The sequence below is a fragment of the Manduca sexta genome, chromosome 20, assembly GCF_014839805.1.
Source record: "Manduca sexta isolate Smith_Timp_Sample1 chromosome 20, JHU_Msex_v1.0, whole genome shotgun sequence".
Lineage (NCBI taxonomy): Eukaryota > Metazoa > Arthropoda > Insecta > Lepidoptera > Sphingidae > Manduca > Manduca sexta.
Genome location: NC_051134.1, coordinates 10,744,210 through 10,967,724, shown reverse-complemented (window position 1 = coordinate 10,967,724; position 223,515 = coordinate 10,744,210). Strand labels below are relative to the sequence as shown.

General features: G+C 35.7%; 11 protein-coding genes across 31 annotated transcripts; 1 reads left to right on the top strand and 10 right to left on the bottom strand.

Moving 5' to 3' along the window:
- Positions 1-617: 617 nt before the first annotated feature.
- Positions 618-17,199, bottom strand: LOC115440663 (geranylgeranyl pyrophosphate synthase). 2 transcript variants are annotated; one of them, XM_030165065.2, is made up of 8 exons: positions 17,155-17,199; positions 15,177-15,331; positions 8,060-8,204; positions 7,682-7,802; positions 7,166-7,305; positions 6,791-6,893; positions 6,225-6,352; positions 618-5,754 (listed from the first exon to the last, which is right to left on the bottom strand). In XM_030165065.2, the coding sequence occupies exons 1-8, from the start codon at positions 17,197-17,199 to the stop codon at positions 5,647-5,649; spliced, it is 945 nt and encodes a 314-aa protein (XP_030020925.1). In that variant the 3' UTR covers positions 618-5,646. The 2 variants fall into 2 exon arrangements, with proteins under 2 accessions (XP_030020925.1, XP_037296547.1); XM_037440650.1 differs by lacking the exon at positions 17,155-17,199 and adding an exon at positions 15,510-15,528 and having other exon boundaries at positions 5,600-5,754.
- A 640-nt stretch (positions 17,200-17,839) lies between these two features.
- On the top strand, positions 17,840-21,230 carry LOC115440681. Its single transcript, XM_030165089.2, has 3 exons — positions 17,840-18,228; positions 18,571-18,772; positions 19,980-21,230. Exons 1-3 carry the CDS (start codon positions 17,982-17,984, stop codon positions 20,725-20,727), a joined length of 1,197 nt encoding a protein of 398 aa, XP_030020949.1. The 5' UTR covers positions 17,840-17,981; the 3' UTR covers positions 20,728-21,230.
- Positions 21,231-26,549: 5,319 nt separating this feature from the next.
- LOC115440680 (calcium-activated potassium channel slowpoke) lies at positions 26,550-93,235 on the bottom strand. 16 transcript variants are annotated; one of them, XM_037440834.1, is made up of 26 exons: positions 92,822-93,235; positions 52,237-52,298; positions 51,848-51,944; positions 51,581-51,692; positions 51,227-51,378; positions 50,245-50,412; positions 49,184-49,275; positions 45,317-45,427; positions 44,321-44,426; positions 43,227-43,379; positions 42,892-43,047; positions 42,634-42,746; positions 41,196-41,351; positions 40,732-40,808; positions 40,333-40,368; positions 37,666-37,728; positions 36,753-36,788; positions 35,959-36,091; positions 34,222-34,287; positions 31,600-31,771; positions 30,763-30,987; positions 30,245-30,533; positions 29,786-29,922; positions 29,112-29,248; positions 28,596-28,821; positions 26,550-28,372 (listed from the first exon to the last, which is right to left on the bottom strand). In XM_037440834.1, exons 1-26 carry the CDS (start codon positions 93,131-93,133, stop codon positions 28,274-28,276), a joined length of 3,486 nt encoding a protein of 1,161 aa, XP_037296731.1. In that variant the 5' UTR covers positions 93,134-93,235; the 3' UTR covers positions 26,550-28,273. The 16 variants fall into 16 exon arrangements, with proteins under 16 accessions (XP_037296731.1, XP_037296727.1, XP_037296729.1 ...); XM_037440830.1 differs by lacking the exon at positions 40,333-40,368 and adding an exon at positions 39,410-39,481; XM_037440832.1 differs by lacking the exon at positions 40,333-40,368 and adding an exon at positions 38,827-38,877.
- A 3,550-nt stretch (positions 93,236-96,785) lies between these two features.
- Positions 96,786-99,466, bottom strand: LOC115440690 (protein CutA homolog). Its single transcript, XM_030165105.2, has 3 exons — positions 99,269-99,466; positions 98,671-98,828; positions 96,786-98,007 (listed from the first exon to the last, which is right to left on the bottom strand). Exons 1-3 carry the CDS (start codon positions 99,372-99,374, stop codon positions 97,834-97,836), a joined length of 438 nt encoding a protein of 145 aa, XP_030020965.1. The 5' UTR covers positions 99,375-99,466; the 3' UTR covers positions 96,786-97,833.
- A 2,039-nt stretch (positions 99,467-101,505) lies between these two features.
- LOC115440684 (protein spaetzle) lies at positions 101,506-119,809 on the bottom strand. 4 transcript variants are annotated; one of them, XM_037440714.1, is made up of 7 exons: positions 119,591-119,809; positions 107,771-108,065; positions 107,162-107,230; positions 104,976-105,130; positions 104,575-104,694; positions 104,072-104,172; positions 101,506-103,123 (listed from the first exon to the last, which is right to left on the bottom strand). In XM_037440714.1, the coding sequence occupies exons 1-7, from the start codon at positions 119,627-119,629 to the stop codon at positions 102,946-102,948; spliced, it is 957 nt and encodes a 318-aa protein (XP_037296611.1). In that variant the 5' UTR covers positions 119,630-119,809; the 3' UTR covers positions 101,506-102,945. The 4 variants fall into 4 exon arrangements, with proteins under 4 accessions (XP_037296611.1, XP_030020953.1, XP_037296612.1 ...); XM_030165093.2 differs by having other exon boundaries at positions 107,201-107,230; XM_037440715.1 differs by having other exon boundaries at positions 119,674-119,809.
- Positions 119,810-129,625: 9,816 nt separating this feature from the next.
- On the bottom strand, positions 129,626-141,222 carry LOC115440687. Of its 2 annotated transcripts, XM_030165099.1 has the most exons (7): positions 141,116-141,222; positions 133,317-133,365; positions 132,459-132,625; positions 132,072-132,164; positions 131,766-131,858; positions 131,007-131,110; positions 129,626-130,356 (listed from the first exon to the last, which is right to left on the bottom strand). In XM_030165099.1, the coding sequence occupies exons 1-7, from the start codon at positions 141,137-141,139 to the stop codon at positions 130,173-130,175; spliced, it is 714 nt and encodes a 237-aa protein (XP_030020959.1). In that variant the 5' UTR covers positions 141,140-141,222; the 3' UTR covers positions 129,626-130,172. The 2 variants fall into 2 exon arrangements, with proteins under 2 accessions (XP_030020959.1, XP_030020960.1); XM_030165100.1 differs by lacking the exon at positions 132,072-132,164.
- Positions 141,223-163,044: 21,822 nt separating this feature from the next.
- LOC115440694 lies at positions 163,045-169,044 on the bottom strand. Its single transcript, XM_030165108.2, has 6 exons — positions 168,345-169,044; positions 167,954-168,005; positions 166,123-166,214; positions 165,652-165,738; positions 165,262-165,362; positions 163,045-164,437 (listed from the first exon to the last, which is right to left on the bottom strand). The coding sequence occupies exons 1-6, from the start codon at positions 168,369-168,371 to the stop codon at positions 164,260-164,262; spliced, it is 537 nt and encodes a 178-aa protein (XP_030020968.1). The 5' UTR covers positions 168,372-169,044; the 3' UTR covers positions 163,045-164,259.
- Positions 169,045-181,468: 12,424 nt separating this feature from the next.
- Positions 181,469-187,942, bottom strand: LOC115440697. Its single transcript, XM_030165114.2, has 6 exons — positions 187,795-187,942; positions 187,382-187,433; positions 185,054-185,148; positions 183,792-183,884; positions 182,410-182,507; positions 181,469-181,980 (listed from the first exon to the last, which is right to left on the bottom strand). The coding sequence occupies exons 1-6, from the start codon at positions 187,837-187,839 to the stop codon at positions 181,791-181,793; spliced, it is 573 nt and encodes a 190-aa protein (XP_030020974.1). The 5' UTR covers positions 187,840-187,942; the 3' UTR covers positions 181,469-181,790.
- A 16,347-nt stretch (positions 187,943-204,289) lies between these two features.
- LOC115440686 lies at positions 204,290-207,268 on the bottom strand. The gene is made up of 6 exons (XM_030165097.2): positions 207,004-207,268; positions 206,460-206,508; positions 206,214-206,308; positions 205,781-205,876; positions 205,439-205,536; positions 204,290-205,148 (listed from the first exon to the last, which is right to left on the bottom strand). Exons 1-6 carry the CDS (start codon positions 207,037-207,039, stop codon positions 204,962-204,964), a joined length of 561 nt encoding a protein of 186 aa, XP_030020957.1. The 5' UTR covers positions 207,040-207,268; the 3' UTR covers positions 204,290-204,961.
- A 1,408-nt stretch (positions 207,269-208,676) lies between these two features.
- Positions 208,677-211,528, bottom strand: LOC115440703. The gene is made up of 6 exons (XM_030165122.2): positions 211,412-211,528; positions 211,164-211,212; positions 210,772-210,866; positions 210,483-210,575; positions 210,086-210,186; positions 208,677-209,409 (listed from the first exon to the last, which is right to left on the bottom strand). The coding sequence occupies exons 1-6, from the start codon at positions 211,448-211,450 to the stop codon at positions 209,220-209,222; spliced, it is 567 nt and encodes a 188-aa protein (XP_030020982.1). The 5' UTR covers positions 211,451-211,528; the 3' UTR covers positions 208,677-209,219.
- A 3,191-nt stretch (positions 211,529-214,719) lies between these two features.
- On the bottom strand, positions 214,720-217,658 carry LOC115454696. Its single transcript, XM_037440563.1, has 6 exons — positions 217,549-217,658; positions 217,301-217,349; positions 216,909-217,003; positions 216,620-216,712; positions 216,214-216,314; positions 214,720-215,536 (listed from the first exon to the last, which is right to left on the bottom strand). The coding sequence occupies exons 1-6, from the start codon at positions 217,585-217,587 to the stop codon at positions 215,347-215,349; spliced, it is 567 nt and encodes a 188-aa protein (XP_037296460.1). The 5' UTR covers positions 217,588-217,658; the 3' UTR covers positions 214,720-215,346.
- Between the last annotated feature and the right edge of the window lie 5,857 nt (positions 217,659-223,515).

Below are 223,515 nucleotides of genomic sequence, written 5' to 3'. Positions count from 1 at the left end.
GTAGTATAGATTTTATATTTTACTAACATGTGACTGATGCATTGGAAAAACAACATAATTAAACAATATCGACTTACGAGTCGCATTTTTCCAGAACATTCTAGGGAGGCGGGACTTAATCTGTTTTTATTATTTTTGATCCTAGCGTCAGGCTAAACCAAGACCGTTTTTGGGCCTGCAATGCGCGTTGACAGTGCGTATATTTCTAATAAGTATTATGGATGTCATTGATACATATGTACTACGTACTTGATTTGGCGTTCCGAACATTCACTGTGTTCAACTGAATTAAACTGTAATCCATTCAAATTGATTTTATTATGGTGTCAATATTGATGCTTGTGGTTGTGTAGGTACGGAGTGTGCTCATAATATAAAAACGCGAGTCTAAGTATAATGTTTATACTTAGACTCGCGTTTTATACTATAAACCTGGATTTGAATAAAAATGTTAGTCAAATAAGTAAAACTATTTGTTGTTCAAGAAAATATATAGGTTATATCAGTGACGTTTTGGTTGCCATTTTAGTTCAGATTTTGAACTAATAGTTTATATGGATGTTCGTGTCTATAGAATATACTTCAATTATGGATGTATTTTCAAATAAAACACAATGAACATGCGAGGATTTATTTTTAAATGAAACAACATTGAAAACTTCATTTTCAAATAATACTCATTGCGATGGACTTTTGTCGCTTTATCACCACTTTATCACCACGAATTAACTAATATTTGCAAGATTTATATTGAAATTCAATAACATTTTTGGTGGCCAAAAACAATCACATAAAGTCCATCACGATTCTGTTATAGATAACAATGAACGAAAGCGAAGAGAATCAAGCGTTTAGTAAGTGGATGAAAGTCGCTTAACTATCACTCTATGAGAGCTGAAAACAAAATTCCAACATCATTTTTTATACGGGCAAGGCAAAATGAACCCATCGCACCTGATGGTAAGTGGAGTGGGGTCCAATAGAATGTCGACTGACGAGAGATGATTACCCCTCGGCAGTCGACACAATTGTGCCGGCCTGTTGGTATCGGATACACAGGCTGACCCTGGAACGCGACACACTTACGTGAGCCACTATGGCGGGTTTTAACACCTTGTGTACGGTGGTCGCTATCCGAGCGGATATAAAATATATCCTTCTACCAGCAAATTATTTGTTTGAACGTATCTATTTCCTCAACGTTACCAACGTAAATAACAAGTGCTATATCAATATGATAGTTTGCTGGTCGAATTATCCGAAATTCGCATTCTATGCATAGATCCCTGTTTCCCCTGCTTTCACTTACGCAGAAAAAAATTCAAGGTCCCTCCTGGTCAAGAAACGAAAAACACACTTCAAATATGGCGCATAGCATCCACTTATTACACACTTAACACGCAATGTGGTTTATATAATTATATTTTAATTACAATATGTACTATATTTTGATAATAAAACCGATAAGCATTTCATAATCTTATTTCATATTATTGTCGACATTGGCTAGCATCATAGCATTGTGAGCCTGCTAAGTACGATTAGGCCTACATTCTAACCTACTATACATATTAAAGAGCAAAAATCACCCATTATGGAATGTGCAATGTCTAATGCCGGCGCCACACACAGACAAATATTTGAACAAAGACTTTAACACACATTTGAACACAGTTACAGATACTGACCAAATTAAAATTTTTAAGTCTTTTACTTTTAGGTTTGTATATAATCGGTTCTCTTTCTAGCAACTCGATAACTTTGAACGCTTTGACGTGTGGTCGAAAAACCGATACCGAATGGCAAATACGCAAACATTTAAACGATCTTTGCACAAATACGCAAATACTCGTGCCACACATGAGTTCAAACAAACAATGAGTTCAAATATTTTTGCTATGTGTGGCGCTGGGATAATAATGTGCAAGATATCGAACTCTAAGATAAACCATAAATTGCTGAAATTAATGCTATATTGATAATATTGCATTACATATTCGTGAACCAGATATATTTTAGTGAAGCTAGGTGTGACCATACAAACATCTTGTACTTTCTTCCCGTTCTTCTGACCTTATTTTATAACTTATTATATTACAACCAAATTGTAAGGCAATTTTATACGCAATAATTTCTACTTATTTCCAATTCCATTCCTTCAAGATATTTTTAAACGGCAAGCAGTGTACAATTGAAGGAAAAAGCATTAAATAGTGTCTTTAACAGTCACAAATAAAACGTAGTCTAGGAGCTAGGTCACACCTTCAAAATTGCATTTACAATGGCACTATTATTTTACTACGTGCTAAGTACATTCAAATTCCTTAGTCGCTATGTATTGCAAAATCAAGATATTACCAAAAGTCATTGCAAATAAAAAAATATAAATGTATAATTTTTTATAACATTATTGCCGAGATCGATTTTATTACTAAGCTTTAAAGAGTGCTTCGGGATAGAAAAAATTGAATCCGATAAAAAAAATATTTTGTCAATAATTTATTTAATCTTTTTGTCTAGTTTCAGAGAATTTTATAGAGCGTAAAATTGTGTATCGATGGGGAAATTTGGGAACGTGGATTTTATGTTACCCAAACATTATGTATTATTTTTTTCTATAACAGTATTGCCAGTTTTCTCGTAAAATATTGTACAGTTTATAGTGAAACACCCTATATATCGTCAAAATCATAGAAAATCTTCGAACGGCGATGTAATAAATTCAGCAAAAACATTAACTAATGCAACGTTAAAAAGCTGCAATAATTTTCATAATAGTTCATATTAATATCGCAAATCAAACGTTAAAGTATTCTACAATTTGTTAAAACTACAAGCACCTCTAAGCGACTAACGTGTCAAGCAATACGTTCATAATCAGATAGAAAAATCCTTAAATTACGTATGACTGGTACAATTTTTGGTCAACATTATACTTAGAAATTATTCTAAATTGTTTAAAAATTAATTGATAATAGTGGCAGTTAAATTGTTCTTTAGTAAATACACTTTTGTGGCGCATTTTTATCATATAACCATATCGTTTATTTTATTTTATATTGTCTTCATATGATTCAGAAAAAAATGTGCTTTTTCCTCGAAGACAATCATCATCATCATGATCATGAGCCGCAGGATGTCCACTGCTGAACACGGGCTCCCCGAAAGATTTCTAAATCGATCGAAGACAATATATAATATAATTTAAACAAACATATTTAGAATAATTTCCGTTTAGATTCTTGCGCCTCTAAAGAGAACAACATTTTATGATACGTCTTTAATAGTCTTTTAATTATTTGTTGTGAAGTTTTTTTTTCTAGGAATGCAACACTATTGAGCGCTTATTTGTGTTGCCATAACTTCTGTCTTTTTTTCAACTACAACCAATTTAATATAAAGATGCAATAAAGCGATATGTAGAAACTACAAGTGTATATTCCAAGCATTCAAAGAATCAAAGTTAAAATTGTAACAACGCAAAATAGCCGATGAGAGATTCTTACATTATTGAAAGTATTAGTAAAAACACACTTATATATTGATTAATATAAAAACAAACTGATCTATACATATTCTACAAATTTGCTATTTCGTAATGAATTAATTGGTCTCTACATCAACAAGGAAAAAATAGTACGAGAGCTCGTACCAAAGTATTTTCGCAATGATTTGTATGGTAACATATTACTGTTTATATTTTTCTTAAGTAGTCTATAGTATTATCATACATTGATACATTTGAACCGAAATAAACTGAAACACGACAATAGAAAAAAAAATAATCTAATTTGTCAAAACTTTAGACTTTTATTATAATATGCGTTCGTAATAGTTCGTAAAATATACATAGTCACACAAAAATGGTGACGTTTTCCACTACTGTGTTATCAATATGTTATTTAACGATATAAATGGCCGTAAAATGTACTTATTTGCGTAAAGTAAGTACAAGTTAATTAAGCATCCGATGTACAACTACGATATAATAAAAATGGTCTAATAAATAACATAATTATGCCTAAGTAATATCCCCGGAACGAGACTAGGTCGCTACAACTACCTGCTATACCGTACTTATATACGAACTCATTCGAGACCAGGGCCCTTATTCTGTATGATAGTGTAAACGCGTAACGCGGCCGTGTCATGTTATCTTCGAGAAATGTGCGTGGAACGGTATTCTGTAAGCCAAATTTCTATAGTCCTAAACATGATGCGTTGTGTTCCGTGCTTGTTACACACTGTCAAAATAAGGTGCGGCATAGAGAATAAGGCCCCAGTGTTGCCAAACACAAAAAGGACGCTCTCAGCCCCCGTAATAATGCACCGTCACATTTCTTAGCTCTTTGACTTGTGCATTAAGGCTCATTTTCAAATAGCAACGTCCTCTACATTGATTCAAGTAAGATTTTGGGACACTCTGTTAAGAGTATCAGAAGTACCGCAAAGTTGACAGGAAATAACGCGGTAAAGTCAAATATTTTTCACAATTCACGTTATTGCTGGCAAAAAAAAGTATAAATATTGCTGAAATCGAGTGAATTACATCCGTAGTGCCTAGAAAAACTAGGTATCGGTACCTTTTCCCTTTAATTGGTACCTTACCAAAAAAAATATATTACGTGTAATTAAAAAAATTACTTGTCTCGAATGAGTTCCAAGTTCCTAGAAAATTAAGAACACATAACACCCTATACACCAACGGTAACGATCATAACTGATAGAAGAATATACATTACAGTATGCGCCATTTAATTTGACCGTCCCGAAGTTAGTCACGAGCGGTGTTGCCAGCTACTATTTTCAGGGACTGGTTTAGGTTTTTGGAAAATAGATGTCGCTGATTTTTTGTCACAGTCGCAATTGACATCGAATATGCAGGAAACCAGTACTAGGCGCCCAGAGACGTAAAGAAACATCTGAAATCAACAACTTTACGGGGATCAATTAAAATAGCGTATATTGCAAACGAAAAATTCCAAATACACATAACAGCAAAAACCAACATTATTTATTACATATTGCACTGGTTTGAGTTATAAATTCAAACTCCGCCTGTATTCAAATTACCGACTACGGTGTACGCAAGCGACCGTGTTTAGTCGGTCACCGATTTACTACGGAACGTAATTTACAAGTCGTCGGACGACAATATCGGAAGCTCGCATTGTCAAAACAAAGCAGTCAGAATAGTTGCATTTGAACTGGTCGACATTTGGTCTCCACTATTCTCATATCTTAAATATTCCAGGGTACTGCCATGTCCGCAAAAGAGAGAAAATATACTACAAAAAAACATAAACTATAAATTCCACAAATTGTTTCCTGCAAACGTTAATTCAAATTCACTGGTATTTTTGGACCTATAAGTTTTATCTAAAACATCATAATACCATTTTCTATTAGGGCACGATTCTAGGTTTTGAACCAATAAGGCAAAATTAACCTTAATAATATGTATATTGGGACCAATTTAATATGTATTACAATTGAAGTGCTAATGATACCACGTTTTTAGTTCATTGCTACGACTTAGTAATTTTTCTTCCGAACTAAACCATTTTTCAAGAATCCACAGTTGTCAAATTATTTTCTGCCTGAAATTACTTCAAAATTGATCCCAATGTGTCAAATGTCTACAACTTATATGCAGTTGGTTGTAATATCTGGAATGTCATCACCTTCCCGCCTCCAGGTGAGTAAGTCGTCCAACAGCGCTTCCAGCTGAGGATTGCCGCCGAGTCTGTTCACCTGGAAATACAAACAAAAATATGTAAAAACAATACAACTATTAGGTTTGTAATTGGTAAAAGTAGACAGCGCCGTTCAGCTTTGAAGGTCATTAAGAACTTCTTCAGCTCCATCGAAGGAAAAGCAAAAAATATACTCAAAGGGCTAATAGCGACAAGGTAAAAATATTTTAAAAATATTCCATATCTTAAACCAATATAAATCGACTTAAAAGGCTTGTATTCAAACTGTGACCGTACCTTTATTACCTCTCTCTGGCAGTGGCGAAAAGGTCCATATAGCCCAATTCCTGCCGGCTTTCCATTATGTAAAATCTGGTTATAATTAGAACGATTTGCAGACTTCATTTATGCATATTAGTACCTAAATATTGTGTCCCTTTCGGAAAATGTCACCTTTCGCCACTGCTCTCTGGTCCAAATTAGTCGACTTAAAAGGCCTATAGCCAAACAGTATATTTAGGGACATACCTCACTCCTAGCCTCCAAGTCGAGAGCGTGCAGTATCCCTCTCGTGTATCGGAAGCTGCCGAGCTTCTCTAACAACGTGATGCAATATCTCTTCACTTCAACATCGCGTGTGCGCTGCCTTAATATGTCTGATGGCTGTTTAGAAAACTATAAGTCGCACGTAATATAAAGTTGGTTCGAAGGTGTGTGAAGTCTACCAATCCGCACTAGGCCAGCGTGGTGGACTAAGGCCTAATCCCTCTCAGTAGTAGAGGAGGCCCGTGCTCAGCAGTGGGACAGTATATAATACAGGGCTGATATTATTATATAATTATTATTACTATGAAGTATGACGATTTGAACGAGATGAAGTGTAAAAATCCTTTTTGAAATGGCTTATCCTGGAAAAATGCACTGTTCACACAGGAATTTTATTAAAAAAAATAATATCACGCGGGGCCAGGCACTAAATACTAATAAGCCAAAGCACATTAGAAGGATCCTCACGCACTTATTGTATACAACATAATGAATAAAACAGATACAGAAACAGATGTTAAAAGCAAATGGTATTTTGTAAAGGATACGAAGCACTTGGTTGTCACCCTCCTGGTTTCTGATGGCGTGGATGATCGGGAAGCTGAACTTGCCTTCGGTCAGATCTTCACAGTAGCTTTTGTTTTCTGTGTACTAAATAAATAAAAGCAACATTTACACAATTTTTATCCTTAGTCGACACTAACCGTACAAAATCAATAATATAGTTTATTAGTTGATACATACACAATTTGCCTGGTTGCCAGTAATATGAATACTCATAATAAGTCATATAAACTTGACCAGAAAAGTAAAAAACCTAGGCATATTGTTAAACATATAACTAATTTGTTATATCAATAGTGTTTAACTTTAAAAGCAAAAGTGCTCTAAAATCAGGTCTTTTTGTTCTGGTCAGTAATCACCTCTTGCATAGACAAGTTGCAGTAGTCGTCCCTGATCTGGAAGTACAGACCGAGGATGGCTGAGAGCTTGGTGAAGTCCGACTTGTTCTCGCTGAATAGCTGCATCAGACGTATCGCTAGCATGAACAACCCACCAGTCTCTGTAATTAATAACATATATTTGCAATCGATGTTACCTTTTATATTATAGAGGACTAACTCCAATAGTTCCTTATTAAATACCCCGCCTCTTATTATGTCATGACAAGTTAAGAATTTAACCTTTCTCATGAAAAGTAAGTAGGCACCGGTAAAAGCGGACGTACGGAGCGACATAGTCGTGAAATAACGACCAAGCTCCTTAAGAAAGATAAAAAAATATAATTAAATAGTAAAAATAAAGCCTTCAAAATGATAACTGAAAACACTAAACTACTAATAAAAAAGAAGTATAAGATAAATCAGCCAACTAAGTCAAACAAAAAATGAACATTAGCTTTCTTTAATATGCCGTTGATGGCTGTTTCCATCACTCACTTTTGATAGTCATCTGCTTGTACTCCTCCTCGGAGGGACATTGGAAGTTATCCCTCCAATACAGCTCCATGCCCTGTCCTCTGTGCAGCTCCAACAACTGCTCGGTGTACACTGTTGTACCCTGAAAATAGATTGTTGAAGGAGTAGATCTGTGTGGTCGCTCTACGAATCAAAATTCGAATTATTCTAAGTTTCAATTTAAATGATAGTTACGATTTTAAACTTGTAACAATAAATAAAGGAACAAAATACTACTCATGGCAAGAACTAGCTGCACTGGTCACGCCTATGTCTACTCCTTTGGGGACAAAAGCGTGAGTGGGCGTAAGTTGATAGCTCAGAACTAACACAAGCCTTGGAGAGTTTCATAATATTTACCAGCGGATGTCCTAACTCGAGGGTCTTCTGCAGGGCGATGATCATGGCATAGTTGGCGGCGTTGATCGTGCTGGCCACGCCGTAGATGGAATGTGCGACCGGTATCCCGCGCCTTAGGATGCTGTTGTCTTGAATGTCGTCGATCCTAATAAACATCAGCTTTAAGTAATAGAGCCTTTGGTAACATATACTAAATGACGTCGGCCGTGTCAGTCAATTATGAACCAAAGAGCAAATATAATAAGGAGGTTTGAACCAAGATCGACAACTTGACTTGATGCATGACAAAGATACGGCAAAGAATCGCACTTTTACTCCTGCCATTTTAACTTGCTTACCCGTTTGAAGGATTTTACAGCAAATTGAACAGCAATTTTAAGGCGGTGCCACCAGCAAAACAGCGTGCTAACTGTATTTTTCGAAATTTATAATTCATATAGAAAAAAAAATTTACATATTTCTAGCTAGATTTTAATTATCTTTGGTTGTTTAGAGTATTGTATAATATGGATACTGTTTCTTTTTATTTTATGATGGAAATGCTACAAAAAAATTCATTACCTGCATCTCCTTCGTAAAGTAGACATCATACCTAATATTAATTTGTATCCAACACAATTTGATAGGCAATTTAATAATTAACATTTTGGTAGTTAAAAAAAAATAAACCTAAAAATTTATATTTTTACTACTTTAGGATGAGATTCCAGAACTCCGAAAGATAAAATCTGATGATGCCATCCTATTGTAGGAAACGGCGCCAAGTGCAAATACATTATGAATGATTATTTAATTATGGTCGACACGCACTTCATACATATTATAATTTTAAATCACACCATTCATAAATACAAAATCGTTGTTGTTCTACGAAATGTACGTTGCTTGAGTATTAATATATTTGAGTCATCATTTGCCGCAAGTTTTATTACTGTGATGGCTTTTGTAGTACATTGCATTCCGCTTAATAGTAAATGCGATAATTAACCTAATAGTAAACTACTTCCATATATTTGCTGGTGGTAGGATATATTTTATATTCATCCTCATAGCGACCACCGTACACAAGGTGTTAAAACCCGCCATAGTGGCCCACGTAAGTGCGTCGCGTTCGGGATCAGCCTGTGTATATCCAGCTCCAACAGGAGGTATAATTGTGTCGACTGTCGAACGATAATCATCTCTCGTCAGTCGACATTCTATTAGATCCTACTCCACTACCATCAGGTGTAGTGGGGTCACATTATCTTGCATGTATAAAAGAATACCTCGTCAAAATATTTACAAAGTCACTCGCAATAATGTCCATCTGCTTATTAGTGATCAAACATTTGCAATTACTGTTTTCAATATGTTACATTGCTGCAGGATTCGAGTTATCGAACCCAGCGTGCACCAGTTTGATAATGAAGGCGGAGTTATCATCCATTTTCCGGTTAAATATCGATACGCCATAATGTTATATTACGTGACGACAGGATGTAAAAACATTTCGCTTTTAAGGTATATTCTTGCTTGTTTTGTCATGTAGTTCACAATTCACGATGCGGAAATACTCTCAAACTACTAATTATACCAGCAACCAGCCCTGTTTTATGTCGTCAGTGAAAATATTATTGCTGTAACCGCCTTAACGAAATTGAGTTATATATACAGTTCCACTGCACATTTCTCATTTATATCATACAAGGATATCAGTATTTTATCGTATTTATAATTAAACTCTATCCCTACCTTAAACTGAAGTATTATGATTCCAAAAATGACATATACATTTTAAATATTTAAACCCGAAACTTGAGCATAGATGTTGGCTAAACTAGTTATTTTCAAAGAGCGCGTATCCAAGAGACTGCTCCCGTGTTCTGATAATTGCAGATTGCATAATTTTGGTGGTACTATTGTAGGTTGCTTTAACATTTCAGGGTACGGCATCAAACTACTCAGGGGCGGGCACGACTTCAAAACCGATTTGTTCATTAATTCATTGAGATTTTTGATACAAATAGGATTTATAGGAAAGAGACGCTTGATATAGGTATAAATGGCGCGAGATATATTTTACAAAAAGGTGCTAAAATAATTTTATTACACCATTAGTCCATTGTTTCGCTCAAAGTTTGCCATATTATATTTTTCTATGCAAGGGAGTAACTAGTCATATTCTAGGGAGGTCCTGTGTCCTAGACAAAGTTTATTAGATTTCAAAGCTTACAGTAGAAGTAGGCTGCCCCCAAATGTTTTGAATTTGTAATATCGTCGCTTACCATGACTCAGTATATCGCGTAAGTGAAAATATTTAATTATTTAAAAAGGTCTTTCCTGCCTGAAATATTCAAGTCACAACTCGCTCAGAGATAAGTAAATAATAAACATTATAATAATGACAATAAAATTGATATGGTTATTTAGATGGTTCCTGCTGATAAAGTTAATAAAAGTGTTTGTAAAACCGTGAATAATTTAGTTATAAAATTATCTTCGATATTTATGTAATATTAAAAATAATATTACAAAATTTATTGTTCGTTTCTTTAATCCCAAATATAGAAAAATAAGTGCAATTAGTTCCACCACCATTGTCTTTTTTATTAACAAATGCTAGTGCAAAATTACTTCCTTATGACTTATGCCCTGAACACACGTTTTAAACAATTATATGCAGAATACCAACGTATTATCAGACTTGCCGTTTATTATCATAGCTTACCTGCTGAATACGAACACGTATGGCACCGGTAATGAAACTTTCATCATTAGAGGTCTAAAACAAATTGGGTCCTTTTTAATGCATTTTTTTTCTACAAATACCGTTTCATTGTTGATTTACGATTTTCAACAAATCGGTGGAATCAATCCAATCTCGAGAATCAACCAATCAAAATGAATTATTTGTAAGTATGTCAAAAAAACTGCTCCGATTGGTCCATTTTCGCAACAGATTTTAAAAAACGAATTGAAGCGTTTATTGAAAACGGCGATTAGACATATTTAAATTGAAATAGCTAATGAGTTTTATAAAACATTATTTCTTTATTATTATACAAATTGTAGTTGAAATAACATGGGTAATTCATTATACTCTCGAAGTTACTAGATTTTTTGGGTAAAAAAACTGATTAAGCATGAGAACGTACAATAGTTATGTTTATAATAATATTTTATGTAATTACTAATTAATGTAGAATTATAATGCAACAGTCTGAATAAAATATGACGTCAAATAAAGTTTGTTGGGTGTAAAATGCCGACTGTCCAAACGGCAATATTATGTACACAGTTTATTTATTTGTGCAAATACATTTTGTTGTGTCGTCGTCCGCACTTTTTTCCTAGGATAAAAGCCACACTGTGCATTTAGTCCGTGATGAAATGAGTTCTTTATAGAAATCTTGAGGGTGCGTGAAGTCTACCAATCCGCACTAGGCCAGCGTGGTGAACTAAGGCCTAATCCCTCTCAGTAGTAGAGGAGGCCCGTGCCCAACAGTGGGACAGTATATAATACAGGGCTGATAGTATTATTTTTATATAGTATGCAGTGTGGTAATACCATATGATCATGGTTATCATCAGAGCAGCTTGCACGTGTCCTCATTCAGTTTAACAAAAAAACATCAGTAAAATGGCTACGAATATGATTCCTAGATGTACAAAATTAAAACATCGCCAGTCATTATGTATGTTCCGACGTACACTAGTACCAGCACGGTAGATTTGACGCCAGATACTCGCATGACGAGTGCAAAGATCATTTGCACAGTAATTATAATTTTCCTGTCTTCGTTCGAAGGAGAATAGACGCGCAGTTGAAAATTGTGCACAAAAATTTCATAGAAAAACATTTGTATTGTATTAAAAAAAGAAATGAAATTATTTTCTGTTTTATTATTATTCCTTGTTATACCTTTGCAAGTTTATGAATACTGTATAATGTAAGAAACGTTAATTTGTGAATTTCAATAATGAATATGGTATACAGAGTCATTTTGACATTGGGGTTATAAATGATACCACATACACGTATTTATCTCTACTAATATTGTGCTAAAAATTGTCCTTGAATAGCGGATATTTACACCAAAAATAGCAATTTTAATTTTCTTACTCATAATCATTTTGTATTTTAGTGGGAATATATCTTTTATAATATCGCTGCCTGGCCCCGGATTTGAACCTGGGACCTCAAAGCAGTTGTCGTACCGGGCACGCAAACGCAGTAAATTATAACATTAAAAAAACGTGTAAAATCTGTTCATGTGAAAGACTTGCGCGTAGACGATCCTATCCTAGTTTTTATACACATATATCTTTAGACACAATATTTTTTTTGTAGGCCGTAGAAATATCTCGCCATGTGCCCAATCGCTGGCAGAAACACAACTATGTGTTTATTTATAACCACCAAACATCATAAAACTTTTTCTGAACATAATTTGTGTTGGCACTACCCATTTAAATTGATTAATAAAATTAATTTCATGATATAAACTTTACGAATTTTATTCTTTTGAATGTAAATAAAAGTTATATATTTTGTTCATAAATATTGAGAAGTTTATTAACAAATTCATAGTATTATTGTGATTGCGTATCTAACTCTATGACTGTTACGGAAAATCAAGAAACAACATAGACCACATCTTTTCATATTTTCACTGGTGATAGGTCTCTCATATGTGAGAGTCCGCCTGTGTAGGTACCACCGCAATGTCTATTTCTGCCGCCAAGCAGCAGTATGTAGTAATTGTTGTGTTCCGGTTTGAAGGATATTGTAGCTAGTGTAACTACTGGACATAAGAAGACTTAAGGCGATACCTCAAGGTCCATTTTCATACATTTTGTTTCGGCTTTAATCTGGGTAACTAAACAAGTATTGGCAAGTAAAGAATTTAAATTCACGTCTAGTTAGTGATTAGTTCTCGCAGTTGAAAGAAAAATGTAAAAATAATTAATAATCATGGATATTTCTGCCTTTAAAATTTCGTCATATTAAATTTTAAAGGCCGAAATATCCATGATTATTAATTATTTTTACGTTTTTCTTCCAACTGCGAGAACTAATCACTAACTAGACGTGAATTTAAATTCTTTACTTGCCAATACTTGTTTAGTTACCCAGATTAAAGCCGAAACAAAATGTATGAAAATGGACCTTGAGGTATCGCCTTAATATCTGATGTATCAGGATGGTGAGTGCAGTGGAATACCAAACAATACTTTGTAATTCAAGGTGTTGGATGGTGCTTCTACTGTTTATGGGCAGACTTAGAGACCTACCACCAATATTTTTCAGATACAAATGGGTAAAAAAAACTATTTTCTTAATGTACTATTTTTTTAACCTCATCCATAGAATAGAGAATCCATAGAGTGCTAGCTATAATATGATTGGCTCCTTTCATCTGTCAGTTTGATCATATTTCTTTTCTTTTGTAGTTGGATATTTATTTCACTCACATTTATATATTACTGGTAATAATTTTTATACCATTATGTCATTACCAACAGCGATTACAAGCAACATTATAAGCAGCGATAGCCTAGTTGGTTGTGGAACGGACTGCCGAGACGAATATCCGCAGGTTCAAATCCCAAGGGCACACACTTCTGATTTTTCTAAAAAATTATGTGTGTATTCTTTGTGAATTATCGTTCGCTTTATAGGTGAAGGAAAACATCGTGAGGAAACCTGCATACCTGAGAAGTTATCTATAGGAATTTCAAGGGTGTGTGTAGTTTACCAATCCGCACTAGGCCAGCGTGGTGGACTAAGGCCTAATCCCTCTCAGTAGTAGAGGAGGCCCGTGCTCAGCAGTGGGACAGTATATAATACAGGGCTGATATTTTGTCATTACAAGGCATAATACCCATTGTCATATAGGATAAATATAACCAAACAATAGGGGACCATCCTATGTTCGATTTTTTACATTATTCTATATGTAATGGTTAATAATACGAAAAAGAAACCCTTCTGCGAAAACTGTATTAAAATTTGTTAAAAAATGAGCCAGTAATTCATATTTCAAATATTACTATGTGCCGAAGTGGGCACGAAGTGGGGATTTCGCTTCATCTCTGTCTTTCGCATGCATCGTAATGCCCGATGACGTCACACGTGGATATTGCGCCTCTTTTCTGTTTCTTGTTACTTACCCCTTCTACCGAAATTGAAAGACTTATAACTTGTTGATTTTTTACCAGATTTAAATAATTCTTTCTGTGTTATAATTTATATAACGTTAATATTTGATAATAATAAAGAACAAAAATGAGTCCTATTATGAGAACTTCATAAAATTATGTATGTATATATGTAGAGAATGCATAAAACATATTTGCTTATGTTTCTATGCATATAAATTGTATTAATACATGAATTAAATATCATGTTCATAAGACCAATGGGCAAAAAACAGTTGCAATCAAATAAGAAATTATAATCAAATAAGAATGAAGAAAAAAAGATATATTAAACCTATGTATGAACAAGTTATAAACATATTAAAATGAAAAAACAATTTCATAAATATATGACTCATCTTTCTTTTAAATTGACAATTATGTGATAAATTAGAGATAGGTTATCAGTACCCATTTCACTAGTAATAGTAGATAATATTATCATCAATAATGCCAAATATATACAAATATATAGTTGAAAAAGATAATTGTTATTCTTTAACTGTAGCTTTTTTTATTATTTTTTTTATAAGGTGGTAAACAATAAACTTTTTAAATTTTATTATTGCTTTGAATGATGGAATGAGCTTGCCGTTTGCCTGAAGGTTAACAATAAGACCACCCATAAACAGTAGAAACACCATCCAATACCCTGAATTACAGAGTATTGTTTGGTATTCCACTGCGCACACCATCCTGAGATGTGAGATGCTAAGTTTTATTATCTCGAGTAATTACATTGGCTACAATATCCTTCAAACCGGAACACAACAGTGACTACACGCTGTTTGGCAGCAGAAATAGATATTGCAGAAGTACTTACCCAGGCGGACTCTCAAATATGAGAGACCTGCCAGAAAAAAGTACAACTGGGTCATTCAAAGAAGTGATCATCTCTGCCTTTAAAGAAAAAAGACAATATAATGGTACTCACAGCAAGCTAGAGTTATGCAGCATTTGCACAATCTCTCCCACCGCACGCAGCTTCTCTTCGGAAATCTTGAGCCAGTAGTTGAAGGCAGATGCAAGCTTCGTACGAATCTGCTTGCCCGGTACTTGTTGAATGTACATGAATGGAGTCAGGATTTTCTGAGTAGCAAAATTTGTTTTTATTTTTTAATTGTTTTTAATGATTATGATTTAGAAGTTGTTTTACTGTATGTAGACTAGAATATGCATTTGTAAACTGGTTTTGATAAATAATACTAATATCTCCAAGTATAAAAAAATATATAAGTATGCATAGATTAGAACAGAAAAGGTTTACCATTTATTTAATATACAAACGCTCACTACTTTCTTAAGGCTTGATTTAATGAAAAAAGAAAATCCTTGTTTTAATACTCCTACGTTAATTAGAAAACAGAAGATTTGAAACCTTAACGAAGCTTACAAAATCGAATTATGTATCTACCTAGTCTTGCCATAAATATTGTAATAAAGAAAAAAGAAAATTGTTAACTGCAAATAACATTTATTACTTTTACAGTGTGTCAGTTTAATACATAAATATAAAACAATTAAAAATATAAAAAGCTTATTCGAAGTGGTCTCCATTGGCTGCAATACAGTCCTTTAAACGATGAGGCCAGTTATCAATAGAAGCAACGCACTCTTTCCATGGGAAAATTCTTCACTGCCAATCGTATAGATTGTTTTAGGGACTCAAATTATCATGGCGTTTAGAGCAAGCTGTACTCTCTAAAACTGACCACAAATCATAATCCAGCGGATTAAGATCGGGACTAGACGACGGCCAGTCTTCAGCTCTGATGAAGTCCGAAACGTTCGATTCCAACCAAGACTGCGTGGACCGAGCTTTATGACCCGGCGCCGAGTCTTGCTGGAAGGACCATACTTGGTTATTGAACATGGTGATGTTAAGGGGCTTAACTACCTTCTCAAGAATGGTATCTTGATACACTTGTGCCGATGTTTTGATACCTTTTTTCACAAAAATATGGCTCAGTCACTCCTTCATAGCTAACACCCCACCAAACCATCACTGAAGTCGGATAATGTCCACGTTGCACTCTGTCGACTAATTGGGAAGCTTCCTTAGAGCTTTGAGCATAAATACGGTCATTTTGTTTGTTAAAATGTTGCTCAATTGTAAAAATTTTCTCATCCGTAAACAAAATTTTTCTGTGACCTTTGCGTACCGCTTCAGTAGTTGTTTCGATTTTACCACCCTATTCTTCTTTAAATTATCAGTTAAGAAATGGCCAGTGCGTCTCTTATAGGCTGCAAGTCCTAAGTCATCTTTTAAAATACGCGACATGGTTCTAGGTGCTATCTTCATTTCCCGAGATAAAATCTTTTGCTTTCGGACAGGATTTCTTCGAATTCTTTCCCTTACTGCTTTGACCACCTTTTTCGTACGAACACTACGTGGACGGCCAGATCTTTTCTGTCACAAACAGAGGAGGTCTCATTGTACCTATTAATAGCCCGGTACACAAACATTTTACTAATACCAAGTGTATGGAGAGTTTTAAAAATTGCATTTGGCTCCATACCTACTTTGTGTAATGCTATCACAGCGATTCGGTTCTCTTTATCACCCCACACCATTTTAATATCGCAAAATATTTTACAATGTATTGGCGCCAAAATGAGAAAACACAATGAACAATCGTATAAAAATGACAGATTCGAAATTCAAATGTAATATTTTTTTATAATTAAGTGTAACAGTATTTATGGCCAGACTAAGTATACTATGATGTAAATGCTTGTAATATCATTTTAACAGCATTGCGTCATTTTACTTATTGTTAACAGATTAGTGCCTTTTCTCCTTTCGAAACTGTTTATCATTCTCTAACATATCTTTACGTTAAAAATAATTTATAATGCGGGAAAGCCTGCAATATTATTTTTATAATACATAATAAATGAACAGTACTCACATCGTCTTGAAATTTATCTCCATTCTTTGCAATAATTTGAGACATGTTGTTTAATTTATTTTAATTGCTTCAATATGTTTTAAATTAAAATTTACTTGTTTAGAAAAATCAATTTTCCTCCTCGTCTTCAATTGACACTGACAAAGCACAAGTCAGGCGGCTGACAGCAAGAAGCAGTGTTGCCAACTCTTGTTTGCGAATGATATCAATTTTAAGCATAGATTACTGTTGTGTATATTTATTAGTAAGATGTAATATTATAACGAGCAGTCAGTAAATATATATATATATATATATATATATATATATATATGTGCTTAGTAAGACTAATTTAACGATGCTGTATGTGTTAACGTTAATAATAATTTATAGGTGAAAATCTAACAGAGTATACTGTTACGCACATAATATTATTACGCAGGCTGCCTACGCCACCGAGGCAGTTAGCCTCGGTGGCCGAAATTCGGCTAGGAGAGATTCATTCAATATTAATTAAGAAGTAATTATAGGAACTTGACTTTTGTTTTAATAAGTTTGCTCGCTGGGCTTTATTCTTAGAAATTGTTAGTGATTGTGTGTATACAGCATAATAGAAACATTTTTCGTTCAGAAATTGCTATTCTTGTTTGTAATGTGCGTGTTTTTACTTGTCAACACCCTGACAGTACCCACTGCCAACTGCCAAAATATGTCAATTTAAAAGTCAAAAATCTGTCAATAATGTTAAGAGTATAGCATAAATAGAGAATTAATAATAAATTATTCGATGAAGTTCTTCTAATAATGGGTATAGATAAACTGTTGTCCGTATTGTGTCAATCTTGATTATGTCCGCCAGGAATTATTTTTCGTTTCGTGATAAAAACATTGGAAAATTGTATGAATGTTTACCAAGTATAAGTCAACAGAAATTTGGGTACAGGGCCGGCCCAGAGCTGCCTCCGCTATCAGCGAACACTAGCAAATTTGTGAATAGAAATTTAAATTACTCTTACGACTTACAAACCTACGGATTGAATAGTATCGACAGAGCTGGGACACCGTTTTCAGATTTCTTTTCGGAGAGCGATACAGGTAATAAACGAATTTAATCCTCCCCGTACTACAGGAAATAGTTAGTTAAATAAGAACAGATATGCATACAAATCTCTATTGCTATGTAATGTTCTTTTATATAGCAAATTTACTATTAACTGAATAATTTATTCATATTTCAATTAACTACTTAAAATCTGGGAATTTTTAAACTTTAATATTACGTATAATATTCACAGCTTTGACCCAATACCTTTTACTGTGTGTCACTTTATCATACTATAATTTCTATTAAGTGTAGTATTGCTATCTCAGGATATGTCCCATTTATTACTTTCTATTCACAATGACTGCCTACAAATAGCCATCAAATGATTTCAGGTACTCCAGATTTTCGCAGCGAGGAGAGTGACAGCAGTGCTGGCTCTGCACTGCAAAGGAGCACTGAAGAAGCCACGAGGATATTGTCTGAAGAGTGGGCGAAGATTGAGAGGACCTTATACAATGAAGATGGAGAAAAGTCCACTAGACTTCAGATCATTGAGGAGTGTAAGCAGTGGAGGCATTTGCATCCACAGTTCAGGTAATATTAGCTAAACAAGGTCATTTTACTAATGTAAATGGAACCATCTACTCATCTCTCTGCTCACATTGTGCCAAAAATAATTAAAATCATATGACACTGAGGTCCTAGGTTCTAATAATGGGTCAGGCAAAGTGATATTTTCTGCTCATTTTAAAATCTGATGTCTGGAATTTGTGCCTAATATGGTGTAAAACTTGCCCACTATCACATCATGGGACGTAAAATGTAGGGAAAAAATTGGATGCTGTAGTTTAACTTCTGCCTACCGCTTCAAGTTTAAAGATATGATGTGCTTTTTTGTATTTAGGGCATATAGAATAATAACATAAATTCCATAACAACAAAAACTAAACTATTAATGTTTTAGAAAATATCACTTGAATACCAAAAACAATGTAATTGTGGTACTGTGAAGTATTGCGTAATTTATAAAAGGAGCTTTTTATATATTGACCTCGAATGTGAATAAATTGTATAAAGAATTTCCCACAGTATGGGTACAGCATCAAACAAGTTAATTAGTCAGCATACTGGGTCACAGTAATTGTTACCGAGTCATAAATTCCATTCAAGATTAAGTCACATGTTTATTTTATTACTATTATTACATACTTAGCTTCTTAAGCTGATAAGACAACTAGTATTCGTCAATTATTTTAACGCATCACTGGCAAATAGGACTATGACTTATGAGTAACAAATACATTGGTAAAAGCTGTTTACACTCGTTTTTGTGATCATCCATTAGTACTGGGCAAGTATAGAAATAAAGTTACCTTGTCGATTATGAAAAATACTTAATTTATTCTTGTTTCCACTTTAAATTAAACCTAGACACTACAGATAATTATGTTATAGGGAGGGTTGCCATCCGTTCAGGGGCCGTTCGATAGGGGTCTTAGAAAAGTGTCTGAGTGTAACTCGGACACTTGTTGTCAGGGGAAATCCATATTTTTTATAGATAAGTGATAAACTGAAATAAAACTTGGTTAAAAATTCATTCATAATAGCTCGCATTTAAGAAGGCACGGCAAAATAGTCGACGATCGCACGCCTGTGCCCATATTTCGCCCAAATGTTCGGGATTTTTGCCGTGTTTATCTGGCGTCCGCAATTTAGATGATGGCAGCCCTAGTTATAGGTCTATTTTCGAAGTTAGAGCTTGAACAAATCAGTTTTCAAACCATATTATTGTATTTTTTAGGGTCGTCGGCAGAGGTCTTCCGCTACCTGAAAAGCGTTTGTCGTACAGACAAGTTGAACACGACGAGGTGATCGTAATGCATTACAGCGATTACGAGCAGTTCAGTGAAAGCGAAGAGAGGTTGTCTCAGAGCAGCAGTGACGTCACACCACAGAACTCCCCCAGAGTGTCTGTAGAAGACTTGTGTGAACCGAGGTTAACAAGGGAGAAAGTCACTTTCTCAAGTAATTTTAACGAAGATCTGCCAGATTCATTCTGCTCGTTATTACATATCACACCTCTACAGATACACAGTCCAGCGCCAAGAAAACGTCAGAATCAGTCCATCATCAGGTCAGAATTAGCGTCGTCGCGGTGGATGCGGGGCTCGCGACCTGACTCCTCATTAAATTGTGGTAGAAACAGTGCGAAATCTTTCGTGTCACTTGACATTAGGAACTACGGAAACATGGCCTTAAGCGCAACTGATAGAAATAACTTGATGAATGGCAGGGTTGTCACAGCACGAAACAGAGATATGACTAAACTAGAGCCATTGCACACCCCTGAATTAAGTCCGACTGATGTATCAAAATTGACCAGTACACCATACCAGTGCAGTATAAGGAAAGTGTCATTGCCACCCCTGTTTTTGGAGGAAGAAAAGAAAAAAGTAACACCCGTCAGTCCTGCTAAGAAACATAATATGAAATCAAGAAAACGTAGGAAGTCATCATGCCAGTTTGATAAGGTAAAAAATAATCATTAGCAAAAAGAAAAAGTATTTATTTTTCACTGTTAGTATGCAACTCGGCTGCTGTAGCCAAAAAGGTAAAACTAGATTAGCGCAAAGCTCTATTGTTAATATTTTAATTTAAATAACCATTGTTTTTGAAGATTGTATACCTAGTTTAATGACACAATGTGCATTTACACTACCAATCAGTATTATCATTCCTATAAGTATAAAAATCATGGGACTGTTTAAACTGCAACTTGTTAGATACTAAATTGTTTTTAAAAGTTAGAAAAAATAGTCATAATATAGGATGCCCTCTGTGAGGACTGGTTTTAATCAAATTGAGGATAGATCACTCACTTATGAAATTTAAATTGATTCTAGTCTGAGGCTGTTTTAGATAATAAATAATTTTTGCACTATTTTTCTATTGTACAGAGTTCTTTGTTTGTAAAGAGTTTGGTGTTAAATATGAAATGTAAAATGCTATATCCACTATGGTAATATTAAATACTTATATTCTTTACGAATTATTCTTTAGTTTATTTGAAACCTAAAAATATTATTCCAAATATGTGGTAAAAAGGGTTAAAACAAAAGCAAACAATAAGGTAAGACAATAAATCAAATACAAATACAGAATTTATTTTGATATTTACATTATTTGCATTTTATTAACAATCAACATCAACAATATTAAATAATTTGTTCTCGTGGTGTGATACATTTCGAACAGTCTAATAATATTACAGAACCCATGCTGGGCCGCAATTTTGTTGGGATAGGTTCACAAAATGGCGGCCAATGCCACAGGCTGTGTAATATTACGCAAGTAGTGGATTTAATTCTGTAAATGGTTAACTAGAAGCGGTGAATTATGGTTTTATAATTTACGCTGAGAAATTTGAGCAACTGCGGAGAAAGCTGTGAGCTTCGAGTCTTGGGTTGCCACAAGGTGATAACTAATTTATGCACAAGACGTGCTTAGATTAGGCGTAAAGTTAAAAACGTGAGTAGGGGATATTTTAAAAAGAAAATACCCTACGAACTACTTGGAATCGAATGTGGGAATCTAGATTAAAAGTTCATTACTGCCAATATTTTGGTTTAATTTATTATGGCAACCCATAGCATGGTAACGTTTGAGGCGTCAATTTTTATCTAATCGATTTGTTTGGATTTATATTGGCATTGCACTTTAATTAGTTATTTTAGTCTTTATATCATACTAAATAACTCAAGAATCTACGCGTCACTATCTATAACGGAACAATAACTATTTATTTAATATATTTATCTCTCTTTCGTCTTTTCTTTTATACGTTCTCTTGTGCGTCAAAAGAACACGTCATGCAATGCCAATACAGTATTGAAGACCCACTCTTAATAGAAATGAACACGGTGCAATATTCTTTGTTATTTAATATTTTCATAAGTATTTCTGTTATCATTTCTATTAAAAGTGTCAGAGGTTATAGCATAAGACCAGTCGTTGCGACAGAGCGAATTCATGTTGCTATTTTTATATATTACTTTCATTTACACAATATAAATTTAAATTGTTACATTTATTAATCTCACAGCCATCATTATATATTGATACTACGTTAATAAGAGGACTAGTGTGTTTCAACACATTAAGATGGCGTTCAGCTTACAAAAGGGGCTAGCAAACATTCGTTATAGAGCGTTAAAGATATATGTAGGTATAATATATAATACATGAAAAATTCACCATTTTTCCGTTTCTAAAAACGTTAACAACCTCAAGCTATAGCAATAGTCAACAATGTTGTTAATTCTAAGATTTAATGCACACAGAACATGGATTTACTAGTTTGCGTATAGTTTCGCGATATTTTTAATTATTGTTTTTATTACTAATTTATGTGTACCTTGTTTAGCACGTGGATGACTGGATGGTATCTAGACAAACGGGTGGGAGAATTCTTTAGTTTTCTATCCGAATTACTAATTCTCTATGGAACTTGAATAGTATTTAATGCGATATTTACGTGATGATTGCAGTTTACGTGTTTAAGTTGTAGCTTTTAGAGCCGATTCTATGTGAGTCTTATATTACTTAGATATTGAAATTTTATATTGATTTAATTTTATTTTCTTTGACTACCCACTCTTCGGCCTAGGGTGTCACTGCTGGCATGTCTTTTCTAAAAGCGTATTTTTGTGCCTAATGACACTTCTATCAGTAACTTATCATACTGACCACATTTGCAATATTTTTTATTTTTTCTCCCGCCCGAGGACGTGACGTCATTATTTTTGTATTATGATTAAAAAACGGTGATGTTAAAATGTGCCGAAATATGTAAGAAAAGAATTATGAAAATGTGTGAAGATAATTTGATTTCCAGTTTACCGTAAACAGTTGTGTTGTTATAAATTTAACGACGAATAGGCGCGGTACGATGCGCATACGCATCCAGTGCCTTTATACCATAAAAGGGTTCACCTAGCAACAAGTTGAGTCGTGAGACACGCATACAACACATACACAATGCATAATAAACGGTAATCGTAAATTTAGACTCCAAGCAAACACGCAGAAGGACTCAGCTATATTCTCTCTCATTAAGGCGATTATACAAATTTTATAATACTATTTCTCCTTTTTAAATTGCACACTGACCCACCTCTCTAAACTTTTAATTGCGATAAATATTTTTTTTTTGTAATGCTGTATAAAAATATTAAAGGAAAAATCGTTCATTTTAATTATCAATACTTATTTTTTTAACATTCATAATTAATTAATCGCAAGTCAATAGCGTGTATTTTACATTTTTACATTGACACGTCCGCATCTATACGGCATACCTAACAGTAACTAGCATACGGTACACCGAAGCCTATTCCACAACGAACTACACACGATAGTATATTGAATATAAAGTTTTTGTTAATATAACCGTAGCATTCTATTTTAATGCAAAGGAGACGTATATTGAAAAATTCTTATGTAACATACAAAATTACATTTGACTATATACAACATTCTAGCTAATTAAGTGTTTAAAATTGTATGTAGAATGCAGCACACGGCGGTACTCTAAATATTAGGTACCTATTTTGGCGTCTAGGGCTCCATGCATGGATCTCTACTTACAGATATATCAAGCTCAAACGGCAGGCACACCCTGGCTGCACTCACTAGTGTTTAAAGGTCATTTTATTTATCATACTGACTTGTGCTTAATCGGTACAATCAATTTTGCACTCTATCATATAGGACAAAAAGGATAATTGGGCAAGATTCACCGCTAATAACATTTATTTGTTCAGAAATTTCAAAATGTTTTTCTTTTTTATAAGAATAAAAATCTGCCGGTTTTTATAACTGTTAATAAGGTAAAAAATGAATCTTGCATTCTGTCTCGGGCTTTTCAAAGTAGAGCGCTATGAACTTTCTACCGCCATTTTTTAAGTGTAATTTTATTTACATTGCTGGTAATGTTTAACCATGGCACCATATGACCATGATTCAATTGTTATGTTAGTATATATTATAGTGCACACACTTGTGCACTATAATATCTCCTGCGTACGTGGCTGATCTCCGTTGAGATTGGCCGCCGTGGCCGAAATTCGGCTAGGAGGGATTCAGTATATTCTTAATGAAAATAATTTATGGGTGAATAGGACGCAAGGGGTAAAAAAGATATTTAGATGGAAATTATACCAGGCAATTTAGCTGTAATTATCATTTCAGTTAATAAATACAAATTTATTCGTATTTTATAGTTATTTTGCTCCACGAGACATGTCGACGTAAAGGTAGTTTCTTTTCGCACCTTCGGACAATTCATACCGTAAAGTACAAATTAAAATTAAGTATACAATTATATCTGATGGATGAGCGTTGCCCAGAACCGGTCCCTGTGGCGCTCAATGGGGGAGGCCTATTTCCAGCAATGGTCGATTCCCGGCTGAAATGATGATACAATTATATAATCGCGGAAAGCCAGGGCGTGCCCGTTTTGTACTCTATTGCTATTTGAATATTCCTTTATAACTACAGCTGCCGGCCCGAGGTGGTCAGTACATCCCACTTGTCCCGTAAATCGCGCGACGCGAATGGAAAGCCGTCACCAACTTCCCACCGAACATAGCCCCTTAATTTCATTTTTTTTTTATTAATATTTTTATGGACAGACCGATTTATAATTACATAAATAAATCTATCGTGCACAACCATCTCGAAACTTTACAATTTCTTTACATTCAGCGATTAGTGTAAAATGCATTTAGGACTAGACGTCGACACGAATACTTAGGGTTAATTTGTTGAGATGCCTAACGATTTGTGGAAGATTTCACCAGCGTTAACCTTTTAGCATTAACTGTTGCTATTTAGCTGCTAAAATCTTTAGGGCGTCTTATAGCAAATGACTATTCCTACGATATTACAGGTACATTATTTCATTTATCGTTTGTTTTGCCATGAGCAGTCTTGGCGATTCTTGTGACGTGAGCAACTGGTAGACAGTTAAGGCTCTTTACAAATAATTAAGCAACTATTACTAATATATGGAGAATACATAACGGTCCATTTTTATATATTTATTCAATGTCAACAATTGTGTAACAAGCAGGCTAGTTATTATGCCCTATACTATTATTCGGGCACGAGCGGTGTTATGTACATAATAATTTATTGTTACTAAACAGAATTTGAATGACGATAAAATAATATTAGGTTTGTGCTTTGTCCATTACCGTATCACCCATAAGGGTTTCATCGCGAGTTAACTTTTTTTTGTAAGACGAAACCAAAGTCATTTGCTATGCATCTCGTGTACATTCTACTTTAAGTATATATTTTTATTTATTACGAAACTATATTTCTCATTTTATTGCGTAAGGGATTGATGTTTACAAAAATATGGCAGTATGTTTGCTTTCAATTCCTTTACTCTAGGGTTGTGTATTTCATTAACCATTTATGGATCGAATGAAACGTTACACTTTATAAATTTTGACAGCATTGTTTGGATTCTATACCAAATAATTTGCACACATACTGGTGAGTTCGATACACACATTTAATCTATTTTGTAGTTAAGGCCGGTTTGCCTAATCTATACGAATGGATGATACATGACGTGACAAAAATCATATATTTACATGATGTTTGACAAACTTTCACTTCCCTCCATAAAACGTTACACACTATCAGTTAAATTGAGGTATTTATTTATATTACATTAATTTAATTACCGTAGTGCTACAGCGCGCATGCGCCCTGCGACGCCTGGCAACACTACACGTGCTCGAGTATGCTCGTTCTTCATCAAACATCTTGTAGTAATAAATAATTGCATCTTTATCTATACTTTACTGTAGCGATGAATCTATCGGTGATGCGAATGTAACTAATATCTAGTAAATTCTAAAAAATGGCCTCTAACCAACTGCACGGGGATAATTTAGGTGGATTATTAGTGTGATCATTTATTCCAAGGTCGATAGTTCCGTGCAGCGGATCAGAGTGGCGCCTTATTTAATACAAACAACATAGTAAACTATGAGAGTCCACAATCGTCAAAGCACCCGGAGTTAACACTAAATACATCGCAGGCTTCAAAAGCCCTATTTAACAACGACGTTTCGAAAATAATATCACACATTTACAGCGAAATCACACTTGCACTGAGTGTCACTCGCAACATAAAAACTCATTTTTTCGTTTGTTTCAACCGATCACGCAATGGCATTTAATATCGTATATAAATGTATCAGTTCGTATGTGTCTCGATGTGCAGCGCCATTATTCACGTCCACTTTGACAATCCCCCGCCCGAAGTAGGAAAATATAAAATAAAAACAAAATAAAAATTAAAAAGCTAATCAAAAATTTATTAAAATAAAATTAAAATAAACATAACTAAAGGGATAAGATTGAGTGTGACTATGTACCTATATAGCGGCCGATTCACATTTGTCGTTCACTTTTGAAATAAGAATTTGAAGGTTGCCAGCAGCGATAAATGTAAATCGACCTTGTGTTTCTAGCCTAATTATACAAATCAAAATTATGAGCAATGTGTACGCGTTCTACCACCAACGTGCATTTGAATATATGGCAGATGCGGCTTACAGCTAAGCGAAGAATTCAATGTGAATTCAGTACTCAAACGACTAACGTAACTTAACGATTACGGCTAAAATTAATGTCAATCACAACATAACCTGCACTATATGATTACACCATGTGCTAACAGCTTAACAATCAATCAGTCGATGAAAATATTAAATGCTTACCACTATACTTTGTATCATAGCGTCTTAAATATGTGAAAGTGAAACAATTCTACTGAATAATAAGGAATGGATAAATCTAAAAGAAGAAAGATTAGTATAGATAGAGTAGCTTAAGATAAAAAAATCTATTACAAATCTGTTTAACTGTCATGCAATTAAAAGTTTAAAGTGTCCCTTATTGAGCATTTACCTTCTTCATGTTTAGGTCTTCGCTTACTTTTACTTTAAAGTGAAATTAGAAATATATTTGCCACATTGCCGCGTTTTATTTGGGTCGTAGATCGCGATCTTAATTTTAACAAAATGGCGGACCTGATGGCGAACAAAATGGCTGTAGTGTTTGATAGAAAGTGTGAAAGATTAAAGGAAGACAGAACTGTAGCGAAGATAATGTAAGAGCGAAGTGAAAGAAGCGAGAAATGTGTGTCGTTTAATCACGGCGTGTGCTTCTCTGTTATACTCATTATATTAACATACTTTAACTAAACTTGACCACCACCAATATTCTTATCCTAATTATAACAAGTCCTTTACAACCGTCTAAAAGTTAGTTAGTTATTTGAATTTTGTGTTTTTATCATATCGAGTGCAGTTTTAAATCTTTGCCCCCCTATCAGTGCATATTTGACTGCAAGCTCCTCCACAATAAATAACAGTGATGCCCTCTTTCAATTCGAATTTATAGCTGAATTGTGTTTTTATTTCACAATAATTTCGTTGTTTATAAAAATCATTATAACGTAAAGCACAAATTTGTCGGTCACAGGAGTGCGTTTGAGTGTGATAGAGTTAACGGTGCACTGTGAGATGTGGAAGGTCGAGTTATGTAATATGCTAAATCAAATTGTAAAATAGGGAGAGCGTGTGCGTCGACCGCTACGAGTTGTACTATGTTTACTGGAACAAAGCCCATATTGTATTTAATATATGACATTACTATTCCAAGGGAGTGTGCGCGCTCCCCAAGATTAGTCAGCAATTGACACAGGTTACAATTATTAGATAAAATATTTGTTCATTTTATGACTTCAGCCTTTATCTTTCCTTTCGTTGCTATGCTTATAGTACAACAGGCAGCGGCCAACAGGATAGGCGATCGGCAAATGTTTCCAGTCCAAAGCCGTCATAAGAATGGTGTCAGAAATATTTGCCGAGAGCCGTGTGGGGTGGCGGTCCCGGGCGGCCCCGGGCGACAGGTGTGGTGAGGGTAGGATTGTCGGAGTGATGTGGAGCGAGGCCCTACAGCCTAGATGTAGGAGTAGGGCCCGTCAGTGAGGGCGCTGCACAGCAATAGTCAGGAGGCGTCGTCCTTGCCGCCGCCGCCGCCCGTCGAGCCCGCGCGCCGGCTCGAGCGGTACTCCACGCCGGGGTCGAACTGCATGAGGACGAATACCTGCCGCCACACAGCACTTCATCACAACACTCACAGAGAAAGGTAGCGTCGCTTTGTGAAATATACATAGACAGATTCCGTACAGGGTCTGTTCAGTATAATATGTATAACTGGCAACAATAGACGATCACCAGACTTGACCAAACCATTGTCTTAAATATTAGGGACATAAATAATTGTAAGTTTTTGTTCGCGATTGTATGCTGTAAAAATAGATTAATACCTGATCAGTAGGCAAGAGCGAGAAGTCATCAGGCGGGTTGGTGATGACGTATCGCTTGCTACTCGCGTCGCAAGAGGAGGAGGTGTCGCGGAACCGGTACAGGCCGATGCACAGCATGCCGTAGGTGCTGAGCGCTGCTACGAACAGGTCGCCGTACTTGCCCGCCTCGCCGAACTGCGCCAGCGGGCCGTCGTACAAGGAGATCTGGCCCACTCTACAACGGTCTCTGTGGAGCAAAACCATGATATAAATGCGAAGTTTATGAAGATTTTGTTAGAAGTTAAGGCATATGCTGAATAGTTTTGGATGAAACACACAGAGCAAGGCCTGGGTCAATATATAGGCTACTTTATTTCAGAGAATGCACTATTAACCACGACACATTACATTTCATATATGCAATATAATATCTCATTAAGGATATCGCAAGGGAAATCTATCAAAAATGTCATTAAGTGACCGTGAGGAAAACGAATAATACTGCAATTTACATGACAACTTGTATGTACGACGTACCTGTTAGCTAAGCTCTCCGGCGTGGAGTATCCTCCCCGCAGCCCCGCGCCCTCCGCCAGGATGAGCTCCAGCTCGGGCGTCGCGCCGCCCGTGATCAGGGAACGGATCAGTGTCAACGCGTTCTGGTTGAAATATGTCTGCGAAAACAATTTTTTATTTTTTATTTTGTATTTTTTCACAGGCACGGCTTCTTCACTGCATCAGACGGTAAGTAGAGACACTCTACTCTAGATCCCATATCTAGATAGTGTTAACTGACCAGAGATGTTTATCCCCCGTCAGTCAGTTTATAGAACTATCGCAAGAACGAACCAGGCCCTCCGTGGTGATATTGTATAAAAGAAAATCAACGTGAAATGACAATTTGCTGTTGTTCGCAGAGTGGGATGGCTTTTCTAGTTTAACATGAGGCTGCTCTAAAATCTATAGCAAATAATTTTTAAATGCCTTAAACTTTCAACTACTCAATATTCGAATGGAATTCTACATTGTAGTGGAATAAGAGCCTGTAGTAGATGACATGACAAAGGCCGCAGGAACGATCTAGATGCAAACTACTTTTGAGAGGTCGGTCTGGTAAACTAGGTGAGATCATAGGGCATAGGCCCAGCAGTAAACTCCATATGGCTGATGATGATGTAGGGCAGGTAGAGAAGGTTAATGAGGTGTCTTACAGTGGACATGAGTGAGTCGAGCACGCTGACCGCGAACGCGGTGCCGCACGCGAACGGCTGCGTCAGGTACAGCTCCGTGTCGGGATCGTCGTCGTCGTCTTGGTCCAAGAACTGCACGTTGCTGTCGTTCACCAACTCTGCAATATACAAAATGAAACTGTTTACTAATTTTTGTATACAGCAAGTATACTCTTTTATATTTGAAATGAAGAGAGATCTTTAAAGATGTTAAAAATGTATATTAGAAAGAAATGACAGGGCATGTTGACTGGCCATTAAACAGCCTCGGTCGAATAGAAGACTGTGAGGTTACTGTACCGTGACCGTATAAAATACGCTTTTAAATAAAGTCTCACTAAATCTATTTGCGACTTGCTTAACAATTTTAAATATGCCTAACTAAACTAATAAAGTGATTAGTGAGTGAGATAAGGATAGGCAGCAGAAGTGTCAACAGACCTGTGATCATGGGCACATTGGCCCCGTAGACAGACCCGCGCCGCTGCAGCAGCACGGGCGCGGGCGGCTGGCCGGGCAGCGACGCGGCGCTACTTCCATTGCCGCCCGCGCTCAGCACGCCGATCGTGTCGTCGAACGTCATCGCCTTGATGTTCAGCGAAGCCAGGATCGCCTCCTTGTCGGCCAGCGTGGGGTCGTCGTTGGACGGCACCTTCGCTGACAGGATACAGCACATGTCGCACAGATTCACGTTGACTGCACGCAAGTCGGCCCGGCTTAGCGGTGAACCCTGGAAGATGGGGTGGCTAATTACATTTGTAGTCATGAAGCAGTTAATGTTCCTTAAACTAAGGAGAATGAAGAGATTAATGAAAGGAGATAAAGCATAGACTCTATATAATTGGTTTTCAAAGAAGCTTTGGATTTAATTAGAGCTTAGATTATGTTTACTGTTTATTTTGTTATCATGTAGAAAATGACACACAGAAATGTTACAAAACGAAGGCCCACATACTCACATTCAATACAGATATCTTAGGAAGATTCTGCAACATCTTCCACTCTCTTCTGATGTATTCGACGCTGCCCACGATAACTACGTGCTTGAGCTCGTGGTAGTGGAAGTTGGAGGCTCGGAGCGGCATCACCAGGTTCCGAAGGCCTATGAGCGGAGAGTCCGGGTCCGCGAACAGGCACACTACCACGTGACCGTTCAGGACCGTCATCGCCGCTTGATTTCTGTCCTGTAAGTGATGGTAGGTGAAAAGTTGTTAAGTCTAGCAGAACATTTTATTTGTAATGGTTGTTCTATTTAGGTTGATCTCAGTCGCTGATAAATTTCAGTTCATTAAGACTTTCTAATGCCGCTATAAGTACGTATTCAAACTGCGGCCCGAGCTAGAAGTGGATTACCAGACATCAAAGATTTTAATACAACTAAACAAACTTTATCCAAGATCACTTGAATTCTATACTGATCTTATAAAAATAAAATAATTCAGTTAATACCGACCACCATACACAAGGTAAAACTAGCCATAGTGGCCCACGTAAGTGTGTCGCATTCCGCGATCTATCTGTGTATATCCGGTTCCCAGAGGTCGGCATAATTGTGTCAACTGCCGAGGGGTAATCATCTCTCGTCGGTCGACATTCTATTGGACCCCACTCTACTTACCATCAGGTGCACTGGAGTCATTTTACCGTCCTCGCATAAAAAAAAGATAAGTAAGAACTAGGGTTACGGAGAGCAGCAAATTTTTATATTTGAATGTGTTTGATATAGCAGGCAAGATGGATTAATAATTATCATCTTCTCGAACATTACTAACTATGTATAGGTGAACAATACTTACTAATATACAGTCCTCTAGGTTTCTCGCGGGACTCCAATGGAACATTCCCGTAGAGTCATATTTCATTTCAGTCTTTTCAAAGTCGAAATCTTTCGACTGGTCGTCCGCCAGTCCGGCGGGGAGACTCACGCCGTTGCTGTTCTGGTTGCCCCCACTACTCCTGCTTGTCGGCCTATGATTTATACAGATTCATCAATTTTGGCTTAGCTTTTTTGCAATTTATGGTGCTTTGTGTTTAGTTCTTGTTTAAATGTTCCTTTTAATGTTCTAATTTAGTGATGATGGTATAGTGATGTGCCTGGGATAGTGTCTAAAAGCGAATTTGAAGTGAGTGAAAAAGAGTGTCCGAGAAATGTACAGTGTCGGAAGAAAAAATATTAAAGATAATTATTTATGTCTTAAATGCACACTGATTTGATCTATGACTATAGGTTCCTACATCAAAAGATATTATTAGTAATTATTATACATCTATAAAGTTTTATTAAATTAATTATCTGTACCTAACTAGATTGGTAATAGGTGCGTCATGTTTCAATAAATTGTAAATCTATATACTTTAGTACGAGAATTAATGCATTATATCTACTTATAATTTGGAAGACAAGATATGCTTTACATATGTATATAAAATAAGTAAACATGCTAGAAAAGTTTGAATAAAATTCATTTTAAGATTTGCATGTAATGTTGCTATGCAGATAAAGCATTTTAAATACATATATAAACAAGGCCATAGTTATTCAGTATATATATTTTGCCAATCTTAGTTATTTTGCCTGGGTTTTAATTTTATTCTGTATGATGAGGGGAGCTAGTCATTCGTCTGACGGCAGCGTTTAGACCAAGAGTGTCGCCAGCCGATAGCCCGGGGGTGGCAAGTTGAAATGGAGAATGAGAAAAGTATGAATTGTAGGTAAAGCCGAGAGCACGTGTTTCTCTCCCATTGCCCTATCCCGTTTTAACAATAACATAGAGCAAAGCGTAATTGAGCGTACGGAATACTAGAAATGGAATTGGTGAAATCATTCGAGTTTCGACGTACGGGAATGATCGATCAAGCAATTCAAGTCAAAGACTTAGGTCTTTGGTTGTTTTACATTTGGCAACTTTTTTAGAATCTTTAGGGAGGGGCAACCACGCTTCCCTGCCCCCGTTGGCGATGTGCTTGGTCCTGGCCGCCTTAAACAGCAACAATGCCTGAACTTTAAATACAAAGATTCTGAGACACCGTACTGCTCTCGTCACCATGAGACATCAAATCCTACAATTCTGTTACATACTATACTATGAATAGGATACAGTAATGTCGTCGTTGATTTTGGATGATTTTAATAATTAAATGGATACTAAAATGAATAATAACTAGTTAAATATTATATTTTAATGTTATTGGTACAGCCAGCCCTATTTCTCAAACGGGGTAAAGCGAGGTGATCTTTATACGGCATGTTCTCTTCAATGTATTTGATTTTTAGGTCAAAATAATGATTCAGGTCACATGCTGCCGCTTCACTCGCTTTAACCCAGGGCAGGCTCGTGTCATTATGTTTTGAGGCTGTGAAGCATTGAGAGGGTAGACCGAGTTCGTATACAGTCTTTTTTAGGAACATTAGTCTGAAAAAACAAACCAAATGAGGTCCTAAATAGGCCTCTATTCTCGCTCTACCCTAGAGTCTATTGACTTCAGACTATATGTATATAGCTAAATATACTACATATTATATAGATGTTATACCTATCGAATTCAGCCATTTCATTACGAATTTATATTTTGTATGCCTATTTGTAAGCCTATTAACGCCCTAAATGCCTAAAGCTTTATCAGTTTCATTTTATTTATATAAAAGGACACAATAAAATCCTCAATAAATGAATAAAAATAAGAGCAAATAATTATGCAAAAAATACTGCCATGACACTTACATACATTCCTTAAAATGAATTTAAAATATATAATTCATATTAAATATATTTTTTTAAAACAGTGCCGTGCATAATTGATGTGCTCGATATGCTAGATTCATTTGAAAATTAATTTATAAATCGCAATTGCGAGGCAAGCACTACACTACTCTGCTATATAAAATATTAATTTGTATGTTACGATCGATATGGTATTGAATAGTAGATTTTTTTGCTTGATTATCTTATAAGAACACGGAGAAATATTTTTAGTTATTGTAGATATTATATCTTTATTAAAATACATAAATATTATGTTTTTTTGTTCATATCTATTGATACAGCCAGTCTGAGTGGGCCGCTTTGAAGTTAGTCATAAGCGGCATCAATTTGTTTTTAGGGACGAGCGGTTGAAGACATATTATGTAGTACATCGCGCGTATTGTGCCTAACTTCAAGCCGCCTAACTTAGAGCACATATAATAAATATAATGATAACATCACATAATAGGTTATACGGAATATAAAACATTTTTTAAAAATCGAAATTACTTTCCAAAATAAAGCGACGCTGATATTTACCGAATATTCGATACTCTGTCACCAATCGTAACACACAATTCAATCATCGTGAAACTATGTAATTCATTGCATATCATAAAAAAAAAAACTACGAGGGAACTTCATCTAGCTGATATATAATTTATTTTGAATTACATGAGCTTTTTCACTTCGTAGGCAAGATGATAGGCCTGGTAATTTGTATCTTGATCTTGAGCGTTCCTGTAACACAGGGTCAAAATGTCTCCTTCCAGATTTTAATATATGTGCTATAAATTCATAATGGAAGTCAGGCGATGCATTCACGTGTAAATTATTACGTTATTAGGTTTGTATGGAAAGGCACAGCAAAACAAAGATAACTAAATATTGCACATCAATAAATAAATGCAACGAACAGACAAATATTCCTGACCCGGCACTAAGATACAACTCCAAGTATCAGGAATGTAGACAACCGGTTTCGGAACATCCAAACCCGAAACAAATATTTGCGGGTCCACAAACATTTGCACCTGCAGCCTAGTATCGCAGTAGACGCCCACGGCGCTACAGGCATTAGTGAAAATTAGAACTAATTGACTACACGTCCACCTTACAGTCAACAATCTCATGCACACAATGATATTATAACATTCATATTATTATAATTGACTACGAGTAATTACTACGGAACTCCAGTACAGTCGTAGGCAATATCTTGTTATTACACATCAAAACAATCACAAACAACTATGTATAGGAATCGAACAGGGTAGTGATGGCCACGGTAGGACCTCCATGGCATTAACTTACTTTCTGCTTATGCGCCTGCTTTAAAATAAAAATAATACTTTAAAATTATTTACTCTAAATATCTACTTTAATTTTGGTAAATTAAATTTCTATTTAACTTGTTGTTTATTGAATTCTATGGTTGCGACAGAAGCAACTAATTAAGATTTACTAAGATAGTAACGTGCATTTATAGTTCGGATTACTAATATTAAGGTGGCATCGCGTAACTTCCAATAAAAATATTGAATAGTAGCATAATTCAGGATATAACTAAGTATTCTTATATCTAATATTTTTAGTGCTTTGTGCACGGTGTGCCAATAGTGATGACATAGACCTATGGAACTACAAGAAATACACGGGGTATAGAAGATCATAAATATTAATAAATCAATCTATAAACATTATTTTACAAATATGGCGAAATAATAAAAAGGTATACATCAGGAAATCTTTGTGGGTATCAGAAATTGCGAGTAATCAATCATTCAATTTTGAAACAAATATTTGCGAGCAATACAAATATTTGTCCTGCCACGGGATTCGAACCCGCGCTCTCAATTTTCTGTCCCTTTGGACCCGTACATATAATAGACTATAAAAGTATTTGTAGGTAGTAATATAAGGTAAAATATTCAGCAGTGTTACGAAGGACCAAAATGGCGGAGAACATGGCGGAAAAATGAAGGAGACACTATTAATACTTAGACTATATTATAAATAATTTATTATCACATAAAATGCACATTTAAGGCCTGAAGCGAAACTCAAAACATCGATTGAAATATTAAAATACCACAAACATACGAGTGGAAAGAAATATAGGAGATTAAATCGAAATAAAATTTTACAAAAGTAAATTTATATGTCAGCGTACAAACACAACATTTATACAATTGTTTTGCACTACTTTTTTAAAAGTTAGAAGTACCTTTAAAAATACCACGGTTGTTTTCACGCAACCTACATAGATGACGTTAGTAACAGTTCATATATCTAGCCTACCTAAGAAAGAAGGGTTTCTTTTTATTATAATTTTTAATAACTTTATTAAATCAAATGAAATTGATTGTGATGATAATAATGATAGGTGGGTCTATTATCTGAGTAACTCACGTATCAGGCGGTGCTCTGTTGACGTTAGGCTTCACCTTGTTGACTTGGCGCGTGGTGGTGGTGTTCATGAGCTGGTTGGCCATCGGAGACAGCAGCGTCGTCGGCGCTGCGCTCCGATGGTTGCGATTTATCACTAAGCATAATATTTAGATCGTGTGACCCATATGTATGACTGATTAGTTTCAAATCACCTTTAACTTATTTATTTAGGCAAGAATTTCGTCGCTATCCTTGTTTTAAATTTTAATCTATATAGAACTCGTTTTACGAAGATATTCTTCGCAGATTAAATAATGATTAAGAGGTTTGCCTATAATAATATCAGCCTTGTATTAAATACTGAACCACTGCGGGACACGGGCCTCCTCTACTACTGATGCTATTATATGCTGGCCGAGTGCGGATTGGTAGAAATCACACACCCTCAAAATTCTTATAGAGAACTTTTAGGTATGCAGATTTCCGCACGATGTTTTCCTTCACCGTTAAAGCAAGAGATTCTTTACAAAGACTACATGCTCGGTTTTAGAAAAGTCAGGGGCGTGTTTCCTTTGGTTTTATACCTGCGGACAGTCGTCTCGGCAGTCCACTATATAATCAACTAGACTATCGCAGCTTTTGTTGTTAAAGGTTTGCCTACTGATTTCTTAATATTAAGCAAAAAAATACTAAGGATTTATTTTAATATTGATCTAAGTATGATCCAATGCGTAATATTTTCATAAGATTGAAATTATAATTATTAAGTACTTTTCTACACAACTAGATGGTCTTTCAAAAAAAACATTACTCACAACTTGTATCTTCGCCTCTCTCGCGTGCTATTTCACCTGAAAATTGTTGAAACTGTTTTATTCAATGTTTTTTGTAATAAAAAAATTAATTTATATTCTCATTCAAACTAATCATTAATTAATTTTTAAAATTTATCTTTAAAAATATAACAACATTTAACGTCAATATTTACCTTGGTTAAATTATTTATAAAATTCTACATTAAAAGCTTACATCACATTCATGATTTAGTGTCGCCAATTTTGGATAGGTACTTTTTCTTGTAGTGAAAAAATCTATTGGTCTACTGTGTTTGTCTAGGTGGTAAAACACTACTGTGTAGGAACAGGGTCCAACTTAATTTGTATATAGGTTTGGTTAATCCTATTTTAGGAGATTATCCAAAAATTGGCAACTCTTTCAAGGACAACAGTTATGGCGAGCATATCATAGACGAATAGATGCAATGCCATGAGATATTTGCAATGCTCGGCGCAAGGGTACAAACCACAAATGAAAATACATCCGCTTTAGAGTTTACCAAGAAGCACAGATCGATGATAACTTTCAACCTTACTTCGAAACATGTGATATGCAAAAGGAACAGAAAAAAAACATCCCGTTTTGGTATTAACAATCAAATTTAGGACTGTAACCGGTTGAACAATTTCGCTCGCAGAAGCGACAGGACGTGGGTGTAACTACTGATTCAGCCGGGTTTCATGCCTGACAAGCGGTAGACCAATCCCCAACGGCTTCCAGCCTTTTTATCGGTGCTCGCTATGAAGTATGCGTGATGAAGCATCTAAGTGCACGGTACCTCGCGGTAACCTGGGACGAAGCACATTGCCGTTCGTTCATGATTAAGTGTGGACCGATGATAAAAGTAAAAACAAAAAAAAAATCACTCGGCCCCGAAAGACCGAGATGTACCTCGAACATGGACCTTCTTGGGCAACTCTGGCGGCGTGAAGGTGGGGGGAGGATGGTGATCATCTGCAAAACATCAGCACAATATCGCATTCCGGTACACCACTCAGTAGATACGGTACCTACAGGCACATCGCAATATACAGCGTGTTCGCGCCAGTGGTTACTTCTGGCTCGGTCTCAGAGACCCATTCGGTTTCATATTTGATGCGTCAGCGCATTTCAAGCAAGCTCAGCGCTCAGGCAAGGCCGTTAGCATTCATTTTCAGAATGGCCTGATTATTGTAAATAATTATTCTTAAGTTCAGGTCATTCCGAATGGAGCGTCACAAATTTTCAAAGATGAAACCGAATTATTTAAAAAGTTTAATAAATTACTTTTATAATAAACTACACACTATTATAAACACACACAAAAACATTCACTGGACATGCAAACAAAGCTACACAAAAAATAATATTATAACTAATACACAAGCATTATGTGCGTTACTAATATGATTATATTGTTAATTTTAGATGAATTTAGAACCCTACATTAAATGGGGTTACTACGGGGCCTAAATGATTGCGTGATTCTCCGGATGTTACTGAGCTATCTAGTCATTAGTGAAATTATGGGATCAAAAGATAAGATGCGCTGGAATATTTAAGATATACCGTATGCACCGACGGAACAAACGCAGCAGCCAATGACTGCAAGATCCAGACGGTTCTATCGAGGCGGGATAATCTAATAAAAAATCCCTATAGAGGGTATCGATAAATAAAAACATTACATCTGTCCAATATCATAAGCGTATTAATTTACAAAATTATAACTTTATAAAACTATAACTTCACAACATCAATATCAGAGGTTCTATGTCGATGCAGAAATCAGGGCTCAAAATACTCCTATGGATAAAATTCTTGATATAATATAATAACAACAACACCAAAATAAATAATAGACATCACAATAAGTCTGTCTCAATATATCGGCTAAGAGAGAGGCAAACATCTAACTGCTGTATAATGCACATAGAATAACGTATAGACAAGACAATGAACAAGGACACGTGGTTGGTATGCGGCGGGTGGCGCTGCGCCCGCCGCGTGTCGCCCCGTCAAACATCACAATATAGACATTTACACTGATTTATACACATGTTGGTTACGTACTTGCCCTGCCAACCATCTGGACGGCTCGTACGCCCTTCCTGAATGTGGCCACTGAACCGAGAAACAACAACTTTAAACTACCTTGCGTCTAATTTATTCATCCTGTTTTATGTGGTGGACATTACGGAAGAAACGCAAATAATAGGTATTTATGCAGACAGAGATGCAAAGCTCAGGACAGTTTCTTCTGAGGACGGGAAGATATCGCCATTCCTTTAGCTGATTTTTGATTACGAGCACCCAAAACAAGTTAACAAAACTTTAATATTAGTTCAACTCAAAAACAATAAAACAGCGTTTCGAATGCCCACAATCAAAAATGTTTGTATGAAATGTCCTATGGGTATGGTGATACTGCTAACTGCCCCTGGAAACCTATCTTATTCCTAATATACATGTACAAGCGTATTCATTTGTTTAGTGACTCAGCCCAACTGCAATATAATAGCTGCGTGTATCGTTTAATCGTGTATTAGCGTTCTTTAGCCCAACTTTATTTTTCATGAGCGATGGTTAGTTGATGCAAACAAATTATACGTGTGTGAGGTACGGTAATAGGGAATAGCGTTTATCCGTTCCGTACCGTCGAGACAAGCACGGTACGTATTAAGACTTTGTTTCACCATTCCAGTCTGCATCATCATCATTCCGACATCTGTAAAAATCCAAAAACTGAAACATGTCCTACGCTTGCTGTTGGCTATCGATAATACTCCATTTGACAGGATCAACGTTGACATCGGCGGATGATTGATCCGGTCAAAAATGTGGGTGATAATGAATCGTGATTGTTTAGTTTTTATTTCCATTAGTCAACTGTCAATCGCTGCCGTTAGCACAGACAAGCCGGAACTGTCACTTAAGTCTTTGTCCTCTGAAGCTCACTCTCTTCGTTGTAATATCTATCAACACTCTGTCTTCACTCCGGTTTCTGAGACATGCTTTCGTGGATACAATATATTAATATTATCTAAGTGTGTCAGGGTAAAATGACGGTGCACTTGCTGTTTTGCAAAACTTAGTTCTACTTCCATTTGGTATGACATGCAATGTACTGTCAGTGCTGGGCTTTCAAGTGCATCATATCAATCTCTAAACACACCTTTGATACGTGCTTAATTTAGAAAAGTGATGTTTGGCTTTTGACAAGTTCATATTGGTCCTAATTCGGTGACGATTAATGCATTGTGAATTGTATGATGCACTAAATCCTGCCGATATCGATACAAATCAGAGCGATAATCTCAAAAGGCATAGAAAAATGGTGAAGTGTCGGAGTGGTTTGTCTTGTGGCGGTATTCATTCACGAGCGAGCGGACATACACAATGAATGCTAAATTATATTATATAGGGTGTGAACGAGCACGGATCAAGATAATGCTTTGCAGCCGATCCAGTCTGTGAGGTACGGACGCAACACCACTAAAGCAACTCAACAAAATTATATAGACACGAAAAATAATCGGAAAACGTCAAGTTTGTGAGGTTAGGTGTGGTGCAAGTTACCTATGTCGGCTCCGACCTTCCGCTGGTGTGCGGTCACTAAAAGTTTAGCCGAACAATATTCCATTAATGTCTCACAAGTAAGAAAGTAAACGGTGTGGCGCTGGCAGATGTAGCGAGTCTGTGTCGGAGAGTACTTGAGGCCAAGTACCTACGTGTTCATACAATGTGACAACGCTTAGAACTCGGTGTCGACGTGAACGATTACGAGTATATTACAGGACACAGCTCGTGATATATCAAATATTATATATAATATGTATATAGATCTCCAGAAAGAATGTCACAGAATTATTCGTTACGAATTGAATTAGTCGATAGGATTTGATACTAGCAGAGATAGCTATCATTTTTACAGACTAAAGTATTTTCTAGGTTAAGGAAGCAATACAATGATCTTACAGTTTTTGCATTTGCATTTCTTGATCAGAGTTTCGTCTTTGATGTCCTCGTGGCAGGCCTTGCAGTAGTACCAAGCTCTGAAAATAATAAATATCATCTTGAGTTTGCTCAATAGAAGTATTATTTTTTTTTGTGTTAAAATAAACTTGATTGATTTTTACAAATTGCATCGTGCCATGTGTTTCTCAAGCCTGAGAGCGTGTTTAAATTATTTCTAAAACAGAATACATTTATTATTAATGTAACGATGTAACTTCTAGTTAGTATCTATGATAATCATCAATCCTATTGTGGCTCCTAGTTAGGCTAATGCGAACCCAGTATTTTCCTCAAGTATTGAACATATCAATTAAAACAAGCATATACCTATAGAAAATTTACAAAGTAAGTAGTTTAATTTACTTACGTCCTGATAAATTTTTGATCATATCTTTGTCTGTATCTCAGTTAAATGTACAGCATACCTTTTGACTTCGTCAGCGGATTGTGCTATAAAGAATCCTTGTGTGTTAGCGTGTATCTTCGCGTTGCGAGGGTTGATAGAGATCTTACTGTCGGCGCCTTCCTCTCCTTTGATCTCTATCGCCAACAGCAATAGTTTCAACTTCGTGAAGCACAACCTGACGAACAGGCTTTACTGTATATCTTATTACTTAAAACTCATTATGATTTATATCTTCTGATTCTGATCTATTTTGCGCTTTAAGCTAATTTTTATTTGCTATAATGCCAATCGTGTTAATAATTCAATTCATGCAAAATTACTTTATGAAAATTCATAATGACAAAATGTTACTTTCAAGCTTTTTATTCATGAATGGTTTTAATGCATGGCGATCAAAATTTGCTTATCACTAAACTTATTTTCAAAATTGCCACACGTGACGTCACAGGAGGCACAAAGGACGAAGCGTCGCAAGCCGGGGAACATGCTGGAAGTTAGCGAGATTAGTAGAAAAGTGTGCTAAGCGATAAAACAGTGTTATAGTCACAAAAACATGCAAAGTTGCATTATGACCTGATGACAGTGAAGATTTGCATTTAACAGACTCCTAGTCTTACTGCACTGAAGTAATTTGATGGCGATATGTAAAACGTTCTCAAATATAATTTTGATCAATAAAAACGAATTCAAAATGAACAAATGGAATGTACAAAGGAACTACGACGAACTCTACCTTCGCTAGTCGCATACATACCGCTAGTCTATCATTACCCATTCAACATGCACTATCTATTCTGAAAATTAGAGAACATATTAAGTTCTATCAGATCCTACACTCTGATACTTAATTAGTGCACACTCATTAGCCAGGGTTAGCGTCTGGGCACACAGTGTCTACGGTGCGAGGGTGCAGGCGGGCCCAAGGATCGAGGGGGTCTTACTCGCTGGCCTGAGGGAAGCTCATTCCCGTGAAGGAGGTCGACAGTGTTTCGGTGTACATCTCGCATCCCGTACCCTGCAGGTAATCGTTCTGCCATGCTTGTGTGTCGGGGGACTGAAATCAACCAACGGTACACGCTGAAGCTCGTGCTATGTTAGTCATAGCCATTTTAACCTCTAAGTTTCGCCAATCCTCGTCCTCAACTATATTACAATTAGTAAAACCCTCCGTTTCGAACACTACGCTATCTATGGAGTTATTCAGTGCAGTACCTAAGGAAAATGATGAGACTGGAAAAGAAACATCAAGACTCAAATCACAGACTGGAAGCGGGCAAACAAAATAAGTACATAAACAATAAATGAGAGAAGCTTTGCGTTTCAGTAGTCGGTTAGTGACGGTTGTCCCGCAATCGCGGCGCTATGGAAGGCCAAACACTTTACAGTACAGGAAAGTTCTGTGTGTGACGTCATCATATGTCACAGTGTTGAAAGCGTCTCGTTCGCCGCCCACTTACTCTGTAGCCTGTTTGAAGGGCATCCCGATAAACGTGGTACTTAACGTCTCCGTGTACATCTCCATTCCGGTACCGCGCATGTAGTCATTAGTCCATATAGCCATGTCTTGGGACTGTGGAAATGCCGCATATCACGTTAAAACTTGAAGTACCCTCAGAGATTTGTTAATTGGAGATTGCGGCCGTTCGGGTTTTGTATCTCCGAAAGTACTTGTAATATAGACAGGAGTGAAAGAGATAGAAAATGTATGAGCTGACCGTCTTGAAACTCCTCATGGCGAATAAGTTGGCCATCATGGTCGAGAAGCCGGGCGCGAGGCAGCTCTGCGCGATGAAACCGAGCTTCAGTTCCGCCAGGCAGATGACGTCATCGCCTTGCTTCCAGTCCCATGATGGGATATTCAGCAGGTAGGCCTAGAAATAAGTACAAATGGTTATGGTACTACCAAATGTATTATATCTCAGGTAGTACTAAAGGTCTCTGACAATGAATTTCTCTGATGAAAATTCGCTCAACTTTAATATTCCACAAGACCGTCAGCAAAAGGTTTTCTTCAGTGATCAATTTTGTATATTCTTTTCTATGCTCATACCTTGTTATGATACTGCATCAGTTGTATGATAACCCTGATGTCGTCGGAATAGTTCTTGATGGAGATGACCCTCATGATGTTGGCAGCGTCCTCGGCGTCCGGGTCTTGGCAGTATTTGTTTGCTAGCACCAAGCAAGCGTCTGCTTCGTGGACCTACACATCGAATACTTTATGAAAGGATTGCACCAAATTTAAAACTAAAACTATTAATACAATTGTTTTAGTAAATGAAGCACATTTGTACAGTTACGAGTTAATTTAAGATTTCATATTGGTTTGTGTGTGATCGTTTAATTTGGCAATAATTAATAAAAAACCACTCACCTCATAGAATGGGTATCAAACATCAATAAAATTAGTCGCAACATTGAAATATTAACATCAATACACATAGGGAATGACAAACTAATCTAAACGGGGAACAATCAAGAACAGTCCATGCCATACTTAGCAGCACGTCTAACAAGTAAATGGCCACTACGATTAGTGTTCTATCTACCCAAGGGCTAACATCAAAGGATTCGCAACATTTCGTAGTGATCATTTCAGCAAAGAAGTGGATGAGAGAAAGCGCATGCGTCACACCAACATTCCCAAAAGCCATGCAACGACACTTACCGCAACACTTATCGACAATCGACAACTGTACTTGAGGCTAAGAAAAGTAATAATTTTGAAAAAAAGGAAATCCTTTCGTCGGCAGCCATTAATGCCAATACAACTCTTACGTACAGTGCAATCGATATCGAGGTAACAAACGGGCCAGCATCGCATACAACACCCATTATTGGTTCGGTACAGTCAGACAAACGGTGGCCGCGCGTGCGCACGGCGAAGGACCAGAGGGATATCGAAACACACAGCGCCCGGCCCAGTACAACGGGGGCCGGGCCACACACTCAGTAGCGACAGGCACGTACAGACAGCGCTCACGTCAACACATCAGAAGGGTAACACTGTTCCGAGAGCAACTCGAAAGAGGTTAGTGAACGAGCATACGCTCTACGTCTAGAGAAATGACAGTCTGTACAGCTTAAACGGTAAACCGACACCACGCCCAAAGAACACATCTCGGTGTGTACAGTGCTACTTACTTTTACCCTCTGTAGGTCGATTGGATTCATAATGGTGCCTTGAAAGAATTCCACAGTGGTAAAGTGTCTCTTGAACAGGCCTTCGAGCTCCAGATCGGGCGGTTTCCTGTCATCAACGCTCAGTTAACACTACTTATATATGAGACAGTCCGCCGCCTGTCGTGGCCTTACCATGCATTTCTATGTACCAAAATACGCAGTCGTGGGGCGGTACGGGGGCGCCCCGGAGCGTGCCGCCGAGACGCCGCCACACCGACGTGACAAGCAATGATTGCATCAAAATAATCACAAGATAAACGTTACCAAAGTGATAAAAACCTACTGTGACTATGAAACAGCGTCTTTACAGAGGAAAAGATCCGCCTTATATGCACATTTAAATAAATAAAAATATTGGTTCACTTGACGCGTATCAATGATAATAACGGCCGTGCTGCATCTAATGCCTGCGCTATTTGTCTTACTCTAACCTTGACTCGCTCAAGGTCGACGGCATTCATCATTGTACCCTGAAAAAACTCGACGGTGGTGTAGTGACGCTTCAGTAGACCTTCCAGCTCAAGGTCGGGCTCTTTTCTGAAAGCGTCGTTGGACAATGCATGATACACCACCTCCACGGTAATCTTTTACGCTATTTGTGGCCGATTCGCGTTCGCCTCCTCATAAATTATTTCATATGCCGAGTATGAATATTGTTGGAATTATATTTCGCCCCACGGTACCAGCCAGTCTTTGGTACCGTTATACTTTGAACATTACAGTCAAACAAGTTTCGTGCCGTGAAAAAACTGTCTTAAATTACGCTTAAATAGGTAATTGATTTTCAACTGTATAGGTACAGTTTAAGAAATTATAAATCTTTATTTGAGCTAAGTTGATACGGCACTATGCATTGTATCAAATGCGTATGTTACTTTTCTATTTCTAATTCCTGACCTTTCTTATGCTACGTCTTAATGTAATTAATAGTAAAAAGTACATGAATTGAGCACTGACCTGTGTAAAAAAACAACCTCAACATCTACATCTTCGCGGTCCTCATGTAGGAAGTCTTTTAAAAAATGGCTGACCGATTCGTATGTTATATGTCCACAAACAACAATATGCCTGAAAACCAATTGAAATATTATAACACAAATCATAAAGCAACTCGTCAAAATGTGCATCTACAAAAATAATTGCAAATTGAATGAAGAAGCTGTTTAAGCAAATTTATTGAAAAAGTGAAGCTTCTGTTTTGAAATTTGAAAGTATGTTACCAAAATTTTGCAATTTTTTTCCTTTGCTTTTCAATAATTGAAGCTTTTTAGCTTTTATAGAGTGAAATTTACATTTGCTCAAAATTGATTTGAATAAGCAAGTTTTCAAAAAGCTCAAAAATCTTATATTATAAGTCAGGAAAGATAGAAGTACAGCAATTTGAAGTTTTATTTAACGCCTGGGACCACATGGACACAATTGAAAGAAAAAAAATCAAATAGGTCGCAACAGGGTTAAACAAAACAATAAGTGAAGAAAGCGTGAAGAAACTACTTCATCACACAACGCCTTTGGTTTAAAGCCAAATAAAAGAGAGCACCTATAAACGAAATGCATATAGGTAACATGAATGTCGGTGCCAATGTGAAAGCAGTTGATGAATTTTGAAAAACAAAGACGTTGCTTTTGATATAACCTCCATAATTTACAATTTTGTTCATCAATTTGTGGATGTGGACTTTGTAACTTACGTGTGTTTCAGTTAACGTTTGAATTCAATTGTATTTAATATTTGAACCCACAAAAAAATGAACCATCTTAACTAGAAAGCTCAGTTTCGTTCAGGACTGTGTAACTATCTACCGAAATAAACCACGGTTTTACTGGGAACGGGACTGCATTGGGATGACGCTTGCTAGGTTTATTCTTTGTAAATAAACAGCGTATGTCGCAAGGATGGGTATTGAGTGATAGTGTTGTAGAGTATTTGTGAAATTGAGATCTAGCCACAAGTTTTCAAGAAAATTGGTTTTCAGTTATCTCTGCTGTTAAATTTGTCATCATTTTGTAATAATATTGTGTCTAGATTCACAATTTATATCAACGGCACTTTAATACAATTAATTAAGCTTGCGTCTTATTACATTTTGTTGTTCATAATCAAGAAGTATAACATGAACAATAAATAAGTTAGGTATACAAGTAAGTGTGTACGAGCAGTCTCAATTCTTATCGAGTTCAATTTAAAAGAGAGTTAGATGAGATAGTGGAAGTGTTTGACAGTCTAGTTGTCGGTACAATGATGGAGGTTAATGATGGTCACATTTAACACAAACGACAGCGGGAAGGTTTTCGGAAACACTAAAATCAAAAAGGTAGTTCAGAAAGAAATAAAGACAAACAAAATGCAATTCGCTCTGTCTACTCACAACCATGCATACTATTATTCATCTAAGGTGTGGCAAAGGAACTGATTTCATTGTTATTTTGAAAATTATGTAATTATTAAATTCTCTACCTTTTCGTTTCAATTAGTTTGTACAAACATTGCAAACAATTTGAAAAATCAACAAATTGAAAATTTTGTATAATAATGATTCGTGTGTCGCCGCTAGATGATGTTAATCATGTCAAATGATATAATGTCGATACACTAAGCTATTTGCGTCACAACGTCCTCAATGCACACAGCCTTGCCACGCTCTATGAATTATATAAATACCAAAATATACATTACACTAATAACCGAGGGGATCGACTCAAAAGATACATTACATATAATACAACAACAAAGTGGGTCAACATGGAAGTACAGATACGGTAGTAGTCGTGCAGGCAGGGAGTACGGTGGGAGGAGGGGTGGCCGGAGCATCGACTGCATCCACAGCCGCCGGGCGGGCCGGCCGCTGCGCCAGCGCTGTCCACGTGCACCACAACTCCAACAACTCACTACGGTACGGTACCACTCAACATTTAACTTCCGCAACTAAGCTTTACGGTAACATTCCTTACGTACCTACTAACAGAACATAATCATGATACCTAATATGACGAGCGATAACACTAGCCACTATCTGCTGGTCACTATTAACTGAACTCAAATCAATTCAAAGGTAATCACAATCAATATCGACTCATAAAAACAAAGACAACTCGCGGGACTCGAGTCCCGCCAAAGATAAGTGAGTACACAGAAGCGTGCTAAGAGAGGAAAAGGAAGAATAGATTTCACAACACGGAACACATTCAACGGAACGGAGTGAAGACAGCGGCTCACCTGCGTCCCCGCTCATTCTTGAGGGTGCCGCCGTACTTGGGTCTAGTGCCGATTAAGTCAATTATCTCTGGGATACAACTGGCAAATATCGCCTAAACGCCGACAGACAAAACAAGACGTTCACATTGAATCGAACGGATGGGGCGCGAGCCGGCCGCCGGCCGCGGTCACGTCGCGGCATCACGGTGAGGCGTGACGGCTCAGCGGCCGCGGTCGGCGGGCGGCTCGGGCGACGGAGTCCGCGCGGGCGCGGCAGGCGCGGGTGGCGCGCTCGGCGCGGGCCGGCGGCGGCGCGGCGTGCGCGCGGGCGCAGCGGCAGGGCGCGGCGGGGCGCGGCGGCGCGCGACTCGGCGCGGCGCGGCCGGTGGTGGTGGTGTGGGGGGCGGGGGGGCGGCGCGGGCACTGGCTGTGTGTGATCGTCGGGACTCGTGGCGAGGTGCCGGAGCTAGCGCTACAGCGTGGCGACAGGCATCGTGTGCAAGCGAACAAACCAAACACTACTCATCGACAGCATTACAAAACTTTACATCGGCTCTCTCCAAATCTAGTCTCGTTAGAAGGATCAAAAGCTCAACGGTGTCTCGAGTGAGATTACGAAAAAGGCATGTAGTAGTGCGTCGGTCGGTCGCGCCTGTCTCTCTAGTACGGGGAGAGGGGCGCGGCCGCCGGGACTAACTCTCCGAGCATGCGCCACGGCACCGAGAGACCGATTCTAGTGAAGGATTAATAAATTTCATTAGCAAACTCCGCATTCAATCAATCAAGATCGAAACCGTGAGAGGTGGGAAGGCAGGAAGCCGCGTGGAGCGGGGGCGTGAGAGCAGGGTACCTGCGGCGGACGTCCTTGTTGTATCGGCCGCCGTATTTGTTCCGCTGCGCCGCCAGCTCCGTGATCTCGGGGATCCAGCTGGCGAACACAGCCTACGATACACAGCAAACACCGTGAGGTGAGCGACCACCCCGCCCCGCGCGCCCGCACCCGCGCCCCCGCGCCGCAACCCGCCCCGCCCCGCCCCGGCCCCCGCGCCGCGCCGGGCCCGGCCCGCCGCGTGGCCGCGGACCTCGCGTCGCACAAGGCTGTGGCTCGAGTGTCGTCTGTCTGCGGCTGTGAGTGGTGGCTGTGGCATGTGTGTGGGCAGTGGGTGTGCGGGACGTGGGTGCCGTGCCGAGCTACGCTAGCGGCGGGAGCTGTGACCGGTGACCGGGTGCATGCAAAGCCTAAGGATACATACGCTAACTGGTCGATGAGAGGAAATTAAAAACAAATCGATTCGGTCGAAAGTTCAACTAAAACGATGGGCATTCGATATAGACGCTGGGTAGAGCGCGAGCACGGGACGGCCGAGACGGCGGGCCGCGGGCGGGCGCTCGCCCTGGCCCTACAGCGGCGGCCGTAGCGCCAGCGCGAGTCGCCAGCCGCCGCCCGCCGCTGGGCCGCCGAGTGCCCGCGAGTAGATGACACAATACATCTGACGGCACTGAGCAAGCTTTCTTATAGGTGATGATATCACAAGGCCCCGACCGGTCGGGCGACCCATGTCGGGCGCCGCGCGCGCGATATGGCTCGCCTTCGCGTTCGGTGACCGATTGATACGTCAAAATGATACCTTTTTCCGTGTTCACGCTTCAGCTCGCCACTGTACTTGGACCTACTTCCTACCAGCTCTATAATTTCGGGAATGCTACTAGCGAACATTGCCTGCAACAGACCACGGTGTCGATGGAAAGTCGCGTCCGAGCGTACGCGGACACCGTCGCGTGGTGCACGACAATGTCCACCTGGAGTCTCGGTACACGTTCTATGGTGACGCTGAGTCGTAAAGTGTGGCCGGGAGCGGAGCGAAACAAAAATAAAAGGAACGAGTGTGTGTCTACCGGTGATGTGAGCAACAGAACACAGCCAGGCACAGGTGCGGCATGCAGAGATCGCGAGGTGGGAGGGGTGGGACGCGGCGCGGCGCCGGGCTCCGGGCTCCGGACTCCGGGCTCCCAGGGTTCCCCGGGCGCCCCGGGCGCGCTGTGCCGGGCGCGGCCAACCGGCGACACGACCGACGCGACCGACGTGCGGCGCCGAGCTCCTCCGGCAGCTCGTCATGGTGATACTCACGTAACAAAGCAAAAGAAACATAAAATACACCCATGCACTCGCTCCGAGCTCGACGTGTGCTCTCGAGGGGAGCGTTCAGTTACTCATACTGTTTAGGTACTGTATACAAGAGGCACATCGAGTGAGGGCGCGGCGCGGCCGAGTGCGCGCCTCACGCCGGCCCGCAGTCACGGTTCATGCTCTAGTATGGTGCACTAGTCAGGCTTACGATCATTCACGAGCTGTGCGTTAGTTAGTACGCTTGTCTAGCAAGTCACGTGGATCTATTCCGTGTCCGTCCAACGGCGACGGCGGTCCTTCGGTACATTTCCTTTTGCTTTGTTATACATATAGATAAACGCAAGGAACAGCAAGCGGCCCGAACACAAAGTCGGCAAGTATTAATTCTTACAAAAGGAAAATAAAAATATAGTAATCATGAAAACATTTTGGATTTTCCAAACTTGCCCGTCCTTGCAAAATGTTAATATAGTATTGTAATTATATTTGTGATATTTAACTTAGTCTTATTAGATAATTAATATAAAATTATGTTAGAAAACATGTGAAAACGAAACTTACCAAGCCGACGAGAAGAAAAAAAACCAAAAAGGTTCTGCCAAGTACAGTGTGACAGAACACATCACCGTAACCTACTGTGGACATGGTGACTATTAGAAAGTATACACAAGTCCAGTACGAAAGCTTCTGCGCGTTCTCAAACTCTAATGGATCTCCGGAATTTTCCAGCTGAAACACAAAAACAGCCGTAAAACAACCATTAGGCTTCAAGGAACACGAGTACCTATAATCTATCACAACTAACTTGGTGCCTCTGCAATAGATAAAGAAGACTACAAGATGGTACTCAATTAGATTGTATCTGGTTCTTCAGTAAATATCCACGATGCCAACTTAGTCGTGATAGATCATAAAGTAATTATGTTTTACACACAAATAGTTGAAAACTAACCGCAAGGCAGTCATATAAAGTTTAAAAATTTAGCTTCAAAATACAATATCCAAAAGCAATAGCAATATGGTTATATATTGAAGCATACGCTCTAAAACTATTTACTATTCACGCTATTAAGTAATTTGTTAATCTACCTTACACGTAGATCTGTTGAGAATTTCATGAAATCGAAAGCCTATCACTAATTTTCGAAACTGTTGTAATATATCATTTGTGGTAGCAGAGTTAAGAGTTTCTAATTGATTATAATAAACGTCTACAATACATTTGGGTCTTTTACTATACAAGGGTTTGATAGTGTTATTGCATGCTAGATTTTGATAAACTTTAACCATTTTTAAATCTAAATATAAATAATATGAGCCCTTTATTATCTATGTCCCACTGCTGGGCACGGGCCTTCTCTACTACTGAGAGAGTTTAGGCTTCAGTCCACCACCTGGCCTAGTGTGGGTTGGTAGACTTCACACACCTTTGACTTAACTTTTAAAAGTAGTAATGAATTTTCCAAACTAATTATTACTTTTTAAATCTAACCCAAACCGATTTCAGTAAGATATTTGAAATAACTGAGAAGCATAAACTTACCAAATGAATAATCCCGGCTGCAGTTAACCATACTGATATAAATATAGAAACTAATTGCGCCAACCGAATTGAACTCGATGTCTTTAATATATTGAGGTACTGCAAAATATCAGGCACGGTCATTAAGCGTAGAGCTCTGAGAAATCTCAGCCCTGAAAACAAAAAAAGGCGATTAAAAAGAAAAATAATAAAATAGATAATTAACCAATAAGTACTATTTCCTGGTTATGGAATTAGCAGAAATATAAGCAGAATGCACATACTGAAAAGATATCAGCTTTAGTATTGATTCAGTGATATACAAAATACTATTTGCTGGAATATTACATTAAAAATATGTTGTAAAGTACTCACCTATCCACGTTCTATCCAGGTATATTGATACAAAGGATGGGGGTATCGTGAAATAATCTACAAATGAATACATTTCGAGCATGAACCACAGTTTGTCACTAGCTGCTATAAACTGAAACAGAAAAACGATCAGACATTAATCGGTTTAATCGTCGAGATAACACGAAAAACGATCTTGTGGTGAGCACTAAAATGCTCAATTTACTGTTGTTTTATTGTTATAGATTCATTAAAGGAAGCCATCTATAAATTAAGGGAATAACTTACTCGTATAAAAAAGTAGACCATAAAAAATATGTTAAAGGCAAGGTCGATTTGCTGAGTAATATTGTCGCTCCATTTCTGACATCGCTCCACTTCCTCACTGTAAACATACGGTCAACGTTCGTCAATACGCCCCTCAGAGTAACACAACAAAACAATTACGATAACAAATCACGTAAGCCACTTTCTAAGTACAATATTCAGCTGATAAATAAAACAAAAGCTAACATATAGACTATAACATAATATATCCAGCAAGACACTTCGGACCACATTTATACGATTTCAACTCACGTATTCCTTTATGATTTCAGCATTATTGTAAGATATAGTCAATTAATATTTTAGCTACGCAATGGTATCTCATTTAAAAATAGCGATTTGATATTTACCTGGACGCGTCAATGAAGTAGATGATCAGCGATGCTATACTCAGAATGAACACCAACACTACCTGAAATTGGAGAAAGAAATACTTCAGTAACATCTTATTAATATGGTAATTTGGATAAAACGTTAAGTTATCGATTGGTTTCTGTAAAATTAAAGCATTTAGAAATGAATTTGTAAAAGAGGTAATAATAGCAATAAAACTACATAATTGTAGCCATTTAGTAACAAAGTATAATCAAAAGTGTAAAACCTAACAATTGTATCCTAGAAAGAAGTCTTGGCATAAAAGTAGTAAACATAATACGTGTTGTCATCAGCTACTAGGCCTTTACTATAAAGTTCATCAATATTAAAAAGAAGTACACGAATTCATGAGCAAAACTGCATAGTTTTTTTAATTAAATGTTAATAAATCGATTTCAAATACGACATGGAAAACTACATCTCAATTAAGGCCATGCTCCGGGAAGTTAACAAGCTTATTCAAATAGATTTTATTAGCATACATAAAGTGTTCTGCGATCACAAACAAAGTATAGTTTTACGAGTCGAAGTATGCGCTTATGTTACCAATTAAGACAGCCCACACTGAATTATGAGCTCATCATGCATCTTGTTAATATTCAAGATCTAGGTGTGAATCACAAAATACTGATGTATATTTAGCGACTGCAACAATAGGTCTCACGGATGATAAATCAGTTTGAAGTATGGTAAATCAGGTTTGTTACTTTGGTTTAATCGATAGTGAGTGGCGACTGTATTTTTACAAGTTGACTTTTTCCTAAACAAGGGAGACTGTCTTGTTCATGATAACTTTTTTCTAAAAAGCGAATATAAGGTGATGTTTGGTTGTCGAGTATAGATGTAGATATCCACCACCTAAAATTCCTTACAAAGAATATTATGAATGCTTTATAGATAATATCTTCAGTATTCAATATCAAATTAAGTACAAGGTTATAGAAATGTGATTTATTTCCGCATGATATTACAACTGGTAAATAGAACACGTCCTAAGCTAGGTTTCCCAACTATCATGTTACCCTTTGTTATAAATGCTGCATAGATTTTTTGTCTTAAAGGTTTTAGAGCTCTAAAGGCCAATTTTGAAAGAAATGTCGAGCAATAAGACCACGATAAAAAACATCATATATACTACGGAAAGACCAAGACTTTTGAAACTGACATTTATATCTTTAAAAACGTTTCATTACTCTATATGCCAGTGTATTTTCACAAGATTTATGTTACTTGGACTATTTTCCTTTTCATACAGACATGCCAGTGTGACCCCACTACACCTGATGGTAAGTGGAGTGGGGTCCAATAGAATGTCGACCGACGAGAGATGATTACCCCTCGGCAGTCGACACAATTATACCGGCTTGTTGAAATCGGATATACAAAGGCTGATCCCGGAACGCGACACCCTCACGTGGGCCACTATGTCGGGTTTTAACACCTTGTGTACGATGATCGCTATCCGAGCGGATATAAAATATATTCAACCACGAGCAAATTGTATAAATTGCTGCTACATATTTGCACATATCGCGTTGGCACAAATTGAGGACGCTTACGTACATAATCATTTGCTTAAGCATTGTATTCATATTGCATGACAATAGAATTAGTATGCGGTGTTTGCAGATCAATAGTACCTATTATCTTTATCAGAGGCTGTTTAAGTAACATATAAAGCTGGTGGTTATGACCGCGATAGAGAGCGTGCGAGAGTAAAGATCAAGTGTGTTCAAGTAGTATTTTAGGGTAACTGTTTTTTTATAATAAAAATCCATGTTATAGATGCCTTTCTTGAACCAGGGCTGCGGAACTGGAAACATTTTTATCGTCTTTGGCACTAGCTGACACTAAATTGGTAATAGATGTAGACCGACTTTCCCTTGAACTCGCACGTACTAGTCTTTTATAACATTAAATATATATTGTGAATCGCTAGGTCAGGACGAATCCATAATATCTTAATGTCAGTAAATACAATTTTTCTAACTTATAAGATTGTAATAAATATAAAATGGTTAAAACTTCTAGTTGATACAAGGATTTATGTAGTGCAGAGGTTTATGAGAACTCGTTAGCACAATATGGAGAAGTAGGTTTAACAAACAAAGTCATTACCGTTGAGCTCGGACAAACACTATTATCCACTTATGTAACTAAATGGACTAATATTTTATAACCTATAAAAGCGCTGTTTGTTTCCAAGTATTGGAAGTGCTGTTCATGAAATATAGTGAAAACGGATTCTCTGAGTCAATTACCCGTTTTGTATATGATATTGTATTTGGATAGGGTACTTTATTGTGTTTCGAAAATGTATTGTTATGGTAATATTGCTATAAAAGCAAGGCGAATACGTAATTTGTGAATTTAAAAGATTGTATTTACTATATAATTACACTGAATCTTATTAAAGCGGGAATGTCGAAGACCCAAAGAATCCCACGCAAAAATGCACTTTACTTTATATTGACAACGCTCTACTGTTCTTGAATTTTGATCTAATAACATTATGAATAGCGATACTTACTAATAACCATGTATGTTCCTCATGATCGATTATCTAATACGAATAAAAATATATCTCCAACTAAATAAAAAGTATTAATTCTTATTTGATATTGATATGATATAAAGCTGAAAATGGTTTGATGACTAAAAAACCGATAAATTTTGCGTGAACACAAGCGTGAACGATCAACTTACATACGTTTTAAATATGTTATTTGATTCCGCATCGATTAAAACAAATCAAGATGCTTAAGGAAGATACAAGACAATTATCTCACAACAAAAGAATTTTATTGATGCGTAGGTAGACAATACCTGGTAGAGGTCGAAACTAAAAAGTATGTGTACCTACATTATTATCTTCTAGTGCATTAAGGAAGTGAATTCTGTGAACTCTATAAATATAATAATAGTAGTGTAAGTATGTGCTAATATCAATGAAGATGATGAATGAAGGTAGGTGTGATGAGTTAACAATAAATAATTTGCAACTTATAGACGTTATCCGTTTGCTTATTTGGAAAACAATAGTTTTATCACCAGGTTTGGGTCGCTTTCCAATCAAAATATGACATTATGTATGTCACGTAAGTTTTTTGTTTCCAAATCCTAAATCCATATTTAGTTTACTTCCGTTCTCAATAAGAATTACAAATACTATTCCGGACGTGATCTATATATCGTCACGTTGTCAAGTGTTGCTTTCCTACTATGACTATTCAGTTAGAATAGTGAGAAGACGTCAAGAGAATTCAATTAACAAATTTGGTTGGCATATAAGATGCTGTTATTAATAGACTTCGAACCAGGAGTATATTATTAAACCAATGTAAGAACAACCCAAAGTTCCGACTTCCAACCTTTATGTTCCATTAATCTCTCAGCGAGTTAAAGAATAAGTAGTGTTCCCAGAGACCCGGTTTACGAATCGGTGTATAAAACTGCATGATAAATCCTGTCTCACAGGAGTTGCAGGGAAGGATGTGATAGCGGGATAGCTTCGATCAGCAATACAATTTGTTCATTTCAGTTTCTGGCGAATCAATATTTGGATTAGCTTTAAGAAAGATACCTATCGAACATTCATACATAACATACATAACATCACGCATTTTATCCCCGAAGGGGTATGCAGAGGCGCAACTAGGGCACCCACTTTTCGCCAAGTATGTTCCGTCCCATGATGTGATAGGGGGCGAGCCTATCGCCATATCGGGCACAAATTCCAGACTCCGGGCTGATACCGAGCAGAAAAACCCAAATATCACTTTGCCCGACCCGGGATTCGAACCCAGGACCTCAGAGCGCTATTGTACCGGACGTGCAATACAACTACGCCACCGAGGCAGTCATCGAACATTCGTGGTCTGAAAATCAATACTTTCCACCAAGCTTCAATAAAAACATTTCAAACCAATTCGAATTCATTGCGCATAAGTTCAGCCTAGTAGTGATGTCATGCTAAGGTGAATCAGGCAATGACCTAACCGTGAATAAAGAACAGTATGAGTTTCATCACGTTCGCCTATCATAGTTTATTAGATGTTTTTAATTGAATTACGCTTAATGGTACCGATGACTGACATTTACACGATCTGTTCGTGTAAATGTGGCGCGAAATCTTTTTGAATGAATTGATATTTTAGTATCTACGAGGCAGTGTTTTTTGGAATTAGTGGGTGTTAGATTTTCATTTATTTTGAATGTTGAAAGTAACTTTGACATATTTTATTTAGTTTTTTTATTTAGTATTTTTTTTGTTTTTTTTTCTTCTTACTTTATCATGTACTGTAGTCTTTACCCTACACTGATTGAAAAGAGCAACACCAGAGTTTCTTGCCCGTTCTTCTCTGGTGAAAACTGCTTTCCGAACTGGTGGTAGAGTTAATATTGACGGAATCTAAATAATGTATAACATTTTACAGATTCAAATAAATCATTTCATTTCATAGTTACTAACTTTTGCTCGAGACTTTGTCCGCGTGAAGAAATTTTCCAGGATAAAAATCCCGCTATATATTTTCCCGGCGTAGAAATTAGCCTATAACCTTCCCAGAGTCTTAAACTATCCCCAGACCAAATTTCATCAAAATCCGTTCCGATGATTTTAAGAAAATCGATAATATAGAGATAGAAAAGGGGACTTTGTTTTATAACATGTAAGTATAGAAATGTAGGAGGTTAACTGTAATGACACCGTTCAGATCCAAAAGATAATAAAAAAAACTAAGTACTCTCAATGAGCAGTCAATTTTAATTTAGCAACATCTTAACTAAAGACTTACAAATAAGAATTAGTAACGCAAGTTTAAAAAACGTTTCATACTTTATTGTATTAAACAGCTAATTGGGTAAGTAGTAGGTAGTGCTTATTTTATTGCCATTTATTTGGGATCATAGATTCGACAGTGATTTATGTAGTTGATCGCCTTTTACATTTATGTGACGAGCATTTACTTACAAGTTGTGAAACAGATGAATAGTATTTTTCCAAATGATTATCGCTTCGTTTCATAGAAGAAAAATTTATTTAAATTATCGCATCACGCGACACGATACAAATGAATGTAAATTAACCATTTCCTTCATTATGTAGTTTATGTCGCTGAAATATATGAAAAAACAAAAAAAGATAGCGCATTTTTGCAAACACAAAGAACTATTTTATCAGAATGTGTTTTATGACTTCCTTATGTAACTTGAATATATTTAGAAATCGCTTGCAGTTTTGCTAGACATTACTATCTTACTTAAAGTTTTATAGTAAAATAAGTATTTTATTTCGTACAGATCCAATGCAAAGGATTTTTAATTAAGCGGTAAAGGTGAATTTTTAATTTAATGTATTTTTTAGTGGCTAATTATTAAGTAATTAATCGATTGTTAAGTAATACCTCTATCTATGAACAGTCAACACCCTTAATTCCAGAAGAATCCTCCATACACTCGGTTTTTAAAGAGATACGGGTTGTTTTGACCTTCTTAAATCATAATTTCATTATGTGTATGTTCAGGTAATTCCTCAGTAGACATACCCATTCCTGCTGTAGACAAACAAGTCTACAGTGGTTCTACTGCTACAGAAAATATGCATATAACTCAAAAACCTCTAGTTATATTAAATATCCTAACTACAAACATTAAACCTCGTTACATGATTAAAATCTTCATCATAATTTATAATTAAAACACCTAATTAAGCCACCAAATTTGTGTCGCCGAAATTAATTTTCCAATAAATTCATTCCATACCCGACTGCATTAAGGCATCAAAGTGCTGGAAAGTTAGAAATTGCATCAACTTGCCACTTCACCGAGTCTTGGCAAGTTGCCTTCAAAACTTCCGTAAGTAGCTCGAATCAGAGGATGCAACAGCCATTAAGTAGTGAACTTAAAATGTCTTTTTATGTTGATTTTCATAGTGTAGCTCTCGAGGGGTCAGTAAATAGATCAGAAACAGGCACGAGGCCAAGTGAAACCGGAATTCAAATAACTATTAGTGGTCTGGATTTCTATATGGTTAACAAACAAATATTTATATTTATAGTCCATAAATTTTAATGAAGGGAAGTGTATTAGAAATCAATTGTACAATGAAGATTAAACATTGTGTATGGTCTGAATCATACACAAGATGCCAACGATCTTTTAAAGATATAAGTAGTTTTTGTCAAATACTTTTTCGGATGCAGATATATTTTTATTTTATCCCACCTACACATCTACCAACTCATCTTTTGTAAGCCAGTCGAAGCAGTGGGATTTAAATTAGACAATACCGAAATACTAGATTATGTTTTTCAAAATAGGTACTTAAGTAAAATTTTACTTTTCCCCTTCTATCAATACTATTTATCAAATCTATAAAAAAAAACAAAGGTATTATTTATCTACATATATTTTAAGAATAACCTAATGGAGTAAAATGAATCTTTATCAGGGATAATCCAAATGCGAGTTTCAAACTCTTTTTCATATATTATCCCGGTACCTCATTCTAATTTCCGATTCCCATGTCCCTAATCAAGATGCCCTCCTTTCTCAATGATCCACGTTATACCATTTTCTGTTGCTTTTTTCTCTCCTTTCCTTCCCGGATCGAACCCTTTTATGGCGGCCCTTGTATGTAGTCATCCCAGTAGGTGATTTATATATTCCCCTTTTTTATCACGTTATCAATTTCAATGTAAGTGTCAATAGTAATACAAAGAGCTATTAATTACTACTCATCGTATGCTACTAAGTTGTCCTCAGTGAATAAAAAAATATGACATTTCTTAGTAAAATACAAAAAAACTTATATCAATTAATCAAATTCAAAACTGTAAAAATGTACCTTTCGAAACACGACAAATCACTATAAAGATTTTCAATCAACACCTTCAAAGCGCAGGTCAGCTCAGTTCAATTTCAAAAGGTCAAACTGTTTAGCCCCGAAGGTGATACTACGTTTACTACGCATTATGTAATAATAAATTAATCTATACACCGGAAAACATGGCACACGTTATTAGATTACAGCTTGCAGTGCACATAGCAAGGCTAATCCATTTACTCTGGTTCATATCCAATTATGCTGAAAGGTTGGTACTCCGCCCTCGTTGCGCTTCGAAGGTTGTCGCCTTGACTTGAAGACGCCAAGATTTACCCGCCCTTAGTGAACTCTGGCCCTGTTTAAGGTCTGGTAAGTAAGTATTTTTTGTTTTTAAAGAATTTGTTTTATTGATGTGTAAAACTAGACCTTGATGATATTACAATTAATGTTATTTCATACTATAAAACTGAAATTCAAACACAGTTCTTAGTAAAATTCTGTGAAATTTATTTTACTTTAAAGGTAAACAAAGCATCAATTGGTATCAAAACATCAAGCGCAAATATTTGTGGACCAATGTTTTTGCAAAAACATTTTTACAAATACAATAGCCGTTGGAAAACTACCGAATCAAAAAATACGGGTAACACGCACAACACAATACAAAGGAAACTGAAAGAATCTTTTAAAACTATTTCGTAACAAAAAAATCCACTATTTATCGTTGAGCATTAAATAAAGCCATTAAAGTAAAAGAAATTGGCTCGTGTTTATAGAGGGGTGGTTGCCAGCTACTAGCGACCCATTTGCGTCATATTACCAAAAGAATTTATTATTTGTTACCATAGACTGGTTCGTTCACCCTTATTTGGCTAGGGATGGATTAGGAAAGAGGTCGTAGTTAGCAATATACATATATTTATTATAATAAACTATCCGTAGCAGTTGGCAACACGCAAATTCAGCAATGTGCTAAATATATTTGAATTTCGAAAGTGGTCACATGTTTGTTAATATACTTAATTTGGAAAGCCATGTCGAGTATACTTAGAAAAGAAATTAAAATAGTTATAAGAAAGCCTGAAATTAAACTAATTTTCGGATTCTATCGCGGTTTTAGTATTTTATTTTCTCCCGACGTTTCGAAGACTTTGCAGCCTTCATGGTCACAGGGGGGACAAAAAGCCTGAAGTTAATTATTATATACGACAATAATATATATATAATTTGTGTCCCAGATGGTTATATGTTTTATATCTGTCTTAAATTTCTTTTAATACTACATCGTTATAAATACGAGAGGAATCCCAATAAACAATGTGAGAATTTGTCGTAAATGCGTAGTAAATAGTGACGTAATATCGTGTTTATATTACAAAGTTTATATAATTTATATCGGCAATTAGATCCGCACTGACAGATTTATGTCGCATCTTCCGAGTTCCTGAGCTGTGTTAAAACAAAATGAAATATATTGGAGAAGTTTCTGAAATGTAACACGAATTATATCTTCAGTTCTACAGTTTGTCAATAAATAGTACTTCCAGTCACTTGTTTAGATTCTTTACAATTTTTTATTATTGACGATTCGTCATAGGTCACGGGATTCCGCCTACGGGAGCTAATCAACTTTCATAGGTGGTTTAAGTGAATAGAGGAATTTATCGACACTTTTATCTATATAGCTGTCAAAGCTGTCCTTCGATTAGAACGCCCGTAATTGCAAAAAAACGTATTTGCCCCCGTAGACGGAATTGGGCCCCTGACCTTACATAATCCTTAAGTATTATAGATATTGACATATGTTCCAGATCAAATCTATCGGTATAGCTTTAGACTGAGTCAAAGCCTGTCTTTAGACTTATACACGAGAACTCAGGAATCGGGTTAAAAGGGTCTTATACATAGAAGACAATGCTCTTAATGGCTCGTGTCTTGTGGCTGTACGCAACAAATGCTTATACTCGATGTCAACCATCTTGCGTTGTCTCCCGCAGTGAGAAAAAATAGCATGAATAGTTTATTTCAATCTCGCAGCCCTTGGTAGAACTTCATAAATATGTACGTATCTTTTGAACAAACTGGTAATGTAAATACCAATAGATTTATATGAAATGGTAATAATACGAACGAATATATTCTGATAAAAGAATTCATTAAACAAAAAACGACAAATCTGAGAAAAAGCACGAATTTTCAAGATTGTTGCGAAAAACATATTAAAATTTAGGAACGGTTATAAATAGGCTACCCTTGAAATTTTAAATACCCAGTAAAATATTTGTATAGATTAACACAAATTATTTGGGTGTGCGTTAAAATTATCTTTTATTTAACAAATCAAAATATCAACCAATAAATATTTATAAACAATAGCACACGCAGTTCCAAGAACTTTATTCTTGTCATAGTTGCAAAAATGTTTATATCAAAAAATTGGGTTAAAGGGACAAAGCAAAAAATGTTGCTTCTGTCACTCGCTTGTAGAAATCGCAAAGTTTTTATGAATAGTCTCCGCGGACTGTCGGACCGTAAAACCGGTTATTGCCCGGAGAAAATGGGACGGACGAAGGCATTTCTGTCGGATCCAATTGAACTATGTTTTTTTGTTCTTACGATACCGACGTCCAGTGGCGAAGGGTGAAAATTTTCAAAAGGGAACCCGAGGAAATATTTTTACCTACATTTAACATATAATCCGCTGTTCACAATAAATTAAAATCAGTAAAATATAATACTTAATATTTTCCTTCTAACATAAACATTAAGTATAAGTCTAGTCTCTAAATTTACAAAATAATCACATAATTTGAATAACGGTAAGTACCTAAAAGAGTCCAAAAGAATTAATAACGCACAAACACTAATTATACATTCTAAATTATAAAAATATTTCGCGCCAATAGCTCAATACGAAGCCGCAAATTCTCGGGTTACCCTGAAGTACACAGACACGCACGCACACATGTATCTTTACGTCACTTCCAAAAGATTAGACAAAGACACCGCGCTGCGTGTGAAAGAGACAACAACATCGGGAGGGAAGCTATGTGCCGCCGGGTTCACTTCGAACACTATAAGGCGCGAGCACTGCGCGCGAGTTACGATTTAACGAATTTATAAGAACTACCGATAACGATAACTAGTTGATGTATTGATTTAATTGAATAAGTATAAGACGATTTGTTTGAATATTCTATTATTATTCTAGTTATATTGTTGTGTTGGTATTTTATTATTTTAACTAATTTGCAAAAGGTAACCCGGTAGGAATCGGCTTGTATGGACGCTTCGCCACTGCCGACGTCCTTATAATAAACTTTTTATGTCAAACCTTACGTTTACACATAAAACCTTCTTTTACCGCGAAATGTTTTCTTAATGATTTTATAGGATTTACTTTTGTCGCAGTCTAGTATTAGGTTTATGGTTGATGATTATTAGTTTCATGATACAGGATATATTAAAAAGTTAAGAGTTTGCTCCGATTTATCTGATTAAAAAACTGCTGACGTTGTTGGCTATTGTTAAATCAATTGCAACTCAGTATCAATGGAAACAAGATCTTTATTACCTTACCACCATATGTATTATTAAATATGTGGTTGTAGGTAGGAATTTATGAGAACACGAGAGTCGAGTGCTAACTTCTTGCACGCGCTGCTTTACACTAATAAAGTTACACATTGGAAGGGCTTCTGTACGTTCGTTTGAAATTCTCGGAATACTTTCATTTGTGACACGGGAACGATTTTCAGTCGGTAAATATGACATGTTGTCTATTTATATTAAATGAATCCAAACGTTTTCAACAACAATATCAACTTCGAGGCTTAATAATTTCGTACACTTACTCTGACACGGAAAATTGACTTTTGGCCTGATAATAATAAGAATAATCGCCAAATATATTTCCTGTTCATACATCGCGAGGGAAACCAGACAACTTGGAGAAGTTGGTGCTCACCGGCAAACTCGAAAGCAAGCGACCAAGAGGGCGTAATCGGAAGTGCTGGTCGGATCAGGTCGCCAACTCCCTAATATGGCAATGAACGTAGCGGTGCACCAAGCCGAAGATCGGCTTCGTGGAGAAGATTACTGAATGACTGGACAGGATCATGATCCTCAGTAATGAGGGGTCGATTGAAGAGAGAGATAATACCTGTTAGTTCCTAATAGGAATTACATTAGGCAACTAGGATGGTCTTTGCGTCTACTTTAACGCGAGAATTTGCTGGCCCGCCATTACTGAATATACCAGTATCATCAGAGTATATCACCAAACTTTAGAACACAAATTCCAAACAAGTCGGCATAAATGCATTGAATGGCAAGGTGCAATCATATCTCATCAAATCTTCTATCTGAACACTACTCCATTTACTGTCAGGTGCACTTACCATAAGGGTCACTATGCCGTGCACATGAATAAAATTGGAATCGTTGCAACGAGTAATTATGACTCAAATTGACGTACAAACGCAACAAAACTTATTTTCGCAATAGAAATGTTTACAGACAGCAAATTAATTATGTTTGAAGTTAATACACCCTGTTTTTTTTTGCGAAACAGCCGCGTTCGCTTTAAAAATAGTTCAGCGAATTCTGAATGGGGTTCCATTGAAATTCGCATCAATGGTGTATGAATTACTGAGATAAATGTGAAAGAAACATCAATCTTGTGCAGAATTTAGGGCATGAATAAGTGAATTTCGTACTTATTTAGTAGATCTTCCTACTGTTTCAAGGAGGAAATTCAAGTAAGTCTTTTAAAAAAGGACTTATTCCTGAGGAATTTATGACAAAATGTATTGTTAAGGTTAGCTTCGGTAAGAGTTTTCTCTGTATTACGATATCACCCAAATTGCATTCTATTGCATAGTATGGAAAAGATTTCGTTTAGAGCTACGCTCACTGCCAGGACAGCAAGATATTGAATTTAAAGCCCACAATGTTCAGGATTCTTTTTTCTTATAGGTGCAAGACAAAGTGACCCTTCTGCACCTGATGGAAAGTGGCGTTAGGTCCAGTAGAATGTCGACTGACGAGAGATGATTACCCCTCGGCAGTCGACATGATTATGCCGGATTGTTAGAACCGGATATACACAGGCTGATCCCAGAACGCGACACAGTTTCGTGTGCCACTATGGCGGGTTTTAACACCATGTGTACGGTGGTCGCTATCCGGGCGGATATAAAATATATCCCTCCACCAGCAAAAACTTCAAATTGTCAAAACGAATAATGCTATCTAAATGTAATTGTTGAGTGAATATACACAGGTTTAACACCAGCTAATTTTGAAATACAACAATGAATTAAAAAAAAACATAATTATAGCAGCTTCAATTGTACAGTTAGCCATAAAAGTATCTGAAGGAATTCAAATGTCTTGTCGGTAGGGATAGACTAAAAGGGTCTTTATATTGACTTCATTTCACATACAACATATCCACTACTTATCGTCATTAACGACATATTTGCACATCATTAATCGTGGTTTAATACCGCATTAGGTTCGCGTAAATCGTATCTGGTTTACGTGACACACTTCTGTTTTATAGATCGTTGATTTTATGGCGTCTTCCTGCTGGATGTTACTCATAGAATGTCAAGTGAACGGGATGCTTAAGGAAACTGTTACAGCCATTGACGTATATTCTATAGACACGAACGTTCATATAAACTATTTGTTCAAAATCTGAACTAAAATGGCAACCAAAACGACACTGTTATAACCTATTTATTCACTTGAACGACAAATAAATTTATTTATTAGACGAATATTTTTTTTTACATCCATTATTTACACTTAGACTCGAGTTGTTATATTATGAGCGCCACTCCGTACACAGTCACAAGCTATCAATAGACACCATACTAAAGCAGTTGTATGGATTGCAGGTCAAGTCAGTTGAACACAGTGAATGTTCGGAATGACAAATCTAGTATGTAGTACATTTATATCGATGTTCTAAATACATAAATAAAGTAAACATCAAAGTATTCAATTTTTTTTAAAATAAAACTACTTTAGAAACGTTGTGATTTGAAACTCGATGAAACGAAAATGCGTCATGATATTTGAAAATGGAACAGCGTTCAACCAGCCTGCATGCTACATTGTGCATGCTTTATATTAATTTCCTATCAATATTGCTTATAATTTAAATATCAACTTTCTTAATGTTTAAATATCGCAAATATAAGATCGACCTCGAATAAATAATTAACCATATATTTTTATTTAATATGATGATATTATACTAATTATACACATTTGCTAAGTCATCATTTCGGCTTTCAACCAAAGAAATTAAAAAAAACAATAAAAGTACCCGTATATTATTTATTTTATATTTAAAAGGAAATAAATACATTATTTACGATACTAAAATTATGTGAAAATTCGATTTCGACAACCCTGAATTGTACTTTTATGAATGGGAGTTTCAGGGAAATTGTTCATTTTACAGCGATACTACGGTATCGGCATAAAAATAAAATACAGCCTATAAAAACCATTGAAAATGTTTGTTTTACACTTTTGTTTACACTGCGTGAGTATAAATTCAATTAATTGTGAATGCACAATATAAAGAGGCATTGTCAGGGTTGTCAGGTTGAAAACCGCAAAGTCGGTAGAAAATCAAACTGTACCTAATAAAATGCACTGAGTATACAATTGGTTTGAATTTATCGGAAATGAAAAATTAATTTTGAATTAGAATATACCTTTAAAATACACGAAGATACTTAGTATAGTTATGTCACCGAGAGTACTTTTTAACTCAAACATTGGTATGACATTAGACATGTTGACAATTCATTATGATTTGGCAACCCTATTAATCGATCCTAAACAAACTAAGCTAGGCTATCAAAGTTGATTATCTTCACTCAAATTTATTATAGGGTTGAAATCTTGTCGTTACGTTTTGGCAACCCTAGTATCGCTCGGAGCGTGCGCTGGTCCCGTGGAGTGGCCACTCGGCCCAGCGAGATCAAAGCCGCGATTATTGGCTTTTTTAATTCCGTTCGTTTTATTCCAATTATCTGGCCGAACCGATGTTTGCGTTTGATCATTGCGTTTCGGGTTTTCGGTAATCTGTTCTGTTGACTTTAAGTATTTGTAAAGTATTAAAATGTTTTTTATTGATATTGATCTCTACTGGTTCAAAAAATAAATCTTATTTACTTTGTCTATGACTGTGTACTCGGTAGAATCTTTTCTGTTTATAGTTGAATGCTAGCTAAAGAATAAAAGATTATTAAATATTAAGGGATCTCGTCTGAAAATGTACTCTAAAAACTATGGGCCAGGAATGCAACTGGGAATAGAGAAAATGTTAGAATACTGAAGTTTTACTAATCTGACAATGTATCAATGGACAATACAAAATCCAACAGACATCAATTGCAACTTCGTCTCGATTTTGAGTGATGGTAACATGCCGGTCGAACTGGGGCCTTATTCTCTATCCCGCACGTTATTTTGACAGTGCGTAACAAGCACGTAACACAACGCATCATGTTTAGTACTATAGAAATTTGGTTTACAGAATACCATTCCACGCACATTTCTCGAAGATAACATGACACGGCCGCGTTACGCGTTTACACTATCATACAGAATAAGGGCCCTGGGCCAATGAAGTGAGCTCTATAATTTGTTTGAGGCACGGCAAATAACTCCCCTATACCTGATAGCAAGCTGAGTAAGGTGATAGTGTCGAATTATGCCGGCCTGTCTGACTTCCGTCTACTATTGACACGGTGTGACTGTATTTATTTTCCAACACCTCAATATATTTTTTCATCGTAAAACGAAGGACTTGACACAGATGCGCACAGGATGGAAGCATTAACGATCTGGCTTATTAAACAAAACGTAAATTTTTACGACGTGCAAACTTGTGGCCGCATTTAAATGGGACGAATGAAAAAACATGGAAATTAATCTCAGCTCTGACATGTCCTACTTATCTACTGTGTGTATGTAATTATGCATTTTTTTTGTTACTTTCAATGACGAAACAAGCTTGCTATTCGCCTGCTGGTAAGCGATATAACCGCACATAAACAGTAGAAACACCTTAAGTTACAAAGTATTGTTTGGTATTCTATTGCGCTCGCCATTCTGAGACATGAGATGTTAAGTCTTATTATGTCCAGTAGTGACACTAGCTACAATGTCCTTCAAACCGGAACACAATAGTGACTACACACTGCTGCTTGGTGGCCGAAATAGACATTGCGGTGGTACCTACCCAGGCGGACTCTCACATATGAGAAACCTGCCACCAGTAAAATTCCTATTAATAATATAAGTATGTGAAGATGTTTGTTTGTTGAAAGTAAACACTGAAACCGCTGGTACATTTTAGACAAATTCGCCACTCAAATAGTCTAATTATACGTAAATAAGTCATGATTATATCTATGTAAACTATTAAAAAAGCAAGGAAGCAAAGCATTAGCAAGGAAGCGCGAGCTATTCTTAGTATATCAAAATTGCATTTTTTCATATTCTGCCTAAAATATCTAATATGCCGCACAGATTCCAGTCTACATTCCCAAAGACTAAACCTTATCTATAAGTCAGCGATAGAATAAAAGCCGTCAGAACAGATAGTGGGTCAGACAGCGGAGTAACTTGAATAAACACTGAGCAAGATTTAGGCCGTGCGCTAGTCTGAGATCACAATCGCCCGCATCCTTAGGACTTAAGGGAATTGAACTAGAATCGTTGAGTAACATAAAAAATGGATTTTGGTGGTCGTATCTTGTGTTTTAACTATCAACACTAAATAAGATAATATATTGAGTTTTTTATCCATTAATGTTGTTAGGGGCGGAATTAGTGCACGCGTTTTCTACTAAGATTAAAAATTAGCTCTGCAGTATCAGTCGGGCTGCAAGGATCTGAATGAGGGTTCCAATTGTTGGCACAACGGGTATAATTGAGTTATAGTTCTTAGTTTCTTTTGTTTTTCTCTCCTTTTATTGTACATGTTATATTGTTATTGTCCCAATAATAAATCTTTATTTTATTCTTCTTTGAGATAATTCTTTGTCCTGTGCGAGGAGTCTGGTAAGTTAAATAAGTAACTGAAATAGTTTTAAGCTGAAATTATAGGAAAACCAAACTTAGTAGTAGGTATTCACGTTCATAATGACGATAACTTAGTTTCTTTGGTTTGGTTTAATCTCAAACGATATTTGTTTATGGATTATGACACAGATTACCGCTTCACTAGATCTCGACGTATCACTTTCTCTTCACATGCTTTCATTAATCTCCATGCATTCTAGTTTGTATAGATTTTACTAACTATCCATCATTTACGATGCCACTGATTCGACTGACGCACTCTTCCGATTTTGCTTTATTTGTTGTCGTACAGAACAATTTTTTTTAACGAATTTGTGACTGAAATTATTAAAATAAAACATTATCATTAGCTATTTTACTCTGCTTATTGTTTATATGAATGTTGTATTTATACACATTTTATTTTCTTCTATTCAATTGTTTTAGGTACTTTGACGTAGACGTGGGCAAAATGTTCAACGATTTTCGAAGTATCGTAAACTATATAGTTAATAAATCTCACGGGATATTTAACGATACAAACACGTTCATAAACTCTCGGCCGTGTACGAGCACATAATTATAATGAATGTTACAAATTATCATAATTGCCACTATTTGGCAAAAGCTAGCGAGCAAAAGATAAAAGATAGTTAAGTTATTATGTTGGCACGACCCATTTAAACATTGCAGTGTAAAACTTTGTAGTTGGCCATCAGATTGTACAAAGTTAAATGAAAATAAACGCTGAGGCGATAGAGAATAAACAAATTAAAATTCTGTAAGCATTTTGAAATATTATGTCATTTCTTTTGCTAAGGGTGTGAATATAATTTAAAAATTTTAAATATAAAGTTACGTATTGACGCTATCAATTCAAAATAGTCTTCTTGTCGCACAACAAACCAATAACGTATACCATATTTTGTAAGTTGTAAATTTTTTACGTATTCCTTAAGCAAACTAAAATTAGTTTATCATATGAAAAATAGAGTTAATATTATTTTACAATTAACTGAGAAATTGATAAATGATTACTTCCCGTAAATAACTTAATAAAGGTAGATGAAGATTGTAATGAAATAATGAAGTCGGTCAATTTGCACCCACCCCACACGGTTATCTTCTATCAATATTAAAGAAGATCCAATAACAGTGATTGTAGTGAGTTTAGCGACCTCTCCATGGATACTAAATTGCCAAAGGTCCAAAACATTGGATTATTTACGCATGCTTTTCGTCTTAATTCGGCGTAACCAGTGGAATATGAAAATAGCAAGTCAGGACCTAGGATCGACAGTCTATCGAAGAATTTATACTTAAAACGAAGATCTGATGAGTCATGCGCACGATTGTTCTAAACCTTTATCCTCGCTTAAACTCCCGCTATAAAAAATCATCCTCGAATCCGGAACAGTACGAATGGATCATCAAGTTTTCCACGCGCGCAAAAATATGAGCTTTCCTAGACAATGTAAATGTTGAAAAATGTAAAAAAACAATTCGCTAGTTGGCCGTCTCGCAGCGACACTCAGGGATACCGTTTTATTTATAACATATCATTTGTCATCCAGGCCGGGAAGCGTGGATTTTTGTGTGTCACTATTTAAATAGAAGTTACAACAGCGAACCACTTTTATTCACATTTATTTTTAGTCGTCAATGTTGTTTATACAACTGTAATGCAAACAAAATAGGTTTTTATTTCTCCTCACTAGCGCAATCGATTCATCAATGTCAATGCATTTCTATATTCGATGCGAGGTTTATGTCATAATTGTGACAGCGTTATGGATCACGCCATAGATTATACAAAATAAATGTATCCTCTACGTACTGTTATACTTGTCTAAAGTTTTTATTCCGAAAAAACCGAAATAGGAGAGAAATGCGGTAGTGCACTTCGCGATAAGATTTTTAACCGCAAAACAACCATATCTTCATTCCGATGAGTGTCTTGTCAAAACAACATTATCTAGGTTATACAGGATAAAAGTGCTACCTAAGCACTTTAATTACACGTGACCGTTTCATCGTTTCTGGGGCGTTTCCTTCGTGTGTGGTTACAACAATTCAAAAGTTCTGCGTCGCCGGCGTTGCATCTCACCGACCTTATTGTTGCCGCTCACAATGCACACTGACTATCCTTTGTTGCCGGTCCAACGCCATTTGCAATTCGGATAGCGAAAATGTTATTTGGTTTAGACATTATAGTAGGCTGTACGGGTGTGGGTTTTCTTTGGTGATTGAAAATGATAAAGATGAAAATATTAAAATAAATCGTGATAGCCTAATTAGCTTATACTCATGAAATTTACTTAATTGGTTTAAATTATCAATGTCAAATTATTGAAGAGTTTTTATCACATTTTAAATTACACCGCAAAATTAAAAAAAGATGCGCCTGTTTTTTTTGTGTATTAATATGTAATAAAACATGATAATATATCAAGATTTCGTAGTCAATAAATAAGTAATACATTCAAAATGTTATTATAGTAATTGAAATTATGCGATAACAAAGTTATATTCAGTTTTAAATCGGAAACAGACACACGTGACGATAAATATAATGTCCTGATGGCAGCTTTATTGGCATTAGTGTTAATCGATTGATATTCCTCTTGTAAGTTATTCTTAGCAAGCTGAAGTATCAAAAATGGGTAAACTGGAAGCCATCTATAGAAGATTATGTCTCGGAGAAAGGTCCATAAGAAAGAACATGCATTACTTTCCAAATTAGAAATTTGTGTAACATAGCGAACCTATCTCCATAATATATTTTTATTTTTTTTATTTAAGGCAATGTGACCTTACTGCACCTGATGGTAAGTGAAGTGGGGTTCAATAGAATGTCGAATGATGAGAGATAACTACCCGTCGACTGTCGAAACAATTATGCCGGCCTTTTGGGACCTGTCACAATAGAATCTGCTATCATGTACAATCAACAAACTATAAAGAGCTACGTTGAAAACACCAATAATCAAAGGCAAATCCCGCTTGCAATCCATCATAGGCTGATTTTATGCATGCGGGTAGATCCAGTAATGGGAGAGAAAGCACTAAATCACTTGTGTCAACTTGTCCTGGTTTTATTTAGGTTGACGCGTTTCCGAATGACCGACAGGGGCTGTGGGCGGATGGTTGACGGGTCCATTTAACATTACTACTGTTGTGACACTAGCCCGAACCAATATTGATTTATTTGTGGCCTTTTTCCTGTTTTCATTGGTTGTAATAGAGCGAGGCAGTAACTAGTATGAAATATCTACTTTAAATAGTATAGAAACACCTATTTACTAAAATTAATAAATTGTTTTAATCCTAAAGGTAATAAGATGTAAATTAATAAGGAAGTAACTACGGATTGAAAAGTGTTTTAAGACAGAGCTGGAAACACAGTTCAATCTTAGTTAGAAAAGAAGAGAAGAGAAAGGAAAAGAAAGAGCAAGAGAAAGGACTGGTGGTTTTACAAACATTACTTAAAAAACATCAGGGGTTTTTACAAAAGACAATGCATAATGATATCTTATGGTTATGCGAATGTTAGACATAAAAATAAAACTATTTTATATTATAATTTTCTCCCAACGTTTCGAAGACTGCAGCCTTCGTGATCACAACGCCGGCTAAGGTGTTCGTCATCCGAAAAATCAGTTACTATACCTACATTTTACAATTAACCGCACTAAAATCCCAAAAATACTTTTAAAGACAAAACGTTACTCATATTCTCGCTCCATGGGGAGACGATGGCTGCGCTCGTAAGAAGCTAAAAGGGGTCATCGGGGATGCTGTGACCCCGAGAAGTGCGGTCGTGTGGCTTATAAGGCCCGTCTTGCTAGACAAGCTGTAGTGGCGAAGAACGAAATTTTCCGAAAGGTAACCCGACGTAACATATAAGTACTAATATGCATAAATGCGGTCTGGAAAGCGATCTAATGGTGATTAGATTTTACATAAATTATAAAAGGGAAGCTGGTAGGAATCGAGTTAATGGACCTTCCACCACTGCAACGCTGTACTAGGTACCTTGCGATACAATACTCCAATAGAAACACAAAACAAATACACATCACGAATGTTCCATGAAGAGGTATGCAACCGATTCACTTTTCGCCAAGTGTGTTCTGTCATGTGTGGCGAGCCTATTATCGGGCACGAATTTCAGTCTCCGGGCTGATCCTGAGCAGAAAAACCCAAATATCATTTTTCCCGACCAGGGATTCGAACCGTATCCCCAGATAGCGTGAAGAATATACGTATAATATTAATTAATTATATTATGTCGATGTTTAATTATACAAATCGCTCCAGGGCGCGTCCAGTAGTCTGGTAAGTGTCCAATATTAGCGTAGTTAATGTTATTCAGTCACGAATAAAAGGGCGTTGACGTGGGTTTTAATATACAGTGAAGAGCTGACGACGTGTAAATGCAGGAAGAGATTTCTTGCTGTTGCTGAGAATATTACAGAGAGCTCGTGTTTGTATCGTCGTGTCGTATTATACGATTTTGGGTGGATTAGGGGTTAGATCAAAAGTTTAAGAACTGTAAAACAAAAGGGAATTTTACATATCTTTGCTAGCTTTTTCTCGCAACTTTGCTCGTGTGAAAGAATTTTTCCGGGATAAAAGTCGCGCTGTATATTTTTTCGGGATAAAAAGTAGGCTTCCTTCTAAGGGTCTTAAACTATCTCCGTACTAGATTTAATTCAAATTCGTTTGATAGTTCTGAGTTTTTGCGTTCAGATAGACAATTCAGACAGACAGACGCGGCAGGCATTTTTTTGTTTATAATACGAAGGATATGTCTGAGATTCGAGAAAATATTTTATATGGTTTGGCACTTGAAATTGTCTACAGTCTGTCCCAAACTGATGGAGTTGCTAAAATAAAGAAAAAACAACAATCTACAATAAATATAATTATGACAGCCAATTTTTTATTGCATAATAATACCTATTATTTTGAATTTCGCCGTATCCAAAAGCAAACACGATCACAATAACCCGTCTCAATCATTGATCATTCTAACCCTTAAATCGATCAAAGTCCACACGCGTCAAAATCCAATAAAACCGCGTTATAGGGTTGACATTCGCGCGTTTGCAATAATCGAGCAATAACGCGACGCGATGTCGCGCTATGTGACACGAGAGTTAAATATAGACCACTCGCTGCGGGTTAACGTTACGATGCTTTGCTTGCTCGCACGAGAGTAAATGATTTATTGTAAGATAAATGTTTATAAAAATGCTTTAATTGTTTGTTAGGGTTATGCTGAATCGTTTTTTTGCGTTTGCACTTTGGCAATTTTTGCCGTGGTTTTTGAGTTTGAGCAGAAGTGAAGAAGTGTACATGGATTGTTATTAATGTTTTTATTGATGATTATAATTAAACCCTGAATTTAGAATACAAAAATTATAAGAGAAGTTATTTCTTTTGACGAAGAACACGTACACTTGTGTATTAGGAAAGAGTTTGGTAACCGCAGGAATAAATGAATTATCATAATGATTGTAGAATGAGTTATACTGGACCAGCTTTTTAAAGTCATCAAACAAGTGACAGTGAACATAAGTAATTATCAGACACATAAACAAATTTTTAGCCAATCTTTTATAGCTAACATACACAACTTCCATTAGAATCATTCTAAATTTATTGTCCATGAAAATACAAATTCCACGCTATTATATTACACCATATATCTCAAGAGCAGTAAACCCTTAGATCAAAGGACGCGGTGACGTTTCGTGTTAATCACGGAATAACTTTACCGAATTTATCATCGTTTATAAATACATAGACTTGAATGTATTGGAATTGCTTATCTTAAAAGAGGCCGGCAAAGTCATCTAATGTTAACAGACCTTCGTCTTCCATAAATATCCAAATTACCAGAATTATGCCAGCCTTCATTGATGAATGTACAAAGATGACCGATCGTTTCCAGAATGCTGCTTTTTACAACAAAGCTACGGTGAGAAAAAGAAAGAAAGAGAAAATATTAATGTTAAAATAAATGTAGGCCTACATAATTACAATATTTTGGCGGGTCTTTCATTATGTGCAGTATCGTTATCCCGTTTGCCATTGGGTGTTAGCATTTTATCATCAGGTGCCCCAACTAGCATGTTAGCTGATTCTTATATAAAAATACTACTAAAAGCTACGTGTGTTCACGGTAAGATTTTTCAATCATCGCTGTCAGTCAACGCAGTAGCGCACGCCCCTTGGCTAATGAGATGACTCTTAATAAACAATGTAGTATAATATAAGTTCCAAGTTGCGAGATTTTGTGAAGATTTTACAGAGTAGTTATTTATCTTTTTCGCCAGCAGCATTTCTGGACAGATACGACCTGATGACCTTCAAAGAAGAGCGTATTCCCATCTAAAAAGCCGCCAATGCAACAAATGCAAATGCATGCAAATTATTCCTCTGGTTTTGCAGATGCTCATGGTTGGCGGTGATCACACCATCAGTATAGGTAAACTAGTTCTCCCTCAACATAAAAAAAAATCAAAAGAAGAAGTTAATATAGAAAGCTGAATCATCAAAGTACGGATTTTACAACTGCCTAGTATTCATTCAGGCGCCATACAGACCCTACCTGTGACAATTGCTGAAACTGTTGAGGTAAATCTAAAAAGTATAGTATAGATGAAGAACCTAAAAACAGTGCCAAATAAACCTATATCAAAATTGAAAAGCGAAGAATTATATAGAAAAATACGAGGCGTTTCGAACTGTTAAGAAATCAATATTTTATGCGAAGACCAAAACAATCTACATTGCATACTTGGCGAAAATTGTTGGCCTTTGGTTATTTTTAAGTATTTCCAGTGAATGGAGGGTGGTTTGCCATTTCCTAGCGTAGCTTCCATCTGGCATCTTCTCAATGACAATTAGGTTGATCAATAAGGAATATTTTGTTTGTTAATAAATTATAGTTTTTGGTATATGCTTCGCGGAGACATTAATTCCTATCATGTTTGTCATCCTTCTTGGTTTACATTTAGGCATATTTAGTACTGACAGCCAATGAAAATTGTTGGTGTATTAACTGTATTGTATTTATTTTTCAGCAACATCTTCATTGTAGTAATATTTTGGTCCATTATATTATATTTCATTAATCTATCAACTCAAAACAATTCCGTTCTTGTATCGATCTAATCTTCTTCAAATGTCTACTATTCAATACTGTGGTCTGCATCCTGTTGCGTAGGTATAGTCACAATTCAAGGATTCTTTTTCGTCAGCCCTGTTTAATATAATAACCTGACGTATAAAGTTAGTAATGATATCATTTATTTTTATGAAACTTAACATGGATTGTCAATTAACAGAATGTTTAGCCTTAATTGGTCACTAGTCTAAAGTAGGGTGTGTTAGTGTTGTTAGCTACGTAGGAGGTCGGCGACAGGCTGTAGCTAGCGATAGGGATTACATCACTAATGCCTTTATCGATATATAGCCAAGTTATACTAAGGAAGTTAGGTTGTTGCCAATTAGGATGCGATCTGTGGTTTCTTGACAGGTATATTTACATTGGCTAATTCAAAATCAAAGGTAAACAGAAAGCAATAGAGTAGCTTCCTATGTTTGATTTTATATATTATTTTATACGTAACTGAAAATAATACGGAAAATAAATTCTTTTGTGAAATCAAAATAAAAATTGGTGTGCGGTGTGAAGTAGGGCAAGTTATTAGGATAATGTAGCGATTTCAATAATATATATTAACATAGTTTCAGAAACTAAACATAAATCGTATATATACAAGTTACGCAGCAATAGCAGATAAAAATGACATTATTCCCAATAACGTATAAAAATATGTATACATGTGAGTCTGTATGTTAGTTAGAAATAAACGCTTAAATGGTTGCATAGTTGGATTAAAACATTAATATACAGGATGTTTTTATCTCGAAAAACTAAGTATACGGACTTTCGAATCGGGATAGGAATTCCACGCGAGCAGAGACACGAGCAAAACCTACAATCCGTAAAGCTGTAAGACAATGAAATGATCGTAATTTGTCACATAAAGAATTAGGATTGTAATCGGTTTTTAAACATTTTACGAGGCATTGTTTACGACCGTCCGGCGATGCCGCCTCGTAAATTAAATATTTCTAATCTTCATGCAATATTCGACCTTGAATCTTCGGTACGTCCCAGCTATTTCGCATTGTTATTATAGTTCATAGCGCTTTATAAATCACTAGCTTTTGCTCGCGGCTTCACCCGCCTGATAGTTATCCGGGATAAAAATCACGATTTATATTTTCCCGGGATAGAAAGTAGCCTATGTTATTCCCAGGGTTTTAAACTGTCTCCATACCAAATTTCATGGAAATCCGTTGGGTAGTTTTTGAGTTTATCGCGTTCAGACAGGCAGACAGATGCGACGGGGGACATTGATTTATAATATATTTTTAAAACTTTTTAAGAGAAACACTTCCTTCATATATGGTTGTGTAACTTTAACCGTTTACGCAGTGCACGCAACGGGAGTTCTCCAAAAGAAATTTCCCTTTTTCTGTAACATTTTTCATTCATGTTCCGCTCCTATTGGTCATCCCGTGATGTTATATAGCCAATAGCCTTCCCCGATAATTGGGCTACCAAACCTTAAAATATTTTTTTTATTCGAACCAGTAATTCCTAAGATTAGCGCGTTCAAACAAGCAGACTAGCTCTTCAGCTTTATGTAATAGTATAGATGGTAACCATGAAGGTTTTATGGGTTTTCCAGAGCACCGCTGGACTCAGACGTTGTCAAAACGTTGCCCAAAAATAATTGCAGAGAAATACTAAACTGCTATGAAATTTCTAAGTGCTATAGACGCAAATCAGTTTCTCAGCATCCAGTTAATAGCGTCTGCGCGGTGTTTTATTTTTGTTTGCAAACGAATTCTCGTGAAAGATACGCGGACTCTCAGTTTCAAACGCTTGTGGTTACGTGGCTTTAGATAAATAAGTGCAATGCCAATTTTTTTCGTTTGTATATCAACTGCTAATTGACTGCAAACCGGTTTTCGATAACTAAGTACAATTTTGTTTCAACTAACGTCAATAAATTCGCATTCGTATTCTTTCTTGTTATGATTAGTCTATGCCAGAATTTAGGTAAACATTCATTTAGTTTTACTATCATTAACCACATCCACGTAGACTAAAATAAAAGTAGATAAATTGACATCGTTATGCGGGTAACATCGAACTTTGAAGTGATGCGGAGTGGGGCTTGTTGTTAGTATTTACGTATAATTTGGCACTAGAATTAATACTACAGTTTGAATATGTTTAGCATAAACGACATTTGTTTTAATTTTTGTATTAGAAACAACAGAAATGAGTATGACACTGACCTTTCTTATTAAAATATTAACAGATTACATGTGAAATGAAGTTGATAACCTATATTAATAATTAATTATTTTCGCAGTTTGTATCTGCGTATTTAAAAATCTTTATCATAAAATAACTCCAACGATGTAAGACAGACAACATTTTAAAGCATAAATTTAATTGATTATGCTATGATTTCTTATTGTGATTTCATCGCATATGAAAATAATGAATGATTAAAAAATATATCATCAAACGTTTTTTCTATAAGTTTTTAATATGATGTTAATTATAATGTCACGTGGATGTTGGCACGACCGTAATGATTCAAAACAAATACAATTTTATAAATAATACACTTAACATCGGCGCGGGGACAGCTGAGGTGGCAGGTGGCCAAACGCTGCCGGTGACAAATATGACAAGAACCGCGAATTACATGCCACCCCGTGTCACACGCAGCCCATCCCAAACTGGGTGTCATTTACTATGCCCACACTATGCCAATTTACGAGTACGCATGTGACGTCACTAGAGGCCTTCTCTGTCGCTCCCACGGGCCTGAAGGTGACAATGAGTTTTTTCTCTTTCCCGGGACACGTCACGCTCAGGCGCCGTATGACATCGGCCGTCAGCGCGTTTCGTATATTAGGTTACGTGATGGCATATATGAGATATTTTTTGCAATTCCACAAATTTGCTCATTCCTGGTCACCTACATTCGAAGTTTTCTCATTACAAGTTCGGTGGAAACTGTTCCCACAGCCCGTCTTGAGACTAGTTACTAGTTTAGAAATTTCATGATGAAGTTGCACGAAGCGAACTTTATTTTACAATTCCATAGTTTTTAGAACATAATTGGCAACACTCGCCACATTTACACCATTTGGCTGAATTAATTAAGCTTGCATTTCATTTTATTTCAGATGAAAGCGACTCGTGATCTTTTCTTTCAGAATAATTTGCTTGTCGGAGGCTGTAGCGCGTTGGCAATTACAACGATCCTCTCAATGCAAAGAGAAAGTTTTTTTCCGACGGCGACATTTCAAAGGCTTTTAATGTAGTAAACTCTGGTTTCAATTGTTAAAATCACAGCGTTTTCCTTGGTTAAAATACTCTACAATTTGGCGAATTTATCTGGCAGAAGTTTTATAACGCGGTATGAATATGTGGTAATATCTTTAATAATTCATAGATTCCTTTGAAGGCCGCGTTCAAACGAAACGTTGTGGACTCCTGCGAACCGCACAAGTGCCGGCAATCGATAGGGCTCCACCCACTGACCTATTTACGGGGATTAGGACACGGGCCCCGCTCCACGAAACAGCCCCACAGCGGCGCTTCCTTGTTTCTTTCTTTTTCTCGTATGTTCATGAATTTGCTGACGTACTTTTGGTAGTATGGGACAAGAGATATAGAATTTTATGATGACGTATATAAGGTTGATTGCGCAATGAAGCAAGGGTTGCCTTGAAAACAATATGTTTTTAGCTTTATAAAAAAAAGAGTGTCTTTTATCTCGTTTACACTAAATTATTTCATGCAAGAGAGGAAGTTATTAAATAATATCTGAACCATTTAAATATTATTTATGAGTAAATACAATGGTCGTATGTTTATGTCACGTAGAAACGTGAAATATAGTATGTCGTATTGCGTCAGCGCTCTTTTTTCTACAATCATAAAACCTAAAACTGTAGGTAGTAAGTATATTTCATGTTTAACTCATAAGTATAATGTGTCCTACCCCTTTTTAATTAAGGTAAATTTTTTCACCAATATAATACTGGTTTGATATATAGAAAACTCGTATAAAAGTTATACTCTAATACTCCAAAATAAAGTACTCCGGTGAACTTAATGTAAAAGAGGAAATGGCTAAACGAGGTTTTAACTCCGGCGCTTCTAACCAGAAAATTCTCTCGGTATCGGGAAATTCAAATTACACAATAACTAACCTTTTGAAGTACAAACCGCATTAGACCAGTGGGATTGTGGGTAACTTAATTAGAGGGGGCAGTTGCTTACCCGGGGATAGAGAACTGATATTTTATGAGTAGTGTTATTTGGGAATGCTTTTTATGGTAAATCTTATTTTTTCTTATGCGAAAGTGTGTTAATATGTTCGGATATTTGTTAGAAGTAAACGCAGGAACAACTGAATTTATTTGGATGAAATTTAACATAGAAATAGACCATGTGTTGCATGAATACATAGACTACTTTTATCCCGGTAATTTGCTTCTGTGGGAAATAATGGGATTTTTAAATAGATCACGCTGGCGTCGTACAGGTGGCGTTATAAATTGCCTCCGTGTTTTAGGGATTTTTGTAGCAAGAAGCAAAGCGGGCAACACCCAACCCGCAATAATTAGGCTAATTATTTTTTAAATACCTTATTTTTATAATTAGCTCTTCTTGTTTATGGTCACAGTTATTTTGAGATACATTTTACATCTTATAAGTACAATACTATTACCCGTTTGCGTATTACAATTATTCGAATCCAAAGAAAAATAAACTCACAGAAGTAATTATTAAAGTCTGAATTCAAAGTAACCGATCTTCACGTCACTTAATGTTCTTCCTTTGAGAAGTGCGCAGTCCCAAAGCCCCCACTCAGTTCATCGCAATTTGAGAACCCTTTTTCATCCGGAGGCTATTTTATCTCGTTTCTTGATCTTGGAGGCTGTATTTTAGATCTATACGCTTGGGTTTTGAAACGAGCGGACATTTTTCTTCGGTTACTGTTTTGTTATTGCGGAAAAGGCTCTGTTTGAAGTGCTATCAATCTCGAAAAATACTGGTTGACGATAGGAAATATTCTAGTCGGTTATTTATAGATATTGTATATCACAACTGTTTTAGTATAGCAAAATATACCAGACGGTGAAATATTTCCCATATACGAGTTTTTATGAGTTTACTATTAGTAAAATTTTTAGAATCAGATAAAATCTATTAAATCAAAACAGCAGAAACCTTTCTCCTGAAAAGATATCACCCTTTAAAATACTGAGCATTTAAATGAAATCTGGCAAAGTATGGCGATGTTATGTGCTGGCAAACGGCTTCGTATTTGGATCGCTGGAGTTAACCGATTGGAAGTGGACATGTGGGTCGACGCCATAAACTACTTTATAGTTGGGGATGTTTTGCTGATGCTATAACCTCAGAATAACTATAGTTATTATTATTATTATTTGCTATTATATGTTTAAATATTGTAGTATTAAGTAGTGTGTTATTTAATAGTAACTATAGTTAACAGCGAGAATATTATATTAGGTATACGAGTACTTGTAAAGATATTGTGCAAATGATGATAAAATAAATAAAATAAAATGTATGAGCAATGAAATGAATATTAATATTCATGATCGTAGTAGTTATATAAACATATTAGCATATTAGTATAGTATACAATATACAGTGTCACACAATATGCCATTTTTGACGTGCAAATATTTATAATGCCTCTTTACTGAATTGACAAGTTTAGTTTAGTTATAAAAATAGTCAGATGATATGTTTACTTATGCCACTCGATTTATTAGAATAATAACGAAAGTTAATTTTAAATGTAAACCATCATTATGAGGCGGCATTTCCCATTAATTAGGCATATTCTGACTTTAACAACAGCAAATTTAAAATAAAATTAAGAAATTTTGTTTGTGAAATGTTTGCTGTGTTCGGAGTAAATAATTATATTCTATATAGTTAAAAAGGCACTACGAAACAACTAACACGTAAGGCTAATTACATGGCTGTTAAATATTGGTCAAATGACTTTAATTTTGTATATGCGGCGTAATAGCTTCGTTTGGCTTTGCTAAAGGAGAATATTCAAAAAGAGCGTGGTGCTAACATTTTCTTCCAAAGTTATGCTGCGGTAACTAATTAGGTATGGGTTCGTTTTGGGCAACATTTTTGCACAACATTCGATCAACATAGATCGTGAATGGGTAAATAATAACCGGTAATTTAGGATTTGCAATAATTCCAAGTGTTAAATATATTGACACTTTTGCTTAAAACAGCGCAATGTTCCAGATAGTGTACCAAAGTGGCTAAGGGTTAAATTCCCTTCTACCAGGGTGCCGGCTGGATGTGGGACGCTTCTTACGAGTCGGTCTGGAAATCTAGCAGAGAACTATGTTCGGCAAAGGATTTCCTTTAAATGATCACGGTAGTTTTTTATTAATATAATATTAGTATGAATTTGTCTCCTTTATAAAGACATTTTTTATACAACATATAATAATTATAAAAATATAATCCGAATGTATGGCAACACATACTGAACTCTATTCCGCTGAATTCCTCAAAACAATTTTTACACGGCTTTCAATTTCCAACAATGTATAAAGAATTTTATCCGGAAGGTTTTATTGTATGAAACACTGTGCGTATTAAGTATATTGTGGAATGTCGAACAATGCGTGAGGGCGTGCCAAGGTACACGAGGCTTTATACCTAGAACAAATATTTGTAACCCGTTTGAAATTTAAATAATCGATTATGCGGTCTGTGGGGAGATATTCCTCACATTCGTCGGTACAAAATTACAGAAAATATAATGAATAAAAATACCAATGTAAAAACAACAATAATTTGATTCTCTTTGATCAATTATTTTCAATATTTGTTTACATTTTTAAACCGGCCAGCGCTCTATAAAAATAGAGTGCTGTCTCAAAAAGTATAACTAACCTATTCCCTATAGGTTTTTTAATCATCGTGTTAAATCAATTAAATAATTCATAGAATAATTATAATAATCATTTAATTAAACCAATAATTATTATAAATTTGCGTTTCACACCAAATTACTATCCGTTTGTTACTTGGTTCCCTCATTGAAAATCGGCGTTGCAGTGTCAGTCAGGCTAGTACAGCAGCAAGGAGCTGAATGAGAGTTCCCATTGTTGGCAAAGCGGGTATAATTGTGTTATATTTCTTTATATATTTTGTTTTTCACTTTTGTTGTACATTTAATATTGTTATTGTCCCAATAATCAATCTTTAATTCTTACTACGGGATTTAAAATATTGGATAGGAACTTGCATTTATTGATGGCGGTTTTCTCTATATCAATTCATTTTTCAAGTATAGAAGTAATCAATAAAATTAAAACACAGAAACGAATTTAAATGATTTTTTCAAGTTTCTATTTATTGTGGTCGCTATCCAGACAATTACGAAATATAAAATAGTTTTATGGTTCAAAAGTCGTAAATTTTTACTTCCTCTCTGTACATATCCTTATGAAACATGTACCAAATTCCGGCCGAACTAACGACCTATTTCAAATAAAGGCTCCGACGTCGGAATGTGTAATAGGCCGCATTCAGAGCGCGTTGGAATCCTTTGTTTCAGCCCCAGATTTTAGGGAACATTGTTTTGATTGATGGAGATATTTTTGGTTATTGATCGATTGTTTATGTAACTTTCGTTTGTTAGTTTTTTAAATAAGTACTTATCTAATTTCATGCCATGATGCGTCGATTTTCCGGAAAATTAAATTAAAATAAGAAATAGCTTAGTAAAATGATATAATTATAAAAAAATAGATTATATAATATATTAAGGTTATAGCTTAAGGTCCATTTTCATACATTTTGTTTCACCTTTAATCTGGGTAACTAAACAAGTATTGGCAAGTAAAGAATTTAAATTCACGTCTAGTTAGTGATTAGTTCTCGCAGTTGAAAGAAAAACGTAAAAATAATTAATATGCATGGATATTTCGGCCTTTAAAATTTCGTCATATTAAATTTTAAAGGTGAAACAAAATGTATGAAAAATGGACCTTAAGCTATAACCTTAAGTATGTATTTCTGAAGTTCTTTTAAACGTTGCCTCTTTTTATTAAAATCATGTCAAATAAATATTTGTATTTCGAACAAAAATGAAACTCTTTTTTTGTGTGAAAAAAATGTATCGAAAAAAATACAAACCATTTAAATATGGCGTCGGATCATTCGAAACAAACACTAATGAATCAATTATGTATATCTTTACAACCTCCTCGGCATGATAACCTGATAAGCATAAGCTACTTGTTTATAATATATCTAGATATTCCCATATCTAGCATTGAATTTTTAAAAGTCACGTTAATTTAGATTTGTATTCTATGATAATCCAAAGTATTTTGTGCTTTTTATTGTTAACTTAAGAGTTCATATTACAATACAATTTGAGTTCTATTATTGCTATTTATTAAAATGCTAATCTTCAAATTATGCGCATGATTTCACAGCTAACAAATAATTAATAATAGATAATGAGCAAGGCCTAATCCCTCCCACTCAGTAGTAGAGAGGCCCGTGCCCAAAAGTGGGATAGTATATAATACAGGACTGATATTATTATTATTATTAATGCCTGTAAAACAAGGTACAAGACCTAACAACTGTTGTCCAGACACATGAAGTTTCGAAGTGCCTAGACGACCTATTTCGCCAACTAAATCTGATCCGAACAAGGCTATATCAAATCTTTTTTGAAACAATGTAAGTGCAAAAATAGGTAACCTACTTCTGAAATGTCAGTGTCTGGACCAAACATTAAGGTTGAAACACACCTATCGCCCGTCAGACTTGAGATAGATTATTTGAAAATGGATTTACGTTGGCTGACATAGAGTGCATATTTTATAGGGCGTTTAGACGAATCGGTATGATTCCAAATTCATTATAACTGTTATAAAATATTACTTTTGAAATTTTCTCATACTTGTAACCTATAATAAAAGTTTGTGGCTTCTTTGTAAAGTTTTTCTGTTAAACTGTGAACAGTGGTGTTGGTTACATGTTTATTTATGCAGAACTTCTGCAATTTCACTCTTTATTTATTTAATGTTGTTTGTATGTTTTCTGTTCCTCGTGAATAAAAAAAATAAAAATTATTTAATTATAAATGACATCAGTACAGTAAATTTACGTACCTATGTTATTCAGTTAAAATAATTATTGTTTTGAAAATGAACAGCGCCCTATAAACTTATTGGAACTATAATACATGCGCGGCCGCAGCAGCGTGATCATTCAGCGCGTGTGAACTTCGAATAATACATGGTGTAACCATGGTAACGGTAAATTTAAAATGTAAGAGGATTGGCATTGTTTTTAGACGTATATTATTGTCAAACAACTATCCAACATACACAAACGTTAACTTACTCGATATGAAAACTATACTATAACGCATAAATTCCTACTAGGAGTACACAGCCTCGCAAATTAAATGTTTTCTGGTGCTAGAGAGTTAATAATTAAAGGGTACTTTTACAATTCGGCAAAATGATTCGATATTGTTTTTTTTTATTCTATAAGAAACCGACGTTCAATGACTATGTTACTAATTCATATTTTATGATTAAAAAATCAAATAAATTATAATATGTCAAGGTTTACTTCGACTTAGACCTTAACGCAATTTTGAGGCTTCCGTTGTCGGAGCGATAGTCTGTGGTCCAGCCTTTAGTGTCTATATTGTATGTGGTGACCCAGATCCGACTACTAATAGATTAAACAGATGTGACGTGTCGATTCGGGGATGATTTATGCCCGAAAATAGGTGAGGCTTGATTTTGAAAGGTCACGCGGGCTCATTAGTTATTGAATCAGCGTTCTACTTCTACATTGTTGGGGTTTTGGGGTGATATAAGCACAAAATGACTTTTTTTATTATAAATTTTAGGATTGATGTAATAGATGACGTGAATATGAAGATGTTAAGAATTGGAGGTTTTTAATAGAACCATGATGTAAAGTCACACAATATTAAACTGTACTAATGTAATTTTTAGGAAAACGACAAAATAATCTGTACTGAAAACGCAGACGAAGCGCTAAAACCTCCAAAGTTTATTAGCCAGTTTCCTTTGTGATGGTTGTAGTTGGCGTCTCATCTTTTTTTCCGGAAGCCAACAGGTAAATTCAACAGCAAATATTTTTATTCAAAACCCATTTCAGGTAATGCATTGTTCCTGATAATTCTTGTAATTGTTTAGAGTTTAATTACATGTAATGGTTTTGTCCATAATGTTCAATACAAACTGTGACACAATATATTATAACTTGTAAATAACCTAGTGTGTACTCAACTTTAGTTAGCAATAATTTTCTAAACTTAAAATTATACTGACGAAACTTCGCAGTAAACCATCTATGTAACTTAAAATCTATATCTGTCTACCAAACCAACTATATTTACACCAAGTCCACGGTCAAAATATAAATAAACGCTGCCTCCAATTTGCAGACAGCGAGCCTTAAGTTCCAAAGGTTATTAGGTCAAAACAAGACGTCTGGAAGGTACGGATTTAGATGCATTTTTGCTGTCGCCTGAAATGGATTGGAACTTTATTGGACGGATTGGATCTTCAGCATATCGATTGAGTTCAGCCAGCCGTTTGAGAAAATATGAGTAAGTTTCTTTTGAATTTTATTGGTTTTGTTATCAATTGTTGCGTTACCGTTTCTAAATTGACGATGTTTTGATTATTGAATTCGAGAAAATATTGTATTTTAATACTGTGACAGTGTCGTATTGAATTTTAATTAATACGGATTTTACAAAGGGCGTTGGGGTCACCTATATGGCCCGTCGTAAAAACCAAACAAAATTTTGCGACAGACTTGGTAAAGTAGGTGAAAAATAAATAAGAAGATAAAGCAAGGTCATTTCGAAAGTCGAGTGACGATGCGACTTAAAGATTTATGTGTACAATATCTTTCATCACGTTGAGAGTTGAGACTTAATGCATCGAAATTATAGTATTAGTGTGCATCCAAAATTGAACACTAAATGGAAACCGGTGTTGCAGTTATTATCAAGCCCTAGAAAAAACTCTTTGAAGCTTACTTTTTATTGCCAACGTAAAGATGTTACTTTATTTACTTTCAAGTTTATTTGATAGTGGTTTTTATTTGCCCTCTACTTATTTTTTGCAACATTAATATTATATTTTATAAGTCTAAATGATATTTTAGATTGCCTTGAAAGGTCACTTTTGTTTAATATTGATTTCTTGACAAAACCAGCGTGTAATCAAAATAAAAAATCTTAAGCAACAGGAGGTAAACATGTTTTGTTGAGTTTTCTTATTATGTCTAGGCTGATTAGGACAGTAAATTTTTATCAAAGAATTCTATGCTGTATAAGGTTGAACATATTTGCAATATTATTTAATATAATCGTAGAATTTTTTTCGGCCGAATAATAAAGACGTATTATAAATGCATTATTTAGGTACATAAATAAAATGATTAATAAATAAAATAGTCCCTAATGTATAGCCATAACTAGATATTGGATTATATATATGCATTTACATATTAGCATATGCTTTGCATATTTTTGTCATTTTCGCCGGTTTTGCATAATGCCTAAAATTATGGATATAAAAGATATTTTCGCTAAATTAGGTGAAATAAGATTAGAAGAGAAAGGAGAAATTTTCAATATTTGAGTGGAGAGGGACACTATAATATTAAACCCTTCTTTTTTAGGTACACGGTAAAGTATAGTAATATATTATATCACTTGTTATATAGTCAGTTAGAAAAACCGTTGAAGAAATTCAAATAATCTTTATTTCTACGTAACTTATTTTATTTATAGAACATAAATAATAAGCTTTTTAGGTTATTTGAGCGAAGAAAAAAATGTTAGAATACTAAAATCACATTATAGTGGTTCGAAATTTGGAATCTAAACCTATGAATAGCTACACATAATAGCAAAATAAAATCATTACAAAATAAACATTTTGACATAAATAAAACTATCTGGGCAGTTGACTGACATTTTTATCAGTATGTTTTGTTTTTTTTTCAACCTCTAGCCCAAATTGATAATTCAATGGGGTCAAATTGATAATTGTGATGAAGTTTCTTTAATCATAAAGCCCCTGTGATGATAAAATATTAAAATAATGCAAGGGAGTATCGACCTTATGCAATGATTTCGAATCATATTATTCCATCAATAAGTTTTACTTTAATTTAAGAACTTTGTTTGTTTACTAACAGTTACTAGTTTTTAAAAGGTTTGGTATTTAGGCACTAGTGTGTTTGTTTGATATCTAACATTTTATTCAAAATAGTGATTCAAAGGCAGGTTAAGTTATCTAAGACTTAGGAAAAACTGAAGTGATGGTCGTCTGAAATGTCAGTTACAATATCTACTTACATTTAAAACATACAAAATCTTTGCCTCATATAAAAATACCGCGATAAAATCCGTAAAGTAGTTTTATTTTAATGTCCAACATCCGCGTAAACATAAGAAATCATTATCTTTACCTGATAAATAAATATAACTAGTGAGTAAAAATTAGTTTCTACAATAACGATTACAATTTACCATCTACACAAATGCTTCAATTTACAAGATCAGGATATAACCGATCATGCCAATGAATAAAACGTATGAAATGAGAGCCAGTAACATGTCATTTGAAAGGAATAACTGCAGAATAAGGAGTAAATTGTTAAATAAAGTAGGAAGGAAACACGTAGTTTCTAAATATTACTATTACAGTATCCTTTAATTCAAATATTGCCTTTAGATAATGCAAAATATTTCTTTCTTTCCATAATACATTGCCATTGGCTAGCCGTGGCGATGGGTATAACTCGATTCCTGCCGGCTTCCCTTTTGTAACTTATGTAAAATCTAATTTTAATTAGACCGATAGATAGTACCTATATGTAGTGTCGGGTCCGCCACTGTTGGCTAGAGTCGCCATCCTATAATGTAACATGGAACGCAGCAACCCTATGCAAGCAACAAAAACGCATCAATGGTTAACGAAAGGGAAGTTGTACTTGAACTACGGGGGCGGAGGGCCGCATCGATAGATGTAAACTAGGTCAGGGTGGCTCGCGTCACGTGCCGGCTACCGCGCAGGGTTGCCCTCCTTCAGCGCATAACGGCCCTGCTACTTTGTCGGGAACACGTGTTGCCATCCTTGTCATAGTTCCCATACTGCGCTTTAAAATTACCTAGCCATGATATGAAGTTATATTTTATTATTTATTACCACAGTGTAGCTTTTATCAAAATTGCTTGGGTATTAAATATGAGGTGTGATATTAAAGACAATTATAATCAATGCAATAGACAAATGTTTTTGGATTTTTTTATTTTTTTTTGTATTAGTAGGATAGTGTGAGGATCAATAAATCAATATTTGATGTTTTATTTTACAAACATAAAAAATAATAAATATAATAATGCATGCGTGTACCTATATATCCAAATAAAATACTCAATAATTGAAACAACGTGAGGTTGAGGACATAGGATGTCTGATTATGCATGATCTTTATCTAAAAAAAAATGCTATGGAATCGAATGTCGCGACACTTATGTATTTTAGTGTTTATTTATTCGTTTATTTAAAACTTTACACACCGCAAAATTGTACACCGCAAATACGAGTATAAGAAACAAGACAAATTTGTATACAGACGGTGGAAATGATTAAAACATCGGTCGTACAGGTGGTGGCGTTTATTAGTTTTTACAGACCTGTACCACGTTTGAAGTGTTACCTAAGTAAAATAGAATATTAAGAAATAGTTATATAACAATTCAAATATGTTTTGAATAGTCGACTAGACTTTACAACTTTAAAGGTTTCACTTAGGTATGTTGTATCTTTTTGTTCATAAAAAGGACCAACGTTTTTAAGGGAGATTTTTTTTTCTCATATTACAACAGATGTTATAATCCATTTTTTTTTTACATATTGTTGCTATATTTTTGATTTATGAATGGAGATTTATATTTCTAGTGAAAAAAAAAAACTACAAAAATCTACATAAATGATATATTATGGTTAGTGAATCAACAAATGGTTTCCAAATAGTTTTTAATTATCATCCTTGAATATTCAGTATATATTAATTATTTATTTATTTGCATATTTTTATAATTTATAAGCAGACTGGCGACCACTGCATAGATATTGTCTAGTCAAAATAATTTTAACTCATACAATAATTTGTATCTGAAAACGAATCAGCGCGGCAGAGTATATAGTACCTAGGCCATTGTTAAAGATGGTGCTGCACAAATAATGAGGTGTTTTTGGTAAAGCGCTTACAGCGTTTAACGTAGTGATTACATTCTCTTTGTACATCGTGCAGTCATGCACATGTCAGCGCGCTGAACGCTCCGTTTCGCTCCCCACCGATCCGACTATGGCCTTGGAGAACACCTAGACATTATGGACACGGTTTTGTTCTGATCTGGTTGCGTAGATTGCGTTTTTTATGACGACGAAAATAATGATTCATAATTACTTATACGTAGTCAGCCACGATACACGACTGATAGATTGTATGAATAATAAAATAATTAATATGGAACGTCTTACTATGAACGTAGATTCATTTAGCGCACGCACATAGTAGAATATTATCCTGTATTTGTCAACGAACCGTGTAATGAATCAATAATTTCACGAAAGTTTGTTGTATTTTTTTTCCTGGTATGGTGGTTGATTGTATATTCTGAGCTGTTGATAATGTGTGTTGGAGTCTAAATTTATAACAAAGAAGAGGTCTCGCGCCACCAATGGACTTAAATTGGATCTTTCTTAAGATGACTTATGTGTGACTGACAAGCCATCTTGGTGGGTATTACACCAAGTGGTAGTGATCACTATTTAGTCAAATATACAGTATACTCGGAAATCTATGTACATTTGTCAGAACACAAGTTTTGGGTTATGTTAAAAAACTTTAAGCATTTTTTATTCAATATGTATCTGATTATAACCAGTTTTGTGTGTAATAAATAAATAAAAATAAATTTATTATACAGACTTATATACAAAGCACTCTTCTTTACTCAAGTTATTACCAAGGTTATACTTTTTATACCCACGAGTCTTCAACGTGTAGTTTAGTGATAAGTCGTTTACCTTCGAGTTAAATTTGATCCTAGACAAATTATGTTTTTATAAAAGAGTTTATCAAGATTTTTCGATCTCTGAAATTAGTGTAGGTACAATCTAAAATATCTATACATATTATAAAACAAAGTCCCCTTTTATGTGTGTATCTTATCGATTTTCTCAAAATCGTCGGAACAGATTTTTATGAAAATTGATATAGAGATAGTTCAAACCTCTGGAAAAGTGTTAGGCTACTTTCTATCCCGGGAAAATATAAAGCGAATCCTACTACTACATAAAGCTGAAGTTTAAACGCAATAATCTCAGAAACTATTAAACCGACTTTGTTTTTTTTTCTAATAGAAAGCTACAATAATAAATGCTATAGGGTACTTTTATCTTGGGAAATCTTTTTCACGTGAACGAAGCCGCAGGCATAAGCTAGTTACAAATATAATATGAATTATGTTTATGATATCTCAAATTCTAACGATATGTATAATACAATACATAGACACAAGAAGAACTATAGTATTGTTGGTTTAGTATTGATAAAGAAGACTGATCCAGAAGAATAACGTATGCCAAGAGAATGAGCAGTCAATATAACTCTTAATATCTACAAATAGAAATTTATGAGAAATTTGAAATTCATTATACCAACCTTAAATATAAAAATCGTTCATGTAAGTAATTAAGAAATATAATATGCGTCGTTTAAGTCGTGGTTTACCAGTAAAACATATACTTTAATCAATTTATTAATTTATATAATTATGTGCAAAATATAAAGCCATATTTATAAGACATACGTTCCTAAGACAGGTTACTAAAGTGAGCTGGAAGGTACTTTAAAAAAAAAAGATCGAAAAGATTTATTTAAATAAATGATTTAATAAGATGTATAAATATCTATATTAAATAGTAATATCAATAAACATTTAAACCCCAAAGCCAATAGAAATGAGGGTAGTTTAAAATGTATCCCATCGGTTGCTTTTACGGACGTAGAAATGCGGGCGTCGTCGCTACTGGCATCTGAATTAGGCTACCGGAACTCATACAAAATGAATTTTTAATCATGTATGATCTTGGGGTATCTCTTATTCAACTCAAGCACAACGACGTCGACTACCGAGCTAACGTTTACGACTTCTATAGATTAAAGATTTATAGAATTGCTAAAGTATTAATGTTATATCATATTGGATGAATATGTATTATTGATTACTATTTTTTACTAAAAGTGACCGTTGTGAGTAAATATAACTGCTTTGTAAAACATTTTGAGGGTAAGGTATAGAATATAATAAATATCAGCCCTGTATTATACTGTCTCACTGGTAGGCACGGGTTTCCTCTACTACTGAGAGGGATAAGCCTTAGTCTACCAAGCTGGCCTAATGCGGATTGGTAGATTTCACACACCCTCAAAATTCCTATAGAGAATTTCTCAGGTATGCAGATTTCCTATGCAGGAAGGTAAGGTGAGTGATATTAATAAGACTAAACCATAAACACTAGAATGAATAATTAACAAACAATATTATCACTAAAAATCAATACTTGCTACAAGCTTTACCCTTGATACTGTTAAAATAGCTGATATCAAAGACAGCATAAACTAACCTCCGACAGATAGTCAATCAATACAATTACAACACTACAGCATCCATTATCAGTTACGTAACGGGAATGATCAGGGAGACAACGCGAGCAAAACCAGGATGAAAAGCTGTATCGATGTTACACATTAATATTCTTTAATGTGCGTGTATGACATCATGAAGAAGTTATTATGATGGTCGTTTGGGTATTGCAAAAGGGTGTGTTGTGCCAAACGAGCGCCAATGAAGGTTATCTAGGCATACTTTCCCTTCTAGGCAATAGACGTGTAGAGTAATCTTTCAACTACCTAATTTATACATTAATCATCAAATATTAAAACGTATTAGGACTATACAAGTTGAAATTTAAATTGAATAAATTAACGGCTTTCCGTGGCAAAACATTTCATTTTACCCGCATTATTTCGTTTACAACTTTCGGAATGCGAACCGAAAGTGGCACGCAAAAATAACTCCCCGTAAATAAAGGACAGATGACACAATTCAGACACGATAAAGGACAAGTTAGTGTTGCCCTTTGTCGATTCCATAACGTGTAGACAGGAGCCAAGATATGGCGCTTATTTTTGCGTGTGGTTAAACGTGACTCAAAAGTTTATAGTCATTTAGCAGATCGAAGTGGGATTTGTTTGTGATCGCATTGAAACATTGCGCGGGTAAAACGTTACGGCCAGCTGCCAAGGACTGGCAAATGGTGAGAAACAGAGCGGTACATACCAGTATTCGTCCGGTGGTAGTCTGACCGGATATAAGTTCGCCGGCCCAGTCTTTCGCTTCGGTCATGAACGTCCCCTCGAACTCTTGTTTGCCCTGTCGCGCGGCTTTCTGCTCCTTCTGCTTGGGGTCGTTGGGCGCCAGCTCCGGCTCCTTGTGGCAGCAGACGAACGCGCACGCGCGCCATAACAGCACCACGAGCAGTCCGGCGAGGAACGTGAATATCGACGACAGCAGGAAACACCACCATTTTCGGACACTGAGGCAGTCATCTTCAGGGTTCGGCGTAGTCGCCTCTTCCTCGGACGAAGCCATTCCCCGAGGGCGCGAGGCATCCAGTCAGGCGCGCCATGCACGTGCACCGATGCGCGCGCCCTCACGCCGTGCCCGCGCGCGACTGAGCGACCGCCGCCCGCCGGCCCGCCCCGGCCGCCCCGTCCGCCCGACCGCCCCGCGGTCGATGCCGCCCGATCGATCCGCGACGGCGCACTACCGCCCGCTCCTCGACTCCACGCTCCACATTCTCCTAAGATTACCTTCTCTATCCTTCTTGGCTGATGAAGCGCGCCTCAGGCCGCGGCCCGTCTGCCGACCATCGTCGCCGCCACGGCTTTTATGACTGCAGATGTTTCTCTCACGGTTTTTATCGATGCCATAACAGTGTTCGACCACACTCACCGTTGCAATGCGCCCGATGTTCGCCGTTACACTGTTTACCGGCTATGTTACGTCGAGTGAGTGAATTATCCGGGGAATGCGGAGGTTTTCGACAAAGGTCAATGTATTCAGCCCGTGTCCCGATAAGCGTAGCGCTACGCCGCCCTGTTACTGCGTCAGCGGACGCTACGAATCTCGTAGACGTCTACGGGCTGCGATTGGTCGAGCGAAATGCGAAAGCGACGATACGTTCGCGCCTCTCGCTATAATAACGTAGCTATTTGTCTTTTCTTTGTTACACACGGACTCGGTTTTATGTGAGTTGCCTCTAGTTAAAATAAATGAGCCAATTAAAACATAATGGACACTTTTATACGAAACTTTGGGCAAAGATAAATCACAAGTGACACTCATTGTTCTTATCAAGTGAAACTTTTACGAAGAACCTATCTCCAAATTCAATAAAAAGATGAAAATATTTTTTTATAGACAGATATTAATATAAATACGTCCGTATTGGTAAACGCTAAAAGCAAATAAATAATATGAAGTAGTGGCGGGATCGGTGTGTAGAGTAAATCGGGAAGGGTCGGACGGTCTCATATTCATTATTAAAATTCTAAGAACCGCTGCAGCCGAAGGCCGCCGTGAATTACTATTTATTCAGAAAAAGCTTTGCCCTTGAACACTACTTTATTTTCATTGACGTCCTTAATAGCTGTTTACTGTGTTAATAACAAAAATAACGTATTTATCGTTTTAAAATAAAACTTTATAGTTAAGTATACGTCTCTATTATCTATATATCTGAATGTTACTAAGATTTGAATACAATAGTAAAAGTACGATGACTAAAAATAACTACTAAGTACAGAATGATCGAAATCATTCGAGTTTCTAGCAAAGCATAACATTTGTCAACCATGAGAACATAGTACAGTTAGCCACAAAAATAGCTGAATAAATTAAATATTTCAAATCGGCTTTAAAATTTTGTGTCCGTACCATACAAGGTTTATAATAATTAACTAAATTAAATTTCACAGGGTAAATTTATTTTAGAAAAAATATTTCGATTGGAGTTAATGTGTAGAATTGTTTTGAAGTTTTAAATTTGTTCAGCTACAACAAATAAATAGTATAGTAGAAAGTAGCTGTATCTTCAAACAGGTAGATATACTTATGTGCAGTGATTATAACTAAGACTTACTAACCGTATGTGTCGAATACAATATTCATAAATATAAAAACGAAACAAAACTAGCAGTTTAGGGCGTAATCGCGGGCAAAGTTTGTGTCAAGTAAGACCTTTATTTGGAGAAGCCAGAAAATAGCAGTTAGCAATGCATACATACCTACTTGTAACTTGATCCCCACCCGCTTACCAGCCATCGATACCTTTTAAACTTGTGATATATGTTTTTGTAAGTATCGGCTTTCCTTTTGTAATTGATAACAATCACCATGAGCGAGTGTACAGTAATATTTTCTACGAATACCAGTATTTTTAGTAAGTATCGGCTTTACTTTTGAAAATATTCGCAATCACCTATAGCGAGTATACAGAAGGCAGAGTTATTGTCTGTTCTAAGTAAAGAATATCGAACGGCGATATTTTTGACTCCACGGTGACACTGACGCTAATGGAGGCCAATCGCTGTCACTTCTGATAAGTTAAATAAAACCTTTAGAGGTCGGGAACGATTTCTCAGACATAGTGGGTATTTCTAAGCGGTCTTGATCATTTTTTGATAAAAAAATTAAGAAGGATTTCCAATGTCATCATCTCTTGTGTTTTATCGAATCAAAACACATCATCAGCATTTGGATGTCCATTGCTGGACGTAGGCCTCCAAGCAGTTCCTATGACTCTTATGAGGTCGTGTGACATAGTTGGTATTTCTAAGCGGTTTTGATCATTTACTATTGAAGAAAATTGAAGGGTTTCCGACGTCATCAAAACCTGTTTTTATCGAAATAAAACACATCATCAGTATTTGAAAGTCCACTGCTGGACATAGGTATCCAGAAAATTTCCTAAGAGTTTTATCACGTCGTCTGTTTGCCTGTTTTTATTTATTTATTTAAGGACCTCGAACGAAGGATACACGACATAATAAAAACAATGGTGTAGCATTTTCACAATTAGCACTGTGACGTGCTAAAATAAAAATATAAACAACTAAAATACTAAACCTAAACTTACTTTAATTTTTTAAATATTTACTTTGGATATAAATCTTGCCAAGAATAATACACATTGTTAAGTTACATAATGAATTGGCAGATTTTGTTTGTTTGAGCCAAAATGCACTAATTTGTCGACGGCTCTCTGTTAAAACATGACCAAGTTGGCTTGAAATTCTTGAATAGTGCTTTACATTCGGAAGAAATGTGACGAAATGTTGGATTATTTTTTAATGAGACAAAGTAAAGGAAAACTGCCGGATGGAGCCATTGGAAGCTTGTCGGAAGTAACTTTTGCTGTATAAAGATGTAAAATCAACAGTAATTTTTTACAATTTGCGGACAGTGTTTTCGGATAGCCTTAGGGTTTTTCAGTATATTTCATTGGTCGTTACACGAATGAATGGATTAGGAGAATATTTTACAATAACGGAAATATTTTTGACACCCATGATGTCTGAGTATGCGGCCAAGGAAATCATCTTCAATCCCCACAGTTTCTAGAAGTTACTATTCTTAATTTGAAACAATAGCACATTTGACTATGTTTGATTTTGTGATTTTTTTAAGATGTAATAGCAATTAGTACAAAAAAGAAATTCTTGTGAAAACAGCATTAAAATTTGATAAGAAATGAGGCAGTAATTCATATTTCAAATATTGCTACGTGCAGGAGTGGGGATATCGCTCCATCCCTTTCTTTCGCACGCATCTTAATTCCCGCTGACGTCACATGCAAGTATTGCGTCCCTTTTTTGTTTTTTGACACTTTCCCCTACTACCTAATTTCAATGACTTATAACTTGTGGATTTTCACCAGGTTTCAATGATTGCTTGGTTTTCAGAATTTATATGACGTAAGTATTTTATAAAAGTTATAAATAATAAAAATAAGTTAAATACCCTATTGGTTACTAAAAATATTCTGGCGTTCCCCCCTCCTCCCATCCTATAATAGTTCCTTATCCTTCTCCAACGCATTCTTCCTAACTTTCCTCCAGGGCCATACAGTCGTTAAGCCGGGGCATTCCAGTATACTATTCGCAGGTTTCTCCTTGTGTTAATTGCGGGATACAATACCCAAAAAAAAGGGGTCAGGAAGCTTATTATAAAGTAAAATACGTTTTTTTTTTCAGTCATTTTTATTGTTTTCCTCAACTTATGTTACTAGGCTTATGACTAATGACAAGAAAATAAAAAATGCAGGGAAACCATTTAATGCTTACAATTTTTATCACTTTTATAATCACTCATTCTTGTTATAAAAATTATGCATTGTACCTACTTAGGTTAATAAAACAATCAATAATTTTCATTTCTACAACTCAGTCTCAAAACAACCTAATATAATATTTTTTTATTTATTTATTTATTTACTACTAATTGCTTTATAAAAGTTAGCATTTCTAAAAATTGCGCCTATTATTTTGTTTTTATTTCAATAAACATATCAACAAGATTGGTATTATACAGTAAATCTTCATGAATGGAGAAAGTAACAATCAATATGACACAAGACTAATAAAATGTTATAAACAATTAGCTTTTGCCTGAAGCTTTGTCCGCGTGAAAAAGTTTTTCCTGGATGAATATTTTCCCGAGATAAATGTAGCCTAAAGCCTCATATATGTATATGTAGCCTCAGAAGTAATGTTGTTGTACTTGTTTTGTGATTATTGTTTTTGGGTGTAAATTGTAGTATAGATTTTTGTTACACGGAAGCCGCTTTGGACAGTTCTGCCTACATCTACATTGGTAACTACTCTATGTATTGTTTTTAGTGTAAAGCCCATTGAAGCAATTTAAATTACATGATACAAAGAACTTTCACATGTATTTGAGCTGACTATTTCTGTAGTATGTTTATTATAGAAGTGTTAAGGTAGTTCAGCGTTTGATGCTCTGGAATTTAAAATTAGAGTGGTGTTGCTACATACTATTGTTTATTTGGAGCCATTTCTTAAAAATAGTATATTTAAGGACCCTGATTTTCTAATTATATCACTCTATATATGCACTTCAAGTTTATAACCATCAGTAAATTTAAAAGAATTCTGTATGAAATAATATAATTAGAATTATTCTTATACAAAGTAATAACTATGTACTTACAACAAATTTCATAACAAGTTATAATAAAAAAAAGAAATAGATAAATAAAAATTACATATTTACAAGTCTGCCTTCGGTTCTGGGACTACATCATTAATCCATTGTAAATATTGTGGGTTGCCATTCTGTATCGGTAAAGATATAACTTCGCACACTTCATACGGATGGTGGGCCTTTACATACTCCGTTAGCTTGTTCACTTGTGATGTGCGTGTCTTTATCATCAGCAAGGCCTGGAATTGTGAACATATATTAATTGGCATAAATATTATATATGTTTAGTTTTCAACAGTTGTCTTGATTTTATTAAACATAAAGATAGGTAACAATACTCTATACATAACAAAGAAATATTGAATAGTTAGGTATGTCACAGTAGCAAGGACCCATTTATATGGAAACAGAAGCTAAATTCCAAAAGGCAAGCTGGCAGAATCAGTCACTTTATCAGTTATTGTTTAATCAATTATCTCGATTCCTGCCGGCTACTCTTTCTTAGTTTATGTAAAAACTAATTATTTGCATGATGCATATTATTAGTACCTGTAAGTTATGTCAGTTTCCTTTCAGAAAATTTCACCCTTCCGCACTGGTAGGTAATATTTTTTTGTCTATTATTCAACAAACATTATATTTTATGCCAGTGTGTCTAGACAGTTAGACATTGCTCAGTTCTGACTACATAGTATTATAAAAGTTTAAGGTCTTTTTCAAAGGCAATAAGATCTTTAACAGATCCAATTAAATATTTGTAGCAATGTATCTAATTTATCCATATCCTGTAAACTGCAATAATATTTTAAGCCTGTTCAGGATGAATACCTATTTTCGGATTTTGTTACTGTTTTTTCTTTTTTTAAGTTGTATATCAAGTATATATTTCATAAGTATATTACCTCACTGTCTTCGTTAATCTCATTCTTCCACTCGTAAATGGAAGTGACTTGCGGTATGATGTTGACACAAGCGGCGAGTTTGTTCTTCACAAGTCCTGTGCCAATTGTCTTACCCACCTCTGTGTTGGGGACTGTCACATAGGCCACTGAAAACTTATCTGGAATGGAAAAATGTTCCTTAAAATATATTGTTATAAGTTCTATAATGCAAGGCTTTACACATATTTTTGAATGCCAAATGTTTGTAAACACTGTCAGCAAGTCATGTTTATAAACAGTTGTACTTTTTAAACTTTTGAGATATTTTTGAGTCATTAATAACAATATTGTTAGATGTAATCTAGGTAGTACGGATATGTTATTTTAAAATTCAATTTCAATGTTACGCCGGTCTTTGATATAAAAAATGTCAAGTTAACATTTGAATTACTTATTTTCGGTCAAAAGTTATTTGCACACTAGTATAACTACGTAGGCAAATGTATACGATTACACAATATGATTATAAAACATTATTCTAGAAAAAAAAAACAGACTATTCCGTAATTCTGTTTTCCGGATCATTCTTATTGGTAAACACGAAAACAACAATAATTACCAGGAATTACCGCTCCAGACATGTTGGCGTAGTTCACAGCGAAACTAGATCTCAAAAATGAAAGACACAATGTAAACAATGCTTGTCTATTGAAATGCGTGAGCATTTTCCGCAAACGGCAAAAGTAATTTGAGATTATTTTGATTTTTGGTTCTTCCAGAAAAAAATATTTTGACAAATGACAGTGTCACTCGAGACTTGACAGATGATAACTGTTTAGTGATGTGCGCAGTGCGATTTTGAAACATAGTAAATGTTACTATTATTCGGTTACATTGAAGACTCAGGATATATTGTAATAGTCCTTTGGAACAGTATTTCCGATGGTGAAATGGATGAGCTCCTGAGTTTCATTTTCAATTTAGTAGTAAGAGTTGTTTTATTTATAAAATATTGTTGTAGTTCCAATGAATATAAATAGGCCGTGCTGATTACTAATCTAGCTCATACAAAGTTTCTGGTTGTAATCCATACTGCTTACTGTATAAAATTTATCCCTGTATATACTATAATTTTCTTATAGGCTCACTAGGGTCTAAGCCTGTTTCGCAGTGGTCATGAAGAAATATTTGATTTTTCATTTGTAAATTGTATCAACCTACAATGATCGAATACGGTCTGAGTAATTTTAATATTTAGCAGTCGAGACGCTTGGTGTCTTCTTAACGTGAGCTAAGGGCAAGGGAGCGGTTTGCGTAAAATTATTCATCCGACCTTAGTAGCTTAGTTAGGAGATGCCGCCTCTTTGGACGTAATTGGTACTGGCCATTATGCTCTGATTGTTTGAAACGGGTTCTCTTTGGAAACGGGCTTACGAATGTTATTATTACTTAAAAAAAAATTACGCCACTAATATTTCCATATTCCTATTATCCATATTATATCTAATTCTGTCTTCACTCCTCCCTCGCTGATCCTCGCACCTCATCCTACCGCATCGCCCGTGAAAGGCAACCGGAGCATCGCCTAGCATTCCGGACCTCCTCTTCGGTGTGCGTGTCGTGACTTTGATTGCAAGATCGGTGAGTAAATTTGCGCAGTATTACCTAGTAGCCCTTGCTCTCCTCCCTTGAGGGGCATGGTAGGTAGTGGCTACTCGGCTTTGTTTTTCCTTGGTCCTCCACCTTTCTTTTATATTTTCTCGTTGGTTGGGCTATTTACACACCCAACCATTTACTATTAAGTAGCTTAATTCGCTAAAATAAAAAAATACCAGTTTTTTATTGGCATGCGTTCTTTATTGAAATGGGTGTAGTATGAAGTAAAATCCGTCTATGGGCCAATCGGCCTCGGATTCTTCGGGTTCCTTACATAATAATATAATATACCTAATAATAATAATATCAGCCCTGTATTATATACTTACCCACTGCTGAGCATGGGCTCCTCTACTACTGAGAAGGATTAGGCCTTAGTCCACCACGCTGGCCTAGTGCGGATTGGTAGACTTCACATACCTTCGAAATTCCTATAGAGAACTTCCCAGATGTGCAGTTTTCCTCACGATGTTTTCCTTCACCGTTAAAGCGAACGATAAATTCACAAAGAATACACACATGATTTTTTAGAAAAGTCAGAGGTGTGCGCCCTTGGGATTTGAACCTGCGGACATTCGTCTTGGCAGTCCGTTCCACACCCAACTAGGCTATCGCCGCTTTTAACCTTACATGTAGGTTTTTTTTTTCCAAATGAATCATATAAGTTTTTATTTCTAAGTCAAGAAGGGAGTCAAGTGTTTCTCAAAGGGGGGGGGGTCGAGGTTCCGCTATTTGATACGTAGTTCGTCCCCGCCCCCACATGTAGGTATATACCATGGCTGTGGAGAAATCGGGTGCCGACTCAGAATATTTTTTATAATCTAAGGGGTGGCTATCTAAGAAAATATATCAGGATAGCAATACAACCATAATTTTTTACTAGATTTACGTAGAAGGTAGCCCCCAAACGTCAGCTAAAATTTAAAAATGGTCCGCGGTTGTTCCGTTTGAATTTATAGTGTTTGTGATAGTGAACCCTAGGCGCTATATGAGGGCAAAAAAGTCTTCTGTCCGAGGGATCGTGGGCAGAAGTACAGGCAGCGCGCGCACGCACCCATCCCATTATCGGGTCACAACCCCTTTATATTTCCCCTTCTTTTGTGTCCAGAGCTCAACTTAGCTCTGTCTATTAAAATAAATATCGTATGTTGATCTGTTGATTTATTGTTACTATGATAAAAAAATATTAAAAGACAAATAAACAAGTAATAAAATATTTATTGTAATCAAATACATTTATTTACAGGCAAGCATGTTCTGACTGAGTTGGAACGTTAGTTTTAAATGTAGCTATAAATAAAATACATGTTTCCATTTTAATATTGAGCAACAAAGTGGATCCTTTAAATCCGATCATAAAATAATTAAATTTTGGTGTCGCTATTTGATAGCCTCTTAATTTTAAATCTACTTAAAAAAATTACGTTATTAATCCATCTTATTTTTTATATTATTTATAATATTGCGGAAGGGCTGCTTACAATAAAATTAAGTATAATATTAAATTCTTTGCACATGAATAATGCTTGTTGACCCATCAGATTGGTTAGTGAATTTTGACAGCTGATGATATTTTAATCTGCTGGTAAAAATACTTTCACTAGTGTCGAAATTTTGAGTCAAAAATTTAAACCGAAGTAGTGTGTTTGTACGGTACACACTTAATTATGAGATAAGCCTCACTTAATTCACGTTATATTTAACAGTAAAAGTGTTTTTATGCTTGATTTCACCGGTAAAGGTGTTATATATATATATATGTTATATTATAATAGTTGATGTTTGCCAATTACTAGGTGTGATGTAGCTAGGTAACCAAGAGCCCGGGTGCAAAAAGCAAGTGTGTGTAACACGATAATATGTGGCCTTGACTGACACTAAAATCTAGGCAGTCAAGGTCTTTAATTTCACACTTTTGGTAATTTAGCAATAAAAGAGGTCCAACAGATTAAGCTAACAAAGGGGGGCCCTATTATGCACTACATGTGCCCTACGTTAGCTACCCTCTTGATTGCTGGTAGGTTCCACTGTGTAGCTAAGGCCATTGAAACAAACAGCCAAGATCCAGACGAATAAAAAGTACGTGAAACATATTTAATTAATTATCTGTATCTGGTAAATATCGGTTTCCTTAACAACAGACTAGGACTTTAATTTAAACTATAAGATTAGCATACGTGATTTTGTTCGTGCGACAAGGTCGAATAGTTTAAATTAATTGCGAATTGTAATATGTACTTATTTCTGGCCTTCAAACTATGGCGGCAATAAATACAGTTTTTAATGTTAGTTCAAATGTAATGTATTACTTATGTCAGGTATTTGGCACAACTAAATAATTGTGATTATAATAAAATGGAAATTACTTGTTACCTACAATAAGTTACTGAACTTAACAAGAAGTCTCTATAAACTATGTGACAGCGTTCGATTTAAAAAAAAAACACATTCAATTATCACTGCGGTAGTACCAAATCAGGGAAGCACAGTAATATTCTAATTACAAAGATGATTAAGTAGGTACTTGACTACTTCAGTAACCGCAATAATATATGCTTATAAAACATCTATCTATAAATACTCATTGCCACATCAGTCATAAATTCGTCCGTAAAAACATTGTCCAAACGTAAACACAGTTCATATGATTGTCAATTTGGCCACGCATGAGCAACAGCTGGGCACTTTAAGGGGCATGTCGGTCATCTGACCCTTGGGATCCAACGCCAACATGGTCCGGCGAACGTATTTCTGGATGCACCTCGCCTCATATCCCTGTTGGAAGCTCGCGAACTCCGCGCATGGTAATTGCTGACGGCTGGAAAAAAAAATCTAGTTTTACTAGTTTAATGGTGGTCCCCTGATGGTGAGCGACTACCGTCGACACATACTAACAACAGCATTTAAAATTACAAATCATTGCTGGATACTGTACTGCTTAAGCCGCCCTGGTGTAAGATAATAAGTCTCTTAATGCTCAGTAATTAAAGTGCATAATATAATTTCTTCAAATCGGAACACAACCACGCATGCAAGCTCCTGCTTGATGGCAGAAATACCTAAAGATCATGTACTAAATCTCTGTGAAGTTTATAAATAAATCAGTTTTGTCACATTTTATCTTCATTCTGGCGCCGTGGGCTAACGTCCTACGGTACAGAGCCCTCTCCGTTGAAGGACAAGTAATATTACCTACTCACAATGGAATAAAAACTCGTGTACGACAGACAATGATCTCCAATTAGATACAAATTAATGACGTCAAATGACGGGAGGGATTTCCGACATTCGTCATTAACGTTGTAAAGACATGATGGTAAGAAATAATAATGATATTTTGGGGGCTCGAACTATATTTAGGAGTACGTCTCTCGCCACGCAGCAGTGTACAACAATAGTTATGTTTCAGTTTGAAGGTCATTAATGCTTTATAATTCTTTAATTACTTAAACATATGATATGACGTTCGATATGGTTTATTGTCTCAAAGATTGGAATACACAAGGCTAGAGGAGATTAATATAAAGCAACTAGCTGGTCGTAAAATCTAACCGAAATTAATGCAAGTGTTTAAGAGTTTTTGATATCCCGGAGAACGAGCACGTGTTAATGTTACTGAGTACTTTGAAACTTTTGCATGTTAATATTCTTGGTGATATCATTGAATAGATAATTATACTACGTAGTGATATTGCCGTCACGCGAGCGATTTGTACGTCTCTACCTAAGGGCTCTATTATCAATAGAATTAACACAATAAACTTACTCGCAAATTTCAACTTTATAACCCTGTACTGGGTTTTCTTTTGAATTCACAACGAAGAACCAATTTCCATCTTTGTCTGGCGCTGCCTTGGGGTAAAAAATCTGCAACAAAGAGGATAAGTTCAAACGTTGATAAATAATTGAACGTCAAATAAAGTTATTGATATAAAAGAGAGAAAATAAGCATTTGGGTCACCTGATGGTAATACCATTTACTGACCATACCGTTCAATACTAGAGGGAATATTAATATGTCCTCAACCACACTGGACAGAAAAATTTTACCTTAAGGATTCAAAAGAAGTTCCGAATGTCGAATTCTAAGTGTTCATCGATCTAAATTCGATTCGAAGTTGACATTATTAAGTATTAACTCTTCCATATAGGTATTGTAAACAGGAAGTTATAAATATAAAGTATGAAAGAGAAGAGTTAGTTATCTGGTTAATAATCTTGCTAGATGTATGTGGAAAAATGAAACAAAAAACAGTTTTGTGTATTTACCTTTTCTCTAAAGCTACATAGTTCCATGTTGTCCTCCTGCGGACCCAACCTCTGGGCGATATCTGGAGTGTCTGATACGTCCAGTTCGTCTATTTGTAATACTTTTCCTTTGTCTCCAAGCTGAAATTAAAACAGAAATGTTTTGGATTTATTCAAATTATCGTATTTTGAAACGTTTAGGATTATTAATTAAACTATTGATGTTCTGATTCGAACTTAACAATGATCGCTAAAGATAAGAATTCGATAAGATACAAAGAAGTTTAAAATAATTAAAATATTGTTCGATTCAAATGAAAGCTTACTTGAATTTTAATCATATCTACCTTAATAAGACATCATTTGAACATCAATTATATCACTTTCTAAAGACAAGTAGTTTTTAATAAATTGAAACTTACTCGAGATATAATATTAGCTACGTGTTCTTCTGGGTAATTCGGTATACTGTCGCATATGCCGATTTTCTTGCATTCCTCTGGAACTTCGGGTACGTACGATCTTTCTGAAGTCGGACCGGGGAACACTACCCTATCATTCGACGAATCAATTTGACCTGTAAATTAACAAATAATATTCTTATCTTACTAATATAAATGTAAAAGTTTGTGATGATGTTTAGAGTGTTTGGATGTTTCTTAGTAGTAGATATCTAAACGCCGAAATCGTTAAGACATTTTATTTATTTGTACATTAAGTAGGTATTATTTCCTTTAATGAACTTGCAACACCTACACTGCCAAATATCTATTTCGAATGCCAAATACATCAACTAAGTAAAAGTACTCTGTAACTGGTTTATAAAGATGGTCAACTTTTAATAATTGTATTTGCTTTCATCAATAAACACTGGACCGGTAATTATGCACATCATTGCAAATTACCAGCGCCTCTCTCTGGCCTGATTACGTCAATTGAAATTTAACACGAATGGGAAAGTACTGCTAATTGAAGCGATCCAGGTGAAATTTGAATCAACTGCAGTTGGACTGTGGTCGATGAATATTCAGAATGTTAAAATATTCGTCTTAAAATCCTGTTTACCTTTGACTTAGGTTGTTTCACTTCAATAGTCTTTAGGTTTGAAAAGTTTGTTTTTATTGATAAAGACTTTGATAGTTTCTTTATTGAAAGCATTTACTATGAGCGGTTATTTATAAGTCAAACTTAGCAACGGGAAATTTGGCAGTTTACATTGATTTTTGAGATAATGATATTACCCAAGTCGATCTTGTTTTCATTCTATAAACAAAAATAGTTACGGAGCCGCACTGTCGTTTACTAAACTCTGTTTATATAAAATCTTTTAAACTACGCAATCGAGTCTGCGCATGTATTCGTAAAAGCAGGAAGTCAAAGTGACGTCAGAGTTTAAACACAGGACATTAAGGTAGACGATGCAGTCGGCATTAATGTATAATGTTATCGGCCGACCTTGGTATTCTTTAGTACTGGTTTATGAATTATGGAATAACATTTTATTTTGGTATATAAATTATTACAACTTTAAAAACAAAACTAGGTTTTCATCAACATTAAATTAATGTAATTGAAGACTTTCACACTGGCAGTATAAATTATGTATGTAATTAAAAAAAACAAATGTTCGATGACTGCTGCTGTGAGTTCTTTTTTAAATGGCTTTATGTCCATTGTGAATGTGAACAAAATTTGTGATAGTTTTGAGATCAGTAGACTAGCATGAGTCAGTGTAAATAAGGCGGAAAATGAGTGACACAGGTTTGCTATCGATATAAATCACTTTCGTTTTCGTAATGGCGTTTTTATAAACGTTTATCGCCTTTATCCTTAACGTTGTGCAATTAATTATTGCACAAACTGGTCATTGCTCTTTGGGAAACACGTGGGATAATGTTGATAAAAACGAAATCATGGTAATACCAGGCGAATTGCTCAATAATTTTATGCGCTAATAGTTTCATACTTTGATATATAATTTATAATATTGTACTGATTATAATTGTTTGCGGCTTCGCACGCAAAAGCGTTTTTTACGAAGTAAAAGTGAAGAAATGTTATTTAGAAAAACAAGCTTACTTTAAGTATAAACCTTATAAGTATTTGTAAGATTATAAAGGTTTAGTAGCATTTGCAGAGGTTATGCCAATTCGGTACAAGCGTTGCAATATGGAAGTATGTTAGTTTTTTAAATAATGAGTTAGCTTTACTAACCAATGTTTATTAGCTTTTGTTTCATCTTGTTTCATTATAATTAAATTTTATCACCATAAATAACTTTAATTCAAAGAAGCGAATTAAAAATAGCAAAATATGTTACGCGGTAACCTTGCCAAATTATAAATAATTATATTCGCGTTTAATTGTTCTGATTGTAATGCTCATTAATAATTATGAAATTATCTCTTCTGAGATAAAGTATATATTTTCTGATAAAGGAATTTTGTTTATAGGCCCTATAGATAACAGGTTAAGCACACAAAACACAAATCCAAAACATATATTCACGCATCATGCAAAAATTTGTTCCCATGCGAGGATTGAACTTGCGGCTTTTTGATTCACAATTAATTGTTTAAGGTCTAAAATGATTTGCTGGTGACCTCACCTCTCGTGGGTCGACACTTATTGACGGCATTGTACTCACCAATAGTTTCAGGGTAGTCAATTTCGCGTGCTATTGAAAGAAAAAAAAGATTTTAGGCCATATATACATTAGATGCAACGCGTGCGTTCCTAGAATGGTTTTGAGTGCGCTCTAAATGTTTTTAGATTTTATATATTAGGAAATAGAATGAAGCAAAAGAAGAAAGAAGGAACCGTTAAGATTGCGACCAAGCATCATAAATTATTAGTTATTATAAATGTTTCAAGATCCATGCAAACCGCGATTCAATATTATCTCTGCGCGTTTTTCAGGCGCACAAATTTTCTTTGTAAAATGAGTTTTTGGTTGAATCATATTTACTGTGCCCTTTAAATGCTTCCGAAGCGATTTAACAAAGCGTATAAGTACACCGTCTGCATAGATTCTTATGCTGGCACTATACTTGGCGTATTTGAGCGAATATTTGCTTTATTTGAATGATGTAACGTCAGCTCTGTTTAGAAAAATACAAAGTCGATATTGCTTTGCCCAATAGCCGCAAATGTTTTGACCAATACGCCAATATTTTGCCAGCATCATGATGAATTTCAGTGTGAATTTGTCACTTACTTCTCCTATTAGTAATACAGGGTTTCGGAGGGTTATTCAATATCTTATATGAACCATTCTCGGCACGTTGTCTCGGTTCTTCTAGTCTCGAACTGTGTCTTCTTCTCTCTTCTGCTTGTATCCTCTGGGTCTCGCTGTAGACCGGGAGAGACCTCTCGTTTGTTCTTAAATGTTCGTATTGTGCTGACCGTCCTGCTATCCGTCTGTCAGGTTGTTCGTATACTTGACTATCGTACGACGGATATTGTGATGCGAAACTGAAGCAGTCTTTGCATTTGTATGCTGATGTTGACATCTGGAATTAACGAAACGTCGGTTAAATATATTAATGCGTTATAAAGTTGTGTAAATTACTGGTATGTTTGTGTAATCCAAGGTCGGATGTACGAAGGTTGGTTTGTCTTCCATGTAAAAATATTGGTGCGTTCATTATTGTCTCTATCATCACTACATAGTATAAAACAAAGTGGCTTTCTCTGTCCCTATGTCCCTTTGTATGCTTTAATCTTTAAAACTACGCAACGGATTTTCATGCGGTTTTTTTTTAATAGATAGAGTGATTCAAGAGGAAGGTTTATATGTATAATAACATCCATTAAATAGTGAAGAAATACTGTTATTTTGTTATGTTATACCCGTGCGAAGCCAGAGCGGGCCGCTATGTTTTTATATACAACGTTCACAGTTTTTCTGTAGTGTATTTAGTATCAGCATTGCACCCGTACGAAGCCGGGGCGGGTCGCTAGTAATGATATATGGAATTGAGGTTTAATTACTGATGTTAACATTATTTATATATTGTAACGGACTCTTCTTTGGATATGCATTTATTTCTCATTAAACTATCCATTGTAAAAAAATGTGACACATATAAGGCATTTGAAAATCATCATCATCAGCCGTAGGATGTCTGCTATTAAACATTGGGTCTCATCCAAAGACTTCCAGATCGAACTATTGGAAGCGACCCGCATCCAGTGATCTCCTGCGACTTTTATGAGGTCATCTGTCCACCTCGTAGGTCGACGTCCGACGTCTTTGTATTTGAATAATATTTTATAAAGCGATTTTTGTCATTGGACGAACGTTCTACAAATCTATTAGTCTTATCTGTTATATATGAATCAGAATTATGAGGTTGTTTTAATGGCTACCATTAATTATACTTTATCATCTGTAGCGTGATTAGCACGTAGCTAGATAAAAGGAAAAATAATAATACAATTTAATAGAATGAAAACTTTATTTGTTAGTTTCATAGTAAAAATATCAATTATTTTTATAGGACTTTAACATTATTCTTAATGTAGGTTTAATACTTAATGAGATAAACAACTAGAGACTTGAGTAAGTCCTAGTATGCATAATCCAATAGAGAAAGGTTTTAGGTATAGATGCTATATTTTAACTTGACTATTTATTATTGAACTTTTGGAAGGAAGAGACCATGGGGTGTGTAGAGGATAAAAGGTGTGGCGATGGTTACTAATGAACAAAAACAAAAACTGTATGGTAAATAATATAAAATTATTGTCATAACATTTAATGATAATTATAATTTAATTTAATGTATATTGTGTTATCAACAAATTTTAATGAGATCATTAAGTCTTATCTAATAGATTTTAGATCTAAACTATTAAAAATTTATTTGAGGAACTATCGTATTTTTAACCAAACAAAAGTATTTTATAACTTGTTTATTTTTTGTATTAGTTAGACTAAATTATGTACGTGCTGATAGCTTTATGAGAAGAAAAAAATACTGAAACGTTTAACCAATAGTTATTTAAATTATGGTTAGCGATAAAGTTTCCGTGACGAATATAAATTTTAGCGACCCGAGACGAGAAGTCACAACCCACAATCAAAATTAATCCTTATTTCTTTTAAAAAACTCTACGTCGACGACTTTTTTTCCGGTGTTAAGACATATTTTATATGCGCCCGGATAGCGACCACCGTACGCAAGGTGTTAAAACTCGCCATAATGGCCCAAGTAAGCGTGTCGCGTTCCGGGATCAGCCTGTGTATATCCAGTTCCAATAGGTCATAATTGTATCAACTGTTGAGGGGTAATCATCTCTCGTCAGTCGACATTATATTAGACCCACTCCGCTTACCATCAGGTGCAGTAAGGTCACTGTGCTGGGCGTGTAGAAAAAATATAACTTTTTATTAAAAGACTTCTTCATATTACGACCTTTTGCATTAGGTACAGGCTTTAACATTATTCGTTTTCCTTTCATTAAAATTTGCTGTAGCCATTTTTATATGCTGCGTGCGTAAATATTCTACATATTATACATCTTAATGACATTTTTATGATAAACTCTTGTAATGGGTAGGTCAATAACTCTCTTAATTATTCAGAAGTTGACGCAAACAATGTTATGGAAACTTCGAAGAAACAAACCTTTAGATTACCGTTTATTGGAAATATACGTGGATAAATTACTAGTTAATTCTTTTAAATGTGCCCTGCAGACACTGTTTCGTGGAATACAGGTACATATTCAAGTGATATAAAATTGTGTTAATAAAGCGTTGTGTCTTATTTCAAGTTAATATAATATTTTGAAGGACAGGATAACTATAATCATGTACTTGGAGAATATGCTATAGTGTACGATAAACTTTAAAGCTATCGAACGAATTTAGATTAAATTGGGTATGGGACTTGGGAAGGACATAGGCTACATTTTGATCACAGGAAAAATATGACGGGCCTATTATTCAGGAAAAACACTTTCATATGAGCAAAACCGCGAGCAAAAAAACACTAATAAAACAAAATCCCTTCAACTTATATCCAAACATTCAGTTTTAATCTCGGTTGGGTGATATTATGGCCTCTCGTTTACGGCTGCATTGTCGGCACAGTACAATAAATTCGCTTTATGCAAATAAAGAAACATATCACGTAATTTGCTATTGCCTTAGATTTATGATTAAATTATACAACAGTTTAGTTACATTATGGAGGAATGTAGATTATCATTGTGAAGTTTATGCGTTCTTGGTGATGTTGACCTGTCTGTTTACTTTGATACAGATTGGTTGAAATGGTATCGTGATAAGGTATTTAGAAAGTTCAATTTACAAAGCAAAGATGAGCCGCAGGAGAATGTTATGTTTTTGTAAGCTTAACTTTTTAAGTCAACTTATTAGGGTATCATGTGAAATATTATTATTATTTTAAATAATTATATTTTAAAACTTTTAAAGCATGAGGCATTCCAGGAAAATGCTTTTGTCCTGGCAAATGTTCGTGGAACCGGATTTTGTTTTTGATTACTGTAATAATTTGCCTTTGTGATGAAGTTTTCCTGCTCATAGAAGTATTGGGAACACAATAAAACGTAAAATTCTTTCCAATTTCCCGGGATTTAACCTATTGTTACGAGAATGGGTGGTTCAATACAGTAATTGCAACATATTTTATTTGCCATATATGTATGAGAATTGGATTGTTTTGAGATAGGTACACATTGGTTTGAGTTTAATAGGTATTGATTTACGTAACTAAATAAATTGTTAAGTATTATTCACGTTTCGTGTCAAACATTTATCGTATATGACGCTTATAGGATTCACGAGTAGAGAAACGGTTATAAATATTATTTATTTTATTGACTACTCTGAATGTGATGGTAGGTGCAGTGTAGTTCAAATAATTTGACTAATAAGAATAGTAGATAATTCTTAATTGCCGCTAGATTTAATCTTTTTTATTCACGATCGAAGAACGGAGGGTGTTATAAGCTGAAGGTGTGCATCTATGTGTGTGTATCAGTGGCGAAGAGTGAAATTTTCCGAAAGAGAATCCGATGCAACATATAGGTACTAATATGCAAGAATAGGGTCCACAAATTGTTTTAATAACAGTTAGATTTTATATAATGTCTATTTCTGCCGAGAAGCGTCAGTGCGTAGTCACTGTTATGTTCCGGTTTGAAGGACATTGTAGCCAGTGTAACTTAACATCTCATGTCCCAGGACGGCGAGCGCAGTGGAATATCAAACAATAATTGAATTTTGTAAATCGTTGAATACCAAAATTCGAGGTGTTGGATGGTGTTTCTACTGTTTATGGGCGGTCGTATCGCTTACCATCAAACAAACGGCAGCCTCGTCTCGTTATTCAAAGCAATAAAAAAACAAAACAAATTTTGAAGGGGAAGAAGGCACGAATCGAGTCACATGTACCTTTCGCCATTGCTGTGTCTCCTAAATGTATATATACGGCTCCCAAACAAATGGACCAATTTGATGTGTTTTTTAGTTTGTTTCAGCTATAATTTACGAAGATCTATTCAGGATTTTGAAGATCATCAGCACTTTTCCTACTTTCACAATATCAGATTTGAATTTGGTGTATTTCACTTCAGCAGTGTTTTCTTGAATGTAGCTATATTGACTAATTCGTGGGAGGGAGCGATGTTGGTGAGTATTGCACCATGTTGGTAGTCGGGTGTCTTGCAACTTGACACTTTCCTCTTTCCTCACCGCTCCTTCATACAAGAAGGCAACTAGGAAAATTCTAAAATTAATAAGTTGCGAGGAAAGCAACGTGAGGAAACCTGCATATTTGAGAAGTTCTCTATAGGAATTTCGAAGGTATGTGAAGTCTACCAATCCGTAGTAGGCCAGCGTGGTGGACTAATAAGGCCTAATCTCTCTCAGTAGTAGAGGAGGCCCGTGCTCAGCAGTGGGTAAGTATATAATACAGGCCTGATAATAATAATAAGTAGCGAAAGTCATCGTTTATAGATATAATATGCGCCGTTCTATTGAAGTCATGTTAGCACCGTAGAACGTGTTACAACTATTGTGAAATCACAATAGTTTTAAAATGTTCTACAATATTCAGCTGATAACAAAACCCATCCGAAACAATTAGCAACAATGTTTAATAAAAAACGACAAAAATATTACGTTATAGAAATATAAAAGCAAAAAATAAGATGTAATTAAGAAACCATTAAATGAGCCGCTTAAGACTACGTACTGCGTGAAACAAGCAAATAAGTGGGTAAGCAAGGTTATATCAGTTAGGGTTGTCACTCGTGTCCATATTCGCGCTTACGTACTTTCACCTGGCGAGAATGGATGGCAAAAATTATAGAAAACTTAATGATGGAAACTATTTGTCACGACTGATTTGTTTAGACATTTAGGGTGTCAATATGCCTGTAGCTACGTTGTTGGTTGAAATATTGACTAATTTACCTTTATCTTCTTATTTTAGTCTTAGGGAGGTCCCGATAAACGTTTAGGGAATAACTGGTGCTTAGTTGATTACAAGCGAAAAAAAATTAAAGGCTTTACTCTGTCCGGGGGGAATTGTCATTTTTCAACAGATACGAGGCAGAAGACCGAAAAGTGTTATGCTTCTACTGATCTGTTTTTGAACTGTTTAACCAAATTTACGGTTTAACCAAATTCATATTTCAACTGAGCCTGCATTAGACATGTCGGAACATCTCAAATTAACCTCTTTTTCGTTTATCTTGTGGTTGTGCATCTACAATTGTAGTAAAAATTTTATAAAATAATACATGTTAAATAATAAAAGGTGGCAACCCTAGCTTACACATGTAATTTAAATATCATTAGATAGACGCGCCTGAAATTAGTTCGACGCTTGGGAATACCCTATTTATGACGCTCTGGGTGTTAGGATTAAGCATATTTAGAGACTATTTAAAATAATAAACCTTTATTTAGCAGGTACTTGATTTGGTAGTCTGAAAAACGATCACCATCGGTCGTGTCATGTCTTAATTGCTTTGTTAGATTGCTATGCGTAAGGATAGGCTGTATTATTCCAAGAAATCGCGACTCGCAAATTTGACATTAAAAATCAAATTAGCACTAAGGCTTAGGAATCTATGTAAATGTCCTTATTGACTTGATATTGCTATTTACGGCTAAATTGAAGAAAAATAATACATAGTTTGTAATAATTCCACATTTCAAGAAAAATATAAACGCGTTTCTGCGGTATCTAAACGTGATATTATTAGGGGTGTTAGAACATAAAAATAAATATACAGGTTCATTTGCGTTAATAAATGAAAGCATTCGTCTTTACTTCTGCTAACATTGTGTCCAGCATAATCCAGGAATAACTTATTGATTTTTTGATCATGTTGTAGTTTATTTTTTGAGCATGTGTAAATATTGTGTTTGCGGGAGTATATTTTCGATTGAAAATGTAATCTTAATTCTGCAAGGAATTATTTTAGAGTCGTCTATCGTATAAGTTGCACTAGACAGTGTTAAATTAAAACTACTTTTTATTAATATTTATTGTGTTCGAAATTTACACTTTTTTATTTTACATTTATAGTTTGAGTAACATATTGTAAAGTGTTATTTCCAAGAAGATAACACTACAAAAAATCACTCGAACTGTGAATGTAAAATTGTGGTTTCATTTAACTCAATATCAAAATGACCTTGTATAATTTTTTTTCATTAAGAATGTCTTTAAGTTGAAGAATACTTGTTTGTTGATAATCGTTGGTTAATATCTATAGTTAACAAAGTATCGAGGTTTATATGTTAATTTATCTTTTTATGGTCTACGTTAATAAATGATGTCATTTAATAATTAATATGAGCGGCTTAATATCAGTTCCGAGAACTGAAATGCTTTAAGTTAATCGTTAAATTTTACAACACAAAAGGAATTTGCTTTATGTATAGCATATTGTGTACAACAAATAACAGTATATGCATTAAATGTCTAAGCGGGCGGCGATGGCGTTGTGGGTGTGGCACGGACTGCGGAGACGAATGTCCGCAACTTCAAAACACAAGAGCACACATTTCTGACGTTTCTAAAATTATGTGTGTATTTTTTGTGAATTATCGTTTGCTTTAACGATGAAGAAAAACGTCGTGAGGAAGAAAAATTCTATGTAGGAACTTCGATGGTGGGTGAAGTCTACCAATTCGCACTAGGCCAGCGTGGTGGACGCTTAATCCTTCTTAGTAGCAGAGGAGGTCCGTGCCTAGCAGTGGGACAGTATATAAAACAGGGCTGATATTATTATAATATTATTAATTATTAAATATCTAATAAAACATTTGATTAATGACAACCCTATCCATACATATTTGCGATGCATGATTTAATTACTCGCAACATAATATATGCGATAAAGAAAGTGACAGTAAACATAAAGACGCTTTTACAAACAGTATGCCAACGGTACTTGCGTAAAGGCCTAATCAAAAAGGTTTCAATATTATTACTTATAAAAATAAAATGAACTCTTTTGTGTTACGCTGCTTTTCTTCAAGAGTGTTACGTGCTTACAAAGTATGTGTTAGTAGCGTTGGTACAAATATTTGTCCAGAATAAGCAGTATAATGTTTTTGCATAATTTTTGGGTATTGGAGCGATGGCCTTGGGACATTTAAATGGTGAATGAGCAAGTGAGTTACACGATACACAAAATGTAGTGTGAAATATCTAATTCATTGCTCTCAAGAAATATAGTGTAAACATAGTAGACTGTAAACATAGGAACTTGATATCTGATCTATTTTCTGCTTTGAACTGATTAGCCAGACATTTATATTTATTGCCAAAAACAAGAACTTCATAATTATTAATGTCAGAGTTCTTAACTATAGATTTTAGATCCTAATATAAAATCAATGTCAACGCTATAACCAACGGAATAGCTGTAAATTTCGCGATCACTCGTCAACAAATGGCTGAAACAGGCAGACAAATATGAAATAACGAGGTGAATTCTAATGAGAACCTGTTTCGCAATATCCGAGAATTTAAAAGCTATATGCCTCGGTGGCGTAGTTGTACTGCATGCGTGGAAAGACAGCGCTCTGAGGTCCTGGGCTCGAATTCCAGGTCGGGCAAAGTGATATTTGGGATTTTCTGCTCAGTATCAGCCCGACGTCTGGAATTTATGCTCGATATGGCGATAGGCTCGCCTCCTATTACATCATGGGACGGACCACACTTGGCGAAAAGTGGTAGTCCTGGTTGCGCCTCTGCATACTTCTGTTATAAATGCGTGATGTTGTATGTGTGTGTAAAACCCACATAACGTTAATGATTCGTCCAGAATCGGTTGTTAACTTTTAACAAAAGGTCTGACAATGACTCCTTTTAACTCCAAATATCATCGTATTTTTAAGTGCTTGTTTCGCGATGTCTGATTAATGATAATCGACGAATGTAATAAGGCGACCAAATATAAAACTAAAGCTCCCAAATAAATGGTAAACAAAAGAGTACATACAACAATAACAGTCTAACACGCAAAATGGCTTATAACACCTGAAAATTTTGGAGCCGGTTTGACAAGTGTTATATTTTGGAAAGTACGGTTTCTATTCGGGGCTAATATTATTGTTCTAAGAATAAACATAGTCCTCGACGTTGTGAACTAGGTGTTAACACCTCTAAATAAGACTGCCTTGACTGATATAGTATTTGGTGAACCACCGGTACTAAATAATAAGTACGCTTAGAACCGTTAGGAATATCTACGTAGAATTGTCTGGTAAAACCAATTTTATGGAGAGAAAAGTATTTTAGGGATGTATACCGTGTATCCAAGGAAAGAATATGTAGTAATTTTTTTATGTGCACGTAATAGTGACCACACTGTACATGATGGTAAGTGAAGTCTGGTTTAATAGAATGTAAACTGACGAAAGACGAATACCCCTCGGCAGTCGAACCGGCTATATTCAAGTTAATCCCGGAACGCAACACCCTTACGTGGGCGTGGTGTACGGTAGTCGCTATCGGCGCGGATATAAAATATATCCTGCAACCAGCAACCCTCCTCAAACGAAAAAAACGATTACAGTAAAATGAAACTGTATAAATTTTGTTTTTCTGTCAGCTTTACTTTCGTTTGTAAGCATTAAACCTCATTATTTATTCACCTTTAACCAGTTTTCATTACGTAGCATGCCATGTTTGAAGGCGTTATTTTTAATCAAGCTATTATAAAAAGAAGGCCTCATTTACGGTCAGCTCCTTACCAAGTTCAAACTGAGGAAAGAGGTCTAGAGCCTTTGATTTTATTTATTTTCGCTACATATTATTTAGTATCTGTAAAAACTAATAGAATAATAACTGCTTCTAAATGGTCTCTCTTAAAACTGATATGGCGTTTTCCTTCTACTTCGGATGTATTGATCCATTTACTATATATGTATGATGAATCATCATTACGTAAGAGATTGACGATTACAACATTAATCAGGACAAGGTCGTTATCTTATGACGTAGGCGCCTGCATTGATTATTTATTGTGGAAGCGATTTAAATATTGAGTCCATACGGAATTAGATGTTAAATAACCAGAATAAAACAATTTCTAACGAAGCCATTAATGATTTGAAACACCAGAAATATATCAGAGACATGCCTTATGCTAGAGAAAGTTTGATCAAGAATTTGATTCCAATTGGTGTGATGTGTTATGAATATTAAGACTAGAATTCGCAAATAATTAAAATTCACTATTGAGAACAAATAGAAAAGAGCCTTAAGTCTGAAACGTTGGGAGAAAAATGAAATATAGAGATCCGAAAACTAGTCTTATTTTGATAGATCAAAGAAGTTTTTTGGACTTCTGGAGATGCGTAGATATAAATAGTTTTAGGCTAAAATAGATGATAAATAGATAATTTATCAATGAAAATTTGTTGCTAAGACGTTTGTACCTATTAAATTATTCATTAACAAGTATAGTTCCTATCTCTCAATGTTCCTATCATACTCAGACAACTAAAAAGAAAATGTAAACAAATACTTAAGTTGTTTTTAGTTATCTCTATAATGGTGTAATTGACAAATCTGAACAATTTAACATTCACTTTAATACGGAACGTACATCTTGTTTTTTTTAATTTTGTCCAATTAGGTATGTTTTATGGAATGTACTATTTAACTGCATTTAAACAACTACTTAATAAGCTAGCAAGCATAATATACAGATAGAATTACAATGACAAAAACTAAACGGATAACATTATAAATGGGCAGATTTCGATGATGCACACGAATTCATAATGAAGTTTTATTAACACCGGTTGGCAGCTCATTTTATTGCATGATTATAAGCCGGATCTTTAGGCAGATCTTTAGGCAAATATGCGAGAATTTGTTACATTTAGAAATATCTTCGCATGTAATCATTATGATATGAATTATTGGAATTCCGAAGTGTTTTGGAGTTTCAAGAAAATGGTTTAATTATTGAAATGTTTGGACGTATATAGGGAAATGGAGATTGAGCCATTCTAGCTAAAATTTAGATGCCCAGGTCACCTGGTTTCCTAAAATCTGTGACGTATGACCAAAACGTTTGTTCCGAGGGTACGCTTAGCTGCTTACGAGCGATACACTAACGGTCAGCCACGAATTGTAAACAGAATTCCCTGTATTGTTCCCAGAGTATGCACCTCATACTTCTTTGAGTTAGAAAATTATCACTCGGTTAATTTCTTTAAACATATTGATCATGCAAGCATACCTGAGAATTTTTGGAAGTTATGTGAAATGTAAGGCTTTAGTTTCTATGTTACATGTTATTTTAACAGTGCGTAACAAGCACTTGAAGCACCACGTCGTGTTTAAGACAATAGTAATTGGCATACAAGGTATCATTCCTAATTTTACGAATATAACGTAACATGTTCGTGTTATGAGTTTACTGTCATGGACTATAAGCCCTTGCTTTTATTAAGCCAGCATAGTAAATACATACATGATCAACTATTTGAAGGCTTTGTCTACGAAATTTTAATACAGATTCGATGTTTGTTGCACTTTGTTAATTATTAATAGCAATAACGATCATAAATTTAATTGTTCAGATTACCTCATTTATCGAACTTGTTTATTAATTTAATACATAAATGTGACTAGTTTCAACACAATACTCTACTGGAAATTTTTGTATTTATATGACGAATCAATCGGTAGAACGTGAACGTAATGAGGTAAATGAAATCTTACTAAAAATAATCCAATCTGCATACATTTTAATGATTAGTTTCTATGGTAAATTCTATTCAGTATCAGCCCGTAGTTTTGAATTAGTGCCCGACATAGCGATAGGCTCGCTTCCTATCACATCATGGAACGAAATACACACGTTGGAAAATAGGAGCACCAGTAGTGCCGGTGCCAACCCCTTCGAGGACCAAAGGCTTGTGTGCGTGTGTAGTTAATTTATAATTATTTTTTGTTAAACCAGTTTCAATATCGTTATAGGAATTTCGTTTATTAAGTTAGGTATGTTTTGCTGTTTGGAATTTATCAGCAACGTTATCAATTGCATCGTTAATGAAGTGGTATTTCCTCAAACCCGCTTAATCGCTTGTTAGGTTCTATCATTTGAATATTTAAAATACTTTTTTCCTTTGCCATAAAATCATTCTATATTTATTAACGAATATAGGAAATGATCTGTATACAATCGTTGGAAACTCAATTTGCTTTGTGCCGGTGTATAATTCTTAGTCGTATTTAATTGTTATTAAAATATCATAATTGCGGAAAGAAGCAAGAACTATAAATCAATTGCCTACTTTATTGTCAAGCATAGTAATTAAATTAAACAGAAAAAGAAAAAAGACAAGTTTTAACAATGTACACAAACTGAAACGGTCGCGTTCACGGCTATAAAAAAAAAATGTTAAGACCAATCTCGAACGCCTTTCTCTTCTTCCGCACGCGAGCATTTTCATACAAACATGCACTTGCAAAATTCACATTAAAGCTATTTACGTCCTTGATTAAGCAGTAACACTTACAACGAAGAGCCAAACGAGTAAATGCTGGATCCAGGCCATAACTATATGTCACAAGTCACTTATAACACCAAAAACATATTCACCTAACCGGTACAAGCGCGTTGTTAGCTTACTGGTCACTTTATAGTTGCATATCGGACGTGCGGCATTATTTACGTGGTGTAGTGATGTGCCGCGGCTATCGATGGCGACACATGCACCTGACTCGACTGGTGTGTGGCTACTGACTGACTCTCGACCAACCTGTCCGTCAGACGTTAATACGCCCAGACTAACCAGACCTCCACTTTCGCGACAAAATCCCCCGCTGTTGATAATTTATCGTTAATATCGCGGGGCGCGGTGGCTCCACCTACATTGGTTCTTGCATTGTTTATGTAAACGTTGACCATTTCCAAGTTCAAAGTTCACCGCCGTAATTGGATACTATTGTGTTAATGTATAGTATTTAATTACGAATCAGCGGCAGGTATAACTTGTGTGTTTGTAAATGAACAGCTGTGGTAACTTAATGTATGTGCATTTGTCTTTAAGAGAAACTAGTTATAAATTTTAACGTGCAATGCGAATGGCTGTTTATTTAACATACTTTTGCTTATACCACGACGAACTTATGATTTCATGGAAATTCTCTGTATACATTATTTCTTGTTTCTTGATATGCGTGTGGTAGTTCTTATTGGATCATTATAAGAAACGTAATTATGTGTTATTGAATAAATTTGATTGAATTGTTTATTAGCGCTCGCTATATGTAAACCTTAAACCTTTTTGTGTATGTACCTGCAACAGGTAGGTCTTAAAGTTAACAATATTTGTTATGTTTGCTTTTAAAATTATGATCGTCATCGTATAAATAGCTCTTGAATAAGCTAATTAGTATTAATTTGTTAATTTGTAAGGCAATGATCGGCCATACTGCAAAGTATTTTTTACGACATAGTAGGATTTTTACTGGCAGTAGGTCTGTCATATGTGAGTTCATCTAGGTAGGTATCACCGCAATCTCTATTTCTGCCGCCAAGCATCAATGTGTAGTCTTGTATTCCGGTTTGAAGGACATTTTAGCCAGTGTAACTACTGGACATTATTATGTCCAGTAGTTAGTTCTAGTTAATCTTATTAGATTTGACATCTTATGCCCCAGGATGGCGAGCTCACTGGAATATCAAACAGTACTTTGTAATTCACTGCCTCGGTGGCGTAGTTGTATTGCATGTCCGGTACAATAGCGCTCTGAGGTCCTGGGTTCGAATCCCGGGTCGGGCAAAGTGATATTTGGGTTTTTCTGCTCAGTATCAGCCCGGAGTCTGGAATTTGTGCCCGATATGGCGATAGGCTCGCCCCTATCACATCATGGGACGGAACATACTTGGCGAAAAGTGGGTGCCCTAGTTGCGCCTCTGCATACCCCTTTGGGGATAAATGCGTGATGTTATGTATGTATGTATGTACTTTGTAATTCAAAGTGTTGGATGGTATTTCTACTGTTTATGGACGGTAGTATCGCTTACCAGCAGCCGAACGACAAGCACGTCTCGTCATTCAAAGCAATAATAAAATCGTTTAGTATACAAAAGTAAATAAAGTAACCTGCAGATCACCTATATTTTAAGGGCCACGTATGCCCGAAACAGTTACAAGTAAACACTACTATAAATAGAATATATAATGTCAGTTTTTTTAATTACCTTTATCTTGCGATACTTATGCAAGGTCGTAATAATATTGTTCAAACCATAGTTTGTAAATTGTTATTTGTTGCTAGACTTAGATAAAATGGTTTTACTCAAAGTTAATCTCTCGTACCATAGATCTACCTACTAAATACTCTTAGTAATAAATAATAATAATATATCGTATACTTAGTTATCTTAATTTGTTGGCTGGACTAAAGGTTATGAACGTCGCGACGGTTATCGCTTTCAGAGACTAAAACGTACGAGGAGGCGTAGAAAGCGAGTTAGAAACTTAATTCGCTGTAGAGTATAATTTATCTATAGCATGGGCTACCAGTTTATTTGGCACGTCACCCTACAACCTATCATAGAAATGCCTTCGACCAAAGAGAAAGCCAGGAGCTACCCAAGTATCCTAACTAATATTTTGTAAATAAGTTTCTTTCTTTGTTATGACTTCACTACTCAAATCGTCGATTATGAAATTTTGCACATACGTTGCCAGGGGTAACAAAAGGTCTTATAGCATCTTTCAGCCAGAAAAAGTACTGTTCCCGAAATAACTAAATTGATATTTTAATGCCACCGTTTACATTTTTTTTTGTGTATCGGAGCCTGCAGTCTACGCCGGGGCAAACCTGCGAATGGGATTCTAGAATCCTCCGGCTTATCGACTGCAGGAGCCTGAAGGATAGTTGAGAGGGGATATCTAGGGAAAGGAAGTGTCGGGAAAAGGAAAGGATCTCTTAGGATGAGACGAGGGGAGAACGCCAGGTAATGTTCGCTGCCCTCGTAGGCTTCAAGTTGAATTAGCAACCATGAGGCTCTCTTAAGATGGGTCGATTGGAGAAGGCTAAGAAATGTTTGCGAGCCCTCGTAGGCTACAATTTGAATTGGTATATACGCGTAACTGTTTACCTAGGGCCACGACAAATTTCCCCCTATGCATGGGCGTACATTCGGTGTGGAGACCGAGCTCACAAGAATTGCTTGGAGGGACCCTTTACATGTTGTCACGCCTCTCTGGGGGATGTGGCCCTCACTTTGAAAGCAATAATATACAGTATGAAAAGGACGTGCTGTTTCGACAGGGGTAGATTTTACATAAAAAAAACATTAAGTAATAGATTGCTGGAGTGTTTCCTATGAAGAGTAAGATTTCCGGAGGCTTAACGTCGCTCTTTATTTATTTATTTATTTGTAATAAGGTACACCAACAGTACTACATATTACATCAATCAATATTATAAAAACAATAAGGTACAGCATCTGATATGTGTGCTACTAATAGGTGAACACAGCATTTACCACTAACAACATATTGAATTAAAATCTAAAAATCTTTATCATCATAAATCCTTAATCCTCCTCGTTTCCTAAGCGCAGTCGTGTTTTTCGAAAACTATTTTTGATTTTTAAGGTAGACGGGGATCATATATCACCAGGGCATGTAATTACGTTTCCAGGATCTTTTTTAAAAAAATACCCCATTAGTTTAAAAAAATAATATTTTGTCATCGTTATTTCAGTTTAGTGTATGTCCCATCACTAACAAAATTATATAATTTACCGCAATCAGTACGTACATTGTCCAGTATTTTAGAGGAAAACGCATGGCATTCCCATGTTACATATAAATTAATTGGAATTAATGTATGTTCGTCATTCTATTTTTCACTTATTATATCATAAAGGAAAATATATAATATAATACATATATGGTTATCGGCGGGTTTCTGTTGCAGGAGAATTTTACGTAATATCCCAACTGATTTTCATTTGAAGAGTGGTCTACTTATCATCCGCTCATGTACCGTCAGTCTAAAAATACCTAAAAAGAACAAAACTTCAAATTACCTATACAGGGCATAAGTCCTTTTTTATTGTTTTATTATAAGAGAAGCATATCTCTTTGCCAAAGATTTCAATCCAATCAGTGGTTTATGGAGTATTTAGCTAAGTTCCTGAGAAAGATATACACGTAGTAGGTTTATCGCAATGATCTTGTGATACTATATATAAGGCTGTGAATCGTTAAGCATCAGTTTGTAGTTATAAAAAAAAACAAGTACTTTGAATCTTCAACTTGCTTTATTGTCATAACTACTACTCCAGCATTTTTTATATATACTTGAAGAAAATCTTGATCCTCTTATGTAGCTATGTAGAAAATGTGAACTCGTCCTGCCCTTCGGTGTTGAGATTATTTTTAATTTGATGCGAGATTACGAACAAAACTTCGAATTCGTATAGCTTTGGCTCTAAGCAAATAATAGTTAGGTAAATTTAAACATGCAAACATTGTTCTTCGCGTGCGTTCGTAAGTTTCGTAAAATGTTTGAACGGTTTCTGAGAATTATATCTGTTTTTTGTTTGTCTGGCAGTTGTGACGTGATTTTAAAGATGATTTCGGTTTATAAAATAGATTAAATATTTCTGTTGCTATGCAAGATTTTTTTTGATTTCTCAATTTTTTTGCCCACTTACAATATGGGTGAAAGCGTATACGTTACAAGGATTATTTTCTAGTAAAAAATAAACTTTTACTTATTTAAATGGTCTAAAAAGAAAAAAATTACATATAACTTGAATCAATGTGTTTACTATGCAGAGATAAAAGCTTGTGGCGAGATTTACTTTTGACAAGATCAAGTTCCATATTTATTGTACTATTGACACAAGTACAACTACTGCACAAGGTGAAAATCCGTCATATTGGGTAATTTTGATAGGTCATAGGGTCATGGTTTTAGAGAGTCCCGGTGGATTGCAGTGACAAAGGGCAGAATTTTTCGAAAAGAAACGCGTCATAAAATATTGGTACTAGGTACTATTATGCATAAATTCGATTTGCAAATCGTTCAAAGATTTTATATAAATTACGAAAAGGAAGCCGGCAGGAATCAGGTATTTTTTTGTTTTATTGCCTTAGTAGGCAAACGAGCAAGGGGCCCGCCTGATTGTAAGCAGCATGCGTCGCCCATGGACTTTGCAATGCCAGAAGCTCAGCAAGCCGCTGCCTACCTAGAGATTAGCACTCTTTTTAAGGCTAGTTTAAAGAAGGACAAGTCATAGTACTCGGAAAACACTGATGCAGGGAGTTCATTCCAAAGATTGGCCTTGCACGGCAAGAAAGAGCGACGAAAACGACTATCTATAAGGTGCATTTGGCTAATTTTGGATGGTTTTTTCGATGAATCGAAAGGTCTCGAAAAAAAAACTGTTTTTAGTTTATTTTTTCATGGTATATTTGCGTTATACGATCTTATCTCTTTACCGATCTCAACCAAATGCACCAATATGGTTTATGCATGTGCCCAATTTTATCAAGATCCGTTCGGCAGCTTCTGAGTTTACTTTTTTCAAACATCCAAACTTTATCAAAATATTACGTATTATATTAGTATTCAAGTTTTATTATATTAGTAGTTAAGAAGTAAATATTCTTGGTGTGGCAAGTGACACAGTGAACTTAATTTTAAGTAGGTATAGTCCGAACCAAATTATAATGGCCAACCAGTTGGATGATAATCTGCCATAAAGAACAAAATCAGATAACTGAAGCGTAACAAAAAAACGCTATACAGGGATCCAGCTCTCGATATTAACGGTTTTAATAAATAAGCCTACTAACACGTTAATTAATTTAATTAAAACTTAAAGCCAAATGCGTAATTGACACTTAGCAACACGAATTTTCCCTATATAGATACCGATAGTGGATGACGGTAGCTCCAATTATGGCCATAAATTACAGAGGATGTGGTCACATTTATAATAATAAGTTATAATTATACGCAATTCTATTAACTGATAGGGACATGACGAAATCGCTATGTGGACGGTAGGTGATATGTTTAATTAATCTATACGGATTTTTTAAAACGGGTACGGCAAAATGGACTTTATTGCATCTGATGATAAGTGTGATGGCGTTCGAATAGAGTATCGAATCATGACTCACGATAGATGTTTAACTCTTACTAGTCGACTCAGTTATGCCGGCTTGTTTGAAATCGGATATACACAAGCTGATTTTGCGACACTTTTTAGTATTTGGTACACCTTGTGGACGGCGGTTGCTATCTGGCCGATAAAAGTATTCTACCACCAGCTATAATTTATTCAAGGAAAATGTGATTTGGTCGTTATTGAGGTAATATTTATGTAATGAGATCCAAGAATTGCAAATTTTATAGGCACTTACATAAGTTATAGTAAGTTTGTTGGCCAATTATATTAAAAAAGCGAATAAAGGCGAGTTGAACACGCGCACCGAGGTTTGTCTACAAACTTATAGGTATAATATAATATGTAAGTTAATATTTGATAAACTTTACTTTACCGTTCGATCCCTAGACAAGGTTACTGCACCAATCATAAATAATAGTAATACAGAAAATTCACTTTTTTTGTTATAGTATATATATAATATTTACAGTTTTCAGTTTCTTTTATGTACTGTAGAAGTAGCTTTTTGCCAAATTTCATGCTTCTAGAAAGTACCTTGTAGGTTTTGATTCCCTTGTGAAATTATAAAGAATACGACATAAACGGTCATATCATTTGATCAGGTTGAGTTAGAAGTTTGTTTTTTTTACAGCTGTAAGAGACCGTGGACCCGAGTAATTGATATAAATTTCAACTTTAAACCTCTACGCGTTCCTGAGCATAACTGGACATACGAACAGTTCATTTTCAGATAGGGATTCCTAAATATACAATTTTTTTATTACAATACGTCGACAAAAGAGGCAGTTGGCTACCCAATGTTGAGTCAACGTTGATCCATTCCACTCTGTACTCTATTACCAGTTAAATTGAAAGACCTGCAAACTTTAAGGGCGAAATCAGGGTAAGGAGTATTTGTGGAGTCCCTAAACAACAAGTTGTTATACTCGTTGGTTTTCTATAAGGCAGTGATCGTGAAGTCGTAATAGCAGTGACGGTTTTAGGTGGGGAGAAGAGGAGGTGACTAGGCAATTACCAGGGCTTCGCACGATGGCTTAGATAAACCATTTTTTTAGGTTACCACCCTGGTAAACAATAAAGCATCTTCCTTTATGACTAGAGTTCATATCTAATTTTAAATATTGGTTTAGTAGAAGTTTATCAAAGAGAAGAAAGAAATGCTACAAAATGTTTAGCTTTCGTATATCTACAAATGAACTTACCTGTTTCAAATTTCAGTGTTTATGACAATGTGTTGTCCTGGTGTTTTAATAGCGGAATCGTACTTAATAATATTAAATACTTTAAAAGTTTGATGACAAGACCCTGGCTTGTTATCGTCACAATTGTAATTGTAATTGAGTCTATATTTTATATCTGTCTGCTTCATTAGTTTTAGTATAAAGTAGTTGGGTCCACCTTTCTTGTTTTTTTTGTATATTATATGTGTGAGCTAACTATTCTTTCATTTGTGGTGGATTAAATTAAATTATAAATACATTAAATTAAAGGTGTACCTACTGAAAGATTCAAAAACTTAAACATCGTAAAATCTCTAAAGTCTGTTATTAAACCAGCAATAAATACAATTTATTACAAAATATTAACAATTCTTTACATGTGCGACTTGCCTCAATTTCTCTAAGCCTAAAATTTTTGCAGAAGTCAGCTTGCCGCAACTATACGGGAAACTAGCAAATAACTTGGCCAAGTATTCTAGGTAATCTACACTCTACTTAAGAATATTATTGTCTATAATGGCCTTTCTTTGCAGAAAAACAGTCGTTTGTAGGCATAGTAACGTCGATTAACGAATGCGCTCCGCCGTCGCGTCGGGCGGCTAGTGAAAGTTCTTGATACCTATCTGTCACGAAACTTGTTCCTAGTCGTTTATAGGCACTATGTCACCTGAATATGTCACGTATGATGATGGACGTATAATGTATAGTCGCACACTTTCAATGCGATGAGTCATTGATGGTACAGTCAGCCCCATATGAAAATACGTGTAGATCAAGACTAAATTTTATACAAAGTACTTGACAAGTAATGTCATACTCTCAATACCTTAATTTAAAGCTGACCATACCCATAAAGAAATCGACACTCGAATTTAAAAGAAAATTAAATATTTTCATTAATAGTAAGTAATTAAACTAAGTTTTTTAGTATAATGCTATTGTATATAGGTTATAATTAATCTGGAGGTTCTGAGTTTGAATTCCGCATCTGGCTTCAGACGGTTTTGTCAGCACTATTTACCGCAAACTGGATTTCACAAAACAAGTACCTTTTCAGAAGATTCTGAGAGAAAGGCCACGAGAATCAGAAGTTGTGGGTAAGTAGATTCCGTTATCAATATCCTTTATGAATTTGTATAATGTTTGTTCAATGATTAAAGAGTATAGAGGATGGGTAATATGGTCACGTGACATGCGGCACATTTAATGCATAAAATGGCGCCGACTCCGCCCCTTACAATAGTGATATGCTAGTACCGAAAATTTTGTATCGACATCGAAGAATTAAAGAGAGACAAACAAGCCCAAAAAGATCAAATACGAAAAGGGTTAGGTTCTACCATAATATAAATATAACAAACCATAATATAAACAAACAAACTGAAACTGATTTATAAGTAACAATTGTTAAAGAAAGCAGTACCTGTTGTGACAAACATCCACTTGTGTTTGATCTATATTTGTATGTTGCACTATTCCTTGCTAAAAATTTAAGTTACAGATTAACATATTTACTTAATACATGATAAATGGAATAAGATAGCGTAGTCAGCAATTATTTGGTTGATTTTATTTTATTTTATTATTATGCTCTTTGATCGAGAAACATAACCATGTTTCAGCAAACTAAAATCAATGAGCGTAAAGATGGTGGTTAAGATAATCAATTATAATAATTATTTGCAATAACAACAATATGATTATGTATCTATTTCCGTGCATGCAAAGGTTGCTCGAAACATAAGACCGCCAATTGTAAAATATATCTTACATTTCATCTTTATGTTGTTTCTTTTATGTTTATCTATTCTTTTATGTAACAATTCTAATTTTATTCATAGCAATATATTAAAGTAATATTACTATAAGGTGAAGTATAATAATCATTACTATTTTACTTATCGGGAATATTGTTGGAAAACAGTTATCTTTACTCGCGTTAATTAAACGTGTGGTTTATGCATATCTTCTCAAAATGTAAAGAAATATGTATTTGGTGTAGGATTCCAATCACGTCGCTCAATATTCTCAATTCATTTTGCCTTGGTTTTAAATTTTTGGTTATCTTAAAAAATATTCTAATTTCAGTTAGTTTGTCGTTCTGGATAATACAATATTGATGTGTGCTCTAACATTCTTTCCAAAAGACAAAAACCGTAACTGATAAACGGGCGTCTGTTAAAATATCGATATCAATAATTTCTAAACAAATCCACCCACCCATCCCTAAGCTCGTGTGTAAACAAACATAATGATTTTAATGTGTATAAATCACGCCTAAAAGGGTCCAAAGCTTAACAAACCAGATCCACATATCATTTTAATTGATAAAAACAAATCCAAAAAGTAAATATACCAAGATATTTGCTAATTTTCGGTAAAACAGTTACTAACCTATGAAAAGATATTTCGGGGTCTTTCTTGCGTGAATTCGATTTGCATCCTTTCACACAACACTGAGTCATTTTCGAAACTTAACAAATACACTAATAAACACACTGAACAATTGAGAATATGATTATATTACTTTAAATTCAATATTTATGAAGATTTGTTTACATCGTCTGACACTACATGTACTTGCTGACTCGCCTGCAACAAATGGCGTTTCTGCCGCAAGGCGGTCCCAGTGTGTTGAAGTAAACGAAATAGTCCCATATGCGAAGAAAGCAATTATTTTTGTCTTTTTGTTGCGTTCCAAGTAAGCTTTGAGTAAAAGAGATAGACATATATATTGACAATTCTGCGTCGATTTGCCTAACATAAATATAACTTATTCATATAGCTAATTTTTGAGGCCTGTCCTCTTTATATTTAGTCATTGTGTTTGTTACACTTATTTACTAGTGGCGATAGATCCGTCATTGTAATTCTAAATGTGTTACTTACTACGTGTTGTAAATATTACGCAGGATTTATAAAAAAAATACTCGTCATAGCTTTATCATATACATACAACCTATATACAACTTTTCCAATCCCCGATTTTTTTTGGTATTTAAAACTATTGGTTGACAGTGACTGTTTTCATTTACTGTACTGTTAACAATGATTGAAGTATTTCCATTTCATTGGTCTTTTTTTTGCCATGTCCAATAAAAAAGTACTTGAATCTTTATGACATTTTATTTATTAATAATAAAACAAAATAAAACTGCGTCAACTAATTCTTAAAAATAATATTTATTTTGCCTTTTACAATAAGCATAAGTTAAGGGAAAAAAAATATTTACAAAGTCTTATTAAGTACCTAATTGATTTCGTGTACCAGTTATACAATTAATAGCAATATAATTTAATACAATGCATAATGCTTGAATAATCAAGAACATATTATTATAATAAAATTCTCAAAATAATAATACCAATATTGATAGTATCCACTATTTCGTGATGTTTAAAATAAACTTATTTTTGATTTTTTTCCCGCTTCATCAAATATAGGTATACAAAACAATATACATTCATTAAAATACTTTGTACAAATAAACACTAAAGAAAAATCTTTTAACATTTGAATGACATTCTATAAACAAAGCGTTTCCAAAAAGCCGCCACTCTCGCGCGGGCCTAATTTACAGTCAATATGACATTAGCCAGTTGTCACATTGACATGAAACGATCCGTCAGTTTGACGTCAAACTAATGGCGCGTTCATTTGAATGAAGAACAAAAGCGCTCTGACGTTCCTCCGGTTAATAAAGTCCGCGTTTACTTGTTATCGTTCATTTTATAATGACAAGAACAGCATATAGGAAGTTCCACCTTGATTGGCTCTGTACCGTTGTTGCCGTCCGATACAAGGACTTGCCATACGCTGTATTTCTGTTTGCAGAACGTAGTAATTGTTGGCACGAGGGATGACACAGCTGTGAAGCAAGAGCTCTCCACCTCCCTGAAACATTATTAGACAAATTAATAAAATAATAAAAAATAAAATTATTGCTGTGTCCACGTGGAAAAAAAGAATAAAAGCTTTAATCATGGACTGAGATGTTATGAATGGGTTTTTTATTGACACGACAATTGACTATTTTAATTGGCTGATCTCGGAACGCGACTGGTCAAAATATATCACTGTAGCGGGGTTGCACTGTGGACCGGTGGTTACTAATACATGATATTCTGAGACCGTAGTCTCTTGGCGCTAATAAAAAACAAAAAATTATGAATGAAATGACATAATCCGAACGTTAAGTCTATCGCTAGGATATGTCAGTCTCATACATAATGCAAGCGTTAACGATCGTAGAAAGAAATTTTGTCTATGGCCCCTAGTGTCACTACACTAGCAATTTGAGTTAGTAACGATTGGTAATAAGGTAGGTAAGAACGTATTAGTACGATTTTTACTTTTACTTAGATAATATGGTACTAAGCAGTTGTCTTATGATATTTGAGAAAAAATATTAATATGAACCCTTGTATCATCAAATCTTCATTTCACAAAGTACGGTTTTTGGCAGTGATATATATTTTATTATTAAGTCATAGTTCAGAAAGAAACTCCTTTTGTTTGGCTTCAAATTATTGAAATATACTTACTTGCAAGTCTCTAACCGGACCTTCTGGATGTAATTCTCCTCAGGCGCTTGGATTACTGTGTGCCACTGGCCTCTTGCGCTGCGTACTTTGTACAACGGCTCGTACTGTATAAGAAAAGAAAGTTATATACTGATTGCATGGCCGTGAGTAGGCAAGGAGTTGCCTGAGGAACGAAATACTCTATGATTGATTATATTAATTTCCCAAATATTTGGGTTTAATATATTGTGGTACAAATTCTAATCTCAATTATTAAGGTATAATAAAACATACTTTCGAATAATAAAACATATCGAATGGATCGAATTGTAAACCTGGCAGGTCACAGCCCAAAGTTGTAATAATACCGAGCTAAAAACTTTGACCAATATTAAGACAATTTAAATAAAACCTGCAATAAGTGAAGACGTTTTAGTAAATCAGACATATTTTCCTGTTCCAATGTTGATTTATTATGGTATGTAATATGTCTATAATGCCATTTAAGAATTCTTGAGGAAAACAAACTTAACCTTGTGGGCTTCCGTCATTATTACACACTTGCTAAAGTTAATTATGTGACCAATCTGAATTGCCAAGTTATGGGTATTATTTATTCATTTCGATTTATCATTCATCGTGTTATTATTCTTTGATGAGCGAAAAATCCTACAGCTCTATTCGAAGTCAGGAACGAGGTTTCGTTCTTCAGGATTTTTCGCTCATCACAGAATGAATAGATTGCTTCTCCTATCATAAACATAAAAAGGGGTTTCTTACCGTGACCTCGGTGTCGCAATTGTCGAACGCGTCTGGGTCCCCTTGTCTATCACCATAAGCTTCTATGAAGAGAGTGGGCGGCGGTAGGGTTTTCTGAAATCCAACAATCATAAAATCTCGATGTGTTTTAACGGATCCTTGCACTTATTTCCTCTTTAGATTTGGCATCGAAAACTCAGTTTCAATTTACAGTACATCATCAAAAGGAAGCTGTGAAGGTGCCAACTTAAACAGTGAAGTTTAAAAGGAATCTACATAACGTAGATTATTAAGAGATTCCATAAAGAAAGCGACTGAATATTAGACCTGGTCGTCAGTTGGTTCTAAAGGCTGGAGTCGACGGTCACATGTCGGTACTGTCCACTCTTCAGTTTTGAGATCTCGAGTACGACGTACGGCCTCAAAAGTAAAACAAATACAGACACGTCATTATTTCCTAATTGGTATCAGAGCTGACCCAGACCAGTCGTAGAAGCATGAATGAAATCTAACTAAAAGGATAGATGAGATGTGAGAAGTTGATAGATGATTTAGTAAGTTGTTAGTTAAATTGAGTACTGATGCTGAACTTAGCAATGGATACATATGTGTTAGCAACACAATAACAAATGTTAGAGGACTATGAGCATCTAGCTCTTTCATATATATTTTTTACAAAATTATACCATTTTCTGATATAAAGTTGATCCTTACCGTTCCTTTAAACATCGCGTTGAACTGCTCTTGAGGGTAATCAGCTGGTTTTATTGTACAGAAGTTTTTGTTCTTGCATTGTTCGGGCACATGGTCTTCATCCGTTCCATATTTGGTTTCTATTTGCTGGATCGGGCCTGGATACTTTATAGGCACGTATTCTGTAGCTGAAATTATATTATATTGTTTTATATATTTTGATTTCGAACAAAGATTAGTTTAAATGACAATTTAAAGAATTGGAAAGGATTTAACGTATCCTTTTATTCAAAGTTATGAAAAAATAATGTCAAAGTCTATAGAGATCGAAGTGGAAGTATTAGGAAAAATAAAAATATAGTCTGTTCAGAAAGAGAACCGTAGTGGCCGAAAAGTGAACTAACTTTCGATTTTTACATAGCAACCCTTATCCGCCATTTGGTAAATATTAAACTCATTGTCATGTCGTATTGCTTTGTTATAAATGATCTTGCATGTTGTTTTTAGGGAAAGCACAATAGCGACCTCAAATCCCACGACGGTTCTCGTTCTAAACAGACTATAGCTTCCTTTATTAATACAACCATAAGATTAAATATAAGAATTAATCATTAATTATCATTTTTGTTATATAATTGTCACATAATTAATGGAGGTCGACAGGTCGTAGTCATGTAACGATTGTGCTAATTGGATGTTATAGCTGTAATAAAACAGCAAATACAAAAACTGGGAAGATGATCATATATATTATGATATTATCCTGTTTAAGCTTTGTATTTGACCACTTAGTTCATTTTGTTATTCTGTTTCATAACTTTGTATCGCTGTTTGTCGCAACACAAGCGTTTAGCGCAATAATTAAATTAAATTACTTACTTTTCTTTGCAGATGCGGCGTTAGCTGCTTGCGAGCCGCCGATGGCTAACTGTAAGCAAAAGAATTGATATTATTAAAAAGATTATCAATGTAAATATTGCTCACAACCTAAACAGTAAATAACAGATTGGTGATTCATTTCAATAACTCCTTTAAAAGACTCCCCAAATTAGTATAATTATGTAATTATTTTGTAATAGCATTTATCTGTAGGAGTTCCCCTGGTAGATCATCCTCTTGTTAATACGTGACGTGTTTGAAGATTGATTCGTGAGATACCGCGCGTTCGTGCCTCGATTCACAAAGGTTTATTTATAAGATTGCCGTCAGTTTTGCAAATATTTATTATTAAAGGAAAATTCGTTTTATAGCTGTAAATTTTTAGGCTTGCTTTTTAAACGATCTGATATTTTATTTCACTGTTTTCTATTTATAAGAATCAAATGACCAAAATAGACCACTTTTATGAAGCTCAGAATTTTCTTCATCTTTGCGTCATTATTAAACTTAGATTTAGCACAATATTATTTACCATACCATACCTCAAATATGCAACAATAAAAATAATTTTGTGCTATGTCTAGAATGCGTGTTGACCTAGAGACGTGCGTGGCTTTTCCAAGTCGGAAAATCATAAGTATTTTCCAGGATATTACGTCAAACGGGGTGTCAATAGAGGCTGGTAAAACTGTTATGATAAAAGTTATTTTTTACGATGACTGCTAGTGTGAATGGGGTTTAATTATTATCATATTTTTTGTATATAAACTGTCAGACATAAAGACTTAATTTGGGTAGCAAAAAAATTATGTTTATTTGTACGACACGTACAATATAATGCAATGTATTGCTGTGTTAATGGATTTCGAACATTATTTCAATAAATACCATATAGTTTGATAGTAAGGAATTCTCAGCGCTGCGCTCCGCCATATATGCGCCGGTCCTTAGATTGGTTTTATTTACATATCAATAATCAAGACGATTAATTCGAATAACTTACGTATTGAATTAAATATTGAAAAAAAAATGTTACTTTTTCGACTATGATAAAGCTAATAAATTTAACAAATAGATTTTGATAAAATCTCTATGGATGGCATCTTTTATGTGGTATTTTTTTGTTAAACTTTTTGCATCCGCTTCAAAAGGGATATATAAATGTCACGGTTATACGTCGTAGCATCTTTATGAGTGTAATGACATTGGAATCGTGTGCTACTTAAATCTTGATAATATTATTATGCGGATTGAAGAAATGTAAGGAAAATCTTAACACAAAACGCACGCGAGCCGTGCATGCTTAGATTTCTAAATGTCATTTCAGGCGATTGGCGGGCCAGTTTCTTTAAATTGTATTTTGTAACGATGCTGATCGCTTGGTAGCATGCTTTGCTTATTTGCTAGATAAGGCAGTCGTTTGTTTTTGGATTTGAAAAAACAAGTGATTGAGTTTGTGCTTCGTTTGGCGATGACCTCGTCTTATCACATCATAGGATGAACATAACCAAGTGTTAATAATTGTGCTACTGTCTAGTTAAATATTTACTTTGTGTATTAATTTCCTTTATGTTAATTTTATGGAAATTGAGGCAAATATAATTAATAATTAATTTTTAAAATAATATTTTTTTGTTTTAGTTTCTCTTGAAATAAATTTTAGGTACCTACTTACTTAGAAATGGATAATCAGGTATGTTGTTGGGTCTATGTAGGTCAATTCAGTTTATACATTTCGTTTTAAAGTGGTAAAATGTATGAATTTGGATGTATGAGATAATCTCTGGAAAAGAACTGCCGATGTTATTGTAAAAACTGTATAATTATGCCACTTGTGTTGTATTGGACATTTGCGTAGGCAGAGTCGCCGGCAAAAGCGTGTTTATGTATAAATTGTAAATGTGATATGTAATGTGTGTTATGTATTCTCCACGGTGATGTGATGCTGTTTGTGTTATATAATCACTTTAATAAGTAATATAAATGCAAACATTTAGTAGTAAACATTAGAATTTGGATGTAATTTTGTTCACAAATAGATCATGTCCCGGATTATTTATATTTTTTTTGCACACAAACATTGCCTCCAGTGGGGGGTGAAGCCTAGTGTTTTTCGGGAAAGTTCAGAGTGAAATTTTTTCATGAGCCAAGCCGCGGACAACACCTAATATTATAAAAACATAATCTTCGGGGATAATAATATGCATAATTCTCAAACGTGTTTTAATTTTGAGTTCCAGTTTCTGTTAAAAAAATGTTCGGCTAAATTCGAAATGTTTTAAAGGACATGATATTTTAAAGATAATATATTTTCAAAGATCGTAAATGTCGCAAATACCTGATTTGTGTTGTAGTTTTTCCAAGATTTTGATTTGAGCATTAAATTCAATCAGATATTACGTCACAAATAACTGACCGAACGTAGATATTTTTTATAAATCTAACCTAACATAAGGAGTCTTACTTATAAACTTGTTTTAGCGTTAAGAGGTGGTTAAGAATTGCTCAAATAGCTGTCAAAAAGGTTTCCTAGTTTAAACTTTATCAATAAGAGGCAATATGGTGGGTTTTGACTTACAACTGATCGAGTAAATTTGTGTTTTAATTAAGCATAGCTTTGCAAATTTTTTATAAGTAAGACTGTTAATATCTGTATGAATCCTTTTTAATAGGCACAAAAAATTACAAAGAAACTTCGGCCTCAAATCAACAGACTAATATATGCGTGCTATATGAATATTTGTTGTTTGCATTAGTGTTCACGACTTGATTTGTTGCCATTGAGTTCATTTATTCACCACGATGATTTTCGTAATTGTAGAAAATATCAATCGATCGATCAGTTCTTTGGAATGGGGGTGCGGAAGAATATCATAATGAACCCTGCTGGTATTAAAATAGGGTCTCTAAGAGTCGTTGAACACACATTCAGGGCTGTGTGCTCAAAAGTCACCCTGCAAATTGGTGTGCAGATCTCGCTCCTGTTTGGACGCGATGCATATTTCGTATCAATGGACTTTACAGTTTATTGCAGACGCTGTTTCCTTAGCGATGTGAGGTAATGCCTTATGGTACCCGCCACCTCTAATATTTTGATTATTACCGGGGTTTAAGTCGATTCGCTTGCGTAGTAAGCGGATAACCCTAATAAACCCGTCTCGGCTGCTCGGACTGGCGCGATTTCCCCTCGCATTCAAGGCATCTGTGCGATGCTTTACAACTTTTTTTTGTACAGTCATTACAAAGGACCGTGTAAAAATATATGTGAATATATCGTATGGTATGCAGCATAAACGAACTGGCTTTACCAGGGTGGTCGGTCTCACAGAAAAACGACGTAAACAATTATTTTTGCTTTGTTTTGTACGGTCAGCGACATCGTAGGTCCAAGTATATTTCTTCCTGTTTAAACAAAAAAGCTGTATGATATACAGAAACATCGTTTATTTTATTTAAGAATGTCGTACTTTTTGTTTTATTTTTCTTTACGTATAAAAATATATGTTTTTAGTCTATAAATGGCGAGATACAATTTAACCAATAATAAAACAGGGAAAAAAAAATGTTCAATATTTATCGCATAAAGACGGTTTCAGTCATAGGTGACTCGCGATAAGTGTGTTTATATTTACGCAATTAGTTGGACGGAGACGATCTCACTTCTGACTGCTAGGGCCAGGAGGGCAGTGAATATCCTTTCAACATAATAAGCATCGGGCGTCAGCGGCGGGTCATTTACTTATAAAATAATATACATATTGCTAGCTTACAATTACAAGGGTCTATGTTATATTCGATGTGCAAATTGAAATATATCACTCATGATTCTAAATTCATTTTCAATTAACATTTCCAATATTCCTAATAGGTAAATAAAGGGAACCATGAATTATTGTCTTTTCTAATTTTTACTATCATGGCAATTTTTAAACACATTTTTGCAACATAAGTAAAAATTAACCTAGGACCTCATAAAGCTGAGCCAGCGGCATACTAAGTCTCAATATCCAGTCATTATATTGGTTATAATATTCAAACCGGATCACAAAACTTCCAACACCTTGAATAACAAAGTATTGTTTGGTATTTCACTGCGCTAGCCATCCTGAGACATGTGGTATTAAGTCTTATTATGTCTAGTAGTTACACTGGCTACAATGTCCTTCAAACACGAATACAACAGTGACTACACACTGCTGCTTGGCGGCAGAAATAGACATTGCGGTGGTACCTACCCAGGCGGACTCTTTTATATGAGAGAGCTACTACCAGTATATCATACGACAATTACCGAAAAATGTTATAAGGTAAGCTATAACAGCATATAAAGAGAATATGAGCCGATAAGACACGATATAACGAGAAGAATAAGGGTTCAATATATTATACTCTTAAAATTTGAACTTTTATCTCATTTAGTTTTATCGTAATATTGCTATAGAAATAATAAAAGCGTTACTGTATTAGTTCTTGACCTTTGTGATAATTTATGTAAGTACACATATCTAAAAACTAAATATATTATGTTATGTGAACTTTTTAAAACGTGATTGAAAATTCGTGCCGAAACAGAACAGAACAGAAACAAGTTTGAAAGTACATTCGATGCTGGAGAATAACATATTATTTTATCTTTACGTCGGCTTTATAACTTACACATAATTTTTATTAGTGGTATACGGGAAATATACTAAGAAAACCTACATATCTAAAATATGTAAAAGAATTGCGAAGGTTTGGATAGTCTGGCGACCAATGTAGTGGAGTTCTATGCCCAATAGTGCGACAATAATCATACAGCACTGAAATTATAATATTATAGATTTGCTCGCGACTCCGGCAGCGCGAAAACGTTTTTCCGGGATAATGTACCGCTTTGTATTTCCCCGGGATAAAAGTCAAAAGACTAAGTAGTAGTCTGTAGCACTCAGGTGTAATGTAGCTTCCTATTAGTCAAACAAAATCCAAATCGGTTTTGTAGTTCCTGAGATTTGTTTTCAAATAAGCAGACTTTTCACCATTATATATTAATACAGATTCGTGGTATAAAAATATGTTTTAAACCGACAGGCACTGACGTAGATATGCAGGGATATGTATACATGTTAATTATCTTTAAGAAAAACACAATAAAGTTCAAAATTTCATAACAAAACGCAGATGAATCACGTATTAGTGACTAATGTTCCTTTTATTTTATTGAACGGAAAAATAATTGCCGGAATCGACCAATAGTAGAAAGTAAAGCGGTCGGTGCAATTATTTTCAAGACAGACTGCGTTTTCTTAGAATAGATGTCATGTTTACCTCAATTATTGCATGTGCATAAATGATTTTAAGCGACGGAGCGTCATGTTGAGCACTGAACTTGCTTCGGTTATTAATATTATAGACAAACTAGAATGCGGAACGCTTGGTGGTTAATCTTATATCTTATCGTATTAATATTATAAATGCAAATGTTGGTAAAAATGTTTGTATGTTTGTTAGAAGTAAAACAGAAACAATAAAAATGGATGAATATCACGAGATATTTATATTCTTTGTATGTAGCGTTCCATACTAGAGAAATTGTTTCAATTTACTGCTAAACTATAAGTTCAAGCCTAAGAGCGTAAATTATTAATTTCTATTTAGTATGCGCATCGAATAATCTTAGCAGTTCTATAAGATTGTGAATATGACATTTTTGTATAGACGAAGTATGTGTGTTGGTATCCTGAGGCACGCTTAGTGCCACATCTACGTACCTAAATTAATTTATCTTCTTAAATATTAAATGTCACGTTTGGAAACATTTAGGTTAAAAATAGCATAGTCTTAGCTTTATCTTGTAATTAAAATAAACAAATATCTATTGGGCGAAGTTGTAAAAAATCTCGTTTGACAAGAAAAAATATAAAATTTCCAAGCTGGTTTTAAAACAAAAAATATATTGTCTCTACGTCATAAACCACTGCGATTAAAACTTTACTGTAAATTGGTTGATTAAAAAACAGTCTCAAAAAAGGATTCATTGTATTACATCAATTCTTTAGAAGCTCGTAATTTTATAACTAAATGTTTAAAAATACATATAACTCCACGCTCACATTTACTTGATCTAGAAATAGGTGGAATTTGGACGAACATAAGATGTTTATTTATTTCGATATTTGCTTCGCTTGAAATGCCCTATTAAAAAGGAAATCTAATGACTAATTTAACCGCGAACCATTTTTTTTGTGGTTTTTATTGCGACGGGAAGTTTTAGTTTCTTTCAGTCAGAACTAAAAGTGTTAGCTTATTGTGGTCACCAATGTAAAAAAAAGTAATAATTTTACTGATTCTCTTAATTTGAGCATAAGTGCCATACCTATTCAAAATGCTATCGACAATGGAATCGTAAGAAGCTAAGACCAAATTAAAAGGTCTCTACTAAAAAAAAACTAATAGTTAGTAATAATTGTACCAATTCTCCCAATTTGAGCATAAATGCCATCCCTATTCAAAAGGTTATCGACACTAGAATCGTAAGAAGCTAAGACGAAATTAAAAATTCCAAACAATATTTGGGATATGAATTTACATAAAATATCGATTTATAAATAATATATTATCTTTAAGATGGCTTACAAATATTTAAAAATTATGTTATTTGAATAACAACTGGATATAACTTGATTAAGATATTAGATATTTTTATATTGTTAATGAATTATTACGTAGATCTTAAATTTAAAAAGCTCTCTCAAAAAATATATATATATATATATAAAGTTATATCTCTCTTGATATTTTTGAATTAAATTGAGTACTTTTATTGTTAAAATAAGTATGATTTTGATATCGATTAAATAAATTTTAATAATAAAAGTTTAATTTCCATTTAACTTTGTCATGGTTGGCATAAATAGATAATTACATACTTAGGTACGTATCTAAAAAGAATACAAGTAAACGTAAAATTACCATGTCACCCATGATTCATACGTTTGCAACTAATTGCAGTGGCCGAGGTCGCGAAACACTTTTTTTTAAAACCCATAACTGCCCATGCAAAACGTTGCTGTTCTTGGGTTTATTATTAACGTATTTCCAAGTATTTTTCTTTGAACTTTGATCGTGGTACAAACATCTTGAATGGGAGTCATGGGAAAAAGGCGTTAGCAAGGATGACCGCATAATATATGCTGAAAAGCGACGTAAAGATCGCCGAATTTAAATGGATGAAAAGAGGTCAATGCCGCATTTTTTACTTATGAAATATTTGAAGACCTGTACAGATAACATCTTACTTGTTTTTAAAGAAGGAAACTGTTTGTGTATGAAATTATGTCACTGACTTTCCAAATAAAAGGAATTATCATTTAGGCGTTTATGCTAGACTTCGGGATTTCAGAATGTTGAGTTGCATATTGTATTTAATATGTATGCGAAGAACCCTGCATTATACTAATTATCTAGTTGTTTGATAATTTCAAATTAACATTTTAATAACCATCATACGAATAGAATGCGTAATTGTTTATATTGTGCACATTCCTTCTTTATAGTGCTTTTATACTAGAATAATCAGTTTCAAATAGATAGTTGATTAAAAATGTAGACAACGAAAGACTACATAACGTCTTAACTATTGTTTACCTGTCACAATTTTTAAATAACGTTTCAATATTTGGCGATATGTTTAACATTACCTCTATATTCCACCATCACATGCACAACACAAAACGAAAAAAACACGTTAAAAAACTGGATTCTCGTTACTACATTCGAAAATCCTTGAAAACTTGTCTCAGAATGTGTTCAGTACTTACAATAACAAAAAGTCCGCGATACATCTTGTTTTGCTATGAGCTGATCGCACGTATGTCCACGTTGGGCTTCGATTCGCAACTGAGATGCGGAGCGGTTTGGGCACGCGTCTTTTGTACACAAGTGACGCTTCGACCGCGACGTTCATATCACTTGGGCAACGGACAATGGGCAAAAGAAACGCCGGGAAAACCGCTGCGTTTATTTTGACGTCAATTTATTGACTGTTTTGTAATTTTCTGTCTTTACTAATTATTCAACATACAAGTTTATTTTTCAAATAATATGTTATTTTTCTCATTTGGTAAGGGAGTGGAGGCTAGGTTCTGCTATTTGATACCTAATTCGCCCTCCTTGTTTTGTAGTTAGATGTCACAGCTAAGTTAGGAACACAAGTTCTGACTCCCACCAAACTGAAAATAGTTCAAAATCTTTTTACAATATTGGGATTGATTAAATAGTGTCATTGGTAAGGTATTCCTTATAACTTTCATATTTATCGAAAGGTTTTACGGCGCAGGCGTTCTAGCGGCGAATATGGATCAATTTTACAAACTAAATAAGCGTTGATAGGCTGTAGTCTAAAGATGGAGTGGCAGTGACGAACGGTACATATAACTCGATTTCTGCCGGTTTTTCTTTTGTAATTAATGTACCAGTATAATCTAATCATGATTGAAACAATTTACGGACAGCATTTATGCATATTAGTGCCTATATGTAGACTGTTGGGTTTCCTTTTAAAATTTCACCCTTCACCACTATACAGTATATGAGCGCCACGTCCCGCCTTAACTTTGCTGAACTCTTTCCGGGTATTGCAATTGAAATGTTTAGAATAATCTATTTGTTGTTGGTCTTCTTGCTACTTCTTCTTTCGTTAGTAAATATTTGAACTTCAAAGCACTTTACAATAATTTTCAGTGTAATTGAAATATATATTTTGTATCCGTCCGGATAGCGACCACCGTACACAAGTGTTAAAATCCGCCATAGTGGCCCATGTAAGTATGTCGCGTTCCAGGATCGGCCTGTGTATATCCAGTTCTAACAGGCCGTCATAATTGTTTCGACTGCCGAGGAGTAATCATCTCTCGTCAGTCGATATTCTATTGGACTCCATTCTACTTAAAATCAGGTACAATGGGGTCACTTTGCCGTGGCCCGATAAAAAAACTGCGACGTATTCTCTCCGGACAATTCAAGCGGTTTACCGTTTGAGTGAGCGCTCTCTGACATCTATCTTCATGTGGAATTGTGAGCATAGTTGCAAATGACGCAGGAAATCCCACCTGTTTGAGTCAGTGTCACATTGCGTCACAAGTGCACAATTTGTTTATGATCTTTCTATTGAGATTAACCGTGATATAAACATTATGACGGAACAGTTTTTAGTTATCAATGATGTTGGGTCAAAAACCTGTTTATCTTTTCCTTGTAATATATCGATTGTGACTATAACATGTTTTATATTGTATTGTGCAAGGTTTATGTCGACTGATGAGAGATGATTACACCTCGGCAGTTGACACAATTATGCCGGCCTGTTGGAACCGCATATAGACAGGCTGATTCCGGGACACACTTACGTGATCTACTATGGAGGGTTTAAGCATCTTGTGTGCGGTAGTCGCTAACCGGCCGGCTATAAAATATATCCTATCACCAACAGTTAACACTCTATATTATGGACTCCTCTCGACTTACCATCAGGTGCAGTGGGGCGAAATTGCCGTTTTCAGATAAAAAAAATATATCCACACTAACTGATAATTTTATTTCTAGGTTTTAGTAGTTGGCCGGCAATTGGTTTAATACAATGGGATGTAAAGTTTAATAATTTGAGATTTTGGATTCTGTTACTATTATTTAGACATTCGCAGCGCTTACCATCCGGTGATTATCATGTTAGACTCTTCAATCAATTGTGTAAAATATTAGTGTTTTTATAATATTTATTTTTCCCTGCGAAATTAATATTATCAGCGATTTGGCGTTCCGAACATTTACTGTGTTCAACTGAATTGAACTGCAATCCATTCAAACTGACTTTAGAATGGGCAATATTGATAACTTGTGGTTATCATTTAAGTTCAGATTTTGAACGAATATATGGACGTTCGTGACTATAGAATATACGTCAATGTATCAGCTCAAATATATGACAATAAATGCTACAATTATATGTTCTTTAGCAATCGTTTGAAAAATGTATTTTTGCCAAGTCAAGCCAAGTCAGCCGTCAGTTAGTCAGTTAGTCAGTTATCAGTTATTTGCCGTTTTGTTGTTAGACAACAAACTTATGCATGGTAAGAAATCTTTCATAATATATTAAAGTTTTAAATTGAAATCACTCGCGATTCATGATCAGTCCGCGTACATATTGTGCGAGGCCGGCGAAATTCTAGCGGCAAAATATTAGGGACTCAATATTTTTCCTTCTCAGTAATATTTTCTGTGCAGTTGTTTCCCAACAGGCCCGGTGACATCATTATACGTAGCGAGAGTAATAAAAATATAACGGAATACATTTTATTGATATGATTGTATTAAATAAATAGCTTTTGCTCGCGGATTTGCCCGCGTGATAGTTTTCCGGGATAGAAAGTATTCTACGTCTTTCCCAGCGTCTCAAAATATCTACATATCAAATTTCATAGAAATCTCTTGGGTAGGTTTTGAGTTTATTGTGTTCAGAGAGCTAGACACATGCGGCGGGTGAATTTGTGCTAAAATATATTTTTTAGATCTTTTTAAGAGGAAAATTTCAGTCTTGCATGATTGTTGCGCAACTTTTACCATTGACGCAGCGCACGCAACGGAAGCGCTCAAAAGGAATACATTTTCCCCGTTTTTGCATCATTATAATTATGCCGGCCTGTTGGAACCGGATATACACAGGTTGATCTCGGAACGCCACACACTTACGTGAGCCACTATGAGACGTTTCAACACCTTGTGTACGGTAGTCACTATCCAGGCGGATATAAGATATATCCTACCGTAAACACGAAGATCGAGGTAAAAACAGCAACATTACACCTCGATCTTGAACGTATTGCATTTTAAATTGTACTGCGTGGTTATCCGCTACAGATTGGTTATTATTACAACCCACACTGTACAACATACAGGGATATTTCTGTGCTTGTGTGATTACTTCGGCGGCTAGATATATTCCATACGTAGCATGTCATGTTGAGGATTCGGGTTCAATACTGGGTTAGGTAAATTGATATTTAGTTATTTATGTGGGTTGTTTGACTGCCTTGGTGGCGTAGTTGTATTGCAAGCGTGGTGCAGTACGACAGCGCTCTGAAGTAGGTTCCAATCCCGTGTCATGCAGAAATATTGAGTCTTCTGCTCAGTATCAGCCCGGAGTCTTGAAATTATCCCAGATATGGCGGTAGACTCACCCGCTATCATGTCATGGGATCGACCACACAGGTAAGGGTTGGGTGCCTGGTTACACCTCTTCCTCCCTCTTCGGGGTTAAAGACTAGATATGTGTGTCATATTGGGCTTTTCGATACCAACTTCCTTTTGTGGCCGGTAAATCGGAATAGACGCGTCTTTTATTATGTAGGACATAGCATAGCTGACGCAATGTGTGTTTTATACCTCTGCCTATTCAAAAAGGAAAAAGAGTTATAATATGTGCTGAATTAGATATTAAAATGATTTCATATTTAATATGCAAACAAATATGGTTTTACTTCAATAAGTTTGAAATATAGTCGTAAAATGAAACAATTAAAACGATAAACAATTATTATAGTCAATTAAATGTTGGAATACACTGGTTTTCTGTTCAATTTACCTTATACGTATTGGTATTTCAAACAAATCAATCACAATGAAGCTATAAATAAATAATATTTTTCTTAATTGGACTTCGTGGTGTCTTCGCATCTCTTGATGTTATAATTTTCAAATAAAATATTGGTGTCAGTGATCTGTCTGATTTGTTATTCAAAATGTTACGACTATTGTACTCTCTATATATCGTATCCTTCAGAAGTATAAAACAAATTAATTGTTAAGTCTCAAAAAATATAAATTATTCGCGTGGCATATCAAAATCATTATTGTAATATAAATTGAACAATTTCTGAAATTGAACTAGAAAATTGCATTTGCTCTATTTATTTCATTAAAATACGCGTTTCTAAATAAAAGTCTGTCAGCGCTACTAACAACAAGAATAACTACACCAATAATGATGCAGCTTCCTAGAAGCGATCTCAACCACTACCTTCATATTCATAGTAAAAATGGACCAATTATAATAAAGTTAGACAAGCTTACAAATAAGTTATTATGACTGGTTTATTTTTATAATAATAATAATAATAAGCCCGCAGGGGCGGCTTTGTGGCGAGCCGACGGTGAGTGGCGACACCGCGTTCCCTGATTCCGTGGGGGCTAAATGAGACCCCCTGACCTTTGTCTTGCCTTAACTGGGCGGCTAGGGGTGGAAGTCGCAAGAGCTAAGAACATCAGCGCCAGGGTGGAAGTACTCAATCTGCGTAATAGCGAGGAAACCCGCTCCGGGACGCGATAGCGACCCGTGATGGTGAAATCGGTGCACACCTCTCGACACCCTTAAGCCACCCACACCGGTGTTGCGTCTTTGGCTTACGCCACTTATGGGATGCCCATCTAGTGGGAGGCAAGTCACCGTGTGCCTTGAATACATAAGATTGAGACATTTTACTTGGCAAGCGTCCCGTTGTCTCAATTAATAGCCCAGCAACCAGTCCAGCTAGATCCCATCCATAGACCCAGTATAATTCCCATCTTTTCTGCAATAGTCCCTGCACCTTGCAAGCGCTGTCTTTGGCTGTATTTCCTCCGTAAGTACAGACAGAGAGAGTACTCGCAAGGTGTATAAACCCCAACTAGAGTAATGTATCTTAAAGGGGCCTCTACGTGTTGGATCCATGTCCCCACGCAAGCCTTCTAAAAGGACCGGCCTTTATGCCGTGATTTCCCGCAGGAAAGATACAGTAATAATAATAATAATAACTTTATTGCAGACCCATGATCCACATCACAAAAATGCAATTTTAGTGTCAAACTTACTCTATTTAAAAAGGAATAACTATAACAGTCTGGAGGTCATCTCCACCCAGCGATGATACGTTGCCGTCATCATCATTTATTACTAACGTGTTGTTAGCGAGAGATAATTTATATAGCAGTAGACGCGCAATCATCGCCAACACAACATAGGAATGTAGGTCATATACTCTATGATCTTAAATAACACTGACAATTTAGACTATCTTCTGTGTTTCACAGTGGAGACAATCGACCGTCTGGGGATGTTTTTTATCATTTGCCGGCTTCAATCAACGTGTATTGTCGATCGAAGCTTGCCGGGCGACAATCCCTTTGTCTTCAATTCAATTAACATCATGTAGGAACGGTACACTTTCTTCAAGAAAACACTTATATTTTACAGCAATTACTATTTAATGTATCTTCTTCGATAGCTTAGACACAACTGCCAATCTGGTCCAACATCAAGTATAAAATCAACTCTTATTTCAGAATGCCGACATCTTCACTTACATTTATATTGATATATTGATATATTGATTGATACATAAATACCTAGATAAGTAACAATTCACAATAAGTCACTTAACTAGTATGGTGTAATAAAACAAATCTAACAATCGGGTGCAGTAAAGCCGCTGTACTCTGCTACCGATAAAAACTATCACACTGCCAAGAATGCCGACTAATACCGTCTTATTACAAAAAGCGACAAATACAAACAACATTCGTTCAATACGACATCATTTAATCGCAATGTTCCATATACCCAAAAAAGAAAACGTTTGCATACAATGTTAATGATTAAATAATGTTTAGGAGTATTAAAAATATTAAGACTTGGTTATTTTGCTCCAAGATCAACAATAGTTGTAACTGCGATTGCAGTTTTGTTTAGGTTTCAAGTTGTCACAAATGTTGTATTAGCTGGTAATACATCAAAATGCGTGTTACGAAACGTAAGCTTCCCGCGCGTTATATGAAACTATGACGTTAAACAAAACTATTGCGGTGAATACTGCACATAGCTTTGAAATTTATTATCAGTGTCTTATTATATAGAACAATTGACTCTTTGTAACATTGTGATGAATCAACGAAAAAAAAAGATCTGAAAATTGAAGTACTGAGTCGACTCTATTGAGTCGGCGCGGCGTGGCGTTTCCAGTAGCTCAACGGCTTCAATATCCTCAATATCGACTGAATCTACCACGTTAATATTCATTTTCGATAAAAAATAACACAAGACAATGAAACAGACGCCAATTTAAGAGATAATCTGACAAATGATTTGACATTTACAATTTAGACCATCGTCAAACCAGGGGTCGCCGAGGTTTAGCATTAGACCATCAAATAGTCCATGGTTTATCGTTAAACCACTTTTTGTAATACCATTTTTATATAAACCGTAATTTGCATAGGTTTAAACCAGAGTTTTTAGTTAAACCTCGTTTTGTAATAAGACGAGTAATGTTTATAGTTTTTTTTTAAACGAGCCAAGTGAATTTGCAGTTTTCGCGATCGGCACCGTGAATACGAAAGATGCAGTCTTGAAAGTGTTTGGCGAGAAATATAAAAAAAAGCAATGAACTCCGTAAATATTTTCATTTCAATGTCTAACATTCGCGTAACCATAAGATATTATCATCACAATGTCCATTATAATATCATAATGGAATAACCAAATCCAATTGAATGCTGACCGTCTACCGCCCACATAACTTCATCTCTGCAATATTTTTAACTTCCTACGGAAAAAAGCGGTGTTGAAGGATGACGTGTGTATCTTGTCGTCTGTTTGTGTCATGTACTGCTTTTAGCGGTCTCCCGATGCGATAACTCACAATCAAAGCCCCGGGACGACAACACCTTTTAGAGTAATTGTTACGCGCCGCTATCCTAGTCGATGACATCGGGCGTTTCCGGAAGTATTCGGGTGCTCGGGTGCTCGGGCAGGCTGGCAGAAGAAAGGATAATATGTCACGCGGCGATTATTCTATTATTCTCTCTGGTTGGACGTTGTCAAAAAAATGATTAAAATTGTATTCTGTAATTATTTTGCTAATATAATTTTTACTGTATAAAGAGCGTTTAACATAATAATAGAATCGGGTTTATCTTTGGTGATATATCAGGTAAAAGCAATTTAAGTAAACATTTATATTTTTTTAAAATAAATTCAAATTAACCTCGTAAAAAGTAACATAGTTTAAGGTAAGGAAAGACATATTTGCTATAAATTGATTAATAAATAATTATAGTATGATTTCCTTAGAAGTAAGAAGTAACGTTCAAAAAGGTCGACAAGTAACAATTAGGAATTTCATTACTGGTGTCTCGAATCTGGGCGGAATAATCCCAGGATGGGAATAATCCCGGAATGGTCCCGGGACTTTGAGACACGACACGTCCCGGGACCCAAACTCTAGATCGTAATCGGTTGGATGAGACCGAATAACTTTGTCAAATACGTCTACACATACCACTTTATAACCGAATTTTGGTAATAATTTACCTAATAATAAAATGTTAAATCGCACATTAGTTACGCGAAGGCGAACAAGATGCTTGCAAAATGTGAAAACCCCAGTGCAGAATGAATGAACGACTAAAATTTCCAGTGTCAGGACTCAATTTATGCTATCAAAGTGGTACATTTTGCAAGCAAATATATATAAATAGACATAGTTTTCCTTAAACAGCAATTACATTTCAACTGCACTTCATTGCATCCATTGACGTATATTCTATAGATACGAATGTCCATATAAATTATTTGTTCAAAATCTGAACTAAAATGGCAACCACATCACTGTTATAACATATTTATTCACTCAAGCAACAAATAATTTAACTTATTTGACTAATATTTTTTATTCAAATCCAAGTTCACATTCCGACTCCAGTTCTTATATCGTGAGCGCCACTCCGTACACAAGCTGTAAATATTGACCATACTAAAGTCAGTTTGAATGGATTGCAGTTCAATTCAGTTGAACATAGTGTATGTTCGGAACCCCAAATCTAGTACGTAGTACATATGTATCGATAATTGCGTCTTATTATGGTAATGGGTGCCATATTTACGGAGGACTATAATATGTCAAGATTTTTAAAAAGTATTTGTTTTATGCCAATTATTCCGCATAAATAGGACGGTTCCGGGAAGCTATATTAACGCAACGAGATACCCCGGGGCCGTCCCGTATGCGCCATGAAGGCCACCACTAGTTTTAGTTGGTGTAAATAGAGCTAGGGTGCTCGGTTCATACAGGGTCATTTTGACCTTGCCTTAATAAATGATACTACATTCTCGTCTGAACCTCTGCTAATATTATGCCAAAAATCATATGAATAACGAATATTACCAAATATTACGGTGTTTACTTTTGCTAATTTTCATTACTCTAGTTTAAGGCGAATAAAGCGTGTGGGTGAATGTATTTTTGAACGAAAGTGTGATGTAGTTGCCATGACGAATATAATTAGTAATAGTGGCATTAGGGCGTGTAAAATTAAAGTTACTATTGTGTTTGAAATTTGTATTCTTTTACATAGGATAACGTATTATTTTCAAGTTTATAAATATGTTGTTCCATTTTCATACACAGGGTCATGTCAAAATGTTATAAAGCTAACAATATGACTCATTCATAGAACGAATGTACGTCTACATATTTTACGCATGTATTATGTTTTTGTTTCCTCAAACAATCTTTAAAGTTTGCCCTGTTGTGTGCGCAGGCGTAATATTTTTCAAATGCATCATCCCATGACGTACTTAATGAAGTTTGCGGTGAGATACATGAAGTATGTGCGCGGAAAGAACCAGGTGTCTTCTCGATCCGGGATTTTACTGTATTACTAACTGTGAATTTATTCTCGTGGGTAATTAAGTGTTTATTCCTTTAGTAATTGGGTCAATTTAAGTACATTGTCGCAATAGGTTACCATTGTTATCGTTATTTCCGTCCGATATTATGAATAACATATCGCCGTAAATGGTTGAATTTCTATCGACATAAGACGACGATAAATGGGCACTAACCCACGGTCCTAGTAGAGAAGTAGTGCCTGTCCACCCTAGTACAAGGGTGTACTTTACTCTACTCTACTAGGACTGTATACTAGAGAGTAAAGGCCTGTTCCGACCAGAGACTTTTCCCGCCCTCGCACCCACCACTATAACTCCTGTAAGCCAGGATCAGCAGTGGCACGCATTTTATGACACCGAACAGTAAAGCTCGGCGAGTCTCAGGGAACACTAATTAGTCATTATCCCGCAATGAAATTAATCAAATAGAAAGATAGGCAGGAGTTGGAAATATTAATTTTCCATTTCCTTCGATAGCAAAGCGGGAGACAAAATAATGAACTAAGAAGGCATTTTAACCACAAGGAAAGTCAAATTGTGAAAAGTCGTAAAAAAATAGCGTTTTATACAGTTTTCAATAATAATTGTACAATCTAGTGATAAAGATGTATGCAAAATTTATCTCCGATGGCGGCGAAAGCTGACATTTTACGAATGCAAATCTAACACAATATACATGTACTAATATGTATAAATGCGGCCTGTAAATCATTCTGATGATAATTAGATTCTGAATAAAGAGAAGCGACAGGAATCGAGTTATATGAACCTTTCCCCTGATCTACGAAATGACTTTATTAAATTTAATATAATTCTAAATATGGTTATTGCGATAATGTAGAGCTGTTAGGAGAGATACATTTTCCAAGGTTTTCAATGATAGCAGGTCGATATTTTCGAGAAAATAGAAGTTTTAATAAAAATTTATTGTTGAATATAAACAATATTATCTATAGGTGAACTATCAAATATATCATGTTTATACTACCTTTTGCCCAAGTGAAAAGGTTTTTCCGGGATGAAAGTCCTGCCATATATTTCCATGGATAAAAAATTGCCTAAAGTTTATAATGTTTAGACAGACACTCGATGGCGGACTTTATTTTATAATAAGCAAATAAAATAAACTACTTAAACAGAAGAAATAGTTTTATTTTGCATTATGCACGGTACTTACTTTATTTTGGACTGATTAAAAAAGGCAACACTAGAGTTTCTGGCGGAAACTGCTTTTCGAACTGGTGGTAGAGTGAATATTGACGAAAACTTAACATTTAATGGATTCAAATAAATTATTCCATATTCAATTTGAATTATAAACCAATATAATGGTATTTAAAAGTTATAAACTACCATAGTGGGTATGTTAACGGAATAAAGTAGGTCTCTACCTTCGTCCAAGGCAGAAAGTTATACGAGTCATCTGATCTTGGATAGTGAGCTTTCTGTTCTAATATACTTGAGCTTTCTACTAACTTATGGTTGTCGAACAATAATTACCAAATTGGTTAAAGGATTAAATGATATTTAGTAAATGAACACCGATTACCGACTGTGATAGAGGCCTCCGCGAACGACGTCGCGTCGTCTCAGCACTCGCCTATGAAAATGACCTACTTAAAAGGTTGGAACTGGTCGGTGATTCCGACTAAGAATACGTGAGTGAAATTGTGTTGTATCTAGTAATTTATATCTTGCGAAAGCTTTAATGTAATTTATGATTACCGACTGAATAAATTGATTTTGGAAACTGGTTAATTTAAGACGCTATGGGGTTCAAATTGGTTTTAATACACTTTAAAGTTAAGTGTGGGTTTGGATTCAAATACAAGTCTATTGGAAGGGAAAATGCACTGCGTTTTATATTATTTTATAACAAAATTGCAATTGTAAACATAGTTTTTCGCACTAGTCATAACTAAATGACGACTTTCACAAGAAAGGGAATGAGTAATCAGCTAGGAAACTAAAGGTTTGCATGATTTGCAAATATCTGTTTATATTGAAATCTATACTTATAATAAATCTGTAGAGAAGTCAATTCTGTACATGAAATATATTTCCAAAATAACTATCAGGGGGTGATTAGGGATTGATACCGATGTCAGTCTGTCTGTCTGTCTGTCTGTCTGTATAACCGTTATAGAAACAAAAACTACTCGACGGATTTTAACGAAACTTGGTACAATTATTTGTCATACTCCTGTGCTGGTTATAGTATACTTTTCATCACGCTACAATTAATAGGAGCAGACCAGTGAAGGTAAATGTTGAGAAAACGGGAGAAATTATTCCATTTTTTAAGCTTCCGTCGCGTGTGCAACCTTAATGGTTAAAGCTACACAGAAATCATGTATGACGGAAATGTTCTCCTTAAAATTATGTAAAAAATATCCCACGACAGCATATGTCTATCTTTTATGGTTGACTCACAATAACACGTGTAACTCCCGATAGCTTAGCAGTTCAAAGCTTTCTCATTATATTTGTCTACTCTTACGTTTATAACACTCCCAGTCAGCCCCGAATCTAGGGGGGGGCAAGCCAGGGCCCGTGCCCCGGGCGGCGAATTTAGAGGGCGGGAAATTCAAACTTGGCAGACGAATACACATCTCATCATTAACGCAACTTTGACTTCTGCGACATCTATATACTATCTATACTTCTATACTATTATATAAAGCTGAAGAGTTTGTTTGTTTGTTTGAACGCGCTAATCTCAGGAACTACCAGTCCAAACTGAAAAATTCTTTTTGCGTTGGATAGCCCTTTGTTCATGGGGTGCTATAGGCTATATATCATCACGCTATACCCAATAGGAGCGAAGCAGTAATGGCTAATCTCTGGAGCTACCGGTCCAAACTGAAAAATTCTTTTTGCGTTGGATAGCCCTTTATTCGTGGATTGCTATAGGCTATATATCATCACGCTATACGCAATAGGAGCGGAGCAGTAATGGCTAATCTCTGGAACTACCGGTCCAAACTAAAAAAATCTTTTTGCGTTGGATAGCCCTTTGTTCGTGGAGTGCTCTAAGTTATATATCATCACGCTATGACCAATAGGAGCGGAGCAGTAATGGCTAATCTCAGGAACTACCAGTTTGAACTGAAAATTTCGTTGTGTTGGATAGCCCTTTATTTGTGGGGTGCTATAGGCTGTATATCATCACGCTATGACCAATAGGAGCGGAGCAGTAATGAAACATGTTGCAAATACGGGGACAATTTATTAGTTTTGAGGACTTCCGTTGCGAGTGCTGCTGCTGATGTATGACGGGATTATTCCTCTTAAAAAGTTCTAAAAAAATATATTATAAAACAAAGTCCCCCGCTGCATCCGTCTGCCTGAACGTCTTAAACTCAAAAACTACCCAACGTATTAAGATAAAATTTGGTATGGAGACAGTTTGAAACCCTGGGAAGAACATAGGCTCCCGGGAAACTACTACTTTTATAATGGAAAACTTTAGCCTGAAAAACTTTATAACGCGGGCGGAGCCGCGAGCAAAAGCTAGTTATAAAATAAAATGCTTTATTCAACACGTAGGCGAACACAATGCACTTATGATAAATCAAGTGTACATGAGAAAATTACTTATAATTATATATTAATAATTTCTCCAATTATAACAGACATTTTATATTGGACATAAAACAGCGGAGAGAACAAAATAAACAAAGAAGCCAGCTCGTGCTGGCAGAAAAGATATAAAGAACACAACCCTATACAAAGTTACTAAAGCGAAATCTCTTTACCTCATTACATGTAAGTGAGTACTTATGGCCGGTTTATTTAAATGATATGACCTCCAAGTCAGATGCGAGTTCGGATACTGGATACGGAACGAACATTTTAGGTTAAATTACCGTATCATCATCAGGGGCAGGATGTCTCCTGCTGAACATGGGCTTCCCCTAGTTATTGATTTACTTATTCTTTTTGGAGGAACTGAAAATAAAAGAGCGACTATCCACCATCGTTATTCGTAGATGTCTCCAGTTCTTCCGTCATGTGGCGCCGAAAAACCCTGACAACTCGAACGATCTATCTTGGTAGGAAAGGTTGAGGGGAGCAGACCACGTGGCCGCAGACCAGCTCGTTGGGCTGATGAAATAAGCAAGACGCTAGCCATGACTATCCTGGAGGCACTGCATCTGGCGGAGGACCGTCATTCCTGACGATCCGCTGTTCAAGACTCGACCAAGTGACAGGGATCACGATCCTCAGCATTGAGGGAACGATTAGAGAGAGATTCTTTTGCCAGTCTTGTTCTACAATCATAGTTGCGTAATCTTTTACCTTATAATTAAATACTTGATGTATAGAGTTCTCGTGTATAGTATTATTCACAAGGATTTTATGTTACCTTATAAATGATACTAAATACTTTATTAATCGTATGTTACAATTTAAGAAGCAAATATAGAAAAAGGCCCGACAACAGTACCTTGTTTATAAATTGTTAAACGCTCATTTTACAGTAAAGATTGTATTAGCAAAAATAATTACAGAATACAATTTTAGACATTTTTTGACAACGTCCAACCAGAGAGAGAATAATAGAATAAACGCTGCGTGACATATCTTCTCTTTTGCCAGCCTGACCGCGCAGCCGAATGCTTCCGGAAACGCCCGACGTCATCGACTAGGATAGCGGCGCGTAACAAAATATTTAATTATCTAAATATGTCCCTTGGTGTAGTGAAATACTGATTGTAGACTGGGCGTTTTGGGTACAAATCTCAGGTCGGGAATACTTGATATCTAATATGATTTACCGTACCTACACTGGATAGTGGATACCAAAGAGAAAGTGAATGTCAGGCGAGCTGGTGTCGCTCTACGTCTCCCGTGGAAATCGAGAGGGCAGAAAGTCAAAGGTGGTCAATTTGTTTATTACTGATTTGGAATGTACGTTATACGAACTTTCTTATCTAGGTTTCATACATCTATGTAAATTAGAAATGGATTTTCTCGTTTGATAAACAGCAGTAAGAACGATATGATAATCTGGTTAACCATGTAATAAAGCAGAATTGCCTTATCTGACTTAAAGCTACATGGATTACAAAGGCAGATGTTAAAATAGAATGAGTCATGTGTTGAGATTTTACGTCTATTATCAGAATGACGTGATTATCAATGGAGGTGCAGTTAGTCCTAGCCCCGCCTTACACTGGCTGAGTTAGACAGCTCAAACAGCAGTTAGCTGAGCCACTTCCTTTTGCCATTTTTATTTGTAAGGTTGGTTCTTTTATGTTGTTAATTTCTGTAATAGTTTTAATTTTGGCAATAAACTTTATCATTTGTAGTTTACGTTTTCGTTATTATTATTATATCAATAACTTGCAGAGCTTTGAAATTAATATTTCTCCTTGGTGTTGGTACTGTCTGCGTGTAATCTTGGCTTATTCTAAGACGAGCAACTTGCTTGGCTCTTTATTCATTTGTTAACAATAAAAAACATATGGCATTATTTATACGGAGGTATTTTATAGCTCTACATATAAGTTACAATTATTATATTTAATTATATAATATATTATACGGCTGACAGCCCTCATTATGCTGTAATTATTACCAAGTATGCACTCAAGATGTATATTCAGTGTTGTTACTGGGAAGAAAATGTGCTCGGCTTCACACGGGTAGTAGAGCACTCTAAATAAATACTCGAAATTCGAATGACTCCGTCCATTAGCGAAATCCGTATGAAACACTTTTCGGTAGTTTTGAGTTTATTATGTTTAAACAGACGCCGCGGATGACTGTTTTATAATGTAACGATGTTTTTATTGTATTATTACTATCTTTACATGTTATTGTAACCCCCTTATTCATAAACGTTTTTTATCGAAGGATTGAGCATTGCTGTGATAACAAGTCTGTTTTTCAGCTTTGTTTATCTGACAGCTTACTATTAGTTCAGCTTTGTTTACCTGACAGACAATTAGATTCAAGTTGTATCTCAATATTAGCCAATCACAACGTCCCTATGAACGCACTGCGAAGGCTGCCATGCCGTCGCGCACTAAGAAACAGACTTGTTATCATAGCAATGCTCCGTCATTAGATAAAAAACGTTTATGAATATGGGGGTAAGTGTTTATTTGAATATATGTTTTATTGTGCAGTTTTCCAGGTAAAAAATAGTTTATTATTTCGGAATTTGGTCAATTCATACGTCAAATTTTACTCAAAACAACTCGGCGAGTTATGGCTAAACTTCTAAAATGCCTATTGAAACAAATGTATTTACAAATTATATTTTTCATGAAAATATTAGTAGGCTATAATATATTGTTATTGTTATGTTTTCATTACAATTTCTTTTAACTTGCGTCATATATTTCTCGTAGAACAATTGATTTTGCGGTTGTTTGTTATTGCACAAATATTTTTCAATTATTAAGTCGTATTACGTATTGATGACGAGTTGTAAAATACGTAAACAAATTCATCAAATAGTTCGATTCTTAGTAAAGAAAGTTTGAGTGAGTTTTTATATTGGGAAACCTTGGCATGTTTTATACGGGAACAGCTGATCCCTCTGCACCTGATGACAGCGGAATAGGGTAGACAAGGTGACTGATGAGAGATGATTACTCCTCGACAGTCAATACAACTATGCCGGCTTGTTTGAAACAAGATATACACAGGCCGATCCCGTAACGCGACACACTTGCGTGACCCACTATGAGTGGTTTTAACGCCTTGTGATATATCTTGCCACCACCAATTTATTCATTTCTGATTGCTTCGGTAGTGTAGTTGTAATTGTACACGATACGAGTAAGACTACTGCGCTAAGGTTCTGGGTTCGAATCCCGAATCGGATAAAAATAATTTTGACTGAGTTATTCCATTTTAAAAATTACTCAGTCGCTGCTCAGAGTCAGGAAGTTGGCGGTGTGATGTCCCCGTGCCTTGGAAAGTACGTAAAGTCATTGGTTTTGCACCTAAGCTGTCTCCAGCTGTATCGGATTGCTATTTCACCGGACTACAAGAGTAAAGAAACAGATAGTACACTTATGTATTGCTCACACACTTGTCAACTATAATACTCCTGCGTACTTGTCTGACCTTTGTTGAGATTGGTCGCCGTGGCCGAAATTCGTTCGTGAAGGAATCACAATCATTCATTTCTACGGTCAATGCCCCACAGTGCTTAACACTCTAAGATTTATAAGTGGGTGCTATTTTTGGGCAGTCGTAACGTTTGCTGCAAAACGAGCGTCTCGCTTGTCTCGAATACGACAGTTCAATGCATAGTTACTGTTTTTTTATTAAATTTTCCATAATAATATCAGCTCTGTATTATATACTGTCCCTTTGGTGAGCACGGACCTCCTCTATACTGAGAGGCTTTAGTCTACTCCGCTGGCCTAGTGCGGGTTGGTAGACTTCACAAACTCTCAAAATTCCTATAGAGAACTTCTCAGGTATGCAGATTTCCTCGCGATGTTTTTCTTCATCGTTAAAGCAAGCGACAATTCACAAAGAATACACACATTTTTTTTAGAAAAGTCAGAGTTGTGTGCCCTTGGGATTCGAACCTGCGGACATTTGTCTCGGCAGTCCGCTACATACCCAACTAATAAGAGATTTACATTATTTATTTTATTTACTCGCGCTATAAATACCGGTAACTAGGTGGTCAAGCGTAATAAAAGCAATTTATCTCCTAGGAAATCGATTAATATGGCACTTTATATTGAATCAGGTTTGTAATGTATATTTACGGGGAAGTCCCGCAATAAAGTGTTCAACGAATATATAAATCCGTGTCGTTCTATATTTAAAATTGCGTGGGCACTGTTCGTCTCAATGTGACATTTTCAAAGTGATATGAATATGGAATTAAATAGTAAAGAACAAATAGTCAGCATTCTTATGTTTGTGTCTAAATTCTTTATAATGCAAGTTGCGTGTAATAGATTTACGACTATATTGCAAGGTGTGAGCAGAGTATATACTGCTTACGTGGATCTTTATGGTAATTTTCGTATTATAAAAAATGAAGTCCAGTCTAACACTGTATTTGTAGTTACCAATCATGTTTATTAAAGTGTTTCTTAATCGAAAACTTTTATATACATTTATATCACCAAGTTTTAACCTAGATCCGCGCAGACTAAGTATGATGCCACTACACCAGCATGGTATTGGTTTATATTATATTTAAAAAAATGTCAGATAATTGATTACAAAGAAATGTTTGTCCGATGAATTCGTATATATCTTATCTCTACGTGGAAACGGTGTGAAATATTTTAAAAGTGAACACAGCCATTTTCAAGATGTTTTACTTCCTTATTATTCCAAACAATATTATGTATTTAAATTTAAACACAGATTGTGTTTTGAATTGGGCTATTTGTAATACATGCGTTTGTATGCTTTGACGATATCCGATGTGTCAGTAAACTTATGTAGGTAGAGTAAACTTTCTGTTCATGTGTGTTGATTGGTACAGTGAGTAGGTGAAATTTCTGGCAGCCAACAAGCAACACCTTTAATTTCCTTATTCCCGTTTCTTATATATAAGTGGAATAGTTTCTTCTGGAATAGTGTTTTGATATGCGCCATAAAATATAACACATACCTGTCTGTCTCAACGCGATAAACTAAAAACTATCTAACGGATTTCCATCAAATTTAGTATGGAGACAGTTAGAGATCCTGGGGAGGATACAGGCTATTTTGTATCCTGGGAGTATAGTTACTTATCCCGGAAAACTTTATTCCGTTAAAACTTTTTCATTAAGGGCGGAGCCGCGAGCAAAAGTTAGTTATTTACAATTCACGGCTGGCGACTTGTTTGGCATTCTTCTTAAGAATTATCGGTGACATTTATTTTTTTATTTGCTTTTTCTAGCCTGCTATAATTTATTTTACTGTGTAAGAAGAATTTACAATAAAAGTGTAACTCGTATTTAATTCTTCCGTATCCTATACCCTGATTGTTCTGCAGGCGGTTATGGCAGTGATCGGTTACTATTAGATCAGCTACTTCGGCGTCACTTCTTAGGTAAAACATAATATTATTTTTAACATCAACCTTTTTTTATTTCTGTGTGATTTGAACTGAATGCCTTGGTGACGTAGTTATATTTGGTGCGCAGTGCGCGTTCCGATCGAAATTCTCAGGTTTGAATCCCAGGTAGGGAAAAATGCTGTTGCGTTCTTCTTGTCAGTATCAGCCCGAAGTCTGGCATTTGTGCCCCAGATATGGCGATAGGCTCACCTCTTATCCCATTATGGAATGGAACACACATGGCAACAACTGGGTGCCTTGGATGTACCTCTGCATACCCCTTCGGGAATAAACATACATAACATCACGCATTTATCCCCGAAGGGGTATGCGGAGGCGCAACTAGGGCACCCACTTTTCGCCAAGTATGTTCCGTCCCATGATGTGATAGGGGGCGAGCCTATCGCCATATCGGGCACAAATTCCAGACTCCGGGCTGATACTGAGCAGAAAAAACCCAAATATCACTTTGCTTCGGGTATACGAACATACAGCACGCCTTTATTCGGGAATAAAGGCGTGCTGTATGTTCGTTTTGTTGTTTTTTGTAATTTGTATACCTACTTGTAATTATCATTGGTGAAAAAGTCCAAGGTATAACATTAATTACGAAAATATTATTATATCTACATTTTTTACGCCTTATGATAACGTTCGAGCAATTGTTCTTTAATATGTTTTGCTCAGAAGCTGTTGAAGGGATTTTGTTCATGACTTATGTATTATTTGCCTACGTTATGAAATAATTGCTATTTCATATAATCAAGGATCACAGAAAATGATACTTCGTTTCCTTTAAAATGAAATTATATTACATTTAATGTAACATAATGAGAACTTTCCGGACGACCAACACCTCCACCCGGTGACTATTGTTAGCCTATAACTATTTTAGCAATAATTAAAAATATATCTTGTGGGAAATTTATAAATATTTTCTGACAACACAAGTTTTGTGGTGGGGTATTTGATCAATTATCTACCCTCGATACTATAAAAGGAGCTGCAAACGTGTCCTCGGCGCACTCGTCATTGTGATTTAATTACAAAGTTACCTAGTGTATTCACAGAGAAATAAAGTGTACAATCAGTGAGTAGTGAGTTATTCTTTCACTATGAACACTACAAAAACTTCGAAACGTCGGGACTGAAAATAAATAAGAACATAGCGACGAAATTCGAAAAATAGTTGTATTTAGATGAATTCAATAACAGGGTAAAAGAGATAGGGAAAATACTTTATGGATAAGGAAATATTACATTATTACAAACAATAATAAAACTTACTTCATTTGCCGTAACTTGGGTTCATTGATTTAAATTATCATAGTGGTTTAGTGACGTAGAAAGGCCTTTGACGTGCATACGTCAAAAGCTATATTATTGCATAATAATATAGAAATATTTAGCGACCACCGTACAAGTTAAAACCGCTATAGTGGCCCACGTAGGTGTGCCGCGTTCCAGGATCAGCCTGTGTATATTCGGTTTCAACAGGCCGGCATAATTGTGTCGGCTGTCATGGGGTAATCATCTCTCGTCAATCAACATTCTATTGGAGCCCGCTCCACTTTCCATCAGTATATTAGTCAGCCTTTAGGTTTTAGGAATCCCACAAAGATTTTGTGGCACACCTGCGTACTCGGAAAAACACTTCCTTACGGTATTTCCGTCATGCCATAATAAAATATTCTTCAAACGTAATTTAGAAACAGTTTTTTATGGTAGTTAGCAACTTAGCTAGTACTGCATTGCTGCCCATGAAAGATGGTGAGCATTTAGCATTATGTGTCGTCAACTAGTCTGTTTTTGCAGGCTATAAATAAAATATAGAATAGGATTTAGCATGTTTTCTCCAAGGTGCAACGCACCGAATACCATACCAGTGTATCTAATTGTTGTAGCTAGTGTAACTACTACAAAGACAAATATAAAAAAAAACCATAGTGATAAAATTCGAAAACTAGTTGTATTTCAATGAATTCAATAATAGAATAAAAGAGATAGCGAAAATATTTTATGTATAAGGAAATATTACATCCTTACAAACCATAATAAAGCTTACTACATTTTGCCGTTACTTGGGTTCAACGATTTAAATTATCATAGTGGTTAAGTTACGTAGCAAGGCCTTTGACGTATGCAGTAGTATAATAATATTTAACGAACACCGTACAAGGTGTTAAAACCGCCATAATGGCCTACGTAAGTCTGCCTATTTCCAGGATCAGCCTATGGCTATTCGGTTTCAACAGGCCTTGAACAGTGTGGATGCAATTGTTTCCACGGAAGATCGCGATCACGAGTTGATGTCCCCAGTTTTTGCGTGTTTAGCGGTTGAGGATACAATATAAATGGACGCTGTCCATCTTATAGGTTGAGTAAAGCTTATTTAGATGCTCTTTGGGAATTCGGGGGCTTCTTTAGCTCATTACTAAGTGAGACGGGACGCAAGGCGGCATCGCACAGACGCCGTCGACGTCTCGTATGCGCCGAAGAAGGCCACTGCGGATTTTGGCTCGTATGCCGGTGTGTATAGAGTTTAAGGGACTCGGCACAATGTTGGCTCGGAGGACGCTTTACTCCCGAGGGTAGACACTGGGTCGGAAGCCCGGTGAAACCTATATAATCGTTCCGCTTATCTCTCCGGGCTGTAGCGATAACATGTTTTTACTTCGCGATAAAAAAGGCTTTTTTGCCGTCATTTTCAATAAACGAACCCGATCGCTTTTTTCTATCTATCTCAATAATTGACCAATGGGAGCAGTTTTTATTCAGATGCTTACAAATCACTTTTTTGATAAGTTCATTTTCGGAAGCTGATTGAAGATTCAGATTGGGATCGTTTATTAAAAACGGCTGTTAGATGCATCATTTGTTTCATAATTTTCGATTTTTGTAAGAAATATCTTTAGGAATGTAGAAATATTCGAGAAAGATACAGGTGGATAATAATTCAAATGTTGATAGTAATTAGAAGATACTAAATTAGAAAAATACTTTTGGTAAAAATTAAAAGAAAAGGTTTTATTCTTCTTCATTTACGGTTATTTAATATATAACAGAATGGAAGGCACGTGGCCATTTACAATTTTTCAAAATGTTGATGACGATGCGTTGCATTGTCATTTTTCTTCCCCGTAATATAAGTTATATTTATATTTAGTATTTGTTGAATTACATTATCGTTACGCATTACGTTGCATATGAAAATAACATAATTAATGTTTAAACCCATAGGTGGATGGCCAAGTTCAAGTGTGATTCATAAAGAACGCGTATAATCCTCTATGAGTTATTCATTATGTACAATCAGCTACAAAAATGACTGGACAAATTCAAAACTTTAAACCGCTTGTACACGTTAAGTTTACACACACAAAATCACGCATTTATCCCCGAAGGGGTATGCAGAGGCGCAACCAGGGCACCCACTTGTCGTCAAGTGTTAGGGGGCGAGCCTATCGCCATATCGGGCACAAATTTCAGACTCCGGGCTGATACTGAGCAGAAAGAACCAAATTCTACTTAGCTTGGGCTTCTAACCCAGGACAGCAGTGTCGTAGTCGTACTGAAACCGGGTACGCATTACAACTACGTCACTAGTGCAATAAATGGCAACTCATTAATTAGTTAATGGAATTATAATATACAGGGTGTTTTTAACATGCGATAGTAGAGACTACCCTATTCGTTGTAGCTACAAAAATGTTTTTATTAGACCTCTTAATTGTTGAAAGCATCTCTGACTCGCATTCACAGATTATGGTCATCTTCTATACCCCATACACTCACGCCTTTTTGTCCACGAAGGGGTAGGCGGAGGCGGAACTAGTGCACCAATTTTTCTATTCTTGACCATTTATATTTCGAAGCATGTGATGGGGCATCTATTCCTTCGTCCACAACGTTCAAGGCACGAAAATAAGGGATAATGAAAACAATTATCGTAATAAATAGTAAATTTAATTGAATAATATATTTCCATACGTTAAAATAAATTGTTGAAGCGTAACAATTATGGAGTTTTTATCACACATATAGATTGAGGTAAACTTAATTTATATCTATGGTATAGACAAAAAATATGGCACTTATATTTATTAGTTAGTCCCAGAAATGTGAACAATATATTTTTATAAGTAGGTACGACAGCGGCAATGTGAAATGACAGATGGAGTGGCGTTCAGAAACACGATTGATCGAGAGTTGATCGGCGAGTATTTTTAACATTGACGTATATTCTATAGACACGAACGTCCATATAAACTATTTGTTCAAAATCTGAACTGAAATGGCAACCGTCACTGTTATAACCTATTTATTTACTTGGATAACAAATATTTTTATTTCTTAGACTAATATTTTTTATTCAAATCCAGGGTTTACACTTAGACTCGAGTTCTTATATCATGAGCGTCACTCCGTACACAATCACAGTTTGCCAATATTAACCATACTAAATGTCAGTTTGAATGGACTGCAGTTCAATTCAGTTGAACACAGTGAATGTTCGGAACGCAAAATCTAGTACGTAGTACATATATTATATCGATTTTTATAGTAGTAATAGTTATACTATTATAGTAAAAGGAAAACTAACAAGTCACTTGTGCCCACTAACAGTAACTCTTTATACACGAATTAAAAGTTCGTTAAACGTTAACGTTCTACAGACATTTGAAAACCGAACGGTTGCTGTTCAAAAATTGTATAAAAAATACTTTTGATGAAACTGAACCAATTCATCGATGGTGTTATGATTAGATAAAATGGCAAAAAAAATCTAATTATATATGTCGCATATTGTCAAAGAAATTTCACTAGTCACATTACAATGAAACGTTAGATTGTCAATCGATTTCATTTCTTACAATTTAACGGCTTGGTTTTAGTGATTTAATGACTGGTGAAATTGTGGTATCAAGGCTTTGCCAATATAACTGCGACATAGGTGTATAAAGAGTGGGTAGTATTTGTTTACGTTTCTAGAGATTGTTGATGAGTATATTACAATTTTGTACATTTTGGCTCTAAAATAAAGGCACTTTTCGTTACGCATCAGGTGCGTGGATATACCTAGCTGTTTGCCCGACGAGGATTAGGTCTTTTATGATGGTAGTTGAGCTTCCGTGCCCAATCCTTTGTACTACTATTTCCTGAGATCAATTTCCCATCTGGCACGAACAGCAGACGGGCACTCCGCCCTTCATCCTAGCCGTTTCAAAATACGTCTGATTCGGACTTAGTACAAGAAACATGTAGTCGATATATTTGTGTTCACATGTTAGATTGTGTTCCTCACTTACATTTGGTATGTAACGTCGTGACGGTTTTGTGTGCCTGAAAATAAATATCTTATTGATTATGACCTGGTTATTTATATTTGATTTTTATATTTATTTACTGCTAACCCTGTCGTATATTTCAAGATTATTAACTATGTATTTTATTTTACTATTAGCTGTTGTTCGCGGATTTGCTTGCGTACAACTTTTGCGTGAAAAAGCGCCACATTTTCCGAGTAAAAAGTACCCTACATGTTAATCAAGACATGGACTAATTCTGTCCATATCAGCCCAGTAGTTTTGAAGTTTAATACATAATAACTAATATATATACAATACAAATACTCTTGTAAGCATTTTAAACAAAAAAAGGAAAATAAATCGTACAATATCATTAAATCTATGAACTTGCTGCTCGTCTCTGTAATTAGTGGAACATGACGTGTATCTATAAAAAAATATTTCAAGATTCTTGACGGTATCACAAATTTTAATCAAGCGACGTCAAACAACACTTGTGTGTCATAAAATCAATTCTGGAGACCATTTTTGTGTACCCGATTACAATAGTTAGCATTTTCGCACTATTGATATAGCTTTTCATTCCGATTTACTTCACATACAACGCTTTTTAACCCCGAAGGGATTGGCAATTGGCGCATCTGGCGAGCATGGGGCGAGCCAGATGAGAAAATACCATTTTGCCCGACTCGGGAATCGAACCCAAGACGTCAGCATTGCAGTCGTACCGTGATAACTACGCCACCGAGGTCCACACCCCTGTTTCACTCCACTGAACTATAAAATGCAAATGGCTGTTAATTCTTTCTTTGGCGTGGCGGCAGACAATAGTTTAAATAATTTGGCAGTAATACTAACTTGCATACTTCGGTTCTAATGATTTGTTTAAACTTGCTCTCCGACTGCACCACATATCGTAAGTCATCATTTTCGTCGATAATTTCGTAAATTGGGAACATCTGAAACAATCATTAACGCTGGATATAGTTGTAATAAAACAATTATTCCGAATTTATCGAGGTTTTTTATATTAGGGGGGGGAGGAGGGGACTGAGGTGTTTGTCGTCCGAAAAGTCACAATATCTACGTACATTTTACAAATACATCATGTTTTTTGCAAAAAAAAAGACCGATGTTCGGATAGCGTGACTGATGTAAGCCGTACTTTAGAGAAGTATATCTGCCCCTACGTATGCCAATATGGTGGTTTTAACACTCCTTAATTTATCAATAAAGAATTATACTAACATTGCGGTCAGCATCGCACGGTTCGTTAAATTCGTAGTCCTCGCCGTCTCGCTCCTTGACGGTGGTCTCTTCCTCGTATAAAACATCCTGGAAACAGGGTTAAGCGGGGAATACATTACTAGCTGGCATATTTGCTTAACAGCTCCTTGCACGTTCATCGTCATTTGTATAATATAATTAGATGGCTGTTTCAGGCGAGCAAATAGATCATCTTCAACATGTTGCAAATACAATGCAAGGCTAATCAATTAAGTTGATAATGCGAAAGAAACTTTGTCCGTTTCGATTTTAAGCCGCTGAACAAATTTTGATGGTATTTGTTACGGGCCTTCAAAAGTCTTAAAAAATTGCGTTACGTAATACTTAAGCGGCCCCTTACGGAAAAAGTTTGAATTTCAAAGAACATAGGAATTTTTTTAAACTATATTATGTCAGTAAATTCCAAGACCGCGAATTGTAGTTATTTCTTACGAAGTTTTTTAGTAGTTCTTCGATTGCTTCCTCTGGATAATACTGGCTTTTGACATGGCACATGTATTGCCCACTGCATTCGGCTGGCATTTCTGTAAAATATATTTTAATTATATACTATTATGGGTTATATAACTACCTACAGCTTTTGCACCTAACCACGCCCTCATAAGACTTTCTCCAGTATACCGAAATCAAATTAAAAAGAGAGGTACGGCGACCCCAACATAATCCCCCGCGATGACTGGGCAGTAGTTGTAATGCACTTTTTCTGCGAACCCTAAAAAAAACAAAAATGGTCCACGAGAACCAGCAAAATTTTGAAAAGGGTCTTTGAGAAAAAAAATATGGGAATCTCTGATTTTAACCGTTGACAATATTGGTTGTTGTCATATTGTACTCTATCTTTCTCTCTCTAACTGAAATAATTAGAAAAAGACGTAATTCTTACTATAGGCTATTAGAGTTCGGTTGTGTTCATGACGCGGTATACGTTCCTGGGTTTTTCTACTTTCCGCCAGACATTTAATGTTCATGGGAAATAATGCAGTCCTGAGAAAACCGAAAACAAATTCCCATCCAGTAATAAATTACATTCTAGAAATGACGCATCCTGTACCTAAATATATCGCACCTTTAGAATAACAATGACTCAAGTGCAAGAGACCGATAAATTGACTTTATAATCTACAATATTTAAAAAGTAACAAACTCTCGAATGCAGCATGAATTTTCATGTAATTGCCGAAAGTAATAGTAAGTAAATTTAATGTTTTTTTGCACTTGCATCAATATAATTCTAATGCTGCGATACACACTCACGGAGTAATGAAAATAATTTATTAGAATGACTCAACCAGGTAAATATAAGGTGAAGCTGACAATACGACTTTAATTTCAAATATTATATGGCTAGGTCTTGTAATTAGTAATCATAAAAATAATAATAAAGTAACATAACACGAAAAAAAAATATTTACGAATAGTATATCAGGAAAGTAAGCAATATTAACAAAATATTCAAATAAACATTGATAGTTTAATTTTTCATAAAGAATGTGCAATTCAAGATACCTAGATAATAAATTAACCAATTTTCTTAATTATTTAGTGATTATCCGCAATTTTAAATAAACGATCCCAATTCGGCTTATCTAAAAAACGTACCAATTAGAACAAAGGTTTTTTTGACATGCTTACAAATGGGCTATTTTGATTGGTTTGCTCTCAGAATCGGATTGAAGATTGAGATTGGTATCGTTTATTGAAAACGGCTGTATATCAATAATTAATTAGTAATGTAATAATAGTAATAATTTCTTAAATAATACTGTGTAAACCTTTAATATAAATTATTTATGTTAGTTGTGGTTGCCTGTAACTGGGTAGTTTGATTTAAGTTTTTGCCTTCTTTTATTCTTAATGCACCCACCGGCGATCCGATAAAAATATATAAAATAAAATTATTTTACAAAAAGTTAATCGTCATTATTTGATAATTATTTTTATGGTTCTATAGCCCTATTCCCCTATGAAATTAAAGTCGTATTATCGGTTTCATGCAATGGATAATACGTAATATAGAAAATAATATAATTGAAACTTTATGTATTTATTGTAAGTACATAAGGTTTATTTAGCGCTAAATATAATTTTTGTACGCTTTTTTTTAAACTGATGATCTTGTACAGATTTATTGTCACTTATGATTTACAAAATAAATATATTAATCTTTATATTCATCATTAAATAATTCTCATCGCTGTATATTTTAAGTACCTACATTAAAATAAGAAGTATTAAATATAAAGATATTAGTAATGGTAATTACCTGATTCTATGGTGGGATGCGCTTTGCAGGAGAATGCTGCTAGGAGAGTAGCCTGAAAGTTAAGTGTTAATTGTTTCAATCCATGTTTGTAGCGAAGAACATTATTAAAAGAAACTGTTGTTTATCAAATAAGAAAAGAATCATCAATCAGTTCACCCAGTCAAAAGTTCTGAGGTAACAAAAAAAAAGAAAATACAGTCGAATTGAGAATCTCCTCCTATTTTAAGTCGGTAAAAATGCATTTCTAATTTAAATAGATGTATGAAACCTGGATAGAAAGAAAGTTCGTCTATCGTAGATTTCAAATCAGTAATAAAAAGGCCATTTTTGACTAACTGCCCTCTCGATTACCAAACAGACTATATTTTATAATAATAAAAAAAATACTCACAATAAGGGCGAAATTTAGTTGACTCATGATGGCGATTTCTTCTACCCTCCTCAAAAATGTTCACTCCACTACGTACGAATTCAAAATGATGTATGGGACTAAAGGATTGCTTTCAGTATTTTATAGTATTTTCCTTCATGTTTGTAACATTTATTGTGTCATACCCGTGAGGTAAGCAATTACATCAGTATACACAATGTATGACGTAGATATTGTTCGAAGCGACTGTCTAATTGTCATTTAAGGCTCGGTCAATGTCCACACGATGAGTGATTCGACTAGTTATTCCAAAAGTAATACTTTACTGTCATGCACCTGCCATGATTACATCTGCACCACCCTAAGGTTGACTGGTAGTAGTGGCAAAGGATGAAATTTTTCGAAATAGAACCCGACATGTCATAAACTTACATACTAATACGCATGAATGTGGTGTGCAAATTGTGCTAATGATAATTCGATTTTACATAATTATGAAAGGGAAGCCGACGGGAATCGGGCTATATGGAACCTTCACCTGGTAGAGAATGGAACCACTGACTGGTAGAGAATGTCTATAGCATTAACTCCGCCTGTATACATTTGTATATGGAGTGCTAAGTAAATAAATAATAACTCGTTAATTAGGTTAGGCATAGCAGTATCACTAAATAGTATAAAACAAAGTCGCTTTCTCTGTCCCTATGTATGCTTAAATCTTTAAAACTACGCAACGGATTTTGATGCGGTTTTTTTAATAGATAGAATGATTCAAGAGGAAGGTTTATATGTATAATAATAAAATCCATTAAATAGTGGAGAAATACTGTTATTTTGTTATGTTATACCCGTGCGAGGCCAGAGCGGGCCGCTATGTTTTTATATAAGTACAACGTTCACAGTTTTTCTGTGGTGTATTTAGTATCAGCAATGCACCCGTGCGAAGCCGGGGTGGGTCGCTAGTACGATAATAAACGGATAAATAAGAACGAAGTAATCTACGCAGTACGCATACATCTTGAGCCCCGTCTCATTGCTCTATGTGTCCGCTAATATACAGTCTTACTTATAAAAAATTCGTAAAGCTATGCTTAGTTAAAACACAAATTTACTCGATCAGCTTTAAGTGAAAACCCGCCGTCTTGCCTCTTAATAAGGTTTATACAAGGAAACCGGTGATGTTTTTGACAAATATTTAAGCAATTCTTAACCACTTCTTAACACTAAAACAAATTTATAAGTAATATTGATAGCAATTTCACTATGGACGCAACGGTCGGTTTTTTTCATTTGATTCCTCGCGTGTGCCGCCGTCACTGCGCTAGCTGCTAATTCTGTCTGAGGTTTATCCTATACACACCTGCTTGCCTGGCGTTCGCTCTGTATGAGATCCTGGCGGAGTATTAAATTAGTATAACCAAACCAGTGGATAGGTCTCTTGTCTATCTGTTCTCGGTTGTAGATTTCCAATCTGCGGTCGATGTAACATCATACGGTGTTTCGTGTGTGTCTTGCCTTAGTTTTAACGACCGGTGGGTCTGACGTCACCCTTTGGGGAATTCCTATTCCTCAGAGCCCCAGTTCCTAGAATTATCAACACACAATCTTAACTCTAAGAGCAATAAAAATAAATTAGCTAGAAAACTAGGTCCTACACGCCGAACGGGGCAGAAAAGTTCTGGAGTGGCGACCACGAACTGGGAGACGCAGCGTAGGTAGGCCCCCACGAGATGGACCGACGATCTGGTGAGGGTCGTCGGAATCCAATGGACGAGGGCGGTCCAGAACCGGTCCCCATGGCGCTCAATGGGGGAGGCCTATGTCCAGCAGTGGACGATTCCCGGTTGAAATGATGATGGTGGTGATGACACGCCGAACTCCTGAAAAATGAGAACTGCTGGACCCTATGCTCGACCACCATACTCTATTGATCGCAGTCACGCGGGGGAACAGATGAAGGGCGGATGAGAAGGTCCTCTCTTCTAAATCATAACGCCGGCAAGGGAAACAGCCATCGTATCAAATAGAGACCCTACCCTTTGCCGGCCATACATACATACATAAACAAAACACTACAGCGAGTCTTATTATCCTTTCTAAAGAAACACAAGAAGAAAAGATAGAAGAAAAGAGATCTAACACTAGTATTTAACAAGAAATAAGTCCTAATTTTTAGTAGACTTATTGCCTCTGATACAGATGAAGAATAACATATTCGGACATGATTTTAAATGCGTAAATGCGATTGAGAGAGGATGTATTTAAATCGACGAGCTATTAATGTGATATCATTTATGTATATAATCTGAAAATAAGAAACTGAACTAAAAAAAAAAAGATATGATGATGCGATCAAGCAAAAAGAGATAGAAATTTAAATATTTAGTGTCATGTCGGGAACTTTACTCGGAGTATTCCAAGTAAAGTTACCCAACGGAAATCCCATTAAATATTATGACATAATATCCTACCTAATAAAGAAGATAGGAATTTATTTTTCCCTCAGTATAAATCATAATTGCAAAATAATAAACCATGAATACAATAATGAAGTATAGAATAAACGAGACAGTGTTCGTTCATAAGTTGTTTTTTTTTGGGAGGAAAAAACTGCGACCGACATAGTGGAATCCCCGGCTTTGCAACTGAGGACCGGTAGAGAGTAGGAAATGGGGAAAGGATGGGAACTTCCTAGGATGGGCTGAGGGGACAATGAGGTGAAATGTTTGCCGGCCCTTGTATGAATTTACATCCCAGAGGTATACCTATAGGTACACATTGAATTGCGTGCTTAGGTCCACGACGAATGTCCCGCCATGCATTGGTTGTGATAAATTAAAGCTATTGATAAAATAATGAACCAGTGTGATCATGGGGTATGTAAGCATATAACTCTAGATAGAGAACAAAAAAATCTCTGAGCCATTATCAATCGAATAACTAACAAAATGTAAAACGGTCGTGTAAAAACATCGCGCCGCGGGCATATTAGTAACAGAATTGAGATCAATGCAATTGTTCCACACATAGAACACGAGAATAGTATGTATGTGCTTTTACTTTTTGTTTATTGCTTTGAATGTCGAGACGAGCTTACCGTTTGCGTGTTGGTAAGACATATGACTGCCCATAAACAGTAGTAACATCATCTAACACCCTGAATTACAAAGTATTGTTTGGCATTCCACTGCACTCGCCATCCCGAGACATGAGATGTTAAGTTTTATTATGTCTAGTAGATACACTGGCTACAATGTTCTTCAAACCGGAACACAACAGTGACTACACCTTGCTACTTTACGGCAGAAATAGACCAAAATAAATATATAATAAATAGTGGTACCTACCCAGGCCGACTCGCAAATATGACAGACCCACTATCAGTAATGAGAGATAATTACTGTTAAAGATTAGTGCGTTGACGTAGTTTTTTCTTATGGTTAAATGACGAGACGATCAACCCATTTGCCTGATGCTAAGTGACATCTCAGCAACAATATGAGCAGCATTAAACAGAATTGTTAATTACAAAGTAGCTCCGCCCTGTGGAATGGGGGCGTTTGGAGAATTCCACCACGGTATCCCCTGCCTGTCGTAAAAGGCGACTAATAGGGGCCATCGGGGGGTCGTCGGCGGGCGGCTGGGGGCCGTCCGCCCTTAGTGTACGTTGTGCACATCTCGCACATTGTGATGACCCCGAGATGGACGGCAGCGTGGAAGGTAGGCCTCATGCTGCCGTTGACGCCGAGAGCGTCCTTCGGTTACGCGGGGGCTTCTGAGCCCCCCCATAGGAGACGGGCCGCAACAGGCCGCACCGCGCAGGGACGACTGCGGACGAAAACTTAAACATTTCAGTCAGAGGAAGCCCACAGGCGTCCCTAATGCGCCGAAGACGGCCACCGCGGAGTTTTAGTTGGAATACCGTGCGTGTATATAGGTTAGGGACTCGGCCCGGCGGTCACCCGAAGGTCAAGATCAAATCCGGGTGGCTCAACGTCGGGCCGTAAGGCACGGTGACCCCAACGTAACCGCTCAGTCGCCCCCCCCGAAGGCTGGGCGGTAGTCATAAGGCACTTTCTTCGCGAAAACAAAAAAAAAAAAAAAAAAGGTCCAAGCGATCGTCGCCGTAGACATCAATATCAAGTCTCTATTGCTCAGTACTCCTGATTGTTTTGATATCAAGTTAGGGAGACTAACTCCCTCCCTCTTTGTGATTCATGACATTGTTTATTAGTTTTGCTGGTGGTATATTTAATATCAGCCCGGATAGCGACCACCGTACACAAGATATTAAAACCCGACATCATGGCCCACGTCTATCCGGTTTCAACAGGCCGGCATAATTGTGTCGACTGTCGCGGGGTAATTATCGCTCGGCGACATTCTATTGGACCCCACTTTATTCACCATCAGGTGCAGGAAGGTCACTACGCCCATATAAAAAAAAATATGACATCGTTTCTGGTTTTACCATGATAACAACGCGATATAAAGAATTGTTTGTTTTTGATATTGTTATAAGCAGACGAAGGTATGACAATAACATCGAGCTTCCAAGAAATGTTTGTTTTCGCAGCTTGTTTTTTATTATTGTCTGTTTTCTTTTGGATGAGATAATTTAACTGGAAAAATAATGTGTTCATAATGCAAACGAAAATTACAATGCAAATAAAAAACATGCTATAATGTTATTGTCTTTACAAGTTCGTTTGTTGTCTTTGTACATGTGTTCATTTTCATCCTTCAGTTTTCTAAATAAAATATTTTGTAAATTGTATCATATTCTTTTTCCTCTCGACGTTTCGAAGATTCTGCAGCCTTTATGGTCACAGTGCGAAATGAGGTGTTGGCCTGCTGAAAAGTTACTATATCTATCTACATTTAACAATAACACAATATAACAAATGAAATATAAAATATTCAGTTCTGAGTGGTCCATATTAGCTACGTAAACTAGTTAAATACATTAACAAATGTATGTAGAATATGTTTCATTTTAATAAGGTATTTGAATATGTATGATTTTGTGCATTTTTTTGTAAGTAACAGCAACAAAAAAGAAGCCCTTCTGTGAAAACAGCATTAAAATTCGATAAAATTGATGCAGTAATTCAAATTTCAAATATTGCTTCGTGCAGAAATGGGCACGGAGTTGTGATATCGCTTCATCTCTTTCTTTCACACGCAGTGTAATGCCCGCTGACGTCACATGCAAGTATTTCTTCCTTTTTCTGTTCTTTTACACTTACCCCTACTACCTAATTTCAATGGCTTATAACTTGCAGATTTTTCACTAGATTTCAATGATTTCTTTTGTTTCAGAATGTACACAACGTACATAATTTATAAAAGATATAAATAATAAGCCAAATACCTTATTAGGGAACGTACTTCTATCAAATGCGTAATGTTTAATATTAGTTAGTAACGTAAAACGGGGAAATTTTATTCCTTTTAAAAGTGTCCGTCGCGTGCGCTGCGTTAACGGTTAAAGGAGAATGCCCATTTTTGTATGAAAGTTAGGCTACGCTTGCGTCTGTAAAAAACCTTCACTAAACTATAGGGAATATATCCTAAATCTTATATAAATTGAAAACAATTGGATATTCGATGGGAGTTCGGAGTAATCTGAATTTTTATAACTCGGTTATTTTGAGGTTAAGTATGGACTGCAATAATGTACGGTAGAAAGTACCTACGTGCCTAATTAAGTTCAATATTGCAGTACCTACTTGATATTGCTATAAACAATTATTGGACATTCTTTTCACTTAGCTTTAATCGGCCTTATAAGAAACTGATAGGTATTAACATATCTGATGAGACGAAGCTCCAATAAAACTTCTAAGATAGTATGGCGGAATATTAGTTTTCCACTGAGCATATACTATCCGACCCTTTGTGTAAGTACATATTTTTCTGACTTATGACTTATTCTATTACATGGATTAACTTAATCTTTATATTCACCTACCATTATCTCATTTCAATATGGCGTCAACACATATTGTAGAATAGATTCAGCTTAGTTTTTATGACCGGCGGCATGCCTGACGCCAACCCTCTTTGGAGGATTCCGATCCCAGGCAAGTCATGTTAGAAACATCGAGATAAAATGTTGCTTGGCCTGGAAATCGAACAGGAACCCAGCAACTAACTTCACAGCCTGATTAGGCTAATAGTTACTTATCATAGGAAAAAAAAAAAACAAGAAATACAAAATCCGATGTATATTTTTATATAGAAGTGTATTTTTGATAGAGGTATATTTTCTTGGCTTCCCAGAAAACAAACAAGAACTTGATGTAGCCACAACACGCTTATAATACTGCTGAAGTGAGTGAATGACTTCTTGCAGTGCTGGTCGAGTCATGTCATATCGTTGTTGTCTGTGAACCTCTCTATTAACTGATCTCCAGCAGGCAGCACAAACTCATTCCAGCCTTGAAACCTAAAATATAATGTAGAAGTTGAGTAAACATGTTCAGATTATTATTATTGTTAAACTGTTTTCTTTAGTTTTTGCAAGATTTTTCCCACATTGTGGGTAGGTTAATAATAATCTACATAACTTACAAAGTGGATAGCTTGTCTAAGAAATATACTTATCGTTGCTGTGGCACCGCATTGGTGCAGTTAATACACCGCCGGGATATGTCGTCTCGATTAACTGTCCTGGGTCTAGGCTCTAGACGACTTTGTGTTGCTAACTAAAAGGCTTCCGTCTCAAAGTTCGAAACACACTATACACCTTGTTTCTTAACAGTGAATTTCTCGACTCAACTTTAAAATACATAAGAATAACACTCTGATCTTGAGTAAAATATTTTAATAATGAAATGTTTTTAATCAGACAAATCTAAAGTGTCAAATTGTCATTCATTTCAGTTGCCAGTGTAATAAAAATCAGTACCCATATATTCATTTAATTAAAAATAAAGTCCAGACATGTTTAAGCTGACTTTAGTATTTCTGTCAATGCAAGTAAAAGTCGCCATTTGTTTGTTTTCGAAAGGATTAATATTTTATCTTTTTTACCAGCTATTTGGAGTTTGGTCATAATTATTAAGTAAAATATATTTTTTTATAACAATGTTTTTGTTTAATTAATAATATATTTAATCCATATATTATAGATTCAAGTACAAGCACATTTATTGTGCATATTAACTTTTTTTATTCCATATAAAAGAGGAATTTGTTATATATTGGTATCAATTCGCCATATTGGCAGAAAATTATCCGGTGTTTGATTTGCAACAATTAAACAACTTTTTTTTTCATATCTTTAAAACCCCTATTTGCTTAAGACTGAAATAAATACAAATGAAGTAATAATTAAAATTATGATTTTACATGGTTATTTGATTAAGACGCATGACTGACGCAAAGATAGCCTGGTTTTGGGCATTGTCCTTTTGCAACGATCACGTATGACGGAATTGTTCATCTTAAAAAGTTTTACGAAATATATATAAAAGAAAATGTTCTCTGCCGCATCTGTCTGCGTGTCTGAATGCGGTAAATTTAAAAACCTACCCAACGGATTCGAAGCCGCGACCAAAGCTAGTTTTTCATAAATTGTCAGTGTGAATTTCTAAGAAAATCTAGAATATTATGAACTGAATTCATTGTCTCATAGGAGAAAATTTTAGACATTATAGTTTTAATAAATTAATTGAATGCGAAAATTTGTTGGTGAGGATTCAAATTGGTCCTCGTCAAAATACTCGTGTTTGTAGAAACAAAACGTTTGCGAGACCACATTTAAAAACTAATCTGAGAGAAAATATCTGCATTATGTATCAAGTTTCCAACCACAATGGCCAATTAGACATTTTTGATCTTACTTATAAACTTGTTTTAGCGTTAAGAGGTGATTAAGAATTGCTTAAATAGCTGTCAAAAACATCACCGGTGTCCTCGTTTGAATCATTAAGGGGCAAGATGGCGGGTTTTGACTTACAGATGATCGAGTAAATTCGTGTTTTAACTAAGCATAGCTTAGCGAAATTTTTATAAATAAGATTGTGTAATGTGTAGGTAGAAGATACCTTCTCATCAGTAAAAGTTAAAATTAGAAAAGCTGTTAGTAGTTAAACCGTATAAACTTGTACCTATTATGAAATCCAATTTTATGTTTATAATTATTTTGTTAATTTACTTTTTAAGCAATTCTTTCCCCATTTTTATTGCACACATTCTCTTTTTCATTTTATAATTTGGTTACATTTTTAGTGCCTATATTAATGAGATAATTGTAAAAATGGTTAAGTTGTTTAATGTACGCCGTATTCACATTTTAGGACATACACACATACATACATATTCTATATAAAAAAGTAGCAAGAGTGTGAATAGAATTAAGTGAGATTGTATTATTTCTTTTTTTTTCACACACCAGAGTATCTATAATATAAAAATGAGCCGCTGAATGTCTTGCTAAGCGCTAATCTCAAGAGCAGCTGAACCGATTTCGCTAATTCTTTTTTTATAACATTCCTTGAAGTACGAGGATAGTTCTTACGGAGAGAAAAATTTTAAAAATTGCCTGAAAAAGTCTGAAAACAACACTTTTATATATTCCCATCCAAAAGATTCGTAATAATACTTAAAAGTCAATTTGAACTTTAATACCGTATCATAAAGTTTAAGTATTGGTTGAGGGGTTCCGGGAAGGCAAAACAATTGAGTGACGTTAGTATTGTATAAATATTAATGTCAATATGTCGACTGTTAGGCGGTACGAAGTTCGCCGGGTCAGCTAGTTTATTATATTTATTTTTTTGTATTCTCTGTTTTGTGAAAAAAAAAACATACACAGGTGCATTCCCTGTTCGTTCATTATCATAGTTCAGCGGAACAAACTTGTGTACTATAGTATCTTTGTACCTGGCAGAGCTCCGTTGAGATTGGCCACCAAAGCCGAAATTCAGCTAGGAGATTCATTAAACATTTAAAATATTCATTTATGGATTCTGATAGAAATATGTATAAAAAAAAAACATAATATTGCTCAAATATAAATTTATTCGTTCGTTCCAAATGTACAAGCAATTAGAAAATAATAATTAATAAGGAATGTTTTGTACGTATCTTAAATTTTTTGGTCGGTTTAGTTAGCATACCTGCCTTCTAGACGTCCTATTACTTTTAGCATTTAACAGGCATCATAATTAGGGACTAAACCAATTCCGACCAGAATATTAACGATGTAGATAACTATTTCATAAATTCGACGGCCTCTAGAACAAAATCTCACCTGCAAAAAGCTCTAGATGTAATACGAAGGTTTTAGGTTAAATGAAGATATAAATTACTTTTTGCAGATGAGATTTTGTTCTTAGGTCCGTCTATTTATTAAACACCGTAATATAATTAAAAAAAAAAAAACACCAAATAATTAGTTTGTGTTAAAAAGGCAGTCTTATAGCTAAAGACGGGTTTTTCAAGACAACCATATCCCTAATCGCTTCTCACCGTCCTCTCTCAGTGGTAGTCCTGAACCGAGGTTCGTAACCCGTTAGTAAAAAAAGAAAACAACCATAGGTGGAATTAATTGGGATATGGTTATATGTATAATTAATACTCAAATAAAATACATAATACTAAATATCGTACCGTAATGAGCCGAGCAATGAAAGAAGGCTAATATATGATTTTGATATGATATCCTCGTTGTTCACTCGCTGTCTGTTTCTAATATTTTTATGAACACTAAACCATCGTGCAGTGATCATAAGTGTCAAATTTGAAGTCAGTTTTGTCCTATACTACGTGCAAATGTACCGTTAGCCTACTTCCAGCTCAGCAAAATATCGACCAGCGAGATATGATGACTTCCGATGATTATCAAAATCATCTAGTTTCACTAATTGTTGCACACTCGATTACAAGATGGCGCGAGCACGGTGCTTACCACAGCTTAATGATACCATGAAGGCTGCAAAGTCTTCGAAACGTCGGGAGACAATTATAATTTAAAACACCCTAATAAAATACATAAAATAGTGTTATTGCAAGCTTAATAATACAACAGATAACCGCCAAACTCTAGTCCGAGCAGTAGGTAAAACAAAGCTGTGGTTTCGCAAATCAACGCGTGTATTCTATCTTAAGTTGCCTTAACATACATCCAATAATTGTGTTATATTTAAAATAAATAAATTAGATTTAAAGGATTAAATTAAAGGCTCGTTATACGTTACAGCCGATTACAATAAACGATCGCAATCTCAATCTTCAATCCCATTTCGAGTGTGAACCAATCAGAATAATTCATTTGTAATTGTCAAAAAATACTTTGTTCTGATTGGTCCATTTTTGAGATAGATCGAAAGCGATTGGGATCGTTTATTGAAAATGACGGTTAGGGTCCACGAAGTCGCTGTCCGACAGGTATCGCGAGCGACTCGTCTCAGCGACGTACCGTTTACGCTCCACTGCGCCACGGATGCTATTTGACTACGAACTTATCAGCTTTTCTATGAATGGATATATTACTCATAATATCGACCCTATGCTTTATCAAAATAAAATGCCGATTCGTCATTAGAATTTACGTTTGATAAGCAAATATAAATATGAAAATAGGAACTGTACAAATACTGTTGATTCTATGAAGTATGGAGTATACTTGGAAAATAATATAGAGGTTCCTTTTATAAAAAAAAATAATGTGAATTTATCGGCAAAAGCTTTTCACGCGGGTGGAGCCGCGAGCAAGAACTAGTAAAACATAAATGTCAGTTATTGGCAGATTTTGAGATTACATAGAGTGGACATTGTAGAGATTGTTATACAAACATTTTTCGCTCATTTGATGATTACTCAATCTACCGTGAAATAGCAAAACTACAATGTAAAATACTTCATATTATTTCAATATCGTGATTTGCACATTTTAATGCGTATATTAACATATATTTTTATTTTTTTTTTCTCTTTCTCTGGCAAGGCGCGGTTTGCGGATCTGCCAATGTCAACGTTTTTGGTTAGACAGTTTATAAATATTAACATATTATTTGTAAATATATTTAATTTTTTTTTTTTTTTATGGCAATTAGTGCCGATGTCGACAACTCTGCCAATGTGAAATGTGCGATGAGTACTTATTTTGTATTAATATCTAAGGACGCTGTGATAGCTTGTCACGCGGACATTTCAAATAAGACGACGACTTATTATCAATTGGTAATAACTTTCGGAGCACAAATATTGTGGTCCTGATGTCCGGCGATACGATAAGCGGCCATAGCCTAGTTGGTTGTGGAACGGACTGCCGAGACGAATGTCCGCAGGTTCAAACCCAAGGGCACACATCTCTGACTTTTCTAAAATCATGTGTGTATTATTTATCGTTCGTTTTAACGGTGAAGGAATACATCATGAGGAAACCTGCACATCTGAGAAGTTCTCTATAGGAATTTCGAAGGTGTGTGAAGTCTACCAATACGCACTAGGCCAGAGCGGTGGACTAAGGCCTAATCCCTCTCAGTAGTAGAGGAGGCCCGTGCTCAGCAGTGGGCAAGTATATAATACAGGGCTGATATTTTTATTATATGATGTCCGGTCTATAACTAATTATACTGTTTAGTCTTTGGTTATTGCCGGTGCATGAACTGATTTTGCTTATATTTGCAATTTATCTCGCATGCCGTTTTAAATGATGTTTATTTAATACTAGCGACCCGCCCCGGCTTCACATGGGTGCAATGCTGATACTAAATACACTACAGAAAAACTGTAAACGTTGTATATAAAAACATAGCGGCCCGCTCTGGCTTCGCACGGGTATAACATAACGAAATAACAGTATTTCTCCACTATTTAATGGATGTTATTATACATATAAACCTTCCTCTTGAATCACTCTATCTATTAAAAAACCGCATCAAAATCCGTTGCGTAGTTTTAAAGATTTAAGCATACAAAGGGATAGAGAAAGCGACTTTGTTTTATACTATCTATATATGTAAAAATGAATTGCTGTTCGTTAGTCTCGCTAAAACTCGAGAACGGCTGAACGGATTTATCTTATCTTGGTCTTGAATTATTCGTGGAGGTCTAGGGAAGGTTTAAAAGGTGAGAAAAATTCGAATAATTGCCGGGAAAATCCTCAAAACAGCATTTTTCTATTTCCCATACAAACATTTTCTAACTAATACGTAGAGTCAATTTGAGCTTTATTGCTATTGTATAAAGTTCACTGTTGTCTAAGCAATGTAGGTGTGTTCCTAACATCAAAGCAGTGTGCGTTGGAGCACAGAATATAATAATGTAATGTCGCGTTCTGAAACTCAACAAAAGTGATATCGCGGACCCGACTAAATTGAACAGTGACAAAATTTAATATATCATTAGTTAGCTTCACGATATTATTTCTTTTGTTTTACTTTAAAATGCATGTTTTCGTTATGGACAATTTTTAAGCTACTTTTGCATATCTATACTTGTAATAAATCTGTAGAGAGGTCAATTCTGTACATGAAATATATTTTCAAAATAACTGGGGGTGATTAGGGATCGATACTGATGCCAAAAATGCAATTAGTAAAATTTTTGTCTGTCTGTCTGTATAACCGTTATAGAAACAAAAACTACTCGACGGATATTTACTTAACTTGGTACAATTATTTTTTATACTCCTGAGCTGGTTATAGTATACTTTTCATCACGCTACAATTAATAGGAGCATAGCAGTGATGGAAAATGTTGGTAAAACGGGAGAAGTTACTCCATTTTATAAGCTTCCGTCATTTCATGTGCAACCTTAATGGTTAAAAGTTCCTTCGATTTCACCAGGATCCCATCATCAGACCCTGACCGGACAATCGGACCACCTGCATACCACCATAAATTAAAAAAACATCCCGAGAAATTGAGCACCTTCTACATTTTTGAAACCCGAAATCCACGCGGGCGAAGCTGCGGGCGGAAGCTAGTATAGTGATAAAAAGGTAATTATTTTCAAATTTGTTCGAAATTCAAATGTTTTCGCGCGCCGCCAACCGGTAAATAATATTAGTTATATTTTACTAATAATGCGTTCTACTAAAATTTATTGTAATTTTTCTACTTTAACCTTTAAAGGTCTAACTAATTAGATGACCTAATGGCATAATACAAAGCAATGCGAGTTATGATTTTTTTTTCTAAAAGTAATGCATTTTGACTATTATATTTCGAACAATGCGTCAAGGTATACTTCACACATTACGTAACACAACTCGTACGTCATCAGTCATTAATGTCTGTATTGTCTGACACGTTAAAGTGAATTCTATAAATAAATTTAAACACCGTTGGATGAATAATGCGTAGGTTGAAGAGGAAACACATTATATATAAATATTGCTAACCGATTTCTTCAAAATTCTAATTTCACTAATTTTCAAATTTCGAATTCGTATGAATATTATAGACAATTTCTTAAGTGATATGAACGGGTTTACAGACAATTTTTTGTCACTCTGCCAGCCGAGTGTCGCAGCTCACTGGAAGTCCTCCTTTCACCGACACAGATTCCATCGACGTCCCATCCAGGCTCAAAACGATAAACTGATACGGTATTCGGGTCTCCTCGCAGGACAAGTTCACGCTTTCCAATACAATTTGGGGGAAATTTAAAGTGCTCTCCAAAACGCGGCCTGGTGTTCTGGAAATAAAGTATTACAAATGTTAGGTAAGAATAGCAGCGAACGCGGAAAAAGAACTCGGCGTATTGTTCGACTTATATGGGAAGCACGACTATCATATCTTTATTCATTTGCAAAATATGGCTGAGAATGAATCATTTTATGTACATATTTATGAATCTTATTGTCAAAAGAGTACAATAATGACGAATATAATGAAAACACTTAGTCATAATTTAAAATATGGGATGTTAAGAGGTATTTTAAAACTCAGAGAATGATGAAATTATTTTCAATTCATTACGGGTAACAAGTCTTGTTCCGGTTTGAGCCAGGGATATTTTTATTTAATTTGCTTATTTGGTTGTTTATTATCGCCCAAATAAAACTTAAATTCTTCTCGGTTCTTCTAAGTTGTGATGGAAAACATTAACAGCTATAGTACTTACTGGCATTCCTCTATTCTTGCAACTTGGCGGAAATTTGCGGACTGAGCCACGAACCGTAAGTTGTCGTATTCGTCGATAATTTCATAAATAGGTTGCATCTAAAACAATAAGAAACATAGCAATTTGTATATTTGTGTTTTTTATGCACGGCAAAGTGACGCTACTACACATGATGGTAAGTGGAGTGGGGTCCAGTAGAATGTCGACTGACGAGAGATGATTACCCCTCGGCAGTCGACACAATTATGCCGGCCTGTTGGAACCGGATATACACAGGCTATCTCGGAACGCGACACATTTACATGGGCCACTATGTCAGTTTCTAAAACCTTGTGTACGATAGTCGCTATCCGGGCGAATATAAGTATTATCCTACCACCAGCATATCCCGAGAAATGTTTACGATCAGTTAAGTATCCATGTTTAACGTTTTACGAAACAATGTCAGATGGTAAGACCTTCATTGACGTCACGAGCGTCATAATCAAGCAAAACATTGGAATATCTATTAGATCGCATACAGATCTGAAAAGAGTCAAATAGAACCACTTTTTTTATCGTGTGATTTGTATGAACATTCTGGAACTCTTGTGCACCAGTTTCCAAGATATAGTAGTTATAGTAGTAGTAGATAGAGAGATATAGTAGTTAGAATTTCATTTTCGCTCTTAATTTTCCAGCTAATGGAAAACACAGTGATATCATCAAAAACAGTAATGTTTATTTTTTGGTGTTATCAAAGATGATATTTTGGCGGATTCTACGAAATTCCACAGTACTACGTAATGTTAGCACTGTGATGCAGCCAGATTTACTGAACACTAAACCTCTTATCATTTGTACATATTATGCTAAAAGTATTCCAATGAGTCACGTATGATATAGAAAAATATAGTATATTATAAAAATTGATTTTGCTCGCGGTTCGGCCTGCGTGTAAAAGTATTTAGGGAAGAGTTCCCGCGTTATATTTTCCCGCAATCGAATTTGTATTTAAAAATCGATTTCTAGCAATACATCGGTGAAAAGTTGATCCGCAATACGTGTATAATCACCTAAAATCCTTTCTTTTGAAATTAAACTATTGTTCGGATTTTATTGGGGTTTTTATATTTTAACTTTCTCCAGACGTTTCGAAGACTTTGCAGCCTTCGTGGTCACAGGGAGACCCTCCGTATGATGCAAAAAATACTTTAATTTTCTAACATTCGCGTAATAAGAAATCATTATGCAAACATTTCTTTTGGCTTCTGTTACTTACAAAGAACCTTCTATATTAGTTTTATATATCTATAATGTACAGACATCGGCCTAGTTCAATTTATTATATGTAAGCATAAGGACTAGTGATGGATGAGAGTGATATAGCTGATTACACTTACAAAAATGTTGGTTTCGCAGTCGCACGATTCTTGGAAGTCGGTTGCACTGTTCGAGGTGAGATTAGTACTCTCTGTCATCACGACGAGCTCCTCCTGTTGAACCAATTAAGTATATATATTTTTTGCTGTAAATATATTATTCAAGTTTCAAATGGATTTTCATCAAGCCTATCTCTAATGGCAGCGTTGAGCGTATCGATTTAGTGCTAGAGATAGCGGTGAGTTGGATTCGATTCCCAAATGAGGAAAGCATTTGTGTTAGTCGATAAATCTGCGTCCTAATGTCGCAGGAGGAAAGTAATACGGACATGTAAAGGCGAACATAGGTACTAAGTGCCTTATTCTACATGCCACTCGTTATTTTGACTGTACGTTATAAGCACTTAACGCACCGCGTCGCGTTTAAGACAATAGAAATTGGCATACAGAATATCATTTCACACAAAATTCACGAAGATTTCACACATAGGGAATAAGGCCCCTGTATAACGGCACATTGATGGTAAAGCAGTGCCCCCAGCCTGAAGTCAGTTCATAATGAACTTAAACGTTCTTTGTATAAGTATTAGAATTGTTCGATTGCTGACGTTGCTTCGCGGAGGTCAATTACCGGGGGAACTGATGCGTGACACATACACACAAGACACCCACACTGATGTCTTTTATTTCTGAAGTTTTCAGAGGTGCAAGTAATGACGCGTATTAGTAATATCCGTCTCACGCGCTCATGACGTAATGAGGCGAGATTATCGACATATGACGCACGGATCCAGACTTTGGGCTGATAGTGTGAAAGTAAGACGAAAAACTATATATAGATTTGCGCAGTAGGGAATTTCAACTCGAAACTTAGGAACGGAGTACCCAAATGCAAATTTAATAGCCGGCAACCAACTTTACCGCATTATGGTGAAGGTTACCGCCATTACATGCTACTTAATATGGCCCGGTGACCGGCTCGGTGACGTAGTTGTACTGCATGCGCGGTACGGCAGCGCTCTGAGGTCCTAAGTTCAAATCTCGGGTCGACAGTGATATTTGGGTTTTCTGCTCAGTATCAGTCCGAATGAAATTTGTTCTCGAAATTGGGATAGGCTCGCCTCGTAGATTGGGACGGAACACACTTGGCAAAAAATTTGTACCCTTGTTGCGCCTCTGGCTACCCCTTCGGGGATAAATGCGTGATGTCTTAATATGGTCGTGATACTCTGCTATGATAAGGCGAAAAGGTACGATGCTATGTATTTTAAAGTGGTACTTACAATATTTTCTAGTAGAGTCTGGATTGTTTCATCGGGATAGTGTTCGTGTTTCGTCACACAATACGTTTTCTCCTTGCAACTGTCTGGCATCATCTCTGAAATCACCAAAAGGTTATTAAAAATTGTTTTTTGGCTGCGCCAGCGTGTAAAAGTTTTTCTGGGATAAATATTTGCCCGGGATATAAAGTAGCCTATATAGGTATATGGCATTCAAGAGTAATGTAGCGTCCTATCAATGAAAAAAAAATCAAAATCATTGAAATTAAACCATTTTTCTGATCATATCGCGGCTTTAATATTTTAATTTTATCCCGACGTTTCGAAGACTGCAGCCATCGTGATCACGGGGGGCGGGGGAGGGGGGGTGCAAGGTGTTGGTCATCCGCAAAGTCAAAGCAGGAATTAGACTCTTCTTTTATATTATGGCTGCCATCGTTTTTTTATTGGTATTCAATGTCGAGTAATAGTAGCAAATAAAAAACAAAAAGAGACAGAAGATCAGGTAATAAAAATCACTTCCCAAGGCTTTTCTTAACTTCGGTTGACAAATTTACGGTTTCATATTTTCGCGGGAAAACGATCATAATTTCTCGCTACTGACATTCATAGATGCATGTTTTGACTTTCGAGATATTTTCTTAATAAATACATTAGTGTTACTATGGACTAAAAAAATGGATAATCTATCAAGTAGTCATAACAAGCCCACCGATGTTCTTAGAAGAAAATTTACAAGTAATATCAACTCAACTTCCATTTTTAATCAAAAATACAAATAATTTTCGTAATTAAAACATGTTTACCTAACTATAACCTTAAACAAGTCATAACAGATGTTATGTTACTAGACGCTGAATGGTGGATTAAAAATTTTCTATTTCGCGTTACTTATTTTTTAATTATTGTAAAAAATATATATAAACTAAGAAAAACCGTCTACATTTTAGTCACAAAATATTGAAAAATATATCTGCATCTTCCCTATTAAAAACATTAAAAATCCTTATTTTTCTACTTCCGTAAATTGAGATACAGAGCAAATAGGTACCTCATGAAAAATGTTTAATACCTAGATAGTAAACGAATAGGTACCAAATATTTAACATTGTTCACCATTTTTATTGCGTTCCTGTAAATTGGGCCATGAGTGTAGTTTGAGGTGCGTTTCATTCCCGAAAAACCCCCATTAGTCATTTGTTCGGAGTTGCAAGTAAAAATAAATATATTACATTACGTACATATGTATATATATACATATGATAGATGAGATATTATTATTTGTGATGTCTTATGTTTACGCGAATATTAGACATTAAAATTATTTATTTTTCTGATTATATCGCGTTTTATTTTTTTTTTACGACGTTTCGAAGACTTTGCAGCCTTTGTGGTTACGGGGGGGGGGGGGGTTGTTCATCCGCAAAATGAAAATTACAATATCTACCCTCGTTTTACGATTATGCAACTTTTAAAATTTTTTGGTGTTCCGATCTACGCAGAATGCGAAGCTGATGACGCGAAAAAATTAAAATAAAAAGACGTGATAAAATTCTAAAAATAGTTTAATTTAAAGTACTGTCAACTTGCCAGATTTAGTGATCCGATCTATTTATAAAAAAAAAAACAACTATATTCTTTCAATTCATGTTCCATATTCAATATTTTTTTAAGGGGGTGCCTTTTTTAAATTTAATATTATTATATTTCCATAAACAGCTAAATAGCTTTGTTACAAACTTAAATTAGGCAGTAGGCACTGAATTAAAAAAAAAAATATAACTACAACGATTACTTTTGAATGATCAAAAAAAGTTTCATAGTGTGTAGGGTTTATACAGAGTTGGTATTATCTATTATTATTTAATTAAAAAAAAAAAGAGAAATGAAGATATAACACATAATTGTATATGCGCTGCTGTGTTGAGAATTCATTTTAACATAAAACTCCCAAACTGGAAGTAAGTCTTTGCCAAAGTAAGACGCGACTTTGCCGTGCGATTTATGAATGAAATCACGTAAACAATGTAAGGGCAAAAATGTGAAATGATTTATTAATGAGTATGAGCAATAATTTATTTTTTTTAGATATTTTTACGGCAGCAGGGTTTTCCTACACATTATGAGTCTGAGCTTGGAATTTGTGTCCGATTTGGCGATAGGCTCGCCCCTATTATATGACACATGATTCTATCGATAGATCGATTCTATCGATAGATCAATTTTTTTTCGCTATTTAAAACTAGTCGTATATAATTGTTTTTTTTTTGTATTTCTTTCAATGACAAATATTGAGGACTTAGTGAAAGAAAGAAAAAATTGGATTCTTACCCATTTTACCACGTGGCTTGGCATCGTTGAGTGAATTGATCTGCAAAATTATCTGCAAAAATAATTATAATTTAAAAACATAAAAATTTAACAATTGATAGCTTATAACGATCATAAAAATAATATGATTTTTACAAACCCAAAATAAAAAAATACTATTGAAAAAATTACGAAATGGTAATATAAAAACAACCAAAATACGTGTACACGATCCTTTATCAACTGATAACCGGCTACCGGCAGCCTTTGGAAAGCGACTTTAAACGGCATGGAATAAAGTCCATTTTTGTTAATTTTTTTACAGCACGTGTTAAAAAGTACCGTTAGATTTATAAGAAAATACAATTTAAAATGCGAATGATTTAAATAAGGAACGATAACATTAATTGACGACAATGAATCCGACTACTCACATAAACTACCGCACTGATGAGGCGAGACACGATTGAGTTTTTCATGCTTATAGTAAGTAGATCGCGAAACAGATGTTTTGTCTACCAACTCCGTGCGTTAAATAACAAATTGCAGCCGACGAGACGTGCATTTATATGCGAACAGCTTGGTTTTTCACATTAGTCATCGTTTTGCAATACAGAATCCATAACCCTAAAAAATGATAAAAACCTGATAGCAAACATGGTATGATACAATTCTTACAATCATAATCTGACGTGATCATCAAAGGTGAACAGTTTGTTTGAACGCGCTAATCTCAGGAAATACTGGTTTGAATTGGAAAATGAGTTAAGTGTTTGATAGCCCATTTATCAAGGAAGGCTATAGGCTATATAACACCATATAATATATAATTTCGAATAAATGATAATAAATAACTGTCATAATAGTGTTTTTTGGTATCATCAAAAGTTAGTAGGCATGGGTAAAAATGGGCGTACGGAGCGACATATTCATCAAATAACTTTCTTTAAATAAAGATAAAAAAAAAAAAAATAATAATAATTACTAATATTTGTGTGGATGAAAGGATGTTGTTTATGATTCAATTTTAATTGCATTTCTCTTGTTTCTAGTGCTTAATATGTTGTACTAGGTAAGAAACAAAGTTGAAGTAATGGTAATTCTTTCTTGTATAAAATATGTTAACGACAATTTGGGACGGAAGACAAAAATTTTCGAAAAAAATTTTTTTTTTTTATTTGGGTATGAGAATAATACAAGTGTTAAATAATTGTCAGTATTTTTTTTATGGCGTAACGTCACTGCTACTACTGCGCGGGTAAGTGAGTAGGATAGCAATAGGAAAATTTGATATAGAAAGTATACTTAACGTCCAAATAATTGGCGTGAAATATATTTTATATTATATTATAGTTATTAAGTTCAAGTGCCGTAGCGTAGTTTTATTGAGTGCGCGGTAGAACATCGCTCTGAGGTCTGCGGTTCGAATACCAGGTTGGCAGTGATATTGAGTTTTCTATTCTGTTTCAGCCTGGAGCTAGGATTTTTTTCCCGATATGATGATAGGTTTAATCCATGGTTGCACAGACTTATTAAGACTAGGGGCCACTCGGGCAAATCATGAACTGATGGCGTGCCGGCCGCCAGAAGTATAGGTAATTAAAGACAATAAAGAATTAATAATAATTTATTAAAATTGAAAAAGAACTTATTAATTTGAAGCGTGGCACTGCATAGTGCTTACAATCTTTTTTATATTTGGCTCAAATTTACTTGTAGCAACACGTAAAACTGCTTCAAGGCGGTTTCGATTTTTTGTTTTATTATTATTTAGTATTGAAAAAGTTTGTTCACATATATAGGTACAACCAAATAAGCTGGCACATTTCAGAGCGTTTATGCGTAACTCTTCGTACATATTTTTATCAATGCAGCGGTAAAAGTTCAGCAAGTCTCCTTCGTTGAATTTGTTGCGTAAATCTTGGTTGTTTTGAATGTCGATAATTTCTAACTGCATTGACTCTGGCGCATTTTCAACTGAAATCGTGAAAGAATTGTTGAATATGTCCAACAGAGGTTTCACTTTTTTAAACTCCGAAAATCGGTCTTGAAAAGATTGAATCAAAATATCTAGCTTTTCTACATAACTGAAATTAATCGCAGTTTTGTTGAATTTTTCAGTCATATTCTTATAATTCGGAAAATTATCGTAATTTCCAGAATTTAATTGTGATCTGAAAAGTGTCAGCTTGCATTGAAAGGATGATACATGGGCGTAGAGCTGGGATATCAGTTGATTTTTGCCTTGAAGCCGTGTGTTCAAGACATTCAAATGATTTGTAATGTTAAATAAAAAAGCCAAATCACACAACCAATCAGGATTTTTTAAGTTCCGGGACATCCCTTTGCTTTTCCGCCAGAAATATTCCAATTTCTTCTATTAAATTTAGAAATCGTTCCAATGTCAATCCATGACTTAGCCACCTTACTTCTGTATAATACCTACAGTAAATCTCCATATTCGCTTTCGATGTCATCAAGGAATTGTTTGAATTGTCTGTGATTGAGTCCTCGTGATTTTATGAATTTTACAGTCGAAACTACTACTTTCATGACATTTTGAAATTCATTTTTTTTAGAACAGAGGGCTTCTTGGTGTATAATGCAGTGAAACTGCGTGAGATCTTCAGCGTTTATGTTTTTTTCTTGGAGATTCTTTTTCAGCAAAGTAACTAGCCCGGAATTGACACCAATCATCGAAGGAGCACCGTCAGTCGTAACTCCCGATAATTTTGATAAGTCCAAATCAGTTTCTGAACACTCATCCAAAAGTGCATTGAGTATATCAACTCCTTTGGTTTGATCTTTCAATGAACACATTCCTAATAACTCTTCATAGACTTCAAAATCTTGGGTAACACCTCGTATGAATATGAGGAGTTGAGCTGTGGAACTAATATCAGTGGATTCGTCGAGTGCTAATGAAAAAAATTCAATGATCTTTGTTTTTTCAATTAATTGTTCCGTAATATTACCTGACAAAGATATAATTAGTCTTTGGATAGTCATACGATTCAGTTGAATTTTCTCAAACTTTTTTGCTGCTTCTGGACACATTTTCTTAGCGGCAGTTTCTATGCATTGTTTTACAAAATCGCCATAATTGAAGGGGCGACTTCGCTTTGCTATCATTCGAGATATTTCATAACTAACTTCTATAGCTGTTAAAATTGATTAAATAGTTAAGGGAAAACTTATTAATAACAGAGTTTTATTTACGATTTCACAACACAATTATACACGGCACTTGACGGGTTAACACTGCAACAGGAAATCTACGTTGAATGTGGGGCAAAATATATGACACCGGCTAGTCGAGTTAAAATCTACACTAGAACTATTGCCTCCCCAAAACACTGTTAAACTGCACTTGTTCTCAATCACTTATTACTTCGCTTTGTATTTTCGCGCTTATTTCTTTCTGTTGAAACTTCACTCAAATTAAAACCGAACTGTTGGTCGCTGTGGCTAGCGTGGCGTTTCCTGTGGGTAGCCAAGTCAGACTGAGAGCCAAAAGCTTCGTGTATCTACCTACGCGAGCAATCGGGAATTCGGGACTATTGCTATCTCGCTCGCTCACACCGCGCTAGAAAATTCTTGATTACTATTTTGAACTTTATATAAAGGCGGCAAGCGATGTTACTTGACTTAGCATTTTTGGGCGCTAGATTCAAATAGCGCGCGCGCGAGATTCAAATTACTTTTCGAACATATTATTTTTTTTGGTTTTATTCTGGAACTAGCTTTTGTCCGCGGCTCCGCCCGCGTTATAAAGTTTTTCAGGCTAAAGTTTTCCGTTATAAAAGTAGTAGTTTCCCGGGAGCCTATGTTCTTCCCAGGGTCTCAAACTGTGTCCATACCAAATTTCATCTTAATACGTTGGGTAGTTTTTGAGTTTAACACGTTCAGGCAGACAGATGCAGTGGAGGACTTAGTTTTATACTATATTTTTTAGAACTTTTTAAGAGGAACAATCCCGTCATACATCATTGTTGCATAACTTTAACCGTATACGCAGCGCACGCAACGGAAGCTCTCAAAACTAATAAATTGTCCCCGTTTTTGCAACATGTTTCATTACTGCTCCGCTCCTATTGGTCACAGCGTGATGATATACAGCCTATAGCACTCCACAAATAAAGGGCCATCCAACACAAAACGATGTTTTCAGGTTAAACTGGTAGTTCCCGAGTTTAGCCATTACTGCTCCGCTCCTATTAGTCATAGCATGATGATATATAACTTAGAGCACTCTACAAACAAAGGGCTATTCAACACAAAAAGATTTTTTCAGTTCGAATCGGTAGTTCCTGAGATTACCCATTACTGCTCCGCTCCTATTGGGTATAGCGTGATGATATATAGCCTATAGCACTCCACAAATAAAGGGCTATCCAACGCAAAAAGAATTTTTCAGCTTGGACCGGTAGTTCCTGAGATTAGCCACTACTGCTCCGCTCCTATTGAGTATAGCGTGATGATCAGAGGCGGCTCGTGAAATTTTTTGATGGGGGTTCCCAAAAAAATAATTGAAAAACTAGAGCTTACTATTTATTTTATTTGTATTTAGCCGCATTTCTTTTCAGACTGTTTTATAAAAGATATACTGTATTGTTCCATTTTAACACAAAATATCGCACACAAACTATTTTTTAATACTTATTTAAAAAAAACTGCGAATTAACTGACGAAGTCGACGAGCTTGCTTGAAGTTGTTTGTATACATAAGAACGAAAACTGCGCATAAGTAGCATATCCACTCGGCGCGCGGCGCGGCTGACCGACAACTGAGTGACGCGTGAGCGGCGCTCCAGATTACGCTAATTTCTCGTACGATATCTTTTGTTTCACGCGTCAGCCCGAGTCGATTTCTCTCTTTCGCACTCATTGAATACAGTACTAAGAGTCGTACTAAACTTCGTTTCATAGGAGCACAATCGCTGGCGCTCCACTCGTTACAAATTGACGCTACATGTACGTATGTATATAGGTAATATAATAAACTTTTTATAGGCATAGTAAAATATAAAGAATGTAATGTAAGGATCTTATGTATTTTAAATATATATAAATTATTAAATTATATAAGTACGTAATTTTCGTGGGAGTGCACTGCACCAGCGCTCTTTCGGATGAGCCGCCACTGGTGATGATATATAGCCTATAGCACTCCACGAACAAAGGGCAATCCAACGCAAAAATAATTTTTCAGTTTGGACTGGTAGTTCCTGAGATTAGCGCGTTCAAACAAACAAACAAACAAACTCTTCAGCTTTATATAATAGTACTAGCTTTTGCCCGCAGCTCCGCCCGCGTTATAAAGTTTTTCAGGCTAAAGTTTTCCGTTATAAAAGTAGTAGTTTCCCGGGAGCCTATGTTCTTCCCAGGGTCTCAAACTGTTTTCATACCAAATTTCATCTTAATACGTTGGGTAGTTTTTGAGTTTAACACGTTCAAGTAGACACATGCAGCGAGGGACTTTGTTTTATAATATATATTTTTAGAACTTTTTAAGAGGAACAATCCCGTCATACATCATTGTTGCATAACTTTAACCGTTTACGCAGCGCACGCAACGGAAGCTCTCAAAACTAATAATTTTTCCCCGTTTTTGCAACATGTTTCATTACTGCTCCGCTCCTATTGGTCATAGCGTGATGATATAGCTTATAGCACTCCGGGATCAAAGGGCTATCCAACACAAAAACATTTTTTCAGTTCAAACCGGTAGTTCCTGAGATTAGCCATTACTGCTCCGCTCCTATTGGGTATAGCGTGATGATATATAGCCTATAGCACTCCACAAACAAAGGGCTATCCAACGCAAAAAGAATTTTTCAGTTTGGACCGGTAGTTCCTGAGATTAGCCATTACTGCTCCGCTCTTATTTGGGTATAGCGTGATGATATATAGCCTATAGTACTCCACGAATAAAGGGCTATCCAACGCAAAAATAATTTTTCAGTTTGGACCGGTAGTTCCTGAGATTAGCTATTACTGCTCCGCTCCTACTGGGTATACCGTGATGATATATAGCCTATAGCACTCCACGAACAAAGGGCTATCTAACCCAAAAAGAATTTTTCAGTTTGAATTTTTCAGTTTTCAATATTTTTCGAATGTATGAGAGTATTATTTTTGCTGTCGGCAGGCCACCAGTATTCGACCGGCGGGCCGCGGTCTGTGCATCCATGGTTTCCCATCACATCAATGGGACGGAACACACAGGCGAAACATGTGTGCTCTCGTTGCACCTCTGCTTAACCCTTCGGCGATATAGGCGTGATCCATGCGCGTGTGCGTGCGCGCGTGGGTGCGTGCGTGCGCGCGTGAGTGCGTGTGTGTGTGTGTGTGTGTGTGTGTGTGAAATAAAATATTTAATGATTTTTTATGTTCAACTATGTTACGCATTTTACCGCGGTTTTTATGTCCTACATATAACGAAATTCAAAGAGTACCAATAACCAAATAAAAAGAACTATGTATATTGAAGTGTCTTATGACGGCGGTATTACGCTGTCTAACACGACTTTTTTTACACATGGACGACAAAGGGACCCTTCTATACCCGATGGTACGTGGAGTGGGGTCCAATAGAATGTCAACTGACGAGTGATGGTTACCCCTCGGCAGTCGACACAATAATTCCGGCCTGTTGGAGATGGATATACACACTCTGATGCCGGAACGCGACACACTTACATGGACCACTATGCTTTAACAACTTATGTACGATGATCGCTATCCGAGCGGATATAAACTATATCCCAACACCAGCAAACGTTTCGTCAGTAATGTTGTTTCAGTAATCCGACGACACCGTTTATTATGAACCTTAAATGTAATTTTTCCTTACTTAATTTTCTTCTTGTTTGTATTATTTCAGCAGGGAATCGTCCATAGCTGGACAAAGGCCTCCTCCATTAAGCGCCATAGGGACCGGTTCTGTGCCATCCTCGGAATCGGATTGGGATCGTTTTAGAAAACGACTGATGGTTGTAAAGTTCCATAATACTCAGAAGATAGTAGATACTGACTCTTGGTATTCATCATCATCATCAGCCGCAAGGTGTTCACTGCTAAACATGGGCCTCTCCCAAAGATTTCTAGAACGACCTTGGAAGCGGTCCGCTTCCAGCGACCTATTACGACTTTTATTAGCTCATCTTTCTACCACGTTGGTTTTAATACCTTTGAAAAGAGGTTGTTTTATTCAAGGACGACAAAAACTGTACTGCGCGTGATGGTAAGCGCGATACCGTCCAGATAAAGTATCGAAAGGTAACAGATGTCTATGTCATGCCATTAGACACGATCATGCCGCGCTGATCTGCTTCTTCAATGTACGGCGGTCTTCTGGACTTAAAGGAAGGAGGGAGCATATTGCAAAATTCCCAAGCCTGATGATGCGGCATAGAAAAGAGTTGGCTAACTTATTGTTTCAGACCGTTCTGGTTTTAATCATCAAGGTGCGGCTTTGCAACCATGGTTCTGCTAACAAAAACATAAGTTACGCCTATCGTAAAATATATATCATATCCGTTCCTATAGTGAACTGTGCTTGCATAAAAGTATATGGGCGACAGCAAACGAGTCACGGGGAAAAACAGATTTGAAAGTGAAATGATGTTTATTCTTATTTTTGATTTTTAGTTGGAAATTGCGTGTAAGGCAAAACAGAAATATTTGTATTTATGTACCAAATTATCTATTTTCGTGGATTTGACAGTATACATTTCCGTGTAATGCGAGGGTGTGATTTGGCAAGTGAAACGTTCATTCGCGGACAGTTCACAAAATTATTGATGAAAAAAAAAACAGAAAATTTACAGTTTTAAAAAGTCTTTTTTAATTGACAGCTTGTGCTTTCGCTTTCCGTGTAGCCCCATGTAAATTCATTATTATTGGACCCTTAACTTCGGAGATATATCAGAAAACTCTTAAAATGATATCGTCAACAAATTTTAACGAAAACAAAAATAAATAAAATAAAATACTTTTTAACAAAAATTTATACCGCCTTAAAAAAAAATTAATTTCGGCCCTGGCGGCCAATCTCAACGGAGATCAGCCAAGTACGCAGGAAATATTATGGTGCACAAGTGTGTGCGCAATACATAGGTGAACTCTCTGTTCAGTCTCATAGTCCGGTGAGCCGGCAATCAGACATGACTGGAGAGAAGACCAGGCGCAGGATCAACGGCTTTACGTGCTTTTCGAGGCACAGGGGGTATCATACTGCCAACTTCCTGACTCCGAACTGCGACTAAGTAATTTATAAGGTAGAAAAATCCAGTCACAATTATTCTGGCCCGACTCGGGATTTGAACTCAGGGCCTCACGCGGTAGCACTCGTACCGTGTACAATTACAACTACGCCACCGAGACAATCGAATTTGATTTATCAGTTGGACACGACATTTGAACTGCGTGTGGGGAAAAATAACACTCAAACGTCCAGTATTTAAGCCGTTTATTCGCAAACTAAAACTGAGCACTACCTTATAATTAGTGGAGCGGTACAATATGAATCTACCCGCATTGTTACAATAATGATTAAATTACCAACCTACATTACAACATTATTTTACGGCTGCACGATCATGAGTCACATCGAATCCTACTGCTGCCAATTTCAATATTTTACATGACGAAATGGTTCTCCGAAATACTCCACACGTGATAGAAAATATCCCGCTTATAATTAGATTGGAAAATCCGTGATGTGTAAATTTTTTGTGACGACGCCACGTAGTCTGAATATTCAATTTAATAGGGCTATCTCACATATTATGTAATGGATATTTCGCTCCAACGCGTGTGCTCACTTTACAAACGCGATGTGAAATGGGCGGCGCAGTCAGCATTCAGAATTTAGTCTTGTGACTTTTCCAAGAAGAATAAAATATGGCATATGTATAGGTAAATATACCTAGTCTTGCCATAAATATTGTAATAAAGAAAAAAGAAAATTGTTAACTGCAAATAACATTTATTACTTTTACAGTGTGTCAGTTTAATACATAAATATAAAACAATTAAAAATATAAAAAGCTTATTCGAAGTGGTCTCCATTGGCTGCAATACAGTCCTTTAAACGATGAGGCCAGTTATCAATAGAAGCACGCACTCTTTCCATGGGAAAATTCTTCACTGCCAATCGTATAGATTGTTTTAGGGACTCAAATTATCATGGCGTTTAGAGCAAGCTGTACTCTCTAAAACTGACCACAAATCATAATCCAGCGGATTAAGATCGGGACTAGACGACGGCCAGTCTTCAGCTCTGATGAAGTCCGAAACGTTCGATTCCAACCAAGACTGCGTGGACCGAGCTTTATGACCCGGCGCCGAGTCTTGCTGGAAGGACCATACTTGGTTATTGAACATGGTGATGTTAAGGGGCTTAACTACCTTCTCAAGAATGGTATCTTGATACACTTGTGCCGATGTTTTGATACCTTTTTCACAAAAATATGGCTCAGTCACTCCTTCATAGCTAACACCCCACCAAACCATCACTGAAGTCGGATAATGTCCACGTTGCACTCTGTCGACTAATTGGGAAGCTTCCTTAGAGCTTTGAGCATAAATACGGTCATTTTGTTTGTTAAAATGTTGCTCAATTGTAAAAATTTTCTCATCCGTAAACAAAATTTTTTCTGTGACCTCCCTTTGCGTACCGCTTCAGTAGTTGTTTCGATTTTACCACCCTATTCTTCTTTAAATTATCAGTTAAGAAATGGCCAGTGCGTCTCTTATAGGCTGCAAGTCCTAAGTCATCTTTTAAAATACGCGACATGGTTCTAGGTGCTATCTTCATTTCCCGAGATAAAATCTTTTGCTTTCGGACAGGATTTCTTCGAATTCTTTCCCTTACTGCTTTGACCACCTTTTTCGTACGAACACTACGTGGACGGCCAGATCTTTTCTGTCACAAACAGAGGAGGTCTCATTGTACCTATTAATAGCCCGGTACACAAACATTTTACTAATACCAAGTGTATGGAGAGTTTTAAAAATTGCATTTGGCTCCATACCTACTTTGTGTAATGCTATCACAGCGATTCGGTTCTCTTTATCACCCCACACCATTTTAATATCGCAAAATATTTTACAATGTATTGGCGCCAAAATGAGAAAACACAATGAACAATCGTATAAAAATGACAGATTCGAAATTCAAATGTAATATTTTTTTATAATTAAGTGTAACAGTATTTATGGCCAGACTAAGTATGCTATATGTTTATATAAACCTAACTGTACATTTATAATATCTTACTCATTCTTCAATCCCATTACTTTTTTTGGTAATTAAAAACTATTGGTGTATATATTTTAAAATAGCACAATTAAATTCTTTAATTTGATACGTAACACACATCGTAACACTTTAAATTACACTTTGTCCTCTAGAGGATGCCTTATTTGTGCGTGACGTCACATAGCCTATAACCAGCGGACTATTAAGACGCTTCTAACAATACCCCATTGTTCAAATTATGATAAATAGCCAAGAACTTATGAGGGAACAGATGAACACAAATATTTCCATATACATGCAAAATCATAACCTTCCTTTTTGCTTCGCCGTGGTGGAGAAAAAACGGAAACTATTTGTAGGTAAAATTCATGCGGTAAGTTCGAGCGGCATCTAAGTATGCACTGATCGCTAGCATAATATCATCATCATTGATTTATTGCTGGTCATACATTCTGCATATAGATTAGAAAATTTTAAAAAAGATAAAGCTATTTCTATTAGTTTTTAAGAAACTGTTACTCAGAAAACTGCAGATACCTACATATAAATATACATAGCATCACGCCTCTTTGCCACAGGCATAGGCATAGACTATAGATTGCCACTTTGCACGATTGCGGCAAACTTCTCTCGCTTCCTCCACCTTCATGAATCTTTTCATGGATATTTTTAACCTGGCCTTTACTAAGAATGTCAGATATCTGACATTCGGAAGTTAGGTGCTGTCGACCCCTTCCGGCTGCTCCATCCATCTATCCTGCATCGAAACCTGCAGACAGGAATATCAATCTACGATCGCAACTGATCTAATTTAATTTAGGAACTAATCTGGATTTTCCATAATTTATATAACACAAACGGTAATACACAGTAATAAAAATGTAAAAAAGATTTTCAGAAGTTAACAATAGTAAATATAACCTCATTACATTAAAACGTGTCCGTAGGTACCTACGTAACAATGGAATGATTCATATCCTTTAGATGTTGAATTTAGTGGGAAGGCGACATAACCAATGCAAACTTCACCTGTTCGCAGAACCATGACGATAAGATTGCAGTAACTAAAAACCTTTGTGTAATAAGTATAATGCATCATGAATTATGGGTATATAATGATTCATTGCACCAGTCAGCCGTATTTTTGTATTGTAAATTAGGAGATCCTGGAATCCGTATTGGTACAGTTAGCTACGAAAGTAGAACCTTGGACAACTTTTTATATAATAAATTTTAAACGCTCTTTTTACAGTATTAAACATTATATCAACAAAAATAATTACAGAATACAATTTTTAAAATTTTTTGACTACGTGCAACTAAAGAGAATAATAGAATAGTCGCCGCGTGACATATCTTCTCTTCTGCCAGACTGCCCGCGCAGCCGAATGCTTCCGAAAACGCCCGATGTCATCGGCATCGGCATTAATTTTAAGCAAAATATTTTTTTCTATTTATGTAAAAAGAGGACTGGTTGTAGATCTCTAATATTTGAGAGTCCGCCTGGGTAGGTACCATTGCAATGTCTATTTCTGCCAAGCAGTAGCGTGTACTCACTGTTGTGTTCCGGTTTGAAGGATATTGTAGCCAGTGTAACTACTGGACATAATAAGACTTAACATGTCATGTCGCAGGATGGCCAGCGCAGTGGAATACCAAACAATACTTTGTAACTCAAGACGTCGGATGGTGTTTTTGCAGTTTATTAGCGGTCGTATCGCTTACCATCAGGCGAACGGCGAGCTCGTCTCGACATTTAAAGCAATAAAAAAAAAGTTTGTGACTTGGTATTTATAAATGGTGTTCGCTAATTTATTCGTGCTATTTGTATTTTTTATGTATCGTTGTTGAAATTTATAAAATTTGTTTTAGGAGAATTATTATTATTGCATCTGCACCGATTTAGAATGATATTCTTTCGTGTACATTTTTATCGTCCAAATATACAAATAGAAATTAAATAGTTTTGTGTACGCAGCGTAGTGCGTTCTTGTTGTCCAATTTGTCATGAATTTATTTTATAGATATTATCCTGATGTAATATAATAATATCAGCCCTGTTTTATATGCTGTTCTACCGCTGGACACAGGCCTCTTCTACTTCTGAGATTAGGCCTTAGTCCACCATGCTGGCCAATATAGAATGGCAGACTTTACACACCCTCGAAATTTTTATAGAGAACTTCTCAGGTGTGCAAGTATTCTGATAATGTTTTCCCTCACTATTAAAGCAAGCGATAATTTACTCCTATAGAGAACTTCTCAGGTATACAGGTTTTCTCACGATTTTTTCTTTCGCTGTTAAAGCAAGCGATAATTCATAAAAAATACACACATAATTTTAGAAAAGTCAGAAGTGTATGCCCTTGGGATTCGACTCTGCGGACTTTCGTCTCGGCAGTCCGTTCCACACGCAACTAGACTCTCGCCGCTAACTTGATATAGTCTATATAATCAGAACGTACGTCGTGGGACTTCATTCTTCTAAAGGTCTTACACGTAGGCGGAACCGCAGGAAGCTCGTTGTTATGAATATGAATAAGAGTAGCGTAGGCACGTCGAGCTTGCACCCTTTAACCGTATAATCATCAATTATTCTCGGTAGCGATGCTGTGATTCGACACATGTACCTTGATCTGTATGCTCAGGACATACTATAGCTGATTTCATCGCTATCGTCTTAATAAATGGTAGTAAAATATTCAAAATGTGATTACTTAGAACAATTCGTAGGACCAAAAAAATATTTGTACTGTTTGTAATTTAAAAAAATAATGTTTTTGATAGTATTTTTCACTCGTTCGAGTTTGATAATGATAGTAACGCGGCGACAATGAATTCATAGTTATGAATGGCACCTTAGTGATCACACTAGTGATCATAGTAGTACGTGAGATTTAGTTGCATTACTACGAGCTCTCATTAATTATTCGTAAACATTAACTTTATTGTTTATAAAAAAATATTTTTATATTATTACAAAACGACTATAAAATCACGGTGTATATAATGCGTAATAACATTGGAATGCCGTTTTCAAAGTATGCTGGTGGTAGGATATATTTTATATCCGCCCGGATAGCAACCACCATACAAGGTGTTAAAACACGTCATGGTGGCCCACGTAAGTGTGTCGCGTTCCGGGATCAGCCTGTGTATATCCGGTTCCAACAGGCCCGCATAATTGTGGTGACTGCCGAGGGGTAATTAACTCTCATCAGTCGACATTCTATTGGACCCCACTCCACTTACCATCAGGCAGTGGCGAAGGGTGAAATTTTTCAAAAGGTAACCCGGTGTAAAAAAAATTGGCGTCAGTTAAGATATCGGGGGCACTTTATCGGAAAACAAAAACTAGACAACGAATTAATCTTGATTCGAAATCGATAAACGTTTACATACCTACTAAATTACCTATTAAGCGTAAATAATTGAAACATTCGTAAAATCGAACAATAAACGTAGATAATTCTCTTTCCATAAACCACAAATACAGGTATCTATTAATTTGTTATAACAGCAATAAAAGTATTAAAATTATAACCACACTACCTACCTACAAGTATTAATTTATTTTCAAAATAAAACTGTGAATGTTATTTCCCCCTAAAGAAATAGGTATCACGTTCGCCAAATAGACCAACAGTTTGTGTCTACCTACATGATAAACTTACCTATAAATATAATTATCAATTTAAATAATCAAGAAACGTTATTCGTTAACTTTTGCTTGTATTGCCATGCTATTTTTAATTCAGTAAAATATAATATTTATTTTCTTCTAACAAACATTTTGTGTATGAATTCAAATACTTATCAGATCTACTTCAAATATTTAGCCATCTAAATACTAATATGTGAAATCACAGACTAATAATATACTTACGTAAAGACCTATCACAGGTAGTCATTTCCATTATAATACACATTTATTTGTAGTTTATAACTAAACAAAGCGCTAGTCGACTACAGAAATATCAAAAAACAAAATGAATATGACAATTTACAAACACCGCAACTTGGTAGCATAATAAATTATGACGTTTGATCGACATAAAAAGTGACAATAATACATAGTCGGTTAACGTGAAGCCGAAAGGTCTCGAGTTCCCTTTGCCTATTAGTCCATTGAAATGTTACATTTTTTAGGCCTTACCTTGCGTTTTTTAGAGGACGCAATTTTATTTTTTTGAAGTGTAGGGGGGTCAGTGTAAAGCTAAAACCAAGTTTGTGGGGTCGCCACCCTTGTCCCACGGCCGCCATCTTGAAAATAGGGGTAGAAATGGTTTTTACGATGTATCTCTTAAACTATTTATCTGACAAAAAAAATGTATAAACATTTTTGTTGCAAATTAAATTCTCTACAACTTTGGTCCAGTAACTTTTTGTCGTAGAACTATAAATAAAAAAGTTATAAGCGAAAATGTTAAGAAATTCAATGTTAAGCAATGTCCATTGCAACGTCATCAGAACGTGTGTTTATAAGGTTCATAATACTTTTTTTTGTACTCAGGTGAATCAGGGTCGCTTTGTCGTGCACGTAAAATAAAAAAATGGCCGCGATAATTTTAGAGAGGTCACGGATGTATCATCGCTTCAAAGCGTGTGCTGAATCACTCTCTATAGGTCAATTATCTGAAGCTCACGCGTATGTTACCTTCAGGTGGTGCGTGTGCGAAATGTGTGTATAAATATACTTAGTCAGTGGGAATTAATATCAGTCGTCATGGCAACGCTATACTCACGCAACAAAGTCAAGAAATCATCCGAACGGTTCCGAACATTCACTGTGTTAAACTAAATTGAACTGTAATCCATTCAAACTGACTTTAGTATGGTCAACATTGACAGCTTGTGGTTGTGTACGGAGTGGCGCTCTTATATGAGAACTCGAGTCTATCTAAGTGTAAACCTGGATCTGAATAAAATATATTAATCAAATAAGTAAAATTATTTGTTGTTCAAGTTAATAAATAGGTTATAACAGTGACGTTTTTGTTGCCGTTTTAGTTCTGATTTTGAACAAATAGTTTATATGGACGTTTGTGTCTATAGAATATACGTCAATGCAAGAAACAAAGCGTGATATTTGGTTTCATCTATATATTCGTCCCTTCAATTATTATCTCTACTAATACATAAAGTTGAAGAATTAGTTCGTTTGTTTGAATGAATCTTGGGAAGTAAGTACTAAACGGATTTGTTACTTTTTTCACCAATAAGAAGCTACATTACTCTCGAGTGTTATAAGCTACTTTTTATCCTGAGAAAATATTTATACTTACCGGGTTTATTTCACTTGGGCTGAACTGCAAACAAACGCTAGTTGTTCATACATACAGAACACATACATTTATTATAACACTAACCCGACACACGTTGTCCCGTCTGAACTATGAATATTGCAATCGAAATAACAATTAATCAACCGATCTACCTGTGTAAAACGATATTTTCAGCGCGCATTCTGTCAATCACTGACAGTTCTATCAAATAATTGATAAAACGTTATGTAAAATTAATATTGTCATGTTTTCTTAATTTTTTTTAATATTCCGCTCAACTTCCTTGTCTTTTTCTTTCATAATAACCTTCTCTTTACAATAATTAACAATGGAAATTAATTACTATAAATATAAATTACTTTGAAATTTCAGATACAAAAATAACGATCACATTGAAAAAGTCTATGTATGGATTTTTTATGGTGTACATATTGACTCCATACTTTAATATTATAACATCCTTCTTTCTTCTTTTTCCTCGTTATTTCTGTTTCCTTTTCTAATTATCTTACAACCGAGAATATGTTTAGAATCTTATATTCTTTGTCTGTTGTTTACAGGGGATGGTTAAGATTTTTTGTCAGGGTCAAATAAGCGCAGCCATGAGGCGTGAAGTAACTGAATATTTAAATTAACTCTTACGATGTGGGTGTTTATCAAATCATTTTATGTATAGGTACTAGTACGGAAGTACCTAAACCGATTTATGTACATGGATGTAGCGGTTGTATGCGAGTTTACCGATGTACTTATTTTTTTTTACTCGTGGCAAAAACGTGTTATCGCTACCACCACTCGGAGGGTAGGGTCAGTGGAATGGTTATGTTGGTTTCACCGGTCTTACGGCCCAATGTCGACACTCGGGAGTATAACATCATCCGAGCCCTACACCGACATACCAACCAAAACCCGCGGTGGCCTTCTTCGGCGCATACGGGACGGCCCCGGGGTATCTTGTTGCACTAAGATAGCTGCTCGGAACCGTCCCAGCGCGATACCGCATTGCGGCACCTCTCTAATTGAAGAGGCTAAGATGCTCAACATGCTGAATGACTCCTTTGGAGTCTACGACATCGGGAGATGTACTACCCGCATTGTCGTCCATCTCAGAGTCGCTGAAGTCGAGCGAGCAGCCCGCTACTGTTCGCCCGCGACTCACTCTAAGCCCCAATTAGTCACCGATGTACTTTACCTGTATGTGTAATTCCGTGTTTCAATGAAAAGTCACCCCTGCGTATTCCTTGGATATAGTTTGCTTACAAGATAAGAGCAATATGTTTTAACAGCGTTTTAAATACAATATACTTATAACAATTTTTCGTGGGTTCGGGGCGAGTATTTACATTATTATTATTTACATTTAAATAACACACGTGATTGGCGACTAACACTTTAATATCACATGACACAAATTATTAATACACATCTGCATGAAGAGTTTAAATACAAAAGATACATTTAGGTTTTACGGGTAAAAGCGCGCGAGAGCTCGATTGATGCGTGCGCGCACGTGGCAGAAGTCGGTAACCGACTAATCATTGGCGACACGGCCCCAATCTGCTACGCGCTTTACTATTGGCTGAGCGGGGAATTGAGACGATAGGCAGAACGCGCACGTAAACGTTATAAATTTGAATTATTTATGAGACTAACAGAATCAGAAGTGACTCAGTCTTTTAAATAAATAAAAAAGAAACAAAAGGTGCACGCACATCGGTGCGGTCACAAGTATATACGTCACGTTGCATCATTGCCCCGCACCCCGCCAACCGACCCTACAAGGCCACGCCACGGGCGGATTGATTTCGTTTGCCGCGGTACCAGCCCGCGCTTGTCGAGCGGGATCTTTCATGTTCGCAACAATGACGTTTTACCACAGCGACTAGCGCGCATCCTGCAGAGTACTGACATAATACTTGTATTGTGTGTGCCCTTGTTTATATTAAATATTTAACTGAAACGACCAGTCTATTGTTTGTACCATTAGGCGTCTTCCGAATTGTGTTGTCACTTCGCATTTGTTCGTCATGAGTCCAAATGATAATACGCTTATTGCGTTCGGCATGAACAGCAGACCGGCAAACCACCTTGCACGTCTACAGCTTCTAACGACTTGCGATCCAAACCCAGCACCGTGAACTTGTAGTTCATTGTGCATTGCTTGCATTCCAGATGCACGATGTCGAGTAACTCTCCGTTTATATTCCTAGTCCCACTCATCAAACGACCCGGCTGCCTGTAAATCATATTTTGTTATTGTATACATTCTCTTCGGGCCTAAATATTTTAAAAATTATTTGTTTATTTCTAGATATTTTTTTATTGAACTAGTCTCTGGAACTACTATTATGATTCTAAAGATTATTTTACTAATAGCTTCATTAAACTTGATGCTTTTTACTCAGGCGTAAGCTGATTTGATAGTCTTTAAATAATTCCGTTAAGGCATATTAAGGCCATATAATTTGAAAAGCAGGAAGAATAAAATCTAAATTACTTGTGTAAAAAAATCAACGAGATACTCACTCGCACTGCTCAATCCTAATGATTTGTTTAAATCTTTCCGATTGCACCACAAATCGAATGTTGCCATGGATGTCTACGATTTCATAGATTGGATCTACCTATAAAAACATATTAAGATATCAAATAAATATATATAACAAATTCAGAAATTGTAACATACAACGCATAGGAGTTTCTGACATACAGATGCATACATATAATACAAAATGCGCAAAACGAATTACCATGTCAAAATCTGTTTTGACATGGTAATTCGTTTGACACGCCGTCGTTGAGATTATCAGATAAGTATGTGGTGTTTCGATTTTCTTTGCAATGACAGTGATTGATTATTATACTTACATGAGAAGTAGAGGCGCACTCATCTTCTGCCATCTGATCCTGTTCAGGTCCAATTCTTAGAACAAAATCTTCAGGATACTCTTCATACATTTTTTTCTGTAAATGATTGTTTTTCGCTAATTGAACTTCGACCATTATAGTCCTGAGGGATATTGTTTATCAAGAGAAAATTAATACAAATATCATGATGATTTTTATGGGAAAGGGAATTGCGCATGCTGTTCATCTGACCGTCAGTGACTGAGTCCACAAAAAATCCTAATATCAGGTGATTTTTAAGTAGGAATATCCTATCTATGATATAATTAAATATACACTTATATTAATTTGTTTTGAATATTCAGAACATTATACAAATGTAGGCTCAGGGGTCACAAAAGAATTGATGGAATTCGAAACTAATTCAGTAGGTTATAAGTATGTTGATACTTACCGAGTCTTTAAGTAAATTTTCAATAGCTTCATCTGGATAGTCTTCGTGTTTATGAACGCAGAAGTTCATGCCAGCGCACTGTTCCGGCATTTCGACTATACAATCGTATAAAACTTATTACATTATATTTTCGAAATTGAATATAACGGTTAAGTTTAAAATTGGAATCATTTTTTATGTGTCAATTAAAATAACAATTTTATTAGTCTTTTTTAGTATATGAATAGGTATTTATGTTCAGTTTACCTTTAGATGGATCGGCCGCGACATAGTGCGATGTTGATTGAAAAATGGCCTAAAAACAAAAAATAACTTAAAATATAATTGGACTGTGAAGACTGGCAAAGAGGATATTATATAGGGCGAGTGTAGGCGTAAGAATTGGAAGGATGAACTGCACTGAATGTTTAAATGTGATTATCTGATATTCAAAGGGCTGGCCAAAAAAACCCTGACCCGGTGGGAGTGCGTGAGATAGATGAATGTGGAAGAAGCGAAAGAAGTTTTTGTCTACCCCCATAGAATAGAGGCGTGATATTATGTATGAATTTATGTAAAGATAATGAGAAATTTTCAGTTAGACTATAAATTTATAAGCTCTTTTTATATGTTACAATAAGTATATACAATTACAAAAAAAATACATATTTCTTACGGCCAATAGAAATACGTAAGAATAATACAATCATTTTATGGTGGAATTAATATAAATAAATATATAGCTATGTAAGAAATATGAAAGTCAGGATCCGCATAGTTGCAGTTACAAAATATTTAAAACAGTACTCACGAAAGTCCCAACAAAAGTAAAAATTAATCTACTCATAATGCAAGAACTGGAATGTGTGAACACCACGAACGTATAAATCGACTGACACCGCTTGTCAATGGATGAGGTATTTTATAGAAAAGATGGTTTTCCTTAAACCTTATTATACCCATATATGTAGTTTTTATACTGTCCCTCGGGGGCATAGTTGTACTGAGGTTTGATGGTCATATAAAATGATATTGGGTTTTTACGTCCAATATCAGCTGGAACTCCCAACTCTGATATTGTGTCCGGAAACAGGTTCGTTCCTTATTATATGGTACATTACTGGTGTAACTTGGATGTGGTAACACCTCTGTCTACCCCTGAAAAGAGAAAAGCCGTAATGCTATACATAGAACCGATTTTCAAGTAAATAAATTGCGTTAAGGTCGAAGTCAAATCCAAAGCCCGTAAGTATTTTGTAAAATCAGATTCGTTAACCATTGACGTGGGGCTCTGTTTGCATTAAAAAAACAAATATGTTACAATTCCCAACTATTTTCTCAAATCAGGAAATTAGTAAATTGTGTTCGATAACCGACAAAGTGCTGTCCAGCCCTAGAATCGATCCGGAATCGAATAAAAACAAATTCTGTTTGCAGCTTATTCATGCTGCCAGTAAGCTAAAGGGACGACAATACTTGTCAAGTAAAAAAATAATGAGCTTCGGTTTAAGGCTTAGTGTCTAAAACTATTTGTCCTGAAAACCCTACGTACGTACCTATAGAGCCGTCATCCCTATTATTTCACATTTTATTCCCAAAACGGGTTTTAACGGTGCTACAAAACAAGTTCACTTTGCCTAAACTGAGTTCTTATTAGCTCGACACGACCGTAACAGAATTCCCATAAGGAAACATTGTAATATGGTTTACGTCATTATTGTTTTATCAGTGCCGTGTCTACAAGTTCGTGGATAACGTTAAAGAGTCTGAAATGTATAATTAAATGTGTCTAATGATATAAAGACGAAAAAATATTATTTTCTGTGTAGAATATTTTTTTATTATCATTCAGAGCATTGTACATGATTTCTTTCGGATTGCAGAAGTGTTCGAAGCCTAGTCCGAAAAGGATTATTCGGTAAAAGTTTGGAGGTTTAAAACCTATGGCACACACCTCTCACTTTTAGAAATTACATGATTATTTATTATTTATCATTTGCTTTAACGTTGAAGGAAACATTGGTAACTTATAAACGTTACCTAAGCAATAAACATTTAGAAAATAAATGATTTTTTATTGGTAGGTCCCTCATGTTATTTGAGATTTCGCCTGGGTAGCTATCACCGCAATGTCTATTTGTGCGGCAAACAGCAGTATATAGGCACTGTTGTGTACTGAGTTAAAGAAAATTGAAGTCATTATAGCACTGGCTATATTAAGACTTAACATCTCATGTCTCAGGGTGGCGAGCGCAGTGCAATACCAAACGATACTTTGCAAAAAAGTTCTGAAGTAACAAACATAAAAAAAACTGTCGAATTGAGAACTTCCGCATTTTTTGTAGTCGGTTAAAAAGGCCATAATATGTACGCAGGTTTAAGAAGATTTTAGAAGTATCCTGCAAGTTGTTTAGGAACTGAAGCGAGGTGGAGAGTAGAATAAATAGACAGGTAATCTTTCAATAAATAATTGTATTTTTCACATTGTTCAAAATAATTTATATCAAATATCTCTGATAACATTATATTTTCTTGCATAATCACTCCACACTTTACAATAAATTAATTAATAATAACACCAGTCTTGTTACATTAATGCAATGCACGCACTACATCTACCACGAACGATAATTGTTAAAACACAATCACATAACTTTAAAGTCAGAGGTGTGTGACTTGGAATTTGAAACTGCGAACCTTCGTTAAGGCAGTTCGTTTTATTCCCAATAAGGCTATCGCCGCTTTTCATTCATAAATTAATTACAAAATATAAATAAATAATTATCAAAGTTTAAGGCCCGCCTCAAACAATAGGTACAGCGTCTACTTGGACACTGCTAAATTATTGTTTTAACTTATCACATTAAGAGTTAAGGTACGATTCCAAATAAGTCCGCAGACGACTCCGACGGTTACTACGACTTTATACTTCAATGTTGCCTGGATATAAGCTTACATCTGTCTACAGCAGCGACCGTGCTCGGAATTGTGTCGTCACGTCGCACTTCTTCCAAGTTCTTTCTATTTCTATTCTTGCAATTTACACGAGCAGCCGACCGGCAAGCCGCCCTGCACGTTCACGGCTTCTAGCGACGTGCTGTTCAAGCCCAAGACCAGGAACTTGTAGTCGAGCTTACATTCGACGCACATTAGTTGCGTCTCGTTCACTACCAGATCGGATAGATTCCTAGTTGCTCTTGTCAACCTACCCGGCTCCCTGTAAATAAAACGTACATGTTAATTACAATGCGAGCATGAATATTATTTGCTAAAACTACTGATTACTTCTAGAATTTTATTAAAACGACAAATTATTTTAGTCTTACTTAATTCGCATCATGCTTTTTAATTTGTTTTTATACCACAATTCACGATCAAGAGCTCATATCAAATCACAGTACATAGATGGTTTATGTTGAAGGTTTTATACGTATCAATTTCTCTATATATCTATCTAATCAGCCCGCATCCACCCACTGCTGAGTATGGGTCTCTTCTTTGTGTATCAATTTAGCTGGCTGATATTGTATGTGTCATAGTGGTTTCCAGAATGATGAAAAATAACAAGAACAATGAATATAGTGATGCTGGTTTACATTCGATGTAGTGAAACCAAAGAACATTACAATACTTCGGAAAGTGTAGCTTCTGCTAATAGTCAATAAATATTTCCAAATATATAAGGGGCTTCTGTGTAGTCCAGTTAATAAATTCTAAAGGCGTTATTTACTCTCACACTGACGCCATTTCTATCAGTTTGCGTAATTGTATGCTATTTATAAAAAGGTGTTCTTAACATATTATAAATGAACGATGAAAACATTAAAGAGCTTATATTTGTTGAAGCAAAATATTAATTCATTTGGAGTAATATATCTCGTTGTAATACTCACTTGCACTCTTCGATCCTAATGATTTGCTTGAACTTCTCCTCTGATTGGACCACAAATCGAGTTTTGTTATTATTGTCCCTAATTTGGTAAATCGGTAAGGTCTGTAAAAAGATTTTCCAATATTTACATATAGCTCAAATATATAAAAAAAATTAACAAGTAACAATAATCCAGAACAACGCATTGTGTATTAGTACTTAACTTGCAATACGCTAACATGTTACGAATTTTGTTTATGCGTCATTTGAAATTATCCTGAGGTTGAAAGAATACAAGTCTATGACTATCACTTGCTAATAGCATTATTACTACGTAACTGCTTATCTCTTCTGTGGTTTGTAGCACTGTACATATTATTAATAATTTACGCAAAATTATATCAATGACAGCTACTTACATGAGAACTGGAATCACATTCGTCGTTTGTGTCCAAATCATTAAGTGCAATTCTGCGAGATACAAACTCAGGGGGGTGGTCGAGATACTTTTCCTGTGGAACAATTATCATTTTATTATTATTACTGTGGTGATAATTCAAACAAAAAGCATAATGTACAAGTTTATCTATTCGTTCATGCGAAATATTTTGAACATTACTTTACATATTGAAAACCCTTAGAACCAACTCGAAAACTGAAGAAAGATGTAGTTAAATCACTGGGAATATCTAGTTGGTTGGTACTTACAATGTCTTTAAGTAGTCCTTCAATGAGTTCCTCCGGATAGTCTTCGTGTTTATGCGTACAGAAGTTCTTATTCGCGCACTCCTCCGGCATGGAAACTGAAAATAATATCGCAAACATTAAGCAGGTACTTATATTTTATTGACACATGTCTCAATATGAAATAACCATAAAAATAAAGCATGTATCGCCTTGAGTGCGCTCGAATGTTATTATAATATTATCATAAGTCAATTTACTAGTAATATTCAAACTCAGTCAGTCAGCGTGGTAGACTAAGGCCTGGTCCCTCTCAGTCGTAGAGGCCCGTGTCCAGCAGTGGGACAATATATAATACAGGATTGATATTATTATTCAAAGAGACTTTCATACACTACGTTACAAGAATTACTTACCGTCTCTTAATAAAGGTGTCGCAAAGTTGGAGGAACTTTGAAAAAGTACCTGAAAATAATAAATAGATTATAGACAACACATTTTGGCAATTGTCAAATTTAACATCTATGAAATCAGATTTAATATCATTAAACAGTTACAACTTGGTTCTTCGCATATTATTTTAACGTTCTTTGCAGTTAATTTAGGCTATATTTAAAAAATTGCAGATGGCAACATATCCTTTATAAATAAAAGCTACACTTACAACTGTCGCAACAACGGCGGCCAAAGTGAATCGATCCATTATTGTCGATATATTTTCACAAACTGTATTTAGAAGCGCGACCACGTTACCCTCCCGAGGGACTCTGTGGAGTGATAATGTCGTCCTGCTGAGTTTAATTAAATATATATACGCGCTGCTCTCGTCACGAATGAAGTAGATTTTCCTTTCTATGACGTAAGCATTATGTCACATCGCCTTTGGACGTATTTTCCCTGAATTTCATTCGGTTGCAACCTGTAATGTATGATTTATATTTCACTGGGGATTCCAAACAGATTTTTTTAATGCAAAAACAGATCGGTATTTTTCATAACATGCAATAAACTGTCAAATACCGCACAAGAACCGTGACTTCGAAACTTATGTGTTAAGGGAGAAACAGCAGGCTAATCATATGTGACTAGAGGTTTATTGTTTCTAAAAATAAGAGAATTCATGGCATCAGTCATAAAGAATTGCAAGTTATAGACTTTGGACCCTTTTCAATCATTGCGGTTTAACAATATGTTACGTAATTCTGTAATGTATTGCACGGTTCGGGTAGCTGTGGGTTATTTCACGATATTTTGCTCAGTGAATGATGCAATGTGGACGCTGAAAAGCTAGCTTGTTGATAAAAGATGTTTGTCACCGATGAATAGCCCTACCTTGACCCTTCATTCTTTCCAAGCCGAATTTGGGCCACGACGAGCAATTTCAACGTAGATCAGCTAAGCACGCAGGATATATTATACTGCATCAGTGTATGGGCAATACCCAGATGCACTCTGAGTTTCTTCACTCTTATAGTCCAGTTCGAGGGCACTCCGTCATGACTAGAGAGTGATCAGGCGCAGGACTAACAGCTTTACGTGCTTTCTGAGGCACGGGAGTATTATACAGCCAAGTCCCTGACTCCGAGCTGCGACTAAGAATTTTTACGATGGAAAAACCCAGTATCAATTATTTTTGGCCCGACCCGGGATTTGCACTCAGGACCTCAGCGCGATAATCGTACATATATACAATTACAACAACTCCACCAAGGCAGTGTAATATCGACCCTTACCTGACCGCTAAGTGACGTAGTCATATGGCGTATGCAATGCAACTATCTAGCTATGGGTCTCGGGCTGGATCCCCGGGTGGGGGAAGTAACTTTGTTTTTTTAATCAGTGTCAGCCTGGAGACTGGTGTATTTTCGAATAAATGATAACGAGCTTACTCCCCTATTACATGGGATATTACATATCTGTGTTACATTTCTGGCTGCTGTTTAAAAGTAAAAAAGTAAGGTATGTACGGCATATAGTTGGCTTATATCACAAAGTTCTATGTTATGTTCGATGTGCAAGTTGAATTTAATATCATCACATGATTCCAAGTCGTCTGCAGTGCAAATTTCCAATTAACCCAAAAGATGAATGAAAGGGGAATCCTGAAATAAGTTCCGTCTTTTTGCAATTACGGGCGATTTAACCGAAGCCTAGCTTTGTGTTTAGTACGATTTTATCAGATTGCACAGAAATACTTTACCAAGTGGCAGCTCTCTCGTATGCGAGGGTCCGTCTGAGTAGGTACACTCAGCAACAAAAGTAGCTGAACAAATTCAAAGCTTCGTACGCGTATACACGTTATATATTTCGTGTGAAGTAAAGTTACTGCATACTATTTCAATACTGTAAAGAAAAAAAAACTGTTTCAGTCATATTTATCGTGTATAAGTCATTTTAAGTTTCAATTTTTATGAACTTCAGCGTATCGTATATCATCAGGCAGCTGGTTTGTTCGTTTCGTCATTAATATTATGTATAAAAAATAACCATGGTATGCTTTCTTCAAAATACAAAATCGCATCAATTATCTTACTTCTTAGTAATATTAAGTAGCGATAGCTTAGTGAGTGTGAAACGCACTGCCGAGACGAATATCCGCAGGTTCAAAAACCCAAGGGCACACACCTCTGACTTTTCTAAGATAATGTGTGTTTTCTTTGTGAACTATCGCTTGCTTTAACGGTGAAGGAAAACATCATGAGGAAGCGTGCATACCTGAGAAATTCTCCAAGTATAGGAATTTTGTGGGTGTGTGAAGTATACCAATCCGCAATAGGGCAGCGTAGTGGACTAAGGCGTAATCCCTCTCAGTAGCAGAGGAGAATTGTGCCCAGCAGTGGGACAGTATAATACGGGGCTGTTATTAGTAATATTATAAGTATGTAAGCTTGTTATACTTGTTAGAAACGCAGAAGTCACTGAACAGATTTGAAAGCTATTTGGTTCAAAGATAAACCTTATATCTGCTCGTAAGTCTACAGGCTGGAGTCCGGTTCCGAATAGGCTCGCATAATTGTATCGACTAGCGAGGGGTAATCATCTGTAATCTATCGATATACTATCTAGACGCTTCACCATTACTCACCAGGTGCATAGAAGACACTGCCGTGGCCGTACAGAAAAAAATAGACAAATACAGAATAAAATAACAATTGAGATACATCATGTAAAAGAAACAAAAACATTTTCAAATTGTAAACTATGTAGCATAACTACAAACCTTAGTGGCTTTTTATTCATAGCCTATACTTATTGTAGTAATAAAAATCTGTGCATTTTGAAAACGAATTAAAAAATTACTAGATATAGTTAGCATTCAGTGTATGTTTAGGAAGAAAACATAATATGTGCAATGTGTTGTTTGCCATGTGCCAAATTAGTGGAGAATGACTGGAATAAGGTGCGGGATCTTGGAATACCGGGATCTCCGTACTACAAGTTTCGGATCGTCGAGACATCGGGTCTCTCTCTATATTTTGCCCTTTCCATGGAGAGTGCTCTGAGGTACTGTTAAATATGGTGCCTGTGGCATCATTATTCCACCGCATCACTCGCTATTGCAGTGGAGTTTGTCCATACTACGTGGATTCTATCCGCAGTAGTACGGGTCGTTTTCATCGCTGTTTCTTACCGCGCACGTGCAAGCTTTGGAATGAACTCCCTGCCTCGGTGTTCCCTAAGTGCTATGTCTTGTGTTTCTTTAAGCGAGGCTTAAACAAAGTCCTCACCTCCCGGTAGGCAATGGCTTGGCAGTTCCTCTAGCATTATAAAGTAAATGGGCAGCGGATACAGTATACTTACCATCAGGTGTAACGCTTGCTTGTTTGCCTACTAAGGCAAAAAAATATATAGGAAACGTTTCATTCAGGTGAAGCCGCGAACAAAAACATAAAAATATGGAATTGATTTAAGAAGTATCCTGAAAATTGTTTATGAACTGAAGCGAGGTGGAGAGTGGAATAAACACACAGGTAATCTTTTGATAGTTTTATTTCTTACATTGTTCAATATAATTTATCTCAAATATTCCTGGTAACATTACATTTTCTTGCATAATTACTACACACTTTACAATAAATAAATTAATAATAACACCAGTCTTGTTACATTATACTTAATATTCTGAGTACTGACCTAATGCTATGCACGTGTCACATCTACCACGAGCGATTATTGTTAAAACACAATCACATAACTTAGAATATAGTCAGAGTGTGACTTGGAGTTTGAAACTGCGAACCTTCGTTAAGGCAGTTCGTTTTATTCCCAATAAGGCTATCGCCGCTTTTCATTCATAATTTAATTAAAAATATAAATAAATAATTATCAAAGTTTAAGGCCCGCCTCAAACAATACAGCGTCTACTTGGACACTGCTACATTATTGTTTTAACTTATCACATTAAGAGTTAAGGTACAATTCCAAATAAGTCTGCAGACGACTCCGACGGTTACTACGACTTTATACTTCAATGTTGCCTGGATATAAGCTTACATCTGCGATCTTATATTTTATGTATATTGTCTACAAATCCAGTCTGCAGCAGCGACCGTGCTCAGAATTGTGTCACGTCGCACTTCTTCCAAGTTCTATTTATTTCTATTCTTGTAATTTACACGAGCAGCCGACCGGCAAGCCGCCCTGCACGTTCACGGCTTCTAGCGACGTTCTGTTCAAGCCCAAGACCAGGAACTTGTAGTCGAGCTTACATTCGACGCACATTAGTTGCGTGTCGTTCACTACCAGTTCGGCTAGATTCCTAGTTGCTCTTGTCAACCTACCCGGCTCCCTGCCAATAAAACGTACATGTTAATTACAATGCGTGCATGAATATTATTTGCTAAAACTACTGATTACTTCTGGAATTTTATTAAAACGACAAATTATTTTAGTCTTACTTAATTCGCATCATGCTTTTTAATTTGTTTTTATACCACAATTCACGATCAAGAGCTCATATCAAATCACAGTACATAGATGGTTTATGTTGAAGGTTTTATACGTATCAATTTCTCTATATATCTATCTAATCAGCCCGCATCCACCCACTGCTGAGTATGGGTCTCTTCTTTGTGTATCAATTTAGCTGGCTGATATTGTATGTGTCATAGTGGTTTCCAGAATGATGAAAAATAACAAGAACAATGAATATAGTGATGCTGGTTTACATTCGATGTAGTGAAACCAAAGAACATTACAATACTTCGGAAAGTGTAGCTTCTGCTAATAGTCAATAAATATTTCCAAATATATAAGGGGCTTCTGTGTAGTCCAGTTAATAAATTCTAAAGGCGTTATTTACTCTCACACTGACGCCATTTCTATCAGTTTGCGTAATTGTATGCTATTTATAAAAAGGTGTTCTTAACATATTATAAATGAACGATGAAAACATTAAAGAGCTTATATTTGTTGAAGCAAAAATATTAATTCATTTGGAGTAATATATCTCGTTGTAATACTCACTTGCACTCTTCGATCCTAATGATTTGCTTGAACTTCTCCTCTGATTGGACCACAAATCGAGTTTTGTTATTATTGTCCCTAATTTGGTAAATCGGTAAGGTCTGTAAAAAGATTTTCCAATATTTACATATAGCTCAAATATATAAAAAAAATTAACAAGTAACAATAATCCAGAACAACGCATTGTGTATTAGTACTTAACTTGCAATACGCTAACATGTTACGAAAGGATATGATTTTGTTTATGCGTCATTTGAAATTATCCTGAGGTTGAAAGAATACAAGTCTATGACTATCACTTGCTAATAGCATTATTACTACGTAACTGCTTATCTCTTCTGTGGTTTGTAGCACTGTACATATTATTAATAATTTACGCAAAATTATATCAATGACAGCTACTTACATGAGAACTGGAATCACATTCGTCGTTTGTGTCCAAATCATTAAGTGCAATTCTGCGAGATACAAACTCAGGGGGGTGGTCGAGATACTTTTCCTGTGGAACAATTATCATTTTATTATTATTACTGTGGTGATAATTCAAACAAAAAGCATAATGTACAAGTTTATCTATTCGTTCATGCGAAATATTTTGAACATTACTTTACATATTGAAAATCCTTAGAACCAACTCGAAAACTGAAGAAAGATGTAGTTAAATCACTGGGAATATCTAGTTGGTTGGTACTTACAATGTCTTTAAGTAGTCCTTCAATGAGTTCCTCCGGATAGTCTTCGTGTTTATGCGTACAGAAGTTCTTATTCGCGCACTCCTCCGGCATGGAAACTGAAAATAATATCGCAAACATTAAGCAGGTACTTATATTTTATTGACACATGTCTCAATATGAAATAACCATAAAAATAAAGCATGTATCGCCTTGAGTGCGCTCGAATGTTATTATAATATTATCATAAGTCAATTTACTAGTAATATTCAAACTCAGTCAGTCAGCGTGGTAGACTAAGGCCTGGTCCCTCTCAGTCGTAGAGGCCCGTGTCCAGCAGTGGGACAATATATAATACAGGATTGATATTATTATTCAAAGAGACTTTCATACACTACGTTACAAGAATTACTTACCGTCTCTTAATAAAGGTGTCGCAAAGTTGGAGGAACTTTGAAAAAGTACCTGAAAATAATAAATAGATTATAGACAACACATTTTGGCAATTGTCAAATTTAACATCTATGAAATCAGATTTAATATCATTAAACAGTTACAACTTGGTTCTTCGCATATTATTTTAACGTTCTTTGCAGTTAATTTAGGCTATATTTAAAAAATTGCAGATGGCAACATATCCTTTATAAATAAAAGCTACACTTACAACTGTCGCAACGACGGCGGCCAAAGTGAATCGATCCATTATTGTCGATATATTTTCACAAACTGTATTTAGAAGCGCGACCACGTTACCCTCCCGAGGGACTCTGTGGAGTGATAATGTCATCCTGCTGAGTTTAATTAAATATATATACGCGCTGCTCTCGTCACGAATGAAGTAGATTTTCCTTTTTATGACGTAAGCATTATGTCACATCGCCTTTGGACGTATTTTCCCTGAATTTCATTCGGTTGCAACCTGTAATGTATGATTTATATTTCACTGGGGATTCCATACATATTTTTATTAATGCAAAAACAGATCGGTATTTGTCATAACATGCAATAAACTGTCAAATACCGCACAAGAACCGTGACTTCGAAACTTATGTGTTAAGGGAGAAACAGGAGGCTAATCATATGTGACTAGAGGTTTCTTGTTTCTAAAAATAAGAGAATTCATGGCATCAGTCATAAAGAATTGCAAGTTATAGACTTTGGACCCTTTTCAATCATTGCGGTTTAACAATATGTTACGTAATTCTGTAATGTATTGCATGGTTCGGGAAGCTGTGGGTTATTTCACGATGTTTTGCTCGGTGAATGAAACAATGTGGACGCTGAAAAGCTAGCTTGTTGATAAAAGATGTTCGTCACCGATGAACAGCCCTACCTCGAACCTTGACTCTTTCCTAGGCGAATTTCCGCCATAGCGGCCATTCTCTACGGAAATCAATCAGGAACGCAGGATATATTATAGTGCACAAGTTTTCCGCAATACACAGGTGCACTCTCTGTTTCTTCACTCTCATAGTCCAGTTTGACGGCAATCCGTCATGACCGGAGAGAGATTAGGCGAGAATCGACGGCTTTATGTGCTTTCCGAGGCACGGGGGTATTACACCGCCAATTTTCTGACTCCGAGCTGAGAGAAAATTTTTTTAAGATGAAAATATCCAGTCAAAGTTATTACGGGCGAGGCAAGTAATAATGTTTTTTTAATCAGTATCAGCCTGGAGTCTAGAATTGTGTCGTAAATGACAACGGGCTTTACCCTATTACATGGTTTAATTAAGTAATTATGTTTTCTAATCAATATCAGCATGGCGTCCGGAATTGTGTCGTGTAAATGATAACCAGCTTGCCCCCCCTATTACATGGCATCTTACATCGCTGCTGGAATGTAGTAGTATTAAACTTCTGGCTGCCGTTTAAAAGTAAAAAAATAAGGTATGTACGGCATATTGCGGGCTCACTATTACAAGGTTCTATGTTATATTTGATGTGCAAGTTGAATTATGTATCACATGATTCTAATCTTTTTCAGTTATAAATTACAATAAATCCGAAGAATAAATTAAGGAGGAATCATGAGTTTTTATATTTACCAATATAAATTTTTTTAATCTCATACTTGCGACCCAAGTAAAAGTAACGCAGGATCTTGTAATAGTGAGCCAGTGATACATTAAGTAAGATGGCTCAAGATCCAAAGGCTGAAGATGATGATGTATGACAGAGGTGTGTCTTCAGTTATAGTTTCACTGCACAAAATGCAACAGCAAAGTTACCTCGCGTCGGTTTGAATGAGTCCATGCCGATTACGGCTACGATCGTTTGCTGTTGTGGGTGATTATTGGCGGGTTTTCACATGTATGATGTATCCAATTTTAGCTGTGAATGTTATTGGACAGTTGCTACATATGAGGACACCATTGACAAAATAGTAACTGATGATGGCTTAGTTTTTAGATGTTCTCTTTTTGATTCAAGATCGCTTCGCTGATTCCCAGATGCATACACAGCTGTGTGCATTTGTTTCCGCTAATCGTGTTACTGCACCCGTCAGTTTAATAGTGTGAAGCAATGTAGATAAAATTATGTGTACAATTTGCTGTAACCACAATTTTTTGGCACATGCCGCTACAACCCAAATTTTGGATGTATATTTACCAATAATTTTTGCCTCACAGTTCGATTTAAAAGATTATTTTTGTGTTGCTATCAACATAACTTCGATATGGTATCAATTAATTTTATTTCAATTAGATTACTTTGGAATGGGACCTGAAATTAGAAACGCAGAAGACAACTCCTCAAAACCAAATAATATTTTGATTGTTTCGAGATGTTTGTATATTACGACCATTGTTGTTTGGCCTTGAACTTCGAAGATGCAGAAGGGAACTCCTCAAAACCATATAGAATTAGAACAATTGTTTAAGAGAAAAAGCAAAATTAGAATCATAATTTTTATGTTTTGATCAATGTAGCTTCAAGAGTCGTCTGTTTTAATGATGTTGCCGTTGGACTTTGGATAGCAAACATAAAGCAGGGAACTCCATAAATCGAATAGGACGGTAATAATTGTTTTTGTGATGCCTTCAGTTACGTCAGCGTATTCCCAGTAACAAGCAAAATAATTACTTTATCAAAAATAAAATTCAATTCTTTACCACTAAACAATATTTAACCTTATAACATACGATATAGTAGGAAATCATTGAAACACGAAAAACGTAATCCTCTTTGCTGTTTATGATCAAAAAAAATATTTATTTTTTTTGTTCTCAGCCGCGAATAGTAACGTAAGTCTCCAATGTTTACAACCAGATATTTATTTCCCACTCCATCCAAAATACGATATCATTTACATTAGGAAAATGATCCCTGAGATATGAACCAATTTTAATTGCAAGCATAAATCCTATTGACTAGAAATAAAGATTTATTAACCAACATGGAAATAACTCTTATTGGAAGCATGGAAACAATTTTTATTGGAGCCCTCTCTACTTACAGTCTGGTGCAGTGAAGTAATTATGACGTGCCGCTATACAAAGAAGCAATAAAATTTGCTATAGGGTAACGCAAACGCGCAAAATCGGTTTACGTCAGTTTGGTATTTAAAATATTTTTATCTGTTTCCACCATCCTCCTAATGGATTTCAGGAAAACCACATCTTTTGTAATTGGTACTTTATGGGCTATTATTAGAATTATATGTAAGTTTTAAGACTGCCTCGGTAGCGTAGTTGTATTAGGTTCGATTGAAGTGCTTAGTTATCAGGTTCGATCTGGGGTAGGGCAAAGTAATGTGGATTTTTGTATTAAATATCAGCCCGGAGACTAGAATTTGTACCCAGTATGGCCTATGATGGTCCCCTATTACATTACGGGACAGAATACACACGGCGAAAAGTGGGTGTACCAGTTGTGCCTCAGCCTACCTTTTCACGGATAAAAGACATGAGTGTATTTATGAACCTTTTGCTCGCAGTTTCAGGTGAAACAATAATAGCCTCGTGAATCAAATTGGATTCGGTATATAAGGCAAGGATTTGTGCTTTGTCTAGTCCAAGATAATGAATAGAACCTTCTTCCAAGTGTTCAGCAACTGCAAACTCAGTAGAGCATCGGCGTTTTACGTCAATATGTTCTTTTTCTTAAAAACCGTTTCGTTCGTACATTTATTTTGAGAAACATTGAAATATAATTTAATTATTCCTAAGTTATGTTTTCCTTATAAGAGAATTTATAAATACATTTTCCAAGACCATTGGTTTCAGGGGATATTTCAGTCCATGTCAGTGGTTTTGTATTAATTACGTAATATAAATCCCGATGACAAATTCTCCAGTGCAATATTGAAACAAATAGATGTAATTTCAAAAATCATTTTATTCGGAAAAACCTCTTTTACATTCTATGTATCGGAATACTTCGGAGATGGACATGTGTTGAGTGACAAAGGATGAAGTAACCAAAATTGAGAGGGGTATGCTAAGGCGGTTTGGGAATTTGGAGAGGATGGATGATAGCAGACAAAGAGGATATATAAGGCGAAAGTGGATGGAAGAACCGATAGGGGTCGCCCGCACCGAATCTTCAAATGTCAGATATCTGACATTCTTAGTAAAGGCCAGGTCAAAAGTACCCCGAATCGAGGGGAATGCATGAAAAGATTGAAAGGTGAAGGAAGCGAGGGAAGTATGCCAGAACTGTGCAAAGTGGCAATTGCTTGTCTCTGCCTACCCCTTTGGAATAGAGGCGTGATACTGCGTGTGTATATGTATGTGTGCACCAGACCTGGGAGATGGTTGCAAAGAACTAGTTGACTGTGAACATGCCTTACACCGGAGCCTTTGCGGATTAATAGGCGGTTACCAGTTGCGACCACTTCTTTTTCTATTACCAAGCTATGCTATATTTCCGTCAGTCGGAGATTGTTCACTCTCACTTCCTCATATTACCCCGAGGGGCACTGGACCGATTTTTGCTATGAGTATTCTGTAATACGTATTTATACGTAGATTAATAAAATTACATTATAAGTCACCACCAAAATGTTTTTAATACCTATTTTGTTTTGCATATAGCACACTTTATATTGATATATACGTTAATGACGTTACATTGACTAAGGGTGCCCTCAAATTAGTCGCACTGCAGGCACGTAACATTTGACGGCAAATTGAAGGCGCTCTTAGGTCTTTTACTTTACTATCGTTTGTATTGTGTCAATTCTTATGGATTTATGAAGCAGCTTGGCAGCAGCATTGCAGCCCGGTGGTTAATTAGAAGGCGCCCTAAGTCCCTGTATTCCAATTTCGCATTACTTAATATTCCTTGCAGCACGCGCGCGGATTGTATGCCAGTTTAGAATAGTTAGGCCGGGCAGCTTAACGCCAGGTCGAAAGACCGATGGCTTTACATAAACCCTCAGTCCGCAGTCGCTCCTGAGGGTAAACGGTAAAGGTAGCCTCATTTTGTACGTGAAAAAAATACAACATAATTAATATAAATTATTTATTCTCCATAATCACGTGAACAGCTCACAGAAAAATGAGCAAAGTGATGTTTGATTATGTTATTCCCAACATCGTAAATATTTATTTATTTATTAAACTATAAATGGTAGAAATTTGTATTTTGGTAATGGCACGACTGCCATTCTGAGGTTTCAGGTTCCAACTCCGGGTAAGATAGATTGATCGATTACAATTTCTGTTCAATATAGGACTACGCTCGTCAACTTAAGATAATAGACATTAGATCTCATAAAGCCGATTGATCAAACTGAGAACAATGTCGTTTGAATGGAAGATAACAATGACTACTCGTGACTGCTTGGAGACAGAAATAGATCATGCAGTTTTATTAAACCAGACTAACTCCGTCGTACAGAAGTCAACTTAAGCATATCAATTGTTCATTGCTCTGCTCTAACCCTTTTTTTCGCGGTTAAAACGCGTTATCGCTACAACCATATGAGGGGTGAATGGACTGATCATGTTGGTTTCACCGATCTTACGACTCATAGGCATCTCTCGGGAATATAGCATCCCAGCGAGCATTGAACAGAGATCCTAACCCCTGTATACCCTACACCAGCATACCATGCAAAACCCGCGGTGCTCTTCTTCGGCGCATACGGAACGGCCCTGGGGTATCTTGTTGCACTAAAATAGCTGCACGGGACCCTCCCTGCGTGACATTGCCTTGCGCCATCTGTCTGATTGGGGGGATAAGATGCCTCCGTACGCTAAAGAACACGTCCTTTATCGATAAAGACATTGGAAGACCGCTACCCATATTGCCGTCAACCTCAGAATAGCAGTAGTCGAGCGAGCGACTATCTCTAAACTCCAATAAGCCACCCGAGGTCGAACTACTCTAACCTTATAATATTACTGAAATCCTTGTTTCTGAAAAAGAACATATTGTTAAAGGAAAGGTCAATGTCGTTTATTCATGAATTTTAACTAGTGGATAGAATTCGATATGAATACATTAGGTTCAAAGGACATAATTTTAAGGCCTAATAATGACTTTGAAGAGTAGCTACTATCTTTATCGACTTTTAAAAAGCCGCGTAATTTATGCAGCATAGCTTGCATAAAGTCCACTAATCAGATTGCCAGCATAAGTTTCTGCCATTTGCAACAATGTTCAATAATGTTTGAATACA

Bases quoted from the DNA above. Each gene is read 5' to 3' on its own strand.
- LOC115440680 (XM_037440830.1), bottom strand. From the start codon at position 93,133: ATGGCTTCGTCCGAGGAAGAGGCGACTACGCCGAACCCTGAAGATGAC. The intron at 51,693-51,847 runs GTAAGTTATTCC...TTTCTGTTTCAG, and splicing joins TGGTCTACTTTTTTATACGA to TTTATAGCAGCTAGTGACAA. The intron at 44,427-45,316 runs GTCAGTGCTCAA...CGTTGATGACAG, and splicing joins GAGGTTGTTTTTTTACACAG to GAAACCGCCCGATCTGGAGC.
- LOC115440687 (XM_030165099.1), bottom strand. From the start codon at position 141,139: ATGTATCGCGGACTTTTTGTTATT. The intron at 132,626-133,316 runs GTAAGTAATTTA...ATATAATTTCAG, and splicing joins CGCCGCATCTGCAAAGAAAA to CTACAGAATACGTGCCTATA. The intron at 130,357-131,006 runs GTAAGTATATTT...ATAATGTTTCAG, and splicing joins GTCCGGTTAGAGACTTGCAA to GGAGGTGGAGAGCTCTTGCT.
- LOC115440697 (XM_030165114.2), bottom strand. From the start codon at position 187,839: ATGAAAAACTCAATCGTGTCTCGCCTCATCAGTGCGGTAGTTTAT. The intron at 185,149-187,381 runs GTAAGAATCCAA...TGGTGATTTCAG, and splicing joins CAAGCCACGTGGTAAAATGG to AGATGATGCCAGACAGTTGC. The intron at 183,885-185,053 runs GTAAGTACCACT...TTGGTTCAACAG, and splicing joins AGACTCTACTAGAAAATATT to GAGGAGCTCGTCGTGATGAC.
- LOC115440694 (XM_030165108.2), bottom strand. From the start codon at position 168,371: ATGAGTCAACTAAATTTCGCCCTTATT. The intron at 168,006-168,344 runs GTGAGTATTTTT...CTTAACTTTCAG, and splicing joins AACTAAATTTCGCCCTTATT to GCTACTCTCCTAGCAGCATT. The intron at 166,215-167,953 runs GTAATTACCATT...TATATTTTACAG, and splicing joins GCATCCCACCATAGAATCAG to AAATGCCAGCCGAATGCAGT.
- LOC115440681 (XM_030165089.2), top strand. From the start codon at position 17,982: ATGTCCGCCAGGAATTATTTTTCGTTTCGTGATAAAAACATTGGAAAA. The intron at 18,229-18,570 runs GTAATAAACGAA...AAATGATTTCAG, and splicing joins CTTTTCGGAGAGCGATACAG to GTACTCCAGATTTTCGCAGC. The intron at 18,773-19,979 runs GTAATATTAGCT...TGTATTTTTTAG, and splicing joins CATTTGCATCCACAGTTCAG to GGTCGTCGGCAGAGGTCTTC.
- LOC115440690 (XM_030165105.2), bottom strand. From the start codon at position 99,374: ATGCTCACGCATTTCAATAGACAAGCATTGTTTACATTGTGTCTTTCA. The intron at 98,829-99,268 runs GTAATTATTGTT...TTTCCATTCCAG, and splicing joins GTCTGGAGCGGTAATTCCTG to ATAAGTTTTCAGTGGCCTAT. The intron at 98,008-98,670 runs GTAATATACTTA...TCACAATTCCAG, and splicing joins AGATTAACGAAGACAGTGAG to GCCTTGCTGATGATAAAGAC.
- LOC115440686 (XM_030165097.2), bottom strand. From the start codon at position 207,039: ATGAGTAGATTAATTTTTACTTTTGTTGGGACTTTC. The intron at 205,537-205,780 runs GTAAGTATAATA...ATGTTTTTATAG, and splicing joins AGTGCGCCTCTACTTCTCAT to GTAGATCCAATCTATGAAAT. The intron at 205,149-205,438 runs GTGAGTATCTCG...TATGATTTACAG, and splicing joins ATTAGGATTGAGCAGTGCGA to GCAGCCGGGTCGTTTGATGA.
- LOC115440684 (XM_037440714.1), bottom strand. From the start codon at position 119,629: ATGGCCTGGATCCAGCATTTACTCGTTTGGCTCTTCGTT. The intron at 108,066-119,590 runs GTAAGTGTTACT...CGTTAATTCCAG, and splicing joins TACTCGTTTGGCTCTTCGTT to ATGTCAACATCAGCATACAA. The intron at 107,231-107,770 runs GTAAGTGACAAA...TTCTTTCAATAG, and splicing joins CTGTATTACTAATAGGAGAA to CACGCGAAATTGACTACCCT.
- LOC115454696 (XM_037440563.1), bottom strand. From the start codon at position 217,587: ATGGATCGATTCACTTTGGCCGCCGTCGTTGCGACAGTT. The intron at 216,713-216,908 runs GTAAGTACCAAC...ATTGTTCCACAG, and splicing joins AAGGACTACTTAAAGACATT to GAAAAGTATCTCGACCACCC. The intron at 215,537-216,213 runs GTGAGTATTACA...TTTTATTGGCAG, and splicing joins ATTAGGATCGAAGAGTGCAA to GGAGCCGGGTAGGTTGACAA.
- LOC115440663 (XM_030165065.2), bottom strand. From the start codon at position 17,199: ATGTCTCAAATTATTGCAAAGAATGGAGATAAATTTCAAGACGAT. The intron at 6,353-6,790 runs GTATCCTTTACA...AACAGCCATCAG, and splicing joins GGGTGACAACCAAGTGCTTC to ACATATTAAGGCAGCGCACA. The intron at 5,755-6,224 runs GTATGTCCCTAA...TTGTATTTCCAG, and splicing joins ACTTGGAGGCTAGGAGTGAG to GTGAACAGACTCGGCGGCAA.
- LOC115440703 (XM_030165122.2), bottom strand. From the start codon at position 211,450: ATGGATCGATTCACTTTGGCCGCCGTTGTTGCGACAGTT. The intron at 211,213-211,411 runs GTAAGTGTAGCT...TATTATTTTCAG, and splicing joins CCGCCGTTGTTGCGACAGTT to GTACTTTTTCAAAGTTCCTC. The intron at 210,576-210,771 runs GTAAGTACCAAC...ATTGTTCCACAG, and splicing joins AAGGACTACTTAAAGACATT to GAAAAGTATCTCGACCACCC.